The sequence below is a fragment of the Pipistrellus hanaki genome, assembly GCF_964339955.1.
Source record: "Pipistrellus hanaki genome assembly, chromosome: 16".
NCBI classification, from domain to species: domain Eukaryota; kingdom Metazoa; phylum Chordata; class Mammalia; order Chiroptera; family Vespertilionidae; genus Pipistrellus; species Pipistrellus hanaki.
Window position 1 is genome coordinate 3,766,779 of NC_140518.1, and position 277,064 is coordinate 4,043,842.

At 59.9% G+C, this 277,064-nt stretch overlaps 2 protein-coding genes across 3 annotated transcripts; both read left to right on the plus strand.

Moving 5' to 3' along the window:
- Positions 1 to 44,051: 44,051 nt before the first annotated feature.
- On the plus strand, positions 44,052 to 230,325 carry SDK2 (sidekick cell adhesion molecule 2). Of its 2 annotated transcripts, XM_084862127.1 has the most exons (45): positions 44,052 to 45,308; positions 122,014 to 122,173; positions 146,156 to 146,262; positions 152,822 to 152,969; positions 157,783 to 157,916; positions 161,889 to 162,000; positions 163,325 to 163,515; positions 163,709 to 163,792; positions 165,334 to 165,528; positions 166,911 to 167,027; positions 168,505 to 168,672; positions 169,577 to 169,679; positions 171,869 to 172,045; positions 172,645 to 172,781; positions 173,339 to 173,486; positions 175,534 to 175,674; positions 176,860 to 177,041; positions 177,656 to 177,771; positions 184,989 to 185,184; positions 185,389 to 185,487; positions 186,516 to 186,707; positions 187,192 to 187,313; positions 188,272 to 188,381; positions 188,493 to 188,643; positions 189,666 to 189,903; positions 190,835 to 190,950; positions 191,645 to 191,834; positions 193,300 to 193,398; positions 194,142 to 194,336; positions 195,152 to 195,353; positions 197,160 to 197,263; positions 197,767 to 197,837; positions 198,645 to 198,780; positions 200,358 to 200,414; positions 201,533 to 201,634; positions 202,421 to 202,536; positions 205,398 to 205,584; positions 208,539 to 208,676; positions 211,158 to 211,319; positions 213,066 to 213,191; positions 216,119 to 216,283; positions 218,036 to 218,176; positions 218,664 to 218,802; positions 221,008 to 221,134; positions 228,832 to 230,325. In XM_084862127.1, exons 1-45 carry the CDS (start codon positions 45,182 to 45,184, stop codon positions 229,183 to 229,185), a joined length of 6,582 nt encoding a protein of 2,193 aa, XP_084718253.1. In that variant the 5' UTR covers positions 44,052 to 45,181; the 3' UTR covers positions 229,186 to 230,325. The 2 variants fall into 2 exon arrangements, with proteins under 2 accessions (XP_084718253.1, XP_084718254.1); XM_084862128.1 differs by lacking the exon at positions 200,358 to 200,414.
- A 15,915-nt stretch (positions 230,326 to 246,240) lies between these two features.
- Positions 246,241 to 265,762, plus strand: CDC42EP4 (CDC42 effector protein 4). The gene is made up of 2 exons (XM_084862150.1): positions 246,241 to 246,378; positions 262,894 to 265,762. The coding sequence occupies exon 2, from the start codon at positions 263,022 to 263,024 to the stop codon at positions 264,129 to 264,131; it is 1,110 nt and encodes a 369-aa protein (XP_084718276.1). The 5' UTR covers positions 246,241 to 246,378; positions 262,894 to 263,021; the 3' UTR covers positions 264,132 to 265,762.
- The last annotated feature ends 11,302 nt before the right edge of the window (positions 265,763 to 277,064 follow it).

A 277,064-nucleotide genomic window follows, 5' to 3' on the forward strand; every position in this document is an offset into this window, starting at 1 on the left:
TTAATGTGTTTTTTTCCTTATGGGTTACCTGAGCATTTTGTACATTTATAAACTGGCTTTCTGTTCTCTGATATAAATATGATCCCCTGTTTTTCTCTTGTCTCTTGACCTTAGTTTGTCTTCATTTTCTCCACTGAAGTCCTAGCAGAAAAAACTGTTTCATAGATTAACCCACATGCGGCTCTCTGGCCCCTTGAGTTTTTAGCAAAGGCCAGCTTAGGAGTACTCTAATTAAGTTAATAACAACGTACCTACCTATATAGTTTAAGTTTAAAAAATGTGGCTCTCAAAAGAAATGTCAATCGTTGTCCTGTTGACATTTGGCTCTGTTGACGAATGAGTTTGCCGACCACTGTGAACCCATATTTTCTTATACGGCTTCTGTACCTTATGTCCCACTTTGAAAACTGGCTTCCAAGGTTATAAACATACTCACCCAAATTCTATCCATAATAATAATAATAATAATAATAATAATAAAGCTTAGCTCTTACTGCTTCATGTTTTTAACATGGAAACCCTTGATCCAGCGGGAACATGGTTTGGTATAAGGAGTTAAGTGAGAATCCAGCTTTATCTGTCCCTCCAGGAGGTTAGCCAGTTATCCCAAAACCATTCCTGGCATAAGCTCCTTTCCAGTCAAATCCTTTTACCGGGGGCATCAGGGAACCCTTCGATGAGAGCTGCGGACCCTCCACCCACCCCTTTTTTCATAAATCCATGTATTCGTGTAGTCAACCAATAAATACCTGGCTAGCACCAAACTCGATTCTAGTTGCAACGAGGGAGACAGTGATTGAACATTAAAAGATGCTGACCTTGCCCTCATGCAGCTCACATTCCACATCACGGGGCACAATATTTGGTTGGTGCATTTGCTTGACCTCAGATGCTGCTTATCCACGAGGTTCATGTGCAGGGGCCTCGCGCAATGAGAACGCCGTTCCCTGCATTTCTCACCTGCTGGGGCCTGGGTCCAGGTGCGTCCTCTCAGTCATTCACACGGAACTTCACAAACCGTTCCAGCAGCGCCCGTGGGCCGTGCCAGGCCCGTTCACTGGTTCCCGAGGGGTCTGCGATCTCCAGCCGAAACCCCTGGCTGTGAAGAAACAGCGCTCACACGGTGGGGTTCGGGGCTCCAGCACAGGGTGGTGAGAGGGCTTTTGGGGTGGGCGGTGTCCCGGAGAACAGCCCCAGGGCCTCCTCGGAGCAGGTCCTGTGGCCTGTCCCCAGGGCTGAGGGCTCCGGCCTGTCCCCAGGGCTGAGGGCTCCGGCCTGTCCCCGGGGCTGAGGGACAACCCCAGGACGCCACCACTAAGATCTTGGAATTCAAAACACGTCACTTGGCATCCTTCCGGCCTGAGCTTCTAAAAGACAGCATGAGGCCCACGCCGACCGCCTTTCTCCGGAGCGCACGGAGCTCTGTCTCACAGCTCCTCCCAGAGCCCACGGGCGGGGGCGGGGGCAGCGCTTCCCCTGACTCAGTTTCCCCGGGCGTACAGGCTTAGGTGCTTCTGATTCTCCTTTCCCTACACCTGCCCGCTCCCCAGACGCCTGCTCTTCAGGGCCCGGTGTGTCCGTCCTCACACCCGCCCTTACTTTCCCCGAAGCCGCAGCTCGTCCCTGTCTGTCTGGCCTCTGAGAAGGAAGGTCTGGCTCAGCTGCCCGCGGCATGCCCCCTGCCCCGACTCAGCGGCCGCTCTGACCTCGTCACAGAGCTTGTCTGCGGCCCGTCCTCCTGTCCCGCCTGGTCCTGCTCCGGCCCTCCGGCTCAGAGAACTTTCTGACGTCACACCTGGGCGCCTGTCAGGGATGCAGATTCTCGGGTCCTAGGCTGACCCTCTGAACCGGGACTCCGGGGGCGGGGGGAGGCTCCGCAGGGTGGGGGATGGGGCTCCGCAGGGTGGGCGCCGGCAGGCCCCCAGGCAGGCCCCCTATACCATCTGCAGGGTCTGTGCACAATGAGAGCGCTGTTCCCTGCATTTCTCATCTGGCTGGGGACTGGGTCCAGGTGCGTCCTCTCAGGCCCCCATCCCGGGGACCCCCCTCCCACTGCCCCCCCAGTTCTGGGAGACTCTTCTCCAGGTCCTCCCCTCCGCCCTGGCCCTGCCAGACCCGTGTTAAGCCCTGGTTTGCATTTCTACTGCCAACTCAGGGTATCTTGTTCTGGCCTCAGCCGGATTAGAGAAATCTCAGATCCACATTATTTACTGGGATAAAGGTTTCTCTCTCTCTCTCTCTCTCTCTCTCTCTCTCTCTCACACACACACACACACACACACACACACACACGAGGTGGATCTGGCCCCTGACCGGGGTGACAGCCACGTTGGCAGCTGCCAGGTGTGCACAGCCCCTCGGCTCGTCCCGGGAGAGCTGCATCCTGGCAGGTTGACGGGGACGGGCTTCGAGGCTGTGACTCCTGAACTCCAGAAGCTTCACCCTGTCACACGCCCAGACGTGACATCTGTTCCCAAAGCCTCGGGACCCACGTCCAGGTCTGAGCCCAGCCCCTTCCTCACCCTCCCGCCCCTCCCTTCTCTTCCCACTCGGCGGCCTCGGGACAGGGACCGGGGCCTCTGGAACAGGATCCAACTCAGGGGGAGAGGAGGAGGCAGCGTCCAGAGCACCCTCTGCTCCTGCCCTCGGGGCTCAGAAAGTCATTTCCTTTCAACAAACGTTAGTTTAGCACCTGCTTAGCTCCGGGGCAGGGCCTGGGGGGAGCAGGTCGTTAAAACCCGGTCCAGTTTCTGGAGATGGGGACAGCTGTCATGCTGATGCTGTGGCACCTGCTCGCGCCCTCACGTGCAGGCCCACCCCGGCTCCCGCCGCCACCTCGCAGGCACCAAGTGCTAAATTCTCAGGAACAATGGGAGCCCATTACGAAAGCACCGGGAGCATGAAATTGCCATTTTCGGACTATTTACATCAAGCCAATGGGCAAAGGCCACAAATCAGGCTTTTCCTGGAAGAGCCAGGGCGGCGGCGGCGGGCGGATGCGGGAGTTATCCATCCTCTGAGCCCCGCGTTTGCATCTTAAACAGGATTGTAATTGCATCCGCCTCATTCACGCGGGATGGAATGAGCTAATCCGCAGCCAGTGCCCCGCCATTCAGGGCTGTGCTTTTGTGGGCGGAAGGGTCTCCGTCTGCAGAGAGGTGACGCGGCCACGGTGTGCTCGGCCTGTGACCCCGTCCCTGACGCAGAGGGGGAGGCGGCTCGCCCTGCGGGGGGCAGACGCCGGCCGGGGGGTGCGCAGGGAGCCTCGGAGGTGGCTGTGGGGCAGGTGGACCAGGAAAGGAGAGGCCTGCCAGAGCAGGGCAGGGGGCGTGGAGGGCAGGCAGAATGGCCTGCAGGGGCAGCGCCTAGGGTCACAGGGCGAAGCTGGGCATGGGGCACCGGACCAGGGGGGATGGGGAGGGGGTGGCTCTGTCCTGCACCAGCTTCCAGGATGACCTGCCCTGAGCAGAAGTGGCAGGGACGCCCCCAGGTGTCACTGGGGGGCACCAGGAAATACCGCTGCTGACCCCCAGCACCAATTCTCCAAAGCAGGAGCATCAGGGGCTCCCCAAGATTCTCCAACGCATCTCCCAGAATCATCTCCCACAATCCCCCAGGCTCCCAATGCTGGCCTTCACCGGCCCCCCCCCCCCCCCAATCCCTCTGAGGCCTTTTGAGAAGAGAGAGCCATTTGCTGTCACAGCCACGCCCTCCGAACACACATCTATGCTCCCTCGCTCTACGGGGATAGGGTGTGTGGATGCAGAGACTTAGGGGATGACTGATGGGACAGATCATGGTAGACATTCTCTCATCAGTCGTCCTCCTCCACCCTCAACCCTTCACCCCCCATGACCTCTTCTCTCCACCTCTCAAACTCCCAGGAAGTCATCCCTCCTTGGCAAGCCCATGCCATTCCCATGTTCGCCAGAAGGGGTCACAACTTTCATGTGCCCCTAACCCTCCAGGATAACGGGGCTTCTCTCCAGCTCACCTCCATCCCTCCACCTCCCAGCCCAGCAGCAGAGTACCCAGTCCTCCATACCCACCTGCTGCCTCACCTTCAGAGAGGTCGCCTCCATGAGCAAAAGTGGCCGCCGGGCTCCGTGCCAACCGGGGTCTCATCTTACAAGCCAAGCATTTGCCTTTTGCTAGGTGGTGGTCAAGGCCCGCAGAGGGAGCTTGGCGATTGTCAGGACTTGTTTAAATACTATTGTTTAAATACTGTTACCTGGTCATCTTTATTGCCATCCTCATCGCTACTTTACATAGCTGGAAGCAATAAAACCAACTAGATCTCTCTCCTCCGCCTTTGTATTCTAAGGGGCACCCCACCCCAAGTGCAGCAGCTTCTATACTTCTGCCAGAAGGACAGGCCTGGGTGAAGGTGGGTAAATAAATGGCAAGCATGTTCATAATCGCCACTCCTGCGCCTGTGGCAGGCATAACTAATGGAGCCCGGATCTCATCCCTCTCCCCCCACCCCACCCTGCCTCCAGATGCAGACTCACACCCTTTCAACACAGCCTGCCCAGGGTCACCGCCAGTTTATTCCTGCTAGAAATCAGAAAGGAAACTAATTTGCCATCTCAGGGCTGGAGTAACCTTTCGGAGTCTGAAAACAATTGTGGGGAAATGACTTTCAAACCACTAATCTGGGCATAAAGCACGGGGAAGTACATAATAACCTGTGCAGAAGACAGAGCTGTGGCGATATTGGATGCAACTCCGTAATGTTCCCCTAAATCATAGAGCATTTCATATGAGATTCCGGCGCTAATGACACAGAATAAGTGTCAGGGGACGGAGGAAATTTGGGGGAGAGCCGAACAATTGAAGAAATTATGTGTACTAACATATTCTATCTGCAGATTGAGAGAGGGAGTCGTTATCCTATTTCACCCGCAGAAAAAGCGCCTCAGTTCAGCGTGGCAACTCCGCGGTGGCTCGGGAGCCGGAGCTTGGAGGAAAGAGCATGGGATTTGAAGTCAGGGGGTGGGATTCTGGTCAATGTCCTGCGGGGAACAACGTGTGACCTTGGGCAAGATGCTCAGCATCTCTGTGCCTCGGTTTCCTCATCTGGAAGATGGAGACAATAGCACCCGCTTTGCCTGGCTACTGAGCAAATGAAGAGCAACCACCAATGCAGAAGCGCTGAGTCCTGCGTTGCTGCTTCTGGGACCTGGTGGGATGGGGACAGGGCCCTGAGCGGAAGGAAGCCGGGAAGATGGGTCACCTCCCAGTGAAAACCAGCAATCCCAGCGGGCACGTGCCACGGCTCTCGTCCACCCTCCCTCAGTGGAAGCTGGAGGAGCAACACCCCGGACACTCGGCCAGGGATAGTTGGGTCTATTCAGAAAGGGTCCCTCCCATCTTCTTAAGTGGCCCATCCCTGCACATCTCCTTTCTCCTCCTTCCTCTGCCTTTGTGGTCCCCGCTTCCACCTCCTGAGGGCAGCAGAAGCTCCGGGCAGTGTCGGGTCGATGTGCCTATAAGCTTGTCCGGGAAAGTGGGGTCCAGGTAGGGATGGAGGCCATGGTCCATGGGCCTGTCTTTCAGCCAGGGCTGCCAGGAAACAGGTCGCATGCTCAGACAGGGTGATTGGGGGTCTTCGGTAAAGGGTAGGCTGAAGGGGGGCCCGGAGGGATGGCAGTGCATCCCAGTGTTCCAGGCTGAACAGCAAGGGGTGGGAGCAGGTCCCAGAGTCTTGGCAAGAGCAGCCCCGTGGGAGCCGTGGCCTTGGGTGGAGGGACATGGACAGCCCCAGCCGCTGCCTGGAGGGGGGGACAAATACTCCGCCCCCTCTCCCCTCACCCTCTGATCGCCGTGCTTCCCACTGGCCCATCCCCACGGAAGCTACAGGCAACGTTGCCCCTGGATGGTCCCTGGGTCAGGCAGCTCCCTCAGGTGAAGAAGGTGAGAGGACACCTGGAAGCAGACAGAAAACACCCCGCACAGCCAGGGACTGCAGAAATGCCAGACAAAGCTAGCCGGCCCTGGGTAGCTGGGAGGCAGAGGAGCCCAGAGAGTCACCGAGGCCTGGGAAATAGAAAGGAAATCCGCTTCCAGAGGAGAAGACGGAAGGAGCCTGCGCACCACCATCCACACGTGTGTGTGGCCCAGATCCCGTTCCGGCCACGCCTACAGGCCAGGGCTGGAGTACACGCCCCGCCCCTGGCCCGTGGGACCTGAACAGAACCTTCTAGGGCAGCGGTTCTCCACCTGTGGGTCGCGACCCCTTTAGGGGTCGAACGACCTCTCACGAGGGTCGCCGAAGACCATCGGAAAACACAGATATTTACATTACGGTTCATACCAGTAGCAAAATGACAGTTAGGAAGGAGCAACGACAATAATTGTATGGTTGGGGGTCACCACCACGTGAGCAGCTGTATTAAAGGGTCGAGGCATTAGGAAGGCTGAGAACCACTGGGCTAGGGCTTCTGGGAAAGGCTTCACCCCCTGATACGAGGAGATGTGGGAACAGAAGCTGCCGTTGGCTACGGCTGTGTGCCGTCAGGGTGTGGGCGCTACGGCAGCCCTGTGGCCACCACGAGGGAGCACGTGTCACTCCGAGAGGGAAGGAGCCCAGAGGCGGCGAGAACCTGGGCCTGTCGTCACAGAATCAGGACACGACCCTGGCTGCCCTCTGCCCCCAGGCTTCCTGTGAGGTGAGCAGATAAAGACCCTCGGTTTGCAGGCCACGGCATCTCCGCTTCGGAGATGCAATTGCCCGTATCACAGCTGATGTGTTCACGTGGGGGGTGGGGGGTGGCTTGGGCAAGTGGACTCTTGATTTATTTTTGGTCACCGCTATACCCCAGGCCCCAGCAGAATAATTCACGCATAGTAGGCGTTCAATCAACATGTGCTGGATGAATCAGTGACGTAATGAGCGGACGGGCGTGGCTGGGCACCAGGAGTCGCCTGGGCCTTGTCTCTCTGTCCCTCCCCATCGCTCAGAGGAGCTGGGACCTCCCGCCAGAGGAGAAGGTCGAGGGCTGCCAGGGAGGGGTCTCCGGGGGAGCGCGGGAGGGCCGGGCCACGGCGCACATACAGATGACTCATAACGACGCGTATTCGCCCCCTTCCAATGGTGATGTTCCTGTAATAAAGAATTTAATAACCCGCTGTGCCTGCGCGGAGAAAAAACTCATTTGTTTAATAGGCAGCAGTTTGGCTTTGTCATGTTCATTTAGTTTTTAATGACACACAGTTGTGCCAATATTGATTTTAGCTTATAGGGACTCAAAAAAATTTACTGTCTAGATAGATCAAGACGCCACCGTTTCATCTTGCCTGCTCTGAAGACACATCGCCCGCAGCTCCGGCCGGAGAGGGGCTGGCGGCAGCTGCAGGGGGCGGAGGGAAGGGGGGACAGGACATAGAACCCCCTCATAGGCGACCCCGCCCTATCTCTCTCTGTGGCAGCGGCTCCCAGCCTCACCTGCTGCCCCCATTTGAGGGGAGGGCGGCCGCTGCTGGGGGAGGCGGTGTGTTTCTCATCTTGGAAAGCAGAGCAAGACGGTGTCAAGGAAGCAGCAGTTAATTTTCCAGGCACACACTCGGCCATGATTTATTTGTGCGTGTGTGTGTGTGTGTGTGTGTGTGTGTGTGTGTGTACCCACTCAAGTTCAAGTCCTAGAGCTGGGGCCCTGCCGGTTATGCAGAGAGCACCTTCAAATGTCACGTGGGCCTGCGGGAGGTGGGAGGGCACCTCTCTTTAACATTGCTTACCATTTTGCTTTTATTTTTAACCGGGGGCTGTTTAAAAATAGCAAAAGGGATTGTGGAGACGAGCCGAACCTTCTCTGTGTTTTCTGAGCAGCCCGTTCCGGCAGAAAGACACCCAGCAGACCCCTTGGTGTCGGTGGCTTTGACGTTGGTAGTCTCGATGGTGTGTGGCCACAGTCATCGGAGAATGGGCTGGCATGGCAATCACCACCACTTACTCAGCATCTACCACGGGCCAGGCCACCGCCCGTGGCCTTGTACAGGGCTGTCTGATGCAGCCTCCACGGCAGCCTGGTAAGGCAGGCAGGTGTTTCTCTCTCCATCTTGGAGGACATTGCTGCTTGTGGAGGAAGGTGAGGGGCCAAGGTCACAGAGGAGCTGCCCCCGAGCTCAGAGATCTGCTGTGGCCCGCGTGTTCCGTGGCAGCGAGTTCCATGGTAACCACCGCCTCTCCTAGGGGGCACCCCTCGCTCACCAGGCAGCGTCTGCACCTGGGGGCGATGAGGCAGTGGGTGGAATGTCCAGGCCACGGCCACACACATCATACTCTTTGTCTCTCTGCTGCAGCCGGCGTGGCCAGACTTTCCCGGGAGCCACGGGGCATCTGCTGGGTGGCTGCCTCGCCTGACCCTGTGCTGCCATGAAAGTAAGGCCGGCATCAGGGAGAGCACGGGTAGCTCTGTCTGTAGCCACGAGGACAGCGAATCACATTGTGTCCAATGCTGTGCCGTTGGCCTATTTCAGCAATCCACATGCGGCTCTTTGGCCCCTTGAGTGTGGCTCTTCCACAAAATACCACGGCCTGTTATAGCAGCCGGAGTGGACTAAGAACTGCAGACGCATGAAATCAGGGAGGAAGGGAAGTGGGAAGGGAGCAAGGAAAGAAAGAAGGAAGGGAGGGAGGGAGAGAGGGAGGAGAGAAGGTAGGAAGGGAGGGGAGAAGGAAGGAAGGAAGGAAGGAAGGAAGGAGGGAGGGAGGGAGGGAGGGAGGGAGGGAGGGAAGGAAGGAAGGAAGGAAGGAAGGAAGGAAGGAAGGAAGGAGGGAAGGAAGGAAGGAAGGAAGGAAAGAGGGAGAGAGGAAGGAAGGAGGGAAGGAAGGAAGGAAGAAAAGAAGGAAGGAAGGAGGGAAGGAAAGAAAGGAGGGAGGGAGAGAGGAAGGAAGGAGGTCAAGGAAAAAGGGGAAGCTAAGCACCGAGCAGCAGCCACACCTGGGCCCGCAGGAACACCAGCCCTCTTTGGCCACGGACTCTCCATGTTCCCGTCCCTCGGGTGGCTCTTTGGCTGTTCCCGCCGACACTTTCAGGGACAATTCCTTGTCAGCTTGTCGGTCTGAACTCAGAAAGGTAAACTCGTTTCCATATCATCCAGAGAAAAAGAACAGGAGGAAAACAAATCTGCTGTAAGCACACACACACACACACACACACACACACACACACGTACACCAAAAACCCACACCACAGAGGAAGAAAGCAGGCAGGCGCCTAGTGAATGCCAGGGCCCCGAAGAAATATAATTTAATGATCTAAGCACCCTAATTTTGCACCTGTCACCGTTGAGAGGTGGACTGTGTTTCATGCCCCGTCACCCCACGGGGGACTCGGAGTTGAGACAACGTCTATGCTATATAATAACGGGCCTCCTTTGAGTCACTCCCCGGGTGCGGGGCAGCTAATAAAACGCCAGGCAGCCGTCCTGACAGGGCGGGGCTCACAGGGAGATCCTGATGCGATCCGGTGCACACACAGCCTCTCCCCGGCCCGCCTCATGGTCCCGGTGCCTCCTGGGCTCCGGGGTGCTGGCAGCCTTCGGGTGGCCAGCAGGGGGCACGTCCTATCAGGCTGCTGGCACAGCCCCCTCGCCCGGGCAGGGCTTCTCTGGGGAGGAGGACAGGAGCCCAAGAGCCCGCTCATCACACGGCCAGGAGTCCTTGGCGCTCGCAGACAGACTCACACACATCCAAACCTTCCCCATCAGCAAACCCCACGGGCCTGAGTCCATTTTCCCTCCCATGTACAAAGTGGCAATTGGCAGGAAATGATATTGACAGGCCCAATGTGAGTACCTGGCAGGAGCCATCCTGAATCCATTAACAGGAGTGGAACTCAGCTGTGATTCCCTGGGCTCCCCGCGTCCAGGATTATGCCCACTCAATAGTCAGGGGTTAATCTTAAAAAGGCTCCCCCCCAACTCCATCCCCACCCCCGTCTGGAAAATGGAGGGTCCAGATGGCACTTGCACCTCTCCGATTTATGTCTCACCTCCTTTAATAAATAGCTCTCGCCTGCTTCCTCTTTGCATTGGGTGCTCACACGATCCTGTCACTCATCCTATAGCCATCTGAGGCACACGGTGTCACCTTTCACGCACAGAAGAAGAGACTGAGGGTCAGAGAGGCTCCATGGTGGGTTGCATGCAGGTACCACAGCTGCTGAATGGCAGGAAGGAGACTGTGAGGCAGAAGCTGGATCTTGTCCCTGTTTGCAGGGCGGCCTCCTGCCCAGAGGGCCGGCCCCTCCTCCTGGGGACAGGTGTGGCCTCCTGCAGGGCAGGGGCCAGCCACGCTCTTCCCTGCTGTGAGCGGGCCAGGTGCAGGGACCACGTGCAGGGACCACGGGCAAACCTGGCCCATGATGCCTTGGGGGCCTGCGCGGAAGTGGTGCTTGGCCCTCACACCCTCAGGAGGAGGGTGACCTGGAAGAGGGCGGGCCTCCAGCCTGCGCCTTCAGGACTCACAGGTACCGGCCGACATGCGGGGACGGGCTGCCTGGCCAGAGGCTCCTGGGCGGAGAGTCGCGTTTTTCCAGCCTCGAATTGGAAGCAAAATGCATGTGGCGATCGAGAAATCAATTTCCAACCGCGGGGACTTGCCAGGAGATCATCCTTCTCCCCGGAAAGTGGACACGAGAGGGCGGGGAGTGTCGGACTCAGCCAGACCGCGGCCTTGAGGGGAGGCCGCAGCCAGCCGGGCCGGGCAGAGGGGGGAGGGGGTGCCAGGCCTCAGCCAGACACTCTCCCTCACATGCTGAGAGCCTCAGGAGTCACAGAGGGGGGCAGAGACCCCCAAACCTAGGATGTGGTGTGTGTGTGTGTTTATGTGCGATTGTGTATGTGTGCATGTGTGGTTATGTATGTATAGTTGTGTGTGCACATATATGTGACTGTGTGTAGCTGTGTGAGTGTGTGTGTGTGTGTGTGTCTAGTTTGGAAGCCATTGAAGAGTCCGATAAAATGTGAACCAACCAGGGTGTGTGTGATCCCACCACAGCTCATGCTCCCTCACTGGGCGTGAGGTGCAACCGGGCCCCAACGAGGCAAGGACTGGGAGCCATACTGCCCTCACAGCCCTGGGCGTCGCCCCGTTTGGCAAAGCACAAAAATAGGAGGCAAGCCCCAGGGGGTTCAGATGCCAGGCTGGGAATATCAGGAGGTGGGGGAGAGGCGGAACCCAGGGAGGAGGGAGAGAGGAGACTGTGCCACGGGAGGTCAGAGCAGTGAGAATGACAAGAGGAGAGGAAGCAAGACGCCTTGGAGGCGGGAAACGTGAAGACCCAGCTGTTGTTGCCGCGGGCTGGTGTCAGCTCCCTGGTCTCCGAAGCCAGGGCTGCTGGGAGAGGGCGCGGTGGGGGAGGCACTGGGCTCAGGGCCCTCCTAAGGGGGGCGGTGAGCTCCAAAGGGTGGTGGCAGGTGGGCCTCTTGGACCCTCCAAGCTGGTGGCTCAGGGCTGTGATGGATGGTGCTGATGGGGTGGCATGCAAATGTATGCAAATGAGGGCTCCAGGACGCTGTGGTGCTTTTCTTTATTTGTTTGGTTGAGACAAGAAATATACGCTCCTTGTGACAGAATCAGAAAAGACAGCTCTGCTTAAGGAAGGAAACCACAGTCCCTCGTTAGCCCACCGCCCAGGAAAAAATAAAACATCGCAGCACTCAGCATATAATCTTCCAGACAAGTTTCCGCCCATCTCTATATATATAGTGGAGGGTTTTTTTTTCCCCCCTAACCAAAATAGGTCCTTACTTTACATACTGTCTTGCAACCTGCCTCTTTGCATTGAAAATATATCATGAGTGTGCTCGTGGCGCTGCAGTGTATCGAACCGGGTCCCTATTGTTGGAAGCGGAGTGTGCGCTCAGCTTTCTCGGCCGAGGTGAGGAGGGCCCCGGGCTCAGCTGCAGGAGGCAGGCTGAGCGGGACCAGATTCAGGGAACCCCGCCATCCGCACATGGTGTGTGTGGCTGGGCCTGGGGTTCCCAGAGGGAGCGCGGGCTGTAAGGCTGTGGAGGTGGAATCACTGTTACTCTTTTGGGGGGCTGGCTGGGGGGGGGGGGCAGCCCCCAAATTGGGCCTGAACATTAGAAGCAGGTAGCCTGGGGCCCTTGTCACCCCTGGCAAATGACCGTCTAGTGGCCCAGGGGTCTTCAAACTACGGCCCGCGGGCCACATGCAGCCCCCAGGGGAGTCTGATCCTGCCCGCCAGGTTTTTTGGGCAGTGAGCGCAGCCAAGGTGTTACAGTAGGGATTAGTAGTTCATATAGTCCGGCCCTCCAGCTCTCTGAGGGACCATGATCTGGCCCCCACTTTAAAAAGTTTGAGGACCCCTGGCTATGGTCGGCAAACTCATCAGTCCACAGAGCCAAATGTCAACAGGACAACGACTGAAATGTCTTTGGAGAGCCAAAGTTTTTAAACTTAAACTTCTTCTAACGCCACTTCTTCAAAATAGACTCGCCCAGGCCATAGTACTTTGTGGAAGAGCCACACTCAAGGGGCCAAAGAGCCGTATGTGGCTTGCGAGCTGCAGTTTGCCAACCACGGGCCTAGGCGGTTGGTCTGCTGGAGGAGTGGCCAGTCAGCTTCTGGGACCAGAGAGAAGGAGACGCCTCTAATCACTCATCCGTCCAACCCCTCTCAGCATCAGGAAGTTGGCAGTCCTGGCTCTCCACAGAAGCAGAGATCCCCTTGTCTGAGGGGAAGACTCACTTAAGGGACAAAGAACTGCCCACTGCAATAGGAGAACGAGAATCCTCCCCGCGAGCTGTGTGTCTACGTTGAAAGGGGCAGGACAGGAAGGCGTTCGGTGAACGGGAGTTGAGTGTCCGCCACGGGCCTGAGGCTGTGGGAGGCCCGGCTGCCTGTAGTTCTCATTTAACCCTCAGAAGCCGAGGAGCAAGGCCATCGGGGGGGAGGGGGGGCGAGGACCTGAGAGGGGTGACTTGCCCAGGGTCACGCACGATACCTGAGGGCAGAGCTCCTGCCGGGAAGGAGCCAGCAGGCTGCCCAGGGCGGGCTGAGGAGGAAGGCTGCTGGCAGAGGTGGTGTGGGAAACCTGCTTTGCAAGAAGGAAGGGCGTAGAGCAGGGGTCCTCAAACTTTTTAAAGTGGGGGCAGATCACGGTCCCTCAGAGAGCTGGAGGGCCGGACTATATGAACTACTAATTCCTACTGTAACACCTCGGCTGCGCTCACTGCCCAAAAAACCTGGCGGGCAGGATCAGACTCCTCTGCGGGCCGCATGTGGCCCACGGGCCGTAGTTTGAAGACCCCTGGCGTAGAGGGTGTGAGCAGGGGATGGGGGGACAGGGGGTGCCAAGGCAATGTACCGACAGCTGGGAGGGAAGGCAGCAGGTCAGGCTGGCGGTGGAGGAAGGTCTGAGGATGGAGCCAAGCGTGTGGTTTGTGAGCTTGGAATGAGCAATGCGCAGAGGCTGGCTGTCCCCGGAGCCCCAGCGGCAGGGCAGGGAGGGGGCTCAGAAGGAAGTGCCAGGCAGCCGAGGTGCCCGCCCTCCTGGGGGCCCTCAGGACTCACCAGAGCCTGCCTCCTTGAGGTCCCCTCCCCACCCCATTCCCCAATCACAGCTCAGGGTGCCAGGGAAGCCACTCTGGGAAAGATTTGCTGGGCTCCTCTCTGCGGCAGTTTCGTTGGCTTTGCTCCATGCAGCTGGTGGGTCTGGCGCGGCATTGATGGCCTCCCTGGGGTCCACGGTCCCCCCGGGTGCTCTCTGGGGCCGGAGGGGGCATCCAGGCTTTTTATTTGCTTGCGTGGTGCTTTTTAATTGCACGGAGCGGGCTGAGCAGGGCTCTGGGCAGAGCGGGGAGCTGTGGCAAGCACTTATCATTATTGTTATTATTTTCACCGCTAATAATCCTGGCTGATGAGAAGCCGTAATCCGGGGGATTTGGGTTGTTAATTGAAAAACCACATGAGAAAACATACGACGTGTGGACAAGGCTGCCAAAGGAGGAGGGTTGCAAGCTCCCCACCCCCCCACGGGGCAGGGTGGGGGCGCACCAAGGCCCTGCCTGCCCAGCAGAGAGGCCTGGCCCCTGGACCCAGAGAACACCCCAGACTCTGTTTTTGTTTTTAATCCCGGAGGATGCCAATGGGTGTGATGGTGTCTGTGGCTGTGGGGACTGGGACTGGTTGGGAGGTGGAGGGTGGAGGAGGGGAAGCTGGGGGAAGTGAGAAGGAGGCAGGGACGATGTTTGAAGTCAGCTCCTTGACCAGCCATCTCTACCCGCCAGACCGTAAAAGGCGAATGAATAAAACGGGACAATATGCAAAAGGGATGTGGCCTCTCGCTCGCTGCGGCCATGGACTCCTAGACCTTGACAAGTGGGAATCGAAACAGCCCGCAGTTCTGCTCCTCAGAATGCACCCCCGTGGGACTGAGACAAGGACAAAGGCAGAGGGCTCCACGGGGACTTGGGGACAAAAGCCCCCCAGTTCTCCCCTCCCCCCCAGCGTGGGGGCTGGAGCTGCGCTGTCCGGGGGTTCGCCCTGAGCCACAGGGGGTACGTGTTTAAGTGAGTTCCCTCTGGAGACGGGGCCCCCTTGGGGGTCCTCCTGGCCTTTGGCGAGGGGGAGGTTCGGGCTATGAACTAACTTGTGGGGCAGAGTGTAATGGGACAGCAAAGGTCAGAACCGTGGCTCCCATCCCCAATCACGTGTGATTTCTCTGCCTCATGACAAATGCACACGTGGACAAGCTCAGATCTCAAGGTCACCTTAGACCTCAAGGTCACCTGAGCCGTGTTTCCACAACCAGCCTTCCAGGCAATGCCGAGGAATGTCAGCTGTGGTTTCGGTCGGCCTCTGGGGCTTTAGGCTCCCTGGCCCTGTACCCCCCACTTAGATGCCCCTTCCTCCTCTGAGTGGCCAGCACTGGGCTCCCACGCTGAGCCACCCCCGACTGCTCCTAGGGCCGTCAACCCGACAAAAAGACAAACCCCTCCAGGACAGGGTCTTGCTCCTCTTTCCATGCCAGGCCCGCTGAGGGTGTGGCATCCAGTAGGCGCTCACTAAATGCCTGTTAAGCAAAGGCCTTTCCAAACTCAGCTTTACGCGTCAGTTCGGCCTTCCTGATGCGAGTTTGACGATCCTGCGGAAAACCATGAGAAGTTTACAGCTGGGAGACCAAATCGAGTGGAGGCGTTCCTAATGATCTTAATGGGTGTTGCGGTTTTTAATTAAGTAATTTGGAATCTGATCGGCTTTTAATGGGACCTGACGACATGGGCCCCTCATCGGTGCTGACGTTACTCGGTAGCCCTGGTGAGGGGAGGCCTGGGGAGTTACCACCGCTGGAGGTCTGGAGGCAGACCGCTGGGATCCATGACAGACACCAAGGACTGACACCGCTGGTGGGCTCGCTGCCGGCCACCCTAGCCTTCAGCAATGCTCGCGTGCACCCGGAGCTCTTGCTAAAATATAGATTCTGCCGAAACCGGTTTGGCTCAGTGGATAGAGCATCAGCCTGAGGACTGAAAGGTCCCAGGTTCAATTCCCGTCAAGGTCATGTACCTTGGTTTCGGGCACATCCCCAGTAGACGGTGTGCAGGAGGCAACTGATCGATGTTTCTCTCTCATCGATGTTTCTAACTATCCCTCTCTCTTCCTCTCTGTAAAAAATCAATAAAATATATTTAAAAAAAATAAAGATTATGACCAGCAGGTCTGGAGTGGGGCCTGCCATTCTGCATTTCTAACAAGCTCCCGGGGATGCTGGCGATCCAGGTCCCTGTGCCCCACTTTGAGCAGCCGGGGCTGGTGCAGGGGTTGGACCCATCAACCGAGGGCCCTGGGTATCCCCCGAACGGCAGCGAGGAGTGGGGGAGGGGGGCAGCGGGCTCAGAATCCACGAGGTGCCCCATATTGCCTGAAATCAGAATCAATTACACGTCTCTCGGATATACGGATCAGTATTCCTGGTGCTGGCCAGGATGGATAAAATACATTATTTAAAAGCACGACTGGATTCCTGGTAACTGCTCATTGTGATGCGTTTTCCCAGCGGATGTATGCTGAACATATGGGGGATGGTGCCAAAGAGCTCTCAGGGATCTCCTAACATTTTATTTTAGAAAAACACTTTTAACACCTGTCTGGAAGATTCCATGGCCTCTGTTCTTCTCCCTTCAGTGTCCGGTTAGCAGGAAACAGGTGTTACAAAGAAGAAGACCCTGAGGAGACAGGGAAGAGAGAGAGGGAGGGAGGGAGAGATACTGGGGCGGGGGACAAGAAGTGGGGGGCAGGGCAGGGGAGAGAGAAGTGGAGGGGAGCTTCCCCTGGAGCAGGGCAAAGGATGCCGTCACTTCACTTCGAGATGCTCTCCGCGTTGTCATGGCAACAGTTATCATTTATGTAAATAGCTGACCCATATTTAATTAACGAAAAGAAAATAAGGAGATGGGAAGAAGAGGGAGAGGGACAGCCGAGCTGGCTCCTTGCCTGGCGTAGTGAGGACAACGGGGCCTCTGCCTGGACAGTGGATGCTGGTGCAAAACAGGACACTTGACGTGTGAGAGCTCATCTCAAGAGCAGAGCTCTTCCTCCCGACGAATAGGCCAGGCAAGGCCCCGGGCAGCGCACTGGCAAAGCAGAGGTCAGTAAACACATCTCGGCAGTCACGAGAGCGGCAGCCATGGCAATGGCATTGATTATGATTCCCATTATCCTGGGCCAGGCACTTTCCTTATATCACTCGATTCAGTTCAGAAGGACGCTGAGATAAATGATAGCATTGCCCCATTTTTAAAGATAAGAGACTTGAGGCTTGCCCACGGTCACCTGGCCAATGAGTGAGTGGCTGCGGTAGTCTGTACCTTCGTCACCTGTATGTGATCCCCTCCCCTTAAGTCCAGGCTGGCCTTTGGATGTGCCTTAACTGATACAACATGGCAGCATCCAGCCGAAGCTTTAGAAAGCCTGAAAGCTCCTGCTTTGTACCCTTGGGAGACTGAGCCGCCAAGTAAAAAGTCCTTATCCTGCTGGAGAGACCACATGGGATCGAGCACACGGAGGAGGAGAGTTCATGCAGAGAAAGAGAATGGCCCTGCCCAGCCAGTGTCCCTGCTGACCTGCCCCTGGGGAACCCCCACGAGGCCAGCAGAAGAATCGCCCCGCTGAGCCCTGTCTGGATGGTTAAAATCATGAGCTAGCAAACTGGTTCTTCCTTTAAGTCACCAAATTCTGGGGCTGTTTGTCATACAGCAATAGATAACGAACCCAACTAGGTTTCTCTGAGTCATCTTTCCAGCCATATCCCCAGCTACATTCCTCCGTCTCACATGGTGTGTAGACACCGCTGGCCAACCAAGCACCTCTCATTTCTCTATCTTGTTGCTGTGCACATTTCACTAACCCAGTGGTCGGCAAGCTGTGGCTTGCAAGCCACAGGCGGCTCTATGGACCCTTGAGCGTGGCTCTTCCACAAAATACCACAGCCTGGTTCATTGAAGAAGTGGCGTTAGAAGAAGTTTAAGTTTTAAGAAAATTTGCTCTCAAAAGAAATTTCAGTCGTTGCACTGTTGATATTTGGCTCTGCGGACTAATGAGTTTGCCGACCACTGCACTAACCATGGGTTTACTTTCAAAAGCATCCTGGATCAGTGAGTCAGATACTCTTCTTCTGCCTCCACAGCCCCCTCTGGTTTCCATGTGAATTACCCTATTGGTAATTAATATCATCAGCATAATGATATTAAGCACCGTTTCATTTGCTTTCATAGGCCACGGTAGAAAGAATCTATTTCAAATATGTCCTGGCTTAAAGTGTATGCCCAGGGGTTTTAATCCACTTTTAATTGCATTCATTTTCCTTTTACTATTGATTTGTAGGCCTCCATTTTCATGCTGTTTTCAGAGGGACTTCTCTCCTCCACCTGCCACCAGCATTTAGCTTACTGTCGCCCCTTATTGATTTTATCTCTTGTTTTTTCTGGGTTATGGATTTCTGCTTTTATCTTTAACTAGAGGCCTGGTGCACAAAATTGGTGCACAGGTAAGGTCCCTAAGCGTGGCCAGCGATCAGGACCGATCTGTGGGGCAATCAAGGGAGTGATACTATCACCACCTTGGCTGGCCTGGGGCCTGTGGGCTGGGGGAAGCTCCTGTGTTGAGCGTCTTCCCCTGGGTGGTCATTCTGCTATTCGGTCGATTTGCATATTAGGCTTCCATTTTGGGGTTAATTTGCGTTTCCCCCAGCTTTGTAAAAGTTAATTTTAAATCTTTTTTCTTTTCTATTATGATCATTTAAAACTATAAACTTTCCCGCATTAGCTTCATTTCACTATTCCGGTACATTGTATTTTACATCAATTTAAAATATTTTGTAATTGATTTTGTAATTTTTTTCTTTGACCAGTGGATCATTTTGAAGTATATTGGTTAATTTCAAAATAGTTTGAAGGTTATCTAGAATCTTACTGTTATTGATATCCAATTTAATTAGGTGATGTTTAGAGAACACACTCAGTGAGATTTCATTTTATTAATCTTTGACACTTATTTTTTTATTCATCATTAGGTCAATCCTGGTGACTATTCATGTACATTTGAAAAGCATGTGTATTTGGCAATTGTTGAGTGTAGCTATGATCTATAAACATCAACTACACATTGATTATAATTATTATTCAACTATAAGTTGTTTGATAGTATTATTCAAACCCTGTATGTTCATTATTGATATTTTGCCTGTTTGTTATGCCAATTAATGAGCAAGGAGCATGAACATCTTCAATTATGATTGTATATCTGTCTATTCCCTCTTTAGTCTTGTCCATTTTTGCCTTATTTATTTTAAAGTTCTATTCCTAGATACATACAAATGTGAGGCTGTTAAATCTTCACAAATTCATCTTTTTATCAATATGAAATATAAATATGATAAAATGCTGCTAGAACTCCTCATTTTCAAATCTACTTTGCCTGATCATCTCCAGACACATTAGCTTTTTTATATTTGCATTGGGATATCTTTGACTATTCTCAACTTGTCCATGACTTTATATTAAATTGTGCTTTTCATAAATAGCATATAGTTTGAATTTGCTTTCATCTATCCTAACTGTCTCTGTCATGAAATTTGAGTGTGTTCGGTCCATTTATACTTTTAAAGATTATTGATTTGGTTGAATTGAAGTCTACTTTCTATATTAGCCTTGTATCTGCCCTCTTATTTGTTCCCCTAGTCTTTGTTCCTTGTTTGCTTTTTAAGTTAATCATTTTTCATGTTCCATTTTTTTTCTCTTCTATTGATTTTTAAAGTAATGCCTCTTTGTGTTAATTTTTAGTGGTCCCTCAAGGTTACAATATATCAACATAGTTTACCTTCAGATAATTTTGTATTGCTTTGCAAACAATGTAAAAATCTTGCTGCTGCATAATGTGCTCTTGTTATTATATATTTTATTTCTACTTAAGGTATAAACGCATACTACCTGGTCATAATTTTTTCTATAGTCAGTAGTCTTCTATAGGAGTTTTAAAATCCTATATAATAAGAGCCTGATATGCTAAGTATCTGGTTGTCCAGTCCACTGTTCAACCAATCAAAACATAATATGTTAATGATATGCTAAGGCCATTCAACCGCTCGCTACAATGTGCACTGACGGCCAGAGGGCAGATGCTCTGACCAGAAGGCTAGCTTGCTGCTGGGTTCTGGCCATTTGGGACTGAGTAAGATGGGCCAGACACACCCTGGAGCCCTCCCACAGTCCCTCTCCAGCTGGCCAACCTCCTGCATCCCTCCCCAGTCCTCATCGTGCACTGGTGGGTTCCCTTGGTCTGGTCTGAGCCTTCTTGCAACCTAGAGGGAATGTTGGAGAACCAGGTTCAGCCTGATCCCACAGGCCAAGCTGAGGGACCCCACTGGTGCATGAATTTGTGCACTGGGCCTCTAGTATTTTTATAAAATAGAAAGATAACTTGTAATGGTCCTCAGGTTTACGCATTTTGTGCTCTTCATTTCTTTATACATGTATGGGCTCCCATCTGGTAGTGTTTTCCAACAGTCTGACACTTCCTTTAGCATTTCTTGTGTGGCCAGCCCACTGGGAAATAGTTGCTCACCATTTCCACCTGAAAATGTTTGTTTTCTATTTTGAGTTGTGAAGAGCATTTTCACTGGACATAAAATTCTATATTGACAGCTCGATGTTTTTTCTTTTACCACATTAAAGATATTGTTCCGTTGTCTATTGTCCTCCATTTCTTTATGAGAGGTCACTCATTATCCCAATTAGTCTGCTTTGTGTATATTTTTGGTTGGTGGCTTTAAAAAGTTTCTCTTTCTCTTTGGTTCTCAACAGTTTGACTATGCCATGGCTAAGTATGGTGTTTTTTAAAAATATATTTATTCTGACTGGCGGTTGTTAAAGTTCTAGGATCTATAGGCGTCCTTGATCAATCCCTGGCTCCAAATGTTTTGAAGGTTGCGTCAGGACTTTCCCTGTGGCCTGGGATCTGAACACCTGAAACTCTTCTGAACCACAGGGCCCGCCCTGTTTCGGAACCCAGGTGTCTGAATGCTGGGTGCACTGGGGAGTTCTTTTGCTCCCCAGATCCATTCCCGGCTCTCTTCTTTGGGCAATCTCCCTTCACCCTGCTTCCCTGCCCATGTCCTTTGGCTGGGTGCTGCCTTGCACTTGGTAAAGGCCTGGTGCCCACGGAGGGCATCTCTCAGCTCTCCTGACTTGCCTTCAGCCACCTCTATTCTTTTAAGAAATCCTTAGAAGGTATAACTGGGCTCTGTAGAATATAAATTTGTTATGTCAGCCTCCATGGGCCTATTAAAAATCATTCCAGCTGAGACCGGTTTGGCTCAGTGGTAGAGCATCGGTCTGTGGACTGAAAGGTCCCAGGTTCGATTCCGGTCAAGGGCATGTACCTTGGTTGCAAGCACATCCCCACTAGGGGGTGTGCAAGAGGCAGCTGATTGATGATTCTCTCTCATCGATGTTTCTAACTCTCTATTCCTCTCTCTTCCTCTCTGTAAAAAAATCAATAAAATATATTAAAAATAAAAATCATTCCAGTTAGGCCTGCTTATTTTTACTTCCACCTGCGGTGAATTAGCCTTCCTCCTGCCATGTCCACCGACTGGGGTCTCTTCTATCCTAGAAAGGACTTGCGAATTTCTGGAATGTGTGTCTTCAGCTCTCTGGTGGGTTTTTGGAAAATGTACTTATGCAGGTTATCCAGCTTGTTCTCATTTTTAGAATAGAAATTTAGAGTGTGGGGGGCGGGGAGCAGCTCTGGCCACTTTCTACATCCTAATTGATAGCAACATTCCACTCTCACCCGAAGCAAATGTCCTAATAAATAATTACGAAAGGAACGAAGGTTCCTGCTGCCTGGGCAGCTCCTGTGCCCACGGTCTGTCTGAGAGATGCTCATTTAGACTTCACCTCTTTCTCCTTGAAGTCCTTCCCAACTTCTCCAGTAGCCTTGGGTGCTTCTCATTCTGGTCTCCTCTGTTCTTTGATCCTGCGTGCATTAATCTCATTTTTCTCATTATATCATAATTGTTTGCACATCTATCTTCTCTGCTGAACTTGGAGTTCCTTGCAGACAGGAACCCCTGTGGTTAATAATAAATTACACACACACACACACACACACACACACACGAAAGAGATACACTAATGACTAAATCAATATGTGCTTATTGAAACCACGAACGCATAAATTATCATTTTTTTTGTCCCCAAGTCCAGGTCCTAGTGGCCTGGCTGACACATGGCAGAACACAATACAGATTTGTGGAGATGATGAATAAATAAATGCACGAATAAACCCCCTGCTCTCTATTCCGAAGCGCCATGAACCTCGGAGGTGGTTGCCACCTGCTAACGTGTGATCATTCGCTCTCCGCTGGCTCCGGAGGGGAGTGTGGGTGGGCGAGTATTGATTTCCATATGCAAATCTGTGAATCCGTCTGAGCATTCTAAGTCTGGGATGTTTGCTCTCAAGATTAGATTTCTGGCAGCAGGATGCAGTGTCCAGAGACGGCAGTAGGCAAAGGAGTTGGGAGTCTGCCCAAAACAGGCTCGTGGTTAGTAACATCGGCTGTGAAAGGGAAGCTGGGCTTTGAGCACCGTGGTGCTGTGCCAGGAATGGGCTTCAGCAAGCCTGGCACTTCCTTCTATTCTTAGAACTTCAGACCCAGGGGAGGATGAAGGCACCAAGGGCATCTCGTCCTAACCCTTCAACCAAATCGGATGCAGGAGCGTCACTTTCCTCGCTTGCTTCTGCCCCAGAATTCTTCCTCCCAACACAGCTGCTCAGTTATGTGTGGGGCTGGGAGTCAGAGAGACCCATGTTCAAATCGAGCTCCTCAACTCTCCGAGCCTCTGCCTCCTCATCCGTAAAATGGGGATATCGAAGCCTACCACTCGGAGTTGTCTTGAGCCCTCAGTGAAGTCCCGCTTGCAAAGTGCCTTCCTGCACCGGGTCTCTTCTCTCTGCCAGCATCTCCCACCACCTCGGCCTCAGCATCTCTCTGCTCCCACCAGAAGAAGCCCTGCTGAGATATGTCACCACGCTGTCCAGAAGGCTCCGCAGGGTGGTCCCTGCATCCTCTCTCTTTTCTGTCATTATCAAGGCTGACCTCATCACCCAAGGCTGCTCAGGGCAGGGCAGGACCCGGGGAAAGGGGAGCTGGGAGAATTCATCACCTAGATGCTGAGAGCTTTGAGGTGAGTAGAGAGGAGGGAAGGAAGGAAGGAAGGAAGGAAGGAAGGAAGGAAGGAAGGAAGGAAGGGAGGGAAGAAGGGAGGGAGGAAGGGAGGGAGGGAGGAAGGGAGGGAGGGAGGAAGGAAGGAAGGGAGGAAGAAAGAAAGGAAGGAATGCCAAGGTGGACAAATCAATGGGCCAATAGCTAATAGCATGGTCAACAAAGAGAGACACACAAGATCCGATGATAAAAGAGGATTTACATTCCAGCCACATACTCATTTGTTAATCTGTTTACAAATGCCAAGCAAAAATGAGTGCATGGAGTGAAGAGTGTTGGGGAATGAGAGCTGGGCCTCAAGGTTAGGGTTAGGGTTAGGATTAGGGGTAGGGTTAGGGTCAGGGTCAGGGTCAGGGTTAGGGTTAGGGTCAGGGTCAGGGTTAGAGTTAGGGTTAGGGTTAGGGTCAGGGTCAGGGTTAGGGTTAGGGTTAGGGTCCTGATCCTCCGATTGAGAGCAAATGGAATCATAGCAACTCAGAAGAACCGGGGCCTGCGGCACACCCTCTAGGCGCCAGGCACAGAGGGAGAGCATCTCCAATCTTCACAGAAGAGGAAATTGGGCCCTCGTCAGAAATAAAACGGGGATTTGCTCGCAGAGTCTCAGATGCCAACGCAGAGGCATCCTTCCGCTCTTCCAGCAAACTGGCTCCGTACGTCCGGGATGGGATGGGCTCCGGCAGCCGCTCCGGCAAACAGGCACCTCTAACCTAAGCTGTGGGTCCCCCATAGGATCGCCTGTGGGTAACAGAGAGGAGGAAGCACCCGGGTGACCCTCTCCTTTCATCAGAATGGGTAGCAATTCCGAGAGCGTGGCCTGGGCGGCCTGGGCAGCATGGCATGGCAGGGTTTGTCTTCCCGCTCCCTGCAGACACGTCCGTCCCCTGGAGGAGCGGGCCCTTCGGCAGCACGGTGACAGCCGGGAGGACGGGTTGGCTCTCCCAGCTGCGGGTTTGCTGGGCCCGCCATTGACATCGAAATATCTCCACCATAAGCAGCTATCGATGGCCCCTGAGGTCAATACCAAGATTCATTGACACCCGGGCTGCAGACACGGAAGGCAGAGAGCCCAAGGTCACTGTTTACCTGAAGGGGGGGAAGAATAAACCAAGATAAAAACCAAAAATAGAAATTGATATGCGTGTGCGGTGTGCGTTGCAGCACTCCTCCCCGGAGGGAGGCTATTTTCGGAGGTTTCGGGAGCCGGTCTGCCCTCAGGAGCTCGGTTCCGGAAGAGAGAGGAAGTGGGACTGGAAAACGACTCCGTCTCTGCTTGCCCTGGTCAAGGAGAACAGGTGCCCTCCACCACAGGCGGGGATCCGCCCTGTCCCCACACAGAGTCTCAGCCTTGGGACTCGAACCGCTCTGGCCACATCCTCTGGAGAAAGAACAGAGTGGCGTTTCCAACCACAGGAGCTCGGATGGGTGTGGCCTGGTGGCCACGTCCCCGCCAAAGCACATGGCATTGGATGTTGCCAAGAGAAGCAGCAGCTGGAGGTGGTGAGCATGACCTTCACCCTTTGGGGAAACTTCCGGTTCCAGCCAGTGGGGAAGGGGAGGCTACCCCCTCCGTCAATGGCCAGACCCCGCCCGGAGCAGCATGGAGCCCGCTACCTGGCGAGGATGCGTCTCCCTTTCATCAACATTCCAAAGCCGCAAGCTGCCGTGCTGTGACATTTCCTCTCCTTTCCAGGCTATTTTTATTATCATTATTTGTTTAAGCTTAATTAACTTTTTTCCCAATTACAAAAGAAATTCAGGTTCTTTGTAGAAAATGTCAGACGTGTTGGTGACGATCCTTTTCATCTCGCCCTGCGTCTTCGGGCTCTTTGAGGCGAGGAGCAGAGCACGGGCTCTGAATTCGGAGGGACGAGTCTGAGTGTGGGTCTCCGTTTTGCAGCGTCGGTGGGTGTGGTGGCGTGGTCTCGGGCGAGGAAAGCAAGGGTAATTTGCTGCCGTTTCCTGATATGTAGACCTCTTCTGTGGAGTCGATCTGATGATTAAGTCAGGATTTGTATAAAGCACCAATGTGCAATAGACAAACGTAGGACAAGTTTGATCACAAAATACACATACACACACGCACACACACACACCTGCAAATAAATGACTTTAGAAACTGAAGTGGGAACATGCCTACTAAAGGGAAGATGATTTTAAAAGTTATCAGAAAATACTGCGTATAACTTTATTTTAACAAACTTGAAAATTAGCATGAAATAGGTAGCTTGCTAAAAAAAAAAAAATTTAAAATAAAATACATGATCAGAATTGGGTAAGGAAGAGACATCAACTCAACGTTTAGATGGAATCAGTCAGGAAACAGAAACCATGCCAGGTCTTTCAAGCCAAAGGGATTTAATGCAGGGAATTGGCTACATCGGTGATGAAACCTCATAGGTTGCCTAGCAACAGGAGGACGTTGGAGAGGTAAGGAGAGGGGGTACCTCCGGCAGGGGCCAGTCTCCTGGAAGTTGGACCCACGGCGGAGGGGACTGAGAACGATGACGTAAGCCGCCCAGGGGACGCCGCTGCTGTCAGAGACGCTCCCCAAAGAAGAGCAGCATGCTCCCCATTTCCCTTCTGTTCTCAACTAGTGCCTCCCATCGGCCAGCATACCCGGAAGCCGGAGGGCAATGGGCCCGGAAACCTGTTTCTCTGAGATACAGAGCATAGCAGGGGCCGAGAGGGGAAAGGATCTGATGGCAAACAGGGCAGGAGTGGTTCAAGGTCACATGGAGCCCCAAATAGTTGATGGATGAGTTCTAAGCCTTCAAGAAACGACTGGTTCCTGTCACATAGAAACTGCACAGAAACTACACAGAAGGACTCAGGGACTGTTTCCAGTTAGTTCAACATAGACCCCAAACGCACAGTCACTCAAAAAGTGAGCAAACGCCCACCATTGGTTTCATGATTAAAAACCAAATTATGAAAAAATCAACTTTATCACTATATTGAAAGTAATGCATTATCCTCAAGTTTAATTTGTTTGGGGAATGAAAGGATGTTTTGATATTAGGGAACACATTAATGTGATTTTTTTTTTTCTTACATGAACAAATTAAAGGAAAAAGTGTTCCAATCATTTTGGTGGATACCAGAGAGATTTGATGAAATCCAACACCTTTTCTCATTAAAAGCAGAAAGTGTTGGCAGCTATGACAAAGTTTAATTTGGCAGAATTCGAGTCTGTGATTGGGGGGTGGTTTTTCTCCTCATTCTCAAGAGGAAAGCTGAACCCACTTGGTCTCCAGCCTCATGCAACGGAAGTTTGAGTTTATCCGCCGGTTTCTTGGGCAAATTTCTCCCATGAGTCTCTAACCGACACAACCATCTCCATGTTAAAAGACGGATTTGTCTATTTTTATATTGGTGCTTTCTAAAATTCCAGATTTAGATCAGTGGTCGGCAAACCGCGGCTCTCGAGCCACACGCGGTTCTTGAGTGTGGCTCTTCCACAAAATACCACGGGCCTGGGCAAGTCTATGTTGAAGAAGTGGCGTTAGAAGTAGTTTAAGTTTAAAAAAATGTGGCTCTCCAAAGAAATGTCAATCATTGTACTATTGATATCTGGCTCTATGGACTAATGAGTTTGCCGACCACAGGACTAGATGAAATGTTTTTCAACCTGGTCGGCTTCCCTTCACACCAGGGCAAACCACACATACCCTACTTAAACAGTTACCGACGACAATTACGTTCACTACGCACGGCTTTTAATAAAGTTTAAATGTCACCGTTCCTACCATTTCACAGTGCCGTGCTGTGCAGGCACCGCAGCGCAGTCAGGAGATTAAGTAAAACCAGGCGTACTGATTGCCGCGGAAGAGGCCAGACCTGTTGCTGTTTGCACACGGAATGATCACCAGCCTCCATCATGCAGGTGAGTCCAGGGAAGAGCCATTAGCCCCAATAAAATCAAATTGAATTTAAAGTCCAATAGCTTTTCTATTCACTGGCAACAAGCCATTCGAAAAATCTCATAAAAAATAGATGTCATTCATAATCACCACAGTAATTCTAAAATTCCCAGACCCTCCTAAGAAAGCACCCGGGAAGGAAGTGAGAAAACTTCGCTGAAGGACACACACAGAGAAGGCGGGGCAGCATTCCCCTGCGGGAAGACTCACTCTTGGAGACACACGCATTTCCGCTACATTAATACGTGCACGGGATGTTGTCTCTATTCAACAGCAGACAGGCCGAAACCGGTTTGGCTCAGTGGATAGAGCATTGACCTGCAGACTGAAAGGTCCCAGGTTTGATTCCATTGATATGTTCCCTAAGGGCATGTACCTGGGTTGCGGACACATCCCCGGTGGGGGGTGTGCAAGAGGCAGCTGATCGATGATTCTCTCTCATCGATGTTTCTAATTCTCTATCCCTCTCTCTTTCTCTCTGTAAAAAATCAATAAAATTCATTTTTAAAAAATAAAAATAAAATAAACAGCAGGCGGGAGATGTTTCACTTGATGAGCTGATTCTAAAATGCATAGGGAAAAAGCAATGTCCGGAACCAGCTGAGACCCTTTTGGAAAAGAAGCTCTGATGAGGCTCTCGCCGTATCAGGAGGAAAGCGTCCTATCGAGGCTTTGGTTACGATGACTTAGGCCCTAAGTGGTCGGCAAACTCCTTAGTCATCAGACCCAAATAGCAACAGGACAACGACTGACATTTCTTTGGAGAGCCACATTTTTTAAACTTAACCTTCTCCTAACGCCACTTCTTCAACATAGACTCGCCCAGGCCGTGGTATTTTGTGGAAGAGCCACACTCAAGGGGCCAAAGAGCCGCATGTGGCTCAAGAGCCGCAGTTTGCTGACCACAGATCTAGGAGTGAGGTGAGGATGGAAAAGCAGACGCGGTGGGCAGGTGGCGTGTGCAGGCCGTCTGCTTTAAGATTGAGGAGGGGAGGCCAGCAGCGAAGTAAGTCATGTCCTCACCCTGAGGACAGGGGAGTGAGGCCCTGAGTCACAAAAGTGAACTCAAAATAAATTACAGGGCTAACTATACACAAAACCCAACATCTTAGTGAAATCCTAGGTGAAGACCACTATCTAAAATAAAACAAAAACCCACGGGGCCCAGGCGGCATGGCTCAGTGCTTGGGCATCAACCTATGAACCAGGAGGTCACAGCTCAGTTCCAGGTCAGGGTACGTACATGGGTTGTGGGCTCAATCCCCAGTGTGGGGCAGGCAGGAAGCAGCTGATCAATGATTCTCTCTCATCCCTGATGTTTCCATCTCACTTCCTCTCCCTTTCTCTCTGAAATAAAAAAATAAAAAATAAAAAAAATTTTTTAAAGAAAAAAAAATGTAGGGAAAATTTTTCGAGGAAAAAATATAGCCCCCAGTGGTCATAAAGATATAACCTAACAAGTGTTGTTTTTTAAAGAACCAGAACCAGAATGACAGCCTGGGAGAGGATATTTACAACAGGGCTTAGCGATGGAAGAATAACTCATGGCATGGACAGGCAGCACCTGCAAGTCAATAAGCAAAGCCAAAATGCTTGACTTAAAAATGGGAGGAAAGATACAAGGAATTCACAGCCTTACGTGATAAAACAGCAAAGGCTAAACGCATTTTTCAGGCAACGTGCTATTCACCGGGGATCAGAAAACATGTAATTAAGGACGGGAAGATGCTTCTTTCTTCATCAGTGTCACTAAGTGGAAACTGGACATCCCTGTGGTCCCCACTCAGCCCCGGGGAGTCCGAGGTCAGGGTGACCCCACGGCTCCCCCTTGCTTCCCCTTCCCAGGAGGGGCTGCTGTTTCCTACCACGCGTGGTGGCCTCGGCCCGGGGCCCGCAGGGGTGTCTGCGTTGCCTCTGTGGCCCCTGCTGCTCCTTCAGCCCTGACACCTGTGTGGCCAGTTCCTCCACTGAGCCCTAATAACTATGCAAAGTGTGTGTACATTTTGGGGAACACCCTGTGTGCACATTGAAATGCCCAGAAAGGTGCCAAAGTGGACTTGTCAGGTTCAAGGACTTCCCCTTGGCCTGTGTCACTGTAGTACAGTGATTCTCAACCTTCCTAATCCCGCGACCCTTTAATACAGCTCCTCATGGTGTGGTGACCCCCAACCATAACATTATTTTTCTTGCTACTTCATAACTGTCATTTTGCTACTGTTATGAATCGTAATGTAAACATTGGTGTTTTCCGATGGTCTTAGGCGATCCACAGGTTAAGAACCGTTGCTGTAGAGCCTAAAACCATCGGAAAACCCAGAAATTTTCAATTCATTAACAGTAGCACAATGACAGTTATGAAGTAGCAATGAAAATAACTTTATGGTTGGGGGTCACCACACCATGAGGAGCTGTATTAAAGGGTCTCAGCAATAGGAAGGTTGACAACCACTGCTGTAGTAGCTCTTTCCTACGACAAAGCATTATGCCACCGGCCAAGGACCAAGGTGAGGCCTGTGCCAGCTCCCACACAGGTCAATTTTGACTATACCTTCCTGGGAAAATGACCAGCAATTCAGTCCGTGGACCTGGGGGCAGGGGCAGGGGCTGGGGGTAGAGGTGACCCTGGGCCAGAATGCCATTTATTGCCTCCCTTCCCCTCCATATGCTTCTAACAGGGGAGCCACAGTAGGACTTTGGGTCGGAATGTCACTGTGAACTTGACCTTGTTGCCAACCTTGAAAGACTTAGATATTCCCTTTTCCTGATGGACAGTAGCCAGACTCCCTAAACTATCTTCTCACAAGGGGGTGGGTCACTGTGAAGGCCCCAGGGGTTCGGAGGAACCCTCCAGGCTCCTAGCCACCTCAGCATGGACGTGACAACTCCTCAGTGTGATGGGCCTTCCCCTTAGGGCCCCGACGGCTGCATAGGAGACCTGCCCAGGCTGGGGACTCGAACTTCTCTGATCTGCATCTCTCCACATCAGCTACGGAGGCTGGACTTCAGCGTGAGCAGACTGCCGGCCACAGGAGAGCAGGGCCTCGAGGCCAAAGACGTTCTGTGACTCTCCCACGGGGCCTAGCGGTTTCTTTCTTTGATGTCTGATGGCTCGTAGAAGCCGCCTCTCAGTTCCACAGTCCTTCTCGTTACTGCCTCTGCCGTCCTGCTCAGCTGCCAGAAACACTGAAAGCCAACCCATCCCCTTCCAGCTGTAAGCTATCATGGAAATCGCGCTGACCCGCTGCCAGGAACCATCAGACCTCCCCTTCGCAACAGGGTCAGGGTCCTCGCTGCCAGCAGGTCGTCAAATCGAGAATCCCACCCTCGGAACCTGCTTCCCTCGCACCAGCTGTCTTCTGTCAGGGGCCCCAGAACAAGCGGGGCCCTTGGCCGACAGCACCAGCAGCACCTGGGAGCGTGTGAAAGATGCGCGTTCTTGGGCCCCTCCCGGCAGACACGGGCTGACGCTCTGGGCAAGGCCCAGCAAGCTTTCGGCAAGGCCTGCGGGCGATTCTGATGATGCTGAAGGTCCAGAGCGTCGCCCAAGAAGCAGAGCCTGAGACAGGGTTCTGGTGCAAGTGATCTCTCAGAGGAATGGGCTCAGCGGGCGGGAGGAGGAAGTGAGGAGAGCGGGTTAACGCAGAGGAAGGCTCGAGGCCATGGTGGGAGCTCAGCTGAAGGTCAGCCTCGGCCTGACCCCACTGGGGGCTCCGGAGCCTAAGTGGTACCACAGAGCTGTCCGACCTGAAGGCCATCTTTGTACCACTGCATCCCCAGCCACTGGCGAAGGGGCCTCCACCAAGGCTGTGACAAACATGTCCAGGCTGCTCCAGAAGGTGTGGTCGGGGCGCCTTGTCAGGACACCAACAGCATCCACTAAAAAGTGCTCAGAGCTTGTTAGTTTCCTTCCCGGCATAAGTACCTAGGGAGGCCGTTGGGGCGATAGAAAATGCCCTGGGGGTCCAGCCGGCATGGCTCAGTGGCTGAGCATCCACCTATGAACCAGGAGGTCATAGTTCGATTCCCGGTCAGGGCACATACCCGGGTTGCAGGCTCGAACCCCGGTGGGGGGCGTGCAGAAGGCAGCCAATCCATGATTCTCTCTCATCACGGATGTTTCTCTCTCTCCCTCTCCCTTCCTCTCTGAAATCAATTTAAAAATATATATTAAGAAAAGAAAACGCACTGGGCAAAAAAAGTGAGGCGAGGGGGATGGGAGCCCTGGCACCAGGCTACCGCTGCATGTCCCGCCCTGCGACCTCGCTGCCCCCTCTTATAACGTGGGACCAATCCTCTCCGTGGTGGGGAACGAGCGTAGATAACGTGGGGAAAGGCACCGTCCACTCCCCGGCACCACGGAGCACTGCGTGTTTTATGCTTCCTGCTGGACGGAGAAGGGATACATAATTCGCTTTTGCTGCTAAGTATTTCTTACAGGGGAGATTTGCTGGGCCACAAGGTTGAGCATCTCATCCTAACAAGACATGATCAGATTGCTCTCTGATACGTCTGTATCAATTTCCACTCCCACAGTACAGGGAACTCCCATTTCCTCACAGCCTGGCCCGTTCGCTCATTTGTGTGGGCCCTTCCAAGGGGGATGAGGGACACGTGCACAGGGAGACCCAAGTTCAAGCACATTCTTCCTAGTATTTCTGCCGGAGATAAAACTGGACGTGCACCTGACACACCTCATTAGGAAAATGGGTAAATCGCGCGTGATGTATTCGCACAGTGGATTGCTATAGTACCCATTACAACAGATGGACTGACATAACACATAAGCACACCCACACATGGATAGGTCAATGTGGAGTGGAAAACATATGTTGTAGGACATTAGGGAGCCTATTGTGCCGTTAACATACATTTTAATCCTCACCTGAGGATATTTTTTCTATTGATTTTTAGAGAGAGTGGAAAGGAGGGGCAGAGACAGACAGAGAGAGAAACATTGATGTGAGCGAGACCATCAATTGGTTGCTTCTGGCACATGGGCCAGGGGTCAAGCCTACAACCGAGGTACATGCCTTGACTGGAATCCAACCCTGGTCCCTTCTGTCCACAGGCCGATGTTTTATCCACGGAGCCAAACCAACGGCAGTGGTGGGCAAACTCATTAGTCCACAGAGCCAAATATCAACAGCACAACGATTGAAATTTCTTTTGAGAGCCATATATTTTAAACTTAAACTTCTTCTAACATCACTTCTTTAAAATAGACTTGCCCAGGCCATGGTATTTTGTGGAAGAGCCACACTCAAGGGGCCAAAGAGCCGCATGTGGCTCTCGAGCCGCAGTTTGCCAACCACGGCTCTATCCATTGAGCCAAACCAACTAGGGCAGCAATATATTTTAAAAACACATGAAACAATAGCATGTATTGTTTGTGGACACACACACACACACATTTGTAACGAAAACATTAAACACAGGCACTGAGCACACACCACACTCACCGTAGAAGTGACTTATGGGGAAGGAGGGACATGGGCCTGAGGGAGGGGAATGGGGAGACTTGAATCTTTATGGAGCTGCAGTCCTTAACAAAACAGCCATTAAACAAATATGGAAAAAATGCTTACCATGTGCACGCATGGCGTAACCGACACCAAGGTCCAGCCTCCTTGGTCCTTCACTTGTCATTTTCATGGTCGTTTTTACTGCTGAGGGCGCATTTCTTGGCACAGGGCTCAGGGCGTGGTGGCCCCTCCTGTCCTGTTACAACCCCGCGCTGGGCAGCAGTGTACACACGAGCGAGCAAAACAGTCTGCCCTCGGCCCCCGCGGAATGCCTGGCCTCAGGGGACAGAGAGGCCCGGGCTGCGGTGAGCGCAGAGATGGGAAATTACAGGGTGCAGAGCTCCAGGATCGGGGGCGGCTCGGTTTACAGAGGACATGGGGCAGGGCGTTTCTCAGAGGCCGGTTTTCATGGAGGCCTGAGGCTGAGCGGGAAGTGGCCAGCGGGGAGCGGGAGGAACGGGCTGGACGCTGAGCCCAGGGGTCACATGGGAGAGACCCCGGGCGGCTCAGAGCGTGAGCTCCCGGGGAGAAGGGAAGGAGAAGCGGTGGGCAGGCGGGTGGCACAGAGGAGCCCGAGGAAGGCCCAGGCGGGGGCAGGAGGTGAGGCTGGAAGCACTGGGCCGTGGGTTCAGGCACAAAGGTGCCAGCCATGGAGATAACGTGGGACTCATCCACTCTCCGTGGCGAGGGAGCCTGGTGTGAGCGGAAGTGGCCTGGCTCCATAAAGATTCAAGTCTCCCCGTTCCCCTCCCTCAGGCCCATGGCCCTCCTTCCCCATAAGTCACTTCTACTGTGAGTGTGGTGTGTGCTCAGTGCCTGTTTTTAATGTTTTTGTTACAAATGTGTGTGAGCCTTTGGGGAAGAACAGGAGGGGGAGGTCATCTAAGAGGTTTTTATTGGTTGGTTGGTTTTCTTCTTGTGAGTAAGGGAGCATCTCTGCAAGTTGTTTTTCAATCTTCTGTGTAAGGAAATAACACGGCAATTTGTGCGTGTTTGTTTTGTTTTTTTAACTTGTTCGTGATAACATTTTCGAACACACATGCAAGCAGAACAGCATGCTGAAACCCCATGTGCCCAGCTTCCACAGGCCATTCTCTCCCTGCCCCGGCCCACCTGATATGATTGTGGAGAGAATTCAATTCATCACATCATTTCAAATAGAAATACTACGGCATGTACCTTTAAAAGGGGAAGAGTCTTGCCCGGCCGGTGTGGCGCAGTGGTTGAGCATTGACCTATGAACCAGGAGGTACTGGTTCAATTTCTGGTCAGGGCACCTGCCAAGGTTGGGGGTTCAATCCCCAGTGTGGATGTGTAGGAGGCAGCCAAACAATGATTCTTCCTCATCATTAGTGTTGTTTGGGTTCTCTCTCTCTCTCTCTCTCTCTCTCTCTCTCTCTCTCTCTCTCTCTCTCTCTTTCTCCCCCTCTCCGAAATCAATAAAAATATATTTTTTTTCAAAAAAAGGGAAAGGGTCCCTGGGGAAAATAACCAGAATACAATATCATACCTGAAGACTGACTGAATAATGCTTTCTGAATAACATCAACTATTTGACACATTTTAAGCAGGAGAGCCTTGTCATGTGACTTACGGTCAGGACCTAAGGAGGCACCCTGACTGGCTGGCCGGTGCAGGACGGACTTGCAGGCTGGAGAAGTGGAGGCAGCGAGTCAGGAGGCTCTGGAGGAGGTCCAGGCAAGACTTGGCGGAGGCCGGGCCCGGGCAGAGGCAGAGGCCATGGAGGGAAGTGCAGATGGTGGGTCTGTTTGGGAGGCGGGCTTGGTGATGGATGGAGCACGAAAGAGGAGAGAGGGAAGATGCCACGGATGGTCCTCAGGCTCCATTCTGAGCATCCAGGAGGCCGGAGGTGCCACGAACTGAGATGTGGGCCCTGGGGAAGCCGTGGGGGAATGGGGACAGGAGAAGGGCGAGGGAGAGTGCGGCATGAAGGGTCTCTCTCCACTCTGTGAGTTTGCCCAGAGAGGTGATGAGCGAGGTGCCTGCTACACTCCCTGCCCCCACTGCTCCTCTTCCTCCCCTGAACCGCCGTCCCCTCCTGCCCGTCCTGCCCGTCCTGCCCCTCCTTCTCCTCCTTCTCCTCCTTCTTCTCCTGCTCCTCCTCCTCCTCCCACCTTCATACCTCGGTGCCCTTGCAACTCGACCTGGGAGCCGGAGGCCTCTATAAACACTTCGCAAGCTGAGTCATTAGACCAGAGAAGCAGAGAAGCCATCCGGTTTCCCAGGAGGGCCCCATACTATCTGTGGACAGCCAGGGGATTCGTGCGCATTTGAAGAGTTGCTTTTTTAAAATATATTTTTTTATTGATTTCAGAGAAGAAGGGAGAGGGAGAGGAAGATAGAAATACCAACAAAGGGAGAGAATCATTGACGGGCTGCCTCCCGCATGTCCCCTACTGGGGATCGAGCCCGCAACCCTGGGCATGTGCCCTTGACCAGAATCGAACCCGGGACCCTTCAGTCCACAGGCTGATGCTCTATCCACTGAGCCAGACCAGCTAGGGCTGAAGCGTGGGTTTTGCCCTCTTAAGCCCCTGTGATGCCTCCACATGCTGGCCCTGAACAGTCTTCTCTGAAATAGTTTCATGAGGTGAGTGTGAAAGGAGAATGGTGGGTTTTTCAGACATTACGACAATTGCATTGACAATTGTGCCCCAAACTGGCCTGAATATAAGAAGGACATAGAGGAGGCACAGGCTTGTGCCACCCACGCAGTGTCTTTGGGTGAAATAGGAGATTTCTACCCCATTCTACTTCTCCTTGGGCAGATGCAGCCCCTGGCACATGACATTGAAGGTAGACACTATCTTGGTGAAAAGGATAAAAAGGTCTTCCCATCTATCAATGGTGCCACCCCTTACCCATCTGTCCCCCGGCCATGGCAGCAAAGCAACCAGTCCCAGGGGCACTGTGCTTTGTCCTTGCCTGCCGTCGCCGAGTTGAGGAGCACATCGCCGCAGTCACGTGATTTGGTGCTCTGTCTTGGCGGTGGGTAGGTGGGCCCCAGGAGGAGGGACTGGGGCAGGAACTGGGTGGCTTCCGTAGATCAACATGGGACAGAATAGCCTTGGATGTGGCCCGGTTTGAGCCGAGCCCTTAGAAAAGGGCAGGAGAGGGAGATCATCTAAGATGAGGGTATCCTCTCGCGCTTCATCAGTGGGAGAAGGCAGCACCCAGGGGACATGAACGCTAAGGAAAAAGCATGATCCCGAAAGGCCACAATGGCCAGCCCCAGCCAGTATTGCCAAAGGCACCACAGAATGAAGGCCGAGAGACTTTTCAGAAAACTTCTTTTGCCAAGACAGTTTGGCTCAATGGATAGAGCGTCGGCCTGCAGACTGAGGGGTGTCAGGTTCGATTCTGGTCAAGGGCATGTACCTTGGTTGCAGGCACATCCCCAGTGGGAGGTGTGCAAGAGGCAGCTGATCGATGATTCTCTCATCGATGTTTCTAATTCTCTCCCTTCCTCTCTGTGAAAAATCAATAAAATATATTTTTAAAAAGGAAAAAAAGAAAACTTTTTTTTTTTTTTCAGAGCAGTAAGACTGCAAGAGGCTAAGGTAGGGAGGTATATAAAGAAGCAGAGGGTACAGCCTGTTTTGCATGAACTCAAGAAATTTGGCAGGAAAAGCGGGATTAGAGCTGGAAGAGGCATCAGGGTCAAGCTGGAAGCGTTCACAGGTCGGGAACACCTGCTTCCATGCAAAGCTGTTACAAAAAGAGCGAGTGGGAAGGAAGAGACTGAACGTCCCAGAGAGCAGCAGGGACGTTCAGGATCCCTGGAGACCCAGAGAGTTTATTACCTTGGAGACAAGAAACACCTGGTTTCTAAGCCTGGAGAGGTGGGGGGATGGCTCTGGGACCGATGCCATGGTAAGTGATGACTCCTCCTCATGCAGCCTTAATCAGGTAAAGCAAATATGAGGTGAGAGTGAATTAAAGGGCGTGTCTTAAAGTGTCATGTGCATACACATCCCCGTGATTCTGGTTCAGTAGTTTTGCGGTGAGGCCTGGGAACCTGTGTTTCTAACAAGTTCCAAGCAACACCCATGCTGCTGTCCTTCCTGCACATTATACAACTACCGAGAGTCCTGGGAAGTGGTAGCAGAGAGATCACTTTCCGGAGAACGGGAAGTGATCAAAAGCCTCCCCAGGGAAGCTTCCTCCAGGAGAATGAAGATCCAAGTCTCTGGAATGCCAGGGCTCCCAAAGCAGGATGAATGAAAAAAGTATCAACCGAGAGGCATCCCGGGAAAATTTCAGAACAAGGACAAGAGGTTCTCTCCAGAGCCGAGCAGCAGCTTGTCTGCAAAGCTCAGAGGATAAAACTGGGATCATAGGTTTTATCAGAAACACATGGGCTCAAACACCTGCCGTGTTCCGAGGGAAGATGATTTTGAATCTGGAATTTTATATACCCAGCCAAACTGTCCCTCCAGCGAGAAGAGGGAAGCACAGCTTGTTTAACAAGAACCGTGGGGCTGTTTCTCATATCGTCCCTCTCCATGGGTCTACTGACATCATGGCAGCCTAAAATCCAGTAAAAGCAAAGCATTAAAATTGATGAAGTTCGGGCTATAGACCTGTCTTATCAAGAGGAAGTAAAGAGTTGAAGAAAATAGAGGGAGTCGGGGGTTGGGGGAGATGAGGTATAGTGGTTTAGGAATGAGGGAGAAGGTGAAGTCATCCATAAGAGAAAAGGAGAGGCCAATGGCAGAGACTTGGAACAGTGGATTCCCTGTAACAAGAGGCCTGTCCCATCCAGAATGGAGGAGCGGTGGTCCTATTTTTTTTTTTTGAGTCATCTTTAGGTGGAATTCAGAGTTCAATTAAGATAGGGAGGGAGAAGCTTGACAAGGCCGTGGTCCAAGCCAGCAACTGCCAAAGATGGGGAGGGAGTAGTGTGGATAAAGATCATGGAAGCTGCCAGTCCACAGAGGTCTGTTCAGGCAGACAGAGCAGACCTGACATTGGCGGGGCCCAGGGTTAAAGCAAGTGGTACCAGTGAACCAGGCTGGTCTTCTGCACCCAGGACAGGAGTATGTGTTACCTGGACTGCTCTTCAACATGTATGAAGTCCTGCTGTGTGTGACTGTCAACCGGATAAAAGCCAGCTGCAGGGCTGCGAGGGCCATCTTGAATCCTAAACTGTGTGCAGTCCCTCGCTGGAGAGACAGTTTGGCTGGATATATAAAATTCCAGGTTCAAAATCATCTTCCCTCAGAACACGGCAGGCGTTTGAGCCCATGTGTTTCCGATAAAACCTATGATCCCAGTATTATCCTCTGAGCTTTGCAGATAATCTGCTGCTCAGCTCTGGAGAAAACCTCTTATTTTTGTTGTGAACATTTCCCAGGATGCCACTGGGTTGATATTTCTTTATTCATCCTGCTTAGAGAGACCTTTCATTCCAGAGGGATTCAGGTAAATATAGGAGGACAGCTGATCATCGTGCCTGAGGTATAATGGTCAGGCTGGCCGTGTACCCTCAGAATCCCCTTTCAGGCACGGGACTACTTGCTTTCATTTTCTTCAAGAGCAAGAGTTGGGCCGAAACCGGTGTGACTCAGTGGGTAGAGCGTCGGTCTGAGGAGTGAAAGGTCCCAGGTTTGATTCTGGTCAGGGGCATGTACGTTGATTGCGGGCACATCCCCAGTCGGGGGTGTGCAAGAGGCAGCTGGTCGATGTTTCTCTCTCATCGACATTTCTAGCTCTCTATCTCTCTCCCTTCCTCTCTGTAAAAAAATCAATAATATATATATATATATATATATATATATATATATATATATATATATATATATTTTAAAAAGAGTTGGCACACTTTTTTCTGTAAAGGGCAGATAGCTAATATTTAAAATCTCTCTGACACCACCCAGCTCTTGTCCACCCTTGCATGTTCTAAAAAATGCCTCCCTCTCATCCTAAGCATGGCTAGACTTTGGTCTTTGGATGTAAGTTGAATCACGTTGGATGTGCAGTGGCCTTTCGGAATTATGGAGTGTAAACTTTTATCAAGAGCCCCTAAGCCCGCCTAACTCCACCATGGCGCAACTGAGGATGTTAATTGAATAATTGGCGAGAAGTGTCCTGCCTGAAACTTGTGCCACTTGTCCATTTAAATAGCTCTGCAAAAGCCTCCCTTTTTAGAAATTAGGTGAATGTGCATGGTTGCATATGTTGCAGATATTAGTCAAAGACTGGGTTAATTTTCAGGGAGCTGTGAAGGTTTGTTGTAAACACAAATATCGGAAAACACACACACACACACACGTGAGGTGTAAATAGCTTAATTTGCAAGGTCAGTGGCAGGAAAGACACAGTAATGAAATCGAAAGGCTGTTCACACTTCATTTATACTTTCCTGCTGCTTTGATTTCATTGGGCATATGCCATTGCGTGGTCTGGTTTGGGTTCTTTTATACGCACAGAGCCAAACAGGCAGAGATCCCTGCCTTCAAGTTGCTTCCATTCTGGTGGGAGAAGCGGGCAATCAGTGAACAAGCAGAACCTGTAGTAGATCAGAGGGCGGTGACCGTGATAAAGAAAGTCCAAAGTAAGGGGGGGGAGGGGCAAACTGTGTGTGTGTGTGTGTGTGTGTGTGTGTGTGTGTACATGCACATGTGTTCCCATGGGATGGTGAGTCAACAGTATGAGTTGATGGAGTGGGGTTGCTTTTTCAACGCGATTGACAGGGAGGCCTCCCTGGCCAGGTACCATTTAAACAGAAACACGGTGAAGGTGAAGGAATGAGCCACGTGGACACTTGGGAGGAAGGGCATTTCAGGGCCAGGGATGGGCAAGAGCCAAGCCCGGAGGCAGGCCTGTGTGTGCCGTGGCGACAGACCAGCCAGCAGGCGAGGGTGGCTGAAGCCGTCTGTGCCCAGTCGGAGGTATTTGCGCCTGTAGGTGAGAGAGGCCGCCTTGGATGGCTCTGAAACTCAGACCCGCCGTTCCCTCTGACACTAAGCAGATTCCGTAAACCCCGCTCCAGTTAGAGTTCATGGCTCTGCGATTCTGAATGGCCCTACAGGATTCTAAATCCTTGTCCAATTTAAAGATCAATGTCTTGGCCATCTAGAGTCGGGCTTCTCCGTGGTGCTTCTATACTTCACTGTAGACACAAGGACGTTCATGAATAAAAGGCGTGCTGGTGTTTGTTTTGCTTTTTCTGGAACTACCACAAAGTACACACTCTGTCCCAACCAACTTCCTCCTTCCTGGACCTTCTGGCAGTGTTTGTTAACAGCGCCCTCTCCTGTCCATCTCTAACACTGCGTTTCTCCACTGGGGTGGGTTGTCCCCCTGAGGCGGGGAGCCCAGGGTTCAGCGTGGCTGAGCCTGGCCCAGATACAGACGATGCCCACGCTGCCTCATGCTTTCACTCCCTCCCCCAGGCGAGCCTGCATGGAGCAGTTTTGTTGTTTAAAAACACTGTCTCCTGTGGTGTGTTAACCTCTCTTCTCTCCGGCTCGCAGCTGGCTCCCGGCCAGCAAGCCGTTGCACATTTCTGCATGAGTATCGGTGGGTTCCTGCTCCGTTTCTCTGTGTACGTTTTCCTTTATTCCTGGAGCTTTGGTGAGCAAAAGCAGAAAGGACACAGAAGATGGAACCTCCGTTCTTGTAGGTATCTCCCAGCCGATCGGATCCCAGAGCGTGGAGGCCAGGAGCTGAAGGAACGAAATACATGAACATAGATATGCACTTAGGTCCTTCCCCGGTTAGGGAAAGTAAATTATCATAGTAATTGAGGATGGGGTGGAACCTGGATCAGGGAACCGCTAAACCATATCCTTCCAAAATTTGTAAATTAAGCCCTATCCTTCCCCACCTCCATTCCAGTAAGCCGGTATTTGGAGACGGGGTCTTTGATAGGTCGTTGGGTTTAGATGAGGTCATAAGGGTGGGGCCCCATAGTAAGATTAGTGCCCTTTTTAAGACAAACAAGAGAGACCAGAGCTCTCCCACTTTCTCCGCCTTGTGAAGACACAGCAAGAAAGTAGCCATCATCTACACACCAGGAAGGAAGCCTTCCCCAAGAGCTGAAAAGGCCAACACCTCGATCTGGGACTTCCCAGCCTCCGGAACGGGGAGAAATAAATTTCCGTGGTATTTTGTTATGGCAGGCTGAGCTGACTGGACAGGGACCTGGGGCCTCTCTATTTTTATTTTCCAATGGAGATTAATAAACCACTTCTATCTAGTCTACGGCTCCCCTTTTTCCATCTTTAAAACAGAACAAAATGAAAGGAGAATGCCATTAATCATTTACTGGGAGCCGTGTTTCAAGGCAATTAGGTGTCTGCGTTCCCTTCAGGGGAGCGGAGATGGCCCTGCTGAACTCTCTGCTCTGGGGGGCCCTTGTCCAGCCCCCTCCCTTTGGAAACCCCGAGAGCTGCCTGGGAGGAATAAAATTCCGGGGGGGGGAGGCGGTGGTAGGGAGCATTTTGCCCTGAAATCCCATCATTGAACGGCCACTTCAATCCCGACTCTTTTTCTTTTCTTTTCTTAATAAATACACTTTTTATTGATTTTAGAGAGGAAGGGAGAGGGAGAGGGAGAAACATCAATGATGAGAGAGAATCATGGATCAGCTGCCTCCTACACGCCCCACCCTGGGGATCGAGCCCACAACCCAGGTATGTGCCCTGACCCAGAATCAGACTGTGACCTCCTGGTCCATAGGTCGACGCTCAACCGCTGAGCCACACCAGCTGGGCCTGCCTCTTTTTCTAGCCTCTCTTTCATCTTCCTTCCAGACTGAGTCACGTCCGATCCTTTCCCCTTCTGGATGATCACACGTTCTGCCTCCTCATCCTCAGCAAAGGAACCAGGGAGTGGGCCTCGAGGCGGAGGGCCGCTGCTGGCACAGGTTGGGAAGCCGGGGACAGGGGGCGAGGGTGTGGGGACAGGATGGGCACAGGGAGTGGACACACGTGTCTGTGCCACTGCCGCCTGCCTGGCCCCTGCCGGGGACTCCCAGGCCTGACCCTGAGGCGGGACGCTCTGTTCTGGCTGCTGTTGCACGGGAGGTGAAAACACAGAAAAAGATATACAATAACCCCATTGAGAAGCTGATTCTGCCCTGCGCACCCTCTGGTGTCTGCGTGAGAAACGGGGCAGAGGACTGGTGTGCTGCTAGGACCTCGGGGTCAGGAGGAGCAGGGCCTTCTGTGATACCAGCAGGTCCATCCGCCGCCCTGGGTTTTGTGTTCTCACTCTTGCCTGGCACGTGGCGAGATGCACCGCCTGCCCTGAGCACCCTGGCAGGGCCCTGCAGCCTCTCTCGCTCTCCCATCGGCTCCGTGTGCAGGATGGGAGGCGGGAGAGCGGGCCTGTTGAAGTTCGGGGGGGAAGGGGGGGATTTTGAACCAAATCGTCTGCCTGGAAGAGGAGAAGGGGAGGGAGGGGGAAGCAGACGGATCCAGTCCTTACCTTCTATTTGAAATGAATCGTGTTACTCTCTGCCCCTGCGCACCCCTTCCCCCCATTGCCCCACCCCGACACACACACACACACCTGGAATTTCCGGGGTGAGATGTATGGTCAGGGCATCTCTAGGATGAAGAGCCTTCTGCAAAGGGGGTAGAGGGAGATGGGGTAGGAATGAGGGAGAGACCCAGACCCTGCCCTCAGCTTCCCACGGGGGCTGTAGGCACAGTCTCAGAGCAGAAGGAGCAGGATTGCAACAGGGAGGCAGAGCGGAGCCTGCGAAAGCCACCCAGCCTCCCTCCCCCCAATATGGCACCCACCGTAACTGCACCGACCACAGCCTCTAATTACCCGCGGGTGGCAGGGATGAGGTCATGGTGTCTGTGAGTAACTGCCAGTAATGAGCCCCTCTCCCCGCGGCCGGCTCCCTGCTCAGCCTCCGCCTGGGCCCCAGGAACTCGGAAAAGAAGCAGCACCAGCGAGTCCCCGTCCTGAGCGTGTGCACTCCGGGCTGAGCCCAGGGAGGGCCCGAGCGCCCTCTCCTCCAGCCCCCGGGACGGAGGTGGCGGTGCTGTCTGCTCCGTAGCATGCTGGCACCCCTGGTCATTTCCAGCACAAAAGGCAACCTCCGCCCTCTCCGGAGCCCCTGGTTGGGCCCTGGCCCGGCCTTTTGGGGATTAAACCCCCAGAAGAAGGCGCTGGGCCTACCCCTGGTGGTGCAACCAACCGCGTCTCAACCTCACAAAGAGAAAAGCGCCTTCGGAGCCCCGAGGGCACTCCGCTCAGACCCCTGGGAGTCTGGGATGGGACGGGAGGGGGATGGGACCCTCCGAGCCTTTGGGCAGTTGTGTAATGTGACTCCCACCCTCTGAGGCCGGAGACTCAGCCTTCCTGCTGCTCTGCTGGCTGAGGAGGAGGACAGCTTCCTGGCAAACCGGCTCTCAGGCCCCCTCTGTGAGCAAAGAGTGAAACAGCAGCCCGTGGCCGAAGCTGCTCTGCAGGGTCTGGGAGACCTGAGCTCCCAGCCGTTGGTTAGAGCACCTGGGGGGGGGGGGAGTGGAGGGGGGCACAGAGCCTGAGGTCATAGCCGGGCATCCCTAAGCACCTGGCAATGGTGTGTAGCCACCAAGAGGTGGGAGGGCTGGCCACACCGAGGCCAGCTGCCCCCAGAAAAGCCCTCTCCTTACCACCCGCCCGCCAGCCAGAAGGCTCGGCCTGGGATGGAGCGCACACAGGTGGTCTCAGGGGGGACATCGCAAAACGCTGTTTGAACGAGGTGATTGAAGAACCGCCGGGAAGGCAGGCAGGCAGGCAGGCTGGCTTCCTGGCCTTGTTCAGAAAATGCCCACAGTTGTTTTTCCGAGGCAGGCGGAATGAGCGTATAAAAGTAATGAGATGTTCGCGGAGGCTGTGTCCATTCTGCAGGGTATACCCTCCGGGGCAGACAGGGCCGCAGGGAGCGAGGAGGCAGCGCTGGGGCAAGAGGCAGCGGTTGGTCTCGGCCGGCAGGGCCCACTCCTCCCAGCGCCTCGGCCGGCAGAGAGCCAGGGGCCCGGGGAGAGATGTAATTTCTTTTAAAATCAGAAGACATAAATGAAGTTTTAGTTGAAGAAAATATTTCAGCATGTAATATTAATATATCTGTCTGTATGCCAATGCTCATCCAATATTATATATATAATTTTTTTTTTTAATGGGAGAAGGAATTCAGGGAAGGGAACCAGGCTGGTGCCCAGGAAAGTTGAACTGGGCCCTGCAACCCGGAGCTTTGCATGGGGGTGCCGGCTGCTCACCCCTCTGGGCCACAGGGCAGGAACTCCCTGTCCCCTTCTGGGGCTGCCTTTTCCCTCCTGCCCTTTGCAAACAGAGCTCAGAAGAAAACAAAGACAGCATCGCTCTTGGCACCCGCGTCCCTGCTCAGCCATCTGTAAGTCCCCGGCCTGCCTTTTGTCCGGCACTCTGCCCTGAGCGCTTCCAGACTTTTGAAAACCTGGCCCGGGGAGAAACTCTAGCCCACCAGCAGACGAACCCTCTTTTCTCAGCATACTCCCCACCTCTGTCCTCACTAGGAGAAGGGTGCTGGGTTCCTGGCTGCGGGAGGGAGTGGGGACCAGAGGAGGCCCGGGAGGGAGGCGTGCAGGAGGGCGGGGATGGGGCTGGGGCGCACCCGTGCGTCCTCCTTCTGGCGAGAGGCTGGCAGTGCTGCCCCCCGGCGGGTCCCGGAGACACAGATGTTTCATGTGTGTGCGGGGCTCGCTCCCGGGCCGGCTGGGGCCGCCGCCCCTCCTCCCCGCGCCGCGCAGGCGGCTCTCCAGCCGCGGCCACTGGGTAGCGCTCGGCCCTCCTCTCCGCGCCGCCGCCTCCGCCTCCCTCCGCCGCGCTCGTCCCCGGCTCCGCTGCCCCCGCAGCTCCGGCAGCTCCGGCAGCTCGGGCTCGGCGCAGGCGGGAGCCGTTCACCCCGGAGCCCGGGAAACGGAGGCGGCGGATCGGCGAGCGGCGGCGGCGGCTGGCGAGGCGGGAGGCGGCGGATCCGCCGAGGCCGCTGCTCCCGGAGCCGGCGCGGGTGGCGAGCGCCGGGCGGCGGAGGAGGCGCCGCGCCCCCGGAGCCGGGGCTGCCCGCCGGGTCCTCGGATCGTCTCGCCGGGCGCTCCAGGGCCAGGGCGCGGCGGCGGAGGGCGGACCGGCCGCTCTCCATCCTCCCGGCGGCGGCGGGAGGCTCCGCGCGGGGCGGGCGCCGGCGGCCACAGCCCGGGTCCCCGCGCCCCGCGGCCGTGCCCGCCGCCCGGGTGCCGGTGCGGGGGGCTGCGCGCCGGGCCGCGGGCCCCGCAAACTTTGCTGCCGCCCGGGTGCCGGGCCGAGGGCGCGCGCGGGCCCAGCGCCCCCCGGGGGGAAGGACCGAGAGTGCCCGGATTGAGCGCCGGGGCCGCGGAGCAGACAGACCGGGGGACGGCTCGGCCCCGGCAGATGCCGCCCGCGAAGTTGGAGAGAAGAAAACTTGAGCTCCGGGGAGATCCGGGCCGCGATGCCCGCCTCGCCCCCCGGGACCCGCGGCCCTGAAGGAGCCCCCGCGGCCGCCGCGCGCCGCTGCAGCCCGGCCCCCGGGGCCCGGCGCCCGGAGCCGCGGTGACTGCGCCGCCCGGAGGGACGACCCGGCAGCCAGGGGGCGGGAGCGGCGGGCGGGGGGCGGCAACGTGGCCGCGGGAGGAAGTTTCCGCAAGTTTGTCCTCTCATTGCGGGGCCCGGCCAGCGACCCGGCCGGCCGAGCTGCCCAGGCCTCCCCGCCGGGCAGGCGAAGTCGGAGTCAGGGTTCTCGGGGAGGACGAAGGCGCCCCGAGTCCCAGAGCGCCGCGGCTTTGTCGGCTTCTCTCTCTCTCTGCTCCCCCATCGCCTTCGGGGCGCGCCGCGAGGAGGCTCGAACTCGGACAGAAGAGGACTGGGGGGCTTCGGGGTCCCCGGGGCTGCCCATCCCGGGCCCAGACCGCCCCCCCCCCGGGCCAGAGAGCCACCTAGACTGTCTCCCCCCGGGACGATGGCGGGGTGCCGGACCCCCCGGGATTATAACGGTGCGGAGGACCCCCCACGCCCCCGCGCCCTGTGGGGGCTGCTGATCTGGACTCTGCTGGCCCTGCGCGGGATCCCCCCGGCCGGAGCGCAAGGTAGGAGGGCCGCCCCCACGCGGGGATGGATGGGGAGGGGGTGCGGGGCAGGAGCTGCTGGCCTCGAGAGGGCCCCCTCGACACCCGGCTTCACCCGGGCAGAGCTCTCTCCAGGGAGTTCCGGGAGTTTGGGGCTCTCCTTTGGGGCAGTGTTTCTGAGACTTGTGGCTTCTGAAGGAGGGGAGGTCAGGTCCGTGCTGGGAGGCTGGGAGGCTGCCTGGGGAAGCCTGAAAGAGCCTTAGATGAGTTTTGTTTTTTTGTGGTTTTTTGGGGGGCGGAGGTCGGCTACTCCCCACACCCGCTATGGGGTACCCCATTGGGCCCACGAGGGAGGGGCTCAGCGCCTGGCTCTCCCCAGACCCTCAGGTCCGGCTCCCGGTTCCCGCTCGGTGTCAGCGGAGGGCAGGACCCTGCCTGGCAGGTGCCGGCGCCCCAGGGCCGGGGAGTGGCCAGGGAAGGCGGCGGGAAGGAGCCCAAGGCGGGTGCTGGGTGCCCGGTGGCAGCCCTGGAGGGAGGTGGACAGGCCTGGCCACGGATGGAGCCCGCGCCGGGCTGCCTGGCCGCCTGGCCAGGGGCTGGGGCTGGGGCTGGGGCTGGGGCTTGGGTTCGGGCTGGGAGCCCAGGGCCTGGTTCAACCCCGGACCCGCAAGGGAGAGGTGCCCAGCGAGTGTCTGAGGCCCCCTACCCTCCCCCTTTATCCACCCCCCACCCCCCAGGCACAGGGCTCCTGCCGTGGCTTCAGCTCAGCTGGCCGCTCAATTGTCTGCAGCCGCCGCTCTGACCCGGAGCAGCCTCTGTGGGCGGAGAAGGGCTGGTGGGCTTTGGGCGGTGGGCGTGTTAGGAAGGATGAGGAGGTGTGACCCGCACCCTCCCCCCCCCACCCCCAAGAGGGCGGGTGCCCCAATGTCCTCCCAGCCCCTGGCAGGTCCCAGAAGGAGAGGGCGGCTGCACCGGCGCTCCCTTGCTTTCGGGGTTCACAGCGGCGCCTGCTGGGGGCAGAGGGAGACAAGCCTGGACTGAGCGCCAGGACTGGGGGCTTAGCTGCCCCTCTCTCCGGAGCCTGAGGGCGCCTGCCCCTCCTCCCTCCCCTCCAGGGTGCTCACCTGCCCCTGCTGCAGCCTCCAGAGGGGCCCCTCTTACCTCTGGGGTTGCTGAGCAGCGAGGGGGAGGGAGAGGGAGAATGGGGGGGGGGGGCACCTCAGGGCACCCAGAGTCAACCCAGCCCGAGAGCCAAGATCAAAGAGATGAAAGTAACCAGCCCTCACGGGGCGGAGGGGCGGGTTTTACAAGGTAATTTACGTTAAAGCACTTAGAAATGTTGTTAACGGGCCCTGCAAATGTAAGGTAATAAAAGTTATGATTATTTTTACGATCTTCATAAAATCTCCCAGCAAGCAGGACCTCAGAGGTCGGCGCATTCTGGGAGCCATTTAACAGATGGGAAGACTGAGGCTCCCGGGGCGTGAAGTGACTTGGACCAGGGCTGCGGGGAGATGTGGGGGCAGGGGCAGGGTCCCAAGCCCCTCTGGCCCTGGTGCCAGGACCCTCCCGGGCTGGGGTGGGTTGGTGGGGTCCCGGGAGGGCTGTGAGGCTGCTGGAGAGGAGGGGCCACCTCCCAGATTGGCTCTGAGATGCCAGGGGGGTTCCCAGCCGAAAGCCAGGAAGGACTCGGAGCTGGGTGTCAGCCTCTGGCTGGACACTTGAACTTCATCTCTGCACAGACCCCGGCAATGGCAGATGTCCCTGGCCAGGTGGCCCCCTTGTTTCTGTCCCATCCAGGCCCCAGGCCCGTAGACCTCCACCCCTGTCCCCTCCACCTCTGTCCCCTCCACCCCTGCTCCCTCCACCCCTGTCCCCTCCTCCCCTGTCCCCTCCACTCCTGTCCCCTCCTCCCCTCTCCCCTCCTCCCCTGTCCCCTCCTCCCCTACCCCTCCACCCCTGTCCCCTCCACCCCTGTCCCCTCCACCCCTGCCCCCTCCACCCCTGTCCCCTCCTCCCCTGTCCCCTCCTCCCCTGTCCCCTCCACTCCTGTCCCCTCCTCCCCTCTCCCCTCCTCTCCTGTCCCCTCCACCCCGTCCCCTCCTCCCCTGCCCCCTCCACCCCTGCCCCCTCCACCCCTGTCCCCTCCTCCCCTGTCCCCTCCTCCCCTGTCCCCTCCTCCCCTGTCCCCTCCTCCCCTCTCCCCTCCTCCCCTGTCCCCTTCATTCCTGTCCCCTCCTCCCCTCTCCCCTCCTCTCCTGACCCCTCCTCCCCTCTCCCCTCTTCCCCTGTCCCCTCCTCCCCTACCCCTCCACCCCTGCCCCCTCCTCCCGAGGTCAGGATGCCAGCGTCCTGCTGGAGGCCAGGACGCCTCCTGGCCCTGTGCCTCCTCGGGGAGGGGCGCGCCTGTCAGAGCCCTGAAGGTCCCTTTGATTGATTCACTCCAGCTCCCTCCACTCCTCCTGTTTGCAGCCCAGGTCCCCTGCGGCTCCATTTGTGTTCTCTGGTCTGAGAGAGTGTTTTCTACCCCCCTGAGCACCCTCCATCCTTTTGTAACCCCAGCCGCAAACTGTGCAGGGGATTGTGGGAACTTGGTCCCAGCCCAGGTTTGGGGGCAATGCTGTATGTGGGGGGGGGGGGGGGAGGGGCAGGGGCAAGCCAAGGACTGGGGGGTGGGGGAGCTTTCTTATCTGCTTTGGGGCTAGAGAGTGGAGTGTCTCCTTAAGTGTGAGTCGTGTCCTATCGTGGCGCTAACCCTTGGGGCGGCTGAGGCCACAGCCCTGGGTGTCCCTCTGAGCCCACCAGCCGCATTCTCCAATCGTGGCACAGCGAGGGACCGAGCTGTGGTCCTCCCTGGGGCCAGGCCTCCCCTGGGTCACTGCCAGACCTTCTGTAGCCCCAGCCTCGTGCTCCCCAGGGGCTGGCCCCGGGCGACACCACCTCCTCAGACCTCAGCCGCCACCGGGCCACTTTCCCTTCAGGCGGATGTCACACAATTCACACTTATTCCCAGGCCCGGTGAGCGCGGCGTGGTAGAGAGAGCAGAGACCACCGGGGCGGGAGGGTTCGCCTGGCACACAGACAGTGCTGACGGCGGGGTCATCGTCGGTGTGATTATCAGTGTCTTCGCCCTCTAAGCCCAGGTCCACGGGGAGGGGCTCCGGGCCGCCCACCAGCCAGGCCTCAGATGCCTTTTTCTCCCTCGAGACCCTTCCTTCCCTTCCTTCGGTGGCTGCAGGGCTGTGTCTCACGTGGCCGTGTCTCACGTGGCCGTGTCTCACGTGGCCGTGTCTCACGTGGCCGTGTCTCACGTGGCCGTCCAGTCCCGCCGGCCTCGGGGGCCTTGGCCTTCGCAGCTTGGGTCCCGCAGGTGGGCATCCCATGGAGGCTGGCAAGAGGGCGGTCGCTGCCCAGCCAGCTGGTCTAGAGGGTTCTTTCAGGAGTACAGTGCCTGGGCGAGGGCACGGGAGGCAGTGTGAGCTGAGCGCTGAGTGAGCCGGGCCGCGGGGGCCCTGGGCGGAGGGCCGGGCAGCCCCGGCTCTGGAGGCTCCGGAGGGAGAAAGTTGAGCGCGGCGAGCTAATCACAATGAAAAGCCAAACGGCACGCGGGGGAGCGGGATGAAGGTTTAATTACATGGTGTGGCGAGGCTGTAATTATTAATTACCGACAGCAAAAAATAACTTATTGATCAGGGCCTCTTGCTAATTACCATGAGGCCGAGTGTCATGCTTGCCTGGGGCTCGGCTGGTTGGTGTCAAAAAGCCTCACGCGAGGGCGGGCCGGGGGCGTCCCCTGATCCCCGTGTCCCCTTCTTCCGGGCCCGAGAGGGGGCTCTCCACCCCGCACCCCCAGGGTGCCCTTGGCTTCAGCTGGGGGCGGTTCTGGAACGTGCTGGCTGTGGTTCAAGGAGAGACACAGCGTGGTGCTGCCGTTCGCTCAGCACCTCCCTGCCCGGGCCGAACAGACTCAGGACCCCCGGCCAGGGTCCGAGCCTGCACCTGCCTCAGACACCCCCTCTTTCCTGCGTTTGCTCGGCAAACATTTATCGACCGCCTCTGCCCTCGTCCTCTCTCTCCTGGAAGGCGGGCGGGGGGCCGGGAGCAAGGCTCCAGCAGGGAAGGGAGCTGGGAAAGGGGCCAAGTCCTCCAGAGCAGCCCTCTGTTTGCACAGCCCGCACGGCCGGCTCTAAAGGGATGTGCTAAACGGCACCGGCATGCGCTTGACTTTGGACCGCGGGGCAGTCGGCTGGCCGGTGAAGGAGAATGAGCCCGCGCTCCGTCCGTCCGCAGGGCTCACATGATGAATCCGAGCGTCTGACTCGAAAGGAACAGGAAACGCCACCACCCAGGGCCGTCCTCTGCCCACCAGCGTGGCGCAAGGCGCCGGTCGCCCGCCATCTGCTTGGATGCCCCCGGTGACGGAGGCCTCACTACCTGGCGAGACAAGCTGGATGTGAGACAGCTGTGCTCGGGGTTGCTGAGGAAGCTGGCCTCCCTGGGGCGGGTGACCCCAGGGTTTGGCTGCCGTCGGAGGGGCTCTCTGATTGGCCGGAATCTCCCTCCCCATCCCTCTGACTCCGGGGAGGCAGGACACTGAGCTGGAATCGATGTGGGGTGTTAGGGTGCTGCCTGCGGGGTTTCCGGCCCGGCTCCCCCAGGGGCACATTGCCACCGCCGCCAGCCTAACGCGGCGGGGATTAGTCATCCTAACGTGGGGCCTTCGGATGCCAATAGCAGCACACCGGCCAGCGGCGCCCGCCGGCAGCGCCCCACGGCCTCGGGCGGAAAGGAAAACACGCCGGGCTGCCCAGACATCCTGGCCGCTCCTGTCCTCCGCCCCCACCGGGAGGAGGCAGTGCCCGCTCAGTGGTGAGCTATGGCTGTTTTCCATCCGTAAGATGAGGAAATAGTTAAATATAATTGTCTCTACCTTCTTCTTCTTTTTTTTTTTTTTTAATATATTTTATTGAATTTTTTACAGAGAGGAAAGGAGAGGGATAGTGAGCTAGAAACATCGATGAGAGAGAAACATCGACCAGCTGCCTCCTGCATACCCCCTACCTGGGATGTGCCCACAACCAAGGTACATGCCCTTGACCGGAATCGAACCTGGGACCTTTCAGTCCGCAGACCGACGCTCTGTCTACTGAGCCAAACCGGTTTTGGCAAGTGTCTCTACCTTCTAAAAGTTGGGTGTGTTTTTTTTGTTTTGTTTTATGTTAAATAAGATTATCCCAGTCCCCTTTTAAATACTCCTACGTGTTTATAATGTGTTGCGGCCACAAAGTATGAGGGTGCCATCATCCACACCCCTTCCCTCCCCAACGTGTGGGTAAACTGAGGCTCAGCGTGATGAACCGCCCAAGACCCCTCCCTCGGCCAGAACGTTGAAAGGTTGGGATGTGAACCCAGGGCTCCATGGCCTCCACACGGGTCATCTTCCCGTGGGTCCGGGATGCCCTCGGCCTCACGCATCCGTCACTGGTGTCTCCCCACAGAGGGACGCGCGGACAGCCATGCTGGCCGCCGACCTGGGCTGGGGCAGGGGAGGTGGCAGGGTTTGGACATAACCCAGGAATTCCGGGTCCTCCTGGCTCTTGCCTCCACCTGGGTCGGTGTCCTCCGTGGGCCTTAGGCTGGCAGAGTTCAAGAGGTCAGGACCGGAACCCCTCCTGCCTCTGCTCCTCTCCCTTCCCCTTGCCCTCCCCGGGGCTGGGGTGACCTGGAGATGTTTGGGTGTCTGCTGAGGTCACCCAGGGCATCCATGACTGGCTTGCTGGTGTCTGAGCCACACACGGTGTCTTCTGCTCTGAAGGGGGTGGGATGGAAAAGCAGGAAGCTGCCGGTGGGTGACCCAGCGAGGTGGTGAGGATTTGATGATGTGATGATAAGGGGAGGAAATGTTGGCCATAACTCAGTCTATTTGGGGGATTCGGCTTCTGGGGTGGACACAGGTGACTCTCACAGGCCTGTGGGAGCCAGGACCGGGACCCTCCCTGCAGGGCACCGCTGTGGACGTGCAGACGTGCAGATGAGGGAGGCAGTTGTCCTGTTCAGAGTCGGAGGGATGGTCAGAAACACGGCCTAACGCAGTGGGCATCCGTGAGTCTGCGTCCAGGCTGTGAAAGCAGAATGTGCCCTCGGAGGGCCCTGGTGGGAGGTCAGCACAGCCTCTGAGGAGCCTGAAACAGGGTTCAAATCCTGCTTGTCGTTGACTGCGTGGGTGACCTTGAGCCGACCTGTGTCTCGGTTTCTTCATCTGTAAAATGGGGACAAGCGGGTGGTGACAGGGTTTAATGAGCTGTGCTGAGCATTTAGGACAGCAGTCCCTGTACAGGGAGCACTGGGTGAGCGTGTGTCACTGTCCGGATTGCCCTCTTGGGTCTGGGCAGCAAGGCCAGCTTTGCCATTTGACTGGTGCCCCGTCTTCAAACGCCTCCGCTCCCTTTCCCTCTCATCGACCTGCACCCCCACTTCCACTATTGGGGACTTATTTGGCTTAGGGGTACCTGGCTCTAGCTTAACATGCACCCATGACGCAGAGCACCCACAGAGGCAGCTGTTTCCAGCTCTGCCGGCCTCACATGCGTGTTTCTACTGGGTCCTTCCATACACCCTCACGTCTGCAGGTCTCTCTCACAGACATCTCCTCTTCCCTTCGCCCCCACCCAGGGAGCAGCGGGGCCAGCAGGCAGGAGCACTATTAACCTTATTAGCATAGAAGTTCAGGAAGATTGAGTCACTTGCCAGGGTCATGTTCCATGTCAGAGAGAGTGAGCGCAGGTCAACTGCCGCTGAGGCCGTTGCTTTCGATCCAGACGCCCACCTCCTGGAATGAGGGGCTCGCCGGGCTGGTCCGGGACTTGGGAACGGTCTCATGTGGCCACAGGCTCCTCCGCAGCTTGGGTGGGGCTCAGGGTGCAGCCCGAGGGCCTCTCTCTATCGAAGGGAACTCGGAGCCCTCTCTTGGGGCCCCATCTGCTGTCCCACAGGGTCTGGCCCACGGGATCGGAAGGCTGAGACCTCTCCTGGCCGGCTTCCCCGGCTTGCTCCCCGACGGCTGTGGTGTCCGCACCAAGCCCTGCACCCCCTCCACTCCCACTGCCATTGGCACCCTCCCCTCCTCTCCCCCGCTAGCCCTTCCCCCAGGACCAGGGCGGCCGTGCTTCCTCCCATGGTCTGGGTGTCTCATTTGCCACTTTGGCCTTGTTGATGCTGAATTATCTTAGAATGTCTGTGTGACGGATTTCTTTAATTAGAAACTCTTTGAGTTTAGATAATAACCCTTCATCAACAGGGATGGAGGTATTAGACATAAATTATCGTTCCCAATTAACAGGCTTCACCCGTTAACGGAGGGTCCCACTGGGAGAAGAGTGACGGTGGAGAGCAGGTAGCAGGCTTGGATGCTGGGTGGATCTCGGAAGCCAGGACTGATTCTCCTTGGGTCCCTTTACCACCACCCCCCCCAAACCTTAACCCCCCCACCCCCGGGAAATGTGAGGCATCATTATAGCATTTCCAAGCTCTTCCTGGTGGACTTCAGTGATGGAGGAGGTAGACCTGTACCCTGGGGGATCTGGCCACCCAACCTGAAGCTGTCCGCCACCCACACTGCCTTTTCCTGTTTAATATTTTACTATTTAAATACCTGGAATTTTGCATTCCATCCTTTAGTCTGTCTGAAATCTATTCTAACACACAGAGGATATGTTATTTTTAACATGTGTATTGGTTTTTAGAGAGGAAGGGAGAGGGGAGAGAGAAAAACATCAATGTGAGAGGGAAACATCGATCTGCTGCCTCCTGCACATCCCCAACTGGGGATCGAGCCCACAACCCAGGCATGTGCCCTGACCGAGGAGTGAACCAGCAACCTTTTGGTGCACAGGACAACGCCTAACCAACCGAGCCACACCCGCCAGGGCCACACAGAGGCTATTGTAAAGCCAGTTAGTGCTGCGAGAAGATGTGGAGTTTCTGCCCCTTGGCTTCCTGGACCTCCAGGGATAGATGTCAAAACTCGGTTTTGAAAGACTCGAATGATATGATCTCTTGAGTCACATCACATTTAAGAGTCTAAGATACTTTGCACACAGATATATATACTAGAGGCCTGATGCACAAAATTCGTGCACTGGGGGGTAGGGGGAGTGCTCAGCCCAGCCTGCACCTTCTCACAGTCCAGGAGCCCTCGGGGGATGTCCAACTGACCACTTAAGCCCCTCGTGGGCCTAAGCTGTCAGTTGGACATCCTTAGTGCTGTCACGGAGGCGGGAGAGGCTCACCAGCTGTGAGCCCAGGTCACGGCATCTGGCTGAGCGGTGTTCCCCGTGTGGGAGCACACTGACCACCAGGGAAGCTCCTGCATTGAGCATCTGCCCCTTGGTGGTCAGTGCGTGCCATAGCGACCGGTTGTTCTGCCTTCCAGTTGATTTGCATATTAGCCTTTTATTATATAGGATAATTTCAGCCATTTGTACTTAGATTTTTCTATCATCTTTTGCACACATACTCCCCCCTCCCCCAAATGCAGTTGTGTCCCCAACATAATTGACCCGGGGCCTCCATAGCCATCTACCTTGACTGGTCTATGGCAGTGCCTTCAAGGGTGAGGGTGTGCGGGTAAGGCTGTCTGCCCCTCCCTAGGGGACCCTGCTGCTGGGGTGGTTGGCATTTTCTGGGTCCTCTCTTCACTCAGCCAGTCTGCTCCGTACCATTAGGGAGCCTGTCCCTGGACCACACCATTGCATTGTGACCGAAGGAGTTGGGGCCTGAAGACTCCCCTGGCGGGCAGTGTCTGGCCCCGTGATAACGATGCCCCCTGCAGGGGGCCTTTTGCATGAGCGGGCGGGTGCCTTCCAGGAGAGCTGGGGTGACGGAAGGCATCCTCGGGCCAAGCAGGGCCTTCGCTTCCCTGCAGCAGCTCCAGCAGCCGGAGCTCCGTGCCCTGCCCGTGCAGCACTAACCACACGTTCTAGGTCATCGGTTTCGCCCCGCCCGATGCCTCTTGAGGCTCTGAGCTCCCAGAAGCAGACTCCGTGCCCTCCCAGGCCCCGGCGGCGGCCGCCTTCCCCAGCACCGTGGACGCCTCTCGCTGTCCTGACTCAAGGACTCGGCGCCCGGTCTGTCGGAGGAAATGCTGCTGACGGTGCCTGGCGCTCCCGCCTCCCCGCTCAGTCAACCTTGAAGACTCCTCCCCGTGGGCAGCCTGCACGCGGGCTCTGCCCAGCTGCGGCCGCTCAGCCAAGTGGCCCTTGACCTCCTCCTCTGGAGCCCCTTGTCCCGTCCCCGGCAGAGGGAGTGGAGGCGGGGAGGGGAGCCGGCGGGCAGGCCATCGGGGCCGGCGCTGCCGAGGAGGGCGGAGGGGAGTTCGAGGGGGCGCTGCCCCCAGCTCATTATCCGGCTGCTGTGCATCGCCGGATGAAAGACGGTTGTTGTCAGGACGGCGGTAAACACGCGGCTGTCAGTGCTGATGTGATTGCACTAATGAAGAGAAGTCGGCCCGGGCGGGAGCGGCCGTTCCCGGCTCCGGCTCCAGCTCTGGGCTTCTGGAGAGATCTGTCCAGGGTCCCCTCTCCCTGCCCCGGGAGGACGGAGGTCTGGATGTCGGGAGAAGAGAGGTGTTGGCCCATAGCCCTGTCCTAAGGCCTTGGTGGATGAAGAACAGAGAAGGTGCTGGGAACCTCCAGGAAAGAGGGACGTGGTTTGGCCGCAGGGCGGGAGGGAGGCTGTGGCAGGTGGCCCGGGGCAGCCGGGGCCTTCGGCAGAGACGTGGACGGGCCGGAGGGCCACTGTGCTTTGACGGCTCGGCTGCCTCTCCCTGCCCTGGCGGAGCGCTGCCTTCGGGAGGCGCAGGGAGGAACACAGGCTCATTGTCCGCAGCCCCTGCCTGCACCTCGCGCCACCTCGCCGCCGGTGTTAAGATGTAGTGTCCATCCAGCAACTCGGAATGTCCAGTCCAGGGTGTGGGGACCGGGCCTTGAACTCCAGCTCGTCTTGCCCCTCAGCTGGGGAAGAGCTCAAGGGGCCCTCGGGAAGAGCTCAAGGGGCCCTCGTCTTGCCCCTCAGCTGGGGGTTCAGGAAGCAGAGACGTGCCTCCGAGAGGCGGGTGGAGGGGGTAAGGGGGGTAGTCCCATCGTGGTGCCAGGGATTTGGCTCCTGGGGAGTGGAGGAAGCTGAGTGATGGAGGGGTGCCATTGCAGCTGGGGCCTCGGGGGCACATTCTCGGCCTCCATTATCCATCCACACGTTTGGGTGAGTTCGGAGCTCCTGGCAGAAGCTCCCTCAGCCAGTGACAACTCCATTCCTGCCCTTCATCGCCCAGGAAGGAGGCCTCCGGGCTGGAATCTTGATTGCTTTTAAGAAATGACATTGAGCCTGGCCGGTGTGGCTCAGCGGTTGAGTGTCCACCCACGAACCAAGAGGTCTCAGGTTAGATGCCTGGCCAGGGCACATGCTTGGTTGCGGGCTGGATCCCTAGTAGGGGACGTGCAGGAAGCAGCTGATGGATAATGTTCTTCATGGATGTTCTGTTCTCTACCCCTCTCCCTTCCTCTATCTCTAAAAGTCACTCCAATATAATAAAACGCTAATATGCAAATTGTCCCCTGGACCGGGAATTCAACTGGGAGTTTAACCTGACCTGTGCACGAATTCATGCACCAAGTCTCTAGTAAAAAAAAAAACCAAAAAACATATTTATAGGACAGTGTGAAAGAAGCTAAGAGATGGTGGGAACCAGTGATGGGGGTCCAGAGGGGTCACCTGAGAGGCTGCTCGGAGGAGGCTTCCCAGAGAAGGTGACCTTGAAGCTGTGGTCATGTAGGATGGTGGAGCCCTGCCTTCCTTGGGGAACACTAGGGGCTTTGGTTTTGGGGTGCCATAATGCGCTGTATATGTTTAAAGCGTACAACGTGGTCATTTTGGACAGGCACACGTGTATGTGTGTGTGTAACACCTGAAATTACCACCAAAATCAGGATAACGTATCCATCGCCACCCAGTGCTTCCTGTGTCCTCCCTAACCCTTCCCTGCTTTTTCCTTCCCTTTCCTCTTCTCTTTGTCAATGGATATCCAATGGTCCCAGCGATGTTTTTAAGAAAACAGTCCGTTCGCCGCTGAATTACCTCTGCACCCGTCTTGGAAGTCAACTGTCTGTAAATATACATGTGGGTCTATTTCTGGGCACTCGGCGGCAGCTTCATTTGTTTGTCTGTCTGTCTGTGCACGCCATCTTGGTTACTGTTGCTTTCTGGAAAGACTTGAAACCGGGTAGCTGCCGATGGCTTCCTGGCTTCTTCCTAGCGTTGCTGGGGCCGTGCTGGGGCCTGTGCGCTTCCAGATCGGTTTAGGAATCAGTTCCTGTCTTCAGAATCCGTTTACTGTTCGGAATGAATTTTAGAATTCGATTCCCCCCCTTCCCCCCCCCAAAAAAAAGCTCCTGCTGGGATTTCCGGCCGGGATCGCACTGACTATGGAGGCGAAAATGAGCACGCCCATCCTGACGGCGTCGAGTCTCCCCTGCCCGTTGTTCAGCGCTTTGGTTTCGCTTAGCAACGCGCTGCGGGTTTCAACAAAGTACAGGTCCTGTGGCATCGCCTGTCAGAGCCAGGCCTAAATATTTCATGGTTTTGATGCAATTGTAAATGTTATTCTTGTTTCATTGCGACTCCCAGCGGCTCGTCGCCTCGACTCGGAAATAGCTGATGTGGACACGTTGGCCTCGCACCCTAGACTTGGCCGGGCTCGGTGATTAGTTCTGGAAACTTTTTTGCCGACCTCATCGGATTTCCTTACGTGTGCGTGATCAGATTATCTCCCAACGCAGGTGCCGTAACCTCTTTTCCAGCCTGGATCCCAGTCCGTTCCTCTTTCCCAGCCTGCACCCAGGCCAGCCCTCTAGGAGGGCTCTGTTTTCACTCTCCCCGTTGCCAAGCGGCAGGTACGGCCGGCAGATTCGCACCTGAGTGGCCGCTAACCACTCGGGTCAGAGGGCGCTTAGCCACCTTCTCCAGTGGCTTGCTGAGAGGCAGCCCGCCCTCGGGGTGCTAGCACTCAGGGACGCTTGCCCTGCTGGTCATCAGTCAGCTCCCGGTGGGGAGCCTCACACGAAAGCACATGTGTGATGAGCACACGTGTGCGTGTGTGGGGTTTGGGGTCCTTTTCCCCGTACCCTGGCCCTAGGTCCTGGAGCCCCCCTAGGAGGCAATAGATGACCTAAAACTACAGGGGAACTCAGACAACCACTGAGGTCAGGTAACAAAGGGCTCCTGGTTTTGTAAAGGAGGACAGAGGTGCCCCAAGCCACAAGGCCTTACTGCCCCTCCGCAGGCTCTGCCCCGGGCAGATGCTGCCGTCCCGGCTCTCACCTGAGCGGCACAGCTGGCCCCTGGCAGGACTGCGGTTTCTCGGGGTGGACGGGGCCTTTGCCACAAGCCAGGCATTGTTCTAAATGCTTTCCATCGGTTGTTGAGTCTTCTCAGCACCCCTGGGAGGAAGCCCGCTGTCCCCATCGTGTGGATTTGGAAACGGAGGCCCAGAGAGACGGAGCAGCTTACCGAAAGTCCCGTAGTTTGTGGATGGTGAACTCGGGAATGGACCCCGTCGGGTGGGAGCCTGAGTTCTCCACCACCGGACTGTGCTGGAAGCCGGGGTCCCACCCCCGAGCCCACTCCGCCCGCTGGTTCCCTTTGACCCGCGGAGGAGCAAGATGGCGCCCCCTTTCCACGGCTGCCCAGCCACTGGCCTCGCTCTGCGCTACAGGCGGCCTGACCGTGGCCACTTCCCCTCGCTTTTCTGAGTCTCGGTTTCCTCACTTGCTACGTGTAGACCTAACGCAGACGAAGTTCCTTCACACTCCTGGGCTGATGGGAGGGTTGTCTGACAGGGTATTAGGGAGCAGACCTAACACGGAGCCCAGCCCGTGGATGTTGCCGTGGGAGTCAGGAGCCCTGTCCCACCCCTGCCTGGGGCCCGGACCCATCTTCCCAGGCCTCTGGCAGCCTGTCATGGCCTCTGCCCGTGACTCCTTGTCCATCCCCCTGGCGGCTCCGGCTCCTGCCCGCTCCGGCACCCTGGGGTCTCCAAGCCTGTTTGCACACGGATCAGGGCGCTCACAGCACCCCACAGCTCAACTCGCAGCCAAGGAGCTGTCGCTGAGAGAGATGCAGACGGATGGGTACCGTCACCGTCGCCCTCATCCCTCTTACACTGAACCCGAGCTCCATTGTGAGACCTGCCATTACTGTGGGTGTCCCTGCGAGAGGGAAAGAGGCTGCTGTCTCTCGGGCAATGAGGCGCATGCCAGCTCTGGGGATGTGAAATGCCCTTGGAGTCCCCAAGACTGGGTAATGGCCGCTATTTATATAATGCACACTCTCCCTTCCGAGGGCCCCGAGTGCATTAGCGCATCGAACCCCCACAGCAGCCCTGGGAGTTTGGATATGACCACCTTTTTCTCTTATTATTGAAAGTATTACACATGTCCTCCTTTTCCCCCCATTAACCCCTTCTGGCCTGCCCCCGCCCCTCCCCCAAGGCCTTCACCACCCTATAGTCTGTGTCCATGGGTCATGCATATCTACACTAATAAAATAGAAATATTCAAAATGACTGTACCTCTGTGACACCCATCAGCCAATCAGGAGTGAGTATGCAAATTAACCCAATCAGTCATGAGTATGCAAATTAACCCTACAAAGATATGGGTTAATTTGCATATGTAAGCATGGAGCGGCTGGGTTGGGCAGGATGCCTGCTGTGAGGGGAGGAGGCGGGGGCGGGGGGGGGGGGGGGCACGATGGGAGCTACAGGAGTGGTGCTCTGGCCAGGAGCGAAGACTTGCAGGAATCTTCATGCAACAGGCCTCTGGTATACATATACAAGGTCTTTGGTTGATGATCTCCCACCCACACACCCTCCCCCACCTTCTCTCTGAGATTCCACATGCTGTTCCATGCTTCCACATCTCCGGGTCCTCTCTGTTCATCAGTTTCTTTTGTTCATTAGATTCCACATATGAGTGAGATCATCATGTGATACTTGCCTTTGTCTGACTGATTGATTTCACTTAGCATGATCCTCTCCATGTCCCTTCATGCTGTCCCAATGTGCAAGAGATCCTTCTTTTTTACAGCTGCATAGTATTCCACGGGATAAATGCACCACAGCCTTCTATCCACTCCTCTGCTGTGGGCACTTGGGCTGTTTCCAGATCTCAGCTATTGTAAATTGTGCTGCTGTGAATGTAGGGGTGCGTGCATTCTTTCTGATGGGAGTTTCAGGTTTCTTGGGATAGATTCCTACAAGTGGGATCTCTAGGAATATGACCATCGTCCTGACCACAGATCAGGCCAATAGAGTTGGTTCAAAAAAAACTTAAGAAGCTCATGCGAGCCCCAGCAAGGCCACAATGGGGAAAGGGCTGCAGGCATGTGAGGCCACCCCTTAGGGTAGACTGGATGCTGGATCCTGAAACCCTGGGGGACCCACCAAGGCTCCAGAACGCTCTCCCCTCTCTACTACTGTCCTCCCAGAATGCACTGGGCCTGGTGAAGTCAGTCTCCGTCCTGCCCCAGGCCCCGCATTCCTCCCTTGGCCCTGCCTGATGCCAGCACCTGTCCTCCAGGGACAGTGGCCCCCACGGAATGAATGCTTGGCGTGGCTTCCTCCCCGCGGAGCTGGGACTGCCAGCCGGGCCAGGGCTTCCGAACCAACTGCACGTGGCTCTCCTCTCCTTCTTTGGCCAATTCCACAAGCCAGGCCCGGGGCTCGGCTCCAGTTACACGGGGACCCTGGGACCGGCTGGCACAGCTGAGCGCCCTGCATCTGCCCAGCCCTGGGCTTTGGATGGTGTTGGGGGGTGGTTTCCTTGGAGAGGCCAAGGCCCCGAAGACAGCTGGCCCCTCGGGTCCCCTCCCCAGTGCTGGTTATTGGTATCAGTCTGTCACCACAAGCCCGGGAGGACACGGGAGCCCCTCGAGGCCTCCCGGGGGCGCCTCAGAAGGTCCTTGCTGGTGCCTCCCTGTCTCTGCAGTTTCCATTCGCATTCCAGCCTCGGGCTCGGGCTGCGGGGAGGTGCGGGCTTGCCCTGGCCTGCCCAGCTCCGCGCTGCCCGGTTACCACATAGGAGCAGCCCTGAGCCCGGGCCGACCCGGCACCATCGCTAACCACTGGCTGGACCGCTGGCATCATCTGCAGGGCCCGGGCCTCTCATTAACAAAACAAAGAATTCCAAGGTGGCCCGGCTGGCATAGCTCAGTGGTGGAGCGCTGACCTATGAACCGGGAGGTCAGGGTTCAATTCCCCGTCAGGGCACATGCCTGCGTTGCGGGCTCGATCCCCAGTGGGGGTGTGCAGGAGGCAGCCGATCAATGATTCCCTCTCATCATGGATGTTTTTGTGTCTCTCTCCCCCCCTCTCCCTTCCTCTCTGAAATCAATAAAAATAAAAGAATTCCAAGGTAGCAGAAGAGCATTAACCTGAGGGTGGGTGGGCATTTCTAAGCTCAGGCCACTTGCCCAGGAGGCTGGTGCTGCCCACTGGTGAGACACTCCAGGGATGCCCGCTGCCTCTCCTGGCCTCGGCCTTCAGGGTCCTCTGTTCCTGCTTCTGTCTCCCGGGGACCCCCACTACCTCTCCCGGCTGTAAAGGAGAGGGGCTGTCTGGTCCGGGCCCCGGGGTAAGACGAGGTGAGGCAGGGTGAGCAAGGGAGCCTGCCGATGTTGTCCAGATCGCCTCGATCATCGCGGGCAGGACAATGGGGCGGAGGGATCTGGAATTCAGCCCCGGGACTCGGGTGCCTGCTTGTCTGGTCCTGTCTGGTATGCGCTGCCTCCGCCTCCTTATCCCGTGAGCAGCTGTGAACAAAGCCTGTCTTCTCGGCCCGAGCACACCGCGGCCGGAATCCTGGCCCTGCCGCCCGATTAGCTGTAGGACCTCAGCCGGACCCTCAAGCTCTCCCAGCCTTGGTGACCCCATCTGTAAAATGGGGCAGCAACCCATATTGCTCAGAAAACCCCAATCCTCCAGTTCCCGCATCTCTGTGGACTGCCTAACTCTTAGAGGGAGGTCCAGAAAATCCTTCTGCCATACTGGGTAGAGTCTCCTACCACAGTCTGCAGTGGCTGTGGGGCCTCTGGCACATAGTAGGTGCTCAGACACTATGTTACCGTGTTTCCCCGAAAATAAGACATCCTCCAAAAATAAGACCTAGCGCATGGAAAGATAAGACATCCCCTGAAAATGAGACCTAGCGCAACTTTGGGAGAAAAAATTAATATAAGACACTGTCTTATTTTCGCGGAAACAGGGTATTAGGTTGTGTCTTCCCCAGGTTAAACCAGGTGAATTCAAGCTTTTGGCTGCATCCCTGCTTTGGACCACCCCCTCCCCCACCTCCATCCCCCTCCACCCCCCCAGCATCCTTGGGAATTGGCTACAGATGCGGCAGCTCAGGCCTCACTCCAGAGCTGAGGAGTTGGCACCTGTGTTTTCAGATCCCCAGGTGATGTGTAGGTACCTTTGGGAAGCACCGGAGCTCATTGGCTGCCGTGGTTTGCTTGAGATAACATTGAAGCCGGCAGAGGCCCTCCTACAATTGTGTCTAAAACTGGTCTCTTCTGGTCCCAGTCCTCTCTGCTCAGAGGGCAGTCCTGCCCCTGTTCCTGCCCTAGCAGAGGGGGCTGGGAGCTGACCCACCCAGTCCTCTTGGAGAAGCAGCTGGAGGAGGAGGAGGAGGAGGAGGAGGAGGCTGCTTTGTTAATGGTCTGTCTGCGGCACCCTAGGATATGGGAAGGAGAACTTGAAAAGGAATCGCCTATTAAATAAACAAAACTGAAAATCCTCCAGGGACCAGTCCAGGGGAGCTCTTGTGGGAATGGATCGCTTATTTAAGGGCAGTTCTCTCCACTAAACACCGGGCAGGCGGAGCAGCCCACGGGCCCAGGCGGGGTGGGGGCAGCAGAGTGAGTCGGGGTCCCGGTGGAGGTGGGGTGCCGCGGAGTTGACTTGGTCGTGGGGTCAGTCCCAGGGCGTTAGGCTGGATCTGTGACTCCCTCCCTGCCCGTCCCTGCCGCCCCCACCCCCGCTTAGGGCCTGGGCGGGGTTCTGGGATCCCTAACCCTTCACTCAGCCAAGTGACGGGCCTCCGGCAGAGCAGTGGAGAACGGAGCTCGGGATGGGAGCCAGGATCCTGGGGCCAGACTGCCACTGTGGCTGTGGCCAAGCAGCCTCACCTCCCTGCCTGGGCCTCAGTTTCCCAGCCTGTAATTTGGGGACTGCACTGCTTGCTTCACGAGGCTGTGGTGAAGATTGAACAAGTTCTTATTTGTAAAGGTCTAAGCAGAGCTTCTGGCATACCGTTCACGCTACGTAGGTGTTTGTTCAGTAAATCGTATTTTATTATGATCCGTTAACAGCTTAATCGTTTATTTGTTAAATAAATGAAACAGGAAGCAGTCCCGGTCGGCATGATTCAGTGGTTGAGCATTGGCCTAGGAACCAGGTCAGGGCATTGCGGGCTCGATCCCCAGTGTGGGGCGTGTAGGAGGCAGCCAATCAATGATTCTCTCTCATCAACGTTTCTCTCTCTCTCTCTCTCTCTCTCTCTCTCTCTCTCTCTCTCCCTCTCCCTTCCTCTCTGAAATCAATTATATATATATATATATATATATATATATATATGTGTGTGTGTGTGTGTGTGTATTATTATTACTATTATTATTATTATTTAAAAAGGTGGGGGAAGAGATGCCATTCTCCCTGGGAAGCTCAGGAAGGACTTTGGTTGTCCTATACCCTGTAGTTCTCTGACCAAGAAAGACTGTGGGTTTTCTATTGGATTTTTTTTTTTTAGATAAAGTTCATAAGACATACAATTAGTCATTCAGAGTGAACATTTTACTGGCATTTAGCACGTGGACGTTTTCATCACCCCCAAACAGAGCCCCGTGCCCATAAGCAGCTGCTCCCCATTTTCCCTCCTTCCAGCTCCCGTCAACCACCAGCCGGCATTCCGTTATCCTGGGACATTTCATGTAAATGGAGTCATGCAATCTGTGACCTTTTGTTGCCTGGCTCCTTTCACTGGGCATAATGGTTTTGAGGTTCAGACATGTTGTGGCATGTACCGGTACTTCATTCCTTTTTAGGTCTGAAAAACATTCCACCGAACGTAGAAACCATAACTTGTGTATCCATCCATTGGCTGGTGGACATTGGCATTTTTTCCCCACGTTGGGGCTGCTGTGAATAGTGCTGCCGTGAACGTGTGTGCGCGTGCGTTAGTTTGGGCATCTCCCCCGCTCTCCGGAGGAGGAGCGGAATTGCTGGGTCATACGGTAATTCTTCGCTTCACTTTTTACGGAGCTGACTGCTTCCCACAGTTACCGGACCCTTTTATATTCTCCCCGGCGTTCCCAAAAACTCAACCAAGTACATGGAAGGCTCTAGTTGGCTCTATGGAGGGGTTCATAAAGCAGGCAGCACCCCATCCAGTAAGCAGAGGGTTCTTCGGCGTGCAACGCGGAAGGCTTTTCTGGGCAGAAACGGGGCAGGACAAAGAATTTGAAGAGGAGATTATTCTGGCCAGGTCACCTTCCCTCAGGGGGGACCGGAGGGGGTCTTATCGGGCAGATCGCTGCGCTAGGCTGAGGAGGAATTCCAGGCTGATTGGTTTAAAATTCCACTCCTGGGGGAGGCTGGGACTGGAGTTAGGTGAGGGCCGACGGGACAGTTTTTCTGTTGTTGTCTTATCCAAGAATCCGTGGCTGAATCCAAGGTCATGAAGATTTAACCTGGTGCTTTTTTTTTTTTTTTTTTTTTAAGAATGTTACGGTTTAGCTGTGAGATGTAGGTCGCTGGGATGTAGGTCGTTTTGTGTTGGTTCCTGTGTACGGTGTGGTGTAGGGGCTCCGGCTCCTCCTCCTGCCGGCACACTCTGTCCCCCAGCACCACAGTCTCCCCCTCCTGAGGGTTCTGTGTACCCGTGACGAGATCGATGGGCCCTGGGTGCATGGGTTTGGTCCTGAGTCCACGGTTCGTCTGTCCGTGACTGTGCTGTGTGGGAGGGTTACCTCTCTGTCTCTGCTGCTGGCCTGCCGCCTGCCTCGAGCCAGAAGCCAGAAGACACGGGAAACTTGATTTGTGCCACGTGCTTCTTCCAGCATCACCCACCGGCATGGCTCCCCCCGGGGGCCTCCAGGAGGTCGCTGTTGTGTGCTCTGCCCGGAGCCGGAGGGGGTAGCTGTGGGGTGGTCTCGTCGGCTGGGCCAGCAGCGGGGTCTGCACTCCCCTCTCCGCCTTTTCCTCCTACTGCCTTCCTCGCCGTCTCGTGAGAATGGCAGGATGAGGGGGATGGCAGGCCACCTGCCCAGGTGCCCAGGTGCGTTCCCTGTAGAAGATTCCGCGCCGGGCCCGTGTTCCATCCCACGAATACAAGGGCAGGGGAGTTGGTTTTCTTTTTCTAAAAATATTTTCCTTACACAGATAATAATTTAATAAAAATAAATTAAAAATAAATAAATAAATAAAAATAAAAATATTTTCCTATTGATTTTTTCAGAAAGGAAGGGAGAGGGAGAGTTGGAAGCATCGTGGATGCAAGAGAATCACTGATCAGCTGCCACCTGCAGGCCCCCCTGTGGGGATCAAGCCCACAACCCAGGTGTATGCCCTGACAGGGAATCGAACCGCGACCTCCTGGTTCATAGGTTGGCACTCCACCACTGAGCCACACCAGCCAGGCTGGTTTCCTGACCCCTGACTCCCCCGGCGCCATCCCAGCACTGAGTGGACTCGAGATGGATTCCGGAGAGAAGTTCTGTGTGTGTGTGTGTGCAGGTCCCACGCTGTGCCAGGCAGGCAGCCGGGTTCAATGGCTCCTCAGTGAATGATTCAGTGGTTGTGACGCGAGCAAGGGGAAAGGAGCGGATCCTCGGAGAGTCCTTCTGGCCCCCGGCCCTCGCGGGGCCGGCCAAGCCCTGCCCCGGGAGGATCTTGTTTTGGCAAATTGTAAATGAACCCACAGACAGGGAGGCACACGTTGGCACCAAGTGGCCATTTCTGCCCCAAGCCAGAAGCAAGGCTTCAAATGTGGCCTCGCAGACGTGTGTGTGTGTGTGTGTGTGTGTGTGTGTGTGTGTGTGGCAGGGGGAGGGGGGTCGCTAATTAACAGGGACATTCCTCGGAATCAGAACCGTGTCATTTGCAGGCTAATGAATGGGTCTCGCTTAGCAAATCACCATTTTCCGTATGGGCAGGTGAGGAGCCTGCTTCTGGGATGGAGGTCTCCCCGGCCGGCCTGGGGTTACTCGAACCGCCTCTCTGTCCTCCGTGGGCCTCCCTCCCGACCCCCACATTCCAGGGGCCTCCCCGGCTCCCCGGCTCCCCGGCTCCTGGCGTGCTGGCTCCTCCGGTGGTGAAGGCATCGAGCGGCCTGTCTGGGTTACGACTTGTTTTCCTTTGTTCCGTGTTGTCTCAGGCATCTCAGTCTGAATGTTTTCTCAAAACAGAGCTGTTGGGTTTTTTGCTCTTTCACCCTGTTCTTCCCAGACAGGGTCCTGTGGGAGGGGGGCGGGGGGACGGGCTCCATGGGGGCGGGGGGGGGAAGGGGGACGGGACGGGGGGGGGGGGGGGGGGGGACTGGATGACTTCCAGAGATCTTTGTAGGTTTCCCCTCATTCCTGTCCTTTCCTCCGGGAGGCGCAGCATCCAGAATTCTCTCCTTAATGGGCACAAAGTGCTTCGAAAACACAGGCTGCTAAGTGGCGCGGCTCACTCATTATTTATGACTCGGAGGAGCGAGTTAATCCGCCAGGAGAGGGAGAGGGAGTCGTCTCGGCGGGGCCGGTAAATCAGAAACCGCAGATAGCAGGGGCGTCCCCGTGAGCTCCCTGTCCCCTGGAGAGGCTGAGGAGGCCGGATTTGGGGGGGGGGGGGGGCCTCTGGTCAGCACTCCGGGGACCTTCCCCCACAGGCCTGGAGTTGGAGTCAGAGCCAGGAGCCAGAGGGACCCCTGGGCCTCGGGCTCCTCCGTTGCCTTGGAGCCAGGCAGCACACCGAGGGGGTGACATTTCTCCTGAAAACCCTCCATCCAGACAGGGAGCGTGGCCTGGGGCTGCCCCTGGACCTCCTGTTGCAGCTGAAATACCCTCTCTGCCACACACACACACACACACACACACACACACACCTGCTATCCCCCCCACCGGCCTCCGCAGCCTCTGCTTCCTTCGCCAGGTGCCAGGCTGTCTTGGCCACCTGCCCGCAGGGTGCTCAGGCCCCTCCCCTCCTCCTTCATTTCAGTATCTATTTGCTGACCCTGTCCCATGTGCCAGGTGGGCCTGCGAAGCCCCTCGTCCCAGCGTGGTTCCTTCCTGTCCCCTCCCCCAGGACAGCCTGTGCCTCTGCCCATTTCGCCCACCCCCTCCACCCTCCCACTGTCCCCACGGGGGAAGGGGCCCGGGCCGGCCTCCTGTGTCCTCCTGAGCTGGCAGGCAGGCCCATGACTCTGTGCTGGGGCGGGGAGCTGGGGACGGTCCAGGAGGCTTAGCCCAGCTCCAAGGGGGGGGGGGGGGGGAAAGGAGCCCGGGAAGCCCACAGCAGCCCGTGAGGGGCCCGCAGTGGCCCAGGCCCGTTGGCAAGGGGATAGCCAAGTGGCTTGTGTTTCTGGTCCGCTGGTCTCTGCATAGTGATCTGGGAAAGAGGCGGTGCCGACTCCACAGATTGGCGTGTGTGTGTGTGTGTGTGTGTGTGTGTGTGTGTGTAGATGTACCTGTATCTATAGATGTGTGTATACATCTGTCTGTATGCATGTGCATGCATGCATGCATATGTGTGTGTGTGTGTGTGTGTGTGTGTGTGTGTTGCTTATTTCATGTGGCTGTGTACACACTTCAGAAATGTGTACTGGGAAGGCCTGCCTGACCACCTTGCCCCAGGACCCTGTCTGCCCACGTCCCATCCTGGGCATCCCCGTGCTGCGAGCTGTGTTCCAGACCAGTCCCCACCGTGACGGACCAGACCCTGGAGTCGCCTGTGGTCCGAGGACGGCGCGGAGTTTGGGGAGAGTGTCCGTTTCCCTCCGGGGGGAGGAGCAGACCCGTGCCTCCGCCTCGTCCTGACCCTCAAAGTGTTGCGAGGAGAACTGGGTTGTACAGAGAAAGCTGTGGGACCCCCTCCCGGGGCGGGCAGCCCGGTGGGCCTCGGCCTCGGTCTCAGTGAGGAGGGCGTCGGCCGGGCCGGGCATCGGCGGGTGCCAGGGGGTCTGGCTTCAGGCTCAGCTCCACCAGAGGCCAGCTCAGGGCCCGTGGACAAGTCCCCTCATTTCTAGGACCTCCAGTTCCCATCGATGAGGGGTTATCTTCTTGGTAACTTCCCAAGGCTGCCTAGAACCTGTTCTGTGGAGGGACAGTTTGGGGGTTTACTTAGTGTGTGCTCCTTGTGCACAGGAGCTGCTGAAATGAACACACGATGCCAGTCTGACCCAAAAAAAAATTAAAAAAAAAAAAAAAAGTGGTACAGTTTTGACTGATTCACACTGCAGATGGCTGTTGTGCTGGCTGCTGTCATTTTTTTATTTGACAACCCAAGGGAAAAGAGGTCAGGGCCCCCGACGACATAGTCAGGTACCACACGTGTTAACGAAAAAACCATTGAAACCTGTAAAGAATTTTTTTATAATTTATTTGAGCCTTACTGTCGACATATGCCGGGAAGCAGAACCTCAACGGATTGAGATAATGTTCCAGAGAATGGCGGGTTACATTTCTCTATTTATACACTGAAATCAAAGGAGGGACATAGGTGGGTTACATGAAATTCATTGGTGATGGAGAAAGGAGGCGGGAGAAAGCAAAGCGGTGGGAAACTCCTGGGATTGGATAAAAAGTAAAATGATGGAGGTGTACTCAGGTGAGTGCAGGAACAATTAACATGATAAAGAAGGAATTTGAGGCATCTGTCCTGGCTCACCACATTGGGTTGTGCCCCAGGGGCTCCGGAAAAAGGGAAGTTACAAGTTACCCAGACATCTCATAGATATGTTATCTTAAAGGCAAAAAGGCAAATGGGCTCAGTAAAAAGATCAAAGTTGATCTTTGGGAAAATATCTGGGACATGACTATCTACTATAACCTGTTAGATATTTAATTTTCAAACCATCTTTTGTGGTTATCTTAGGTCTCTGGGTTTGCAAGACTGCCACACAGGCCTTCCCTGAGCTTGTCAGGTTAGCATGTGGCTTTTTTCTTTCACACACGCTTTAAAAAATCCTTGCGGCTCGCGGTTAGAAATCACTGCCCTACTGTGTGCACTGCGCCCCTCACGTACTCTCACTTACAGAGGTCGCTGGAACCTCATCACTTCCCCGGGAATCCAAGAGGCCCCTACCCAGAGTCGTCCATCCCCCCCCCACCCCCCCCCCCCGCCCTCCCCCGTCCTCAGCTGCAGGAGGCGAGGCTGCTGGGGCCCAGCCCTGCCCTGGTGTGGGCCCAAAATAGAAGGAAAGGAGGGGCAGCTGGCAGGGGGCGAGGCCCAGGATGCCATTGGCTGGGGGCAGGCCGGCTAACAAAGGGGTCCCGGACAGTGTGATGGATGGATGAGCACATGCCAGCGGGGGAGGAGCGGGGTGGGGGCTGGGGGGGGGGGGGGCACCGTGGCTCCGATTTCAAAAACCTGCCTCCCAGATGCCTGCAAACAGCTGACAGCCACGGCGAGAGCGGGTGACATGGGATTAGAACGCCCTCTCCAAAGAGACCACGGCCCGCAGAGCGTGACAATGCCGTCCCTGTCCCGCTGGCTTCGTGGCTAATTCTGCCAACCATCTCTCCCCGGGGACCTGGGGCCTGCGGGAGGGAGGGGCAGGGGCGAGCAGGCCACTCATTGGTGTCTCCAGGGAGACAAGGCTTGGAGCCAGAGAGGGCCACGGGCTGGGAGGGTGGGTTCCTGCAAAGGTCAGCTTGGCCCGGCCCCGGCCCCCTGCCCCACCACAGGATTATGGGAGATCTTTTCCAGGGCAAACGCGTCTTGCTGTCTTGAACGCAGCCGCTCTGCAGGAGAACGGCCCCTGGGTAACTGCACGGAGGCCGAGCCTGGGAGCCGGAACAGGTACAGTCGGCCTAGGCTTGCACCCAGCTTCCCAGCATGGCCTTGAGCCTCAGTGTTTCCATCTGTAAAATGGGATTAGATTTCCTTCCCCTGCAGGGTTCGTGGATGGTCAGAGAAAACGTGGCATAGAGCCTGGTATTTATTTATTTTATTTATTTATTACTTTTAAAATATATATCTTATTGATTTTTTACAGAGAGGAAGAGAGTGGGATAGAGAGCTAGAAACATCGATGAGAGAAACATCGACTAGCTGCCTCCTGCACACCTCCTACCAGGGATGTGCCTGCAACCAATGCACATGCCCTTGACCGGAATCGAACCTGGGACCTTTCAGTCCACAGACCGATGCTCTATCCACTGAGCCAAACCGGTTTCGGCGAGTCTGGTATTTAATAAGCATGCGGCTTGCTGCCGCTATTATCATCATCATCATCATCATCATCGCCGTTTGGCTTGCCCACATGCCTACAGCCTGGCGCCAGGAGCGAGGGGCCTGACCGGGAAACAGAATCTTCAGGCCGCCACCCTGGTCTTGTCATTAGCAGCAGAACCCCCTCCCCCATCCCCAGCGCCCCCAGCCCACAGGGTCCCCCGGGGGCCTGGAGGGGCCGCCCGGGCCGGCCCACGGCCACAGTGCTGCTGGGCGGCAGCCATCGGGCCGCGGTGTTTATCTCTTCCCGCTTGAAGAGGCTGCAGCAGGGGTGAAAGGAATCGATGTTTATTTTGATAACGAGTTCTCAATGCGTTTGCAAACTAATAAAATCAACTCATTAGGCTGCATATTTAATTCACAACTGTACTGTGGGAGACTCCCCTGGTGGCTGATGGGTAATACGGGCTCCCTCCAGAGACGGGGAAAGTGGCCTCGGTGTTTAAACTCTCGGTGACCTGTCGTGCTTGTCCGGGGTCCTCCCCTCCTCCACTCAGCCCTCCCCCGCTTTCCCCGGGGGACACTGTGATCTGCACTGGGCACTCTGGGGGACCTCCCTCTGCGTGGACTCAGGGGCTGGAGAAGGGGTGAGGCTGGAGATGGGAGAGGCTGGAGATGGGAGAGACTGGAGAAGGGAGAGGCTGGAGAAGGGGAGAGGCTGGAGGAGGGGAGAGGCTGGAGAAGGGGAGAGGCTGGAGGAGGGGAGAGGCTGGAGGAGGGGAGAGGCTGGAGAAGGGGAGAGGCTGGAGAAGGGGAGAGGCTGGAGAAGGGAGAGGCTGGAGAAGGGAAGAGGCTGGATGGACCTGCCCCCTTGCAGCTGGCAGGGACACGGATCCTAACATGAGAGGAGGGGGCTGGAGTGGGCGGGTCCCACAGCTGACATGTGGACAGAGGACCCCTTTTCTGAAGCCGACCATGTGCAGACCCTGGCTGGGGTCCTTTCCACACTGCACCCCCAGGGGAAGCAGCATGAAGTCCATGGAGAGAAGGTGCCGGGACCATTGGTTTGCAGATGGGGAAACTGAGGCTCGGGGAGCTTCGTTAATTCGCTCACGCTCTCGCTGCTGGTTAGTCCACGGCACAGCCTGACCTCAGGCCCAGGCCTCCTGAGCTCCATGCTCGTTCCACTGGCCACAGGGCGGCGGCTACGGATGGGTTGGCCTTGGGTCTCCGGAAGGAACCTGCCCCAGGGCCCTGGTGTCCAGCAGGGAGGTGGGGGGCGGCCCAGCCCTTTCTGTGCTGCCTCTGGCTGCCTGGAGCTCGGTCCAGGTGGCTCAGAGGGTGTCGGCTTCACCGCGGGCCTTAGAAAGTGCCGGGTGCTGGGCTGGGCCCAGTAAAGGGAGGGAGAGCCCAGAAGCCCGAGCCAGGTGAAGGGTCTTTTGTCTCAGCGAAATCAGGGGGCAGAGGAAGACCCTGAACCCCCCCCCACACACACACACACACACACCCTGGCCCTGAGCACCATCCCACCATCGACCTCAGAGCACCACCCTGTGTGCTCAGAGCCCGGGGACTCGTTCACCGTCCCAGCAGGACGAGACATTTTCGGGGGCTGTCACCTCATTTCCAGTGAATGAAATTCCCTCCTTGAGAAGAGGGGACTGAGACCCGCAGCCTATTGCACGTCCTTCTGAGACTTTCACCCCGTTTCTGACAGGGGTTCCTGTGCTTTCTGAGAAGGTGGGGCACGCCTCCCCTCCGTGCTGCATGGACCTCCACACGCTGCCTCCTTCCCCCCGACTCACACATACACACACACACACACACACACACACACACACATGCTCACACTCACACACACACACACACACTCACATACACACACACACCACACTTACTCTCTCACACAAACACACACACACCACACTCACTCATCTGCTCACACAAACACACATACACACCACACTCACCTGCACACACACACACACACACACACCACACTCATTCACCTGCTCACACACACACAAACACACACACACACATCCTCCCAGTGCTTCCTGAGCACACATAACACAGGCTGTTTACACATATGGCATTGCACACCCAGACACATTGCACACACACACAGCGGCTGCACACAAACGCGCCTTTGTGCATAAACACACCTGTATGTACACACGCCCGCCCCCCTCTCAGCTGCGCCGGGAGAGGCAGAAAGGCCGCCGGCTCTCTGGCGCTCAGCGTCCTAATTGCACCAAAGCAGCAGCGCTGTGAGGCGCAGGCCGGAGGGTGACCCAGATCTGACAGCCGCTGTCCCCGGGATTTGCTGTCTTTCCCGACGCGTGTGAGGGGCGAAATCCGGGCTGATCGCTAATGGATTCTATTTCTCTTTCTGTCGGCTCTGCCGTGGGGCAAGCAGCTGTGGGCTCGGAGAGGGGGCTTGGCAGAGGGACACCGGCCGTCTCCCCCACCCCACCCGTCCTCTGTGGCTGGTGGGGCGCAGACATGTGCGGGCACCCTTTCTCCTTGTGCCCGTTATGGTTGTTGCCAGGGCAGCTGCCTGGCTGAGCTCGGCAGCTGAGCACACCAGCCTTCTACGCAGTTCACCTTCTAACAGCCGCCTGATGAGGCCAGAAGTAGTTGCCCACCCAGCAGGGACTCTGTCTCCTGTGCCCACGGGGCTCTCAGGCCCGGGGGCGGGGGTCTCCTGCTAACACCTTCTTACGGGGGAGGGGGAGTCTAGCCTGACTACTCACCCAACACCTGCCATCCACTCCTTCCCTTTTCAAGTCATGTTTTCTGTTTATGGTCACACCCTCAGCACACTGGCAGCTTCCAAAGGCAGGGGTTTGTTCTCAGCGTCCACCATTCACCCAATTGTCTAGAACAGTGCCTGGTACACTCGGCACTGGACAAATGCCTGTTGGATGGATGGATGGATGGATGGATGGATGATTGGATGGATGGATGGTTAAATGGGTGGGTGGATGGATGGATGGGTGGATGGATGGGTGGATGGGTGGATGGGTGGATGGGTGGATGGGTGGATGGGTGGATGGATGGATGGGTGGATGGATGATTGGATGGATGGATGGATGGTTGGATGGATGGATGGATGGGGACCTACTTCAGGCCAGGTACTAGTTCAGATAGTTCACAGTCGGACCAGCCCAACAGAGGGGGCATCTGGGATACTGTGACTTAGAAGGAAAATATATTTGTTCTTAGTCCTGGTTCCTGCTCAGAGCCCCTAACACTCAGAATTTCCTGAGGTGAATGATAAAGGTGTCTGTTGTTCTGTTGATGAGGTGACTTTTGGACCCTGTAACTAAGGATGGGGCTGATGGCCAGGGGACTAACTGTGGTAGTGGGACTGCAGCCCACGGGGAGGGGACAGGGGCTGGAGGTCCAATCAGTGGCCGGTGGCCCATGAATTCATCGAGGCCGCCTGAGTGATGGAGCTTCCATCAAACCCCAAAGGACCCGGTAGGGAGCTCCCGGGCTGGGGAGCACATGGAGATGTGGGGTCAGCGGTGCCCTGGGAGGGCATGGGAGCTCTGAGCCCTTTCCCCATAACTGCCCGTGACTCTCTCCCCTCTGGCTGTTCCTCAGCTGTAGCCATTTTTAAAAAATATATATATTTTATTGATTTTTTTACAGAGAGGAAGAGAGAGGGATAGAGAGTTAGAAACATCGATGAGAGAGAAACATCAATCAGCTGCCTCTTGCACACCCCCTACTGGGGATGTGCCTGCAACCAAGGTACGTGCCCTTGACCGGAATCGAACCCGGGACCCTTCAGTCCGCAGGCCGATGCTCTATCCACTGAGCCAAACCGGTTTCAGCCAGCTGTAGCCTTTTATAATGAGCCGGGAGCCAGTGAGTAGAATCCCTCTCGGAGTGCTATGAGCCACTCTAGCAGTTAAACCCAAGGATGGGCTTGTTGGAACCTTCCATCTAGAGCTGGCAGGCCGGAAGCTCCGGGGACAACCTGGACTTGCACTGGGTACCTGACGTGGGTGAGGGCAGTCTTGTGGGACCGAGCCTTGGCCTGTGGGGTCCGATGCTGTCTCCGGTAGAGAGCGTCAGAGCCCAGTTGACTTGTAGGGCAGCAGGTGGTGTCTGAGAATGGCCGGGTGTGGGGAATTGGGGGTCTGTATTGCTAGCGCCTCACCTGGGCTCACCTGGGCTCACTCACGACCCTGCCTTCCATCTTGGACTTGTTCATGTTCAGCCCGTCCTGGTGGGAAAGACAGCCCACCTCCTTTCTTTGGAGACCCGGAGGATTCTGGGAAGCGCTCTTGATCGCTCGTCGTCCACCCCTCTTATTTGCCACTTGAGCCGGTAATTGCCTCTCAGGGACACATCTCACCTCCTGAGGCTGAGGGACGAGATGCTGCTCGCAGGAAGGTTGTCGAATGTACGAGGGAGGAAGGGGCTGTTCCGCTCGCTGCCTCGCCCCACACAGCAGCTCGGAGCCCTGACCCCCCTTACCCCCCGAACCTTGGCGATGGGGCCATCCCGCTGCTTGTCACCTGGGCAGCTAGGAGCGTGGTGCTTACTCTCTGTCTCTGACCAGTGCCCCCCTGTCAGACTCGGCCTGGGGACCCTCCGCCAGGCATGGCCTTCCCCCGCTCCTTCCTGGACCCTCAGCCTAGGACCGTGGTCGGCAAACTGGGGCTCTTTGGCCCCTTGAGTGTGGCTCTTCCACAAAATACCAGGGCCTGGGTGAGTCTATGTTGAAGAAGTGGCGTTAGAAGCAGTTTAAGTTTAAAAAATGTGGCTCTCAAAAGAAATTTCAATCGTTGTCCTGTTGCTATTTGGCTCTGTTGACTAATGAGTTTGCCCACCACTGGGCTAGGCCCTTTCAGAATAGAGCCTGCCCGTTTCCATGACTCATCACATCTATTTCCAGTGTCTTCGATGTTCCTTCTCCTCCCCGTCAGCAGGCTGAGCACCTGGATTCCCCACGGAGGAGCGGAGCGTGGCTTTCCCAGAGGGAATGGCCCCAGAGGGAGCCACTCCGTTGGCGAACCGCAGCCCTGGCCACTGGCGCCTCCTCCGCACCCATCCTCACCTCGGCTAAAGGGTCTGGCAGGGACAAGCAGGCACCAGGTCGATGGAGGCGCTTAAGTTCATCATTTCCCTGAGAGCCCCTTCCAGATGTGGGCCCCAGCCCCTTCCCTGAGCAGCTCAGACTATGGATTCTAAGGGCCACCCCCACCCTCCATGTTCCTCCTCCCCAGGGGACCCCTGAGAGCTGCCTCTGGGAGCACAGTCTGCATCACAAGCTGGTCCGTGGCCGTCCAGGCGTGAAGCAAAGTACTTACAAGAAACAAGCATGGGGTGCCCCCCCCCCCCCCCCGCAACACCCCGCAAATAAATAGGATGTTTGCAAAGGAAAACCAGCACGGCCCATCTCTGCTAATTAGGTCTCGTCAGCATGTCCTCAAGCCACCTCATTCCCTCTGTCTGGTGTGCGTGGATTTTCCCCCTTTACTTTCCTTAAAGCACAGGTGGGAAAAAGCGAACGCCAGTCCTTCCGTGGCCTCTCCGGGTCTGGTGGAACGTGGGGTGTCCGAGCTCCCCTGCTTGGTGAATCCCAAGAGGCTGAGTCTGTAGGGGGAGGGAAGAGACTTGGGGTCTGAAAGTCACTCAAGCAGCATGTTGAGACCCTGGCCTGTGCCCAGCATGCCGCCGAGGGCGCATGGCAGCCCTGGACTGTGACCGTCTCCACGTGCTCAGAGTTCGCGAGGGACCCACAGCCCCGGGCAGCATTGGGTTCCTGGGTGGGGTCTCGCCAGAGTTAGAAGGGTGACCTGAGACCCATCCAGAAGGAGGTAGCAAGGAAGCCCTCCTGGGGCAGGTGGTACTGGTCGGGTTTGGGACAGGAGAGTGGGAATGGGGTCAGGAGCTAGAGCCCCTCTTCCTACTTTAGCCACCCCTTAGCGGACGGCCCCACTGAACCCCGAGAGGAAGAGAGCCTCGGTCACAGGCTTCCAGCTAACCTCCTTCACGCCCGGTATGTTCTCCTCCACTCCATTGCCTGTGGTCAAGGCCAAGGCCAAGCCTGCACCCTGCCCTGCTCCCCTACTGGGATGCCCCCTCTCTTCTTCATCCTCCCTCTCTCTCTCTCTCTCTCTGCGTCCGCTAAGTCCTCCCCACCAGGACGCACCTCTAGGTCTCTCGAATCTTAGCAGTTTCTCTCCACGGCTCCGGCCTCTTCCCTGTGTCTCCCCTTCCAGCCACGCTTTCTCGAAGGGCCCGTCCCATTGGCCCCTGGTCTGCCTGCCCAGAGTGGACCTAGCCCGGGGTGAGCTCTCCGCTCCTGGCTTCCAGAACACCACCCTCCCCTGGGGGGGGGGGGGGGTTCCTCCTGCCTCTGGAATTCTTATTCCCGGCCCATGTGGGGGCCCTCTTCCTGCGGCAGTCCTAAATGTGGGTGCTTGCCAGCGCCCCACCCCTCTCTCCCCCCCCCACCCCCCTGCAGCTAGCAGCGTCGGTTGCCATCGCCGTGCCCGTGGTATCCTCGCCACAGCTTTTCTCAAACATGGTGATGAGCCTCAGCCCACCTAGGTCACCATTCTCCATCCCCGGCCTTTCCCGTAGCGCCACCCCAACAGATGTCCGCGCCCCGAGAGAGATTTCTGACCGTGCGCCTGCTGTCCCAGAAAGAGGCTGCCTGTCACAGTGGCCTGGGTGTTATCCCTATTTGCTCCCTCCCTTTGCCCCCCTCCCCCCCAACTGTTTTTTCTTCAATATCTTTTTCTTGATTTCAGAGAGGAAGGGAGACGGGGAGAGAGACATAGAAACATCCATGATGAGAGGGAATCATTGTTTACATGCTTCCTGCATACCCCCCACCCCTCTCCCCACCCCCGGGGATCGAGCCCACAGTGCAGGCCTTTGCCCTGACCGGGAATCAAACCGTGACCTCCTGGTTCCTAGGTCGATGCTCAATCACTGAGCCCCCGCAGCCGGCCCCTCACCCTGCCTTTTAATGCTCACTAAGTCCTGGCCCCTCTCCTGGACTCCTGCAACAGCGTCCTCGCTGTCCCCAGCCCTCAGCCCGGACTCAGAAGGGCCAGGAAAAGGGTCTCAACGCCAGTGCTTGCTCCCCCAGGCTCGCTGCCCACGGGGCTCTCGGGGTGCCGTGTGTGTGTGTGTGTGTGTGTGTGTGTGTGTGTGGCTGTGTGGCTGTGAGGCTGTGGGGGCAGGAGCTCCCCCCTGGCAGGCCGGGGTGTGCCTGTCCCCCGGGTACGAGGTGAGGATGTGGCAGAGGTGGAGAGGGGCCTTCCCCGACGGGGCGTGTGTCTCTGAGTTGACTTTTCCAGCCTTCCCGGAACGCGGCCGGCAGCCACGCGGGCGGCTCCCGGGCGGCTGAATGGGGCTCTGTTCCCGAGCCGGCGGCAGCGAGGGAGGGTGTGTGAGCCCGTTATTTCCACGGCCCCCACCTGGAAACCGCTGCCGGCCTCGCCCTGGAAAGAAACACCCCTGGCCGGCCGGGGAGGTGGCTGTTGGCGCTGGTGGCCAGGGCCTGGCTAGGGCGGCCACTCCCTGCGTCGGGCCGTCTCCCGGGGACCTGCTGCCCGTTTGGCTCGGGGTCTGAGACGGCCATTGTGTCTGCCTGCCAAGTGACGCCGTTGGCAGGTTCCAGGCCTCCTGCTTACCCCCCACCCTCTTCCCTTTGACACCTCCTTCCCTGGGCTCCTGGTGAACGGAAACTCACGTGACCACGGCCTTCTGGTCCCCCGAGAAGTGGCCCAGGTCGGCGGCTCCGTCCGAGGACCCTGGGTGTGCCGGGGCCTGGGCTGTGGGAGCCAGAGGACCTGGGCTGGAGCCCGGCTCTGCCTCTCCTAGGCTGTGTGACCTCTGGCAACTTTCTCAACCTCTCTGAGCCCTGGTTTCCGCTTCATTACGTGGGGCTGATGGTAACTCTTCTCCTTCGGGATAGTTGTAAGGAGCAGGGGTAACAAGAGGATGTTGGGAAAGTCAGTACCCAGCACAGAACCATGAAACGCAAGTGGGTGCTGTCGTTTATAGATTCAGAGTTGGCAGAGGGGGCAGCAGGGGCCACCTTCCTGGCACTCTGGGCAAGCCGCCCTGTCTGCTGTGGCCGGTGGGCATCCCAGCGAGGTGGTCCCCCGGGGCCCGCGGCGGCGGCTGCGCGGAGCAGAAAAAGGGCTCGTCCTGCTCTCTGGGCGGTGCAGGAGGAGCTCGGGAGCTTTAGAACCTTCTAGAGGACAGCGAACCCTCCTCCCTGCAGAGCAGGGATTCTCTGCCGCCCAGGGGGGCCGCCTGCCTCCACCTGAACACCCTCAGGAGGGAGGTGTCTTCTTTACAAGGCGGGGCCCTGGGTCCCTGGGCAGCCAGGCCTCCCCTCCTCCAGGACAGGCATCCCTGTTCCGTCACCCCCACCCCTGCTCCCCATAGGGAGGCCTGCGCCCGGCGGGCTTGGCTCCGTGTGGAGCATCGACCTATCTACCAAGAGGTCACGGTGTGATTCCGGGTCAGGGCACATGCCCGGGTTATGGGCTCGATCCCCTGTAGGGGGCGTGCAGGAGGCGGCCCATCGATGATTCTCCCTCATCATGGATGTTTCTTTCTCTTTCTCCCTCTCTCTTCTTCTCTGTAGTCAATTAAAAAAAAAAAATGTTTAAAATTGGGGAGGCCTTGCCCTAAGCGGTGTGGCTCAGTGGATGGAGCGTCGGCCTGTGGACTCAAGGGTCCCAGGTTCGGTTCCGGTCAAGGGCATGTGCTTTGGTTGTGGGCACATCCCCAGTAGGGGGTGTGCAAGAGGCAGCTGATAGATGTTTCTCTCTCATCCATGTTTCTATCCCTCTCCCTTCCTCTCTGTAAAAAATCAATAATATATATATATATATTTTAAAAGTTAAATAAAAATGGGTAGGCCTTCGAGGACAGGGCTGGACTCTCTCACTGCACCCCCTGGGGCTGGCCCCGGTGGTCTCAGTGCGAGTGGCTTTCCCTCCAGGGACACGAGACAGTGCCTGACCATCTGCCCAAGGTCCCCACCTGGACCAGTGTCCCACGGCCACAGTTTCCCACAGGCCGGGGGGCTGAGAGCACAGAGCAGGAGGCCAGGCGTCCGCGGCCAGGTGTGGGCTGGGTGGTTCCTCTAGCGGCCTGTTCTGCCCCTGCCCCCCCCCCCCTTCCGGGAGCTGCGGCAGCCCATGGGTCACGTGGCTCATAGATGCTCCACTGCGGCCTCTGCCTCCGGGGTCCATGGCCGCCTTCTCCCCCGCATCCCTGTGTCTCCCGTCACCTTCCATCCATGCCTATCTGTGTCCAGGTTTCTGACCCTTAGGCCACCGCCACTGGATGAGGGTCCCACCAGTCCAGAATGAAGGACCTTGATTACAAATGCAACAACCTTATCTCCTCCGAGGAAGGTCACATTCTGGGGTTCTGGGTGAACGGGAATTAGGGGGTTCACAGTTAACCCAGCACACCACCTCGGGGGGTGGTCATGGCTACACTCAGCTCATTCATAAAGGCGTGGGCCCCTGAAGACCGGCAGACCTCGCTCTGGTGGGTTACCATGTGGGGGGGCCTGCCCCCCCAGACCCTGGCTCCTGTCCCCCTGGACCCCGCCCTGCTGGGGCAGAGATTGGAAGGCATGGGGGTGCGCAGCCTGGGGCAGGGGTCTGAGCCGCTCCGAGGACGGGGGAAGGATACCCAGAGAGGGAGTGGAGTGGGCCGCCCCCTTGTTTTCAGGACAATAAATGCCTCTTGATGGGCCGCGGTTTGCTCAGGGACTGGCTGCCGGAGCGGGCTGTCCGTATGGATTGGACGGCCACGGAGCCTGTCACAGCGCAGGAGAGAGCTGGCAGGCGCTCCTGACGGCCTGTCCCCAGGCGTCCCCCGCCGAGTCCCCTGGGGGGTTAGGGAGGAGGTGACCAAAGTGGGGGGCTCTGCTCTGGAGAGGGCCCCCTGGTCCCTGGCCTTCGGCCTCCCCTCCTCTCCCTCCCGCCCTCTCGGGCCCCAGGGCAAGGCAGCAGCCCGGAGGCCGTTTTTAATGAACAAATTACTGTCCTTGTTAACAGCACGCCCAGGGCTGGGGGATCAAGGGCGCCGGAGTCTGGGAAGCAGCCGCGGATTGAACGGAGGGGATGAGATCCAGATGTGGCCTGTGGCCCAGCAGGCAGCTGCCTGCCAAGGGCTCCCGGGGCCGTCTCGGAGCGCCTGGACGGGGTTGAGGCCGAGGTGAGGGTGTGGATAGCACAAGGGGGTCAGGCTGCCCGAGGCTCAGGCTCCAAGGGGCCAGCGTCCCTCCTTTCCCTGCACAGGGACCCCTCTTCCAAGGACCTCCACGTGCTGGGGGCTGCTCCTGTAGCGACGGCTGTTTGAGGAAACATGTGACCACAGGCTGCTGTAAATTCCGTGTCGCTTTTATTTTTTTAATATATTTTTTTTATTGATTTTAGAGAAGAAGGGAGAGGGAGAGAGATATAGAAACATCAGTGGTTGGTAGAGAACCATTGATCGCCTGCCTCCTGCACGCCCCCTACTGGGGATCGAGCCCAAAACCCAGGCATGTGCCCTTGACTGGAATCTGGAATCGAACCTGGGACCCGTCAGTCCACAGGCCGACACTCTATCCATTGGGCCAAACCAGCTAGGGCCCGTGTCGCTTTTAAATGGGTCTTTATCTTATTCATCACATCAGCAGCCACGCACTCGTGACAAACGGCCGTAGGTGTGTGAGACACATTTCGTTGATTCTGTCAGCAGGCGGGGTTTGGTACGTACGTGCCCTGGAGGAGCCCCGGTCTCAGCCACCCAGCATCTTGGGGACCCCTGACTTACTTAGCTCCCCGGATGCTGGGAATAGGCCGGGTTCCTGGGATGGAGGAGAGGCCGCTGATCTACCCACCACTGCCGGGGCCCCGCCCGCCGCGGCTTTGTCCGGAAGGAAGGACGGACGCCTGCCCGGTCTAATTAGCATATTGCCCTTTTATTAGTACGGAGAGGATGGCCTCCTGCTTTGTGAAACGGAGGTCAGAGGCGTTTGCTGGCGGGCAGATAGCTGTAAATGGCTGAGCTGAGGGTTGATCATGGCTCTCCTGTGTCCTGGGCCCAGGAATGTTACTGCTTCGGGTCTCATCTTCCACCCGGGTCAGCTTTGTCCGCTCTGTCAGCAGTGAGGGGAGGGGGGGTAGCCAGAGGCCCAGACCAGGGCGTGCCAGGGAGCCAGAACGAGGGGACAGCCCCCACCCTGCAAGCCCCCAGGGATAGGGGAGCAGAACGTACTCAGCATCGGGAGCTGGAGTGTTTAGGGAAAGGAAGCTCAGGGGAGCTGAGGAGCAGCCGGCTGCTGGCAGGGTGAGCACAGCTGTTTGCAGGTATGCCGAGCGCGGGCGCACGGGCCAGGCCCCGGGCACGGCACCGCCACCCAGTGCAGTTAGGAGGCACACACACACACACACACACACACACACACACACACCCCGCCACGGGAACCCCGGCGCCCAGCAGCGTTTCCAGGAAGCAAGTGGCCAGTCCTGCCCCGCCTTCCCAGGCTGGCAGTGGAGGAGGCAGGTGCCAGCCCCCGATGACAAGCTCACCGCCTCTCGCTCCAGGCCAGCTCATCGCGCTCCTTTGCTCAGATGCTGCTGGGCCGTGACAAAGAGCTGTCACCAAGGACCTGTCATCGGAGCCCGTGGAGGGAGGGCGGGAGCGGCAGGGGCCACCGGAGTGGTGGCAGGAAGGCCTGTGGGGCTGGCAGTAGCCACCCTGTCCGTCCCCTGGCCCTGGCCCTCCTCGTCTCCCAGGGGGTGGGGGGTTGGCATCCCAGGCAGCAAGGGGGGTCACTGTGGCTCTGGACCACATCCTCATCAGTCAGCACCCTCTCCTCAGAGGCCAGGGAGACGCAAACACACAGGTGCACTCAGGTACAAACAGGTGCCGTGCGTCAGGGTAGGTGCGCACATGTGCAGGCGGCCTCCTTCATACTCCTGCCCCTCCCATCCCCCCGCCCCCCGTCCAGGGAAGGGCACTGCGGCCCACGGGGGTTGAGAGAGGCCTCCAGAGGACGTCATGCTGTGCTGGGCACCCTCTGCAGGTCACCAGCTCAGGATGATCCGAGTGGGGGCAGGACCCAGGTGTGCCTGCCACTCCGCCAGGCTGCCTGCTGTCACAGAGGCCCCTTGCCTGCACTCCTCCTCCCCGCACCCACCCCCTCCTTGGGCCCTGCTCCCGTCCCCCTGGCGTCCACACTGTCCTGTGGTTTGGCTCTGAAGCTGCCCAGGACCCCCTCTTGCAGGCCTCTCACTGCCTCCGGCCAGGCCGCCCCACCTGTGTTTCCTTGCCCAGAGCAGGTCGGGTGGGGTCAGGCCAGACGTGGAGCCCGCAGAGCCTCAAAGGTCGGGACCCTCCTCCTTGTGCAATGCCGCTCTCCCGGGCTGGCTGATGGGCCCGCCAGGGCTGATCTCACCGCAACCTCCGGCTGCTGCTCTGGGGCTGGGCCGGGGCAGCAGGGAGACAGGTGGGATGGGGCCTGTCCCCCTCCTTCCTGCCCTCCTGGCTGCCTCCACTCATCCCCCGGAGGAGGGGCCCTTGCCAGGCCGCCCTCTACCCCTCCTGTCACCCGGGGCTGCCCCCGCCAGGCCCTTCTTACCATTGCCTCTGGGGTCCATCCAGCAGCTCCCTGCACCCAGCTTCCTGCCTGTCCCGGGCCTGCGGTGAGCAGCTGGGGCCAGCTGGGGCTGGCCTGGGCCCCGGGCAGCCTTCCCATCGCTCCGCACCTCCTTAGGGGGCAGCCTGTGGGACTAACCATCCCGCTGACCCTCCACAGACTGCCGGGAGCCGGACCGGTCCCAGGCACAACCGAGAGGCACTCGTGTGGCTGCCGATGGGGGGCAGGGTCTCTGGTCACACAGGGGAGCCCTCTTTTCCGAGCCTGTCCCGTGATCCTGGGAGCTTCAAGGTGACTCCTGATCCCATGCCCGGTGTCCTCTGGGCCCACCTGCAGTCAGGAGCCGAGGGTGCCCCCCTGGGGCCCTGCCAGCCCACCCACCACTCTCACTGCTCTCTCCCACACGGCTTTTCACCTCTCTCTCTCTCTCTCTCTCTCTCTCTCTCTCTCTCTCTCTCTCTCTCTCTCTTTCTCTCTCTCTCTCTCTTCCCACCCCACCCCCCGCATGCAGTCCCCTGCTCACATGGCCCTCACGTGGCCCTCGCTTCCCACGTGTGAATCGCACATGCCTGCCTCCCTCCACACGCAGGCAGCACAGCCTCCCCGCTTCCCCACACAACCTCCCCCTCCTCCCCGTCCTCCCTCACACCCACGCGCTCCTGAATTCATTCATTCACTCCCCGAGTGCCGCTGGAGCCCCCACTCTCTCCGGCACCGCTGTGGGAGCCGAGGACAGTTGTTGGGGGGGTCGGTGAGAAACAGGCAGATGTTTCTGCTCCTGTGGCGCTGACGTTCCGGCTCGGGAGATAAGCAACCAAATGGACAGGGAACATGCAGACATGGAGATGCTGGCACGGGATAAGGGCTGCGGGGTCGGATGGAGCGGGAGGAAAAGCAGGCCTCTGGGGCGGGGGGTGTGTGAGTGTGTGGGTGTGTGGGTGTGCCTCCGGGGGTCTGGTCCAGGCCAGCCTGCAGGACCTGTGGCTCGGGTGCCCCGTGGGGACGGCCGCTCGGGGGCCTGAGGTGGGTGGCGGTCCGGGAAGCTGTCTGGCCAGCGGGTCACCTCTTCCTGGAACCTGCACAGGGCTGCCCCTCCCTGCCCAACCTGCATCCTTCGCTTGGCACGGGTGGGCAGCAGCCCACAGTGGGCCCCGGACGTGGGGGAGATTGGCCATGCCCTGGGATCGGGGGAGGCAGATTTCGAGATTGAAATAACATCCAGCAGACTTCGATTGGAACCCCAAGCGGACCCTCACCACTGTGAGAGGCAGTGGCCCCTGAGCCTCTGCTTCCCTTCTGCGAAATGGGGCTACGGGGGCCGACGTGGTGAACTCCCCGCGGAGATGAGGAGGAGACGGGGGGACCAGCACCGAACGGGCCGCACGCAGCCCAAGCTCCGAGGAGACAGCACACGGAGGAGGGGCCGGCAGCCCAGGGAGGGGCAGGCACACAGTGAGAGGGGGGCTGAGTAGCCAGGGTCTGCCCCAAGCCCCCGGGCGCCCCAAGCCCCGCCTCGCCCTGGAGGGGAGGGGAGGGGAGGGGAGGGGAGGGGAGGGGAGGGGCCAGGGCTCCTGGAAAGCAGCCCTTGTCACCGCCCAGGCCCCAGTGCTAGTCACTAGCCACCTCCAGCCGGTGACTGGGAAGCCTTCAGCCTGATCCGGTTAGCACCTCCTATAATCCGATTACTCCGTGTAAGGGACCCCAGATCTGATCAGAAGGCGTCACGTGAATGGCACGGGTGGTGGGGGTCGGGGGGCGATTCGGAGAAGGGGTTCAACTTTGGGTGCCGTCTGCTCCTCCTCTGAGCCCTGCGGCAGGCCCCTGGGCAGAGCCCTGTGCCACGCTGTCCTCGCCGAGTCCCCCGAGAGCCAGTGCTGCCCAGCTTACCGCTAGGCCCGTGGACGCGTGGGGCGGGGCGGGGGGCAGGGAGCCCCCCTAACCCCGGCCCCCCATAGCGTCCCCTCGGACAGAGCCCGCCTGCTCCAGCGAGGTGTGTGTGGGGAGCGAGTGGGTGGCCACGCCCTGAAATTCCGTCCCTGCTCCGTCCTTCCTCTGGGTGTGGGCAGTTGAAATCCCAAGTCTAACGGGCCGGGGTCTGCAGGGGCCGAGGGAGCCAGCCCGGACCATGGCGGCAGTGCTGGGCTTCGGCACACGTTCTCGGCGATGGGCGAGGCTGGCTTTGAGTCATGGGGGTGTTTGCTGGGGGACCCTCAGGGCATCCTCTCCGGCGGGAAGCAGACACCTGGGAAGGGGGTAGCACTTGCCACCACCTCCCCCTTCCTCTCCCCCCCCCCCCCCCGCCCCAGTTCTCATGTGTTCCTGGTACCCGGCCGCATGACTCAGGCCTGGATTACGGTAACAGCGCCCACCGGCCCCTCTGATCCCGCCCCGCTCACGTCCACCCCGCAGACAGCTGTCGGAGGCATCCCGCTAAACGTCTCTCTCATCCTCCGCCGCCCCCTCCTCCAGGGCCCCGCCGGCTCTGTTTCCTACGGAGCCGAGTCTTCGATCGCCCTGCTTTTAAGGGTTTGTAGAATCAGCTGCGCCCTCTTCGTCCACGGGGCTTCCCCCGGGCCTCTGGCCACGGGAAAGGGGCCACGTGTGGAGAGGAATGGACCTGCTGGCAGACATTCCGGGGGGGGGGGGGAACCCCAGCTGTAATGCTTTCTCCGTGATGCCCGCCCCTCCTCCAGCCTCTCTCAGTTCACCTGGTCTCAGCAAGGACAGAGGCATAATGAGGTGCGAATGGCGCCTGCTGATGCCAGCAGTCCCTGCCCAGTGCTCTGACAAACCAGCGGCCGTGCCCTGCAGGTGGGCATCGGACTTCTTCCTGCCCAGACTCAGGCACTCTGTCCACCTCGCGCATCTCACACCCCACGGGGGGGCCCCGGTCTCCGAGGACCAGCCTGGGGTCCTCTCTGCGACACAGCAGCCAGCGCCGAGCGGGCCGAGCCCCGAGCGCATTCCCATGACTTCGCCTTTCATCCCTGCCCAACGCCATGGGGCAGGTGGCAGTGCACCCACTTCATAAGATTAGGCAACCGAGGCCGTGTTACCTTCCTGCCTAACTAGATCATTGGGTGACAATGGAGCCACCTCTGCTGGGGGGAGGGAGGGGTCACGCGTGGCCTCATGGTGAGGACCCCGGCTCTGCCTTGGGTGACCCTGGGTTCCCATCCCCGCCTTGTCCCTCTCCAGCTGGGAGGCCCCGGGCCTGTCTGTGCTGCAGGCTCCCTGCTTACAAGACGGTTCCCCAGAGGCCGGCCCCTCGCCGAGGGCTGTCCCGGGAGTGAAGTGGGTGCGCAGAAGTGCGCCCTGTTACCGTCCACGGCGCGTGCGTGTGGGAGTCTGCCTGGCATTGTGCCACCCCAGCCCACAGGAACTCTGAGGGGCACTGCCCCATCCCCTCGCCCTTCTCACGTGTTCACTGCAAAATGGTCATCGCCTGGATGGGCCGAGAGCGAGATTTCTCAGCCTCGGCCCCCGGGCGCTTCGGCCAGAGAGCTCTGTGCTGTGGGGAGGGGGCATGGCCTGGGCATCGTAGGGTGGTTAGCAGCGTCCCTGGCCTCTCCACACCACCGCGGACCACAGTGATGCCAGCTCTGGATGGGAAACACGGTCCTTCTCCTCCAGGAACGAGCCCGGGCCAGGAGGGCGGGAGCCCCCAGGAGAGCACCAGGGATGAGTCCCAGGCTTCCTACCGCCAAAGGGAAGTTGCTGAAACTCTCAGCTGCGAAGGGGGCGGTGATGCCAGGGCAGCCCGAGGAGAGAGAGGTGTCCCGGGGGGATGCCCAGGGTGGTGGCAGCTCAGAGGAGCTTAGCAGCTGCAGTGAGGCTGGCAGAAGCGCCCCCCATCCAGACTCTGCCTCGGCCTGGCCTTCGGTCCCTGCAGCCCCGGCTCTGCCTCTGTCCTGCGGCTCGTGGGCCGCACACTGGGGTGGGCGTTGGGCAGGCCAGGAGCGGGGAGCAGGCTGGGTAGAGTTTGCTCAGGTGACCGCAGGGGAGTCATTCCAGTTCAGTGACCCCACACTGCGGAGCCTCGCGATGACATTCTAAGGGTGTGGAGTCTGGGTCACGGCCTGTGTTCAGGCTCCTCCATTGGTAGCTAAAGGGGTGCGCTTGGGGTTCTTGGCGGGGGAGGGGTCCACTTAGTGGAAGACCTCCACCCTGCGCAGTGGCTCCTGGGCACTGTATATTTTATCCCATCCTCACATCAAGGCTCCAGCAGGTGTTACCCTCCCCCTTGGACAGAGGAAGAGACTGAGGGTCAGAGTGGCAGCCGGAAAGTGACGGAGCAAGAATCCCACCCGTAACTGACCCTCAAGAACGTGGGAGACGTGGTTTTACCGTCTCTGAAGGGAGGCCTGCCTCCCCACCCGCTCCCGCGGAGAGCTGTCACGGGCGGCACGCGGGATAAAATATGTGGAGGCCACGTCGGAGCCAGAAATGATCATCCTGACAATTAAGCCGCTGAACCTTCCCGTTCCGAGCGCCGGGCCTGCTCCGCCCCCAAACATCAGGGAAGGCGGTTTCGTGCATCCAGCTGGCCGGCCAGGGTGGTGGTGCTGGGGCTCCAGATGCGGGCGGTCCCCCCAAAATGGGGCCCCCACCCCACCCCACCCCCGGCCATCCGCCGAAGCATCAGAAATTAAATTTCACGGCTGGGTGCCCGAAGATACCAACTCGAGCTCCATGTGTTTATGGCTCGAGGAGGAGATAAGATTTGATTAAGAAGACCGCTATTAATTTATGGCGAGTGCGCTCTTGCTAAGAGAGAGGCTGGCTTTAATTAATAGCCAGAAGGAATTTACGCGTTCGGCCTCCGCGAGGGGTAGCAGGCTGGGAGGGGGGGGACAGTGGAGCCCGCGGAGTGATGTGGGTGAATTGATTCCACCACAAACACACACACACACACACACACACACACACACACACACACACCTTCCTTTTGAAGAGCATATAAATAAATAAAGGCCCGGCGGGAAGGGGAGAGGCGTGCCGGTGCAGGAGGCGGGCAGGTGGGCTGGGAGAGCTGGCCAGCAGGAGGAGGGTAAGAAGGAGCAGGACAAGGAGACGCCCAGAGTGCTTCCTGGATGCCAGGCATTTAGGCTACATCAGTGGTCGGCAAACTCATGAGTCACCAGAGCCAAACATCAGCAGGACAAGGATTGACGTTTCTTTTGAGAGCCAAGTTTTTTTAAACTTAAACTCTATAGGGTAGGTACATTGTTATTAACTTCATGAGGGCACTCCTAAGCTGGCCTTTGCTAAAACCTCAAGGGGCCGGAGAGCCTCATGTGGCTCGAGAGCCGCAGTTTGCCCACCACAGGGCTTCACCTGACGACAGCCCCGGACGCAGGGAGGGAATCCGTGGCAGGACGTGCCGTGGCTCGGGGGAGAGCTTACAGCCTAACTCGGACAGTGCTGGGTCCCCGCAGCTCCGCCTCGAGCTGTGCGGCCTTGGGTGACGCACTTGAACCCTCGGAGCTTCTGTTCTTCACGCCTCCAACCAAAGCAGCGCCGTCCTCCTGGCCGTGTGGCTGAGCAGGCGCAGTGCGTGGGTGACAGCGAGAAGCCAGGTGGGGTCACTGTTCCCTGCGATGGAGAGCGGGACCCTCCCAGCCCCGGAGCGGAGAGTGGACCTGATGGCCACCCTGCATCCCACTCCTCTTGAGCCTCACGCCTCCTCCTCACCAAGCAGGCCGCTCCCGAGGGACTGCAGGGCCAGCATCTTGCCTTAGAAGTCAGAATCTGCCTGTAGGCAGGGACAGACCCCTGGTGGCAGGCTCCTCAAACATGTGCCCCAATCGCTCCAACTACCCCAGGACCTTGGCACATGCCGCCTCCTCCCTCAGGACGCCCACCCGTTAGCACTTTGCCTGCTAACTCCTGCACATCCTTTAGGGATCATCTGAGAAGCTCTCCCAGGCCCCCTGCCCCAGGCCCTCATTCCCCTTTGGGATATGCCTGGCACTCAGTCTGCCCTCCGCGGGCTCACACTTCAGCCAGGATCCCTGAGCCTGAGGGGGCAGGTTCCACAGGGAATTGGATGGGCGGCTCCCGCCCTCTGCTCTCCCCCAGGGCGGGGGTCCCAGGAGCCCAGGCATTCACTTGTTTGTGGGCAGGTGGGACGCCAGGCACGGTCCCTATAGCCAGGCACACCCACCTCTTTGCTTTGAGGTGCTGGCCATGTCCTGGATTGGGGGGCGGGGGGCGGGGTGCATTACAGAGGTGCAGAGACTATTCCAGAAAAAGGGGGTAACTCCACCCCCTGTCAGACCTCCCAACACTCCCCAGCAGCCAAGTGCCCCTGAGAAGGAGAGAAGACAGCAGGGCCCCTGCTGCCGTTACCAAGTCCGTTGGAGTCGGGGCTGGTCCTGGGGGTTCGAGCGTCCGCCCCGAAATGCGTGAACCCCTGTGTGAGGGGCCGCTGTGTGCTGAGAGTGTAGCCGTGGGCAAGAGAGCTCCAGGTGCTCTCAGGGAACAGCTTGTCTGTGGAGAGACAGGTGTTAGATGAACATTATTCAATTACTATAGCGATCCGTCCCATAAGGCAAGTTACAGACTCTATAAAAATATTTAGTCCTAACCGGTTGGCTCAGTGGATAGAGCATCGGCCTGCAGACTGAAAAGTCCCGGATTTGATTCCAGTCAAGGGCATGTACCTTGGTTGCGGCCACATCCCCAGTAGGGGGTGTGCAGGAGGCAGCTGGTCGATGTTTCTCTCTCATCGATGTTCCTAAGTCTCTATCCTTCTCCCTTCCTCTCTGTAAAAAATCAATACATTTTAAAAAAATATTCCAAAGGGGAACGAGGGCCCAGCACAGGGGTTCTGGGAGAGCTTCTCAACTGGTCTCTAAAGGACATGGAGGAGTTAGGAGGCAGAGAGCTGACAGATGGGTGTCCTGGTTGAGGAGGCAGCATGTGCAAAGGTCCTGGGGCAGGTGGAGCGATGTTGCCATGTTTGATGGGCTGGAAGAAGGTTGATGAAAGTTTATAGAATGGCTTGGGGTGGGGCGGGGGCAGACTGATGGGACACGGAGCCCCCTCCACACACTTGTACACACAGAGGAGAGAGGGTAGTGCTGGGGGCATGGAATCTTCTGGAAAGCTTCCTGAGCGGACAGCCCTAAGTCTTATAGCTGAAGGCTGAGGGAGATACCCTGGAGGGAAGGGAACTCTGCTCTGGTCTCAGGGCCATCTAAGTAAGAAGAGAGAATGGGCACCAGTCAGGGGGGTGGGTGTAGCCAGTCCCTCCCCGGAGGCCACCCTGCAGGGCCAGAGGTGAAGGGGCCCAGAGCAGGGCCTAGGCCGCCAGGGGCAGTGCAGACCCTTCCCTGGAGCCCGGCCCCACGGCCATGACGCTCTCCTTCTCCGACGAGGCGGCTGGCGGGCGCCTCATTTTTCAGAGTGACACCCTGTTACACTCTGCTCAGGCTGGGAGAGGTGGCACCGCAGCTGCCAGCGCTGGTGCCCGCACCCCTCTCTCTGCCCTGCTTCTTCTTCCTCTTCCTGCTCCCCGGGCTCAGCCTGCAGTGGGTGCTCGGTCACATAGAGGAGGGGCCCCCGAGGCTGCCCCGTCGGAGCCCCAGGTCGGCACAACCCCAGAGCAGAGAATCAAGAGAGCGCAGGCTCCGGATAGAACTCCAGCCGGGGTCCTGTGCTGACCCCTCCATGGTGTGGGCCGTGCTGTCCCCCCAAATAGCACGGTCTCCTGCCCCCGGGCCCTCCCCCACGCCACCGCGCTGGAGGGAAGCCCGGCCCGTCTGGGAGGCCCGAGTCAGGCCGGACAGGCTGGGAGGCACGTTCTCCCCGGAGCCGGAGCCGAGGGGGCTGCCCTCCTGAGGCCCCACAGGCGGCAGCCAGGGCCTGTGTGCGGTGACACCCGCCCAGGAGCGCCTGCTCATACATGGATGGAGCAAGGCCTCAGCAAGGCGACGGCCACTGCCCGGGGCCCTGCCCATCTGTCCTCCTCTGCGGTGGGCACGACCCAGAAAGGCTGTCTGCTCCGCGCTGATCCGGGCGGGCGGGCGGCACACCGGGTCACAGAGCAGGACTCTCCAAGCCAGGGGGCAAGTGGGGGGGTGTGGGGAGCGCAGAGGCCCTGGGGAGGCTCAGACTGCAATCAGAGGGAGAGAGGAATCTTACTAGCCGTTTGAGGGGGGCAGAACAGGGGCTTGAGTTCTCTCTGCGTTCGGTGGGGCCTGCCTGTGTCATAAGGCCCAGAGCAGAATGGAGACGCGGGCCCTTGTTTGCCCAGCAGGCCAGCGGGGGGAAGGGGGGCGCTGAGGGAGCCCAACTGGAGAGGGAGCCTGAGGTGCACACATGGCAGGGAGCTGGGGAGAGGGAGGGCGCATGGCTTGGTCCGAGGTGGCTTGGAGACCCCCCGGGGAGATGGTGACTGAAGGGACAGGGCCAGCACCCACGGTGATGACCCCGGGACAAGGCCCAGGATGGAAGGGGGCGTGGCCTTGGCTGTGCCCCGGGACAGGCCAGCACTCATGGCCGGGCGGGGGGAGTGAGCCCCCTCTTGTCTGTCCAACTGGCTCGGGCTTGCCCAGCTCCTCATCCCGCTGGCCCAACCCCACGCCCTGCTCCAGGCCCTCAGTCCTGGGGGTCCCACTTTCCCAGGGGGCCCTGGACCTCTGCTGTCTCCACCCGGGAGCCCCCACCAGCCCCGGCCCTCAGAACCTTGCCTCTCGGGTTCCCCAAATGCTAATACCCCGCGTGGGTCTGCGTCGGTGTCATTGAGCTGTCCGTCACCACAGCCACCTGCGGGGGAGGGGCGGCGGTGATGTATGCGTTCCCGCGGCTGCTGTAACAAATCATCGCAGGCAGGCACGGGGGCTCGGAACGGCCCATATTTATTATCGAGCCGCTTTGGAGGTCAGAAGTGCAGAATGGGTCTCCCTGGGCTACGATCGAGATGTCGATAGGGCACGAGGCCCAAGGGCAGGGGGGGGGGGGGCGGGATCCTTTCCCGCCTTCTCTGTTCCGCTGGCCGCTCCGCGTGTACCTGTCTGGCATCCACAGCCCTCTGCCTCCACCCTCTGCCTCCACCCTCTGCAGCTGAGGACCCTCTGACCACACTGGCCCACCCCGATAGGCCAGGATAACCTCCCTGTCTGCAAACCAGCTGGCCGGCGATCTTAACTCCATCTTTTGGCTGTAAAAGACCCCATTCTCAGGTTTCGGGGATCCGGACGATCGTTGGGGGAGTTGATCTGGTGACCGTTCCCTGTTTCACAAAGGAGGAAGCTGAGGTGTGAGAAGACCGAGGAGCTGGCCAGCGTCGCCCACGAGGGAGGAGAGAAGCCAGGGTCTTGCTCTCCCAGGGGGAACTAATCCTGGCGGGTGGAGACCACCACCCTCAGTGTCCACACCAGCAGTGGCCGGCCCCTCTCTTCCCCTCTCACTGCCAGCTCTGCGAGGGCAGGGGCTGGCGGCCGGCGGCCTGCACGTCCCCGGCGCCACCCCCCTGCCGCCCGGGGCGTGGGAAGTACCTGGTACTTGGTTGTCGGTAAATAAAAATACGAACGCCGGTGGTGTTTAAGAGTCTTCTGGGCAAACTCGACGAGGACTTTATAGGTCTCCGATCGGCCCTCAAGCACGGCAGCGGCCCCCGTGGGTGTGATTCCCCCTCCCCTCCGTCCACCTCCGGCTGGATTCCGGCTCCAGGAACCACTCCCGGGAAGTCATTCCCAGCCCTTCGGGGTCCGCTCCCTCCAGGCGGCCCTGCCTCCTAGGGACACGCTCTGCAGGGGCCGCTCCCAGAGGGTGGGGGCGGGGCAGGGTCCAGGGAGATGGGACAAGGGCCACCACGTCACTCCGAAGCCCCGAACTGCACAGAAGACCAGGGTGCTCATGGGGTGGCGGTGGTGGTACCTGGAGGAGCCTCCGTCCCACGGTTCCCACGGAGGAGGGGGGCACGGCAGTGGGGGGGCCTGGGCAGAGGGGGCGGGAGAGGGCAGGGCGCTGGCCAGGCCCCCGCCAGGCTCACCTTTCCTGGAAGATGGGCCCTCGGGAAGCGGCCGTTCCAGGAAGGAGGCACAGCCCCCTGGCCGCTCACACCCCCTCCCCGGGAGAAGAGCTCTGCTCCTCGCAGCGCTGAGTGCTGTGGAGAGCTGCTGGCCGCTAAGTGGGCCGGAATGGCTTTCTGCGGTCATCGGCACGGGCTGCTGGGGGCCCCGGGACCGCCTGGGCGGGGCTCCACGTGCCCTCGTGGGACCCAGATTGATAAGCTGGGGCTGGGCGGGGGGTGGGGGGGGGCGCGGCGGGCACTTGAGCAAGGTAGCTAGCTGCTGGGACCACACTGGGGCTCGCAAGAGGCCACCCTTGACCCCAGCCATGAACTGGGGCAAAGTGGGGGAGCTTCTGGGGAGAGCCCCAAAGGCCACAGAGCTATGGTTCTGAGGGCCCAGCTCAGGAACCATTAGGGTTAAATTTGGGAGGAATGGGAGACCAAAGCCCCTCCTGAGGGCTCCAGCATTAGAGACAGGCCTGGCTCTGATCCCAGTTATGCCACCGCCAAGCAGCATCACCTCTCTGAGCCTCAGTCTCCTCATCCATAAAATGGAGCTGGGAGGGATGGCAGTGAGGCGGAGGCAGTGAGATAATGTGTGTGAAGTGCCCAACGTGTAGTAAGTGCTCATTGGAGGGTAGCTGCTATGTCATCGTCATCACTAGTGTCGTCATCTCCATCATCAGCATCACCATCATCTCCATACTCATCATCACAATCATCACCACCATCATCATCATCATCATCACCACTACCACCATTATCATCACCATCATAATCACCACCACTACCATCTTCACTGTCATCACAATCATCACCACCACCACCATCATCATCATCATCATCACTACCATTATTGTCTCCATCATCATCATCATCACAATCATTGCAATCATTATTATCCTCCTCATAGCATTATCACCATCATAATCACCACCACCATCATCATCTCCATCATCATCACCACCATCATTGTCACCGGCATCACAATCATCATCCTCAGATCATCACCACCACCATTATCATCACCATCACCACCATTATCATCATCATCACCATCACCATCATCACCATCACTACCATTATCACCATCACTACCATTATCATCATCACCACCATTATCATTATCATCATCATCACCATCATCATCACCATCCACTGCCATTATCATCACCACCATTATCATCACCATCACCATCATCTTCATCGTCATCATCGCCATTATCATCACCATCATCACAATCATCATTTTCCCCCCTCATATCATCACCACCACCATTATCATCACCATTGCCACCATCATCTTCATCGTCATCATCGCCATTATCATCACCATCATCACAATCATCATTTTCCCCCCTCATATCATCACCACCACCATTATCATCACCATTGCCACCATCACCATCACCACCACCATCATTATCATCACCACTATTATCACCACCACCACCATTATCATCACTATTACCACCATTACCATCACCATCACCATCACCATCACTACCATTATCATCATAATTACCACTCTTGTCATCATCATCACCACAATCATCATCGTCATCATAATTACCACCACCACCATCACAAGAGGGGTGCTCACTGGGTCTTACTCTTGGATTTTTTGTTTGTTTGGCTAATCTTGCATCAGATGGCAAAGCTGAGCCACCTACTCACCCCGCCCCCAGACACCCTGGGAGCCTGCCGCATTCACCCCTACACACACACCCCTACACAGCTGCTCTGCTGGGCTTTGGGGAAACAGAGCCGCTGGGTTGTATGGTTTCAGGGCTGGGGGCAGGGGTGGTGGGAGCAGTGACCTGACATGACTGGGTTTGGGGGGCAGGGGTGTGAGAGTGGCAGGGAGGGGCAGTGGCTGTTGCGAGGCTGGCCCTTGGGACAGGTGCCCCGTGTCTGCCTTGCCCAGTGCAGACTTGCTTCCTCCCCAGGACGGTGGGGCAGCGCCAAGGGGCTCTGGGAAGAGGAATGGGGGCTGTCGGACTGCCTGCCTTCCCCCAGCCAGAGCCGGGAAGAGTTAGGGCTCTGAGGTCGTACTGATCGTCCCTCATGCAGCGTGCCCTGCGCCATGCAGCTGCCTCCTGTAACTCAGGACCTGCTGCAGAGCGGCTCGGGGGACACTTTCATCACCCCCATATCTCCTGGCGCTAAGAACAGGGATAGCTGGGCACCTCCTGGAAACCGAGGGGGCGGGGGACAGGGTGGAGAGTTACTAACGTTCAGATCCGGGCTTGGAGCTGTGTTCCAAGGGTCTTAGCTGAGGGTTCGGGCGGCCCACCCACCATGGTGTGTGGGGTTGGCCAGGTGTCTTCCTTCGCCTGCCATTTTCAAGGCAGTTCCCACATCCGCTCGGGGCCCTAGACCAAGGCTGGGGGGCACGGCGGAGCCTCATCGCTGCTCCTAGCACAGCCCTCGGTGTGAAGCACCACGAGCCACGTTTCGGGGGCCCAGGCCCGCCCCCTGCCTGCCTGCTCCTCCCAGACACTGGCTGCTCTTTCTCCGAGAAGCATCCGGCCTCATGTCCCCTTTAGGTGACAGGTGGCTGCTGTTCGCTCGTAGTTTCACCTGCTGATTCCCGGAGGGGAGGTGGGAGCAGCTGGTGCGAAAAGAGGACCGAGCAAGACCCGGCGGAGTTGGGTGGGGTGAGGAAGGCCCCAGTTCCCCAAGAAACTCAGCCGTCCCAGTAGGTCGAATTTTCATGCAGTTCTTAAAAAACACCAGGTCCCATGGACACCCCACCACGGTCAGGAGATCCAGATGTCCACTTCAAGCAGCTCCGGCTCCACGCCGCTCTCTTCCTGCCCTCCTGTCCTGCCGCTGAGCCTGACTCGATTCCCCAGTTTGACATTTGGTTCCTCGGGGAACGTCTCATGCGAACGTGTAGTTTTGGAAACATTGTGTGAGGATACCTGTTCTGGTTTTTGGCATCTCTTCCTGAAACTGTGCCCCCTGGCTCCCGCCGCTCTGGCGCCGGCTCCTTGTCGAGCCTCGTGGCCATTGCAGGCTGGGGCACAGCCACCTGCAGGACGAAGGTCCCAGGACACCGACCCAAGTGCCACCTGAATGGTCTTGGTGGCAGGCACCCCTGAGGCCCACAGGACCACCACACAGTATGTCCTGCTCCTTCTCCGTGGCATTCAGATCTGGGCTTGGAGCTGTGTTCTGAGCACTGAGGGTTCATTTCAGGTCTTCTGGGCCACTTCTCGGCCCCCTCAGCATCGGGGGTTCCCCCAGGCCCTGTGTGACGTCTGCTCTCCCACCCCAGCGCCTGGCCTGCTCCCTCCTCTGCCTCCCACTGTCGTCTGTGCTGAGGTCAGACGGAGGGCCCGGCAGCGCAGGGCCGGGTGTGGTGGGTGGAAAGGGCCAGACGGAGCGGCCCAGCCCTGCCAGCCCTGTCATTGCCTCCCCCTCGCTCCCACCGCAGCCCTCTTTCCAGCCCAAAATAGCTCCCCGGCCCCTCCCTGCACCCCACCACTCAGTGAGAGCTCCCCAAACGGTGGGCCAGGCAAGTGCTCGGCAGATCCCCTGAGCCTGGGCGGAGCGGGCAGAGCAGGCAGAGCAGGGCAGGGGAGGAGTGTACCTGCGGGCAGCGGGGGAGGAGTGGGCACAGCCAGGCGGGACCACAGGATGCCAGCTCAGCCTGAAGTCCTCAGCCCAAGGCTGGCCTGGCTCCTGCCACCGTCCTCGCTGGCAAAGGGGAGCTTTGGCCTAGATGCTGTTCCCTGGTGTGTGCATGTGGGGGGAGCGCGGGGGGTTCCCATGGTCTTAGGCGACCCTGCTAGCGGTTCCCAACCTGTGGGTCTCAACAACAAAGATATTTACATTACGATTCATAGCAGTAGCAAAATGACAGTTATGAAGTAGCAACGAAAATAAATTTATGGTTGGGGGTCCCCACCACACGAGGAGCTGGATCAGAGGGTCGCGGCATTAGGAAGGCTGAGAACCACGGCGCTAGAGGGTCAGATGCTCACACACTGGACACCCAGTGCTCCATCGAGGCCTCTGGCCTGGGACCGAGGACGCTCAGGCCTGGCCTTGCATGCAGGGCCCGGTGCAGTGGGGCTCCAGGTGCGCGGGGAACAAAAGCAGCCTGGGTTTGCTCTCTCCCCACAAGGAGGGGCGGGGAGGGGGGAGTGCTCCCTGCCTCCTCCCCTGTGTTTGCCCTCCCTCCTCCCCTGTGTTTGCCCTCCCTCCTCACCTGTGTTTGCCCTCCCTCCTCCCCTGTGTTTGCCCTCCCTCCTCACCTGTGTTTGCCTGCCTTGCTGCGTTCCCTGGCCAGCTGCTCATTCTTTGAAATGAGGCTTTGTCCTATCCCGGGAGCCAAGCCCCCGGCTGGAAGAGGCAGGAAGCAGGCTGGCCTGGGGCTGGAGTGGATGGGAACATCTCTCCTCTCACAGGCTGGTGATCCCTCACCCGACACCCTCCCTGATTCAATTCAGATGAAACTCTTAGGCCCAGCGGGCATGGCTCAGTGGTGAGCATCGACCTAGGAACCAGGAGGTCATGGTTCGATTCACACCGAGCCCGGGGTGATGGGGCTCCATCCCCAGTGTGAGGTGTGAAGGAGGCAGCCAATCAATGATTCTCTCATGATTGATGTTTCTATCTCTCCCTCTCCCTTCCTCTCTGAAATCAATAAAAATATTTTTTTTAAATAAAAAAGACTAACCTCTTGGGAGCAGTGTATGACTGCAGTTCCCATTTTACAGATAAGGAAGCTGAGGTTCAGAGGAGCTCAGTGGCTTACGCAGCTGGAATATTCTGGAGAATTCGAAACCATGCAGGCTGCCTCTGGTGTCTGCACTTTCTAACCCCTGCCTGGCCTCTTCTTAGCTCAGAAGCAGAACATGCACTGAGGGTTCATTTCAGGCCGGTAATGGCCTTGATTGAGCTCCGCTGAGTCCTGTGCCGAATCCCTTGTGTTTTAACTCGTGTGACCTTCACAAAGGCCTGTGACGGAGTGTCCGTTATAAATCTCACCCCACCCCCATTCTACAGATGAGCAAACCGAGGCTCGGAAAATGCCCCGAGAATCTCGAAGGCAGCAGATAGCGGAGCTCAGGCTTGCACCAGGCAGCCTGGCCCTGAACTGGTGCCGATGGCCTCTGTGCCATGCTTCTACCTGGGCAAGCTGGGTCCTTACCTGATGCCCAATCCCTTTAAAACCGGGAACAGCTTTCCCACGGGGACAGAAATGGAGCCACAACTGTTAGCAGCAAAAGCAGCTGCATGAGAATTAGCAAATATTTTTCACAAAATGTGCGCTTCACAGAAGAGTCCTGTGTGGGTCGGGCAGGAACGCCCTGACCGAACTGACTCATGGGCGGTAAACAGCCGGCCTTTCATTCACACTCGGCCTTTCATCCGACCGGCCCCAGAGGGCGGCACCTGTGCAGCCGGGCCCGGCCACGCCAGGCTCTTCGGGGTGTGTGTGTGTGTGTGTGTGTGTGTGTGTGTGTGTGTGTGTTGGAGGAGGGAGAAGGGGGGGCACAAAGAGCCCTCTGCCTGTTTCCTGGCTGGATGAGGGGAGCTCGGTCTTATCTGAGAAAGGCATCTTCCTTTATTTAAAAAAAGAAGAAGACAGAAAAAGCTCCGAAGGCGAAAGCTGGGTGAGCTCCTGGCATTATTCAGATTTCGCTAAAGCTGTTTACCGTCGTGCTCTGCTGATCTGTTTATTTGAGAACCGCCTGCTTCTTCCCATCGTGATGTTCCCCCTCCGAGGCGGTGCCTGCGTCCTCGCCGACTGGGGTCGTTCTCAGGCCAGGAGTGGTGACGTCCGCTGAGTGGCATTGCTCTGCCAGCTGCCCGCCCCAGGCCCAAGCCCACAGGCAGTGCCCTCATGTCTCCCAAGCCCTGGGCCTTGCCCTGGAGCTGTGGAGCCCGGGCCCCTGCACCCCCAGCCTCCCTCCCTGCCGCCCCCTGCTTCCGGCCAGCCAGGAGCGCCCATGGCCTGTCCCTCTCGTCCCTGTGTCTCCTGCCCAGGAACCTCGTCCCAAGGGGCGAGGCTCCGAGGCTCCAGCCCTGCCCAGGTGCTTGGAGTCGGCGGATTCTGGTGGCGTGTTTGCCTTTTAGGAGAGGGAAGCGATCCTGTCTGCGGAATATTAAGTGGCTCGGGCGGCGTTGGGAAGCAGAGCTGCTAATCTGCCAGCATCTGCTGCTTCTGTGATCTTGGCGCCCGGCTCCCCTCTCCCCTCTCCCCCTACCTGAGCTCTTCCTCACCCCCCACCCCTCAGTGCAGCCCTACGGCTTCGAGGTGCAGAGGGAGCCCACGGCAGGTTCAGCGGGAGGTCGGGCTGGCCCAGCCACACTCGCCCAGTGGCAGGGGCCGGACTGTGACCTCTAAGTCTCCTCTCGGGCCCCGGGGCAGTGGTCCAGCCAGGACAAGTGACCTTGGGCCAGCCCCTTCCTGTCATGGGCGCCAGGGCCCTCCGTAGACAGTGAAGGAGTGGTCTGCACAGAGTTCAAGGTCAAGTGTCCCAGCAGACGTGCACCTGCCCGGGCCGATCTGGCCAGACTCCATTGGCAGGCCCCTCCTTTGCACACCTGTTGCCCTCACCTGGGATGTCCTCCCTCCTGCCCTCAGCCAATGGCAGTGCTAGGTCAACACTCAGTGTCGCCAGGTGGCCCCCGGGCTCACCTATGCACAATGGGCCTTCCCATATCACCTGCAGGCCCAGAACGGGTACCCCGGCGCTCCCCCTGGCCCTTCACTCACACCAGCCCCACCCTGGTCTGCCTTGTCCATCCACAGGGCCGCGTGAGTGTGGGACCATCAGGCCTGGCCTGGCTGCAGGCGCCAAACCCTCCCCCCTCCGAGGGCTGGAGTTGGGATACCCCCAAATCCAGGGGGACCTGAGGTCCTCCTTTAGAGCCACTCTCCGACATCCCAGATCCCTCCGAGTGCCCGCCGGGGCTCAGGGCGAGGGCCCTTGATGTGAGAGCCTGCCAGGGAGCGAGCTTCGAGTGCATCGTCAGGGAAGCCAGAGCAAGAGCGCAAATGAGTTGGTTTAAAGCCGAAGTCGCTAAGGGCACTCAGAGAAGCATCCCGCCCCGAGGCCCCCCGGCCCGGGATGCTGCTGGTCACAGCGTCCTCTGTGGGCCCTGCGGTCCGCCCAGCCCGGCCAGGCCCTGTCCCCACATCCTCTCATGGAGACATCCCGGGGACAAGTTGCTCAATCTATTCGAGCCACAATTCCCCGTGTCTGAATACAGCAACGTGTGCCACAGAGCAGGGGTTTCCGTCAGTGACCGTGGCCCCATGGGATTATGGTGGAACTGAGAACTTCCTCTTGTCTAGTGACGTCATAGCCATCTTAAAGTCATAGTGCAACCTGTTTCATACGTGTTTCTGGCTTCTCCTTCCCCGTGGCCACGGGGAGCTCAAGTGCATTCTGGGAGATTCCCCGGGAGGCAGAGCTGGGTGTCCTGGCTGGGAGCTCTCAGGCCCGGGTGCCTACCCACCCACCGTTGCCCGTCTCTTGGGCGTGTGGAGTGCGCCTTCTCGGTCCCCGCTTCCCCCCACGCCGATTTCCACGCGTGACACAGATGTCAGGCGTCCTCTCCAAGCTGCTTTCACGGGAGGGAACTCGATCTCCAATATGTTGCGCAAATGAATAATAAAAAACAAAGGGAAATTGCCCTCTTTGTTGAAACTCGTTTTATGAATAAAACAATTATTCTGGTAATTGAAAAAATGTGTCGTTAAATTAAATGCAGGGGTTCCTATTAAAATTTTAGTGCGTTTTGGCTGCTGCTGGCTAGAGGCTGGTAATTATAGTCGAGAGTTCCGCTTCCTCTTTATTGTTTTTTAATCTCTGTGTGCTGCGGCTCTCCGATGATATTTTATGTCAAAGAGATTGAGAGCTGTGCTGCGGAGGGGCGGGAGGGAAGAGCTGGCTTGGGGGGGGGGAGGCAGGCCGTGGGGGGGACTGCACAGGCATCCACCTCTGACACTAGGTTGGCTGTCACTCTGGCTGCCCAGCAGTCTTGGTTGGTGTTTGCAGCTCTCTGTCAGCCTGGCGGCAGCCAATCACAGCCTTCTGAATCCAGTGCCCTCCCCGCCACCTCCTCTCTGACATCCTTACTTGGTAGAGGTTGAGGGAGGAAGGGAAGCCTGCAGTTGGGTCTGTGGGGTGCCTGGGTCTCTGCTCCTTCTTGAAAAGCAGCAGGGTGGAGTGGGGTGGGGTGGGGTGGGCCGGACCTTCCGAGGTTCTTCTGCCCTTGTGGGGTCAGTTAAAGAAGGCAGGAGTATATCCTTTACATATGTGCTGGGACCAGTCTAAGCCTTCCTAGTGTTTAAATCTCACAAGGTGAAAGATACTCCGCATTTTACAGATAGGACAGCTGAGGTGCAGAGAGATGAAATAATGTGTCCGAGGTCACACTGCCAGTAAGCGGCAGAGCTCTTGCTGGGATTCGGATCCAGGCAGTCTGGGTGCTCTCACCTACTGCCCAAAGCGGTCTGTCTGGTCTCTTACTTACTGACAGGCGGGCATGAACCAGGCGGGGACATGTTGGCACAGAAGTGGGAAGTGGTGCAGGCGGAAAAAGCTGAGAGAAAGAGCACAGCAGCTCCTCAAGCACCATGAGGGCAGGGACTGTGCCTGTCTTAATCGCCTGGCATTCATAGCTCCCTACACACACACACACACACACACACACACACTGAGTGGCCAGATTAGTATGACCGCCCCATCAGTCCTTTATTGGGCCACCTTTTGCCTTCGATACTGCGGCGATTCTTTTTGGCACGGACTCCACGAGATGTTGGAAGGTGATGCGAGGAATCTGACACCATGCCTGGTGAATAGCCCTGTCCAGTTCTGTGAGATCTGATGGTTGTGGAACCAGCGGCCTGATGGCTCTTTTAACTTCGTCCCACAAGTGCTCGATTGGATTGCGATCTGGTGATGGTGGGGCCACCTAAGCAAGGTGAAGTCTCCCTCATGTCTGGAAATGGCTCCTGCACAATACGAGCACCGTGGCCTGGCGCATTGTCTTGTTGGAAGAAGCCATCTCCATTGGGATCCGCCATCAACATGATAGGATGGACTTGATCAGCAACCATACTTAGGCATGTTGTGCTATTCAGACGTTGTTCCACATGAATTAAAGGGCCCAGATCATGCCAGGAAAACATGCCCCAAACCATCACACTGCCCCACCAGCTTGAAGGTACTCATGCGTGTGGGGGCTATGTTTTCATGCTGTTTCCACGAAATTCTCACTCTGCCATCTGCATGATGCAACTGGAAACGTGATTCATCGGATCACGTGAGCTTTTTTCCAATTCCCAACTGTCCAATCCTTGTGTTCCTGTGCGAACTGGAGACGTTTTATCTTGGTGCCTGCAGACAGCAAAGGTGTTCGAACAGGCCTTCAGCTTCCATATCCCATACGATGCATTGTATGGCTAATTTGCCTACAAACATCATGTAGTCAGAATAAGCTGGCCACTCAGTGTGTGTGTGTGTGTGTGTGTGTGTGTGTGTGTGTTTCAGAGAGGAAGGGAGAGGGAGAGAGAGATGGAAACATCAATGATGAGAAAGAATCATTGATCGGCTGCCTCCTGCACGCCCCACACTGGGGACCAAGCCTGTACCCCGGACACGTGCCCTGACTGGGAATCTAGCCTTGACCTCCTGGTTCATAGGTCGACACTCAGCCACTGGGCCACCGAGGCGAGGCCCAGCTGTTAATTCCCTTCGAGGGAGGGCAAGCGGGAGAAAGGAAAAGCTAAGCCAGAGCCTGTGTGGCCCGGGACGGGTTAAGTAAGGAAGAAGGAGACAGGAGAGTGAGAACAGCCTGGCAAAGCCCTGGTCTCCTTGAGCACCCCTCCCCCAGCCCTCCGTGGCAGCAGGAGGAGAAACCGGAGCCAGCTCCCGCTCGGTTCCTGGCAGGGCTGCCGGCTCTGGGGCTGACTGAGCGCGCTGGTAACTGCCCTTGACGGGGTGCGCGTCTCCCCGGCTCCGGCCGCGTTTCTGTCCTCTGTCTGGGAGATGACGCTCCCGGTGGGCAAGGTCTCCGGCCCTGCCACCTGCCACCGGGAGCCTGATGGATCGGGCTGGGCCTGGGAGCTGCTGGGCATTTATCACGAAGGCCCTGAGCCGGGCAGGAGCCCAAGGCCATTGTCCAGCGGCGTCAGGCGAGCCCTGGGCCTCCGGCAGGGAGGGACGTAGGGCGGGCATCTCCCCGGCCCCTGTGTGCGTGCTCTGTGGCTCGAAGGCTCTCGTCCGGACCCGCTGTGTGTGCCATCCTGCGCTGTCCCCTCTCAGGTCCCTTCCTGTCCTGCTCTGCTCTGCCCAGGTCCCCAGGCAGCTCCCTTCCTGGTTTTCCCGGCATCCGGATGGCCGGGCTTGGCCATGGAGCGGCACTGACACGAGGTGGGAGGTGGGAAGCTGAGAGAAGTCGGGTATGGAGTTCTGATGGCCTCACAGCAAAATGGACAGATGGGAAATCTACTCTGATGGCCTCTCCGTTTATCTCCCTCGTTAACAGACATGCATTTGGCTGGGGTGAGGGCTGCGGGGCGGGGCTGGCCAAGCTTCAGTCCAATTTCTCGGGGCTTACCGTCATCCGTCGTCTCTTTGCCTAAAAAGGGATTAGGTCTGTGGCTGGGTATTCACTGAGCACCCAGACACGTGCATGCACGTGCACACACGCATGCACACACACAGGCACACGTGTTGTTATCCCAAGCTGCTGACTCGAGTTGCCACGGTTCTCAGACCCAGCCTCGCTGTCCCCAAAGCCTCAGAGGGGGGCCAGTGCTCCTGCACCCCAGAACCCCCTCCCCAAGCTGCCTCCAGGCTGGGGAGAGGAAGGCGTCCCGGGACCCTGGCCCCATCCTGTGAATCAAGTGCAGGGACAGAGCCTTGATCCCATTTGGAGGGATTAATGACTCAGGAGGTTGGGGGATTAGAATGTCAGCAGGAAGGGGAGGTAGGGGGCTCAGAGAAGGGGGCTGGACTCTGCACCCTGTTCCTAACCTCCCAACATCAAGGAGCCTTCAGCCCTGGCTGGTGTGCTCAGTGGTTAGAACATTACCCATAGGGTCACAGGTTCGATTCCTGGTCAAGGGCACATACCTGGGTTGCAGGCCCGATCCCCAGCCCCAGTAAGAGCACATGCAGGAGGCAACCAATTGATTTGTCTCTCTCGTGTCGATGTTTCTCTTTCTCTCTCTCTCTCCACCTCTCCCCTTTCCACTCTAAAAATCAATGAGGGAAAATATCCTCGAGTGAGGATTTAAAAAAAAAAAGAGGCTCCTTTGGTCCCTGTCACCTGCCCCTCCGTGGGCAAGGGTGGGAGGTGGGAGCGGACTGTGTGCTGCCCAGTTCTCCACCTGTTTGCCCAGGGCAGGGGCTCCCGGGAGCCTGGGGAGGGAGGAAGCAGGGGAAACAGGGGTGACTCTGTGGCCCCTCGTTAGCTGGAGGGGTACAGGGAGTCCTGCCGCCTCCGGGGAGCCCCGCTGTCCCCGGGGCCTGCCTGTCCCCTGCCCGTTACTGAGCGGCATTGTCACCTCCGGAGCCGGCGCTGTCTTAACTGAACCGGGAGGGCGAGAGGCGGGAGGCAAACAGGAGCCGAGTCACAGTCTTGGGGGATGGGGGGAAAGAGAGGGAAGAGCCCTGAGCTCTAACCCCGGGGTCCTCTCCAGCCCTGCCCTGCTCACCTCCCTGGTGGCAGCTGCCTGCTGGCTCCTCTGGCTGTCCCTCTGGTTCTCAGCCTTCCTAACGCCACCCCCTCTAATCCAGCTCCTCATGTGGTGGGGACCCCCAGCCATAAAGTTATTGTCGTTGCTACTTCATAACTGCCATGTTGCCACTGTTATGAATCCTGATGTAAATATCTGTGTTTTCTGATGGCCTTAGACCCTGTAGCAGCGGTTCTCAGCCTGTGGGTCTCGACATCAGAAAGGTCACCTGGGGGTCACCACAACACGAGGATCCGTACGAAAGGGTCGCGGCGTCGGGAAGGTTGAGAACCACGGCTCCAGGCTGCCTGGGCCCCTGGCGGCAGCATCGCCAGGAACTAGTCAGGGATGCACATGCTACCTGCATATCTTTCCTCCCGCCACCCCATCTGCCCCTCGGCCTCCCCAGTCCCCCCCAGGCCTTCCCGAGGGGCGCTCTGGCCTGGATCGCGCGGTCCCACGGCCCGCCCCGCCCCGCCCCGCCCCGCACAGCGTCGCCTCCATGGAACCACACTTCACGTCTTGCCCCGTGAGTCAGTGCCTCCCCCTCCACACACACACACACACACACACACACACACACACACCCTGCAGCACACCTGGCTGCATCTGCTCATTGGTCCTCACTCCTCCATCACTCCTGCATGCATTCACTCATTCAGTGAGACCGTGTCGTCACCACGAGCGTGCGCTAGGGATGCAGAAAGAGCAGACACCCCCAGGCCTCGGGGCAGGGGGGCTCCGTGGGGGAGGAGAGAGGAGGAGGAGGCGGAGGGGGAGCGGGGCAGGAGGACCAGAAGACGCCGGGGCTCCGAGCGGAGGGGCAGATGTCCGCGCAGGCATCCATCTCTGCATCCCAGGCTCTGCCGCTGCCTCTTGTGTTTGGAAAGTGATGGGTTTCGGCACCAGCTAATTAGTCTCTAATTAGCAAGTGGAGTGTAAACACTCACAACAGATGGGGGAGAAGAGGCATCAGCAATATGACCCTTCTGCTGGGGCAGGCCTCGGAGAGGCGCTCCCCGCGGGAGCTGGAGGGCAGGCTGGGGGTGGGCGCCCGGGCCGCCCGTGACAGGTGGCCAGCGGGGTCGGCCTGGTGCCCGGGCGGGAGGGCCATGGTGGGCACTGTCGCATCGGCAGCCAGGGAGCCCGTGTGGCAGAGCACAGCTCCTTGGAGGGGGAGAGAGCTTTATAAATAGAAGGAGGACCCGTGGGTGTGACCCGGGCACTCGTGTGGCTCCAGAGCGAGGCCTGTCCCCTGCAGGGCCTCGGGGCCTGTGGCCGGGGACTTGGGGTGTCCGGGCTGTTGACAGACTCTCTAGGGACACACACCTGGGTCGCCAGCCACGGCCCGTGGACAGACAGGCCGCCAGGGGACGTGCCCGGCCGCTCTGGGAATGCCGTCCTTCCAGGCTCGGCGGCTGGTCTCTGAAGCCAGGCCACGCCACGTGCCTGTGGCACGGTTGGCCTTGGGGAGCCCAAGTCCCTCCTGGCTCCGTGCCCCGGCCCCGGGGTCTGCAGGACCAGGTTGGGATGCGGTGGTGGGCACATCCCATCAGCATTCTGGGCAGGGGGAGGGGGCCGGAGGAACGGAGGCAGAGCCTGAGAGGGGAGAGGCCGGGTGTTATACGGCTCTGTGTGAAGCGCCATATCAGGTGCCGTCTGCGCAGGCTGCGTGCCGAGGCCCTCGAGCGTCGCCCGGTCTGTCCCCTGCACTCCGGAAGCCCGGGCCCGAAGACAGACCATCGGACCCTGGGAGCTGGGCTGTGAAGAGGCAGCGTCCCCTGCAGAAACTGGCGTGGCTCAGTGGATAGAGCGTCGGCCTGCGGACCGAAAGGTCCCGGGTTCGATTTCGGTCAAGGGCATGTATCTTGGTAGCGGGCACATCCCCAGTGGGGGGTGTGCAGGAGGCAGCTGGTCGATGATTCTCTCTCATCGATGTTTCTAACTCTCTATCCCTCTCTCTTCCTCTCTGTAAAAAATCAATAAAACATATTTAAAAAAAAAAAAAAAAAAAAAAAAAAAAAAAAGAGGCAGCATCCCTCTCTCCCTAGGACGTGACCGGGTCCAGCCTCAGGCTCCGTCTCTGATGGGACAAGAGAGGCCCAGGCCCCCTTCCCGGGGAAAACGCGTCCCCTCGGCGGCCGCCGCTACGGGCTCATTAACAGGCTTGTCTCACCGGCCTGGCAGCGGCGGTAAGAAGGGCAATTTCACTGTCTGGCAGCGGGATCGCGGTCCTGGCAGCGCGCTGGCTAACACCGCCGCATCGGCCTGGCTCCAGGCCGAGGCGCTCCTCTGCGAAGGACAGGGCCCTGCTGGCTGCTTCCCCATCGGCCCCTGGTTCCGGGGCGGGGAGCGGGCCCGCAGCCTCCCTCCGCGGCCCGGCCTCCCTCCGCGGCCCGGCCTCCCTCCACGGCCGAGTGTCACCCCCGGGCTGCAGTGGGGTTGGAGGCCCCGGGGCGGGCCCGGGAGCGTGGGAGCAGGTAGGCGTGGTCCCTGCTCAGGTCTGGGCCGGGGATCCCGAACTTGAGCCCCCCGGGCATTTGAAGCCGGAGCATCCTTCGTGGTGGACAGCTGTCCCTTGCGATGCAGGAGGAATCACGGCCTCCCTGACCTCTACACACTACACCAGTGTTTTTCAACCTTTTTTGGGCAAAGGCACACTTGTTTCATGAAAAAAATCACGAGGCACACCACCATTAGAAAATGTTAAAAAATTTAACTCTGTGCCTATATTGACTATATATAAAGTAATTCTCTTGAATAGGAATCAAATAAACACAAAGAAAGTATTTTATAATTACTTTATTATGAAATATTAAGTAAACAAAATAGTGAAAAATTATAAAATTCTTGTCTTGTCTGCACCTATGGCACACCAGGCAACATCTCGCGGCACACTAGTGTGCCGCGGAACAGCGGTTGAAAAACGCTGCACTACACACTCATGGCTCCTTTTACCCCACAACCTCCAGGCGTGGCCTGCAGTGGTGATGGGGGGCCCGGTGACTCCTGGTGGAGAACCGGGGGTCTCGGCGCAGAGGAGAATGGGTAACGGACTCACCACAATGCAACGCGACGGAGGTGGTGACGCAGGGATGGGCCGTGCCCCTCCCCCGCTGCGGGGCCGGGGCAGCCGTGCCCTGGGCGGCTGGGCGGTGGGCGGCAGGCAGAGCAGAGACCCGGGGTCAGGCGGTGTGGTTCGGTAGGAGATCACACGTTGTTGAGTTCCTCCGCTTCACCAGTGTTTCCAGGACACCCACCGTGTGTCTGGTTCGGGGACAAGAGGGGCTCTGTCGTCCTGGCGGAGTATTTTATCCTGTGTGCAGGGGGCCGCCCTCGAGGGGATTTGAACAGGAAGCAGGTGGTCAGAGACCCCTTTCATTGAAGAGTCAAACCAGCGCCCGAGGGCCCGGAGGTCAGGGGGTGGGCAGATGAACCCTGGATCCGAGGTGAAAGGAGAGGGGCCGGGGTGGCTCGCTGGGTGGCTGGTGCGACATGGGGGGCAGGGAAGAGGAGAGGGTTCCCATTGTCTCTGGTGGGGGCGTCTGGTGAAGAGCACTGCTCACTGAGCTAGAGAACGGGGAACTCGGCCGGCTCGCAGGGGCCTGAGGCCAGCTTCGATGTGTTACACCGGAGCCCGGAGGTCGGCACCACACAGCTGGTCCATCCGCCGAGGTCAGGGCTGAGACCTGGGCGGCTCAGCGTCCACGCCGTCGCTGACACCGGGAAGGGACTAGGACGTCTCAGCAGGGGAGACGGGGCCGTGGGAGGATCAGACAGAAACCTGGAAGCCCCAGCATCTCGGGGCCGAGGAGGAAGCAGAGCAAGCCAGGGAGCCAGGGAGGTCGGAGGGGACCGGGAGGCGGGACGGGCGTGCAGGGAGTTCCGGAAGGAGCGGCTGGGCACCCCAGAGGACCGACAAGCCTCCGTGGGGTTGGTGGTTAGGAACTGGACCCCCCTTGTCAGAGAAGACCGGTGGGGTTTCCCCCAAAGGGTACGGTGTTCCTGCGAGTCTTCACCCGCAGTGGGGGAGACGGCCCCAGCGGAGTCTCTCCACGTGTCCCAGCCCCGTCTTCCCTCGGTGGCACCTCGGCTCCTCCCTCCTTGCCACTCATGGCAGGGCCCTCTGGGGGCTGCTCGTAGGAGCTTCGACCACCGGCTAAACCCGCTCCTCTCTCTCCAGAATCATCTCTCTTTGGACAGGGAACTGTTTCTTCCCTGCGGCCCACGGGGAAGCTAAGGAGACATTTACAAGAAGCTCCAGTGGCCACACCTGTCTGAGGGGACGCAGGAAAGAGGCCGCAGAGGGAAATAACAAGCGAGGCCTCTGGAGAGCGGAAGTCAGGGGGAGCACAGGGGCTCCAGGGAGACACAGGTGCTGGGGCGGGGCCTGCACCTCCAGCCCCCTCCCCTGCACGTGCGCCTCAGGACTAAGGTGAACGGATGCGCCGGCTGTGCTTAAGTTACCCCGGACTGGGCGTGGCCAGGGGACTCTCCTCTCAGCCTTCTTCTCGCCTAGAACACGAGCTTTGACCTTGAGGGAATAGACGGAGTGTGAGTGAATGAGCTACGGAGGGATGGGTCTGCATCGGCCGCTGCAGATGCCGGCTCTGCGGTGTCCAGGAGTCCGCAGAGGGCGGGAGAGGGATGGAGGACGGGAGGGCACAGCCACAGGGGGAGAAGGGGAACTGCGGGGGAGGGGACAGAGGCCCCTGCTGTCCCCGCTGGGCCCTTCTTCTGGCTGCCCCTGTGGACTCCCTCCCGGAGCAGTGGGGGGAAGGGGAAGGGGTGCCCACACTCATGGGGCTTCTGCCCCTCTGCGAGGGCTGGTGCTCCTGACCTTCCAGCTGTCCTGGGAGAACACAGCCGGGCAGCCTCCCCAACCCCCAAGGGCCTGTAGGCCTCCCTGGGTCCCGTGTGACCTTGGGGAGACCCCAGCCCCCCCGCACTGCTTTGAATGAGGGAGGGAATGAAGGCATGACATGCAGGAGCGTTCGTGGGAGATGGAGGTCCAGGGCCCCAGAACTCCAGGGCGTAAAGGCCTTTGAGGCCGATGGGGATGGAGGAGCCGGGGAAAGCGGAGAAGGAGCAAGTGTGAGGACAGGAGGGCTGTGTGTGGGTTTGAGGGGAGGGGGCCCCAGAGAGCTGAGGAGAGGCAGAGAGGTCGGGAGGCCCCGCTGCCCCTCCACGACCCACCCCCGTGAGCCCCTCGCACGCCCTTCTCCTCACTCCCTCCCGCCGTCTCATTCATCCTTTTGACAAACTCGCGTGGGGCGTTTTTGGACCACATGTTTCATCCCTTGTCACCAGCCAAGCAGCCCTATTATATGAATTTATTGTTCTTTCCAGGAACTGGTAGCCTTCCTGTAACTCCCACTTCCCCACGCCGGGTCTGCTACTGCCAGGCCACGGCTGCCAGGCCACGGCTGCCCAGGCCTGGCCGGGCCGGACAGGGAGCAAAGGCCTCCCGGGACCCTCCTGGCCTGGGGCCCACCCTCTCCTGTACGAGTTCCCCCGAGGAGCCTTCCTGGGTTTCCTGCTGGTGACGAGACCCCAAACTCCCCTGTCTTCTTGCCTCAAGTACCATCACCCGCTTAGCCCCGGCGCTCTGAGGGGTGGGCAGAGAGGAGCCTGGCTGTGCCTAAGGGGAAACGGAGGCTTTGGAGAATTGGCCTGGCTTCCCCGAGGTCACCCAGGTCTGGGGGGGGGGGGGGGGGGGGCGTGGTCTCTTGTCCACTCAGCCACGTGCTGTGTGTGATGGTTGGGCCTCTGCCGAGGACCTGGGCCTGGCCTGGCCGCTGGGGCCCCGGGCCGGCCCACCGCCCTGGGCACAGTGAGCTCTCTCTAGGAGGCGGGCTTTGGCGGAGGACAGAGTCCCCAGGGGTGGCTCTGTGTCGTCCCAAGTCACCTCACATGTTCCATGTGCACTCTGGAGACAAATCTCGGTGTCTACGCTGGCCATCTGTGTGGCCCGGCTCAGTTACTGCAGGACTCGGAGCCTCAGTTTCTCTGTCTGTACAATGGGGCAGTGGCCCTGCCCTGGGCCCAGGGATTCCCACAGAGACACCTGGCCCTCAGCACCACAGACAGAGGCTGTGCCCTGGGGCTGTGGGATCCTGGTTGGGGGGCCAGGGGAGCGGGCCAGGGAGGCGGGGACGGTAAGTGTGTGACTCCCAGATCACGGCCTCTGGATGGGGGTGCCCGTGTAGGCAAAAGGGGGGGGGGGGCACCGGGAGCATGTCACCCACTTCTCCAGCCTGTGGGAGTGAAGCATCCCGCCCGCCACCATGCCCCGGGCACCGGGATGGGCAGGGACCTGGGTTCTGGGGAGGAGGAGGCCACGGAGAGAGAAGGGGGGCACACGTGCAGGGGTGGGCGGGGGAGGGCCACGCAGCCCTGCTTCCCAGAAAGGCTGGGCTTCCGGGGAACGGATTGGAAAGGGCCATCCGTCACGCCGGCGCCTCCTGCCAACCTGCCAATCCCGCCGCCCTGCACTCCGGCCTCGGGGAAGCTGTCAGTCCCCATTAGCCGTCTGGGGCCCCCTGGCTGCCCGGAGGCTGGCGGGTGTCGGCCTGGGGCCAGGGAGGGCATGGTGAGGAAGTGACAGGGCAATGGGGAGCGATAGGCCGGGGACAGCTCGGGGGCTGTCGCAGAGCCTCCTGGGGACACGGGAAATCCTTTAACGCGGTCCTTCGTTCGGCGTCGGCTCCTGCTCGGAGGGGAGGTGGGAGGGCTGTGCCCAGGAAGGACCCAGGCCCATGACAGCTTAGAATCCGCGGGGCATTCCGAAGCCGGGGGTAGCACAGGGGTTACTGGGGGACAGTAGGTGTGTGTGTGGCTCGGGGAGCCCAGTGGGAGGGAGGGGACTCTAGCTTCTCCTGGGGGAGCGGCTGTGAACTGAGTGGACGCTCAGTGCGGGCTTTCCTTAGCTCGAGGCTCTGTGAGGGCTGGGTGCGTGTCCCAGGGCTCAGAGCCAAGTGCCACCAACTGGTGAGTGAAGCTGAGCCCTGACCAGGCAGCACGGGTGGTTGGAGCGTCATTGCATACGCCCAACGGCTGAGGGTACGTCAGGGCACGTACTTAGGTTGTGGGTTCAGTCCCCTGGTTGGGTGCATCTGGGAGACAACTAATTGATCTCTCTCTCTCTCTCTCTCTCTCTCTCTCTCTCTCTCTCTCTCTCCCTTCCTCTCTCTAAAATCAATAAGCATACCCTCAGGTGAGGATTTAAACACACACACACACACACACACACACACACAATTTGAAAAAACAAACAACAAAAAAAAACAACCCAGCCAGGACCGGTTTGGCTCAGTGGATAGAGCATCGGCCTGCGGACTGAAGGGTCCCGGGTTCGATTCCGGTCAGGGGCATGTACCTTGGTTGCGGGCGCATCCCCAGTGGGGGGTGTACAAGAGGCAGCTGGTCGATGTTTCTCTCTCATCGACGTTTCTAACTCTCTGTCCCTCTCAATTCCTTTCTGTGTAAAATCAATAAAAATATATTTAAAAAAAAAAAAAAAAAACAACCCAAAACCAGAAAACACCAGAAATGTCCTGTCTCGGCCCTGGAAGTTGGGAGTCCGAAACCGAGGCACCAGCAGAGCCGGGCTCTCTCGGGAACACCCCCCTTCCCTCCCCTGTTCTTGCTGGTCAGCAGTCCTGGGTGCCCTGGCCCGCAGCGCACCCCTCCAGCCTCTGCCGTCACCCGGCCTCCTCTCCTTCACGTCCGTCCATCACGCTGGATGAAGGCCAGCTCTCATGGCCTCAGCTTAACGCGATAGTATCTGCAAAGACCTGTCTCCCAACACGTCGCATCCTCACAGTGACCGGGGTTCGGACCCCCATCCCAGGGGGGGTAGCAGGGATCCAGGAGAACGCTCGGAAGCACCCGACCTCACCCCATCGAGCAGGGCGGCGGGGGCTCTCTTGGGGGAAGAGGCTTTTGTAGCGTGAGCGGGACAACCCCAGGAAGGGCCTGGAGTGGAAGCTAGACTTGGGAGAGGGTGGTGGACACCTGTCGAGCCTTGAACCCATTTTATGGATGGGCAAAACGAGGCCAAGAGCTGTCAAGTGGGACAGGGTGCCTTGGCGTCGGGAAAGCTGGGCTCCAGTCCTCCCTTAAACTCCCCAGCCTCAGTTTCCTCATCTGTCCACCAAAGGGGTTGGGTTGGGTGAGTCCTGCAATGACGTGCTTGGAGCCTGTGAGAGGCTAAGGGCACACATGTGTCAGGGGCGGAGCTGGCGGGGAGGGGTGGCCAGCCTGCAGCCCCGGGCTTTGTCTGCTGTGCAGCCCAACCGCTGTTTCCTCTCTCACCCCACACAGGCGGGCTGGGGGCCAGGAGCATGGACCCGTCCCGGTGCGAACTGCAGCCCCGTGGAGATGCTCTGGGGAGACCTGGCCTGTCTCTCACCACTATGACTGTCTCTGTCAGTGGCCCCCCAGTATCCGCTGCTAGGCCCGGGCTCCTCCGGAGAGGCTGGGAGCCCCACTGACATCGGGGGGACATGGCATCGAGTGAGAAAACAAGGGGAGCCGCAGCCTGGCGAGGAGGGAGGCCCCTGACCTCCTGGTGGATAAGATCAGGGTTTAGCGGCGGAGCACAGAAACCATCCCCTCCCCTGCCACTCCTTACCCCCCTCCCTCCCGCCCCCCGCGGCCCTCTCACACCCAGCAGATGGGCTCCGGTCTGCAGAGCGACAGAAGGCAGAGGCGGGCGGAGACCCCCGTGCAAGGATAACGAATGCAGCCCCTTTCCATGGGCCCTCCGCTTCCCGAGCGGCCCGCCGGCTGCTGTCCCGAAAAGCCATCCGCCACCCGGGACAGCCAGGCTGGGGCGAGGGGGCAGCGGGCAGCCGCAGCCTGGGGGGGGCGGAGGTCAGGACAGCCTGCCCTCAGCCTCACACACCTCCCGCCTCTGCACTGGGGACCGCCTGTGCTGCCCCCTCCCTCCCTCCCGCATCCTCAGAGCTCCCCCTCTGGTTGGCCTTGGATGACAGAGGATTGAGTGAGAAGAGCAGGAAAACAAGGGCCAGCTCTCATGGCCTCAGCTTTACGTGATCGGATCTGCAAAAAACGAAACCGGTGTGGCTCAGTGGATAGAGCGTTGGTCTGCGGACTGAAAGGTCCTGGGTTCGATTCCGGTCAAGGGCATGTGCCTTGGTTGCGGGCACGTCCCCAGTAGGGGGTGTGCAGGAGGCAGCTGATCTATGTTTCTCTCACATCAATGTTTCTCTCTCCCTTCCTCTCTGTAAAAAGAAAATCAATAAAATATATTTTTTAAAAAGAAAGAAAGAAAGCAAACGAACTCTCGCTGCTCACCCACAAGACCACCAGGCCACGTCCCGGTGAGGGGACCTTGGCAGCGACTCAGCCCTGCCAGCCTCCCCGTGCCCCCCCACCCCCGTACCAGGGGGGCCGCTGATGGTTCCCACCCCACACGGCACTGCTGCGTGGCCAGCATGAGAGGCGGGCGCTCGGCCTGGCACGGAGACCCCTGTGGCGAGCGCTCCGCCCGCCAGGCCCGGTTTCCTGGTGTTTCGGTTCCAGGCGGTGATGCTAATGAGACCGGGAGGGGTGGGGGTGCAGGGCTCGCCTTGTGCAGGTGAGGAAACTGCTCAGAAAGCATCCAGCGGCTGGGAAGTGCCGACCACGGCCCTCGGCGAGTGGCTGCCCTTCTCGGGGCCCAGGCATCTCACCTGCGAAGTGGGGGCTGACATAAGGGGTCCCTGTTACCACTGGGCCCCCATCCCCCCGCCCCCCCGGGAGAAGAGAGGCGGGTTCCTGTGCAGACGGAGGCACCTGCTGATGGGACACCAGGAAGCCTCTCTCACACGAGGAGCCAGGGATGAGCGCCTGTGCTTGGTCAGACACTGGGCTTGTCCTGGGGGGTCCTCTGGGGACAAAGGCCGGGAGAGGCGGGGACGGCAGCCGGGCACAGGCTGAGCCCGCTGTGCGTGGGGACAAGGGCCCCGTTCCCTTCAGGCTGGGCACGGCGGCAGGTGGGTGACGCAGGGGGAGAGGGTGGCACTGCACCCCTGGGCGTGGCCGGGGAGGGGCCGTGTGCCAGCCTGTGTCCGATCCAGCGTGTGAACGGCTCGGCCCGTCGCCGCGGAGAGGGCCGGAGAGCCGCGTGGCGTTATTATTTATGAGGGAACGCAGAGGCGCCCGCCGCTGTGCGGGCTGGACGGCAAATTGAACTCCAATTTTCTGCTCCGCGGTGTTTGTTGCCGCCGCCAAGCGCCGGAGCGCCGGGTCACCGCCGAGGAGTGCGTGTTCCCCTGCGCGGCGGCTCCATCTCTCAGCCTCCGCGGGGGGGCTTTGCTTTTCCCTCCCCTCCCAGGCCCCCCATGCCTCCTCTGGGATCCAAACACGGCAGACCGACCAGAGAGGGTATCAGAGGCCTCACAGGGAGGCAGGCAGCCCCGGGTTCAAGTCCCACCTCTGCCCCCAGGGCACCCCCGCGCTCTCCCCCCTGAGCTTCGGGAGAGAAAGAAAAGGCAGCCCCACAGTCACACCCCCACCCCCCACCCCGAGGTGGTCGGGAGCGTGAAATGAAAACTCAGGGGGCTTGGGAGGCATTGCGCCTTCACGAACTTCTTTCTCACCCAGCTCCTGGGCTGAGGGAGCGCCGCCCTGGTGCCTGGGGAGGGGGGACCTCAGGAGAAGCCGCTGCCGTGGGTGGGAGCCCCACTGGGGGGGGCAGGAGGGGAGTCCCCCACAGGCCCGCTATCCTGCTGAGCTCCCTCGGATGCGGGAGGGGAAATGGGGTAACGGGTACACTCCACCCAGCACAGGCATCCAGTCCTGCCCGGGAGTGGACGTACTGTCACCCCTTAGCTTTCACATTGGACCTCACCGTCATTCATTCATTCATTCATTTGTTCATTCATTTGTTCATTCATTTGTTCATTCATTTCTGAGCATCTTCTTTGCCTCAGACTCCAGTGCTGAAATCCAGGCAGGAGGAACCCAGGAGGCATCGCCCTAGGCCTGTGGCCTCTGTGAGCTTCGCTCTGTTCCCTGTGCCTCTTTGGCTGGGCGAACAGTGGGCAGAGCGGCCTGGGCAGCAGGCCTGGGTCACACCCCCCACCTCCCCTCGGCTGGGCCCCACCTCCCCACTCACCGTCCCCTGGGGCCATATCGGGCGCGGCTGTGCCAGCCGCCCTGCCCGCCGGGCCCCCCAATCAGATTAGATGTGTATTCAAACAAATTGATGATCCGTTCCGTTTAGATGCCTTTTGAACACGCTTTTCTGAGTGAGAAATCCATTCGGCGGCGGCAGCTGCGGAGGCCGCGGCGTCATTGATTGCCCCCCCCGACCCCCTGACGTCGGAGGTGCCGGCTCCTGAAGGTCACCGGCGCTGATCAGATTAAGGAGGCGAGAACCTCCCTTCCGGGCTAATGAAGCACTTGGCATGCAGGCGGCGCCCGGGCTGAGAGGGCCAGGCATCTGCCGGAGACGGGGAAGGAGCATACATCAGCATCTCATTGTGGGCGCGGAGCGAGGTGGGGAGCAGGCGCTGAGGACTGGCGGCCAGGGGCGGCCATGCCCTGGCTCCGTGGGGCAGGAGCGGGCCGGCCATGTCTGGGGCTGGAAGGGAGAGGGGACCAGGTCCAGGAGGGACCAGGGGAGGGGCCAGGAGGGACCAGGGGAGGGGCCTGCTCCAGGAGGGACCAGGGGAGGGGCCAGGAGGGACCAGGGCAGGGGCCGCTCCAGGAGCCCAGGCTTTCCAGCAGTGACCAGATGGGTCCTGGCAGTCAATAGGACAGAGATGTGGGTTCAGGGACTAGGGGATGGAGAAGGGAGAATCCCACCGTCCAGGCAGGTCCCAGTGACTGAGCAGCCACAGGAGCCAGGAGGCAGCTGCTAATGAGAGGCTTTGAGGAGCCTCAGAGCCGGGAAGGGCTGATGCCCAGGCCTAGTGCCCCTGGGAGCCGGCCCTGGAGGGCAGATGGACATCTTTAGGGCAATTAGGTGGCGGGCAGAGGTCCTCACCCTGGCGGGCACTCTGGGAGGGGCGGATGGGGGTTCCAGAGAAAGGTGGCATTGTGGTGCTGGGGGCTCAGGGAGGGGAGGGGGGACGTGCGATAAGCTTCTCTATGGGGCCATTTAGCCTGAGCCGCGAGGGAAGGCTGACAATGGGGGCATTTATTGGGAATATCGAGGGAAGGCAGGCAGGGCCCCCTGGACCGTTATGGGAAATGAGAAGGAGGCGCCGACTGAGGCCTCTTGTCTGCCTTCAGAGCTGCTCTTCCTTCCGAGGGGCTCAGGCCCCAGTGGTCAGACACACACACACACCCCCCAGCCATGCCACGCCCCTGGGTCCCACACCCCCACACGGCCCTACCCTTCCTGTCGCCAGCAGGGCTGCCCCGAGACTGCTCATCCTGCGCACTCACATACGTGTGTGCCCATGTATGCACATGTATGCATATATATGGCACGCATGCACCGCTCTGATGGTAGATAGGGGTTCCCTTTGTACCCTTGGGGCACAGCTCGAAAGTTGCAAAAGCTGCAGCCTGAATGTGAGTCCCCACCCCCAGCCCTGAGCCCCCCAGTTCTCCTTAAAGCATCGCTGAGCCCCGGGGAAAAAAGCCGATACTCTACAAGCAAATATATTTTTGTGCTCGAAGAAAAAAACACTTGTGCACAAGCGGCAGCTCCCTTTTCTTCTCTTAACGGTGGTTCTCAAAAATGGTTCCGGAGCCCATGCCGGAGGGTTCTGTGGGCGGGGTGAGTTGGGGGGGGGGGTGCCCGCCCTGGCAGGCACTCAGGGGGCTTCTCAGCTCTTGCTGCTGCAGAGCGGAGTCCGGCCGGGACGTGTTGTCCTCGAGGCCTTGTGAGGGGGCGTCTGAGGGAGATGGGTTCCTCCCAGGGTGGGCGGGTCGGGGGGGGGGGGAGTGCACTTCCATTCCGATGGAATTGCCCAATTGTGCCCATGGATGGGGTACCAGTGTCCGTGCCCCCGAGCTGGGTGGGTGCTGCCTGGGCCTCCCGCCTCGGGGTCCAGGCGGACGCGGTGGGAAAAGCAGGGGTCGGCGGCGAGCTTCCGTGCGGCTTATCGGGAGGTCCAGCCTCTGCGCGGGTCTCGGAGTTATTTGTAATTCCTTTCTGGGAACTGTTCCTATGCTTCGCCCATTTTTCTGTTTGGTGTGTTTATCTCTCTCATTGATTTATGGGCACGTTTCTTCATGCCGGGAAAACGGGCGCTTTGTCCATGATAAAAGCTGCGAATATTTCCCCCCCGTTTGTCATTGTGTCGCTTCTTTTTGTTTATGGGTCCCCCCCGCCCCCCCGCCCCCGCCCTCCATGCACAATCTTTATGCAGTTGAAGGCATCCATCTGTTTTACGACTTTCTGGAGTTTGTGTAGTACTTAGAAAGTACTTGGCGAGGACTTGGCTTTGCCAAGATTATGTATTTTTAAGCCCCTGTGATTTTTTTTCCTACTTCTTTTAGAATTTATTTTTCATGTTTAAAACATTGATCCATCTAAGCGTTTATTTTGAGGTAAAGTGTGAGGAAGAGATGCAACGTGGGCTTTTTTCCCTCCCAAACGGCTCTTTAGCTGTTCCAGGGCCATTTGCTGAATGATCGAGCTTCCCCCCGCGGACCTGAAACCCTGCGCTCATCATCGAGGAAACCATGCCCTGTGGGGCGGGAGTCTATTTCCAGACTTTTCAGCCCGTCGCTTCCTCCGGCTCCTTGTATACGAACACGCTGTTTTAATTATCGCAGCTTTAGAATATGGTTCGGTGTCTGTACGGGGGCCCCGTGCTCACCCTTCTTTTTCAGAGTTTTCTTGGCTGATCCTTTGGTTTGCTTTTTGTTTGTTTTTTTTCCACATGGACATTAGAATCGCTTTGTCTAGTTGAAAGAAAGCCCATCCAGTGTGTGTTTCCAAAGTGAGGAAACGTTGAGGAGAATGACATCTGTGGAGCATTAATTCTCTCTACCCATGATTCTCCTCCACCCCAAAGAGGTGGCTAATGGGGCTGCTATGTGCCCCTGCACAGGTCTATACACTGAGTGGCCCGATGATGATGATCTCGGAATGCATAATAACCTGGCCACTCAGTGTATATCCTATAGAATAAAAGGCTAATATGCAAATTGTCCCCTCCACCAGGAGTTCGACAGGCAGGCAGGCTGGCCAACAGCCCATGTCCCCTCCCCCTGGCCAGGCTGACCAGACCCCACCCATGCATGAATTCATGGACCGGGCCTCTAATATATATATACATACATACATACATACATACTGAGTGGCCGGATTATTCTGCGTTCAGAGATCATCATAATCTGGCCACTCAGTGTACTGCACAACCCGGGACGCAGGCTGAGAGGACCTGCTGGGCCCGCCCACAGGGTCGGAGCCCCTCTCAGGGGCAGTCTATCGGGCGGCATAGGTGACAGATGGTCATAGTGGCCCCCGGTGCTGGCACTTTTCTGCACATTTCATTAATGGATGACTCCTCGCCACCGCTTGCAGCTAAGGGAACTGGGGTGTGAAAAGGTTAAGAAACTTGTCCAAGGTCAACGATTCCCGCCACCCACCTGTGCATTCCTGGCGCAGAAATATGTTCCTGCCCGTGAACACATAGGCACATGCCCGAGCATACGCACAGACATACACATACAGGCACTCAGTCCTACGCACAGACGTGGCTGTACCGCAGACACAGATGCAGATACAGGTGCAGAGGAGACGTTGAATCTCTTCCTCACACGTGCCCTCTAAATAAATGCTCAATGGTATACATAGGTGCACACAGGTGAAAACACGCCCCCACGCGTACACAGATGCACACAGGCCGCACATGCACACACATACGTACACACTGCTATGCCTACCCGTGTGCTCTTACCATCCGTCTTTCCCCGGCCGCGCACACACCTCCAGCCCCCCTGCCGTCTCCTGCTTTGGGGCCAGGGGGCCTGTCAAGGGAAACCAGCTGCCGGGACTCCCCGCCAGGGCCCTCATTCGTGCGCGGGGCCTCCCTCCAGTCCCTGCATCTGATGGCGGGGCCCTTCGGGGAGGCGGGGGGCCCTTCGGGGAGGGGGGGGCCCTTTGGGGAGGCAGGGGGCCCTTCGGGGAGGGGGGGCCCTTTGGGGGGGGGCCCTTCGGGGAGGCGGGGGGCCCTTCGGGGAGGCGGGGGGCCCTTCGGGGAGGCGGGGGGCCCTTCGGGGAGGGGGGGGCCCTTTGGGGGGGGCCCTTCGGGGAGGGGGGGGCCCTTCGGGGAGGTGGGGGGTGGAAAGAGGAGCCCCTGCCTATCCCAGGCCACCTTGTGAGGATACCGTGGGATGAGGGATGCTGCGTGCCCAGCAGGTTCTCAGCATCCCTCACCCCACGCTCCTCTCCCTCTCCCCCCACCTCATTGTCTCTGCAGCCGCTGGCTGGAATCAACCCGTCCAAGCAAAAGCCATTCGGCTGCAGGCTGGCACCCCCGGGAGAGCCAGAGGAGCGAACTGGCAAACGCAGAGCTGGGAGCAAATTGCTCAGCGAGTGGTGCACAGAGGCCAGAGGGGCCGGGTGCAGAGCGCGGATGTGCTGTGTGCGTGCAAGCCCATACCCCTACACACACACACACACACACACACACACACACACACACACCCCGACTGCGCTGGGTCTGAGTCAGCCCCACATCCAAGGGTCTGAATCACTCCGGGGCTGGGAATGTTATTGTTTTAAAACAAACGAGTGATGACAGGAACTAACAGAGGGTTTTTAAAAGCGCGATTCAAAGGGCTCTTGAAAGCTGCTGGAGAATATGAATGAGCCTTTGAAGTGAGAATGCGCCCATTTGTTAAACGGAGAGCGGAGCAGAGCTGGAGGCTCCCACGGCGGACAGGCGGGCAGAGAATCGTGTGTGCGTGTGTGTGTGTGTGTGTGTGTGTGTGTGTGTGTGTTCTAGGCATGCCTGCCTGTCTGCCTCTCCACAGAGGTGGGCTGGGACCGCAGAAGCCAGGGACCAGGGGATGCCAGCCACTCCCCTGGGCACACGCACCTTTCCAACGGCTTGCAGAGCAACGTGCTGACGTGACAGTTGTAAGGAGTGATGGAGAGACGTGCGCATGAGCAGCGTGGAATCGATCTGAGGCTGCAGCATCAGTGGTGACGCGGAGACCGTGGTCCAGGAGGCCTTCTGGGCGGGTCTGTGCTTTCTCTTCGGCCGCCTTTGGTCCTGCCTGGTCTGCCTCCCTGTGGTCCTCACCGTGAGGGTCCACAGCGGGGATGGGACTCCAGGAAGACTCCTCCAAACACTGGCAAGCAACACCCTCCTAAGCTTGAGGCCTTGGGCTTGGGGTAAGGGTGCTAAACATCCTGGCCCCAAACATGCATGATGGTGTCTCTTGAGTCCACAGTGAGGCCTGGACACAAATCCCGGGCGTGCTGACCACGGCCGCCAGGTGCTGGTGGACTCTGAGGGTGGGAGGATGGACTTGGGGCTCCGGGGCTCCGGGCCCCACCGGTCTCCCAGGGGTCAGCCTGCCATGCGGAGGGGCCCAGTGTCTCCATAACCAGCGGGCTGACAGCCTCTCCCCGCGGCACTGTTTACTCCTCCAGCCTTTGAGTCAGCTGCTCCCTGCCGCTGCTCCTCCTTTGCTTGAGTCCATTTCTTAGGCAAAAAAAACCACAAAAGTGTCTTATGGTTTCTGCTCTCTGAGCTCACCGAGAAGCGTTAGCTCCAGGCCAGGGCGTCCTGGGCCCCAGCCGCCGCTGGGTGGCAGGCCCTCCCTGATGGGGACACGCACACGTTTGATTTGGGGGAAGACGTGAACATCGCAGAGCATCTCCTCTGGCATCTTCGCGGTTCTTATTCCCTCTCCCCCTGACGACCTCAGAGTGCCTGTTTCTCGCCTTGTGCCTTGGGATGGGGAAACTGGGACTCAGAAAAGTGACTGTTTGTCCACGACCAGGCCGAGGAGCGGGAGGCGGAGCGCAGACAGGGTGTGGGTGCGGGGACCATGCACCATTGGCACCGTTGGCCTGGAGGACGGGACGCCCAAGGCCCGCCCTGCCAGCAGCTTCCTGTGGGGCTCAGAGCATGCCCCGCCCTCGGGCACAGAGCAGTGCGGGAGGAGCCGGGCTCTGTCTGGCTTGTCCGGCCTGGGCAGGTCTCTAACCGGTCTGAGGGAGGTGGTGGTCCTGTCTGGCTGTGGGGGTGTGTGCAAAGGGAATGAGCATCGTTAAAGCATCTCGAACAGCCCAGAGCCCAGCAGGCGCTCTCTTCCGTGTTGGTCCAGCTGCTGGCTTCTCCCTTGGCCCCACCCCAGCCCCAGAAGGCAGACGGGCTCGGTGATGGGCATGGAGGCCCTCCCCCGCCCCATCTCTCCTTGTCCTTTTGTCCACCCCTCGCCTATGTCACTGCCCCCTCCCTCCCCCCAGCCAGGAGGGAGGAAGGCCTCAGTGGTCCCGGGAGTCCGGAGCCTGGAGGGCACTGTGTCTGCTGAGGGGAGCCGTGGGGAGCTCCTGCTTGGTCGGGAGGTGAGCGTGGCTGCAGAGCGGGGTGACAGCCACCGGACCTGCACCCGCAGCCCGGCGGCCGCACTTCCTCCAGGGAGCTGACCTGGCATAGGATGGAGGAGGTCAGGGCAGGCGGGCGCAGGTTCAGGGATGGGAGGACCGAGCAGCCTGGCAGTGGAGGGGGTCCCACAGGCCCTACCCTGGGTTCCCCTGACGTCAGCCTGACCCAAGTTCAAGTCCGTCCCAGCCACCGTCCACCGGGCAGGTTCCCTGGCTGCCCCTGCTCCTCCCGCCGAGGGGCCTTCCGGCTCTAAAGACCCCGCAGAATCAAAGTAAGCCAGCTAGCGATCACGTGGCTTTGTCTCTGTTCCCCGCAGACGACGTGGCCCCCTACTTCAAGACGGAGCCGGTGCGGACGCAGGTGCACCTGGAGGGGAACCGCCTGGTGCTCACGTGCATGGCCGAGGGCAGCTGGCCGCTGGAGTTCAAGTGGCTGCACAACAGTCGGGAGCTGACCAAGTTCTCCCTGGAGTACAGGCAAGCGCCCCCCTTCCTCCCCTCCCTTCCCTCCCCTCCCCTCCCCTTCTCTTCCCTCCCCTCCCCTCCCCTCCCCTTCCCTTCTCTTCCCTCTCCTTCCTTTCCCTTCTCTTCCCTCTCCTTTCCTCCTCTCCCCTTCCCTTCCCTCCCCTCCCCTCCCCTTCTCTTCCCTCCCCTCCCCTCCCCTTCCCTTCCCTTCCCTTCTCTTCCCTCTCCTTCCTTTCCCTTCCCTTCTCTTCCCTCTCCTTTCCTCCTCTCCCCTTCCCTTTCTTCCCCTCCCTTCCCTCCCCTCCCCTCCCCTTCCCTTCCCTTCTCTTCCCTCTCCTTCCTTTCCCTTCCCTTCTCTTCCCTCTCCTTTCCTCCTCTCCCCTTCCCTTTCCTCCCCTCCCTTCCCTCCCCTCCCCTCCCCTTCCCTTCCCTCCTCTCCCGTCTGCTTCCCTTCCCTTTCTTTCACTTCCTCCCGGCCACGGGGGGCCTGCCACGCCCCGAAAGGGTGCCAGGGTGGGGCCCTGGGCAGGTTGGGGGCGGGGACTCCCCATCCAGTCCCCGCCCTGCCCAAGGGTGAGAAGACGGTGCCCTGCTGAGCCCACAGAGGTAGCTGGGAGGTGGGCCAGGGCTCTGCCTGGACAGAGTGGCCCATGCAGCCGTGGGTGGGCAGAGGCGGTGATGGGGGTGATGGGGGTCAGGGTGCTGTTGCCCTGGCTGTGAGCTGAGCCCTTCCCTCTCCTCCCCACCGAGAAGGACCTGCCTCCGGGCACCGTAGGTGGGGCTGGCTTCCGTAGAGGGGTGCAGCCTGAGGCCGCCTGGGTCAGCAGAGAGGAGCACAGCTATTTGGGGGACCTGTCGAGGGGGGACAGGGAGGTGGCCCGCCCAGGGTCTTCAGGTTACCTCCACTCCCTTCTTATGGCCCCACCTGGAGCCTGGCCTGGGCTGGCCCTCCCCGCCCCAGGACGCTGCCCAGCGGGGACGAAGGAGAAGATGGAGACAGTGCAGGGTCTCAGAGGAGGGTTTGTGGCTGGAAGGGGTCCTGGAGGCAGCTACCCACAGCCCAGCTGGCCCGCAGCCCTCCCGGGCCTCTCTTCCTCTCCTCGCCTCCCCTCCTGTCGGCTCCCAGTGCTGGGGCCCGTGATTAATCCCTGGCCTGGTGTGTGTGTAATTGGTTTTGTTGGGAAACAAGATTGCCTTGCCCTGGGGATGCTGATACAAATCTGCCTCGGGGACGGGAATGCAAATGAGAGGAGGGGGTCTAATTGCTCGGGGAGCTGTCCTTGGGAGGAGAACTCTCCTTCTCTCTGGAAAAGGAGGGAGGCCAGGGCCTGGGTGACTCCCTGCACCGCCCCTGGGTGTGGCCCCTTGGGAAAGGCGGGAGCAGGGGGCCGCCTTCCCCTCTGGCTGGTGAGCGGTGGGCCAGGAGCAGGAGGCCTCCATGGCTGACCACTGGGGGCTTCCGGTCTCCAGGGTGCCCATGAGGCACTGGGGGACCCCCCTCTGAGCAGCCCCGCCATGGTTTTGGGCTGGGGACCAGAGGCACAGCCTGGCCACAGCCTGGCAGCCGCTGTGAGGAGCCCTGCCCCCTCTCCAGTGTGGGACACACCTGAATGGCCCGCAGGTGGCACATGTGGGTGTCCATGGTGCCTGGCGCCTCCCACCTGCCCTGGGCTGCTACCCACAGAGCTGGAGGCGGGGCCTGGGAGGGCAGGTGGTGCTTTACCTGGTTCCCAGCTACTCCTCTGGGGCCTGGGAGCTGTAAGGACCTGGTGACGCAGAAGCAGGCTCCAGCTCAGGGCACGGGGCAGGTTCCCAGCCACGGAATGGGCTTCCTTTGGAAACGGCGGGATGGTCACGGTGACCCTCACCATCATCGGCAGCGAATCAGCTTACAGAACTTAGACGCTACAATGTGCGCGCTGCGATTTCCTCCTTTCCTCCTGCAAGCAGCCCCGTGTCCCCCATTCTACAGATGAGCAAACTGAGGCTCCGAGGGCTTCAGCAATGTGCCCGAGGCCAGACTGTTGAGCCGGGTTTTGACTAGCCCGCATCTGAGCTCCTGAGCTGGGGCTCTTTACCGCTCAGCATTGCCATTTATTGAAGAAGGACCACTGCCTACATGTGTTCCCGAAGCGGTCTCTCTGCCAACTGTGCTCCCGCAGTTCTAGAAAGCACAGCAGGGGAGAAGGCAGATAGGAGCGTGGGTGGGTGGACGTTCTTCAGGGGGCACCAGTGAGCTTCCCCTAGGGCAGGGGTGGGGACCCTTTTTCCTGCCAAGGGCCATTTAGATAGTCATCCCATCCTTCGTGGGCCAAACAGAAGCATCAACCTAAAAACCAGCCTGCTGTGGCATTACCCTGACGCCTTGGCAGGGCCAGACCGTACGCTTGTACAGTCTGTGGGCCAGGTGTTCCCCACCCCTGCACCAGGGGGGCTCGTCCCCAGCCTCCTCGCCCCCAAGAAGGCTGCTGAGGAGTGCTGATAGCCAGGCCTCCCTCGGGGTCTACTCCAGGCCATAGGACACGGTGGGGCAGCCCCACACTGGAGCCACACGGTGGGAACGGAGGGTGGGAGCAGTTAGCAGAGGGGAGGGGGCGGGATAGAAGCCACTGTGTCCCCTTCACCACCCCTGCCCCCAGGGAGGGCCCAGCTCACAGCGGGTGCTTTTTCTTTCTTTCTCTCCTTTTAATTTTGAAAAGTTTCTAATCTTAGAAAAACTGTAAGGATAGCACCATAAATACCTGTATGCATTTTACTGTTCACCAACTGTTAAGATCTTACACCTGCGCTCTCTCTTCTCCCTCCACACACACACACATATGCATGCACTTTTTTGCTGAGTTATTTAAGAATGAGCTGCTCCCAGCCGGTGTGGCTCAGTGATTGAGCTTTGACCCATAAACCTTGGTTCGATTCCCTGCCAAGGCTCATGCCTGGGTTGTGGGCTTGATCCCTATTAGAGGGCGTATCAGAGGCAGCTGATGATGATTCTCTCCTATCATTGACTAGAGGCCCAGTGCATGAAATTCGTGCACAGGTGGGGACCCTAGGCCTGGCCTGCAATCAGGGCTGATCAGGTTCCCCACCTCCTCCTTCCTTCATTCCCTCAGCACCCTGCCATCGCTGGTCGCCCGCCATGTTCCATGCCACCCCATGGTGGTCAGCACACATCATAGTGAGCAATCGAACTCCCGGTCTCTTGGTTGAACTCCTGAGGGGACACTTTGCATATTAGCCTTTTATACATATAAATGTTTCTATCTCTCCCTCTCCCTTCTTCTCTGAAATAATAAAAAACACTTTTTTTTTTTTTTTAATAATAATGAGTTGCAGACAGGATGTCCCTTTTCCCCTAGGTAGGATTGCCAGGTCTGAGCATTATTCTGAAGAACCACCATCCAGTTTTCACCCCAGAGCAACGTCACGCTGATACAGCGCTGCTATCTCACACGGTCCAGATCTCTCCGTGTGTCCCAGTTATGTCCTCCGTGGGTATTTTTAGTGTTGTTTGCTACGGAATCTAACCCGCGCTGCACTCCGCTGCCAAGTCCCTTAGACTTTAGACTCCTTAAGTCCAGAACTGTTCCTCCCGTTTTATCCTCTTTCTCGGCATCGACATTGGGAGTTCAGGCGGGTGTGTCCTCCAGTGCGGATTTGGGACATTAAACCTTTTGGTCTGGGCCGAAACCGGTTTGGCTCAGTGGATAGAGTGCTGGCCTGCAGACTGAAAAGGTCCCAGGTTCGATTCCGGTCAAGGGCATGTGCCTTGGTTGTGGGCACATCCCCAGTAGGGGGTGTGCAGGAGGCAGTTGATCGATGTTTCTAACTCTCTATCCCTTTCTCTTCCTCTCTGTAAAAAAATCAATTATATATATATATTTTAACCTTTTGGTCCGTGGCTCATCCTTGAAGCACCAGTTTCCTTTGCCCCGTTATCGGTGACGGTAGATTTGATTCAGCTGGTCCAGATGACGTCCACCAGGTGACCCCTTTGTGGAAGCATTAAAGCGTGTTCTCCCCGTTGGCGGACAGCTTACGACTGTGCAAATGGTCTCCTCTCCAGGAAGTTCCCATCCAGGTTCCGTATCCACTGGCCTTCTTACCTGGATCGGTTCTTACTGCTTCCTGCCGTTGAGATAAGCCGCTTTTCTATCTCTGCCATTCCTTCTCCCTTAGGGAAGATCTTTTGTGAGGGAAGCTCTGTCCTTTATCACAACTTAGCATCAGCACAAGCTCCTGGGTAACTGTCCCTCCGTGGCGTGTGTTAGCCCAGCCCTGTCATTGTTCACGTGGGCTCACTCACACCGTAGCCCAAACGTGGCCACTGGGGCTTCTTCCCGCTGGCTTCTGGCTCCTGGCTCCTGGCTCCCTTGGACGTGCCCACCTTGGATTTCTTGCAGCTCCTTGCCTTTTTGGCTCAAAAATGTGTTGCCAGTCCAGCTTTTAAATAAATTCATCCTGAAAAGCCCTCGCATAGGAGGTCAGCCAGCTTCCCATCCCGCAGTCCTCCGGCCACCGCTCACTGCCCAGCCTTCCTCGTCTCCCGCTCATTCCTGGCGTGAGGTCAGGTGACCACGTCCAGTTTTCAAGGCAGAAAGATGGCTGCATGCACTCAGACAGGAAGTGCTATGTTCGCCGTCCCCCCCTCCCCCCCCCCCCCCCCCCGCCAAAGGAAAAAGTTTGCATGCATGTCCATCTCCGAAGGTCTTTAACCGCAGTGGGATCTGTAATGGATAGGACTGTGTGTGTGTGTGCACATGTGTGTGTGTGTGCGTGTGCACATGTGTGTGTGGGACACGTCGGCACAAAGGAAATCCTATGCATCCGCCTGAGTACCACATGTAGAGCTTTGGGCCCACGTCCGCCCATGGGAGCAGGTGTGAGTAAATGGACTCTGAGCGTGGGCCACCCGGGCATAGTCATTAGTCCGTGGCTCGGCAGGGCCACTTAGCCACCTGGCTTTGCTTTCTCGCCTGGGATCGGGCACAGGAAGGCCTGCTTTAGAGCTTAGAGGGGGGATTAAACGGTCTCTGAGAGAGCCCCGCCCCTGGCGCAGCAGACAGGCAATAGACGGCACCTGTTGGGATGAAGTGAGATGCCAGGCTTACCGGATTGTGGGACTGATCCGGCGACAGACCCACCAGCACCCACGGGCAGGTGAGCGGATCGGCTCTCAGCTGGTCCCCGCAGCTCTGCTCCCTGTGCCGGCGGCCGCGGCCAGGACCCTGCGTAGCACTCCCCGTGCCCCTTGTTGCCGACCCGGTTTATCCATTTGGAAACCAGCCCGGAAGTTCCCGTTTGGGGCTGTGACTGCTGGGGATACCGCTTGGGTACAAAACAACAGTTAATTCTAAAAGGAGAGATTTGTTTCCCCACGTGGGTGGGGTGGGGCCTGGGGAAACCCTCCCTAAGCTGTGGGCATTGGCCCCACCGCCCTCCCTGCTGGCAGGACAGGCACACCGCCTCCCGGGGCCATTGGCGTGTGGGCGTGTGGGGGGAGGTTGAGCACAATCCTCAGTCAGACATATTTGGTCTAATGTGTTTGCTAGAGTGTGTGTGTGTGTGTGTGTGTTTGTGCGCGCGCGCGTGCTCAGTTCCTTCATAGTCTTGCATGTGTTGGATGGCTGTGAGCATGTAAAGCCTGTGCAAAGCCTGTAGGTGTGTTTGTGTAACTTCCTGGCTTTATGGGATGGTCACTCCCATGAAGGCCAGGCCCTCTGGGTCGCTGCGGGGGACTCTGGCGTCAGACTGCCACCCCACATTCCCACCTCGGCTCCCCATCCCCTGCCCACTCCTCCAGGGCCCATCACCCCACATTGAACCGACTCAGCCTCAATGCATCCATGTCACCCGTCGGGGCTGTGAGGCTGGGGACAGCCTCATAAATGGGGGGGAGAAGGGGGAAAAGGCCGTGGCGATGGAGGAGGGACAGACGGTGGATCGTGCCCTTGTGACCACTTCACAGCAAAGCCATCGACCAGATCATCTTGCCCCGCCCTGAGAACGCCTTCTCCCATCATTATCCTCACACTTAAAACTAACTGGGAATGCCGAGACCGGTTTGGCTCAGTGGATAGAGCATTGGCCTGTGGACTAAAAGATCCCAGGTTCGATTTCGGTCAAGGGCATGTACCTTGATTGTGGGCATATCCCCAGGAGGGGGTGTGCAGGAGACAGCTGATGGATGATTGTCTCTCATTGATGTTTCTAACTCTCAATCCCTCTCCCTTCCTCTCTGTAAAAAATCAATAATATATATATGTTTTAAAACTAACTGGGAAAACCAGTCAGCTAGGCAGATTTCCCACCCCCTTCTCTCTCTCTCTCTCTCTCGCTCGCTCTCTCTCTCTCTCTCTCACACACACACACACACACACACACACACACACACATATATACTCCTCTGCATAATCAGGGCGCACACCCAAAGGAGGTGTATGGAGGGTTGCCGGCTGCCAGGTGTCCTCATACCTCACCTCACAGCACCCCCAGGAGGTGAGCGATATTCCTCTCCTTCGGCAAACTCGGGCCCTGAGCTCAAAGAAGTCCCAGGACTTTCCTGGGGCCATCCTCCGGGCGCCCCCCAGCCCAGGAGCCCAGGACCCAGGGGCCTGGGGCACACGTGAGGGCGTGGGGCCCGTTGAGACTGAGTCCAGCCCCCGAGGCCCAGGCGGCCCCCGCTGGCACGGGGAAGAGCAGGTGTGGGGAGGGGACGAGCCAGGGAGCCCGGCCTGGCGTGCGGCTGGCCCCAGGCTGATGCCCAGCTGTCTCCCGGGGACTGCACAGGCTCAGTGACGGGAGGAGAAGGCACCCGGCGTGTGACAGGCCTGGCGGGCAGCTCAGAGCAGGGGACGCAGACAAAGACGGGGCCGCCTTTGAAATCCTTCAGAGGCGCGGATGAAGGGAGCCTCTGCTTTGTCTCCCGCGGAGCCCCTGGCCTCGCCTTCCGAGGGAGTGGAAGTGAGAGTGGGCGGCAGAGGCGGGGGAGGCAGAGGTGGCTGGCTGCCCGGTGAGCACCGGAGCACGTGCCACGGGAGTGCCAGGCGCCCGGCCAGGCTCTTCCCGGCAGCCATGCTGGAAGCCGGCGCTATTATTGTCTCTGCCTCCGAGCTGGGCGTCTCGGCTCAGAGGGGCTCCGCACCCTGCACAAGGTCACACGGCCGCACAAGGAGTCAGGGTTCAGTCCGGATCGTTCAGACCGGAGCCTGGGACCCGTCCCGGGCTCTGTGGTCCCAGGTCCGTGGCACGGCCGGGGCTCCGCCTTCCGTGGATGGCCCGGTCAGCCTTCTAACGAGCTGCAGGGGGAGCCGTTCGCAGCGAACACGTGAAACTTACCCCGGGCCCTGCCCTGTTGTGCGTGCTTCACGTATGTTAACTCGTGATAACAGACACTCCCCTGCCGGCCACTTCCACTCAGGCTCTCTCTCTCTTTTTTACTAACTTATTTTAGTGTATTTTTATTGATTTCAGAGAGGAAGGGAGAAGGAGAGAGAGATAGAAACATCCAAGGTGAGAGAGAATCGTTGATCAGCTGCCTCCTGTACACCCCTTACTGGGGATGGATCCCACAACCCGAGTACATGCCCTTGAATGGAGTTGAACCTGGGATCCTTTAGTCCTCAGGCCGACGCTCTATCCACTGAGCCAAACCGGCCAGGCTAGGCCCTCATCCTCCATCCCTGCACTGTAACAACCTGCAGCGGTGGCGGCCGGGTGGTGGGGAGTGCGAGGCTCCTGGGTCAGTCCCTCCCCAAGCCCTGAAGCGGCAGAACCCAAGAGAGCCAGGCCTTGCCCTCCGCGAAGGAGATGCGGACATTTACCCACAAGCAGTGAGCTCACAGCCCTGGCAGGGAGGGTCGGAGGGAAGAAGTGGAGGCAGGGCGAGCAGACGCGAGGGGCCAGCTGACCCACAGGGACGCCCAAGGAGCTGGGGAGATGGTACAAGATGACAGGGAGGACAGCGGACGACAGGGAGGACAGCGGACGCCAGGGAGAACATTCTGGGCCACACTCGCAGTCCTTAGGTGGGCAGCCCTTACAGGATCTCCGTCAAGGGAGCTTGAGACCCCCGTACCCTGGTTCCACCACCCCTCGTTCCAGTCTCCTCTCTCGCCGACCCCCTTCGCTCGTGGGCTGAGCCATGCTCTTAGCTGTGGAATACCGTCATGCCTTTGCCCACCTCTCTCCCCACGCCCACTGTCCTTACGTCCCTTTGCTACCTGATCCCCCAAGACTCAGCACCCAGATCCCCCCAACATGAACCCCAGGCCTGCCTGGAATCACTGTAGGCCTTTAGGCAAGTGGCTGAAGCCCCGCCTCAATTGCCAAGTCTATGAAATGGGAACAGTAGCACTGGTAGCTGCCTCCAGGGGGGTCAAGGGTTACAGGATACAAAGTACCAGCAGGGTGTCAGGTCCCCGGAGTCTCTGTGACTCCGAAGATGAAGGAGAGCATCCTTCCTCCTCCCCACAGGGGGCAGGCTCTGCCACCGCGGCTTCCTGGCCCCGGGCTCCTTCCCCCCCTCCAGGGCGGTCCGTCCGGCTCCTCTTCCTCCAGGAAGCCAGGCCCCACCTTCCCGGTTTCCAGCCTCTTCTGAGGTTTGGACGTCTTGTCTGAGAATGGAAGGCTGCGGGTGAGAGCCGAGGCCCAGGAATCGGTTATGATGGGCATAAATTGAATTTTAATAGAGACGTACGTGGCACGGAGCCAGCGTGCGCAGGCAAAGGGAAGGTAGTAATTAAAAGTTAACGAGTCTAGAAATGTGCGGGTCCTCGGGGAGTGATGGGGGAGCGGGGCGGGAGGAGAGGGGCCCCCAGGCAGGCGGAGGAGCCGCAGGAGGAGGGCTGACCTGCCCGCCCCGCCGTGCCGTCTGCAGGAGGGGATGCCGGAGCCTCGGGGACCCTCGGACCACGCCGGGGGCCGCCATGGGGAGCACAGGGGCAGGAGCGGGGTTCCGAAGCCTGGGCACCCAGAACATTGGGGCAGGATCACGCTTTGGTGCAGGGACGGCCCGTGCACCGCAGGCACCCACCCACCCCATGCCCGTCGCCCCCTCCCCCAGGTGTGACAACAAAAAGTGTCTCCGGGCATTGCCAGGGGTGCCCTGGGGGCCCGGTCACTCCACTGAGAGCGAGGCACCAGGGCTCCCACGCTAGACTCTTAGGGGGAGCCGGAGCTGGCCCTCTACGAGCAGGCGGCCCGCCGTGTGGCAATCGGGGGTCTGGCTGGGTCAGGGCCCCTCTTGGGTGTCTCTCCTGCCCCCTTTGACTTTTCGTGACAATCCCACAGACCAGTGGTTGGCATACTGCGGCTCGAGAGCCACCTGTGGCTCTCTGGCCCCTTGAGGTTTTAGCAAAGGCCAGCTTAGGAGTGCCCTAATTGAGTTCATAACAACGTACCTACCTGTATAGTTTAAGTTTAAAAATTTGGCTCTCAAAAGAAATGTCAGTCGTTGTGCTGTTGATATTTGGCTCTGGTGACTGATGAGTTTGCCGACCACTGCCGTAGACGGCTCCTCGGAGTTCATTAGTTGCCCAGAGCAGCTTCAGGGGGCCGGGGTGGAGAGTGAGCAGGCAGGTGTGACACTGTCATTGCACAAAGGAGGACGGAGGCTGGAGGGACGGGGGCCTGGTCCCTGCACGCCGTGAGCCGAAGGAAGGCTGCAGCTCCCGGAGTGAAACCCGGCGCCAGCCTCCTCCGAGCAGTCCTGCCCAGAGCTGCCGGAGGGGTGCGGCCGTGGCGGGAGAACACGGACCTCACTTCCTGTGGCAGCTCCGGCCTGGTCCCCTCGGTGCCCGAGGACGCCTCCTAGCACGGCCTAACCCCCCATCCTGCGCCGGAGGTCCCCCCTGGACCCGAGGGGCAGGCAGGGAGCAGCGAGGGTGCAGCTGGCTCCCGGGGCCTCCGGTGGGCGCTGCCATAATTATGTCAATGAAGACAAATCAGCTCAAAATGTACGGGGACCGCGGGGGGGGGGGGGGGGGAGAGTAGCAGCAAACATCCCTGGCACATGGGCTGCCTTCGTTTCCATAGCAACCTGCTTCCTCACACTCTCATCCGCAGGTCCTGGCTGGAGGAGGGAGAGGGCCCCCTCCTCCCGGGGAAGCGGAGACGGGTGGGGGTGCCCCCTGTCGGGACCCGGGCTGAGGGCAGCGAGGTCTGGGCAGCGCACGCCCGGCCCCGGGCTGGCCCCCTGAAAGAAAACAGCTCTCCTCGCCGTGGGGCCTGCGTTCAGTGTCAGAATTGGAACTCAAACCCAGGCCCCCTCTCCTCGTTGATGTTTCTCTCTCTCTCCCTCTCCCTTCCTCTCTGGAATCGACACAAATACATTTTTAAAAAGAAAGTAAGAAAGGCTCTTGAGGAAAGCCCTTCTCTGGTGAAAGGAGGCATTTATTTCCACCGCAAGGAACTTCACATGCAAATTGGTTTGATCATCCATCACCGGGAATTGACAGGTTTGCTCTTGGCCTCGATCCCCGGTAACCGACGCACCGGAAGTGGCCCAGGGCGGCCCGGCAGGCAGGGCCCGGGTCTGGGGGAGGCAGGGAGAGGTGTTCCCCGTCGGAGGCACATATGCTTACTGTCTGGGTTATTCCAATATGTGGAAATGAGGCCTGGGGAGCCCCCTCTTTCCTCCCTGTCCCTCCCCAGGTCTTCCTGCGCCCCCGCCCCCTCTGGGCTCTCAGCCAGGACACAGAAATCATTAGACCTGGACTCAGGGATGTGGCCAGGCAGGCACCTGGTTTGGATGGATAGCCGCCTGGGGGGTTGGTGATGACCCCTGCTTCCGGGGGGCTGCTTTGGTGCCTGACTCCTCCCCCTGATGTCCCCCACTCCTCGGAGGCCCTCTCTGGCCCATTCACGGGACTTCTCAATGCGGGAGGTTCGGGGGCCTCTCCCTGTGTCTTTGCCCCCTAGAGGCGTCTCTGCCGAGGCCCCCTTTTCCGCTCTCTGACTTGGGGTGCACCAGGGTGTCTGTGACGGCATTTCCACCCCGCCAAGGAGAGGCTTGCTCCCTGCCGGCTGCCCAAGGCCCTGGGGACACAGAGCCCTGGCAGTGGGCTGGGAGGAGGGGGTGGGGCCGGGAGCAGAGGTTGCGGCTCCCACTGGCAGCCCCTGGGGCTGGGGTTCTTAGCTCTGTGCCTGCGGGGCAGGTGGGGGCTCACAGAGGGCTGGGGGAAGGGAGAAGCTGTTGGTCCTGCAAAATGAGGAATGGTGACCCAGAAAGACAATCTCCCCAAAAGAGGCGGGGCACCAACCCAGAAGTCAACCCGCAGCACGTCCAGAAGCTTCCGCCACTGCGGCTGCTCCTGGACCCCGAACCCCTAGGCACATCAGAGAGGGTCCCCGCCCAACGGAGTGGGCCCAGCCTGGCCCCGGCCACAGCCTCTGCTCAGTGAGCTATTGTGCCCAGAAAACCACCCCAAACCCTAGCGGCTTAAACAACAGTGATTTCTTATTGCTCCGCAGTCTCTCCTGGGCCTCTCACCAGGTTGCATGGGGCTGGCAGGCAGCTGGGGCTGGACTGGGGCTGGGCTGGGGCTGGGGTTGGAGCTGGGCTGGGCTGGGCTGGGCTGGGGCTAGAGCTGGGGCTGGGGCTGGGGCTGGGGCTGAGCTGGGGCTGGACTGGGGATGGGCTGGGCTGGGACTGGGACTGGGGTAGGAGCTGGGCTGGGCTGGGGCTGGGACAGGGACTGGGCCTGGGCTGGGGCTGGGGCTGGGCCTGGGCTGGGGCTGGGCCTGGGCTGGGGCTGGGGCTGGGGCTGGGCTGGGGCTGGGCCTGGGCTGGGGCTGGGGCTGGGGCTGGGCTGGGGCTGGGACAGGGGCTGGGCCTGGGCTGGGGCTGGGGCTGGGGTAGGAGCTGGGCTGGGGCTGGGACTGGGGCTGGGGCTGGGGCTGGGGCTGGGGCTGGGGCTGGGACGGGGCAGCCAGGATGGCGGGCCTCTCCCCTCCTGCTTATCATCTATGGACGGTATTCTCGGGGCAGGGTTCTGAGAGGATGAAGGTAGAAGCTGCAAGCCTCCTGGGGCCTGGGCTCGGTGATGTTCCACCCTCTCCTATCAGGGAAAGCATGTCCGGAGGCCAGCCCAGAGCTAGGGGGCAGTAGAGTCTGCATCCGGATCGCAGTCGCTATAAATATTAGGGGCACGCTCCTCGCATCCCGCCGGCAGCCGCCCACATCACCTTCGCCAGATGGCGGCTCGCTGGCAGGTCCCCGGGGCCTCGTTAACACCGTTCCGTTCTGCGTTCCTCACTAAGGTCCGCCTCCGAAGTCACCTCTGAGGGGTGACTTTGGGCCCTAAAGGGAATGGGCAGAGGCTGGAGGGGCGTCTCACTGGAGAAGGCGGGAAGGTCGGGCAGGTGGGGTCGTGTCTGGGGCCAGCTGCCCGGGGCCGGCAGGTGTGCAGGAGGCAGCGGGGGTGCTGGCTCGAGGCCCTGGAGCTCCAGACCCTGAATGCCATGGCAGCCGCAGCTCGGGCTCTGCTCCAGGGCTGGCTGCTGGGCAAGGCTTGTCCTCCCTGAGTGGGCACGGGGCCTGGCCTCAGGGCTGAGTGAGCAGCGGCCCGTCCTCCCAGGACAGGTGACAAAGTGAGCAATAATAGCACCTGTCACCCAGGGGCCGCTGGCTCTCGGAGAGTGCCCACCTCGTGCGTGCCTCATGCCCAGCCCGGGCCCAAGCCCTTTACGGGAACAATCTCATTCCATCGTCCAGTGTGCCCGCAGGTAGGGACCACAGTGCGGGGTGAACAGCACCAAACCTGGAGGCAGACTCTTGGGGCTCTGCCACCTGCCGGCTGTGTGTTCTTGGGCGAGTGACTGGCCCTCTCTGTGCCTCCGTGGCCTCGTGAGTTTCACCTGCCAGTTTGGGTCCAATTGATTCTGACCTCACAGAGTAGTTAATGAGGAATGACTGCCTTATCACGTGGGAGGTGCTTAAATCAGGGCCTGGCGGGTGTGTTATTATTAACCCCATTTTATAGACGAGGAGATGGAGGCACAGAGAGAGTAGGCCACTTGCTCAAGGTCACACAGCAAGTAAAATACGCAGACCGTCATGAACCCATCTTCTCCCCCTGCACACACACACCCCTCACCCCCCCCCTTAGTTCCGAGCTACTTAGGCAGAGGGAAGCAGGGTGGGGTGACTCGGGGCCCCTTGGCACTGCGCTTAGTGGGGTACTTACGAGCTCTGACTCTCCCAAAGGGAGATACAGCCCTGAGCGGGGACCTAGGGGAGGGCTTGGGGGCACACGCTGCCCCCACCTGGACAAGCGGGGCCTTGGACTCGGACAGGAGGGACGCTGTGACCGCTGAAGCCTTGCCTCGGGTAGCAAGAAAGAGCGTTGGCTCTGACCTTGACTCGGGTTCGCCGGGGAGGGGCACGCACCCCCACTCTGCCCAGCTGCCAACAGCAGGTGCTGCCCGACAGTCAGGGAGGCCTCTTCCCAGCTCCCCTTGGCCTGCCCTGCCCTGGCCAGCTGCGGGAGCCCCAGGGAGACCTGTGCCCCCTCCGCCTTGTCAGCTTTCAGTGATCCCCCCAACATCTGGCCTGGGGAGACCAGGAGCCCCGTGGAGGCCAGAGAGCAGGACTCAGCCGGGCAGAACGCTCAGGCCGGCTGGACAGAGCTGGGCAGAGGTCACACTGCCACCCCCCCCCCATAGATGCTTCCTGTTCATGTCCAAACCCCCTCCTCGGTATGAATTAGCCATCATCCTTTGTGGTCACTACAGGGGCCGTGACAGAGTCGTCCCTGCTCCCACAGGAGTTAATCCTCCTTCCCTTCCGTTCCCTGCAACTCAGAGATGCCGAGGGGCCGGGTTTAAGCTCTTCGCCACCGTGTGTTGGGTGGGGGAGCTGCAGGAAGCGAGCGGACGGACGGGCGTGGAGCTGGGGGCATGGCGGCAGCAGTGACATTTCCCCCTGAGGGCGCACGGTACCCCAGGGCCACCCCCGGCTGGCTGTTACCATCGGCGTTATCAGTGCTGCGGACGCCCAGAGCCCAGCACGCTGCCTGACCGGTTGTCGGCTGCCCCGTCTGAACGGAATGACCCGTAACAACAGCCATCGCGGGAGGTCGCCTTTCCGGAGGGCGGACCGGGTGTCACCCGGCGCTGAGCACCTCCCGGTCCTTCCCACCGTCATGGGCGGCGTGAGCGTTTGTCAGAATCGCCTGCTGTGCAAAATCGGGTCATAAAAGCCACGAGGCTAACGGGGGAAATGGGGTGAGGGAGCAACCGTCAGAAGCTTCATCAGAGGCACTTAATAACGACGATCCGATGATCGCCAGGGTCTGCCCAGGGCCAGTGGCTCGGAAACGCATCGCTCCGAGGGGAACTGGGCACTCTGCCGGGGAGAGGCCTGGGATGATTTGCCTGTGGAAGTGGGAGCGCAGAGGGCGGCAGCTTGTGAGCCGTGATGGGAGGGAGGAGGGGAATCGGGAATTGGGAGGACAGAGGCCGGGCCAGGTGTGCACAAGTGAGCGCACAGCACCCTCAGGACTCGGAGGGTACAGGAGCGATGGGGGCGGTGTGCACGCATTGTGTGGAGCCACGGCTCTGTCCAGCTAAGTGTGGCTCTCCGAGTCTGCCTCCTGTTTCTTGCAAATAAAATCACGCCCAAGCAAACGCAAAACTGAAGTTGGCTCGAGTTGCCCTCTACCTATATCCGGTGCCTTGGAACAGAAGCCTGAGCACAGCACCGCCTGGACTTGTATTTCCTACAAGGCGCTGCCCTCGGTGTGCCCATTACACAGACGGGGTGCCCGAGGCCCAGCGAGGCCCAGCGCCGTGTAAGGTCAGGTGCGAGTCAGTGGGCAGCTGGGATGGAAGTCAGCGTGAGGCCGGAGCAGGGTCCTCCGCGGCGAGGGGGGGCCAGGGTCAGGCTCAGTCTCAGACGTGGCCACACCTGACTCGCTCTGCCCCCTCCCCTCTCCCCTGGTTCCTGGCAAAGACCAGCCTGACCTGCACCCTCCCGTCCTTGACCCACTCCACCTCGCTCTCCGCCCTGTAGTCGGAGCCGGCTCTGGAACAGTGGGATCGGCGTATTTCACACCGGGGGCTGGCAGGCGACCAGGCTTCACGCCCGCTCGGCCTTGTGAACCGTCTCAACCCGGCAGTGCGAGAGCAGCCAAGTCCGCACGTCAGCATCTGCGAGCGAGCGAGCTGGCTGGGTTCCAATAAGGCCTCATTGATGGACGCGGAGATTTGAATTGCACACGATTTCCACCTGCCATGAAGCGTTACTCTTCTTTCCGTTTTGTCCAACAATTTAAAATCACAAAAACTATTTGTATTCTGTCTTGCCGTTCACAGAGGCTGGGGCGTCGAGGCGAACGTGGTTTGGGCTGTAGCTGGCCGACGTCTGTTTACACCCCTGCTCCGTTCCCTATTGTCCAGTCACCCTACAGCCCAGCCTGGCCCTTGTGGCTCCGTGGTGGAGCGTCAGCCTACGAACCCGGAGGTCGCAGTGCGATTCCTAGTCAGGGCACCTGCCCGGGTTGCGGGCTTGATCCCCAGTGTGGGTCTTGCAAGAGGCAACGGTCAATGATTCTCTCTCATCATGGATGCTTCTCTCTCTCTCTCTCTCTCTCTCTCTCTCTCTCTCTCTCTCTCCCCCCCCCCCCTCCCTTCCTGTTTGAAATCAATAAAAAATAAAAAATAACAGGCCAAACTCTGCTGCCCCACCCCCAGGCCCTGTGGGGACTGATACCACCCTGGAGGCCAGCTCCTCCCCTGGCCAGAGGCGCATTCAGTGACTTCCCGGCTCAGAAATGGTTCTCTCTCTGATATCTCCTCGTCATGCCTGGCACCCTGATTCACCCTCCATCTACCTTGGAGGCTGCTCTCTGGCCACGGGGCTCAGAGGCCTTCAAAGGCAGCCTCTCCCAGGCTCCCGGGCATCCCTGGGCACACCTGGGCACACCTGGGCACACCTGGCAGACTTGGGGGGGAGGGGTTGGAGAAAGCACACAGCCCCCCCTACCCCCCAAGATTAGACTACAAAGCACAAGCAGCTGGGCTCCCGGAGGCCGATCCCCACGCAGCCTCCTGAGGGGCCTGTTCAGTTTGTTCCTCTCCCCTCCGCCTGGCCGCACAGGGCGCGGCATGGTGGGAAGGTGGCCGGAGGGGACCCCGGGGCCTCCTGTGCTCCCGCAGCGGAGGAAGCCGGAGCCAGGGGGGAACCAGAACATCCTTGTGAGCAAACTAAGAGGCCACGCGTTTCCTTGCCTTTTTGTCTTTCCCTTTTTCTTTTCTTCTTTTTAAATAACCACACTCCCCTCGGGATGTCTTCTTCTTTCTCACTTTTTTTTTTAAATCCAAACAGAACTGGCTTCAAGTGTTAACGCCTTGCACCCTGGGCCGATTTGGCCTTCTCGCCTCTCCCTTCCTCTCTGCTCCTATAACAGCAGGCTACGTCCCACGCCACACTGCCCTTTTCTAAGTGCTCCCCGAGCTCCTGACTGCCGTCTTGGGGGGCAGAGGTGGGAGGGGAGGGCTGGGTCAGGGCAAAGACTGGGCAGCCCCCTGGGGCTTCTCTCCCCAGGATGTGAGAGGGGGTCTGCCCACTGCCCGCTGAGCAGACCGAGGACCCAGGACAGGTCGGGGGCGTGGTTGGGGGAGGGGGACACGCTTGGGGTCAGATGGGCCCGTAATCAAATGTCACTTTGCTGGGTGACCTCGGACAACCTGCTTGGCCTTCCTGAGCCCAGGTCCCGCTATAAAACGGGTAGGAGCCGCCTCGCCCCACAGTCAATGTGGGGGTGAACCGGGTGGTGGAGGCCACGTGTTTGTTCTGAACCCGAGGCTGGCTTCGTTGTCCTCAGAGGGAGGGGCCCAGCAGGACATCCCTCCCGCCGGTGCTGACTGCACCTCTGGCCCCTCGGCTTCCTCCCAGGCCTCCCTCCTCCCCCACCTGTCTGCTCCCCCAAGTCCGGAGCCACCCGCTGACGGGAATCCTAATGAAGCGCCTGTCCTTGCTCGCCTAGAGCAGCTGAGAGCAGCTAATTGGCCCGGAAGACGGGAAGATGGCAGGGGAGAGAGACGCCCTCCCCGGCCAGCGAGCCGGCTGTCACCGTGTTATCACCGGGCCGAGCTCATTAACACCGATGTTCCTCCCATTGACCAGGGCCCAGGATCAGTCAGAGCCTCGTGGGCTCTCCCAGGGCGTTGGGAGGGGAGGCCCTGCCGCATCTCCTCCGCTTCCAAACCCAGCTCCCGTCAGCAGGGGGCAGTACACGCCCCGGGCTGAGTCCTGGCTGAGCAGCCGCCTTCCGGCGATTCTGTGACCAGGGTCGCCTGCTTCTGAAGGGGCTGCAGAGGAAGGCAGCAGCTTCCATCCTCATCCCTCTTCCTCCTCGCCCCTCCCACATTGTCACCAAGGCTTTCCTGGCCCTGGCTTCCTCCCCAGCCTGGAGGAAACCTGGCCGGGTGAGCGTCTCACAGCCGCGGTCCCAAATAGCCACCCACTCAGTGGCTTAGTGACTGTGCTCCCATCATTGCACCCATTTTGCAGATGGGAAAACTGAGGCACTTGCAAGGATGCATAAAGGCAGTGTTGCCCTTACAGTTCCAGGGCTAGGGGTCTGGAAATCCAGGTGTCGGCCGGGTAGGGCTCCTTCTGGAGGCGCTAGGGCAGGGGTCTGCAACCTTTAAGACATAAAGAGCCACTTGGACCCGTTTCCGAAGAAAAAAAATCCTGGGAGTCGCAAAACCATTGCGACATTTAAAACAAATATAACACTGCATATATTGTTTCTTACCTTAATGCTATATACCGGATTGTGCAGTTAGCTGTCAATCTAAAGAAAAGAAGGACTTTTTCACTTAACAATGTAAAATATATTTTTGCAAATTAATAGCTAATTAAAATATTTAATTTACCTGGTTAACGGGATTTTTGCTCCTGAACCTCAGTGCACAGTGTCAGCACATCAGGGCTATAAGACGTTACCTTCATTTTCACACAGGCTTGCAAGTTGTCGGAGCCGCGGTAAAGCTTCAAAAGAGCCGCCTGCGGCTCTGGAGCCGTAGGTTGCCGACACCTGCGCTAGGGGAAAAGGCATCTCCTAGCCTTTTCCTGCGGCCAGAGGCCTCCTGTGTTCCCCAGCTCATGGCCCCACACCCTCCCTCCTCTGCTTCTCTCTCCACATCTGCTCACTCTGACTCTGCTGAGTGTACACGTGGGTGAGTGTGCATGGGTGTGTTAGTACAAGTGTGCTTGTGCGTGTGCGTGTGCACTTGCACACGCATGCCCTCCCTCCGTGTGAGCATCCATGTGCAGCTCCGGGCGCCGCCTTCTGAAGGAGGACAGACCAGGAGAGCATGCCTGTTATTTCCGATGTCCGCATCAGCCCCTGACAGCTCCGTGGAATTGAAATATCTTATTTAATGCGACTAAGCATCATTCTAAATATCAACTCCAGGCGCTCAAGGACTCGAGCCGAAAGGGCACTGTGTGTTTTCCCGGCTGGCAGCGGTTTCTCCCTGCCCGGCTCCTGTCCAACATCCCACTCACCCGTCCCGCCTCTTCCCTGCGCTGCCATCGCGTGCCCCGCACCCGAGCCCGTCTCTCCGCCTCTGAACGGAGCAGACGGAGCGGCGGGGGTGGGATCGGGACACCCTGATGGGCCAGGAGAGCAGAGTCTGTGTGGGTCGGTCTCCCAGCCCGGCAGAGCCCGGCCCCAGGCCCCCTCCTCGCCCTGCTGCCTCGGACCCGGCCATGTCCCCAGGAGAGAGCAGAGCTTCCTCCAGCGAGAGCCTCCTGGGAGCCGGGAAGCGATCAGTTCCCTTTGGAAACAGCTCAGAGACATCTCGTCACACGCACCAAGAGGGGAGCAGAACAGCCTGAGATGAGGCCTCTGTCTCCTGCTTAAAAGTGGGGGTGGGGGTGATGCATTTGCATAAAGAAATCCTGAGCAGAGACTGCAGAGCTGATCCCCGCGGTTTCTGCGGGGGCGTTGGAGCCGGGATGGGCCCTCGTGGGGGGAAGAGGGGGGGGTCGGGTGGGAGGCACGTTGGCTGTGCACCTCCTCTTTTACTCTTTGACGGTTGACTCCTGTGCGCATATTTTCTGTAATAAATCAGCACAGAAGCGATCGGAGAGGTGGGTGAAGGCAGGGGCTCACCAGCCGCCGGAAGAGGTGGCTCTTGCTCACCTTCGCTGCTGGTCATCTCGAGGAGCCAGGCTCTGGTCCCTCCACCCAGAGGCTCAGAGGTGGCCGGAGCCTGGGGCCGGGCTGGTGAGAGGGGTTCATTGGGGTAAGAGGCTGAGAGGGCGGCCTCTGAAGGGGGCCGGCCATTTCCTTGCTGTCCCTGGGAAGCAGACCACATGCTCCACCAGCAGCTAAGGGGCAGAGGCAGGACCTCTCTCTCTGAAGGCAGCAGGAGGTCAGCAAGGGGCCAGAGCGGATCCGTTCTTGGTGGCTGGGGACACTTCGGGCCCGCGTCCATGGGGAAGCCAAAGACTTAGCCAGGCAAGGGAGTCTGTGCCCCCCGATGCTTGGCACAGAGCCCTGAATGGGCCCACGAGGGGGGTGTAAATCCTGCCACACCTTCCTCGTCTTTCTCTCTGAACCTCCCCACATCACCCCCGGACCCCCCACTGCCCACCAGTGACGCATACGCTTGCTCCCCCATTGGACGGGTATTTGCGCAGCACCCTCGGTGTGCCAGGCACGTGCTCACATCACTGTCCCCATTTCGCAGATGGGGAAACTGAGGCTTGCGAGGATGCATCATGCACCCGGGCCATGCCCCTAAGAAAGAGCCAGGCGTCCAATCAACGTCTGCCTGTCTCCGAGTCAGAGACCCCGCACTTTCTCCACGGCCCCCTCGTGGCCCCACCAGGGGTAAGCCCTGCGGCCACCCCCTGGGCCCAGAGTGGCAGGGCTTGTCCAGGTCCCTGCGGGCTGGCAGCCACAGGTGCGGAGGGCAGGGAGCGCTGCAGGCTGAGCGTGCGTGTGTGGTTGGTAGGGGGGAATGGGGTGGGGGTGGGGGGGACCCAGGCCGGGATGATGAGCACTGTTACGGTCATTGTCAGGGGTGCTCCCAGCAATCGGAGATGCCCGCCAGCTGCCTCTGACGCCCACCTGGGAGGCAGCGGGACCAGAGCTGCAATTTGGGTGGAGCCAAGAGGGTTCCCCTGCTAGGGAGGCGGCGGTGGGACTGTTACTTTAAATAACGCTGCCTACACGCCAGAAATAGGCTCCTGGCCAGGGAGCACCAGAGGCGGCCCGGGGGAGGGAGGAGGCCCGGGGGAGGGGGAGGCCCAGGGGAAGGGCGGCGGGAGGAGCAGAGTGAGGCTGCATCTGCTGGGCCAGGCCAAGGAGAACCTGCCCCCAACTACAGGCTGGGGGAGGAGGGGGAGGTGCAGAGGGGAAGCGCAGCGCTGGCCCAGCCTCGGGGGAGGGCCGCCCGCCGCCAGCTGGCCCTCCTCCAGCTCCAGGTGCGGCCGGGGAGTCCTGGCTGATTCACATGGCCCCGGAGCCCGCTGCCGAGACCTGCTTTCACTAAAGTTTAACATGCAGCACACATCACGGGCCCACAAACAAAACCAGGCCCAACGAGTCCCCGGTGTCTTTTTTATAATGTAGACTTGGATTACATGCTCCGAGTGCCTTTTTTAACTGTATTTTTTAAAATAAAACCAGTGTAGGGCGTGCGATAAAGAAAACTCCGATGGCACAGAGAGACTTAAAATCAAAAGGTAGACGTTCCCCTCTCTCCCCGCCCCGACACCCCTCCCAAAAGGGAGACAACAGGTCCGGGAGGCTCGGTCTCCGAAACATCGCATGTACTTGCCCGAGCGTATGCGTGATTAATGTGTAGAGGTACATGCTATTTCCGTGTACCCACGTGGTGTCATACTGCTTACACTATCCTGTGACTTTGGTTTCTTTTTTGAGTGTGTGTGTGTGTGTGTGTGTGTGTGTGTTTTGTCCACAAACTCAAATGACTTTTTTGGGGTCGTTTTGTCTGACCCTAAACATTAAAACTAGGGTTTGGTCGCCTGTCGCCATACACAGCCGCTTAGCAAGAGAATAATACATCCTGGCCCTGGCCCCGGACGCTCAGCTGCGATGGTGTTTAGCTTATAACTTCCTCGTGTCTCTGTTTCCGTAAACATCCGCCTTCTCCCGCTTCCTTTCCTCGCTTGCTCTGTGCCGCGGGGACCATCCCGTCTCAGTCCGTCCAGCTGTTCCCGTGCCGTCGGTGACCGCGGCCTGGCTCATTGGTCCGGCCTGTTTCTGACGGTCATGGATGGGCTGTTGATCTCTGCCGTTCCGAGCAGTGCCACAGGGGACATCCTTGAATCCATTCTTAGCCACGTTTTTGCGACTATATCTAAAAGGCCAGCTCCAGGAGTGCAATCTCCGGGTCAGAGACTCGAATATTCTTGTGTGGACAGGTTTTGTCCCAGAGGCTCCGTCCGGTGACACTTTCTCAGGCCCATCTGCTGGTTCGCCTCCCCGCCCCCCTGCTCTTGCCAGCACTGGGCCTGATCAGGCGTGAAGATCTTCGGCTGTCTGATATGTCAGCGTGGTTCTGATGGGGCTGCGTTTCGCCGTGACGGAAGTCGAGCCTCCTTTTTGTCCGCGTGCTGGCCGTGTCTGTCCCTTTCCCTCTCGCCTGTGTGATTTAACAATATCCGATTCCATTTCCAGAGATGGAGAGCTTTTCCAGCCAATCTGTCTCTCCATCGCCCCTCTCCGCTCACCCCATCACTTCCAAAGCCCAACCCGTTTCCCCAAAGCTGCCCCCCTTCCCTGCGGGAGAGATGGGGTGGGGATGAGAGAAGCTGGAGGATGGGTCTGAGGGAGAACGGGGCGTTTGCCAGAGCGGGCGCCCGCTATCTCCCCGTCATCACGCCATACACAGTGAGGACGGACAGATAAGCACTGCAGCTGGTGGCAGAGATAAGAGGCTTGGACAGCCAGAATGTTCTAGATAATGCTGCAGAGCCAGCGTGAGCGGGGGCTCCCGCCGTCCCAGGACAGAAGGAGGGGCCCAGTGGGTATGACATCAGTGCTGAGCTGGTTCGCTGCTGGGTTTGGAGCCAGGAGGCTCCGTGGGCCCCTGGCCCTGCCTCCTCCGACCTGGGAGACCACGGGTCAGTGACAAGCTCTTCCTGAACCTCGGTGTCCTCCCCTCCAAAGCGGGGGTAAGCCGCTCCGCAGGATGAGTATGGAGATGGAGTGAAAGGCCGTCCAATGCAGACCCATGACCGAGGGCACCGTCCACATGAGATGAGAAAAGCGAGGCTAGTGCAGTGGGCTTTGTATAAAACGTGTTTAAAGCTTACACAAATGGCTTTTATGCTGAGATTACATTTCTTTTTTTTTTTTTAAATCTCAAAAATGTCCTTTGTAAATAAAATGCTAGCCATCTCTATTTTCCTCTCCCTGCCTGGCACTTTTTAATGTTCTCTCTCTCTCTCTCTCTCTCTCTCTCTCTCTCTCTCTCTCTCTTGTTTCATTGTCCAATCTTTTTGTCTGTTTGCTTTTTGGTTAGCTAGTTTTAATTACCTTACCTGGATAAATACAAAACGGACAATCTTATGTCAATCCCCCATATTTTAAGTGTTACTGTTCTGTGATATATAACAATCTGGGGACTGCTGTGTGAAGTGAGGAACTGTATGAAAAGTACTTAATACAGCAGCAACATTGTGAGTTAGTGATGGTGGTGGTGGTGGTGATGGTGATGTGGTGGTGATGGGGGTGGTGGTGATGATGACAGTGATGGTGGTGGTAGTGATGATGATGATGGTGGTGATGGTGATGATGGTGATGGTGGTGATGGTGGTGATGGTGGTGGTGGTGGTGATGATGGTGATGGTGGTAATGATGATGGTGATGGTGGTGGTGATGATGGTGATGGTGGTGGTGATGGTGATGATGGTGGTGATGGGGGTGGTGGTGATAATGACAGTGATGGTGGTGGTGGTGATGGTGGTGGTGGTGGTAGTGATAATGATGATGAATTCATGTAAAACTAAACTTGGCAACTCCTGGGAGTAAGATCACTCTGTCCCAGGGCTGGCACAGCCTGGGGGCAGGCGGCAATGAGCGTATCCACAAGTCAGCTGGACAAACCCTAGGACATTGATCCGACCGATTTTTGAGGGTCATTTATAGGTTGTTTCATGTTGTTTATCTCTGCCGTTACAAGGGTCTTTCATTCCCTGGGAATACGAAAGGGGTCCCAGAGAGGGTGCCAGGGAACTAACCCTCCACACCAGAGAGCACCGCCTGCCCAGGCCTCGGTGCTGGAAGCTGCTCTCGCCGAGCTGGCCTGGCCTCCTCCCAGCCGCTCAGCCCGGTGAGCTCCTCACACCCGCTCTCTAGCGGCTTTTCCCGAAAACCAGACTCTGCTGCTCTGCGGGCCCGTCCTGTGCTCCAGAGACAGGCTCCCAGGGAACTCCTCGGATTCGGGCATCCGGGCCCCAGGGCCCATGTGCAGAGCCCACCGTCCTGCTCAGAGGACTACGTGTCCCACCAGTAAGCTGCAGTGGGGCGTCTGTGGCTTTAAGGGCGGAGCAGTGCAAAGCATTTGGGGAAACATGTAAACGTCCCGCGTCTCTCACCTGCATCCATTTCAGTTAATATTACCTCACAGTCCCGTGCCTGGCCAACATAAAATGCCGCCGCTCTTCTCGGTCATGGGCATCCGGGGAAGGGGGACAGGAGCCTCCAGCAGACCCTGCAGTGCTGGGAGATCTGGTCACGGCCAAGGTCAAGGGCTCAGGCATAGCACCTCCCGTCCTTGGGAAGGTGCAGGCTGCTTCCTGGACACCTGAGTCAATTGCCTGTGGGTGGGACTCTCCGATAGCTGAGGACCTTTCTGTGACCTCATGACCTGGCCAGAGAGCAGAGCTCACAGGTCCTCCTCCTGCTGCAAGAGGGCGAGGTGGTGCCCTCTGCCCTCCGACCCCAGTCTGACCTGCGCACCCCCGCAGCTGCCTGCTTGCTCACTGGCTGTCCCGTCCGTCCCCAGGTACATGATCACCAGCCTGGACCGCACCCATGCCGGCTTCTACCGCTGCATCGTGCGCAACCGGATGGGAGCCCTGCTGCAGAGGCAGACCGAGGTGCAGGTGGCCTGTGAGTACAGGGTGACGGGGGGTGGGGTGGGGGGACGGGGACGGGGGTGGGTGTGGGCGGGCGTGCAGCGGGAGGGGGTCCTCGCCCACCAGCCACACTCCCTCTGTGCTCCTCAGAGCTCACGGTGGCCGCCCCCTTCTCCGGGCCAGTACACTAGCCCAGTGGTCAGCAAACTCAGTCACCAGAGCCAACTGTCAACAGGACAACAACTGGAATTTCTTTTGAGAGCCAATTTTTTTTAAACTTAAACTATCTAGTTAGGTCCATTGTTATTAACTTAATGAGGGTACTCCTAAGCTGGCCTTTGCCAAAGATCTTTTTGGAAAGATCGGGACTGTTTTTAAAACGCCGTGGGATGCATGACAAATATAATAGTTAAAGATCGGGATTGTCCCGCCAAAAGCAGGACATCTGGTCACCTTAGGCTTGGAGGATGCAAAATTTAAGGAGGCACTCCTCTCGGGTCCTCACCGTGCACTTGCAGGACCCCAAGAGCGGGTGCCTCCTTAAATCTTCACCTCGTTCACCCTATCCCAATCCTGGGCCCTGCAGTCGTCCTGCATCTGTCTGTCTGTCTGTCCATCTGTCTCTCTTGCCCGGTCACATGGTTCTGAGGATGCGTGGGGATGGCTGTTTCTCCAAGTCCCTTCATCTCTCCTCAGCAGCTTCCACCTCCAGGGGGAAGGGCCTTGACCTGGGACAGGGGTCTTCAAACTACTGCCCGCTGGCCACATGCGGCCCGCAGAGGAGTCTGATCCGGCCCGCCAGGTTTTTTGGGCAGTGAGCACAGCCGAGGTGTTACAGTAGGGATTAGTAGTTCATATAGTCCGGCCCTACAGCTCTCTGAGGGACCGTGATCTGGCCCTCACTTTAAAAAGTTTGAGGACCCCTGACCTGGGATGTCAGAGGACCCCTGTCTGTGGGGACTCCTTCCTTCCAGGGATCAGCCAGGCAGGCCCCACCCCTGGCCCCACCCCCTTCCCAAAGAGAGACTGTGAATTGGGGTTCTAATTGAGAAATTAATAAGGCAGCTGTGCTAACAGCTAATGATAACAGCAAAGTCATTACAGAAGGGTTCTTTACATGTTTTTAATTACAGCAATTAAGGGGAAATCAATAAAACACCCACCCCTCCCCAGCTCCCTTCCGGTCCCCATGGGGCGTCTCTCCTTGGTTTTTTGGAAGTCACCCTGAGTTCCTGGCAGGTGCCGAGCGGGCTGAGACGGGGGAGAGTGTCCTGAGCCGACAGCTGCCCTTGGGCCCCCCGTCTCCACGTCCAGACCCTGCGGGCACCTGTGTTCCCCGCCCCAGCCCCAGCACCGACCGGCCCTCCCTCTGCTGGGCACAGGGGCCCTGCCCCGTGGGGAGCCCGCCTGCTCCCCGTTGCCCTGGGGGCTGTCACCTCTGCACAACGGGCCTGGAGGACATGCTGCCTGTTGTCACGTGGGCTAGGCTGGGCTGGATGCCCGGAATGCCACCCATGGGCTCGCCGTCTCTAATCCGCAGCCGGAGTGCACCCATGTGGACACGCAGGGGCCGTGCTGTGGTTCAGGATAGCGTCGCCGTGTGCTCCGGGAGCCCCCATTTTACCGGGATGTTTAATGAAACAACCGTGGCTGCCCGCCCCCTGCGCACTGAGCCCCGTTCTAGGCAGGGAGGGCATAGGGGTCAAAAACAAAACACTCATGCCCCCCTGGCCGGTTTGGCTCCGTGGATAGAGCATCAGCCTGCAGACCAAAGGGTCCCGGGCTCCATTCCAGTCAAGGGCACGTACCTTGACTGCAGGCTCCTCCCCACCTGGGATCTGGTAAGGGTGGGTGCAGTAGACAGTCCATCGATGTGTTTCTCTCACATCCATATTTTTATCTGTCTTTTCCTCTCTCTCCCACTCTCTCTAAAAATCAATGGGAAAATATCCTCAGGTGAGGATTAAAAAAGCAACAACAAGACATCCATTCCAGCCCTTAAGGAAGTAGTAGGGGACACATAACAATATAGAATAGACTATAGGCTATAGACGGCCCATGAAGAAAAATAAAATGTCTTAAGGAAAAACAAAGCCAGGTGAGGTGGGTGGAGGCTGGGACAGGGGTCCTTTTGGAAATGGTGTCTGAGGAGGTGACACTGAGCACAGGAAGGAAGGAAGGAAGGAAGGAAGGAAGGAAGGAAGGAAGGAAGGAAGGAAGGAAGGAGGTGAGCCACGCAGACCAAGAGATAGGTCTTTCCAGGCCAGGCAACAGCAAGTGCAAAGGCCCTGGGGTAGATCTGAGTGTCGGAGGCCAGGGAGGCCGGAGCAGAGGGTGGGACGTGAAGAGTGAACGTTGTGGCTGAGGAAGTGAGGTGCTGGGGACAGACGGTGGCATGCTAAGATGTGGTTGGTACTTTGGACGTTAGAATAGCGGTTGGGGACAGGGGCATGATACCGTCTGATCAGACGGAGAAAGCGTTGCTGTGTAACAAACAAAACCACTACGAAATGCCACCTCGTGCCCACCAGACTGGCCAAAGCCAAAGGGTCCAGAAGACCCAGCATCGGCAGGAGCGCCCATCTGCGCTGGTGGCAGCGCGAATAGGAAGATCGGTGCCGATCGGTGCCGATTTGGCAGGCAGTTTGGCATTGTCCCGTCAGATTACCGTGTGCGCGGCCTGCAGGCCAGCAGCGCACCTCCAGGCGCATCCTCTAGGGATCCTCTCAGCTGCACGAGCCGTTATTATTAATAGCAGGCCAGGCAGACGCGGCTGCCTCCCTCCGCAGGCGTCCATGCAGCCGTGAGAGCGACTAAGCAAGGTGCAGGGACATCGGTGGGGCCCCAAAAATATTAATAGGTTGTACACAAAAAGCAAGTCCCAGTAGACAGCGTACAGCATGCTCTCAGGTACACAGGGCTTAGCAACAGACTACATTAGCCATGATTGGTCACGGGGGTGTCTGTAGGCGGTGAGACTGGGGGTGTGGAGGAAAAGCATGATTGGCGCAGCATTGGCTACCTCTGGAGAAGGGGGGATGTGCCTGGGAGGGGTGCAGGGCCGGGGGAGGGGGGCGCGGGACCCGGTTTGTTAGAGTTCTGTCTGGAGGTGGGCCCTGGGTACACGCGTGTTTCTCCTATTCTTCTTTAAATGGCGCCTATAATTACGCTCGCTCTTTTGTGTGTAATGACATATTTCCTGGTAAGAGCGGCTTGGAGAATAAATAAAAGCCGTGAGTAGACTCTGAAGCAGAATGCCTCCTGCCCCAGACCTTGTCAGCTGCAGCGAAGACACGGGGGGCATGGGGAGGCCGCCTCCGCTGTGCCCAGGCCCTCGCCGCAGGCTCGGGGATCGGTGGGGCAGCCGGGGCAGCGCGGCAGGGCACACACGGGTATTCGCCGTGAGCACAGGGGAGGAGGTGCGGCCGCCCCCGTGTCTGCCTCAGCGCCCGGGAGCTCTCCCAGGGGGGCTGGGTCCAGCCCCTGGGCTGGGGCCCTCTCTTCTCTCCCTTCTCCTGAGTGAAAGCTGAGTGACTCCCTCCTGGCGGCCCTGCTGCTGCCGGTCAGTCCGTGCCGGGCTGTGCCCGGGCCCAGGTGCTGAGGCTCCGGCTCCTGACAGAGCCGGAAGCCCAGCTCACAGAGTGGCTCACAGATGGGAGGTTGGGAGGGTGCGGGGCCTGAGAGCCTCGGGGAGGCCGGGAGATTGTGGGATGGAAAGGCGCAGGGCAGTGTCCTCTGCAGGACTTGAACCTAGGCCAGCTGTACCCTCCCTTCATCCGTCCACCATACATATACACATATGCATACATCCCAACACACATGCGTGCATGCACACACATGTGCATGCATCCTACCGTACATGCGTCCACATGCATTCAGGCGTACACACATGCAGACAATTTTCCAGCCTCCATCCCTCATTCCTCCTTCCTTCCATCCATCTGTACATGCATACATACAAACACAAGTATGCACATACATATGCATATATCCTATTATACATCCATTCAGACATACACACAAACAGACAATTTTCCAGGCCTCCATCCCTCATTCCTCCTCCCTTCTATCCATCCACCCCCCCATCCATCGATCCACCCACCCACCCACCCATCCACCCATCGTTTATCCATTCACTGATCAGACCCAGGCCCCTGCCTACTGACCTTTCATTTCCTCTCACTGCCCTTCTCTCCGACCTCCTAGTCTAGGGGTGTCGAACTCAATCAGAGAAGGGGCCAAAATCTAAAATCCAGCCTAAATCGCGGGCCGAATGGTTTACTGAACAGTCATAAACTGACAATGTCATAAACTGTCAGCGGAGTGCAGTGATGACAGCGCGGTGCGGGCCACATTGCAAGGCCTGGCGGGCTGGATTTGGCCCGCGGGCCTTGTGTTTGACACATGTGTCCTAGTCTTTACACACCCCCTCGCCCCTGGACCATCAGCCCCCACAACAGACTCACACACACACAGCTAACGCCTGCTCGTGATGCATGTCTCTCCTAAAAGGAGGACCCTCACTCCTTCCTCACAGCCGTCAGCTATGTCACCAAAGGTTTGTCTGTGCGTTGGCTTGACCAGACTCGAAGCTCCCGGAGGCCAGGGACAGGGTCCTCCGGTGCCACCTGGCCTGCCTGGCCCACGGGGGGCTCAATAAGTGGTGCATGACTGCGTCGGGCGAGCTTAGAGAGAGCACGGGGCCAGGTGTCTTGTAGGGGTTCGCCCATGCGTGCCACGGACTAGAACAGCCTCTTGAGGCTGACGCTGTAGCAGGAAGAGATAAAGAACGTGCGTGAGGAATGTCAACGCCGGGTGTGAGTCATGAGAGAGGCGGCGAGGGAGCGGGAGGGGGGCCAGGTTGGCGCGCGGGCCCGGCCCTCGCCGCTGAGCGCCGGATCAGCCACTCCATCTCCATGAGCTTTAATTTCCTCGCTGACGAAATGGAGCTAATAAAACTGCGGAGAGGAAAAAAGAAACACTATTACCATGAAATTGCTTCAAATTGTTCAAATCTGTCTTCGGAGTCGTGTGAGAAAGTTTTTTTAAATAGATAAAATTATGGTAAGGACTGGAATCAAGCTGATTTACGGGAGCGATCTTTTGTAGGCAGAGCCGCGTCGTCGCAATTCATCAACAACTAAACGTGTTTGCTTACCAGCATTGAGCTTCTCGTGTTGTCGTGACGGTTCCGTGAGACAGTGCCGGACACGCCCACCCGGGAGAAAACCCGGCGCTGGGTCCCCCTTCCACGCGTCTTTGTTCTTTGATCCCGTTTGGGTCCTGTGGGGTCATCTTCGTGGAAGGGGTGGATGCTGACACGAAACTCTGAAAAAGTCTATGTTCTAATGTTTTAACACTACAAACAGAAGGTCTCAGCTTTAGCACGTGAACATGCTCTTCCAGTCTCTATGGCTGCATAGCCCCGCAGGCCAAGACAGCATGGCGGGGCGCGATCGTGTCTCACACTCACAGGAGCTGTGAGCCTTGACTCTGGGAAGAGCATAATAGGGCAGCTTATCTGTGCTCTGGGAGGACTGAGGTTTCAGAGACCAGGGGACTGAGGTCCTCTGAGGGCCCACACCTTCACTCCCGTGTTTGTGTTGACCGCTGGCTGTCACGTGAGCGGTTCCCATGTCTGTGTGGGCTACATGGAGCTTCCTTCCAACATGGCGGCTGCACTTCGAGCAGGAGCATCTGGAGGGCAGGGCTGAAGGACAGCGTGGCCTGACACCAGACGCTGAGGACCCAAGTTCAGATCCCTACGCTGCCCCTTCTGTGGCATTCCCGGGCTCTCTGAGCCTGCATGGGCAGCACACGGAGTGGCCAGATGATGATGATCTCTGAACACATAATAACCTGACCACTCAATGTATATCCTATAGAATAAAAGGCTAACATGCAAATTGTCCCCTTGACCAGGAGTTCGACCGGCAGGCAGGCAGGCCAACTGCCCATGTCCCCTCCCCCTGGTCAGGCTGGCTGGACCCCACCCATACACGAATTCATGCACCAGACCTCTAGTATATACACCGAGTGGCCATGTTATTATGATCTCTGAATGCATAATAATCTGGCCACTCAGTGTATATCCTATAGAATAAAAGGCTAATATGCAAATTGTCCCCTCAAATAGCAGTTTGACCAGCAAGCAGGTCAGCCAACCGCCCATGTCCCCTCCCCCTGGCCAGGCTGGCCAGACCCCACCCACGCATGAATTCATGCACCGGGCCTCTAATATATCAGAGATCCTCATAATTTGGCCACTCAGTGTATTCCAGTTGCAAAGTGTGTGGAATAACAACCAGCCTCTCATGACTGGGGGGCCAATCCGTTGCTCCATGGATGAATACGGGTAGAAATGGATGTAAACCCCAAAGCCCAAGGCAGGGCCCATGACAGCAGGGGCGGTGAGGGCATGAGGGTTGGTCTGATCGGGGTGTCGCCCTGAGCCCTGGTCATCTGCCTGCCTTCCCCCTCCACTGTCACCAACCCCCCACCCCCTGCCCAGGAGCGGCCAGTCTCTGCCACGGCCCCGACCCTCGACCCCCTACCCCCGACCCCTGACCCTGCGTGTGCTCTTCCCTCCGCAGACATGGGCAGCTTCGAGGAGGGCGAGAAGCGCCAGACCGTGTCTCACGGAGAAGCCGCCGTCATCCGCGCCCCCCGCATCGCCAGCTTCCCGCGGCCACAGGTGACCTGGTTCCGGGACGGCCGCAAGATCCCGCCCAGCAGCCGCATGTGAGCGCCCGGAAAAGGGGGTGCCCTGGGAGGGAGGGGGGCTGTACAAAGCTGAGCTCGCAGCCCTTCTGGGACACAGCAGCCCGGGGACCTCCCCGGTGAGAGCCTTTCTGGGAATGTGCATGCGAAGACGGGGAGCAGGGAGCGAGGCCGCCTTCCTGGGGGATCCCTGGTGCTGGCCCTTCTCGGCGGGAGGGTAGCCCTGCCTCCCAGCGCCCTCGCCAACCCAGACAGGCCCGGGCGGAGGCGCCGCCCTGCGGTCCAGGCCCAGGACTCCGGCCAGCGAGGCCAGGGGGCCGCGGGCTGGCAGCGCCCCGGCGGGCGCCGGCCCCGGGGTGTTTCCGGCGTGCGGGTGCCGGGGGGTCCGTGGCGTGCCGGGCTCTGTGTGTCTTGGCTGCGGGGAGGAGGTGAGGCCCGGGGCCTGGCAGGGAGAGAACACACGGCCCTTTCAGCCCAAACAAAACCCCTCTGTGCGGCCCGCGGCGTCGGTGGTGCCGGCCCGGCTTGTGGGCAGGAGCGAGGGAGCCAGCACCTCCAGGGAGGACGAGGGCCAGCACTTCCTCCCGGACACGCCCGGCCCTCCCGCTCCCCCTCGGAGCCCGGGCCAGCCAGGCCCCCCTTCCCCGGCTCCCTCTCCCCACCTCTCTCCCAGGAGAGGAGAAGGATGGACGCCCTGTCGGGCCTCCTGGGGCAGGAGCTGCGGGCGGAGCCGGCCTGCCTCTGCAGGGAGCAGGAGCTGAGCTGGCCGGTTCCTGCCTGTGGGGACCAGGGTGTCTCATGAGAGAAGCATCAGGACCCTCAGGGCGGCTGTCCTTTGGGGGCCTATCCTGTGTTCTCAGGCCTGAGTTAACCCTCTGTGTGCCATTCGCGTCTAGAGACGCTTTTAAAAAAAAATCATTTTCCGTGAGAATTTTCAACGGAAAAACACTCAAGGACGCCCAAATTGTGAGTAATGTATTTATTTTTATAAGAGTCCTTGCAAACTTTTTTTAAAAATTAAATTCAAAACATCGTGGCAAATGGGGATGGTTTCCGTTTTAGACGCGTGGCAGGTGACTCGTTAGGCACACCCCACACCTCGCCCTCCCCTCGGGGACAGGGGTGCACCTCCAGGGAAGAGACACCCTCTCTCCTTCCCTTCTCCATGCCCAGAGGGGGGCACGCTCCACAAACGTGACCCTCAGGACCGCCCCAGGAGGCGGCTGGTTTTATCCCCATTTTACAGATGGCAGCATCAGGCCCCCAGCGTTTAACGACTTTGCCAGATCTCACCACAGCGGGTTCCAGGCTTGCAGACTCCAGACTCGGGCCCTTAATTCTGTCTTACGTGGGCATTGTGTGAGAAGAGGGTCAAAATACAGGGACAAAACGGGTCAAGTGTTTGTCCTTGGAAAGAAGCGGTGCTGGTACAGTGATTCTCAACCTGGTGACCTCGTAAAATCATTTGGGACACTTTAAAATATACTGATCCTTAGATCCTACCCCTCCCCTACACACACACACACACACACACACACACACACATTCTGAGCTCATTAAATGGGATGTGCCCTGGCATCGGGATTTTTAAGTGCTCCCCAGTGATTCCAATAGGCAGTTGAGAACCACTGTCCTAGAATGTATCAGTTACCTACAGACATATTAATGCTGTGTAACAAACGGCCCCAGGGGCCTGAAACAAGAAGCGTGTATTGGTCGTAATGAGTCTGTAGATGGGTGATGGTGGCTGGGCTCTGTCTCTCGGCTGGGTTGGCTGGCTCTTGGCAGATCAGAATGGCCGGGAGACTCACATGTGCTCCACGCGACTTCCCCTCCAGCCAGCTTGTTCCAGCATCTTCCTCTCCTGGCCACTGCGAAGGAGAGAAGCAGAACCAGATTCTGCCAGGCCTCTGCTCACCTCCCTTTGCTCAAAGAAAGTCACGGACTCACGAAGCAGGGAAACAGACTCCATCTTTTGGTTGAGAGGACCTGGGCCGTGACATGGCAGAGGCTGTGGGTGTAAAACTGAGGGAGACTTAGAGCCAAACCCCTCGCATAGGGTACAGGTGGCCTCAGGCTGTGTGAGCCAGGTGCTCCCTTCAACCTGGTCACGGTTCAACACGCCAGCAGCACACGGTCAACCGTTAGCGCAGACGGTGAGGCGGAGACAGGTGCTGAGTCCTCGTCCCCCCCAGCCCCTCTCTGACGTTATCTCCCACGTCCGAGGCGTATCAGGGGTGGCGTCCTGCAAGCCCATCACATAGTTGTGGCTCCCTGAGGCCTTGTTCTGACTCCGTGGGAAACCCAGGCCCCGTGGGTGCCCGTCCAGACCACGAGAGATGGACGGCACCTGCCGTGGCTGCGGGAGGGGACCCCTGGACCCCCGCCTACACCCGTGCTGGGATCGGGGAACCCTGCCTGCATCCTCACTCCCATCATCCCTTTCCTGGCACCTTCCCACCTCCCCTTCTCATTCCGGCCTCTGTCCTCACCCGCCTGGCATGCCCAGCAGCCCGGGCACCGGGGCAGGAGGCCGTGCGGGCTCCCACCGTCTCCGCACGCCTTCCGAGCGGGATAGCCGCCGGGGTGATGCTATCTCGGCAATTACAGCGGATTAATACTCATAACTCGGAGAAAGGTTCCCGGTAGGAAATCCTCTGGTGTCTGTTTGCCAGAGATACCTATCTGTGAATGCCGCCGGCCGGCCGGGGTGTGCAGGGCCAGGGCTGCTCTCTGCCCAGACAACCAGTGATTAGCAGCCCACCCATCCCCCCCTTTAACCCCACCCCCCACCCCCGCCCCGCAGACCAGGTTCCTAACAGCCTGGTGCTGGGCTTCGGGCAGGTCCTGGGATGATTTATTTATTCTTAATTAAATTATCCATCGGGCCCCCCGGAGCCGGGAGAATAAGCTGGCTTAGAGAAGCAGTGGATGCAGGCGGGTGGGGAAGAGCTGGCAAATGGAAACGGGAGGAGGATGCCTAAACATAGAGCCCAGCCCCCGCCTGAGAGCTGAGCCCTGCCGGCCTGGCGCCCCCCCCTCAAAAAAAAACCTCCACCGGCTTCTCTCAGCATGGGTGCATGGCGGGGGGGGGGGGGGGGGAGATGCAGGCTGGGAGCCCTCCTGAGTGCCAGAACAGCTTTGTGCACTTGGGAGTGAAGTCCAGGGCGGTTTCAGAACCTCCACCCTCGGGGCTGGGAGGAACCCTCAGGAACACGTGCTTCCACTCCTTGCTCAGACGGGGAGACTGAGGCCCAGCGGGGAGGAGGTTGCATGCTCCTTAGAGGCTGGGCCAGAGCTCACCCCTGGCCCCGGCCAGAGCCCTGCCTCCCTCCCCCAGCCCTCACCCACCCCACAGCTCCACTGAAGGGGAGTTCCCGGTTGGGGCATGGCCGCCATCCCTGGCCCATTTTTGTTGCTTTTTCAGTATTTTAGCCTCACTCTGCCCCACCTCATTAGCTGGAGGTTACAAGACAAAGGCTCTCGGAAAAGAAGACTCGGACATCATCAGGGGCCCAGGAACTGGGGCAGGAGGGCATCGCCTTCCTATTATACTTCCCAGCGCCCTGCCGAGAGCTCCCCCAAACCGCACACGAACCCCCCAAACACACAGGAGCGAGGGGGCCCCAGCCGAGCGGCTGCAGAGGCATTCTGGGGGCTGTGTGTACGAGAGCTGGTTGGGAACTCGGTAACAGTCACCTAATGGGGGAATTTGAAAAGAATTCAACTGGATGTGTCCTTGTTAAACTAACATTAAGGATATTTAACAGCTGTCTCGAGCACATCACATTAAAACCCGGGACCAATGTGACAGCCCAGTGGCTCTGTCTGTCACGGGGAGAGTGGGGGGCGGGGATGACAGTGGGGCGGCGTAGGCAGTGCCCCGGGCACGGCTTCCCCACAGCGAACGGGCTGCCCCGCTGCCCGCCTGGGCAAGCCCCTTGTCCCGCCTGCAGACCCGGGTCCGAGGGGCTGTGTGAGGGGGTCCCCGCAGCGGGAACCGGACTGGGAGCCCGCAGCCCACACCCGCACCCCACTGCCCGGCCACCTCCTTTCCCCTCTCCCCCAGCCCAGCCCATCCGCTCCACGGGCCAGCTTTGGGGCGGTGGACGCTGGTCCCACGAGAGGGGGCTAGAGGGGGACGGGAACCCCAGAAGTCCATGTTCCTGGCGACCCGGGCCCTTTGGATCAACCTAGACCAGTGGTCGGCAAACTGCGGCTCGCAAGCCACGTGCAGCCCACGAGCCACAGTTTGTCACTCTGTTGATTGAGTTTGCCGACCACTGACCTAGACACATTTAGGATGAGGATAAGGCACTGATTCCGGAATGGTCCTGTTCATTTCTGAATGTAACATCATTGCTCATCCATCCATTCATTCGTTCACTCATCACTCATTCATTCATCCATCATTCATTCATTCATCATTCATCATCCGTCCATTCATCATTCATTCATTCACTCATCATTCATTCTAGGACACTTCTTCAGGTGTCTGGATGCCCCTGGTGCATCCACAGCACTAACCTTCCGCCCACATAGCCATCGATGCTGTGACGGGCCAGGGCACAGGTCCCAGGGACCTTGTGGGCACAGCCCGCAGCCCGGGTGTCAGGTGGGGACAGGGAGCCTCCGGTCTGGGACTCTGGCAGGTGCTGCATTGGGGTCTGGTCCCCAGCGCTGGCAGCGTGTTCTCATCAAACCCCGTGTGGGTGGATGGCAGGTGCCGGTGGTTCCGGGAGGTGGGCTGGAGGAGGGGAACACCGGCTCCTGCCCTCACTCCATCCTGAGAGCCCCTCGGGCCCCTGTCAGCTGAGCCTGTTCCCTTCCCCAGAGCCATCACCCTGGAGAACACGCTGGTCATCCTGTCCACGGTGGCCCCGGATGCTGGCCGCTACTACGTGCAGGCGGTGAACGACAAGAACGGGGACAACAAGACCAGCCAGCCCATCACGCTCGCCGTGGAGAGTAAGTCCGCAGCGGGCCCGGGCCGACGGCAGCGCTGACAGGAAATCTCGGGATTGGGGGAGGGGGGAGGGGGTCATGGGAAAGATGGAAGGAGTGGAGGTTACAAGCTCTCGGAAAAAAGACATGGCCATCATTAGGGGGCCCAGGAATTGGGGCAGGAGGGCATGGCCTTCCTACTTCCCAGCGCCCTGCTGAGAGCTCCCCCAAACCGCACACGAACCCCCCAAACACACAGGAGCGAGGGGGCCCCAGCCACGCCGGCTGGAAGAGCGGCTGGAGAGGCTTTCGCGGGGCTGTAGGGGGAGGGGGAGATCCAGCCGGGGGCGGAGTGTCAGAGGCAGGTAAGGAGGGGGCTGCGTCGGGGACCCCATTCCCAGGACAAGTCTGAGACCCTGCCCCGGGAGAGGGGACACCGGCTTGGCGGTCAGCGGGGCCCTGGAGGCCAGGGAGGGGTGGGGCGGGGCGGGGAGGGTTACATTTGTGCACTGTGCCACCCCTGGGCCCTGGTGCAGACAGGGAGGGCGGCCAGGAGGTGGGGAGATCCTTTTTTTGTTTGTTTTGTTTTTAATACATTTTAGTGATTTTCCACGGAGAGGAAGGGAGAGGGACAGAGAGCTAGAAACGTCAATGAGAGAGAAACATCAACCAGCTGCCTCCTGCACACCCCCTACTGGGGATGTGCCCGCAACCAAAGTACATGCCCTTGACCGGAATCGAACCTGGGACCTTTCAGTCCGCAGACCGACGCTCTAACCACTGAGCCAAACCGGTTTCGGCAGGAGCTCCTTCTTAAACAAATACACTCGCGGCCTGTGCTCAGCCGGCACGTGCAGATGCAGCTCGTCCCCGGAGCCAGGCCGTCCTCGCTGCGGGAACACAGTGCCTGCCGCACTCCCGCCCGGAAGCACCTAGTCCCCCGTCCCCAGAGACCCCTGGGGGCCCGGCACAGAGAGGCCCCACCCTCCCCGGAGCAGCAGAGGGCAGCCCATGGACAGGCTGTCTCCCTGAGCTTCCTTTGGCGAAGAGGCGTTGAGATGGAGGCGCTGAGAGGTGCTCCCCGCCCGCCCGGCCCCCTCCCTCTCGCCCCGTCCCCGGGATTGAGGGGGTGGGGGCCGGCCTGCAGCAGGCCCCGGCGGGGAACCACAGAGGGTGCGGGAAGAGGCCAGCGCCTCCCGCAGCAGCTGAGCAGCCACGCAAGCTGGGGAGCCAGATGTTCCCGCCTCGGCGCATCTGTCCCAGCCCCGCTCCAAGCCCGCGTCTCATTTATCATCGCGGTCCCACTGGGACGGGCCCGCCAGCAGCGAGAGGAGCGTGCGGGCACACGGACCTTCCCGTGTCCTTCCTCTGACCCGGCCTCTGCCCGTCTGCCGGTGCCTGGGAGGCCCAGAACATTCCCCAGCCCCTCCCGTCCCCGCTCCTGGGCCTTCTGAGCGCCCGCAACCCGCTCCCCTGTTTCTGCAGCTCTCTCTCCTGCACCCCAGGTTCCAGTCTGCCTAGAGAGAGACCTGGATGCGGGGACGGGGGTGCGTGCTGGGGGCTGGCCTGTCCGGGTCGAGGGGTAACCTCTGACATTGACCTGGGTCAGGGTCACGCTAGCCCCGTGGTTGGCAAACTGCGGCTTGAGAGCCACATGTGGCTCTTTGGCCTCTTGAGTGTGGCTCTTCCACAAAACACCACGGCCTGGGCGAGTCTACGTTGAAGGCATGGCGTTAGAAGAAGTTTAAGTTTAAAAAATGTGGCTCTCAAAAGGAATGTCAGTCGTTGTCCTGTTGCTATTTGGCTCTGTGGGCTGATGAGTTTGCCGACCACGGCTCTAGCCCATGAGCTGAGGCTGCGGTTTCTGTGGGGACAGGATTTGGCCCCCAGAGGGAGATGTTTATCCCCATGTCTTCAGTGGGGGTCAGAACACCGAGGGTCCAGGGGCATCAGTCATTGGTAGGAAGCCAGGTTCATGGTCCAGGTCAAGGCCATCCATCGTCCTGGTGACTCAGGCTCCCCTGAGGCCAGAGGCCACAGCCTCCTGTTCCTTCTGTGTTCCTCCCCCTGCACCCAAGCTCCTGGCCGACTCCAGATTGTTCCCTCTTTGCTCCGTGTTAACGCCCCATGGGAGGCAGGCAGGGCCCCTCTGGACCCGCGTCTACTGAGCCTCCCCAGCTGTCTGTCTCCCCAGCCCCCCGCCCCCGCCTCCTGCTCTCACACAGCGGTTTGAGCCTGGTCCCCCATGGGAGCAGAACCAGCTGATTGTCAGTTCATTTCTCCTCCCACAAGCGACTGTGCCTCCAAACCCTGCTCCTGTCACTGACACCTCCCTGAGCGCCTGCTGCCAGCCGGGCACTCCGGGCAAATGCATCGCAGCCCGCCACCGCCACCGGCTCCAGCTCCTCACATTTATATCCCTCCCACCCCTCAGCCTTCCCCACCCTCCGCTCCCCCTCCACCCCTCTCCCCTCCTCTGCTCCCGCAGCTCCGCTTCTCAGCAGCCCTCCCAGGGACGCCCATGCTCTTCGGGAATGACGGACAGAGCCAGGCCCGTGGCCCCGGGCGCTGTCCCTGCCCAGGTGTGACCCCGGTGACCTCACCCGGGCTGTCACACACTTGAAAAAGCCCCGCCCTGGTGGTGTCCCCACCCCGAAGGGTCAGCCCTGCGCTGCCCCATAGCAATACGACGGGAGCTGCACACGTGACCTAGTACTTGACAGGAGCCTAATTTTTTTTAAGAAAAAAAAGGGATGAGAAATAGGTAACAAATTAATATGCCATTGATATACTTTACTTAACCCGACATATCTAAAACAGTACCATGGTGACGCACCATCAATACAGGAACACATCCCTGCGATATGTCACACGGGCGTGTTCTCTTTCCCGCAACGTCGTCAGAGGCCGGTGTTTCACCCTGGCCGCGCATCTCAACCCGGACGCAAACCTGTCACCTGACACACACGGTCCGGGTTCAGGATTTTTTGAAAATTTGCAGCTGGGAAGGCAGGGCCGTGTGCCAGGATGCCCCAGGCTTCCTGAGAGTGTTCTGGTAACTGATTGGGGGGGGGGGGGGGGGGGCTGTTTTTAATTAAACACAAATTATTTTAAATTAAATCCCATTCAATCAGAGGGGCGAGGGGCGCGCATTGCAAGAGCTCGCAGCCGCCGGCGGTCTGTGGCCATCCCGGCCGCCCCGGTCAGCCCTGCCCGCGCTCCAGGCCTGGCCGGGAAAGGCCCAGGTCCAACGGGAACAGAATGTCAAAAACAAAGTGAAATGAAGGAGGGGAAGAAAGGGAGCATATAAAATAAAATAATTGCAACAATATAAAAGCCGATGCCGGGGCCGTAAACTGCGATCCGATTGAAGGCTGCTGATACAGCCGAACCCGTAAAAGCGTGCTCCGTGGTGTTTATGACATCTGGGTGCGCGGGGACCCAGACGGATGGGTCCGAGGAGGAGACGGACGGGCCCGAGCGGTGCCCCTCGGTGGAGCTGGAGGAGCAGCGCCCTCAGAGTTTAACGATAGAAGGCCGCCCCGGGCCTCGGGCCGGCTGGGTGGCTCTGGGAGAGGAGAGGGGAGAGTGTGACCCTCCATCCCACCCCAGGGACCCTGAAGCTCATGCCCAGGTCCAGGCGGTAGCCCACGGGGCTCAAAGGGAGGGACAGCCAGTGGCCGGGGACCCTGGACCAGAGAAGAGGGGCCTGGGGTTCGGGGAGACCTGGTTCAACACCCCTATCAGCTCCAGGTGTCCCTGAGCTGAGCCGGTCTGGTGAGTGCAGACCATCGGCACATAGTAGGTGCTCAATAAACGACAGACAGCCTCCTGGGGATGTGCCCGCCTGGGCCTGGGACACCAGGGGCGGACCGGAGCTAAGGGGGCGTCTTTCACGCGAGCTCCCGATGTGGACAGCCCCGGGGCGGGAGGGAACAGAGGAGCTCCCCCCATTTCGGCAAAGCTGGATCCTGCTAACGCCTGACCTCTCCCCAGATGTCGGGGGGCCCGCAGACCCCATCGCTCCCACCATCATCATCCCTCCCAAGAACACCAGCGTGGTGGCCGGGACCTCAGAGGTGACCATGGAGTGCGTGGCCAACGCCAGGTGGGCAGTGCCTCTCCCCCCCCTGTCCACTCCCCCCCACTCCCCACCCCAGGGCTGCTCCGGGAGACCTGCCGGCATTCAGAGAGGCCCGGGGTGTCCTACAAGGCCCCAGGGAAGGACAGAGGGCGGCCGTGCCAGCCAGCTGCTGTCGCAGGCCGTCGGCACAAGCAGGCCGCTCGCCCTCTGCTGCCGAGAGGAGGGGCCCGGCTCCGGGGGAAGTTAGGGGCCTGCAGTCTCAGCCCAGGAAGCTGGGGACGGGAGCCCTCTCACGTCCAACCCTCAGAGCAGCCGGGAGACGGGCAGGGGCCTCTGCCCACGGTGCCCTCCTGCAGGCAGGCACGGGCCGGAGACGGCTCACACGGGGGCTTTGGGGAGGGCAGCCCTGGGCTTGGGGGCAATCAAGGCCCCTTCCTAGGCGTGCCCGACCCTCACCGCTGTTGTTGTTGTTGTTAATCATCACCCGAAGGTACTTTTCCATTGATTTTCAGAGAGAGTGGGAGCGGGGGGAGAGAGAGAGGAACATCGGATGTGAGAGGACACAGGGATGGGTTGCCTCCCACAGCACCCCAGGTGTGTGCCCTTGACCGGAATCGGTCACTGAGCCAGCCAGCTAGGGCCAGGACCCTCACGTTGGCTCCCAGGAGACAAACACTTCCGTCTTGCGTGTGGTGTCGTGTTGGCTGCATGCTGTGTTGCCTGCGTGTGGTGCCGTGTTGCCTGTGTGCGGTGCTGTGTGCCTGCCTTGGGGGACCGGCCAAATAGGAGAGCCGGGCAAACCCAGTCCCAGGGAGCTTGGGGTTGCCAGGGGGGGGGGGTGCGGGGGGGGGGGGGGGGAAAGGGCTCGGCTCTCATCCTCACCCCATGGAAGTTGGGGGATGGGTACATCCGCCCACCTGCCTTTGTCACCCCGTCTCCACACGGTGGGTGCTTCCCCCGGGTTCCTCCTTGACCTGTTCCCTCGCCTGTAGCCACCTCCTGTCCGTCCGCTGAGCTGCGTCCGGGGCCTGGCACACGGAGGGCGGGGGAGAAAGGTTCGGGAAGGAAGCCTCCGGCTCTCGGAGCCCCGGGCACCGAGTTACTCCGGGCCGCCCCTGCGTCCGTGCGTCCACCGTCACCCCAGCCCCGCAGAGCACGCGGCCCCAGTCCACAGAGAAGGAAACGGAGGCCCAGAGCCCTGCAGGAACGTGCCTGAGGGCTGTGCACTTAGAAAACCCGGGAGGCTGCGCAAACCCCGGCGCCTGGCCCCGGCCTCCCTCCTCACCCCGGCCTGCCCTCCGGCCTCCGGAAGTCCCCGTGGCTGAGGCCCGCCCCCTCCCCGCTCCAGGCCCCTGATCAAGCTGCACATCCTCTGGAGGAAGGACGGGGTGCTGCTGTCCGGCGGCATCAGCAACTACAACCGCCGGCTCACCATCCCCAGCCCCACGGGCAGCGACGCCGGCTTCTACGAGTGCGAGGCCGTCCTGCGCGGCAGCAGCGTCCCCTCCGTGGTCCGCGGAGCCTACCTGTCCGTGCTGGGTGAGCCGGGGCGGGGCTGCGGGGGCGCCCACAGGGGGAGGGGCAGCGTGGTTCTATCATAAGGAGCATGGCTCTCATCCCCTCCCCTGCCTTCCTCCCTGCAGAACCACCTCAGGCCCACAGGGGGAGGGGCAGCGTGGTTCTATCATAAGGAGCATGGCTCTCATCCCCTCCCCTGCCTTCCTCCCTGCAGAGCCGCCTCAGTTCCTCAGGGAGCCGGAGAGACACATCACGGCGGAGATGGAGAAAGTGGTGGACATCCCCTGCCGAGCCAAAGGTACCCCAGCGGGCGGTGAGGGTGAAGGGGGACGAGGGCCCCCGACCCTGCAGCCTCTCCTGTCTGTCCCCGACGTTCCTCAGCGCCACTGCCTCCTCCAGGCGCCGCCCTTGAGCAGAGAGTCTGCCTGGCTGTGAGCAGACACCCCCGGGAAACAAACAGGCCAAATTACCGTAATCTCGGGCCTGGGAACCCACCTGCGTTATCATAACCTGAGGGTTACAAATGAGCCCAAATCACTGTGATTTCTGAATAGGTGACAGACCCAAATTGCCCATAATTCGAGAGTTGTCGGCGCTGCCCAATTACCAGCACGTCCGAACTAGGAGAATGGGGGGTACATCTCGCCCTAGATGTGCCTCGGAAGGACCTCCTGGTTTCTGGGTTATGTTGTTCCCTCTCCCCCCCCACCCCCCGCCGACCATTTCTACTTGGCCCCCCTGTCAGAGCTCCTGGGGGGTTTCTGCTTTTCCCATCCCCACCCTCCCCGCTTCTAGGGCAGCTGAGCCAAAACACAGCCCGAAACCAGGATGAACTTGGGAGGTGGGGGGCGGGGAACAGGCCCAGAGGGACAAGACCTAATACTGAGCAGAGAGGCACAGCGTAGCTCAGGCAGGTGGAGAGTGACAGGGAGAGGGGACCCCGCCTGGGGGAGGCCCGATTCATGCATCCAATCAACAACCGTGTTTTCCGACGGCTCGCCCTGTGCCGAACACGGGAGCTGGCGTTCCCGTGAGGCGGGCAGACAGTCCAATGAGCAAATAGAGATGCCCCGTTTCCTTTCATCGAAATGCCAGGGGTCATAAGACACCCGTTATGTTATGTGCCTGCCGATTCAATGATGACGGGCTGTCCGTGGGAGACACGGCCTGCTCTCGCCGACATTCCGACGGGAAGGAACGGGGACATGGAATGTTGGGGTGCAAAGCACTAGGGAGGAGACGCGGGCGGGCTTTGGAGGCACGGAGCCAGGGGTGCGCTTGGGAACGGGCAAGGGGAGCCCTCTAGGGAAATGACATTTGAGCGGAGAGGCCCAGAGGGAGAGTGGGGGGGATTGGGGGTACCCGTGGGAAGGCTGAGAGGCAAGGGGATCCCCCTTCACTCCGTTGTGCAGACCATGTACGGGGGCTTCTGGGGGTCCCCGAGGAGTCCTGGTCCCCTCCGCGGGCTCCTTGCCCGGGGCTCTGTGGCCCGTGGGGTTGGAGACCCACTCCCAGCGGGAGGGTCCCGGAGCCCACAAGAACCGGTGCTGAATGTTGCAGGAAAAAAGTCTCCTTTAGCCACCCCAGCATCCCCAAGCTGAACGAAAGCGGGGTGTTTTAAATGGTCTTGAAACACCTGCTCTTTAAGAACTTGAGATCATCCTCCCGCTCTCCCAGGGCCAGCCGTGCCCGTCCGAGAAGATTCTAGAAACCAAGTCACCCAGGGACCCCCTCCCAGACGCTGGGCCTGCACTGCGCACTCCTTGGGGCGGAGGGAGAGTGGGAGGGAGGGAGGGAGGGAGGGAGGGAGGCGGGCGGCTGACTGGCCCCTCTCCCCAGGCGTGCCCCCGCCCTCCATCACCTGGTACAAGGACGCGGCGGCCGTGGAGGTGGCCAGGCCGGGCCGCTTCCGGCAGCGCGGGGACGGGGGCCTGCAGATCAGCGGGCTGGTGCCCGACGACACCGGCATGTTCCAGTGCTTCGCCCGCAACGCGGCCGGCGAGGCGCAGACGTCCACCTACCTGGCCGTCACCAGTGAGTCCCCCCCCCCCCCCGGCCTCCCTGGGGCCCCTCCCCCCCGGGACCAGATCCTTAGCCCCTCGTACCCAGGACCGGATCCTGTCCCGAGAGCAGAGGCAGGATCCCCGAGCACGACCCTGAGCCACGTACACCCACTGCTCCCGCAGCCCCGCGTCCAGTGCCCGGAGGAGGCCTCCGTCCCCACGCGCCCCCCTCCCCCAAATATCCCGCTGAGGACGGGCTCCCTGGCGCTCGGAGAGGCTGAGGCATTCCGGCTGCCCCGGTTCCCGCCCTGCAGGCTTGTCCCAGCCCAGTGGACCCGCCCGCTTCTCCAAAGAGAACAGCACCCCCCCCTGCACCCCCCCCCGATATTTTTATTGGTTTCTGAGAGGAAGGGAAAGGGAAAGAGAGAGGAACATCCATGATGCGAGAGACTCATCCATCAGCTGCCTCCTGCACGCCCCCCACTGGGGATCGAGCCCACAGCCCGGGCCTGTGCCCTGACCCGGAATCAAACCCTGACCTCCTGGTTCACAGGTTGATCCTCAGCCACCAAGCCACGCCGGCCCACCCAGCGAGAGCCAGCACTTTAACCTCAGCTCCCCGACTCGCCAACCCCACCCCCCAGGAGTGGCTTTGGGGCGATAGCAGCGGCCCTGCCCCCTTAGGGAGCCGCCTCCGCCCTCGGGGGCACTGTGCGTGGCCGCACCGAAGCTCTGCAGATGCCACGTCTCTGCAGCAGAGCTGGTCCCCAGGCTGCAGAGGCCGCGGGCAGAGAGGGCCTGGGCTGCCCCCAAGGCAGGGGGAGGTGCAGGAGGGCTGCCCCCTGGGCCTGCAGCTTCCCTGAGCTTGGTCCGGGCTGGTCCGTGTGGGAGCCCTGCCCCACACCCACCCGGGCAGGGGGCTCCGAGGGGGCCGAGGTCAGGGAAGGGGGACAGAGAGCGTCCGCTCTGGCGTAGAGGGGCCAGGGGCCCCCGGTGCTGCCAGGCCCAGTGCCCGGCCGCTCAGACAGCGGGCGGGCGATGCCCGGGCGGCCATAGCTGTCCTGTTTTAAGGAGCAGAGCCTCAGTGTCATGTCTAAGGAGGGTGAACCCCTTTTCCTGGTCACGGGGCCGGGAGCTGCTCTGGGAGCCCTCCGTTTCCCACCCAGAGAGGCTCCAGAAGCAAGGCAGGCGGGAACTGGGCTCACCTGGGTCCTTCCGCGGGGCGGGTAACGTGGGAGCCCTCGAGGGTCCTCCCTGCTCCTTCCCGTCGGTGCGACCCCTTGAGGCCCCTGCAGCCTTCCCCAGTGGGGATTGGGGGCGGGAGGCAGCCTTCCCCAATGTGGGGGGAGAGGGCCCCACACCAGGGAGGCCCTCCCAGCTGCAGCTGAGCGGCCCCGCTGTCTCCCTTCGCAGGCATCGCCCCCAACATCACGCGGGGCCCCCTGGACAGCACGGTGATCGACGGCATGGCCGTGGTGCTGGCCTGCGAGACGTCGGGGGCCCCGCGGCCCGCCATCACCTGGCAGAAAGGTAGAGGAGATGGGCTGCTTTGGGAGGGCGGGAGCAGGCACGGCCGTCCTCAGAGCCCCTCGGGAGCCAGCCGGGCTGGGTGGGTGTCCCGGATTGCGTTGTGAAGGTCACAGGGCACAACTCGGAGGGGGGGGGCACCTGTCACACCCCAGTGAGTGCCCCCACCCCCGCCCCGCTGCCCGCCAGGCTCCAGGCACAGCTCGGCGTCTTCTGAGACCTGTGACCTTGGCTGAGCTGCTCACGCCCCCTGGCCGCAGGGTCCCCTCTGTGGTGGGGACGGTGTGCTTCGGGGTCCGTGGTCTGTGGGTGTGGATGCAGGTAGGGGAGCTCTAGACGCCGGAGCCAGCAAAGCCCGGCCGCCCACCCACGTCCACCCACTCCGTGCCTCCTGTCCCCTCTGTGTCTCACACTCACCTTCCAGCTCTCCCCGTGGACACGCATGGACACGCATGTGCACACATGTACACACACACCTCTAAGCCCCGCTCAGAGGCACCTTCCCCACGGGCCTCGCCCAGCCCCTGTGCCCCAGGCCCTCCCCGCGGCCGCCTGCCTCACCCGCTGGCGTCTGACACACACGATCGCTCACGAGGGCAGGCCTGGCAGCCGCGTCCTCTGCCGTCTCCCCGGAGCCTGGAGCAGAGGCCGGCGCACAGTAGGTGCTCAGGTCAATCCGTGCGGGATGAACGTCACCACACCCAGGCATGTGCCTAGACACGGAACCAGACACACATACCTAACACGCTGGCTAGTTCAGTGTGTCTGCACACGTGTGCAAACAGACACACCTGCTCACAGGCCTGCACCTGGAGAATCTCCCCCTATTTGGGCCAGTGGGGTGTTTTTTTAAATAGAGACAGCCATGAAAACCTGCCCTCGCAGGCTGGCTACACACAGCACATCCTCTCTCCCTTTCCCCTCTCTCCCTCCCTCTCTCTCTCTTTCCTCTCTCTCCACCTCCAGGCGCCAGGCTTCCTTAAGTCCCCTGCACAGGGAGGTCCGTCCTGGCCAGGGCTGCCCCGTCCCTCTCTCCATCCCCCACCCCCTCCCGGCTGCTCCCACCCTCCAGGTCCCTCGGCCCCCGCTCTGAAGGTGACTCTCCAGAACCATCCTCCCAGGACGCCTGTCACCACCTCTCAGAGCGGCCGCCCCTCCCCACCCCCGCCCGCCCCGGTGCCGGCTGCCTCGGGAGGCAGTGCCCGGCCGGCCCGGTGAAGGGCAGACAGGGTGGTGGGCGAGAGGCGTCAGGAGCCCTGGCTCCGGGCTGCCGGCCGCTCTGTGATCTGTGCCCTGGGCTGTCAGCCGTCAGGAGCCTCAGCCCTCCCCCCGCAGCCGGTCACCACCCAGTCCCGGCCTTCCTAAAGCTGGGAGCCTGCCTAACCCCACCCCCACCCCCACCCGGGGCAGCCCAGGAGGGGGGCGTGGGGTGAGCGGTCAGTCGGGACTGCCGCCTGAGCCCGCCCCATGCCGCCCGCAGGGGAGCGCATCCTGGCCAGTGGCTCCGTCCAGCTGCCCCGCTTCACGCTCCTGGAGTCGGGCAGCCTGCTGGTCAGCCCCGCCCGCCTCTCCGACGCCGGCACCTACACCTGCCTGGCCACCAACTCCCGGGGCGTGGACGAGGCCTCGGCGGACCTGGTCGTGTGGGGTGAGTGTGCGGAGCGGAGCGCGGTGCCGTCTGTGCGTGAGCGCGCGCTGAGCCCTGCCGGCCCCGCAGAGCACACGCTCGCACGCCGGCACCTCCGCCCGCCCATGTCTGTCCGGCTGGCGGGCTTCTTACCAGAGGGCCTCGCACACACCGTTCAGATGGAGGGCTGCTCTGAGTGTGGCCGGGCAGCTGTCCTCGTGCACCTGAGGCAGAACCCAGCCAGCGAGCGGTCTCCGTGACCAGCTGGAGTGTACATACGTATGTCGGGCGTGTGGGCCAGGCAGTCGCAACTCCTCAACCAACGCTTCGGTTTTACCAAGAAAGGACCACAGATGCTCCTTCGCCCACGGCCGTGGCTGTGGCCCAGCCCCCGTGTGCTCACCCAGGCAGCCCCCGGACGTGACCCCAGACTGTGATCCGCTGACCCCTGCTCTACGGAAACGTCCTTTCCAGCTCTGCCTGCACCCCCACACCAGGGGTCTGCCCCCGCGACAGACACGCCTGTGGGCCTGCTGGGTGGGCTGCCAGGTGGTGGCCCCGTGAGCAGCTCATTAGGCCTGCGTGTACCTGGCCTGGACCACTCGTGTGCTGGGAACAGGATGTTGCCCACCCCCAGGTTTCTGGGATTTCATCCCGCACACGCGTGTGTGGGAGCACCGTTCAGTGACCCCCCGCTAGGCCCGTGGCTCCCGGGATCCCAGGTCTCGGGGAGGCGCGGTGCCCTCATGAGCGGGCGGGGACATTCTCGGCGGTCTTCCCGTTCGCCTGCTGGTCCGCCTTCATCCCCCCACGGAGCCCAGCCACGCCGGCCGGTTCGCCGGCCCTCACCTTCCCGGCCCCTGCCTCCCTCCGGTCGCTCTGGCGCCCGCCCCTCTGCTCACCGCCGCCCCCTGCTGTCTTTCAGCCCGGACCCGCATCACCAGGCCGCCCCAGGACCAGAGCGTCATCAAGGGCACCCAGGCCTCCATGGTGTGCGGCGTGGCCCACGACCCCCGGGTGACCATCAGGTACCCCCTCTGCGGCGGCCTGGGGAGGCCAAGGGGAGGGCAGCTCTGAGGGTGGCTGGTAGCTGGGCCAGTGTCTGCACCAAGGAGGTGGGCATTGCCCGTGGGGCCACAGAGCATTTTTTTGGGAGGGGAGGGAGGTGCCATTTACAGACCTGCTGCAGGGCTGGGGTGTTGGGGGCGCTGTGTAAATGCCTGGGGAGCAGAGGAGCTTGGACTGAATTGGGCCATGTGAGAGGGAGAGGGGAAGAGGGGGTGTGGAGAAATGGAGGAAGGAAGAGGGAAGAAGGAGGGAGGAAGGGGCATTGGGCTGCTGGCTCTCCCAGCCCCTCCGCCCTCTGAGTGGACAGCAGAGGGTCTGAGTGGGCAGGTGTGGGAGAAGGGAAAGGGCCGGGCCAGGAGAGGGCCTGGGGCACACACAGGGGAGGGGCAGGTGCCCAGACGGAGTCACCCCCACGTGGCCTGGAGGCGCCAGCGCCCTCGGTGGAACCCTCTGGAGAGGCCCAGGCGGGGCAGCTCGGGGCAGAAGCAGCCTTGAAAGGCTGAAGATCTGGGACCCCACCCCCCACCCCTGCCCCGCCCCCACCAAGCTTGGGGTGAAGACCCCTGGGGGCCAACCCTGGGGAAGGCTTTGGGAACTAACCCCAGGAGAAAACCGACCCTTTGGGATGCTAAATAAACAGTTGTAGCTGCTTCCTCTGAGGTGACTAGCCCCTCCCTGTGGCTTCTGTGCTGTGTGGGCCAGGGTTCCTCCTGGAGCAGCAGCTCCCACACTCCAGAACAGCTGCGTCCTGGGGCGCCATCTGGTGGCCACTGGGTTTATGACAGTCTGTCCGGCCACACCGCGGGGACCCTGGAAGCCAAGGCCGGCCTTAGGGCTGGTAGACTTTGAAACCAAAACCGGCTCTCAGAGGATCCGCCTCAGGGCCCCAGTTTGAGAAACAGCTCCTGTGACTCCCCACACGGACCCTGTGGGACGTCCCCGCGCGGTGCCAGCGCAGAGGCCAAAGGAGCCGTTAAGTCACACAGATGTGGGCGGAACACGGCCCACGGGTGATCCCGAACCCCTGACTCAGGTGCCTGCCCAGAGCCGGCCGCCCACGCGTGTCCATGGCGACGACGGTTGTACGTCCTCCGGAGCAGTTCCCGAGGAGACGCCTCTCACGCTCAGACACGGGCATGCGGGTCACTGCTCAAGGCCGCCTCGGTGCCGACCGGCCGAGGCGAACGTGGTTTTTGGACACGGAAGTCACTCTGTCACAGCGATGCAGGGTCTCGGGATTCTCACACACCTGATTGCCACGCGTAGCCTGGGCGGCGGGGACCTCGTCCCGTCATGGGGCGAACACCTGTGCCAGCCCCCGGCGGTGACTTCTGGCGCAAAGCAGCCAGGCTCGGCCCTGGACCGGACCCGAAGGTGTGAATGACCGGCAGAGACTTAACATGCTGACCCTCCTGGACGGACGCACACCCTCCCGCAGGGATGACGGACGGCAGGCTGCTCTGGCTTCCGCCACACCCTTCCCCGAGACCAGCCCCGGAGGCCGGTGCGGCCCAGGGTCCCCGACCCACCTTCTCTCCTGCAGACCAGCCCGGGCTGAGCACACCCCAAGAGCACCCCCACTTCCCTACCTCTATTTCTTAATATATTTTTATTTTTTATATTAAATCAAATCTATTTGATTTCAGAGAGGAAGGGAGAGGGCAAGAGATATATATATAGAGAGAGAGAGAGAGAGAGAAACATCAATGATGAGAGAGAATCATGGATCAGCTGCCTCCTGCACGCCCCCTACTGGGGATCGAGCCCACAGCCAGAGCATACGTAAGCCCTGGCCGGGAATTGAACTGTGACCTCCTGGTTTATTTTTTTTAAAATATATTTTATTGATTTTTTACAGAGAGGAAGGGAGAGAGATACAGAGTAGAGAGTTAGAAACATCGATGAGAGAGTCATCGATCAGCTGCCTCTTGCACGCCCCCTACTGGGGATGTGCCCGCAACCAAGGTACATGCCCTTGGCCCAAATCGAACCCGAGACCCCTCAGTCGCAAGCCGACGCACTATCCACTGAGCCAAACCGGTTTCGGCTGAACTGTGACCTCCTGGTTTATAAGGTCGACGCTCAGCCACTGAGCCACGCCGGCCGGCCCTTCTCTACGTCTTTACCTGTCGGTTCCTCTTTGCCGCAGGTACATGTGGGAGAAGGACGGGGCCGCCCTGGGCGTGGAGAGCAACCCCCGCGTCCGCCTGGACAAGAACGGCTCCCTGCACATCGCCCAGACGTGGTCGGGGGACATCGGCACCTACACCTGCCGGGTGCTCTCCGCCGGCGGCAACGACTCGCGCAGCGCCCACCTGCGGGTCAGGTGAGGGCCCCCACCCGGCCCCGCGCCCAGAGGAGCCAGCAGCACCCACCCACCCGCTGAGAAGCCTCATTCTGGCAGGCCCCCGGGGGACCGGGGACCACCCGCTACCCTCAGGACACGCCCAGGCATCCTGCCAGGCGGGGCCCCTGCAAGAGCAGGGGCGTCTGGGTGTGGCTGTGGCCGGGTGGGCTCCGGGCCCGAGAGGAGACTCTGCAGGTAGTAGATGGCTCCAAGGTAAGGTGACCAGATCGTCCAGGTGTCGGTGGGACAGTCCTGATTTCTAACGATTTTTCCCCGCGTCCCGCGGTGTTTTAAAAAAAAAAAAAAAAAAAAAAACCTCCCGATTTTTTGGAAGATTGGAAACATTGGAAAGATTCTTTCCAAAAATCGGGACTTTTTAAAAACGTCGTGGGATGCGGGAAAAATTGTTAGAAATCAGGGCTGTCCCGCCAACACCTGGACGATCTGGTCACCGTACTCCAAGGCCACGTTCTGTGGCCGAGCACGAGGCATCGGGGAGTCCCATATCCGAGTCCGGTTCGCCCGCGTGTCCCCCGACCGTGGACCTCACCGGGGCCGGCCCCCCCTCTCTCCTCCAGGCAGCTGCCCCACGCGCCCGAGCGCCCCGCGGCCACGCTGAGCACCGCGGAGAGGAGGGCCATCAACCTGACCTGGGCCAAGCCCTTCGACGGCAATAGCCCCCTGCTCCGCTACGTGCTGGAGATGTCGGAGAACAGTGAGGCTCGCACAGTGTGGGGGGGGCGGGGGGGCTCAGCCATGAGGTCCTGGCACCCACGTCCCGGGCCTCTGCCTCGGGGCAAACCCTCCCCTCTGGAGACTCAGCCGCCTGGGCTGTCACATGACCCAATCGGCTCCCTGGGGCCGCGGTGACAATTGGACAAGATACTCGCCAGGCACCGGATGTGAGCATTTTCTCCTCCTCACTGCGAGCTCCAGAGCGGGCATGCATAATTTAAACGGCGTTTTAAGTCAGCATGCCCGGAGCTCATCGATCTGAGGGGGGAAAAAAGATGGAAAAGACGGATACATCTCAGTCCCCGCGAGCACTGGTTCCTCCCCAGCGGCCTCCACCTCCCTCCGTCCCTCCCTCCCACCTCCCTCTACCCCTCCCACCCAGCCAAGGGGCCAAAAAAGTGACGGACCAGCCTCTCCTGGACCAAGCGGGTGGCACTCCTCTGCTAGCCCAGAAGAGGCTGGGCCCTGCAGGGCACAGGGGTAAGAGGCATGGCCCCCCAAGATGCCCACCTCTGCCCCCGCCCTCTGTCCCTGCAGACGCCCCGTGGGCCGTGCTCCTGGCCAGCGTGGACCCCGAGGCCACCTCGGTGGTGGTCAAGGGCTTGGTCCCCGCACGCTCTTACCAGTTCCGCCTCTGCGCCGTCAACGACGTGGGCAAAGGCCAGTTCAGCAAGGACACAGAGAGGTGAGAGCGGGTCTCGGGGGCGGGCTCGGGGAGGGCCCCGCGGGGCTGCCAAAGCCACTGTGGCCAGGCTGCCCGCAGGTGCTGGCCGGCTCTCCCCGGGCCCTCCAGCCTCAGTCTCCGCATCTGTGGGTGGGGTCACAGCACACACTCCTGCCTCCCAGGGAGATGGTGATGCTGACGTGAAACCACACGCGTGTAGCTCTGTGAGCAGCGCCCGGCGCGGGCCAGGCTTCCACCAAGCTCGGTCCTCCCTCTGACTGCAGGCTCTGCAGGTTCAGAGACCTGCCCCTCCTGCCCCGCAGGCCCACGGACTGCCACCCAGTCACCAGGCGTGCACTTCCGGAGGGACGCAGGCCTGCTCCCATCCCCACAGCCGGCACCTGGCCGGACTCCAGCCCTGCTAGGCTCTCCTCAAAGCATTCTGTGAAATGATGGAAACAGTCCTAACCGGTTTGGCTCAGTGGATAGAGCATCGGCCTGCGGACTGAAAAGTCCCAGGTTCGATTCCCGTCAGGGGCATGTACCTTGGTTGCGGGCACATCCGCAGTAGGAGGTGTGCAGGAGGCAGCTGATCAATGTTTCTCTCTCGTCGATGTTTCTGACTCTCTGTCTCTCTTCCTCTCTGTAAAAAATCAATAAAATATATTTTTTTTAAATGATGGAAACAGAATAAAAGCAGCGGGCGGTCCGTTTTAAAGCATCACGGTGGGACCTGCCTGCGTAGGAGCCCCTCGCCTTGCGGCAGCGGCCACACCAGTGAGGAGGAGCGTGCAGAGGCCACAATGGCAGCCACACAGCCCTCCTACGCCCACGCCAGGGCTCTGCTCTTGGTTTTTTTGGTTTTGTTTTGTTTGTTTTTTGTTTTTTTTTGGTTTTTTTAAATATATTTTATTGATTTTTCACAGAGAGGAAGGGAAAGAGATAGAGAGCGAGAAACATCGATGAGAGAGAAACATCGGCCAGCTGCCTCCTGCACACCCCCCACCGGGGATGTGCCCGCAACCAATGTACATGCCCCTGACCGGAATCGAACCTGGGACCCTTCAGTCCGCAGACCAATGCTCTACCACTGAGCCAAACCGGTTTCGGCTGCTCTTGTTTTTTTTAAGGTTACTTTTATTTTTCCAGCTTTACGGATTGAGGTCTGATGGACACGCAGCATTGCGTGCATTTAAGGTGTGCAACCTGTGGATTTGCTGCACTCATATCCCGCAAGGCTGCCAATGCGAGGCTGCCACGGCGGGTGGCTGACACCTCCAGCCCGTTACACATTCCCTGTTGTTGTTGTTGTTGTTGTGAATCCTCCCCTGAGGACATTTTCCCCTTGATTTTCAGGGAGAGTGGGAGAGAGAGGGGGAGACAGGGAGAAACATCGACGTGAGGGAAACACATCCATCGGTTGCCTCCTGCGTGAGCCCCCGACCAGGGCCGGGGCTGGGGAGGAGCCTGCCACCAAGGCACGTGACCCCCGACCCGAATCGAACCCGGGGCCCTCTGGTCTGCCGGCTGGCGCTCTATCCACGGAGCCACACTGGCCAGGGCCATATTCTCCTTTTCGTGGTCTCTCCTCTCTGAGCAACGTTCACGCATAACATAGAGGATCGTTAGCCCGAGTCACCGTGCTGTCCATTAGAACCCCCGAGCCTGCTGACCTTACCAGGAGAGTGGTGCCCTTTGACCGGCATCTCCCCGCGCCCCCCACCCCCCGGCCCTTCTGTGTAGCCACCATCCGACCCTCTGTTTCCCTGAGTTCGGCTTCTGCAGAATCCACATCCGAGTGATAATCATAAACGGTGTGTCTCTCTCTGTCTGGCTTCTCTCACTTAGCACAGTGCCCTCGGGGTACAGCCGCGATGTCTCAGAGGCAGGAGTAAACATTTGTAGCTGCTTCCTTGGAAGTGACTTGCCCGAAAGCTCACAGCCATGGTGCAGCACCCGGGAGCAGAGCGGGGCAGGCAGGGGTCAGCCTCCTCCGGCCCAGGACGCGCCTGTGTTTGCCCTCGGAACGGGAAAACCCACCCGCTCCCTCCCGGTGTTTCCTCTCCAGGGTCTCGCTCCCCGAGGAGCCGCCCACCGCCCCACCGCAGAACGTCATCGCCAGCGGCCGCACCAACCAGTCCATCATGATCCAGTGGCAGCCGCCCCCCGAGAACCACCAGAACGGCCTCCTCAAGGGCTACATCATCAGGTAGGCGCCCGCCGGAGGGACAGGAGAGGGCCGGAGGGACAGGGGAGGGCCGGAGGGCCGGAGGGACAGGGGAGGGCTGGGGCCAGGGGAAGGGCCGTGGGACAGGGGAGGGCCGTGGATTGGAGAACAGAGCCAATTCACACGGGCCCTTCTCCATCTGGCAAAGATCCAGCAACGAGAAGAGCCCGCCCTGTGGTAGGCAGGACGGCAGTTAGACATCTAAAGAACTCCCAGCAGTGAGAGCCTTGGAAACCACTCGCAGGCCCCACCCCGACCTGAATGGGAAGCACTGGGGTGGGGGGGTCCCCAGCAATCTGTTTTAGCGAGGCCTCCATCCACACAAAGGCTTTGAGGACCGCTGCTCTGGGTAGAATAACCCCCAAACCATCCGGGACCTCTAGTTACCCATGGTTAGAATCTAAGGTAATTGCATCGTGGTCCTCTGAGCTCCCAGCCGCCGGAATTTGCCTGTACAGGTGTCATTTCCTCGTTCCCGGTGTACTTTGTTCTGGTGGCAGTAGAAATGTCGGCGTAGGTAGCCTCGGGTTTATTTGTTTCTCTCTACCTACGGGAGTGACCAGCCAAAGAAAGAGCCTCTGTCCTAGAGGGAGAAAGAAAATGCGCCCAGCCCGGGTGGTGTGGCTCAGTGGATAGAGCGTCGGCCTGTGGACTGAGGGCTCCTGGGTTTGATTCCGGTCAGGGGCACGTACCTTGGTTTCGGGCACATCCCCAGTAGGAGGCATGCAGGAGGCAGCTGATTGATGATTCTCTCTCATCAATGTTTCTCTCTATCCCTCTCTCTTCCTCTCTGTAAAAAATCAATAGAATATATTTTTTAAAAAGAAAAGAAAATGAACCCAGCTGGTGGTGTGACTCCCTGGTTCAGAGTCAACCTATGAACCAGAAAGTCACGGTTCAAGTCCCGGTCAGGGCACAGGCCCAGGTTGCAGGCTCCATCCCCAGTGTGGGCAGCCAATCAGCGATACTCTCATCAATGATGTTTCTCTCTCTCTCTTTGTCCCTTCCTCTCTGAAATCAATAAAAATATTTTTTTAAATAAAATAAAAAAATTTTTTTAAAAAAAAAAATCAGAATGGTCCCCAAGACTTGTGTTAACCAGTCAGGTAGCCCCTGGCTGAGGCACGCGAGCCACCGCTGACCACTGCCTCCCGACTCCCCCCTCAGGTACTGCCTGGCTGGGCTGCCGGTCGGGTACCAGTTCAAGAACATCACGGACGCCGACGTCAACAACCTGCTGCTGGAGGACCTCATCATCTGGACCAACTATGAGATCGAGGTGGCCGCCTACAACAGCGCCGGGCTGGGCGTCTACAGCGGCAAAGTCACCGAGTGGACGCTGCAGGGAGGTGGGCGTGCGGGCGGCCCCGGGGGGAGGGGCTGCGGGGCAGAGAGAGAGGTGGGGGCGAGCGCGATGCAGGCGGAGGTTACGGGGGACCAGGGACCTTCTGCGAAGGCTCACATTAGCTGGATCGTGAGCCCGCTCACCTAAAACCACCAGGGCATTTTCATACCCAGCACTTCCCTTTGTCAGAACCCCGTGAATGGGTCAGACAAGCTTTATTTTTTATATATATATATTTTTATGGATTTCAGAGAGGAAGGGGGAGAGAGAGAGAGAGAAACATCGATGAGAGGAAATTATCAGTTGGCTGCCTTCTGCACGCCTCCAACTGGGGATGAAGCCTGCACCCCAGGCATGTGCCCTGGCCAGGAATTGAACCACAACCTCCTGGTTCATAGGTCAACACTGAGCCACACTGGCTGCCAGTGTTTCTCTCTCTCTCTCTTTGGGCCAGATAAAGCTTTATTCCTGCAAACTAATCAAGAGGAAGAAGGCATTTGGGTGTAGACCAAAATGGAGGGGGAGGGGTGCCAAGCAGAGCCCACAGACCCCTTCCCTGTGTTTTCTCTACTCAACTGCACCCCTCCACCCCCACCCCTGCTCTGCTCTCTCCTCCAGTCCCCACCGTCCCTCCGGGCAACGTGCACGCAGAGGCCACCAACTCCACGACCATCCGCTTCACCTGGAACGCCCCCAGCCCCCAGTTCATCAACGGCATCAACCAGGGCTACAAGGTACGTGAGGCCCCCTCGTCCCAGGAGGATGCTGGGAGATACACACCGGAGGCCCCAGCGAGGGGGCGGGCAGGAGGGGTCCCGTCTGTGTTCAGAACCATTGGCTCAGACCGAGCAGAGGACTCGGGATCAAGGAAAAGGGCACGGGGGCTCTCGTAGGGCCAGGTGCGGGCTCTAGGAGGGTGGCCACCACCCAGGCTGCGACCGGGGTGGGGGTGCGGGCCCCGGGAGGCCGGCCGGTGAACAAAGCCGGGTTTGTTTCAGACTGAGGACTGCGGGGCATTGAGGTCCAGGACGCGCTTCTCACAGGCATCCCGCAGGGTCCGGGGTCCTAGGCTGGACGTGACCCCACACCCCGGGAAGGGCTCGGGTCTAGGATAAGGTGACCAGACGTCCCGCTTTTGGCGGGACAAGTCCCGATTTTTAACAATTTGTCCCGCGTCCCTCGGTGTTTTAAAAAAAGTCCCGATTTTTGAAAAATCGGGACTTTTTTAAAACACCGAGGGGCGCGGGACAAATTGTTAAAAATCAAGACAAATTATTAAAAAGCGGGACGTCTGGTCACCTTAGTCTAGGACGCTCGGAGCCTCGGGTTGCCGACCCAGCGCTGCCCGGCGTCGGCGCCCGGAGCGGGTGTGCCCTCTCGCTGAGCTTCCCTCAGTCCGTCTTTGCTGAGCTCAACGCCATGCGCTGTGCCCGCTGCTGGGAACCACAGTAACCTCTGCCCCGCGTTCACCAGCAGCAATGGTGCCTGTTCCCTGGGGCCGTGGTTGGCACAGCTCGGCTCGAGAGCCGCATGCGGCTCTTTGGCCCCTGGAGCGTGGCTCTTCCACAAAATACCACGTGCGGGCACACATGTACAGTGCGACTGAAGGAGTGCCCTAATGAAGTTAACAGCAATGTACCTACCTAAAGAGCTAAAGTTTAAAAAATGCGGCTCTCAAAAGAAATGTCAGTCATCGTCCTGTTGATATTTGGCTCCGTTGACTGGTGAGTTTGCCGACCACGGCCTTGGCTGTGCGAGGACCAGATGGACAGGGCTTGTACCGTGTTGAGCACCACGACGAACACGTGACACCTGCTCTGAGGGGGACTGCGGGAACCGTGGCGGCAGGAAAGTATTCATTTGCTTGGGCGGCCGTAACGAGTGCCCTCGGTCCGCGGGACTGAGAACTCCCCCTTCTCACCGTCCTGGAGGCGGGCAGCCCCAGATCCAGGTGTCGGCAGGGCGGGCTTCTCCGGCGGCCTCTGTCCGTCTTCTCCCTGCGTCCTCGCGTGGTCTCCCTCTGCGTGTGTCCGTGTCCCAATGCCCTCGTCTTACAAGGACACCAGTCTGATGGGAGGAGGCCCACCCTCCCTGGGGAGACCCATGTTAACCTCACTGCCCCTTGAAAGGCTGCTCCCAGACACAGGCCCCTTCCGGGGGCCTGGGCCTTGGGACGTCAGGGTCAGCATTTAGGGAGAAACAGTCCAGCCCATAACCAATAGTGCCAGCAGCAGGGAGAGAGACTGTAATGATGGAAGCCTGGCAGTAACCGTGGTAACAGTGAAAGTGTCAGTAACGGTGTTACAGTAAGTGGGACAGTAACGGTGGTAGCAGTAAGAGTGTCAGTAACCGTGGTTACAGTAAATGTCAGTAACCGTGGTAACAATAAGAGTGTCAATAATGGTGGTTACAGTAAATGGGACAGTAACCGTGGTAGCAGTAAGCGTGTCAGTAACGGTGGTCACAGTAAGTGGGACAGTAATGGTGGTAGTGAGCGTGGCAGTAACCGTGGTAGCAGTAAGAGTGTCAGTAATGGTGGTTACAGTTAGTGGGACAGTAACGGTGGTAACAGTAAGCCTGGCAGTAACCGTGGTAGCAGTAAGAGTGTCAGTAACGGTGGTCACAGTAAGAGTGTCAGTAACGGTGTTACAGTAAGTGGGGCAGTAACAGTGGTGGCACCGGTGGTGGCCGTGGCAGTAAATTTGCTATAACTGTAACTGCCCTAAAAGCCAGGACTTCTCAACCCTCCCCGCCCCAGGGTGCGCCCTATGTCCCAGTTGCAGCTGGCCCCAGCGGCTTGGGCAGGTGGGAGGAGGCGGTCGGCCCCTCCAGGTGTGGGCGGAGGCAGAGTGTCTGAGGCGCAGGGTCGGGAGCCAGCTGGGACAGGGACTGGGAGACACTGCAGGCTCTGGCTCCGAGCCCAGGGTGGGGTGACGGCAGACACCTCCCTCCGGAAGGTTCCGCACACCATCAGTGCCGGGTCTGCACGTGTGCGACAACCGAGACCGCTTCTAGGACTAGCAGCCAAGGCCGTTCCCACAGCCGTTGGGCGTGGCTGGGCAGGAAGGACTGTCTGCCAGCTGAGCGTGAGGTCCCCTCGCTGTCTCTGGGCCTGCTCTCTTTCCTCTCTTTCCTCTCTTTCCTCTCTTTCCTCTCCTCCAGTCGGTGCTGACTTCAATCCAGGGCCTGCGTCTTCCATTCTAAACAAAGTGGGATGGGCCAGAGCCGCCACTCCCAGCCACTCACTCACTCTCCCCGGGAGGGCACTGCAGCCTGGGCTGTGGGGGGACAGGTGCTGGGGCCGAGGCTGGCAGCCCTGACTGGCTGGAAAGCCTGCTAATTGGGACTCTGGGGGGAGGCCGGGGAGAGAAGGGGAAGGCCCGACTCATGCCGAGGAGCTGAGCAGCGAACAATCAGCTCTGTGCTGCCCATTCTACGTTTCCTTCCCCACACGGGCGGGCTGGCCTGCAGACTTCTAACGCCCATGGCTCCCGGGGCGCCGAGAAGGCCAGCCAAGTGGCCAGGACATGAGAGCCCAGAACCGAAGGAGGCTGCAGAGCTCCCCACCCCCCGCCCCCCCGAGCCCAGCCCGTGCCCAGCACCTGGGAGCTGCTCAGGACGAGTCAGGGAACGGATTGCCCAGATGTTGGAACACAGGAGCCAGCAGGAAAGTCAGAGGAGCTTACTCAGGGCACTTTCTACGTGCCGAGTGGGATGCTAGAGCTACGTTCTCATTCCTCTCTCACACAAGCTGCACGAGAACCCCAAGCAGCATTATCGGCATCACCCATTTTACAGACGAGGAAACTGAGGCACTAGCGGCAAGTGAGTTGTTCCAAGTCCGAGGACCTGCAAAGCTCAGACTCAAGCTCCAGAGCCTGCACCTCTTCTTAGGTAGAAAAGAAGATGTGTCCTTTGCTTTGATTATAAAATAATAAGGATAGTCATTTTTTTCCCCCCTAAGTACAAATGGGTCCAAGCGGGGATTCTGTTTCTTGCTTCTGTGGCCTGGAGTATCGGGGCGGGGGGGGGGGGGGGAGGAAAAAAAGCAGGGTTGGTCCCCGCAAACCCCAGTGGAAATGGGCTTTCCCCCCTGTTAATGGGGAAGCGTTTCAAACACCTGCAGCAGGAGAGAGAGGCTTGTAGTGAGTAAGCCAGACGCACATCCCCGGGTTCGGAAGTTCCCAGCTCACAGCCGAGCGCGTTCCGTCTGCCCTCGAACCCTCAGCCACGCCCCTGGAGTCTCATGTCCCCCACAAATATTTCCATCGAGAAACAGTAGCCGAAACCAGTTTGGCTCAGTGGATAGAGCGTCGGTCTGCGGACTAAAGGGTCCCAGGTTCGAATCCGGTCAAGGGCATGTACATTGGTTGCGGGCACATCCCTGGTAGGGGGTGTGCAGGAGGCAGCTGGTCGATGATTCTCTCTCATCGATGTTTCTAGCTCTCTGTCCCTCTCTGTGAAAATTCAATGAAATATATTAAAAGAAAGAAAGAAAGAAAGAAAGAAAGAAATCTGTGTTTAAGCCCTTATCAGTCTCGGGCCTCAAACGGATCAGCAGTCCCTTTCATCCGATCAGATACCCGCTGGGATTTAAATTTCTAGTAAGCTTACTAGTCGGTCTATTTGCTTTGGCGCCCAAATGAGAGGCACACAATTGCATTTGCTTTGGTTTCGGTTGGCGTGCCTTTGTTGTTCCTGTTGGGGGTGGTGAGGGGGAGAGGAGGTGTTAGGTCTCCGTTGATCTACAGATCCCCTCTCTCTTTTCTTGCTCTTTTATTTCTTTTTTTTTTTCCTGGCAATGTACTGCGTTAAGAATCTCCGCCGTTTGTACCGCAGACTTTCCCACAGTCTGGATCGCGCTGATTGCGGCCCTGGGGAGCCATTGAACACGGGCCTCTGGAAGCCGCCTCTGCGTCCATTGGACCTGGAGTGAGAGGCCTGATCAGATGCGGGTCTGCGGGTTTTATGTTCCCGGGGTGGCTTCCCGGATGACACGTGGGTTTTCATTAGGAGGCAGGGCGGGCGGCCGCTCTGACCGCGACGTGGCGCCCCCTGCCGGGCCTCGCGTGATCTGCGCTTTCCGTGGGACTCGCACCATCGGGACGGTCCGGTGTTAGGGTTTTGTCTGGACTGATTAGCTGAAATCTTTTCCTTTTTTAAAAAAAGAATTTTCCCCTTCCCCACTTGTTGTTTAGCCTGGATGAAAAGCCTGGCAAACACTCCGCTCTCGCCCATTACTGAGCCGTTTTCAGAATAATGAGCTGGTTCCTTAGCAACTGCTGAGGTGACAGGTGACTCTGGAGTGGGGTAGGGGAGGGTCTCTTTGTTTTGCTTTGATTTGGGTAGTAGTATTATGTACTTAAGGATTCTTACAAACGCCTCTGATGTGTCTCAATCCACTGCCATTATAATGCTTTTTGTAAAAATACAGCTTTAATTGATTTCAGAGAGGTAGAGAGAGAGAGATAGAAACATCAATGATGAGAGAGAATCATTGACCGGCTACCTCCTGCATCCCCCAAACGGGATCAAGCCCAGAAACCCGACCATGCGCCCTGACCAGGAATCGAACCATGACCTCCTGATTCATATGTCAGCTCTCAACCTCCTTCCTAGACGGTCCCTGGGGCACTGTTTTAAGGCGCCTGTGAAGACACCCTTTGTCCTTGAGTCTTTGTAATTGTTGCCTTTTTTTGAGTGGAAGGGAGATAGAGAGACACACACAGAGAGAAACATTGATGTGAGAGAGACACATTTATTGGTTGCCTTCGCACACGCCCCGCCCAGGGCCTGGGGTCGAGCCTGCAACCAAGGTATGTGCCCTTGACCTGAGTCGAACCGGGGACCCTTCAATCCCCAGGCCGATGCTCTTTCTGCTGAGCCAACCCGCCAGGGCTGTCCTTGGTTTCTTTAATGGCAGCAAGGGTAACTGGCCACACCCGATACCATGATATTTACCCAGATTCTGCACCCGTTGGGGAACAGGCCGCACAATTCATTCGGATGGCGTAATTAATTCAAATGTACATTAATTAAATTAAAACATTAAACTTGTTTCTTAATCTACTCCGAAGAAGTTCGGGCCGATTTAATTGCTATGAAACAAGATAACCGAAATAAAGAGGATATTTAACATACTTATTAAATGCCACTTAGGATTTCTGATTAGTATTTTTAGGGTCTAATTAGTGTCTAATTAGCTTGCTATCGGCTATCTTTTCACAAACAGCGATTAGATTTCCAAACATCCCGAATAAACACGAGTCCGTGAAAGGAGAAGATTAAGCGTGGGATGGGCGGGCGTTAATCAGGCGGCATCGGCAGGGTATTGTCTTCGACCTATAAATACCCGCGCTTATTAAAACCCATCCAGTGCTGCCTTTCACTGTTAATTGCTGTTTAATCAACTTCAAATAAACGAGGGACTCTCTGAGCCCAGCTGTCATGGCTGGAGACAGATGAAGGGCCAGGAGTGTGAGGTGAGAGATCAAGAGGCATGAACAGCTGAAACCGGTTTGGCTCAGTGGATAGAGCATCAGCCTGTAGACTGAAAGGTCCCAGGTTTGATTCCGGTCAAGAGCATGTACTTTGGTTGCAGGCACATCCCTAGTGGGGGGGTGTGCAAGAGGCAGCTGATCGATGTTTCTAACTATCTCTCTCTCCCTCTCTGTAAAAAAAAATCAATAAAATATATTTTTTTTAAAAAGAGGCAGGACCAGCCCGGGTGTTGTGGCTCAGAGGTTGAGCATGGACCTAGGAGTCAGGGGGTCCTGTGAACCAGGAGGTCACGGTTCGATTCCCGGTCGAGGCACGTGACCAGGTTGCAGGCTCAATCCCCATTAGGGGGCGTGCAGGAGAGAGCCCATCGATGGTTCTCGCTCATCATTAATGTTTCTCTCTCCCTTTTTCTCTGAAATCAATAAGAAATATATTCAAAAATAAAAATAAAAAGAGGCAGGAAGTGTCCAGACTGGGTGGCCTGGGTGGCTCAGTTGCTTTGGTGAGCACCATCTCACACACCAAAGGTTACAGATCTATCCCCGGTCAGGGCGTATACGGGAGGCAACCAATCCATGTTTCTCTCACATCAATGTTCCTCCCTCTCTCTCTCTCTCTCTCTCTCAAACCAGTAAACATATCCTCAGATGAGGATTTTTTAAAAATCTTTTTACAAAGAGGCGAGCAGAGGAGGAAGGGGAGGCAGGAAGCTTAAGCAGCCATGGGCGGTGCTTGTGGAGGGAGAGGAGCCAGAAAGAGGTGTTGAATTTCCACGGGGTTTTCCGGCTGGTGCCCATCTCTGGGGCAGGGTTAAGACTGAAACCCCAACTTGGAACAAGTTCAAAGAATAAGAGTTAACTGTGAACCAACGTTCCGGCTCCAAATTCGGGACCCCCAGGGAGCAGCCGCCAGCCCCCAGGGAGAAGGGGTAGGAGGCCAGGCGTTGGAGTGAGAGACCTCGTCACTCTACTTGCTGCAGGATACAGTCCATCGCTGAGCCTCTCTGGGCCTCAGTTTCCTCGTCTGTAGGAGGCAGGGCCGGCTTCCTGGTGGCTCAGGGCTCCACGCTCAGAAGGGCCCCAGGCCTGGCTCAGTGCCGTCGCCTTGAAATTCTTAATGATTCTTGCCAAGGGGGCCCTCCATCTCCCTTGTGCGCCGGGCCTACAGACCATGAGCTCCTCTCGGTAAAATATCAGCCCCCTCTGGTGGGGTCCCTGTGGGATCTGCAAAGCCCTCGTGACTCAGGGTGCCTCGCCATCACCTTCAAATAAACGAGGGAATCTCTGAGACCCTCGGAGTGGGCTCCCGGGACACGGGCTCTGGTGGTCCGTGGGTATCGGCACAGCCACCCCTTCCCGGGGAGGAGCGACTGCAGGGACCTGGGCTCCTGGACGCTCGCTGTCCGTCAGCCCGGCCTGCTCTTCTGGAACCTTCCGGGCTCTCTCCTCAGCTGATCGCCTGGGAGCCGGAGCAGGAGGAGGAGGTTACCATGGTGACCGCCCGACCCAACTTTCAAGACAGCATCCACGTGGGCTTTGTGTCGGGCCTGAAGAAGTTCACGGAGTACTTCACGTCCGTGCTGTGCTTCACCACGCCCGGGGACGGGCCCCGCAGCAGCCCGCAGCTGGTGCGCACCCTCGAGGACGGTAGGCACCCCTCCCCCTGCCCCCCCTCCCCCACCCCCGCCCTGCAGCCCCTGCCCCGCCTGCCCACCCGGGGCCCAGGCTCAGGGCAACCTGGTCTCCTCTCCCATCCTGGGTACCCTGGACACCCCGGGCTGTCTTGCAGACGATGGTCTCTCTCTGGCGCTAACTGGCATTGGGCGGGGTGCGGGTCCTCTTGGGGTACAGTGCCTGGGCCTGTGGGGCACCTGAGCTTCAGTGACATCCTGGACACCTCGCTGAAGGTCAGCTGGCAGGAGCCGGGGGAGAAGAACGGCATCCTCACAGGTGGGCACCGCGCTGTCTCGGGCCTGGGAGGGAGAAAGGTCCCCGAGCCTGTCCTCTCCCCGCGCCCAGCAGCCACCCCTGCTCAGAGCATCCTCCGAGGAGGAGCCGGCCCTCCCTCCCAGGAGCACCCCGCACTCCCACCCCTTCCTTCCCCCTCAGGCACGCACGCACCTCCTAGATTCTGAGGGACCCCAAGAGTAAGGTGACCAGACGTCCCTCTTTTGGCGGGACAGTCCCAATTTTTTAAAAAATATATATTTATTGATTTTTTTACAGAGAGGTAGAGAGAGGGACAGAGAGTTAGAAACATCGATGAGAGAGAAACATGGATCAGCTGCCTCTTGCACACCCCCCACCGGGGATGTGCCCGCAGCCAAGGTACATGCCCTTGACAGGAATCGAACCTGGGACCCTTGAGTCTGCAGGCCGGCGCTCTATCCACTGAGCCAAACCGGTTAGGGCAACAGTCCCAATTTTTAACAATTTGTCCCACCAGAAGCGGGACGTCTGGTCACTTTACCCAAGAGGCATGCACCCAGGTCAGCAATGGCCAGTGGCAACCCCCCCGACCCTGTCCCCGAGGCCCCCTCGTCTCTGACTTCTAAGTAAGCAAAGCCCACCAGCCTGGGCTCCTTTCCCCAGCCCTTCCTCGTTCCAGTGTCGCAGCTTCAATTAAATTTTTTTTTTTTAATTTTTTGGGTCGGGCAGTCACCATGGTAACTCTCCAATTAAAAAAGAAAAGGGGGGCTCACGGCCCCTCCACTCTGTGATGCACCCCACGTCCAGCCCCAGCCGCCCTCACGTGGCCACCTCGAAGACTTGCTCATCCTCGCCCCTACCCATGGGGGTCCCCCGCCCCCCCAAGGAGGACATGGGCCCCTGGGCCAGGTGCCTCCGCCGGCCTCGGTCCCAGGGCTTCCTGGGCGGAGCTCACTGTGGACAAGTGAAGGCGTGAGGGGCGGGGCAGCGGGTCCAGGCCAGCTCACGGCCATGGCCATGGCCAAGCTCACGCGACCCGGGGCCCCCAGGGTACCGGATCTCCTGGGAGGAGTTCAACCGCACCAACACCCGCGTGACCCACTACCTGCCCAACGTGACCCTGGAGTACCGGGTGACCGGCCTCACCGCGCTCACCACCTACACCATCGAGGTGGCCGCCATGACCGCCAAGGGCCAGGGCCAGGTGTCCGCCTCCACCATCTCCTCCGGGGTGCCCCCAGGTAGGTGCCCAGGTGGGGGGACCCCTGCCTCTTGCTCCCGATCGGCACCCGCTCTGGAGGCCCCTCGTCCTTCAGGAGTGTGGTCTGCCTCCCCCAGAGCTCCCCTCCTGGGTCCCCGTGCCCAGTCCTCCCAGAGCAGGTCCCCCTCCTCCGTGGCTCCCAGCTCCCCCTTAGCCTCTTGCTCACAGGCGGACCCCGGGAGAGGGAGCCCGTGCGGGCCCAGCTCGTTCCCTGGCCCGGGAGCCTCCCTGGGGGGACCCGTCAGCCCCTAAGCCCGTCTCAGGACCCGGGCTGTGAGCCTCGGACGCAGGGACAAGGACTGAGGTGTCAGGATGAGGCCGCGCCATGCTCCTTCCTCCTCAGAGGCTCCTCGGAAAAGGGCGACCCGGTGCCCTCTGTGCCCGGAGAGTCCCGTCCCGCGAGGCACGAGGTCCCTCTCGCCCCACGTCCCCCAAATCGCTCCCGCCCCGCCTGCCTTTTCCAGAACTCCCCGGCCCCCCCACCAACCTGGGCATCTCCAACATCGGCCCCCGCTCCGTGACCTTGCAGTTCAAGCCGGGCTACGACGGGAAGACCTCCATCTCCCGCTGGCTGGTGGAGGCCCAGGTGAGGCCGGTGCCGGGGGCCCTGGCACCCGGGGAGCTCGCCGCCCCAGCCCTTCCAACCTGCAGGGGCGGGGGGAACATTCAAGGGTTCCAGCATCCAGTCACACCCCCAGAAATTCTGGTTCTGATTTAGCCAGGGTTTTACTTTATTACTAGAGGCCCGGTGCACCAAATTCATGCACCGGTAGGGTTCCTAGGCCTGGCCAGCGATCAGGGTTGATCTGGGCCTTCCAGCTGCTGGCTGCAGCCTTCCTTCCTTTCGCACCGCCCCCTGGTGGCCAGCGCACATCATAGAAAGCGATCAAACTCCTGGTTTCCCAGTGGAACTCCCAAGGGGACACTTTGCCTATTAGCCTTTTTATATATATATATATTGATTTTTTTTCTCTTTTTTAATATACATATTTTTATTGATTTCAGAGAGGAAAGGAGATAGAAAGAGAAACATCAGTAATGAGAGAGAATCATTGATCAGCTGCCTCCTGCACGCCCCTTACTGGGAACTGAGCCTGCAACCCGGGCATGTGCCCTGACTGGGAATTGAACCGTGACCTCCTGGTTCATATGTCGATGCTCAACCCCTGACCCACGACTGGTCGGACTAGCTGGGGTTTTAGAAGCTTGCCAGGATGTTCTGGGAATCACCTAGGGGAGTTATTGAATGCAGATTGCTGGGTCCCAGCCTCCGTGATCTGCTAGGTCGAGGGCGGGGCACAGGAGCGGGTTTATAACACGAGACTCAGATGCAGGCGGGCTGGGGGTCACACAGGAAGTCCCGCTTAAGAGCCTGGACAGATGGTGGCCCCCTCTGGTGCCCTCGAGGTGAGCCCCGGGGTTTGAATCAGGGCCTTCCCAGGGCAGGGCTGGTACCTCTTAGAGTCTAAGACTTAGACACTGGGGCTCAGAGCGCCCGCCGTGGGCCCGCAGGTGGGCAGGTCTAAGGGTGTCTCCCTCGCCAGGTGGGCGTGGTCGGGGAGGGAGAGGAGTGGCTGCTGGTGCACCAGCTCGCCAACGAGCCCGATGCCCGCTCCATGGAGGTGCCCGACCTCAACCCCTTCACCCACTACAGGTAACGGGGCTGGTGGAGGGGGGCTTGGGAGGGGGGCCTGCCCAGACCGGGATGGGCCTTGGCTCTGGAGGCCTGCCCTCACCATCCTGCTCACCCCCGTCCCTACCCCAGCTTCCGCATGCGCCAGGTGAACATCGTGGGCACCAGTCCTCCCAGCCAGCCTTCCAGAAAGATCCAGACCCTCCAGGCGCCCCCTGACATGGCCCCGGCCAACGTGACCCTGCGCACGGCCAGCGAGACCAGCCTGTGGCTCCGCTGGACGGTGAGGCCCCACCGAGGGCCGTGGGCGGGGTGTCCCCTCCATTCCTGTCGCCCGCCAAGGTGCCCTGGCCTCCACGGGGCCACCGCGGCTCTTTGGCCCTTTGAGTGTGGCTCTTCCACAGAACACCGCGTGCGGGCGCGCACGTACAGTGCGATTGGAACTTCGTGGCCCGTGCGCAGTAGTCGGTTTTCGGCCTGGGCGAGTCTATTTTGAAGAAGTGGCGTTAGAACACTCCAGGGGCCAAAGAGCCGCATGTTTGCCGACCACTGGTGTAGACTGGTGGTCGGCAAACTCGTTAGTCCACAGAGCCAAATACCAACAGGACAACGACTGACATTGCTTTTCGAGAGCCACATTTTTTAAAACTTCTTCTAACGCCACTTCTTCGAAACAGACTTGCCCAGGCCGTGGTCTTGTGTGGAAGAGCCGCAGTTTGCCGGCCTCAGGTGTGGGCGATAAGGAAGTGCACGTGGACAGCCTGAGGGCGGGAGCTGAGTGGCAGAGACAGCCAGGGCCCTGCTCATCTGTGTGTGGGGCGGCCAGCCTTGGTGGGCCTGCCTCCCGGGCCCGCCACCCTGAGCAGGGCGGTGCGTCTGTCACCGGCACAGTAGAGAATGGGTGCCCCGCTCCTTGGAGCCTGCCGCGGAGGGATAGGGAGATGCGGGCGCGGTTCCATCATCTGAGGACGGTGGGTGGAGTAATCCTGGAGGCCCCCTGGAGGAGGAGGCGCGGGCGGTTCTTTTTTTTTTAATTATTTTTTTTTTAATATATCTTATTGATTTTGTACAGAGAGGAAGGGAGAGAGATAGAGAGTTAGAAACATCGATGAGAGAGAGTCATCGATCAGCTGCCTCTTGCACACCCCCTACTGGGGATGTGCCCGCAACCAAGGTACATGCCCTTGACCGGAATCGGACTTGGGACCTTTCAGTCCCCAAGCGGATGCTGAGGCAGGCGGTTCTTTGTGCCCAGGGCGGGCCTGGCCTCACAGCCGTCCTGCCCCGCCCCCGACCCTCCCACAGCCGCTCCCGGAGATGGAGTACAACGGGAACCCCGAGTCGGTGGGCTACAAGATCAAGTACAGCCGGGCGGACGGCCGCGGCAAGGTGCTGAGCCACGTGGTCCCCGACCGGGTGGAGCGGGAGTACACCATCGAGGACCTGGAGGAGTGGGCGGAGTACCGTGTGCAGGTGCAGGCCTTCAACGCCATCGGGAGCGGGCCCTGGAGCCCCGCGGTGATGGGCCGGACGCGGGAGTCAGGTACCGCCCCCTGGAGCGAGCCAGCCACCCATCCGTGGCTCCCCGGGTCTGTGGCCGGACGCCCCACCTTTGTCCCCCTGCCCTCCGCTCCTCCCAAGGGCACAAACCTGGACCGTTGTTCTGTCTGTGCTCCCGTCCCACAGCTATTCCCGCTGCTCAGGCTGTGCCCACCGTCCCTCCCCTCCGCCCTCACCTGAACTCTGACACCAGGGGTGCCCGAAAGATAAGGTGACCAGACGTCCCGCTTTGGGCGGGATAGTCCCGATTTTTAACCATTTGTCCCTCGTCCGGCGGTGTTTTAAAAAAGTCCCGATTTCTTTCCAAAAATCTGGACTTTTTAAAAACGCCGCGGGACGCGGGACAAATTGTTAAAAATCAGGACTTTCCCGCCAAAAGTGGGACGTCTGGTCACCTTACTGAAAGAGCCTTAGGGGGTGGAGTGGGGCCCGGGGAAGAAACGGGGCACAGACCCAAATAGAGTAGGGGTTGGGTTAGCTCCCAGAACATTCCAGAAGCACAACCAGCAGCTCACAGGGGCCTGGCAAGGGCTCACCCAGAGAATCTGAGCCCCCAGCCTGCAGGCTGCCTCGTTGGTCCACGTGTGGTTTCCTCCCTGTGGCTCTGTCCAGGCACCTTGGCACTGGCAGGTCCCTCCCTCCCCGTCCCTGCCCGCTCTGCCTGCTGTGCTGGCAGGAAATGCAGGCTCATCCCAGCTTCGAAGGCAGCTGTGCGGCCCGGCCTGGAGCGGGGAAGGGGGAAACCCTAACCTGGAGAAACAGCGCCTGTGACGTGCCACGGCCTGGAGGAATCTCGGAGGGAAATGCTCTCTCTGGGGACTGAGCCCGTTTTCTCCCCCAGGCCCCCCTCCCCTCCTGTCCGCTGCCCAATCCCATTAACCCTTCTCCCCGCCCCCGCCCCCTCTCTCCCTCAGTCCCCTCCTCAGGCCCCGCCAACGTGTCCGCGCTGGCCACCACCTCCAGCAGCATGCTGGTGCGCTGGAGCCCCGTCCCCGAGGCCGAGCGCAACGGGCTGGTGCTGGGCTACAAGGTGAGTCCCGCCCGGCCGGCGGGAGGAGGCCCAGGCTCTCTGCCCGCTCCCCCACCGAGGTGCCCCGCCCCCTGGGCCCAGGCTCCCCGACCCAGGTGCCCCGCCCCCGGGGCCCAGGCTCTGCCTCCAGAGCGGCACCGGGATCTGTCTGGCTTCCCGTCCACCGGTCGCCCTGGCAACCAGAGTCCTCCCTTGGTGGGAGGGGCTTCCAGGGAAGGCAAGGGGTCCTCAGGGCTGTGCTGCCTCCCCCAGGAGGCCACGCTGGGTGCCCCAAGCCTCACTCTGGGCTCCAGTGGGCGCAGCGTCCGTTTCTATCACCTTCTAGAATCTTCTAGAATCCTTCCCCAAAGCCCAGCCTACCTGCCTCCTCCGGCCCCGGCCCGGAGGTCGGGAGATGTGCCTTCGGGTCCCGGCTCTGCCACCACTGGCTGTGTGACCCTGAGCAAGTCACACGCCCTCTCTGGGCCCGTTTTCTGGGTGCTCCCTCAGGAAACTCCCCGCTCCCTGGCTGAGTGCGTCTGTGGGTCCCCCACTTTCCTGTTCCCCACGCCGCCCGGGGGCCACGCCACTGCAAGGAGCCCAAGTCTACCCGCCCCATCCACCCCTCCCAGGGGACTTAGGAGACGGGCTGGCTGGGCAGAGCCAGGCCGAGGCCGAGGCGCGGTCCTCACCGGCGCTGGGCTCCCTCCGGCAGGTGCTGTACCGGGAGAAGGACTCGGACCCGCAGCCCCGGGTCTGGCTGGTGGAAGGGAACGCGTCCCTCAGCGTCCAGCTCGCGGGCCTGGGCAAGTACGTGCTCTACGAGGTCCAGGTGCTGGCCTTCACCCGCGTCGGGGACGGCCGCCCCAGCCGGCCCCCCGTCCTGGAGCGGACGCTGGACGACGGTGAGTGCCCGGCCCTGCCCCGCCCCCTGGGTCCCCCTCTGCTCCTGGGAGAAGCCAGCCGCGGGGGTCACCAGCCCCCTGGGAGGGGGTGCTGATGACAGACTGCGCCTCTGTAAGGACGGGAGGGCCACACGGGCAGTTTGGCAGCTGATCTCGCTCTCGCTCTCACTCTCGCTGGGACAAATGTTCGGAACAGAGATTTTTGCACCTGTTTTGAGACTTTGCACCTGTTTTGACGACCTATTCACCTGGGACAGGTTTGCCTTTGAATCGAGATCCGTGGGAGGGAAGGGCTTGATTTTCCCTGAGCACGAGCCCCCTGGTCCGGTTTGCAAAAGAGAGAGATGCCCGCGGGGCTCCGGGCATTCCTCCCTGCGGCAAAGGCAGCCGGACCGGTCCTCCGCCCCCTCCCTCTCCCCACGCACATGCTCACAGACTGCCCTTCCCCCCCACAAACATCTGTGGGGTCCAGACAGGACTGCAAGAGGAAGCCCACACACCTATGCCCACAGAGTCTGAAGTTATAAATCAAGCTAATGAGCTGTTAAATTAAATGCGTCCTGTCCACCTACCTTGACAAATATATCCCCATAGGACCCAGAAGGCCAAGTTCAAGTTTAGAAATCTCAGACTTCTGGGCGTACTGAGGCATCCCAGGAGGAGTGCCCCCCTGCCCAGGGCTTCTCCCTTCCTCTCCTCTAGCCCGGGCCACTCAGGCCCCCATCCACACGCACCCAAGAGCCACCCCTCCGTCCAGAGGTGCCCGCCTAAAGGGTGGACCTGGGAGCCAGGCGTGCAGACCTGGGAGCAGGCGTGGGCCTGTCTGGGCAAAGGATTCCAGGTGTAGAAAGAGGAGTGGCGTGGGCTCAGAGTGGTCATGTCCCCCTCCCCCTTCCCCCAGCCGCTTCACCCATGGGGGCAGGAAGTCAGAGCGGTACCTTCTAAAGCACAGTCCTGCCCAACCAGCGTGGCTCGGCATTGCCCTATGAACCAGGAGGTCACAGTTCAATTCCTGGTCAGGGCTCATGTCCGTTTTGCTGGCTGATCCCCAGTAGGGGGCGTGCAGGAGGCAGCCGATGGATGATTCTCATTATTCATCTTTCTCTCTCTCTCTCCCCCTCTCCCTTCCCCTCTGAAATGGATAAATATTTTTTAAATAAAAATAATGATAATTAAGCACAGACTTCCTTGCCCAGCTCTGAGGCATGGACATGATGTGTGCACATGTGCACAGACCAAGCTAACGGTCCCTCCCCGCTGCTGCCAGTCAGGCCATGTTGAGGGCAGAGACCTCCGATAGCATCGTGTGCGGACACTGTGTTAGGTCACGGTGCCCGGCACAGAGCAGCGCCCACGGGTTCTGTGGAGCTGAGCGCCCCCCCACGCGGCTCTGCCAGAGCTGACCTGGCTCAGGGCTGAGCGGCAGCTTCGCTCACTGTCCCCCACTTCTCCTCTGTCCCCCCAGTCCCGGGACCACCCACGGGCATCCTGTTCCCCGAGGTGAGGACCACGTCGGTGCGGCTGATCTGGCAGCCCCCCGCGGCGCCCAACGGCATCATTCTCGGTGAGCCCGTCCCCTCCCCGCGCCCCGGCCACAGGAAGGCGGGGGCACGCGGTGTCAAGGAGGCAAATCCGGTGTTGGCGGAGGAAAACTAGCCAGGAGGCGCCCCCAAGAACAGTTCTCCCACTAGAAAGCTCAGCAGCTGGAGGGCAAGGCCAAGGTCGGGGCTCACAGGTTAACTTGATTCCCTCAAGAGTCCCAGGTCGCCAGCGCAGGGGCCATCTGGTAAACCTCAGCTGCTGTTCCCACGTCTGGCCAGGTGGGGGCGCCCTGGCTGGCTCAGCAAAGCCATGCTCACAGGAGCTAACCCTTCCCCCCCACCCCCACCCCCCGGGGGTGGGGGGCGGGGTCACATCGGTGCCTCAGAGGGCAGACTGGAGATGAGGAGAGGCAGGTGGGCTGGATTGGGAAGACCTGAGTTGGAATTGCAGCTCAGTCACTTCCAAGCAGCTGCCCTGGCCCTCTCTGAGCCTCCCTTTCCCCGCCTGAGGCTGTTACGTGGGTCACAGACCCTGTGGGTAGAGCCCCGTCCGTGCCCCCCCCTCTGCCCCCACCGTCACACTCCCCACAGGCAGCTTGAGGTCCCAAGAGTGACCAAGAGGGCTTCAGGCAGAGGGACCACAGCCAAGGTGGCCCCCCTGCAGACGTTGGGGTGGCCGAGGAAGGAATGACCTTTTCTCAGGGGTCTGGGGGGCCTGTGTCCTGCTTCTCAGCTCAGCCCATGTCCTTCCTCCTCCCCCCCCCAGCTTACCAGGTCACACACCGGCTCAACGCCACCACTGCCAACACGGCCTCTGTGGAAGTGCTGGCACCCAGCGCCCGCCAGTACACGGCCGCCGGCCTCAAGCCCGAGGCGGTCTACCTGTTCCGCATCACCGCCCAGACCCGCAAGGGCTGGGGAGAGGCCGCCGAGGCCCTGGTGGTGACCACCGAGAAGAGAGGTGACTGCCCGCTGGGGCTGGGGAGGCCTGAGGGGCAGCTGAGGGCCCCCCCCCTCTCCCCACGGACGGCTGGGCTCAGCTTGCTGGGGTCCCCTCGCCCAGGTCTGGGGGGGCTCGCATGCCTGACTGCCAAAGAGAGCTCGGCACCCCCGAGGCCTGGCCCCAGTGTGTCCCATGTAACAGGCCTGCCTTCTGAGCCTTGGTGTTCCCATCTGTGCAATGGGTCAGCACCCCTGACCCCTGACCTCTGCCCCGGGCAGAGAGGGCGAGGCGAGGCTGTCGGGGAGAACTCTGAACAGCTCTCTCGGAGCCCGGGGCTCCCGCCCCCCTGCCCCCGCCCCCTGCCCCGCTGCCGGTTCTCTGAGGGGCAGGTTGCCGAGACCAGCTTCTGAGTGTCCGGCGGGCGGAGGGTGGTGTGCAGCCCTGGTGCCGCCCGAGGTGGGGCTGTGGGGCTTTCCAGAAGCAGACCCGAACCCTGCATGCCTGTGAATTAGACGTGTTCTCAGAAAACCCGGCGGGCAGCGGCCTCCACCAGGTCCCACGGACGGAAGGGGCCTGTGTCCCTCTCAGCAGCAGGGGGCCGGCCGGTCCCCTCTCAGCACCAATGGGCAGGGAGAGGAGCCGATGTGGGCGCCTCCTCACTGCCAGGCTCTGCCGGGCTGCCCTGGGGCGGGAAGGGGGGAGGTGTACATTCCCAGGCTCCTGGGGACCGCACGGGCCAGGAGCCACACAGGTGCTGGCTGTCGGGCGGGGCAGGCCTGAGACCAGAGCACCGCCCCCCCCCCCCGCCGGCTCACCTGCTCCCCCGCCCGCAGCCCGCCCGCAGCCCCCCAGCAGGCCCGCGGTGCGGCAGAAGGACGTGCGGGCGCGCAGTGTGCTGCTGTCCTGGGAGCCGGGCAGCGACGGGCTGTCCCCCGTGCGCTACTACTCGGTGCAGGCCCGCGAGCTGCCGGCCGGCCGCTGGGCGCTGCACGCCGCCTCCGTGAGCCACAACGCCTCGGCCTGCGTGGTGGACAGGTGGGTCTCCGGCCCCTCTCCCATCCCACCCCCACACCTCACCCACCATCCACGCCCCAACCCCCACCCCACCCCCGACACCTCACCCCCTTCCACCCCCCAACCCCCAACCCCCACCTCAACCCCCATCCACCCCTCAACCCCCACCCCCACCTCACCCCCCCTTCCACCCCCCATCCCACCCCTCAACCCCCACCCCCCACCTCACCCCCCCTTCCACCCCCCATCCCACCCCACAACCCCCACCCCACACCTCAACCCCCATCCACCCCTCAACCCACCCCACAACCCCCAACCCCCACCTCAACCCCCATCCACCCCTCAACCCCCACCCCCCACCTCACCCCCCCTTCCACCCCCCAACCCCCACCCCCCACCTCACCCCCCCTTCCACCCCCCAACCCCCACCCCCCACCTCACCCCCCCTTCCACCCCCCAACCCCCACCCCCCACCTCACCCCCCCTTCCACCCCCCAACCCCCACCCCCCACCTCACCCCCCCTTCCACCCCCCAACCCCCACCCCCCCACCTCACCCCCCCTTTCACCCCCCAACCCCCACCCCCCACCTCAACCCCCATCCACCCCTCAACCCCCACCCCCCACCTCACCCCCCCTTCCACCCCCCATCCCACCCCCCAACCCCCACCCCCCACCTCAACCCCCATCCACCCCTCAACCCCCACCCCCCACCTCACCCCCCCTTCCACCCCCCATCCCACCCCACAGCCCCCACCCCCCCACCTCAACCCCCATCCACCCCTCAACCCCCACCCCCACCTCACCCCCCCTTCCACCCCCCATCCCACCCCCCAACCCCCACCCCTGCTTAGACCGCTCTGCAGTGCCCGAGTGGCACCTCCGCCCAGGACCTCTCTCCTGCACGCTCAGCCCCGCAGCTCAGTCCTAACCGCCCGCCCCTCTCTGGGGCCTGCCACAGCGGCCTCCTCATTATCCATTTCTGGAGCCTGGAAGCCGCAGCCGAGCGCTCCGTCCCTCATTAGCGGCTTCTCCTGCCAGGCGGCCCCTGCAGCTCCTCTCTGACAGGGAGCAGAGCTTCCCCCTTTGCCCCCTGGACGCCGGCTTCAATGGCATCCTGGTGGGTCGTGTTTTTCGCTCCGGTTGACGTGACCGGGAGTTTTGAGCGATCCTTTCCTCCCAGTAAATCAAAAAGGAAGCCGTTTGCCTGGAGAGGACATGAGGCTGGGAGAGAGGAAGGGTGGTTAACCCTTGAGAGCCACGACCCTTCTCCTAAATTTACTGAATTCGGGAAAGGGATGGCAGTTCCCGGAGGGGAAGCTGCTGGTGTTCCTCCTTCGAGGCAAGAAATATGCAGAGGGTCCCTCCTGGGGACCCTCCCTCCCGGGACCCTCCCTCCTGGGAACCCTCCCCCCCGGGACCCTCCCTCCTGGGAACCCTCCCCCCGGGGACCTCCCTCCTGGGGACCCTTCCTCCCGGGGACCATCCCCCCCGGGACCCTCCCTCCTGGGAACCCTCCCCCCGGGGACCTCCCTCCTGGGGACCCTTCCTCCCGGGGACCATCCCCCCCGGGAACCCTCCCTCCTGGGGACCTCTGGCTTCTAATGGAGCTAAAGGGGTGGCCACACCCCATGCTGGCACGGTCTAGGGCCAGCCTGGGAGCTCAGGGCCTGGCCCCTGATTGTCCCACGTGACAGACCTGCTCTCTGAGCCTCGATGTCCCCATCTGTGCAATGGGTCCACAGCCCTGCCCTTCGCCCCAAGCGGAGAGGACGAGGCGGCAAGGCAATTAGGGAGCCCCCGCTCACTGAGCCCGGTGCCCCACCAGGCTCAAGCCCTTCACGTCCTACAAGTTCCGAGTGAAGGCGACCAACGACATCGGGGACAGTGAGTTCAGCGAGGAGTCGGAGCCGCTGACCACCCTGCAGGCCGGTCAGTGCCCCCACCCTTGGGTGTCTTTCTCCTGGTCCGCTGGGCACCTCCTGAGCGCGAGGTGCCCTCCTCCGGGGGGAGGGGCCTGTTGGGCCCGTTGTCGGCTCGGGAGGGTGGAGGGGGCCAAAGTGGAAGGAGGTTTGGGCCAGAGGGGCCTTTGCCTGGGGCTCAGCGCCCACAGCCAGCCTGGCTCCCGGTGTATTTCTCCTCTGATCTCCCTCAAGCTGGTGGCCAACCCAGGAAAACCAGCGAACGGGAGTGGGGGGCCTCGGGGGCCGGGGCGGAGGCCTGTGGCTTTATGAACAGAGAGGAGGGGGCACTGGGCCCTTGGGCTGTGGTCAGTCCCAGCCCCTCGCTCCCTCCACCCTGGCCCTTGGCTCTGCAGAAGCTGGGGCGGTGGGGGCCGCGGTGGGGGCCCCTGAGGCGGAGCCGCCCACAGCTCCGTGTCCTCCCGGGGCCTCAGTCCCCGCCCCCAGCGCTCACCCGTCCGCCTCTCTCCCCAGCCCCTGACGAAGCGCCCACCATCCTCTCAGTGACGCCCCACACCACCACCTCCGTGCTGATCCGCTGGCAGGTGAGGCTGTCGCAGGGAGGGGCGGGCACCAGGGCCCCCTGCAGCCCCCCTGCAGGGAAAGCCCTTAAAGAGAAAACAGGGCGGGACCCGCCTTCCCCCTGCCCCCCAGCCCAAGGCTCCATCCCTCAGATGACCGTGACGGAGGCAGCTGGAAGCAGGTGGGGCCGTGGTGGCGAAGCGGGAGAGAGATGCCCGCAGCCGCTAGGGATGCAATTAAGGATCAAGTAAAGGGCCGAGTGGTTTCAGCGGGGCTTTTAAGAGAGGTGTAAAAAGTAGCTCTCACCGTCTCCGAAGCTTGTTCTTCTCGGCTGCGGACGAGAGCAGAAAGCAAAGGAGACACGAACGAGGGGCAGGGAGGGTGGGAAGCGGGGGGCCGATATCGGGGGGAGAGTGCATCTGCCCTTGTTCCGGCCTAAGAGCTGGAGGGGACCTGGCTTGCCAGGCAGAGGGGTCAGCAGGCTGAGGGTGGCTGGTGACCGTGTCCGGCGACTCCCAGGCGAGGTCCACCTCTGTGAGAGGATCCAGGGTCCGGCTGGGGCCCCGGGGATGCTGTATGGCCTTGGGCAAGTTCCTCACCCTCTCTGAGCTGTGCCTTCCTGCTCCATTAGGCGCCCTCCCTTCCCTCGTAGGGCATGCTGCGAGGAGGGAATGACCTTGTGCATTAAAAAGGCTCAGTGTCATTTTGACTCCTTTTCTGCTCTGTGGCCTCGGGAGGCAGGATGGGGAGAGAGGGCGGGAGGAGCAGAGCGGCGGAGGGTGAGCTGCAGGGTCCCGGCCCCTCTCCATTCCCCGCTCCCTTCCCTGCAGCCGCCGGCCGAGGACAAGATCAACGGCATCCTCCTGGGCTTCCGGGTCCGGTACCGGGAGCTGCCGTACGAGGGCCTGAGGGGCTTCACGCTGCGCGGCGTCAACAACCCGGGGGCCAGGTGGACGGAGCTGACCTGTGAGTGGCACTGCGGGGCCGGGGGGCGGGGCAAGGGAGGGGGGCAGCTCGCCTGCCTAAAGCTCTCGGCTTCCTGGAATCACGCTAACCCGAAACCCTGCCGTCCACCCCCGTGTGTGCCTCTCACCCCTGTCCCCTTCGGTCACTGAGCACCCTCTCTAGGCCCTGGACACCGGGGACCAGACAGACAGACAGGGTCCCTGCCCTCCCTCTCAGGGCGCCGAGGCTGGGAGGACATACCCCAGGAGAGCCCAGGCCAGTGTCAAAAAAGGCTTCCCGGGGGGATGGGCACGGATGGAGGGTTCCATGGCAACCGGTCCAGTGGGACAGGGCGAGCCGGTCATGTGCAAAGGGCCTGGGGTGGGGAGGAGGACCAATAGCCACGCCTGGTCCCCGCCCACGGGCAGCAGCCCGGCCCCCTCGGGGTCCAGGGAGGTCCCTGCTCTGCTCTGGGCCCCTCAGGCCCAGCCTGCCTCTGGGGAAGGGGGCATCCAGGGAGAGGCGAGAGGGAATGACCTGTTGCCTTTGGGGTTTAGGAGGGTCGTGTCGGAGGCGTGATGGCTGGTGATTGGGGGGCAGAGGCAGGGAGGTCAGAGGGAGGCGAATACAGGAACGTGGGCAAGAGCGTGAGGCTGGGGCCGGGGTGACCGGCTCGGGATGGGACAGGGGGGGCCGGTGTCGGAGGTGGCGTGCCTTGGGCTCCATGACGGACGCAGGCCAGGGACGGGGACAGGAGGGAGAGGGCGGAGCCCCGAGGACCTGGGTGCCCAGGTGGGAGGTGGGACCACTCACCGGAACAGAGGCGAGCAGGCGGGCCGGGCCCTTTAAGATCCTCTCGGCTGTGGATTTTCCTCCCATACTTGCCCTGGACCTTCCCTGCCTGGTCTCTGATGGACTGCGTAGCACAGGCGCCTTAATATAAGGTGACCAGATGTCCCGTCCCGACCTTTAACAATTTGTCCCGCGTCCCACACCGTTTTTTAAAAAGTCCCAATTTTTGGCCTTTTTAAAAACAGCGCGGGACGCGGGACAAATTGAAATTGGGACTTTTTTAAAACGCGGGACGCGGGACAAATTGTTAAAAATCGGGACTGTCCCGCCAAAAGCAGGACGTCTGGTTACCTTACCTTAATAGAAAACCTCGGGAGTAGCGGGTCCGAGGCCTGCGTTGTCTGTGTATTCATTCAGCAGCCACGTACTTGTGACTTTCCTGTGGCCCCTGATTCCTAGTCCTGTTTCCGGGCGGGAAACTAGTTCCCGGTTCCGATGAGGACATCCACGGCCACTGCCTGGCGGTGGTTTGCAGGAGCGGAGGCCAGGGGACGAGTGGGGGCCAGAAGGTCCCCCCGGCGTGTCCCCAGGGGTGCTGGGCTTCAGGGGGCTCCGGGCACCCCGGGACCTCAGGCCAGCGCACACGGGGCAGGGCCAGCACTGGCGCCTCGCTCAGCATCAGGGACCCGTCCCCTCTCTCCGTCCTATCCCCCCTCATTGGGGTCTTGGTAGAGGGGAGTGTGTACTAACCTCCGCTGTCTGCTGTCTCCCCCCGCCCCCCGTCCCCGCACCTCCCCGCCCGGTAGCCTTGTTCTCCATGCGGAACCTGAGCCGGCCCGGCCTCACGCAGTACGAGCTGGACAGTAAGTCTTGCATGTACGGCGGCTCCGTCCGGGGCCCGCGCCCGCCGCAGGAATGGGGAGCTGGCCTCCAGGCCTCCGTCCGTGGGGTGCGGCACAGGAGAGCAGCCCGCTCTGGGCTGTGTGCTGGGCTGGGGGCAGTGGGGCCATCCCGGGGGCTGTGTCACTGCCGTGTCCCTGTCACTGCCGTGTTCCTGTCACTGCCGTGTCCCTGTCACTGCCGTGTCCCTGTCACTGCCGCCCGACGGGCCCAGCAGAGGCACCCCGACTGGGCTCTGTCTTCTGGCCCAGCCCCAGCCGTGGGGGGAGCAGGGACCCCCCCACTTCCCTCCAGGGACCAGGAAACCTTGCTGCCTGCACATGGCCGGCCCCTGGTCCTGTTTCTCCAGCCCCAGCTGGGGTTCCCGGAGTCCAGGGGCCTCGGACACGGGACCCCCACTCTGTGGGACTGACCTGTCCCTCTCCTTCCTCCCTCCACCGGTGGCCGCACGGCCCGCTCCCCACTCCCACTCCAGAGGGAAGATGTGCACCCCGGGAGGGAGATGGGTGATCAGCCACGACCCCAGCAGGAACAGGGTCCCCCACCCGGGACCCACCCGGGATGTGAGAGCCCATTTCCTGTACCTGCTTCCCGCCCGGCTTCTGTCCAGGCATCTCACCCGGGTGCCCAGCCCCAGGAAAAAAAACGCAGTTTCTCAGCCCAGAGTTCACATCCAACACACCCCTTCCCTCAGGGCTGAGCCCCCTGTCAGGCGCTGGAAACCTTTAGCATCTGCCATGTGGGGAAGGAGTGACCTGTGACCCAGGACAGGCGGGGGAGGAGTGACCCGTGACCCGGTGTGCCCGGGGCAGCCGTGGTTCTCGCCCGTGACCTGACACAAACATGAAGAGTGCCCCTTTCCGTCTCAACCCCGTGCCCGAGGGCCCCCCGGGCCAGGAAGCCAGCCAGCATCACCTGGTCCCGGTTCCCAGGCCTCCTCTTACTGCTCTTCCCGAGTCTCCCCTTGGGGACCAGCATCACAGGGCACATCCTCCAGCCGCCCCACAGCCCCACCTCCATGGCTCTGCCCCGGCGGGACCCTGACCTCTTTGTATTCCCCCACCACCTCTCGCCACCCCAGACCTGAACAAGCACCGGCGCTACGAGATCCGCATGACGGTGTACAACGCCGTGGGCGAGGGGCCCCTGAGCGCCCCGCAGGAGGTCTTCGTGGGGGAGGCCGGTGAGTGCCGCTGCCCGAGGGCCCCGCCCGCCTCTCCCTCCCCCACGGCCCCGCCCGCCTCTCCCTCCTCCACAGCCCCCCCCACGCCTCTCCCGCCCCTACGGCCCCGCCCACCTCTCCCTCCCCCACGGGCCCCGCCCACCTCTCCCTCCCCCAGGGCCCCGCCCACCTCTCCCTCCCCCACGGGCCCCGCCCACCTCTCCCGCCCCTACGGCCCCGCCCACCTCTCCCTCCCCCACGGGCCCCGCCCACCTCTCCCGCCCCTACGGCCCCGCCCACCTCTCCCTCCCCCACGGGCCCCGCCCACCTCTCCCTCCCCCACGGGCCCCGCCCACCTCTCCCTCCCCCACGGCCCCGCCCACCTCTCCCGCCCCTACGGCCCCGCCCACCTCTCCCTCCCCCACGGGCCCCGCCAGCCTCTCCCGCCCCCGCGGGCGCCCGCCCGCCTCTCCCTCCCCCACGGGCCCCGCCCGCCTCTCCCGCCCCCACGGGCCCGCCCACCTCTCCCGCCCCTACGGCCCCGCCCACCTCTCCCTCCTCCACGGCCCCCCCCACGCCTCTCCCGCCCCTACGGCCCCGCCCGCCTCTCCCTCCCCCACGGGCCCCGCCCGCCTCTCCCGCCCCCACGGGCCCCCTCCTGCCTCTCCTGCCCCCACGGGCCCCCGCCCGCCTCTCCCGCCCCCACGGGCCCCCGCCCGCCTCTCCCTCCCCCACGAGGCCCCGCCCGCCTCCTCCTCCCCCGGGAGCCGCTGGCCCCGCACCCTGACCTCCCCTCCCGCCCTCCAGTGCCCACGATGGCGCCCCGCAACGTGGCCGTCCACGGCCCCACGGCCACGCAGCTGGACGTGACGTGGGAGCCTCCCCCGCCGGAGAGCCAGAACGGAGACATCCAGGGCTACAAGGTACGGGCGCTCGGCCAAGGAGAGGGTCCGGGGGCACAGGCCGGACGGGGGGCTGGGGGCGGCCCAGGGGAGGTGGGGGGAGAGGCTCCCGGGCCTGCACCCGCTGTGTGTGCACAGCCCACAGGACAAAAGTCCGCCCGCCTGTGCCCCACCCAGGCCCCGCCCTCCCAGCCCCCCCCCCCCCCCCCCCCCCCCCCCCCCCCCCCCCCCCCCCCCGGCTCCCAGCGCCAATGTCAGACCCATGCAACATGGCTGTTTGGCCAACTCTCATTACAGTGATGCTTAAGTGGATGGCCGCTGCCTAAATCTCTATTTTAAAAGATGTTTTAAATCTGTACTGACGCCGCCTGTTAGGACAGGAGTCCGTTAGTCCCCACACGTCACAGGGCCCTTTAGGACTCCTTCATCCTCTTGAAAGCCCTGGGACGCTGGTAGATGGTCCATGTGTGTGCCCATCGCACAGATGAGGAAACTGAGGCCCAGTTCCGGTGACCCGGCCAGGCCACAGAAATAGCAGGTGGCAGAGAATCAGACCCCAGGTGTGCTGGCCACCATGCCACCGGGAGCGGAGAGGGAGCACTGAGCACACAGCCACCGGAGGAGCTGGAGCCTGCCTCCTGTTCCAGTGTCCAGGGGACAGCCCGGGCCAGTGGTCGGCAAACTGGGGCTCACAAGCCACATAGGGCTTTTTGGCCCCTTGAGTTTTTATCAAAGGCGAGCTCAGGAGCACCCTCATTAAGTTCCTAAAAATGTACCTACCTAGATAGTTTACGTTTAAAAAACTTGGCTCTCACAAGAAATTCCAATCGTCGTGCTGTTGATATTTGGCTCTGGTGACTGACGAGTTTGCCGGCCACGGGCCCAGGCAGTGGCAGGTGTGGCCTGAGGCCCGCAAGGGGCCCGTGGTCCCCTGGCTCGGCCGTCCCCGCGCAGGCAGGAACCGAGTCTCCGGAAAGGCGCCGGGCTCACCCCAGCTCGGAGCTGGTGCGTGCTGGTGGCCCTGGTCTGAGACGGACTCCGGAGTGGGCGTCTCTCTCCGTCTGGGGCGAAGGAGGCGGGAGGGAGGGGGGAAGACACCTGCCAAGGAAGCGCTGAGGACGGATGACCCCTGGAGCCCTCGCCCGGGAGTGCCAGCTGGGAGCGCTAAATACTGCGCCGGAGCATATGCCTCCCGGGGAGCCGGGAGCCGGGCGGAGCCTGCGGAGGGTGGCAGCCCCCAGGCGGGCGAGACGTGGGAGCCTCCTGCGAACGGGCAGACCCAGGAAGCGTGTGGGTGCGCAGACGCCGTATGCCCTCCCCACACACACACACACACACACACACACACACACACATGCACACACAGACCTGCAGCCGTCTGCGTGCTCGGGGAAACCTCGCGGCCACGGGTGTTAACTGCGGAAATGGAATGTCCACCTCCCAGACGTGGATCAGCAGCCACGTCCATTGCCGTGAACCGTGTGCGGGTTCCCGGGCCGGTGAGCACGGCTGAGACGGACGGCACACGGGTGAGGCCGGGCTGTGCCCGGTGGACGGGCAGGCCCGTCCCCGCGGCTGCTTCCTGAGCACCTACCTGCTTCACGCCCAGCCGTGCTCTCGGTCCCCGTGGAGGCAGATTGTCCGGGAAGGAGACGGGCCATGTTCAAAACAAGCGGCGGCGGCAGGTGGCGGCGAATGGAGCGGGTTACGCGGGGAGAGACCGAGGGGCGGTGTGGGAGGGTGAGTAGGTTTGTCAGGGCGGGACTTAGCGGGAAGCTGGCACTTGAGGAAGCACGAAGGCTAGCAGGACCTGAAGCACGTGGACCCCGAAGAGGAGAGTCCCAGAAAGAGAACACGGATGTGCAAAGGTCCTGGGGTCCGTGGCCAGCAAACAGTCCTGTGAGTCTCCGAGTGAGCGGGGGAGCAGCGTGAAGGGACGTGGGTCTGGGCAGTGACCGGGGCGCGCCCTGACTCTGAATGAGGTGACAGAGGGCAGGGAAGGTTTGGGGCAGAAGGAGGGATGTGAGTGACCTGGGTCTTGAAAGGGCAGGCTGGCTGCGGTGCAGGGAGGTGTCTGAAAGCAGTGGGCACAGAGCCATGAAGCGGCTTCCACATGAGACCTGGTGGTGGCTGAGCTGAGACGGGGCGGTAGTGTGGGTCCCAGGTGAAGGGTAGAGCTGTCCACACGTGCTGACGCGGTGCACATGGGGCGTGAGGGCAGCAGGAGCGACGAGCATGTCCCAGCAGCTGGATGATGGCGCAGGCATTGTCGCAGGCGTTGGCACAGGCCAGGCTGAAACTCTAGTGAGCGCTTGCCCACTCTGATTAGCTTCCTCCGGGCTAACGGAGAAATTGGGCCAGTGGCAGCAGAAACATCTTCCGCCAGCAGGTGGCGACAAACGCCCACTCATCCCCCACCAGCCATCACAGCCTTAGTCAATGGTGCGCTGGGGTCATGCCGCTCCAGGCCAGCCAGCTTCTGCAGCTGGCTCTGCAAACTGCAGGGTGCCCGTGGGGCGTGTCAACACACCCTGCATCCCTGCCCAGCACCCAGGAGATACGACCCCCTGGTCCTCGAGCCCCGCTCTCAGTTGGGTGGACCCTCCTCTGTGCTTACCTTCCGTTGCTGCAGGTCCTGCCTGCACCACCATGAACACACAGCAGGTCTGCGCCCGCGGAAGGGGCCCAGACCAGCAGACACTGTAGCGTTAGAAAAGGAAGGTTCTGGAAGGGTTGCTACGCTCTTCAATGCTTCGACACTGTCCCGGCCGCTCGCTCACACCTCCGTCCCGGTGTGCGGGCGGCTCCGGTGCAGGCGTCCTGAGACCCCGGGGTCTCTGAGCCGCTGTTGTCCGCCCCTCCCGCCCCGTCCGTGTCCGCAGATTTACTTCTGGGAGGCCCAGCGGCAGAACCTCACCGAGCGCGTGAAGACGCTCTTCCTGGCGGAGACCGGCGTGAAGCTCAAGAACCTGACGGGCTACACCGCCTACATGGTCAGCGTGGCGGCCTTCAACGCCGCGGGGGAGGGGCCCCGCAGCACCCCCACCCGCGGCCAGACCCAGCAAGCAGGTGGGGAGAGCGCCGAGGGGAGGAGGGGGCGCCCTGGGGGCGGGGAGGGGCCTCTGGCCCTGGCCGCTGGGCTCGGGAGGAGTGGACGCAGCAACCTGGCGCCACCCCCTGAGACATCGGGGCGGGGTACCCAGGCCCCTGGGATGCCCTCCATGGCCCCCAAAGAGAGGCCAATGTGGGTGCTCAGAGAGAAGGTTTCTCCGTACAGCTTTGGGGAGAGCCCCCAGACCACACATACACCACACACACCACACACCACACACCACACACCACACACCACACACACTCACACACACACACACTCATACACACACACACACACACCACACACCACACACCACACACACACACACACACACATACTCACACACACACACCACACACACCACACACCACACATACACACCACACACACACACCACACACACTCATACACTCATACACATGCACACACACACACACACCACACACACACACCACACACCACACACACTCATACACTCACACACACACACACACACACACCACACACACACATATCACACACACACACCATCGTGCCCCTGTAGCCCGCCTAGCTCATGGCCAGTCCAGGCCCAGCTAGCCCCCTTCTCCCTGCCTGTTCCCACCTGCCTGTGCCAGGTGCTGGGACCACAACCGTGAGGGAAACTGACCCACCCCCCACCCCACCCCTCGGGCGGAGACAGATCACACCCAGCACAGAGGTGCATTTACTCTGGCGGCTGTGCCGGGGACGAGGACGGAGGCAGGGGACGGACAGCTGGCTGTGGGCAGGTTTGCCTGCAGAGGCGTCCCTGAGGGGTGACATCTGAGCTGGCAGCAGAGGGGGCCGTGGGAGGTGCAGGGGGAGGGGGTTCCGGCCGAGGGGCTGGCAGGTGCCGAGGCCTGGAGGCGGAGGGGATGGGGGACCGAGAGGAAGCCAGGGGCCTGGCGAGGACACGGGCATCCGGCTCTGGAGGGCCTGGCGGCCGGGGGGTGATCTAAGTGTGACGAGAGCCACTGGCAGGTCGAAGCGGCTGGGCAACGGGGTCTGGTTCGTGTTTTTATTTTTTATTATTTTTTTAAAATATATTTTATTGATCTTTTACAGAGATGAAGGGAGAGGGATAGAGAGTTAAAAATATCCATGAGAGAGAGTCATCGCTCAGCTGCCTCTTGCACACCCCCTACTGGGGATGACCCGGCAACCAAGGTACATGCCCTTGACCGGAATCGAACCCGGGACCCTTCAGTCCGCAGGTCGAAGCTCTATCCACTGAGCCAAATCGGTTTCGGTTGTGTTTTTATTTTTATTTTTTATATATTTGTATTGATTTCAGAGAGGAAGGGAGAGGGAGAGAGAGAAACGTCAATGATGAGAGGGAATCATTGATTAGCTGCCTCCTGCACGCCCCCTACTGGGGATTGAGTCACAAACCCGGGCATGTGCCCTGATCAAGAATCAAACCGAACCATGACCTCCTGGTTCATAGCTCAGTGCTCAATCCCTGAGCCATGCGGGCTGGGCTGGATTGAGTTTTTGAAAGATCGCTCTGACCGCTGTTCAAAAGACAGCCTGATGTGGGGAGAGGATGGAGGCAGGGAGTCCAGGGAGGAGGCTGGGTGGCGGGGCAGGGCTGGGACAACAGGAGCATGAGGTGGGGGTTCTGCTGTCACAGGGGTGGAGCCAGCCCTCTGTGCACTGCCCACAGCCACGTCTCAGGCAGATTCCCCCGGAGCCTCCGGAAGCCCTGGGCATGGGCGGGCGGGGTGCCCCTACGCCGTGGTGAACAAGGGTGGCCAGGACGTGATGCTTCCCAGGGTCCCCCCGCCGCCGGACCAGGGGCATCAGAGGCTGGAGACGGGGTGTCTGAGCTGGCCCGGAGCTGTCGCCAGGCCCCCTCCTTGGCTGTCACGGAGTTCTGTTCTCGGGGGGGGTATATACCCCCACGCCTCTCGCCCTGACCTCCTTAGCTGTCTTTTCCACCCTGCTGCCTCCCGTTCTGTAAATGGCCTCTCCTCCTCCTCGGGGACGAGCTGGCTTCCGGAAAACCCTGTCCCTCCTCCGGCTCTGAGGATCTGTGTGTGTGTGTCCGCCCGCCTGTCCTGACCCCTCTCTGTGGGTGCCGGCGGCCGGATGGGAGCCCCCGGAGCCTGTGCCGCAGACACAGCGGGACGCCGGCCGAGCGGAGGCAGGAAGGGCCCCCTGCGCTCCGGCCTCCTTCAAAGGCTGCTGGCTGGCGCGGCAGCCCGGGCTGGACGGAGCCGGGCGGAAGCGGGGTCAGGTCAGCTCCGGCTCCGTGGGGGCGGCCCTGACAATAATAGCCGGGCCATCCTGCTGGAGCCAGCTCGGGAGGCTGCCCTGGGATGCTTCCTTCCCGTCCGCCCCCGGAGCGCCCACCCCGTGGTTTTGGGTTGCTCTTCCAAAGGCCTCGGCTGGCCCCGGCTCCGGCCGCGTGGGACAGCGTGGTCTCTGGGCCTCGAGCCCCGGCCCCGGGGACGAGAGACACGGCGGCTCCGCCGTCTTGTCCAGTCAGGGCCCGCCGGATGCTCTGAGGCCCAGGCAGCCCCAGCCCTCTCCCTGGGAAGCTGAGAGAGGCGCCGCACAAAACCAGGACACGGCCTGGCCCCGCAGATCCGCGGGGGCAGGACACAGGCTGGGCCTGGGGGCTCTGAGCCAGGGCCAGGGGCTCCTGAGCAGGAGGGATCTGAGTTCTCTAACATGAGGCAAAGCATTCTGGGACTGTGAGGTTGCAAAGAGTGTTGTGATGCATTGTGGGGGAGAGGAAGGGGGGTCCGGTGACCCCGGGCGACCCCTCCCACCCTGTGCTGCACGGAGCCCTGCTCTCTTCTGTCTCCTGGGCCCCCACCCCGCTGGTTCCGGGGAGCTGAGTGAGGCTTGGAAAGAAGTCCGAGGAAGGAGGAAAAAAAACCCTGTGCTGTCTCCCCCGCAGCCCCCAGCGCTCCCAGCTCGGTCAGGTTCAGCGAGCTGACCACCACCTCGGTGAACGTGTCCTGGGAGGCCCCGCGGTTCCCCAACGGCGTCCTGGAGGGCTACCGGCTGGTGTACGAGCCCTGCACCCCCGTGGACGGTGAGTGGGACCCCCCCGCGGGCCTGACACCCACCCCGAGGGGCTCGCTCTCAGCCGGGGTCCCCTCGCCATCACCGCAGTCCCCGTGGCCAGCATCTCCCGGCTTAGAAAGAGGAAACGGAGGCCGGGACAAGGGAAGGGGAGTCCTGAGGGTAAACAGGTTGGGGGTGAGGCTGAGGAGCGGCCCAGGAACCCTAACTCCCAGGCCCAAGTTTTCAATCGCTTCTTGTCCGAAAGTCGATGGCAGTGGAGGGGTTGAGGTGGGGGACTAGAGTGTGGGGGTGGAGGGCCCTGGGAGAGAGACAGCATCCCAAGCTGGACACGTCTCTGTCATGAAGATGGGGGGCAGGGGGCGATGGGCCTGGCCCAGGCATGCCCCCCAGGATTTAGGTCCAGCCTTACTCTGGTTCAGCTTTCTCTGCCTTCCGTGGAGTCAGGAACAACCGCTTGGAGAATCTGATGAAAGACGAGAGCCTCTCCCCAGAAGGATGCACAAGTTTGGGGGGCATTGCACCCCCGCTCCCTCTGTGAGCCTCTGGTCTTGAACCCTGACTTCAGGCTGTCTCCCTCTGACCCGGGGCTGTCTTCAGAGCCTTCCTGTAACCCCCGCCCCACCCTCCAGGCCCTGGCTGGGACCCTGGCCCACTCCCGCCGCCCCCAGCTGCGTTAGCCCAGAATCACAGCTAGTGACAGAGATGGGGGAAGGAGGCCGGGCTCCCAGCGGCCTGCGTCCAGCTCCGGAGCCCAGCGAGACCTTGGGGGTGCGGCTGGCCTACCAGCTGGCACCCTGGTGGCCAGAGGTGACCACTCTGGGCTTACCCCTCCCTCTCACCCCTCCCTGAACCCGGCCAGACACGGGGCGGAGCCCTGAGCACGCTGCAGGGGCCAGCAGTTCTGGGTCAGCTGGGAACAATGGCCCTCAGTCTTTGCTGCCACTACCTGCGTGCCAGCAGCTTCCCGTCTGCGGAGTGCACCGTGTGCTAGGCCAGCGGGGAGCCGGCCCCGGGAGGCCTGGTCAGGTGCAGGCCCGGGCAGGGGGCCATCTCTCCCCGGGGCAGGAAGGAGAGGGCAGAGGTCACGGGGAGGGGACGCAGGGGGACAGACAGGTGCGCTCGTCACAGTGGCCTCCCCCCGCCTGCCCTTGAGAGGTGTGAGCGCTTTGCCTTTGGTCCTCTGTCCAGCAGGGTCTGGACCCCATGTCCCCACGCCCTCCCATAGTCCCGACTGCCCCGCGAGGTCCCGGCTGATAGGATCCCGAAGCCCTGCTTGTAGCTGGGCGACACCCAGTCTGGCCAGTGCGCCGTCTGCACCCCGAGGTGGTGCCTCCACCCCGGGCTCGGGTCAGCAGGCCACCTGAGCATCCAGGACCCTCTTTCCTCAGGGTCCATGGTGAGGAGGGGTTTGCTCAGAAAGGTCAAGGAGCAGGTACCCAGAGCTGCTGCTCCGGTCCTGGGCATGCCCCCACGTCGCCCCCAGATCTCCTCATTCCTGCAGGAAGCGCCTCTGGAGTGCCCCCTGTCTGACACTCAGCACTTTATTTATTCAGTACGTAGAGGGGGCACCTACCACGTGCAGTGCCGGGTGCTCTGTGGTTCTGTCTGGCCTCATGGCATCCGGCCGTACATATGACGGTTGGTCTGAGCACAGCCCTCAGGCTTAGAGCCCGTCTCCCAGCAGGTACCAGTGTGCTCAGTGGACATGGGAGCTGAGAGCCAGTCCTTCGGGGGACAGCGGCCTCCTTACGGGGCACTGGGCAGTGGGGGTGCCTGGTGGACGTGCATGTTTAACCTATGCCAGCTCAGCTGGTGGGAGGGCGGGGGTTGGATCTGTGAAACACGGAGCACAAACTCTCACCTCCCGAAAACCATCCTGAGGTTGTCCTGGCTGTGAGGGCTGAGGTTGTCCCGGCTGTGGGGGCTGAGGTTGCCCTGGCTGTAGGGGCTGAGGTTGCCCCGGCTGTAGGGGCTGAGGTTGTCCCGGCTGTGGGAGCTGAGGTTGTCCTGGCTGTACAGGCTCAGATAGTCCCGGCTGTGGGGGCTCAGGTTGTCCTCAGCCGGCTGTAGGTGTGTTCCCTCCAACTCTGGGCTCTGCTGCCTTTGCAGAAGCACTTTCTGGAAGGTGATCCTAGGAACTGGAGTTGGTAGGGTTGACAAGGGGAACAGAAACGGGCTGTAAGACGTATTGGGGCCCAGCCGTTCACTCGAACAGGATGGCGCGCGGTTTCCCTCCAGATGCAGAAGGGCCTGTGGTCCTCTCGGAGGCAGGCCGCCTGGAGCCTTTCTGAGGCCCCTGTAGCCTGGGCCCTTTTCCTAAGCACAGCCTGGAGGACGGCGGCTGAGAATCCGCCGAGGGTGCCAGGGTGTGGCCGAGGGTGCCAGGCTGGCCTCGTGCCAAGAGGCGTTGGCCCTGGCGGTGTCTGCTGCCCCCGCCCCTGGGCCCCCTGGCCGCCCTGCAGTGCCCACATCCCGTGCTTCCCCCCAGGCGTCAGCAAGATCGTGACGGTGGACGTGAAGGGGAGCAGCCCCCTGTGGCTGAAGGTGAAGGACCTGGCAGAGGGCATGACCTACCGGTTCCGCATCCGAGCCAAGACCTTCACCTACGGGCCCGAGATCGAGGCCAACGTCACCACGGGCCCCGGAGAAGGTGGGCGAGCGCCTGCGGGCCGGGACCTGCCCCCCTCCGCACACGGCAGTCAGTCCCCACGCAGGAAGGGGTGCCAGATACCAGGACGAGCAAGGCGGGGTCCCCGCGGGGCTCACGGGCCGGGGGACGGCAGACACGGGCAGACACGCCGGGCCTTGGAGTGCAGGGTGAGCCAGGCCTCCTGGCACCAGAGCCTGGCTTAGCCCGGCCTCGGGAAGGTGAGCTGGGCCCCGCCCAGGAGGCCGCCTCGCCCGCCGTCCACCTGCGCGATGGGTGTGCCCTCCCCGCCTCTGCTTTCACCATCGGGGCACCTTCCCTTCCTGCCCCGGCTCTGCAGAGAAGCTGTCGCTCCGGCTCCATGGGAACAAGGCCGCAGGGCTGCAGGAGAGCCTTCTGGAGCCACCGGCCCCGCTCTGCCCTGCCCCTGCCTCTCACCTAAGCCCGCTTTCCTGGGAAACAAAAGCAGGAAGAGAGCTGTCAGCCGAGCCGTGGCATGGGGACAAGAGATGCCCATCTGGACAGACTGTTCTAACCTGAGGCCTGGGGCAGGCCAGGGGACAGGAAATACGAGGGGAGAAGGGGGGGTGGGTAAGGGAGAGCCAAGCTGCCCCCTGCAGGTGTGAGTGAAAAGGGTCTGCACACGCCCCTCCCCAAACCAGGCAAGGGTCCAGGAGATGACTGACAGCTCCGTCTCTCAGGCCTGAGCGAGAACTCGGGGTCCTAAAAGCCCCTCCCCACCCTCCACACCTCCCTGGAGCCGTGTCCCACTGCAGGCAGGACACGCGTTAGGGAAGGAAGGGAGGGAGGGAGGGAGGGAGGGAGGGAGGGAGGGAGGGAGGGAGGGAGGAAACGCGGTCCTCAAGGTCCTGGGTCGGGACTGGGCGCGGGCAGGCATAGGTCTGCCCAGCTCTATCACCGAGTCCCGGGCCTCTGGTCCAGCCCGCCAGCTCCTGGGCCCAGGGATCCTCCATCCGATGCTGGACTCTCGGCCCTTTTCCCAGCAGGTGTCCACCCGGGCCACCCATACCCACTCAGCCAGCCAGCCAGCCACCCGTCACCGGCCCGCTCCTGACCCCTCTAGCACCTAGGAAGCACCTACTGTGTGCCCGGCTCTGAGCACGCAGGGCTGCACGTCGAATGAGTGGCAGCACTTGGGGTCGGGGCCCAGGGGGACAGTGGGAGCCAGAGGACAGGCACTGGCCTGTGCTGCGGGGCACCCCCAGACAGAAGGGGTCCCGTGACAGATAAAACCGGGTCGCTCCTCTTACTACGGAGGGGAGATGTGCGGGGCCCACTCGGCCCCCCAAAAGCAACCTCCCCCTCTCATGTGCCTGCTCTGCCATTGTCCTGCCCGCCTCCACTGCCCCCATGACACATCCCTTCAGGCCTTCCATTCCAAAAGGCCTTACAGGGGGGGAAACTGAGGCACCGAGGGCTATGTGAACTGATCCGTCACCCATCTATCGATCCTGGGTTGGACCAGGAACCCGGGTCTCCTGAATCTGCTCCAGGACCTTTCCTGCATCACCCTAGGGTCCCTCTCCTGCCCTGAAACTTGGAATTGGGGGCAAAAGAGAAGAACCAGCAGGTCGAGCCTCAGACACACTCCCCCGACCTCGCCCTGCAGGGTTTCCCGGGACTCAGGCGGGCTGGTTTTGCGGGGCGGCCCCTCCAGCGGGGGCACAGGGAGGCAGGCTGGGTGCCCGTCGGGGCCGTGCACCCCGTACCCACGTGTGCCGTTGGCAGGTGCCCCGGGACCGCCTGGAGTGCCCATCATCGTACGGTACAGCTCCGCCATCGCCATCCACTGGTCCAGCGGCGACCCCGGCAAAGGGCCCGTCACCCGCTACGTCCTCGAGGCCAGGCCGTCAGGTACGCCGCCCCGGCTGAGCCGCCGCCCCTGCGGAGCCCGCGTCTCACGGCCTCCCTCCTTCCCGAGCCCCTCCCCCTGGTGCCCTTCCGTCATCGTCTCCAGGTGAAGCTGGGGGTGGCCGTGGGAGTGGGGAGCAGGGAGGTGCACCCTTAGCTAAGGAACACCCAGAGAGCAGCACCCAGCGCCCGCTGAGGACCCACTCAGGCGGAGGGCCGTTCGAGAAGCCAGGGGAGCCTTAGCCCAGTGGCCGACAAACTCGTTAGTCCACAGAGCCATCAACAGGACAGCGACGGAAATTTCTTTGGAGAGCCACATTTTTTTTAAACTTAAACTCCTTCTAACGCCACTTCTTCAGGCCGTGGTATTTTGTGGAAGAGCCATCACACTCAAGGGGCCAAAGAGCCACATGTGGCTCGAGAGCCGCAGTTTGACAACCACGGCCCTAGCCGATTTGCTTGGTGGATAGAGTGTCAGCCTGTGGAACAAAGGGTCCCGAGTTCGATTCCGGTCAAGGGCAGGTACTTCAGCTGCAGGCTCCTCCCCAGGCTGGGCTCCTGTTTCTCTCACATCCATGTTTCCCTGTCTTTCAATGGAAAAATATCCTCGAGTGAGGATTTAAAAAAAAAAAAAAAAAAAAAGCCAGGGGAGCAAGGAATTAAGCTTACAAAGGTTAAACCCCCATGTCCTCCAGGCAGCCCCTCTGGCCAGCGCCCCCTAAGGAGGCCGGCTGTCCCCCACCTCACCCCCCGCCCCCCTCCAACACCCAGCGGCCTCTTTAAGGGCCGACTCCGCCCTCAGCGCTGGCTTAGCAGCTCCTGTAACCGCACCAACCTGTCCTGTCAGGCCTGAAATCGAATCACAAGAACTCCCCCACCCATCGGCAGATGAGCGGCCAGGAGCCGCTGCAGGGGCCGCTCTGCACGCTCCCGTTTCACTGTCGCCGTGTCACCTGCGCCTCCCGGCTCCCCTTACCCGCGGAGCCCTCTCCGCTGCCAGCTCCCCGGTTGCTAGGCGTCCGAGTTAATCAGAGGCGCCAGCGTCGGCAGAGCCGGAGGCTGGTTCCTGGTCTTCCGTGGCCCCGTGGTGAGGCCACTGAAGCTGAGACACTAAACGCCATGGCAGACACCACGGGAAGTGGCCGGGCTGGGCAGGAGGTGACACTTCTAAGGGGCTATCGGGGCATCCTGGGGACACATTATTAGCCCCTTGGGGCAGCCGAGCCCTAATTATCTCAATGCACGCCATTCATGTGAGGAGTTCCAGGGGGCAGCTGCCGCCCCGTCATTGCCTGAATCTTAGGCGCATGACTCCAGTCACCAATAGCGAACACCTACAGCCGCTCAGAGCCAGCCTGCAGCCGGGAGCTGTGCGTACGGCTGGCTCTCTCCCCACTCCAGATGGTCCCGCCCCGGCCCTCCGGTGCCGGCTGCCGAGTTGGCCTGGAGACCGCCATGTACGGAATTCTCCCCGCCAGGGCCCGAGCCTACTTTTTCCACCCGAGTTGGCCGGCCGGGATGCCAGGCTGTGGAATGTTGGCTGCAGAATGGACCCCGGCCCTGTTGATTGTCCACTGCTTCCTGGGAGGCCTGGCGTGGGGCCTGGTGTTCCGGGTTTGGGGGCCGTGAGCTGGTCCTCACGGGTGGGATCAAGGACTAGCTAGGCTAAGAGGAGGGACCACGCCAGGATCCCCTGAAGGGCCAGCACTCGGGCCGTGGCGGAGGGCTGGTGCAGGGGACGGCAGGCTGTGGGAGAGGGTGAAGAGCCATTGCCTTCACCTGGGGCTAATCGTTAAGACGGAGGCGGGGTAGGGGGGTAGGCTGGGGGTCTGAGGGGAAAGTCAAGAACTCAGAAGTTGGAGACAACATGGGTGGCATACAGACGGGAGCCCTTCCACCCCCTCTGGTCCCTGATAGTCCTCTGACCCCTGCTCCTTGGCATGGAGGAGCCTGAGGACCAAAGCCTCATGGTAACCCCCATCCCTTCTGCAGCTGTTCAGACACAGCCCTCTTCTTGTCCGATGCCACTGCGTGTGTGCTTTGGCTAGGGATGGGGACCAGGAACACGGGGGCCTGGTTAAGAATAGGAGGGGGACCAGATGGTGACCTCTGAGGCAGCCAAATGCTGAGGAGCACTTTGCGATGCGACGGGAAACATATGCAGGCCCAGCAGCGCGAACCAGGAGGTCACGGTTCATTCCCGGTCAAGGGCACACGCCCGGGTTGTGGGCCAGATCCCCAGTGTGGGGCATATAGGAGGCAGCCGATCAATTCTTTCTCATCATTGATGTTTCTCTCTCCCTCTCTCTCTCCCTCTCTCTCTCTCTCTCTCTCTCTCTCTCTCTCTCTCTCTCCCCCTCTCCCTTCCTCTCTGAAATCAATAAGAATATATATTTATTAAAAGAATAATATGCAAAATTTTCCCTATAAGGGCTAAAAAGGGTCATTGCTTTGTTTAAATCAGTGGTTGGCAAATTGTGGCTCACGAGCCACATGCAGCTCTTTGGCCCCTTGAGTGTGGCTCTTCCACAAAATACCACGTGCAGGTGTGCACGTGTACAGTGCAGTTGAAACTTCGTGGCCCATGCGCAGAAGTCGGTGTTCGGCTCTCCAAAGAAATTTCAATCGTTGTATTGTTGATATTTGGCTCTGGTGCCTAATGAGTTTGCCGACCACTGGGCTAGATGGTGATAGCGGGTTGCTGGTGGCAATCTGCTCTGCCTATTACACACGTTGAATGTCGTGTAGACATCTTAACAGACAGACTCACAGGGCCAGAGGCTGCCCGGGTAGCTGTCATCTTCCCAGGACCTTCGGGGGGCCCGCCCTGGGGAGGGGAGTTGACGGGCAGACCTGGCAGGCCGCTCTCAGGGAGCGACAGGTAGGGCGGGGCCTCCCCTCACGGGGGCCTCCCCTCTGCGCTCCTGCAGACGAGGGGCTGTGGGACATCCTCATCAAAGACATCCCCAAGGAGGTGACCTCCTACACGTTCAGCATGGACATCCTGAAGCCGGGCGTGAGCTACGACTTCCGGGTCATCGCGGTCAACGACTACGGCTTCGGCACCCCCAGCAGCCCCTCCCAGTCCGTGCCAGGTACGGCCTGTGGGGGAGGGGCGCAGGGGCTGGGCAGGGGGAGGAGGGGAGGCAGCAGAGCCCCGGGAGTGATGGGGTTGGGCCCGACGTGCACCGTCCCCTCGTCCCCTCTCGTCCCCTCGGTGCCCCGAAGCAGCAGGGAGCCCCAGGCCGGGGCCCGAGTCAGGGCTCGGCTTTCGGAAGGAAGAAACGGGACGGACCATGGCTCCTGCAGGTTCCTTTTCAAGGACTTGGAAGCCCTGGGCAGGGGGCCCAGCCGGCTTGTGGATGAGTCACCGGGCCCAGCACGGGAGCTTCCCTGAGCTCATCAGCCAGGAGATTCAAGGGCGCCAGGCCATAAACTAAGTGTCTCCATAGAAACAGAGCCCCAAACAGACAGCAGCCTGTAGAGCAGACGGGCCTACACCACCTGGCTGAGCAGGGCCCGGGTGGGCTGGCCTGCCATCCTCCCCTTCTCCTCTCCCCATTCTCGTCCGGCGTGTCTCAGCTCACAAGGGCCTCTTCTACCAAAACCCATGACCCCACAGCCAAGCACTGACCGCTTCACACCAAGGCCTCGTCCCGCCAGGCAGACGTGAAACTCAGAATTTCTACTCACCGGGGAGTTTCCAACGCCCCCTCCGCCTCCCTCCTCCCACACACGCCCACCCCTGCCAGATTGACAGCCCCGATCGTGGGAAATAAGTAAACACTTGAGGGCTGGAATAGGAGCCCGCCCCTCCTCAGGCAGCAGCAGGGATTAGATGGGCCAGGTACAGAAAGCATGGCCTGGGGGCTTCAGAGAAGGGGGGCCCTCCCAGGGGAGGCATTTGAAAGACCTGCCATATCCTCTCCCTACAACCCCGCTCTCTGCTGCCAGAAAGAGATTCCGTCCCACGGAGCCTGGGGACAGACTGTCCAGGCCCAGCACAGGCCAGACAAGCACCCTTGCAACGCAGAGCTGGCTCTGCCTGCCCAGGTAGACCGTGGGTGGAAATGGAAAAATAAAGGAGACTGGCCAGCCGAAACCGGTTTGGCTCAGTGGAAAGAGCATCGGCCTGTGGACTGAAGGGTCCCAGGTTCGATTCCGGTCAAGGGCATGTGCCTTGGTTGCAGCTGATCAATGTTTCTCATCCATGTTTCTGACTCTCTATCCATCTCCCTTCTTCTCTGTAAAAAAAAAAAAAAATCAATAAAATATATTTTTAAAAATAAAAATAAAAAGGAGACTGGCCGGTGTGGCTCAGTGGTTGAGCTTCAACCTCTGAACCAGGAGGCCATGGTTTGATTCCTGGTCGAATCATATGTCTGAGTTGCAGGCTCAATCCCCAGTGTGAGGCGTGCAGGAGACAGCCGATCAATGATTCTTTCTCATCATTGATGTTTCTGTCTCTCTCTTTCCCTCTCCCTTTCTCTTTGAATTCAATTCAAAAAAAATTTTTTTAAAGAAAAAAGAGCAAACACACCATCCCTTCCCCACTGCAGCCTTGTCTCCAGCAGACATCACTAGTCAATCCCGGCACTGTTTCCTCCCGAGTGCAGAAGCAGCCTCAGCACTTGTCTCCGAGCAGCCTCCGGGGAGCCCCATTGATCAGAGCTGGCACTGGAAATGACTGTCCCTCCCAACCTTGGCGTAGGCTTGGCCTCCTTCAGGGGGCACAGACCCCTGCCGACCATAGACTGAGAGCAGGATGTAGGGGACCCGCTGGAATGGGAGGCTGGGAGGCAAGAGGGGCCGAGCACCCTGGTCCTGACGCCCCACCCGTGCTCCAGCCCAGAAAACCAACCCGTTCTACGAGGAGTGGTGGTTCCTGGTGGTGGTCGCCCTGGTCGGCCTCATCTTCATCCTGCTCCTGGTCTTCGTGCTCATCATCCGGGGCCAGAGCAAGAAGTACGCCAAGAAGACAGACTCGGGTGAGCCAGCACCCGGCCCTCCCCGAGGGGCTGGGCCTTCCCGTATCGCCTCCCATTTGCAGGGATGGGTGGGGGTCTGTCCCCCGGAAGTGCATCCGCTCCCACAGGTGGGACAGCCTGGGCTTCCTAGTCTGGTTTCAGCTCTAGCAAGAGAAAGAGGGAGCCCTAACTGGTTTGGCTCAGTGGATAGAGCATCGGTCTGCGGACTGAAAGGTCCCAGGTTCAATTCTAGTCAAGGGCATGTACCTTGGTTGTGAGCACATCCCCAGTAGTGGGTGTGCAAGAGGCAGCTGATTGGTGTTTCTCTCTTATGGATGTTTCTGTCTATCCCTCTCCCTTCCTCTCTGTAAAAAATCAATATATTTTTTTTTTAAGAGAGAGAGAGGAAGGGGGGCAGCCGGCCAGGTGGGGCGAAGGGAGGTGGGGGAGGGGACGCTGCCCAGTGTGAAGAGATGGTGTGACCGAGCCGTGCCAACCTGCCCTGCAGGGGGCGGTGCCAAGGCTGGTGCCCTGGGCCACGGGGAGATGATGAGCTTGGACGAAAGCAGTTTCCCTGCCCTGGAGCTCAACAACCGGCGCCTCTCCGTCAAGAACTCCTTCTGCCGGAAGAACGGCCTGTACACCAGGTAGCGGCCCTCGGCGTGGGGGCCGGGAGGACGGGGCTGAGGGCCGGCAGTGCCCGGCTGGGGAGGGCCGCAGAGCAGGCAGTGCCCCCTCCGCCTCACCCTGTCCCAGAAACTGCTTTCCATCCCAGTGAGTGGGAGCCTCGGTCAGCACAGGCAGGGGCCGGGGCGCACAGCCTGGGCGAGGGCACACGGGCGGGAAAGTCACCAGGAGGTGGGGACAAAGGGTTTCCATCGATCACAGCAGAAGGCACCTAGCATGCCCAGTGTTGGAGACCAGTAGACTGCCATCTGAAGCCAGTGGCCCGTAGCCTGCTATCCACTCGCCCCCAAGGGGAGACTGAAGAACGGCCTGTACACCAGGCAGACCCACCAGAGTGAGAGGCCCCAGGGGCTCCCCACGATCGTGGACACCCTACCTGTCCGACCCCCAGGAAAGGACAGACACCCCGAATGTAGCCACGTCCCCCCTGGTCCTCCCTCATGCCCGCTGTCATTCCTGACCACGCTCTCCCACCCACCCGCCCCCCAAGTTCACACTCTCAGCATGGTCCCCCAAGGGCAGCGGTGAAGCAGCCCTCCAGGAAGGACAAGGTTGGTGGCCCACCAGCTCTCTCCCCTACGTCTCTCCAGCCCCAGGCCCTCCTGCGGCCGCAGGGCTGCCCGTGGCCAAGGGCAGGGGCAGCTCACAAAACAACTCTGTCTGGTCCGGAGGGAAGAGGCGATGTGTGTGTTCTCCAGGGGGATGGGGTGGGGGTGGGGTCGGGGTGCTGGCCAACGAGGCCCACTCTCACCCTCTGAGAAGCCAGCTTCCCAAAGAAAGGGGCGTTTGATGCCTCCACGGCCGGCTCAGCATGGCCACCGCAGTCTCGCCAGGCTGGCTCCAGAGCCCTGCCACCCGGAACAAGGGGCGTCTCAGGACGGCCTGGCCTGGCCTGCCTCTCGCACCCACAGTGTACACACACCGCAGCCCTGCCCGTCCCGCACCCCTGGGCCTGCACAGAATTCCCGTCTGCACCAAAGGAGCCCCAGGCTCCAGCCTGGCCCAGCCCTGGGGACGTGCCAGCCCCCACTCCCCGCCTGTCACCAGGGCAGCTCAGCCTGGCACCCCGTTTTCCCCTTCCTCCCTATCCTGCACTTGCTGCCTCATCCCCAGGAAGCTTCGGCTGGTACGGTGACTGCTTTACTTTCAGTACAAAGCTTCACTGTGTCGATTGGAATAAAATAAGATCGTGGGGTCCCTGGAACCGTGATCATGGAAGACACCCCGAGACCATGGTCCTCACACTCTCAGAGGCAGCACCAGAGGTCGGATGGGGCAAGGGGTGGCCTGGGACGTGTCCCCGGGTCGCGGGACTGTCCTCAGAGCAGCGTTCCGGCAGCAGGCGGTGTCCGGCCCCCGTGCGAACAGCTGGGCTCAGAGCCACGGTGCCAGAGCAGGCTGGACAGATGCTGGGGGGTGAGGCCCTGGGCAGTACCCTCTGGCACCCCGCCCTGAGGGCAGAGGGGTGAAGGACCCCAGGCCTGCCCACTCCTTGCCCACAGCCCCAGCTCCGGCCCGCAGGCCTCCAGGCGGGAGGAGTGCCAGGCGTGTTTCCTGGGTGACGGCAGCCAGGCCTCTCTCTCACCCGGAAATGCACACCTCTCCTCTCCCCGGGGCGACTTTTCCAAGGCGGGCGTGGCATCACCGGGAACCACCACAACCTCTGAGCCTATGGGGGCTTTCCTGGCTCTCTGACCCCGGGGCTGACCCCGAAGCTCCCCTTGTGCATAGGAAGTGCGGGGAGAGTTTGTCTGCAGCGCAGGTCTCAGGCCTCCCCTGAGAGTGTGATTCGCGAGGTCTCGGGGGCCTAGGGCGCTGGGTCACAGTCCCGGCTGTGATGCTAAGGCCTGCGGTCCTGGAGACATAGGTGGAGAGTCAAGGTGCGCCCCACCGCCCACCCTCCCTCCCCCCCACACACACGCTTCCCTGGGGCTCATTCAAGAGCTCAGCCCAGCACCCTCAGCACCCTGAGCCTCCCCCACCCCAGGCAGGGCCCCACCTTCCATGGCACAGGCCTGTGAACAGCAGGCACAGGAGCGTGAGGGGTCCGAGGGACTCCACGCCTCCAGGCCTCTCGGTGGCCTCCCCGGACCAGAGACCACAGGAGGCTGCTCTGGGGGAGGCCACCTCTCAGCCCTCCCTCACCCCACTCACTCCCTCTCTAGGTCTCCGCCCCGGCCGAGCCCGGGCAGCCTGCACTACTCGGATGAAGACGTCACCAAGTACAACGACCTCATCCAGGCCGAGAGCAGCAGCCTGACCGAGAAGCCCTCGGAGGTCTCCGACTCTCAGGTGAGGGGCCCTGGCCGGGGCGGAGCAGCCCTCCCGAGAGCGGACCTGCAGGGCGGCCCCTCCAGCGACCTGGACCCCCCTCTGCTCCCCTTTGTGGCCCATAGCCACGCAGGGGCCCCAGCAAATGATGTGCACGTCGGATACAGGCCAGCTGCCGCCTCCCAGGCTCTGCTCAGAGTTTGCACCCGGGGCTCACGGGGTCCCTAGAACCGTGATCATGGGAGACACCCCGAGACCATGGTCCTCACACTCTCCGGAGGCACCCTGTGCTCGGTCGCTCAGTGGCTGTGGCCTGTCAGGGCCCGAGAAGGCCTGGAGAGGGCGGTTGCAGCCTGTCTTTTGCCAGGGCCCAGAGAACCGATACACTGAGCTGGTCGGAGTCAGCATGGGCCCCGGAAGGCTGGGTGCCCCGGAACCCCACGGCTGGGAAGCAGCAGGGACCGGGAAGGCATCAGAGCTTTGGAGGTCCAGACCCGAGTTTGAACCCTGGCTCTGCTGCCGATGCGCTGGGGCGTCCTGGGTGTGGCAGAGAACCTCTCTGAGCCTCAGTGTCCCCATCTGTGGAACGGGCAGGGTAACAGCAGGCTCTGGTGGGGCTGTGGGGAGGGTTTGCTGCGATTCGGCAGAGAGAAGCTTAGCACAGGGCCGGGCCTGCGGGGGCCGTTTAGTAAGTGTCGGCTCACGTGTTAAGAAGGGACGGTGCCTCTGGGTGGGCCACACGGGGACACTCTGTCCCAGGCTGAGGCGTGAGGGGGCTGAGTGTGTTCCGATGAGGTGATGTCAGGCCTCCCGCCCCAGCCCTCCTCGCGCCCTTGGCCAAGCCTGGTGGTTGCCCGGGAAGGACCGAGAAAGGCCACGGGGTCCCACGCCCTGGACCTTTCTGCCGGGCCTGGGAGAGGATGAGAAGGAAGCGATGCCAGCAGGGAGCAGGGCTGTGGGCCGGGTGGGAGGTGCCAGCCAGCCTGGGATCAGGCCTGTGGGCCCCCTGGACCAGGGCCCCTCGCCCACGGCTGCCTTGTTCGGCCCCAGGGTTTCTGTGAGCTCGGCGGAGCCAGCGAGGCGGGAGCTCACGCCCCCGCTCAGGGGGCAGGGACGGAGACCCCAGCTCAGCCTGGCTCCCAGGGCCTCCTGTGACTCAGGCCCCGGCATCCTGTTAGGAGAATTTAACCCCTTGCCGCCACGTGCATACGGGGACTCACAGGGCCAGGCTTCCCTGGAGCGTGGTTTTTCTTTCTCCCCGAACACGGTGACGAGCACTTAGACCTAGGCACTCAAGGTGAAGTTCAAAGACCTAAGGCGTTCGGCTCCGTCTGTCCCAGGGCTGCCCCAGGGATGGCTAAGCGAGAGTCGGGCCCGGGCAGTGCCAGGCGGGACCATTTGGGTCTGCTTGCTCTGGAACGGTCCTTCCGCTGCAGCCTGGGCCCTGGGCCCTATGCCCTGGGCCCTGGGCCTCGGGGTCAGGTGGGAATTTGTGCCCTGACAGCTAAGGAGGCCCGGATGTCAGTATCTGTCTGGGGCGGTGAGCGGGGTGGGTGCAGGAGGTGAACAGCCGCTAACTTCCCACACTCATTCTTGAGCCTGTACCCTGTGACCATGGAGGGAGTGGGCCACAGCCCTGGCCCCCGGGAGCTCCCTGAGGGCTGGCCCCCCTCCGAGGCCCTGGTCACCAGCCTAAGGAGAGTCTGTGACTCATCTCTCGCCCCGACTGCAGATAGTGTGTGGATTGCAACTTTCTTTTTTTTAGTTTTTTAAAATATTTTTTATTCTTTTCTTATAGAGAGGAAGGGAGAGGGATAGAGAGCTAGAAACATCGATGAGAGAGAAACATCGACCAGCTGCCTCTTGTACACCCCCTACTGGGGATGTGCCCGCAACCAAGGTACATGCCCTTGACTGGAATCGAACCCGGGACCTCCCAGTCCGCTGACGCTCTATCCGCTGAGCCAAACCGGTGTCGGCCCCTGTTGTGACGTTCACTCCGGGGCTCATGGTGGGTGCCCCGAGATATTAATCCTGCGGGGATGGTTTCTCCAGGGTACGTCCCTCGGCGTCGGGGACAGCGGGCGCCCTCCCTCCGGAGCTGCTCCGCAGACCCTGTTGCTGGAAGCCCGCTCCCCCAGGTCCTCTGAGGGTGAGCCGTGCGTGTGCCGCCCGGTTCCTGTTCCCTGTCAGACCACCCACCGCTCCCCCTCCAACACGGGTGGACATTTGCCAGCCGGTTCCCTGTGATACGGTCGGCCATAAACAAAATGTCCCCGTTTCTTATAAACAGACACACATGATAGGATGTGAGAAAGGCCGTAACGAGCTGTGGTGAAGGCTGGGGGGCTGGCTGTCCCCAGTGGACATGGGGTGGGGGCGGGGGTGGGGGAGAAGGGGTTCCAGGCCTGGGCAGGGGGGCTGGGAGGAGGGGCAGGCACACAAGGCTGAGGCTTAAAGGCCTGTGGCTTGTTTGATGGAACTTCTAAAAACCAAGCATGGCTTCCTTCCAACTTCCTTTTCAAAGTAAGAGCCCGGGCTTGGAAGGAGCGTTTCCTGGTTAGCACACGAGGCAGGGAGTTCCGGCCAGGCGCCCGCTCCAGGTCGCTGCTCCGTCCGCCGTGCGGTCCTGGCGGCCCCGCTAAGCCCGTTACAATGGCATTTGGCCGGTGTGGAGAAGCACACAGGACAAGCTAGACTTTATGTCGTTTTTACTGAGCAGCCCATCAAAACAGTGCACGCTTATGGAGTGCTCTCCGGAGTGATGCCAAGGACTGTTCCAGAATGGCACCACTTAACCCTCTAGAGCAGTTAGAGGTGCTCAACCTCTCTAACACCGCGACCCTTTAATACAGCTCCTCATGGTGTGGTGACCCCCAGCCATAACATTGTTTGTTGATACTTCATCACTGTCATTTCGCTACTGTTAATGAATCATAATGTAAATACCTGTGTTTTCCGATGGTCTTAGGCGACCCTAAGGTTGAGAACCGCTGCCCTAGAGCCTAAGATGTCACACAGGCTGCCTGCGCCCTTACAGACCCTTTAATACGGGTGACCATGGAGGGGGTGGGCCACAGCCCTGGCTCCCGGGAGCTCCCTGAGGGTATTAAAGGGTCTGTGAGGGCGCAGGCAGCCTGTGTGACATTGTCTCTGAGATGAATGTTCCCAAGGACATTCGTGGGAGATCCCCAGCTGTGTTAGTGCCAGGAAGCCCAGCGCCCTGGCAAAATGGTGCCTCCAGAGGGAGGGAGATGCTTAGCATGTTCCCCCCACCCTGCCCCACCGCCGACCCCCAGGCTGCGGCCTGTGCAGGAGAGGCTCGCTCCGGGTAAGGGCATCGGAGGGGTCAGTCTCACGCCGGCTTCAGACTCACCCCGGCTTCAGGCTGGCCTGGGTGCCGGCAGCGCCTGACACCACAGCCCTGGGACCAATCTAAAGGTGCACGGGTCTAAAGGTTCCTGCCTGACCTGGTGAGTGAGACCCAGCAGGACAAGGGCACCCTGCCCGGTGGCGTCAGGGTCTCCACAATGCCCGCAAGCCTGCACGGCGCCCTCCCATCGCCGGCGGAGCTGGTGCCAAGTTCCGCCTCGAGAAACTAGCAGAAAAGCAGAAGGCTTTCTTCCCTTGGCGCCCTCCTTTGTTCCTGTCTTTTCTTGGGGTCCTTCCTCCTGCTGGGCCCCTCCTGGCTCCCATCACTGGGCCTGGAGTCTGAGCTCCCCCCTCTGCCTCCCCTCTTCCCCCCTCCCCGCCCAGGCCCTGGTAATTGCTGATTGAGGAGCTTTGAGGAGCTGTTAAGAGGCCCAGAGCGGAGACAGTTGCCTGATTGCCTGGCCGCCTGGCGGGGCCGCCTATGAAAGCCCCCTTTGTGCTGGGCCGTCACTGGGAAGCTGCATTCAATTACCGAGTGGAGAGCCCGCATGGGAGCCCCCGTGTCCCCCCCCCCCTCCGCGCTTTCTTCTCTCCTCGCCCCGCCCCCACCCAGAGAAGAAACAGATGTTCACGGAGAAGGAGGCCGACTGGGAGCAGGCGCGAGGCAGAACCCCCTCCTTGGGCCTGGGAGAGCTGCGGGGAGGAGGCAGGAGGGCGGGAAGCTAGCCCCCAGCCCACTTGGTTCCCAGCTCTTCCCTCCCTCCCTTCCCCCTCCCCCACCAGGAATGCGGCCCCACAGAGTGTCTGGCACACAGTAGGTACTCAGCGGATGGCAGCAGGCGCCAGGGCGATGACTGGATGGATGGGCTTTGGGATCTGAACCCCCCAAGAGGGCCGAGAGGCCAGTTCCCCAGCCTCCCAGACAGGCCTCCCATCCCCCCATCTCCCCACGTTAGAGAAGGGGGGAGGTATGGGGGAGGGGGAAAGGAGGGGGCTGCCCCAGCAGAGTCAGCCTCCCCCGCCCCCCTGGCCTCTTCTGACCCCTTCTGGTGGGGCTTCCAGGCCCCTCCCACCCAGACCCGCCCTCACTGTCTCCCTAACAAGACCTCTCCCAGCCTTCTTGCCATGGAGCTCACCTCACCCTCTGGCCTGCAGGGACCCACCCTCTTCTAGGCAGGGATGCGGAGGCCCAGAGAGGCCACGGGATGGGTGCACAGGCACCGAGCCCGTAAGGAGCAGAGCTGGCACTGCCCCTGCCACAGTCCCCTCCTACCCCAGACACGATCCTCTCTGGGATGGGCCCGAAGGGGTCTGGAGATTCCCCCGCAAGACGGAGGCCCAAGGCCGGCCAGAGTTCTCAAACCCCTAGCAACTACCCCAGCCAGTCAGTGGGTGCCCTGCTGGGGAGACTCTGGCCACTCCCTCCCCCTCTCCCCCCGACACTCACCAACCCTCGCTGCCCCTGGACCAGCCTGACCCCAGCCTCCTGCCTCCTGGCATCGCTACTGCCCGCCCAGCCCTCCCTGCTTCCGGGCCAACCTCACCACAGCCCAGCTCAGGTGCCCCCCTCCCCCTCCCACCCGTGGCATATGGAGCCCTGTGTCTGTGCGCCCCTTTGTTCCCTCCGCCCGGCAGCTGGGCGGGAGGCAAAGAAAGGGGCTCGTATTGTGCTGCCCCTCGTCCCAGGGAGACCAGCCAGGGACCGCCCGTTGTCTTGGTCTTGGGGTTTTCCGCTGGGAAGAGGGGTGAGGAGGGTGAGCGTCAGCGGCAGGGACTGTGGAGGGGGCGGAGGGGGTGGCGGAGGAGAGGGGCCAGCGGACATACATTCGCAGGCTGACTCGGGAGAATGTATCACCCGGGAGGGGACAGGGCTCTCAGGCCCCGTCTTGTGACCTCTGGACATGCGTGGGCTTTGGAGAAATCAGGCAGCTCTGAGCCAACGGCAGAGGGGTGGCCGTTCACCGGCTCCAGGCAGGGCTGTGACCATTCTACAGGTAACTCAGGTCACGGTGGTGTCACGGTGGTCTGTGCACTGTAGATATTGCTCTTGAGGGTCTAGGTGCCATAAGGACTTCCGGTCCCGAGAACACGCGCACAGGACAGGCCCCACGGCTCGGACCAGGTGGGCAAGGCCAACTCCTGCTTCCCTACCTGCAAAGCAGGACACACTGATCTCCCAGACTCCTTTGCGGTGGGCTCACTGGGCTCCTTGCTGTAGTTCGTTTCTGGAGTGTGTTTTATTGAGGTTGGTGGCACTCCCTTGCTGCTCCGAGCACGCATCTGCTGGGCAGAGATGAGGCAACCCTAGTCCAGTCTTCTGAACAGCATTTTCTTTGGAGAGACAGAGGAATCAGGGAGGAGGGGGAGAAACAAAGGAAGGGGGGGAAGGGAGGGAGGGAGAGAGAGAGAGAGAGAGAGAGAGAGAGAGAGAGAGAGAGAAAGAGAAAGAGAAAGAGAGAGGATCATCGATGTGTTGTCCCACTTATTGACACACCCATTGGTCGGTCCTTGTAGGTGTCCCTGCCAAGAGACTGAGCCTACCACCTTGGCGTATCGGGATGATGATGCTCTAACGGGCTGAGCCACGGGCCCGGGCCCTGAGCTGTGTTGTGTTTGGCGTGTACTGTTCGCTAACATCCGGGGCCTCTCTTCCAGAGAGTTCATTGTAAGGGAAGTCCCATCTGCTGTCTTCTTAGTTCTCCGAACACTGCCGGGAGCGTGGGGTGGGGGAGGGGGGCACGCTATTTTTGGCTGCACCGTTCGGATCCCGATGCTGTTTGGCTCCGCGTCCCAGATGGACTGCTGCCTCGTGACGGCTCCCCGACAGGCAGACGGAGCGCCAGCCGAGCAGGCCCGGGCTCCAGCCATGTTAAGAACGAATGCAACGCGTTACCTTTCTTTTCAAAAGCTTCGGGATGGCCGTCGGGGGAACGGCCAGAACTCCTGTGGGTCTCCTTCTCGTGCTTGTTGTATGACTGAGTGTGGCTGTCATTCCGGATCCCGCATGGGTGGGCAGGCCAGGAGCCTCTGAGGTCTTCCCTCCTGGCCCCAGCCCCGGCCCCAGCCCCGGCCCCGGCCCCGCAGTAAGTCAGGGCCTGGACCTGGTCAGGCACTCCGCACACCAGGCATGAACCTCTGCTTTGAAATGTAGGTTTTGTTAGCATTCGGGTGTGGTGAGCCCAACAGATCGGGAGACAGCCGCCCTGAAAGAGAGTTTGCTACTCGAAGTTCTCAAGAAAAAGGTGCACACACACGCACACGCACACACACGCACGCACACGCACAGGCGGTGCCACGCAGGGCCCCCGGGGAAACCCCAGGGCCGCCAGCAGGCAGGGGAGCAGGAGGAAGACCTGGCAGGAGCCTCGGCTGTGGTGCCCACGGTGAAGTCGAAGCCGGAGGACAGGCGTAGGGAAGGCCAGATACATCCAGGGGCCTGGGGGGTGGGGGCGTGGCGTGGGGCGATCAGGAGCGGGGAGTAGTGGGTGAGCAGGTGGGAGCCATCCCGAGGGCGGTGGGCTCCAAAATCAGCTCATCGTCTGAGGATGGACCCGCCCTGGGAGGGGCAGTACATCCGGGGTCAGCAGATGTGAAAGCATGAGAAACAGCAAAAATAAAGGCAGGATTAACTCAACTCAAAAACACTCTGCTGCCCTAGCTGGTTTGGCTCAGTCGGCCTGCGGACTGGGAGGTCCGGGGTTCGATTCCGGCCAAGGGCACATGCCTGGGTTGTGCAGTAGGAGGCGTGCAGGAGGCAGCCGATTGATGATTCGCTCTCATCATTGATGCTTCTATCTCTCTATCCTTCTCCCTTCCTCTCTGAAATCAATAAAGAAATATTAAAACACACACACACTCTGCTGAAGGAAAGAAGCCAGGCACCAAAGACAGATAGTGAGCTCCAGCCCATTTGGCTCAGTGGGTAGAGCATCGCCCTGCGGCCCGAAGGATCCCCGATCCAATTCCTGTCAAGGGCATGTAACTCAGGTGCCCCCCAGGCCCTGGCCCTGGTCAAGGCGTGTGCAGGAGTCAACCGATCGATGTGTTCCTCACACCTCGATATTTCTCTGTCTCTCCCTCTCTCTTCCACTCCCTTTAAACATCAACGAGGACACATCCTCGGGGTGAGGATTCACACCACAAATGCACACATCCGCAGGCTCTGTGCCAGGATCTGCTCTGAAGGAAGCACAGGGCAGGCCGGAGGGGGCACCATACCCTCGGGAAGCTGAAGGGCCTCCAGTCCGGGGCTGGAGGAGGCCAGGGGACACTCAGACCAGAGCCCTCGCCGCCCATCCCCACGGGGCCCCTGACGCCCCCTCTTCTCCCCCCCCTCCCTCCCGCAGGGAAGCGACAGCGAGTACGAGGTCGACCCGAACCACCAGAAGGCCCACTCCTTCGTCAACCACTACATCAGCGACCCCACCTACTACAACTCGTGGCGGCGGCAGCAGAAGGGCATCTCGCGGGCCCAGGCCTACAGCTACACGGAGAGCGAGTCGGGGGAGCCGGACCACGCCACCGCGGCCAACAGCGGCGGCCTCCAGCAGGGCAGCCTCTTCCGGCCCAAGGCCAGTCGGACCCCAACGCCTCATAACCCCCCGAACCCCCCGAGCCAGCAGAGCACCCTCTACCGCCCCCCCAGCAGCCTGGCCCCCGGCGCCCGGGCTCCGATCGCCGGGTTTTCATCGTTCGTTTGATGCCCGAGGAGGCACGAGAGAGACGGCACCGGACTCCCCTGCCCGAGGACAGAAACACCAGGAAACCAAGGCAGCGGCTCACCTCCTGAGTTTATTTCTCCGGAGACCCGGGGGCCAGCAGGGCCAGAGGAGGGGGAGGGAGAAGAAAGCCAGCCACCGTCGTCGGTCAGCCCGGTGACTGCGGGCGGGTGCAGAGCGGGGGGAGCAGCCTGGTGCCCGGGAGTGGGTGGGGCCCCTGGAGAGAGGGGGAGAAGAAGCAGCGGGCCAGAGGGCTGCGAGGCTCAGGCCTGGCTGCGGGGAGAAGCTTCTGGAAGTCTGACTGGCTGCCCCGCATCCGGCATGTGCTGGAGCGCAGGGCCCGCGGCCGGCTGGTGCTATGCAAGGCTGAGTGTCCCTGGGCACAGCTCCCCTCCTCTCTCTTCACCCAACACTGCCACGTGGGTCCCTGTAGCTAGCGGGCACTGCTGCCCCCTGCCGTACCCTGCCGCGCCCTGCCTGGTCTTCACCCTCACTGCCCCCTCCTCACCCTCACTGCACCCCCCCTCAGCCTCCCCCACCCCGCCTCGCTCTGCTTCCCCATCAAACATTTGGAAGGTGAGAATTCGCCTAGCTAGCTCCCTGCTCCTAACATGCTTTTTGTTAAACCTCGGAGAGGGCTCCTCGGGGTGCAGGAGAGGCCCCCTTCCCCCCAGCCCAGCCACCCCTTTGCTTGGATTCGCTTTCCGGAGCGCAGGGGAGCGGGGATGGCCTCGGGCCGGGCATCAGCGGGGTGATGGGGAGAAACGCAGGAAGTCAGGAATGTATGGAGGTCGCTGTGATGTCACTCTTCCTTCCACTTCAGGTACCATCTCCCCCCTACCCCCCCTCACTCCCGACCCTGAGGAAGAGGGCAAAGGGAACCCCTTGGACGAGGAAATTGTGCTTGCCTGGGGCTGGGGGTGAGGGTGGGCGAGGAAGACCCTGCAGACAGCTGTCTCCCAGACAGACACCTTCCTCCCGTCACACCTGCCCGTCCGCGGGCGAGGAGCAGGGCCGGAGCCTCTGCAGGAGAAACCCCTCGGTTCTTGTAGCCAAACCAGAGGCTCCCCCAGCTCTGCACCCCTCTCCCTCTCACCCACAGCTCTCCGCTCTCAGCACAGGGAGGGCCGTCCTCGGGGCTGGACGCAGTCCTGAAAAGCAGGGCCAGGCCGCCGGGGGCAGGTCCGAGGGGACCGGGGACCAGAATAGCTGACGAGGCAGAGCTTCCGAGCACATAGCCCGCCCGGAGGGATGTTCTTAAAAAGCCGCTCTGAGGCCTGGACTTCGGGATGCGGGGCCGAGGGGGAGCCTCAATAAGGCCCGCTGCCCTGGTGCCCACAGCGGGGGGAAGAGACTGGGGGGCCAGCGCGTCCAGTGCCGCATGGGACACCTTCGTGGGCGGGGCTCCCTGGGGTGCTGAGCACCAGCTGATGGTGACCTATGTGAGGGGGTGAAGGGAACAGCTGGGGGAGGCCTGAGTGGAGGATTTGGGAAGCCACTCCAGGGGGCCAGGGGCTGGGGAGAGGACCCACCCAGCCACGGCTCCTCCCTACTCACTAGGACCCCCTCCCCTGTCCCCCCTCCCCGCTTCCCCCCTCCCCCCCAGGAATGTGTGCAAACAGAGCTGCTCCACGGAGCAGGTCTGGGAAAGGAAGCACAGCCTTCCCCCACCCCCACCCCCAAAGGAGGACACAGGCCGGAGGTCTGGCTCCCATGCACATCTGGCATCTCCATAGCAACACATCTGCAGCCGCCCGCCTGCGACCCGCTTCTCCTTCCTTTCCGCTTGCTTCTCTCTTTTTTTTAAACAGCTGCATCTTCTTCCCTGTCTGCTGCGCGTTTAGCCATTTAAGGAAGTTCCCAGCTCACACTGGGGAGTTATTCTAGCTCAGCCCCCTGAGGGGCTTTGTGGAGCGGAAGCAGGGATGAGTACAAACATGGCGTGTGCGTGTGTGACGGCGTGTGTGTGTATCCGTGCGTGCATGTGTGTCGTGTGTGTGTGTGTGTGTGAGAGTTGCACGTGAGGCCAGATTTCCTTGGCCTTTCATGAGTCACCTGGTGCACTCAGATGTCCGCCCGCCCTCCTCCCCACATGCTCATTCACATCCATGCTGACACGTGCACGGGCTCACACACACGCGCACACAGGCATGCACAGAGCACACACCGCACCGCCTGTGTGTTAGCAAGGTCTTGCAGCAACCTCTTAAGTTGTCTCCACTCGGGACCTGTTATCTGAGAGGATGGGACACTGTGCAGAGCCGGCCGGCTTGGTGCAGACCAGGGCCCCTGGGTGACCCCCCAAAGGCAGGCTGGGCCCGGGGTGAAAGCCCACCCTTCACCTACCGTCCCCTCCCCCCCATTGGCAATGTGGCCGCCACCACCCTGGCCAAACCTGGGACTCTCGTTTGCCCTTGTTTACATATCTGCTGGGCAGAGGAGGCTCCGCCCACCCCCGTCCTGGCTGCACCTGGCTGCCAGGCGGGCACTGCCCCGGGTCACAGGGAGCCTCCCCGCTGTGGTTTCCCGGGCCTGGTCTGTGTGACTCCACCTGGGGCGGGTTCACACCAGGACACCTGGCACCTGCGGCTTGGCCTGGCCGTGGCCCCGGGAAACCCGGTGTCGCACCCAGCGGCCCACACCAGGCCGCCCTGCCCTTCCCCCTCCTGGCGTGCCTCAGTGTTCACATCAGCTCTGCACACGGCTGCCAAGACAAACCAAAAAGCTGCTCCGCGTTCCTCCCGGGGCCCCAGGGAGTTTGCACACGCAGGCTGCCGGTCCTGCCCCCAACACTGCCAGATTCGGCGGGGGAATGAGGGCACCCCGGCCACCCGCCCAGCCCGGCCCGGCCCGGCCTGGCCCGGCCCCGGTGCCTCGAGGCCTTCCGTCTACCCGCACCTCCCCGGGCAGGGCTTTTAAAGGTGCCAGAGACCCTCCCATAGATCACCCTGGGCAGGGGCTTCCCTCACCTTCCCACCACGCACAGCGGAAGGTGCCCACCCTGGGGGAGGGGTGGGAGGGGGCCCCTGAGCAGCAGCCGCCGGCTCCCCAGTGCCTCTGTGTGGTCCTGCCCAGCGCCACCCCGACACCACCCCGAGCACAGGTGCCCTCCTGGGACCACCCCCCACTCCTCCTCCCATTGGTTTCCGTGAGAAAAACCAAAAGCATTTCAACGTGTTACCTTTCTTTACGCAGAGAGACTCCAAAAACCAACACAAATCTTTATTTTTTTTATTTCAAAGATATAACGAAAACATGATGGGGAGAGTTGAGTACTCATTACGGCAGGTGTCTGTGTAAGAAAAAAAATATATATATATCTATATGTCACATAGCTTGTTAGGTTTATTTTTTAAAGGAAAGGTAAGAAAGCAATTGATTTGAAATATCTACCATGAGAAGTCCCATGTCCTGTCAAACTTGTCAGTATTTTATAAATAAATTTTTTTTTTTTTTTTTTGGAGTTTGGAAGCAACGTTCCTTTTTCTCCCCCCTGGAAGGTAAATGGGGACACCTACCTGTCCCTCTCCCCCCCCCCCCCCCCCCCCGCTCCCCGATACGATGCTCAAGCAATCTGCTCCCCAAATACCCACCTCTGGGCTTTTGCAGAAAGAAACAAGGGTCCAACTCACTTTAATTCCTACGGGAGCGGGCATCCGTGGCTCTACTGTGAAATGTACTCTTTTATTTATCTTACACTTCTAGCCTAAGGGCCTCGCAGATCATGCCAAGTTGGAGGCAGAAAGAAACGGTAACGATGACTAAGGACCGTCAAGGCGATCGCTAACACGTGTGCCAGGCGCTGTGCCAATGCCTGCCCACTGAGTCACCCCGAGAATCCTCCCGGCACCCCGGCGGAGGGAAGCTGTAGGGGGAGACCCTGAGAGGCTTGCCCCGGAGAACTGGGAAAAGCCAGGGTTTGGGCGACAGCAGCTTGGCTCTCGGACACGCGTGCTGCCTCTCTGGTGCATGAGGGCAGCTTCCTTGCTCATTGTCATTGTCATTTCCACACAGCCGGCTCCCCGGGCCCTAGGGGTCCTGAGGCAGTGAGAACGGTTGGGTGGATCTAGCCTACCTAAGCCACCCAGGTTTAGAGTGAAGGCTTGAATCCCTGGTGGGATGAGCCCAGCGGTGTTCCATTGTACCACACACATGTCCCACACATCAAGTCAGATGGACCCCAATAAAAGAGCGGGAAGGGAAAGTGATGGTAACAGTACACGTAGTGCCATGTATTTTACACGAGAGGCCCGGTGCACGGAATTTGTGCACTCGGGGGAGGGGGAGGAGGGTCCTCAGCCCGGCCTGCACCATCCGGAAACCCTCAGGGGATGTACCTACGACAGATGGCTTAGTGACCAGTTGTTCAGCCATTCAGTCGATTTGCATATTAGCCTTTTATTATATAGGATAGTCTACATTCCTGTATAATGCACATTCCTAAGGCCTCTTTATAAGCAAAGCATAACTAAAGTAGGGAATTTTTCGGTTTGTTTTTGTTTTTATATTTTATTGATTTTACACAGAGAGGAATTGAGAGGGACAGATAGTTAGAAACGTCGATGAGAGAGAAACATCTACCAGCTGCCTCCTGCAGACTCCCCACTGGGGATGTGCCCGCAACCAAGGTACATGCCCTTGACCGGAATCGAACCTGGGACCTTTCAGTCCGCAGACCGACGCTTTATCCACTGAACCAAACCGGTCCTGGCAAGTTTTAAACATATATGTAGGCACACTTTACTTAAGATTCACAAATCTAGATTCATCCACCAATCTGTTCCTGTGGGGCCTTAGCATTTTTCTTTGTTTTTCTGTGTGAGAATGGGCTGGGTCTATGGGATTCTTTAGTATCTTTCTGACATAAACAGCCTCTATTAGGCACCAACAGTAAATTCAGTTTCTCTCTCTCTAAAGTAAAGGGGGGAAAAAAACAAAACAAAAAAACGTACAGACATTGTGAATGGCAGGCTGCCGGCTTCCAGTTCCGCGTGGACAGAGCTTGGCAGCGGCGGCTCAGTCCCACCCAGCGAAAAGCTGGACCCACAGAAAACTCAGCAACGCTTCTCAGCTCCACGAGAGAAGCGAGGTCCCCGGGCGGACTCCCGCCCTGAAAGTGGGGAGACGGACGGGAACACGGGGTATCCGCACATAGCGGAGTAGAAAACACGGGCGACACAAGAGCAGAGTCCCAGCTCTTACTGTCTTGCCCTAAAATGTTACAGTTCCTGTCCGTTCCTAACTCAGCACGCTCTTTTATTTTTATTTTTTTTAATATATTTTATTTATTTTTTACAGAGAGGAAGAGAAAGGGATAGAGAGTTAGAAACATCGATGAGAGAGAATCATCGATCAGCTGCCTCCTGCACACCCTACTGGGGATGTGCCTGCAACCAAGATACATGCCCTTGACCGGAATCGAACCCGGGACCTTTCAGTCTGAAGGCCGACGCTTTATCCACTGAGCCGAACCGGTTTCTGCTCAGCACACTCTTTTATTTTTTGCAGCTTATTCATTCCCAAACCATCCAATGTCATTCTCAGAGAAGTCCTCATTCTCCTTCTGCGCTCTAATCTTAGCCGCTAACATCAGACTTAATGAGGTTACGTAATTACTAGAAAATGGACGGCGGCATAAACAAGGCTGAGAGCAGTGGTGACTGACTGTAAACACCCAGCCCGAGTTGGTAGGGGCAGATCCGCAGGGCTCTCAGCTCTGGCATCTTCATCCTTTGCAAAGGATTGTAGGCCAGTGGTCGGCAAACTGTGGCTTGTGAGCCACATGCAGCTCTTTGGCCCCTTGAGTGTGGCTCTTCCACAAAATACCATGGCCTGGGCCCGTCTATGTTGAAGATGTGGCGTTAGAAGAAGTTGAAGTTTAAAAACTTTGGCTCTCAAAAATAAATGTCAATCGTTGTCCTGTTGGTATTTGGCTCTGTTGGCTAATGAGTTTGCCAACCACTGATGTAGGGCATGGTTTCCTATGGCCAGTTGGTTGAAAGGGAGGTCAGATGAGAGACCTCCTCCTGTATCTACTACCGTACACGCAGTGCATTCTGTACTGTATGGGCAATGTTCAAGGTGATTAACGGGTTTTCCATGGTAATTCTGACACACAGAACGTTTCCATTGCACATAATTTGGAACCAATGACCCACCGTAGACGGGACTCCACTCAGTGGGGTTTTCTTAAAGCTCCCAGTGTCACTCAATGGGAAAAGCACCTTGGTTATGAGAGAGCCTGGAGTTAGCAGACATGGGTTCCTACAATCCCCAGCTTGAACTTGAACTTGAGTTCCTCCTCCGCTACCCCATCTGTGGAATGGGTGCGATTTCTGCCTTTTTCAACACCAGGCTGAGGGAATGAAGTGCAGGGAAATGACTTCTCCGGCACAGGTGACCTCCAGACTCTGGACATGCAATTCAGGTAGATGGGCTGCAGGGTGGTGGGGGGCTGGGCTGGCTGCCTACAGCACCTGCCTATAGCAACGTGGTCTTGAAAGGTTTGGAACCTGGGTTCGAGGTAAAGTTGCCGGATAAAACGCAGTTGTATCTGGAAACACTGATGTGTAGGTGAACTTCGCATGGAACCCAGCAGCCTCTGTGTCCATGTGTTCAACCGGTCACCTGCCTCAGATCCCAACTCCATGCCACCAGCTGGGGGCTCCTGCAGAACTTCCAGACCCCAGTCTCCTCCTCCAGGAAACGAGGACGCTGAATCCACAGAGAGCAGGCGGGCGTGGGCAGGGCGGTTATGTGTGAGCGTCATTCGTAAGCCGCGCAACACGCTGCACGTGTGAGGAATTATCGCTATTGTGCGTGGATAGAAGGAGACGGGGCCCCGCCAGAAGCTTCTGGCTGTGGGTGTGACTCTGGCTCAGTGAGTCCTGACTCCCAGGCCCCACCCCACCAGTAATGTCTCCAAAGAAAACTTCTGAATTTTTAGAAACGTGAGGGTCTCCGAGGGGGTTGGGGGGGAGCGCACTGGCCTTCCAGATCGTGTCAGTCTCGCCAGAAGCAACCGTGCTCACATTCACATCCCCCTGCGGAGCGTTCCCTGCCAGGAGGAAGGCCACGAGCAAGGTGGGGCGTGGACGGGGAGGGTCACGTGGGCCCACAGCGGCCTCGCCTGTGCCTTCGGATGTTGTTCTTCCTACCCCCAGGGAAAGTTCCTACCCCACCCCCACCGCCCGCAGGCGGCGCACTTCTGACTCTTTTCTCCATGGGGATAAAGAATGGAATTAGACTGGGGCGTAGGAGAGAATTCCAAATGTCTGACTTCCTGTGGCCTGCCACCTCAGACAGAGCGCAGCGAGGCCAGGGCGCACCTGCTGGGTTCTGCTGAAGGCTCCTCTGCAGCTGAGGCAATCCCCTCTGCAGGCCCGCGAGCAGGAACCCCCCCCTCTCCCCCTCACACAGATAGGACACCTGCCGGCCACCAACCGCCAGGTAAGTGCCAGCGCCAGGATTGGCCCCGGCCTGGCAGCCTTCCCCCGGAGTTCAGAGGCTGCTCGGCGGGAGGAGGGGCCCGGCCCATGGGAAAGCCTGTGTGCCAAGCGGGAACATTGTTTTAGGACAACGACGCCCACTCGGTTGGGCAAACGTCCTTCCTCAAGGGCCAGGTGGCAAGCTAGTCAGGCCTCCAGGAAGCAGCCGAGGGAAGGCGCAGCAGTGAGCGCACGTGCTGCTGCACTTAACGGACCCTGAAGGGAGAGTGTTCTATCCTTTTCACCTGCCGTGAGAGTGCATTCTGGCCTTCTCTTCCGCATCCTTTTAAAATGTGAAGATCCTTCTGCGTGCAGGGGCCACCCAACCACAAGCGGCGTTTGCTGACCCCTGGTCTAAAGTGGCTCCCACCCGGCCAAGCTGATACTTGGCGGGAATTTCTGCGGGGTCCCGGGGCGATCCCCAGATAAGGTAGTTGAGGGTACTGTAGAAGGTTGAACGGTGCTGTGTCTTCCCATCCCCCAAATTCTCATGCACCTGGGACCTCAGAATGGGGCCTTACTTGGAAGTAGGATCTTTGCAGGGGTATCTAGCTAATGAGAGATCGCACTGGATTAGGGTGGGCCCTCAGTCCCATGACCTGTGTCTTTAAGAGAAGAGGCGAGGACGCAGAGAGGCGCACAGAGCGAAGAAGACTGTGTGGAAAGGGAGACAGAGACCGGCTCCGAGCTGCTCCCCGCCAGGGACTGGCAAGGACTGCGGAGCTGCAGGAAGCCGGAACACACACACACACACACACACACACACACACACACACAAGGACCCTCCCCCAGAGCCTCCTGAGGGAACTGGCCCTGCCAACACCGTGAGTCTGGACTCCCAACCGCCAGGACTGCGAGGGAATACTTCTGTTGGGTTCAGCCACCCCGAGCACAGCGGTGTGAGCGGCAGCTCTAAGTTCTGATGGAGCTCCGATGCGCTGCTTTTCTCTCTGGGGGTTCAGAGTCAATAGACTGGCGGAGGCTGGCGGGGTCCCAGGCCCTGGCACTCCCGGACCTCGGGCCTCCCGCCCGCTGCTTCCCAGCAGCCTTCGATTCTGCAGAGAAGTGCCGGCCAGCCCCGGACGAAATTGGCAACCAACCATGGGGTGCTTGTTTTCCTGCTTCTCCCCCACCTTCCCCGTCCTGCATTGTTCCCACCTCTGCTAGGAGCCAAACAATCCTTCCCTGAGGTCAGAGAAACCCCTCCCACCATCAATCTGCAAAGCAGTAAGCGCAGGTGCTGGGGGCGGGCTCCAGGGCCTCTCCCTCTGCTGCTGGCTGTCCCTGGGCGGGCACTGGGGGCTGAGAGTGGCTGGGAGCAGAGGGGTGCAGGCAGCCCGCAAGTGGGTGGAGGCAAGACCTGCCTGCGTTCCCGGGCCTGGCACCGTGCCCACGTCCCCCACACCTACTAGGGCCCCGCAGCCAAGTGCCGGGTGGAGGACGCCCACACGCAACCCAGACAGGACACCTGTGTGTGAACAATGGCTCATCAATGAACTTGCTCACCCTTCCACAGGCGGGAGGGGACACAGAGGCCAGAGGGACCTGTGGTGTGAACCCCCCAACGCCCTGTGTCCCAGCTTGAAGAGAGCACGCACTCCTAGGGGGGAGAGGGGGGAGGGACCTGGACCCTTCTCTGAATCCTGTCCTGGCCCCTGGGTGTTCCACAGCCTCTTCTGAGGAGAGGTGAGGGAGTGGGGTTGAGTCCCGGCACTGTGCTGTTGACTCGAGGTTGTGCTGTGAAGGGATTCAGCCAGCAGCGGGGAAGGTCGGGGAAGGCTCTGGGAGAGTCCTCCAGAGCCTTCTATGGACGGATGGGAATGGCGGGGAGTCAGGGAAGCCAGCTCAGAGGGAGTCCCCACGTCATTTCTTGGCAGCAGATCCGTGGGGCGGGGCAGATGGGGGGGCAGGAAGAAAAGAGGGGGCTGGGGGGCCCCCAAGGGCAGATCTGAGCACATCTGTTTGTAGTTTCCAGCTCACCTCCACCCCCGCCTCACCCTCCCTCTGCCATCGGCTGCCTGTGCTTGTCCGGCCTCCTGCCCAGACCAGCCCTGCACACGCCGCCTGGTGAATCAGACGTGCCTTCCGTGGGCCCGGGGGTGGGGGCGGGGTTCTTCCAGTCCCCTACCCTCAGGGGAGTTCCTGGGGTTCTGCCCGGACAGGGCTGAGGGCACCCTCAGACTCCTGGGGACAGGCAAGGAGGGCAGACAGGAGAGAGTGGGTGACCAGCCGGTAGCTGGTGCTGGACCCGAAAGAGGAGACTCGCAAGAAGTGGGTCGCCGAACCCACCGGCTCCTGAAAGGGGCGGCGCTCACTGACGGCTACACCCCAGACCCAGAGCCACACTGCCCGGCTCCTCAGATTCTTCCGGAGCCAGAATCCCAAAGTTTATGTAAACCCCGTTATGCTTATGTATTAGCAACTAAAAAATATATTTCTTATATTTTATACATACATATACATATGCATATACATATACACATACACATACACATACACATACACATACATACATGGGGTGGGCAAAAGTAGGCCTACAGTTGGTCATATGGAAGTAGACACGCAAGTTATGGCTATTACAATAGCTTCATTAACCCAAAAGAATGTCACAGTGCAACTGTGGACCTACTTTGCCCCTCCCCCCGTGTGCATGTGTGTCTGTGCGTGTACACACATATGTACACACATGTAAAGCACTCTTGTGGCCGATTGCACCTTGCAACTATGATTGCAGCAGCCTCTCCGTCTCATGCGCTCTTCTCCCATCCAAAGGTGGGCACGTTCCCGCCCCTTGAACCGGTGGGGAGCAGCCTGTGACCACAGCAGCAGTGATGCTACGGGACGTTCAAGGCCGGTCATGGTCATGGGTTGAACGGTGACCTCACAAACGATGTGAATGTCCTGCCCTGGCCGATTTGGCTCAGTGGATAGAGCGTCAGCCCGCAGACTGAAAGGCCCTGGGTTTGATTCCGGTCAAAGGCATGTGCCTCGGCTGCAGGCAAGGAATCGATGTGTCTCTCTGTCTCTCCCCCTCCATTCCACTCTCCAAAAGTCAATGGAAAAATGACTGAGTGAGGATTTAAAGGAAAAAAATAAAAAACCATATGACTTCCCAACTCCCAGCATCTGTGAATGGGACTTATTTAAAAATAGTCTTGCTGGTGATTGAGTCAAGATGAGGTCATTTGGCTCTGGTCCTTGGAAAAGGGGGAATTTGGATACAGAAGCAGATCCGCAGGGGAAAGGGGGCTGAAGGCAGGGGAGAAGGCCACGTAAAGACAGAGCATCAGGACGCACCACCGGAAATGAGAGGGCAGCATGGAAAAGGGGCTCCCTCACACCCGCAGCTGGACTGGGACCTTCTGGCTCCAGAACGGAGACAGAGGAACTGCTAACGCACCTCGTTGGCGGTACTTCATGGCAGCAGCCCTAGCCTCTCTGCCCGTTCTTCTGGGCCCGTGGCCGGCAAACTGCAGCCCGCGAGCCACAGGCGGCTCTTTGAGTGTGGCTCTTCCACAAAACACCACGGCCTGGGAGAGTCTCTGTTGAAGAAGTGGCGTTAGAAGGAGTTTAAGTTTAAAAACGTTGGCTCTCCAAAGAAATGTCAATCGTTGTGCTGTTGATATTTGGCTCTGCTGACTAATGAGTTTGCCGACCACCGTCCCAGGCCCTTGATCTCGGCACGTGGCTGCCGCCTCGTGCGGAAGTCCACGCTGTTCCACGTGGAGAAGCTACACTCGGGTGTGCTGGCCGCCCGGCTGAGCTGCCCGCTGACCTGGGCATGGAGGTCGCTCCGGTGATTCCAGCCCCACAGCCCGCCTTTCCGTCTTCCCAGCTGAGACCGCGTACAGGGAGCCCCGACTTCACTTGCTGCTCAGCAAATGCCTCTGACCTGGAGCCGGGGCCTGGGCCCCGGGCAGCCTGCTGCCGAAAAGGGCTCATCATTGTTAGCTGACCCGACACGTCTCTTGCCTTCAACAGCAGTTGCTTTCTGGAGGGCATCCGGCTTGGGGAGGGGGGGGGGGGCAGAGGGCTTGGGGAGGCGAGAGAGCTAGCGTCAGTCCGGGCGGCTTCAAGCATCAAGCCGGGGAAGTGTAAATTGGCCTTGACAATGGGCTAGATGAGTTATTGTTATGACTCAAAGGCTTCCGCGGGAGCAGAGGAAGGGCACACACGTGCGCACACACACATACACACGTGTGCGCACGCACACACACAAGCCAACAGGATGCTGACCACTCTGGAGAAGAGACAATAAACGCGGTGATGAGCTTTGACAGTGACACCCCTCCCACAGACACACGTTCCTCTGCCCCTCTTCTCCGTTCTCTCTGCTGCCAGAAGGGACACAGGGCTGCCAGGCTCCCTTCTCCGTTCGTGACAGCCATGGACTCAAAAGACCACCCCATGGGCTTGATGTGGGAGCAGAAGTGTCCATGGTGGGGGGGGGGGGAGGGCCTGGAAGGCAGCTATCTCACAAAACCCTTCCTTGTGAGGAGCCCCCCACAGTGTGACCAGGGGGCCAGGAAACTGTAGGGGGTGACCCCAGAGTCAGTACACAACATCAGATACGCAACCCAACGGCCTGGGATTGGGGGGGGGGGGGGCCCTGTGCAAAGGGAGGGACGGCCTTGGGAACACCCCCAACAAAATGCACTGATGGGAGGCACTGTTCCTTTAAGGGCCAGGACCGCCTGGGCGATGTGTCACTTCCCATCGGGACAGAGAGGATGCTGAGTGATGCCTTCAGCTCCAGTCACCGTCCTGCTCCCCCCTCCTCCCCCCCGGCCACATGCTGAGGTCCAAGAAGGGATTGATTGGGGTCTTCGGTGTGGATGTGGGCTGGGGCGGGGGTGATGCAAACAGAGGGGGACACGGCTGTGGCCTTGTAGGAATCGCCTCAAAGCAGGGTGTCGAGTCTCCGGGGCGCGCTGTCGGACCTTCCCAGGCAGACAGGCGCCCGTCTGCTTGGTAAGACGGCGCCCATCTCCTCTAGCAGCCTTCCCTTGCCCGCCTGCCCTGGGATTTCTCCTCTGAAAACGGGGACCCCCTGGACACCCACCTCATGCAGTTGGCGTGATCGCTCATGTAGCGAGATCACGCACACTTCTGCCGGAATCCGCTTCTTGCCTGCCGTCGCGTGGTTTGGGGGCTCCAGCTGCAGGCCCTGGGCCCGGCTGCTCAGCACGTTTCAGTCTGGCACCCTGATGTAGCTGAGCTGAGCCATCTCGGGCAAGTGCCTGAGCCTTTCCTGTGTTTAATCTGAAAAGGGGGAGTGAGATTCGGAATTCGTGCCTACAGGGAATGACCTGCCTCACTGTGACCTGCCTCCTCTGCGCTTACAGAGGCCCCAGGTGCCTGCAAGCCGGCCTCTCGGGGAGAAGGAAAGCCCTCTCAGGGCACAAACAGACCCTCTTTCCTCGCCCCCACCCCAGCCCCTGGTCTCACCTTCTCCCTGAGGGCCCAGGAGGTTGTCTGCCTCCTCGGGGCTGCCCCCCAGCGGAGACGGACAGAGAGTCCTGGGAAGCCCGGGGCCTGGCAGACGCCTTTATCGGGACGGGACTGCCCCTGGCAGATAACGGGCTTGTTTTTTTCTGTTAGCTCAATTCTAGGAAACACCGTGGGGCGGGCCCACTCTGTGCCCGAGGACGCCAGGAAAAACATGGTTCCAGAAGGTCCCCCTTGGGTCCTTAATCTGGAGACAGGCTGGCAGCTGTGTGTGTGGGGGGGGGGGGGGGCACTCCATGGGGCCCCAGCTTTATGCTGACCTCCGGCCTGCATTATCTAACACCCTACGCCAACTACATGAGGTGGGCATCCACGTGGTCCCCATTTACAGATGAGAAAACCGAGCCCCACGGAGCTCAGTGACTGCTCTCAGGTCCTAGAGTGAGGTGGGGATTGGAGCCCAGGACCGTCTGGCCCCAGGGCCCGTGTTCCTCGTCCTGATCTGCGGCCCTCGGAGCGCCCAGAGGAGACGGCCGCTGAGGGGCAAGGTTCGGCTCTTCGACGTGTGGAGGGGGCACTGGTGGGTGAAGCTCTGGGCTTGAGGCGTCTGGGGGCCGCACAGAACATTCCTTCCGGGTCCCTGCTTCTGAGACTCCCTGCCTTTAGTTCACACTCTGTGGCCAGAGCTCCAGTTACATCCTTCTCCCCCATCCTGTCCTCCCTCCCAGATACACAGGACGCTGGGTGTCCTCTCCCACCTTCGGGGAATGTCCCCGCTCCGTGCTCAGGGGCCGCGTGTTAATAACATGAGTTAATAACACGTGTTAATAACACGTGACAGACAGGCGGGGTGCGGGGGGCCTGTGCCATCTGCCCTCTCCCTGGCAGAGGGATGGAGGTGACACCACAGGGCCCGGAAGCCTCTGTCGGACGTAGCAACAACAAACCAGAGCCTGGGTCCCTTGCATTGGACTTGGCCAGGGGTCGGCAAACTGCAGCTCGCGAGCCACAGGCGGCTCTTTGGCCCCTTGAGTGTGGCTCTTCCACAAAATACCATGACCTGGGCTAGTCTATTTTGAAGAAGTGGCGTTAGAAGGAGTTTACGTTTAAAAAAATTGGGCTCTCCAAAGAAATTTCAATCGTTGTGCTGTTGATATTTGGCTCTGTGGACTCATGAGTTTGCTGACCACTGATCTAGCCAACACTCTCTACATGGATACTCTAGTCCACGTGGAGATTCCAGTCCACCCAGAGATTCAAACACCAATCCAGCCCTGGCCTGGGGGCCTGGGGTGAGCACCATCCCATGCCCCTAGAGATCGCACGTGCCTGGGTTGTGGGCTCGATCCCCAGTAGGGGCGAGCAGGAGACAGCCAACTGATGTTTTTCTCTCTCTCCCCCTCTCCCTTTCTCTCTCTAAAATCAATAAAAACATATTTTTAAGAAAAACACCAGTCGGAAAACACACCATCCTGACTCCAAGGAGCCGTGGGGTGACCTGCTGTTTTACTCTCGGGGTGCACGGGCTGCCCTGGAGCCTGATACACGTTAACCCCCTCCCAGGAGTGTTCGTGGCTGGGAGCCGGGGTGGTAGGGAGCCATGTCCAGGCCCCCAGGTCAGGGATTCTGGGCGTTTCCCAGGCGGCTTGGCAGAGGTGGCCCTGCCCGCAAAGGGGCTCCAGGTGGTTCCCTAGTGAGAGAGCCCCCGCCCAGCGGGGGGCAGCGAACAGCCCGGGGTGGGCAGGGCCTCAGCTCATGGGGCTCCACTCCCAACTATGCCAGCCACAGGCCCCGCCCAGGGAGCACCCTGATGCACCCTGAGGTGTCCATCCGGGACCGTGTCTGACAACCGCGGTGGGGGAAGGTCGGGAGTGGGGGACTCGGAGAGAGATGGGAAGTCGCAGAGCATCTGTGTGGGAAGGGCCTGAGAGATGAGCTCATTCCAGATGAAATGTCCTGCCAAGAGTCAGACGCTATGGCAAGCGCCAGACCGGAGTGAGCGGGGCCTCCAGCTTTCCTATAAGAAAATGGGGTGACCCGATGGGACAGACCCTAGGGGGGCTGGGGCAGAACAATGCCCAGAACCCCATGCTAACACAAGCTGGGAGGCGGGAGGCCCCTGGGGTTGTAAGCATGACATGTGCCCAAGTCCAAGGGCTGGCCCGGCACCTGGGACGGGCAGAGACACATGCCCAGGCCTAAGGGTTTTATAGGTCAAATGACAGCGAAGGTGCCGTTGAGAACTGCCATCCCTCTCCAGAGTCAAGGGCTTAAGCTAGCCAGAAATGTCCAAGTGGGTGTGATTTAGGCAAGGGGCAGGCTTTTTTTTTTTCTTTTTCCCTCCATTTCCTCTGCTCATCAGTAGAGAACTCTAGTGTACAACTTCGCCTCAGTGGATACCTTGGAGGTTCCCAAAATTCACAGGTCTGGGACCCCAAATCCCAGAGGCAATGAGCCTCCCACGGGGGTCCTAGCCCTGCAGGGAGGAGCAGGGTCTAGAAGCATCCGAGCTCCTTCCCTGGGCAGCCTGTGTCCACTGTGGGCCTCCTGAGGGCCGGATCCGGCTTCCGACAGCCACAGGCAAACCTCAGCGCACGATCGGTGTGGGTGGAAGGGGCCTCAGAGGCAGGATGCTCATTCCCGGAAACACTTTGGATTTGTTTTAATCTTATCTAACTTAATTAACTGTTATTATTTTCTTTCCAGTTCTCCCCACGATAGAATTTGACCCCCTATGGACGCTATCATTTTCCCAACCCAGAAGGGGCGGGCAGTCCCAGAGAGAGCACCAGACTTTGTTCTGGGGATCAGCGCCATTGATAGGTAATCTAACGGGAGGGCCAACCCAGACACCCGTGAGGAGAACAGACTGCAGCCATCTGGCCCTAAAGACAAACTACTTTGTTTTAAAGGTGGGGAAAAGAGAAGGGCGGAAGTGCCTCTGGGAACTGGGAGTTTTCTTGGGACAGATAGGGCTTGAGTGTCGGATCTGGGATGAGCGAATGGGGGAGGGGGTCGCGGGGAGGGTTTACAACTATTAGCAGCAAAGAGGGGAGAGTACTAGCGGGAAGGGGCCCACGGAGGGTCACGTCCAAGGCCACGCTGGCAGGAGGGAGCCTGAAGCCTCCTCTATTTCCACTCCCTTCCTTGAAACCCCAGGTGGGGAGCGGCTAACAGCAAGGGAACCTTGACCTGCTGTGTCCTCTCTCCCTGCAATAATATTCCGCCGCAGGCCTTGGGGGGTGGCGGTCCTTTACAGATGGAAGCTATTTCTCTAAGAAGCAAACACAAAGCCTGCTTCGCCGAGGACGCGGATCCTGGGACTCGGGAGTTCAGCCGCTTAAGTTTCATTTGGAGGCGGGGCGGGCTTGACTCAGTGGTTGAGCAGCGACCTACGAACCAGGAGGTCACAGAAGGATCCCCGGTCAAGGGCACATGCAGGCTCCATCTCCAGTAGGGGGCGTGCAGGCGGCAGCCGATCAATGATCCTCTCTTCTCCCTTCCTCTCTGAAACCAGTTTTAAAAAAATAGACTTAAGGAAGTTTCCTTGGGAGAACTTGGCCTCGGCAGACCTTCAGGCAAAGGGCAGCAGGAAAGGCAGGGAGATCAAAGGCCGGCCCCTTGCCGACAGCCCCCTCACACCCCGCCCCCGGCCAGGCCCCTGGGCCCTCCGGTTTCCAGTGCGTCTGGGACGGAGTCAGAGATCCAGACGGCGCCCGGGGCCTCATCTCCCGCCGGTCCCGGGCCCAGGGGCGAGCAGAGGGGGCTTTGGGTGTCTGGTCGCTGCTCCGAAGAGCCTCGGGAGGTCCCCGGGCGGGGGGGGGGGGGGGGCTCAGCGCGCCCCAGATGGTACTGGGTCCGGGAGCGCAGCGAGGAGGGGGCCCCCTACTCCGAACCCCACTCCCCCCAAGGCCAGGCCCCCGCCCGGGCCGCCCCCCTCGAGCTCCGAGAGGCTCCGGCTCCCAGATTTGAACGGCGGAGGCCGGGCGGCCGGGCTGAGGCTCCCCGAGGCCATTGGCTGCGGCGGCGCCGCGTGGTCGTTGGCGCGGAGGCGGGCGGGGCGCGGGCGGGGCCTGGGAGGGGCGTGTCCCCGCGGCCGGGCCTGGCGGCCGGGAGGGCGGGCGGGAGCGAGGGAGACGCCGCGGCGCGGACATGGGCCGGCTGTCCCCGCGCCTCGCGGAGCCCGCCCAGCGCACAGCCCCGCGGAGCCCGCCGCGCGCTCGCCTCCCCGGGGACCCAGGTAGGCGGCCGCGGCGGACACTGCGCCCCGCGAGACCCCGGGGCGCTCCGCGTGGAGGGGCGGGGGGTCTCGGACCCTCCTGGGGGGACAGAAAGCCGCGATCGGGGGCGGGGGGCGGGGGCCAGGGCCCCGAGACCCCCTCTTCCTCCGCGCCGCCGTTCCTCCCGGCGCCCGGTCGTGGGTGGCGGGGCCGGGGCCGGGGCCGGGAGCCTGGCTCCCCGTGTCCGAGCCGAGCGGGGTTTGGCGGGGAGAAGACGGGGTGGCGGAGAGCTGGGCGATCTCCTCTCCGCAGATCGGGGCTCCCCGGCCCGGCCGGAGCGCGGTGGGTAGGATGGGGTGGGGATGAGGGTGCGGTGGGATGGGATGAGGGTGCGGTGGGATGGGATGGGGGTGCGGTGGGACGGGATGGGGGCCCGCGCGGGGTGTGTGTCGGCACCAGCGGCGCGCAGCCTGCGGGCTCCCCGAGGGGGGCGTGTGTGCGCCCCGAGTTCTCGGTGAATAAAAAGCCGATTATCCGCCCGCCGTGGCGGAGGCGTGCGCGCTCTCACTCGTACCCACACCGCAGTGCCGTGGGGGCAGGGGGGAAAGCCGGAAGGTGGAAGGGGGGCAGGAACTGCCTGGAAGGGAATGCCCGAGAACACTCTCCCGCCTCCTTCCCCGCCAGCCTCCTCCGAAAGGCCGGGAAGCGGAGGCGGGAGAGGCCGGCAGGGTGGGGCCGGGCCCGGGAGGGCGCTCCGCGGGGGACCGGCGCGCCGGCGGCTCCGGGCACGGCGCTCCCGGCGGCTCCGGGCACGGCGCTCCCGGCGGGCGGCGGCCGGGAGCGGCCGCTAATGGCTTAATCTCCGGCTTGGGGCGCTGGAGCCGCGCTGGGGCGCCTCTGGCCCCGCCCCCTCCCCAGAGCGCCCCCCGCCGGGGGTGGGGGGTACAAAACGGTCCCCTGCCCTGGGGGCGCCCCCCCAGCTGTCCCGCAGGCTGGGCCGCCGCCGGGGGCCGCCCCGGGCCCGGGGCGCTGGTGGGAGCCGGGAGCGGGGAGCGGGGGGCCGGAGCCCGGGGTGTGCGTGCGACGGGGCGGGGCGGGGGGAGGGGTGCCCTCCGCTAACTCGAACCAGATTCCTGGTGTTTCCTGGGGAGAGCCTGCAGCCCGGGCTCTGGAAGTTTTCTCTCTCCCCGGGGGGAATGAGGGGGGGCGGGGAGCACAATGCTTTTTCTTCTCTGGTCGTCGCCCCTTGCAATCTGACCGGCTCCCACGGCCTCCGCCGGCGGCCCCGGGGCCCGCGCTTCGCCCCCGTGTCTGCGCCTCTGGGTGGAGAAAGGGGGTCCCTGAGCTGTGAGGCCCCCGCTCCTCCCCAGAGGGTTTGGGGTGCTGGGGAGACGGCCCCCCATCCTTTCCCCCGCCTGGCAGCCATCTGGCCCAGAGCGGGCCGTCCCCATTCAGCCCGGGCAGACAATGAGCGGCCGGCCCGCTGCAGGAGGGCCTCCCGCAAAGCAACTTCGCACGGCCTGGGTTTCCAGTATCGCCCGCCCCCCGCCCCCCTCCGAGGCCGGGGTGGAGGAGGGGACCACCGCCAGGGTGGACTGGATTTTAAGAGAACAAAGAACAGGGCACAAAGGAAAGGGGAGCTGCGCTGTGGGTTCCCCCCCTGCAAAGGGGGGTGTGTGGGGCCAGGGCAGGGCTCAGCCCCAAACAATAAAGGCGGCATCTGCAGGCCCCGGTGCAGCTCCGTCCTTGGGGGGGGGGGGGGGTAGCCAGGACCCTGCTGGGGGTGTGGGGTGGGGGTGTGAGGGTGCCGTGGGTCCCAGCTTTCTCCCGCTGCCCTGTGAACCGCATGTGACCAGAGATTAGAGGGTTTGTCTCCTCCCAACTTGGACTTCACTCCGGCCCTCCTCCTTGAGGGCAGCTGCTCCTTCCCACCCACAAAGGGGTTCCGGGCACCTGGGGAGGCACCCAAGCTCCTTCTCCTGGTCTTTCCAGGGTTGGGGGGGGGGGGGTTCGGTATAAAAACATGAGCCTGCTCTCAGGAGGTGGAGTTTGGGGGGAGTCCCAGCTCCTCAGATACCCCTGAATGCATGGGCCCTGGCCACTCATGGCCCCATGCTCCTGTTCTCTCGGCGAGCTGCGGCCTCTCCTTGGAGCGTGCGCCTTCCATTTTCCGGGGTTTCTGCCTTTCCCCCTCCTTTCTCTCACACTCACTCGCTGATGTCCAGATCCAGCCAGAGATGCCCGCACAGATGAGTTATCTACAAAGTGGAGCAGAGGGAGCACAGGCAGATGTTGACCTGGGAAGAGAGGATCTGAGACCCTTCCTGACACCTCCCACCGGGGGCTTTCCCAGAAGCGCCTTGGGTTTGGCTCTGGCTCTGGCTCAGGGAGTCCCACCAGTTGGAGTGGCTGGTTGATTTCTGTGGCCAGGACAGGCTGTGCCTAGGTGTGGCAGGCAAGGTGTTAGCAGTCTCAGTCTCTCTCTCTCTCTCTCTCCCTCCTTTCCCCCCACCCCCTCCCCCTCTCTCCCCTTTGACTAGGTTGGGAGGGGAGGCGCCCAGGCCAGAGCGCCCAGGGTTGCTGCTGGGCAGTGGCCCCAGCCTCCTTGGCCGGACTTCCCACGGCTCCCAGGAGCCGGTCCCTGGTGGGGGAGGGAGGCGTCTGTCCCTCGGAGGAACAGGATCTGGGCCGATGCCAGAGATAAGGCTTGGGCGGAGGGATGGGGTTGAGCAACTGTACCCTGGGAGCCGAGAGCACTGACCCTGCTCAGGTCTCCTGACCTGTGTTCCGGAAGCTCTTCTCCGACCTTGGGACAAGGAGCCAGGCCCTGGAGCTCCTGGTGGAGGCCCTGAAGGCCAGAGCCAGGCGGGACTCCCCCAGCCCTCTCTGCACAGGGACGTGTGTGCGTGTGTGTGTGTGTGTGTGTGTGTGTGTGTGTGTGTGGTTGGACGTGGCCCTTCTCTGCTCGCAGCGCCTGTGAAGGAAGCTTAGCCTTTGGTCCCCCCTTCCCTCGTCCCCCAGTCCCCGCTGTGTCCCCGAGCCACATCCTGAAAACAGCTTCTTGGGGAGCCCTGGGCCTCCTTCCAGTGAGGAGGGAGGACATTCCCCCAGGCCCTGCCAGCCTGCAGCTTGGGGCTCCAGGCCAGGGTGGGTGCTCTGGCATCCAGGGCCCTCCTCTGCTGGGCATAGGGCTCTGGTGGTACTCCACCCAGCAGTTCCTTAGAATGTGGCCTGGGGCCCTAGCTGGTTTGGCTCAGTGGATAGAGCATCGGCCTGCCGACTGAAAGGTCCTGGTTTCAATTGTGGTCAAGGCCACACGCCCAGGTGGTGGGCTCGATCCCCAGTAGGGGGCGTGCAGGAGGCAGCCCCTCAAAGATTCTCTCTCATCAGTGATGTTTCTCTCTCTCTCTCCCTCCCTCTCCCTTCTTCTCTGAAATCAATTTTATATTATATATATATATATTTTAAAAGAATGTTGCCTAGGTCCTGACGCATCCAAAGGGGACTGGTGCTCCCCTTCCCCAGCAGGAGCACACTCAAATAACGGAGGTAGAGAGGCTGAGAGCACAGAGAACCCCGAGGGATGGCTGGCTGGCTGGCAGTAAAACTTACAGACACCGGTAGTGAGAACCCGGTTAGGTCCAAGGGACAAGGCTGTGTTTTGTCGGGGGGTTGAGCGTGCATTGTTTTTTATTATTTGTGCATTATTTGTTGCTGGTAGTAGCACCCACGGGCCCCCCGAAATCCTGAGTTACGGAGGAGAACTCTCTTCCCACCTCCCCCTCATTTATCCTGGTCAAACTGAAGCCAGACAGAGGTTAAGAATGAGCCCCTGCACCGCCCTGCTTCCTGGAAGGTGACAGGTGAAGAGGGGAGGAGGGAGCCAGAGGGGCTGCCGTCTGCACTGGGCTCCAGAAGTTTGGAGCACCCCCCTCCCCCCCTGTTCATCCTGGGGGCCCCCATGGACTTGGAAAGGGGTCAGCCCTGGAGACTGGCTTAGTGTCCTCAGGCAACAGTGGAAGTGCGTGTCCCAGGTCAATGACGTGTCCTCTTTGAACTTAGCGAGTGACAGTGGCCAGAGTGTCGCTGGGGATGCTGGGATTTTCCTCCTACTCTTCAAGGGGTTCACGCAGGGCAGCGGCCGAGAGGGCGTGCGACCCAGCGCCACGGCCCTTGTTCTCGGGGTGCTGAGGGCTTGGCGGACATGAGTTTACTTAATCCTCCCAGTAAGGCTCCGACATTCAGCATGTCACCGGTCCCTTTGAAAGCTGATGAGGAAACGGAGGCACCATGCCCACGGTGGCTGAGCCAGCTCCAGGAACCCCGGGGGTCTGACTCCTCAGGCCCCCACCCCCTCCCCTTCCCCCTGCCCCACTATATGCTCTGGCAGGACCGAGACCTCCGGCTCTGGGGAGAGTGCAGGCCGCCCGCCTCCCCCTGGAGGCCCCAGAGTGTCCTTTTAGTCCCGGCTCCTCAGCTGAGCACTGGGTCTCAGGAGAAGCGAAGTGAAACCGGCCGGGCCTGGCAGATCCGATTTCAAGCCCGGCCGCTTCCTCCTGAGGCCCCGGGGCCGAGGGGAGCCGGGCCACTCCCAGCGGAGGGAGCCCCAGCTGCGAGGAGACCGGAGACCGGAGGCCGGAGGCAGCACCGGGCAGCCTTCCCGGCTCCTGGCTGCCCCTCTGGAGGCCGGGGGGGGGGGGGGGGGGGGGGGGGGGGGGGGGGGGGGGGGGCGGCGGGAGAATGCCTCTCCAGGAAGAGCCCTGTAAACAAGCGAAGTTGCAAATGTCCTTGAGTCACTGGCTCTTCATTGGCCTGGCTCCTGGTTTGTTGCTTCCTGTCACTCCCAGGTCTTGGCTCGCTCCTTTCCCTTCCCTTCCGAGCCAGCCCCCGCCCCCCCACCCCCCTCCCGCTGCTCTCACCGCCCCCAGGCCCACAGCCCGGGCTCCGGGGTGAGGAGGGAGGTGGAGGCAGGGACAGGGGTGAAGGAACAGCGGGGAGAGGGGCCCATTCCCAGCCCTGGAGGAGTTCCGGGGGGGGGAGGGGTGATCTGTAGGTCCCAGGACTTTTCTGTACTTTCCCTGGAACGGTGAGGCATGGGGTGAGCAGACCAGAGAGATTTTCACCTGAAATTCTGTGCAAAACTGTGCGTCCTGTGGGTGTTCACGCAGCTGTACCCTCCAACAGACCTCCGAGGCCTGGGCCCCATGCTGTGACCTCCTGATTCCCCAGATACGGGGGACGGAGAAAAGGCCCAGAGGTCAGAATGGGGCGACCTGGACTCCCTGCTCTGCCCTCCGCAGCCCTGTGACCAGGGCACATCCCTGAACCCCAAGCCTCCGCTTTCTTAGGTGTGGGATGGGGGCGACGGTAAGAACTCCGCGGAAATGTTTGGAAGAACATACAAGAGATAAAGTCTTTCAAATGCCAAGACAGTGTGTTTTGTAAACTTTTTAAAAGGCAGTCTAATCAAAATGGGGCTTGGTGCAGAGTCCAAGCTCGGTGACTTAGTTCCAAGACCTGTGGGGGGAGTGGGGAGGGCGTGTCCACCCGGGGTCCAGGGGAAGGGTCCAGGATGCCATCTCCCAGAGGGGGGTTCTCCGCACCCCATCTGGGCAGCTCTGAGAGCGCCTCTGGGAGGTGTTTTTCCCCAGCTCTCATTTCCTACCTTAAGAACTACCGACGGGAGATGAACTTGAATGTGTCATTTCGCCTCATGCATCCAAAGTATTGTCATTGCACCGTGTCACCAGAAAAAATATTAATAAGATAATTTACTTTACGTCTTCACACAGAGGCTTCCATATCCAGTGTGTGTTGTATACCCCTCAGCGCATCTCAGTTTTGGATGCTCAGTTTCACAGGCAGTCAGAACTTGGAGTCCCCAAAATGTTCCCCTTGGAAAAGTAGATTCACAATCTCAAGCAGTTTTAAACACACTTGGGATTTCCACTTACTCAGTCAAGCATCCGTTTTTACATTTAAAATGAGTACAATGAAATGCTATAAAAATACGGAGTGGCTCGTGGCTACTGTCTTGAAGAATGAAGTTCAGATTATCCCTTCCAATGCCTGAACCTCTAGAGATGGTCCCTGTCAGTGGTATTATTCAACATTGTTTCCGCAATTGTAGCAAATATAACAGTTTAAGGATGAGGAGCAGCGGGGGCAGAGGCGCTGTGAGTTGCAGAGGATAATTGTCACGTTGATTAGAGCCCTGGCAGTTGTGGCTAGGTTGGAGGGTCGTCCCGTCCGGCACATGGAAAGGTCACGGGTTCGATTCCCGGTCAGGGTGCCTGTGGGAGGTGACCGATCAATGTTTCGATCAATGTTTCTCTTTCTCTCTCCCTGAACCTCTCTCCTCAGGGGAGGATTAAAAAAGAAAAGTGGAACGCTAAGGGGAGGGAGGATGCAAAACCCATTCACAACAAGAGACCATAAAATAAGCCAGAATAAACATGACAAGAAATGTGTGAGCCTCGGAGGAGGAAAACCCACAAAGTTTAACGGGGAAGGTCTGAGCAGAGGGGTGGGAGGACTTGAGGTTGTGCGAAGGCCGGTTCTTCCCAATGTAATTTATGGCTTCCTTACAATTCCATTGTAATCCCATCAGGATTTCTTTTGGAACTTAATGACCTATTTCTAAAGTCCATCTTGGAATAGCAAAGCCAAGAAATTTCTAGAAACATGTTAAAGGTGGGAGCATTACCCTACCAGATAAAAAGAATTTCACACCCCAAACTTAACTCATATAACAATTCTATAAAGGATCGGTAACATTACTTTATTGTTACATTTAATTTTTTTTTTAAATTTTAAACCACCCACAATTTTATAAGCCACAGGCATCTCTAGTTTGGTGTCTACATTCTAGACTGTTTTTAGAAGTGAATATTTTCATAAAGTTGGGAGTGGGGCGGGGGGGGGGGGGGTCTTTGCTTCAAGATATTAAAGCCAGCCAAAACCGGTTTGGCTCAGTGGATAGAGCGTCCGTCTGAGGACTGAAAGGTCCCAGGTTCGATTCCGGTCAAGGGTATGTATTATACATTAGTTGTGGGCACATCCCCAGTGGGGGGTGTGCAAGAGGCAGCTAGTTGATGTTTCTCTCTCTCTCATCAATGTTTCTAGCTCTCTGTCCCTCTCCCTTCCTCTCTGTAAAAAAATCAATAAAATATATATTTTAAAAAAAGATTAAAGCCAGAGACCATAACACAGATTTGACTGTGCGAAAATAAATAAGCACTCTCTGGGAAGGAAAACAGCCAAATCACCATCTGTAAGTGGGTGGGTGGTAGATGTGCCGACATTCTTGCAAAATATGACAGTCAGAAATTGAAGTAGCTTGCCCTGGCTGGTGTTGCTCAGTGGTTGGAGCATCATCCTGTACAACGAAAGGTTGCAGGTTCGATCCCCGGTCAGGGCACATAGGGAGGCAATGTATCTATGTATCTCTCTCTCTCTCTCTCTCTCTCTCTCTCTCTCTCTCTCTCTCTCTCTCGAATAGATGTTCTTTTCTCCCTTTCTCTCTCGCTAAAATCAATTCTTTAAAGCGATCCTTACCTTCATTAGTAAACAAAGAAATGCAAATTACAAGTGAGGGTGGCGGTGATTGTGTCCATCCCATGTTAGTGAGACTGTAACTTGGTAAAACCTTCTGGGGAACAAGTCAAACAAGAAGAAACCAAAGTAATTCTACTCGCTTGGAAGAATGCGTCCTCCGGAAGTGGTGAAGGACTTGGGCAGACTTAGCTGGAAGGATTTTTGTTACAGAGTCCAAACACAAAGGAAACAACCTGGCAGTCGTCCGGGGCCGCTGGATGTAAAATTCAGGCTCTTGGGATCCAATCTCAAACACTGTAACATGATTTACCAACATGTGCATATTTCCACCCAAATGTAAACAGTGGCTGGCTTTCTTCATTCATCTGCAGGGGGGGCCCTGCTTGTCCCATAAAAGGGGGGGAATGTCTAAATCGGCACTCCGCCATCGAAGGATCCTGCAAGCCCCTTGGGGAGCTGACATTCTTAACAGCTGCATAAAAAGTAAGACAAAATAGGTGACTTGAACATTTTATGTAACCTGATGTGTTCCAAACTAGAGGCCAGACGCACGAATTTTGTGCAAGGGGCCCGGCCCTCGCAGCCCAGCTTCGCCCTGAGGATCTTCTGGACGTCCGTTCCGCTGTTTGGCCACCCAGTCTAATTAGCATATTACACTTTTATTATTATAGACATTACCATTTTAATGTGTAATCCATATAAAAAATGTGAACGAGCTGTTTCACATTCCCGTTTTAGTATAAGTCTTTGAGGTCTAGTGTGTGCCCCTCTGCACGTGTCAGTTTGGCCTGGCCACCTTCTGAGTGCTCTTGAGCCACATCAGGCCGGGGCTGCCATGTCGGACAGAAGGAGTAAATTATTTAATAACCTCTAGAGAGGCGGCGGAGAGTGGAAGTCGCTGAGACGGTCTGGCCTGGACTGCTTCTTTCTTCCCTGGGCAGCGCATCCTCAGAGCCTCGCCAGACCAGAGCCTAGTGCCCTGATGACCCAGGACAGGTCACAGCCTCCCCAGTCACACCCCTGGGTCCTGCCTCCCACCATCCCTGCCGTGGAGTGTGTGTGAGCTGGGGAGTGTGTGTGAGCCGCGGAGTGTGTGTGAGCCGCGGAGTGTGTGTGAGCCGCGGAGTGTGTGTGAGCCGCGGAGTGTGTGTGAGCCGCAGTGGGAAGCAGGCAGTGAAACCAGGGCCTCGTCCACTTTCCTTTTCTTCCAGGAAGAGGCACGGGAGCCGGGAATGCTTGTTTTTCTCCGGGAAGTGGGATGTGCCCGAGTGTGACGGGCCAGGGCCGCCCCTGGGCCAAGGGGCCAGGTCTGGATGGGCAGGCAGGCAGGGAGGCTGGAGCGTGCGTGGGGCACCAGGGTTGGGAGATTTTCGGGAGAGCGTTTGGGCTAGGGTTTTGGTCTTGGCAGGTGGAAGTACCAAGTGACACAGGCTGGCAACTTGAGCGGGACAGGCATGGAAAACACTGGAAGAGCGGCCGTGGGCCAAGCCGGCTCCTCCCCAGGCGGGGAAGCCCAGGCCGCTGCTTCCGGGCCGGGAGGCTCTCAGAGCAGGAAGCTGGGATGAGGTCCAGGCCAGGAGCTGCCCGTCGGAGCCTGGAGCACCCCCTCCCTCTGTGTGCACCTGCTCGACGGTGGCCATTGAATAGGCCGGAGCCGGGTGCCCTCCTGCAGGAAAAGGACGTGTTTCCAGGGCCAGCAGAAAAGGGCTCAGATTACCGTCTCGTAGCTGGGGGACTGAGTGAGGGAGGTCACCCCAGCTGAGCCTCAGTTTCCCTCCTGTAAAACGGGGGCATGCATTTACGACGTCCCAGAACTGCCTGGCGTGCAGCATGGGGGCGCTGGCTGTCCTGTGTGACCCCCGCCCTCTCCCCTTTCCTGTGCTCCCTGCAGCCGCCAGCAGGCCTGTGGAAGCCGCAGAAGCAGAGCCTTCACCCGCCCACGGTCTCTGGGCCAGCATCCGCCCTCGGGTCACGCATGCTTAGAGCTTCCGTGTCACTGGACATGGGCCAGTCTCCGGGGTGGGGGCCGAGAGTTACCTCCTGCTCAGGTGAGGCGGCTGAGGCGTCGGGAAGCAGTTGTTGGGGAGTGAGCTCTTTTGGGGGTGTCCTCAGCCCCCTGGTTACCCCTGACGCGGTGGATGCTGTCATGAACACCCACCCTGAGGGTGTGCAAGAAAAGCCACTGGGATGCGGGACGGAAACACCGGAACTCAGAGACGTCGCCTGGCATGGGGTGGTCCCAAAAATGGGGAGACGAAGCCTTACTCACTGATGCATGGAGGGACAATAGACACATCAATAACATGTAAGAATGAAAGTGTGCCTGGGTCGTATGTTTATACACACGTTGAATCACGTGTGCCAGGTTGTTTATGTGCTGCGGCTATTCGCCTGGCTAGCGCTCTGGTGTGCGAACACAGGCTTGGCATCCGCCCATGACCTAGGGCAATGGTCTGCAGACTCATCAGCCCACAGAGCCAAACGGCAACAGGACAAAGATGGACATTTCTTTGGAGAGCCACATTTTTTTTTTTTTTAATTTAAACTCCTTCTAACGCCACGTCTTCAACATAGACTCGCCCAGGCCGTGGTATTTTGTGGAAGAGCCACACTCAAGAGGCCAAAGAGCCGCATGTGGCTCTCGATCCGAAGTTTGCTGACCACAGATCTAGGGCAAGTCCCTTCATTGAGTCTCTCCACGCCCAGGTGTTTTAAGGAGACGCTGACATGGATTGAGGATAATGGTGATCATTTCCGGTCCTGAGCTTGTTTGTTTGTTTTTTAAATAGTGGCAGTTTGGGCTCAGGTGCAAACAGACCCTTCCAAACTCGAGGGTTTGGGGCGGAGCATGTGGAGGAGCTAAAAATTCTGCAAAGCACTGCAGTCAGCCAGAGCACAGCACAGCCCCCGGGGTCCCTCGCGAGGGCGAGATGTGGGTCTGTGGGCCGGGGGGTCACGCACACCGCTCGCCGTTTGCGGCTGCCATCGGCCCTGTCTGCGGGTGGAATAAAACACTCTTCCGCCGGCCCCGGACGTCTTATCTTCCCAGGGAAAGGCTGCTGAGCTTTCCAGAAAGCGCCGGCTCTTTCCCTGGCGACAAGAGCCCGAGTGTCTAGCCTCTTAGAGTTGTGGCCGGTGTTACCCAGTTTCTTGCACAGCCCCCTTTTGTTCAGCGGGCAGACCTGGCAGCAGAATGCCTCCCCGCTCCGGCAGAGTTATGTTCTACCTGGTGGTGGCTTGTCGATTGTCCCAGAGAGAAGGGTCCATGGCCCACCAGGCGAGACCTGCCCCTGGAAAAGGGCGCCAGGGTCCCCTTTGAGTCTGTCCTTTCTCTCCTCCTCCATCCGGGCCCTCACAGCTCCCGGTGTCTCTGCCTTCAAAAAGGGGCCCAGCCGGTGTGGCTCAGTGGTTGAGTGTCAACCTATGAACCAGGGTTCGATTCCAGGTCAGGGTTCGATTCCCAGTCAGGGCATATGCCGGGGTTGCAGGCTGGATCCCCTGTGTGGGGTGTGCAGGAGGTGGCCAATCAATGATTCTCTCTCATCATTGATGTTTCTTTTTTTTTTTTTTTTTTATAATATATTTTATTGATTTTTTACAGAGAGGAAGGGAGAGAGATAGAGAGCCAGAAGCGTCGATGAGAGAGAAACATCGACCAGCTGCCTCTTGCACACCCCCTCCTGGGGATGTGCCCGCAACCAACGTACATGCCCCTGACCGGAATCGAACCTGGGACCTTTCAGTCCGCAGACTGACGCTCTACCACTGAGCCAAACCGGTTTCGGCTCATCATTGATGTTTCTGTCTCCCTCCCTGTCTCCCTTGCTCTCTGAAGTCAATAAAATATATATATAAAAAAAGAAAGAGGAAGAAGCAGCCTGGATGACTTGCCCGTTAGAAACTGCTTCCACCCCGGCCCTCCATCCAGGCGCTGCCTGGCTAACGGAGAGGCAGGCCCTGGGTCCTGGGGCCCTGGGTGTTCAGTCTGTTCCTCAAACATCACAAGCTTGTTCCCACATCTGAGCCTTTGTCTATGCTGTTCCTTCCACCGAATGTTCTGGACCAGCCTCTGGTCCTCCTCATCCTTCGGTTCTCAGCTCACAGGTGCCTCTTCATCACCCACACTCCATCACCTTGTTTCCGTCTGGACAGTGAGGACTGCGAGGTGCCATTCTGTTTGCCTTTTTACAACCTGGCTCCCTCCCCCCTCCCTCCCCCCACACGCACACTGTTCAGGGAAGGCAGGGGTATGGCCAGCCCTCTTTTCACTGCTGTGTCTCCAGGGCCCAGAGCAGTGTGGGAAAATAGATGAGTGTGCAGTAAATGAGAGAGGGAGCAGGAAAGAGCGAGGCAGAGACAGAGAAAGAGTAACCAATGGCCCAGCCAGTGTGGCTCGACCTCTGAACCTGGAGGTCACCGTTCGATTCCCCATCAGGGCACATGGGAGGCTTGTGAGCTCCATCCCCAGGAGGGGGCGTGCAGGAGGCGGCCGATTGATGTTTCGCTCCCTCCCTCTTGAAATCAATACAAAGATCTTATTTAAAAAAAAAAAAAAAGAGAGAGAGAGAGTAATGAATGAAGCCTCTTGCGGTCATTCCAGCCAGGAATGACGCCGTGCCCGAGGCCCCTTCTGTCCAGCCAGGCTGCCTGATGCGGATGTCGGGTGGAGGGGGCTGGGCAGGCAGTGGTGTCAGCGTGTGTACTGTGTGTTCCGGGGTGAGCTGCGGGTCAGCTGTGGGTCAGCTGCAGAGTGGGAGGCCTGCTTGGCTGCCCAGGACTATCCTGTGCGGGCCAGGCTGCCAGGGACTTGGCCTGCTGTGTGCCTACCGACTGCAGGCCAAGCAGATGGGAGGACCGGGGGGTGAGTCTCTGTTCCCCGGATGGGATTGGAGCGGAGCCCGGGGTGTGGACTGAGTGGACTGACCAGGGCCCTGGCCTTCAGCTGCTTCTGCCTTGAAGGAATGTTCTGTGGTCAGTGCGGCCGAGGGCAGAGGAATCTGGTTCCACCAGAGGCTGGGAGAGGCGGAGAGCCGTGGTCACTGCCAGGAGAGTGGGATGTGGCTTCCGGGGAGGGGTGGGGTGGGGGTGTCCTGCCCAGGACCGGCTCTGGGGCGTGGCCTCTGAGGCCCATTTCAGCCACTTCCCCAGAGCTGAGTCACGGCGCTGAGCCACACCCCCTCCCAGAACCCCGGCTCCCTTGGCAGGTCCCCTTGTGGGGGAGGGAGGGCGCCAGGCCTCCTGAACTGGCCCCAGGCCTGGCCCGGGCCACCTGCCTGTATTTGAACCCGTGTTCATCTCCTCACCCCCAAATCCTTCTGTGAGAAGCTTAGGATGAAGTTGTCACTCGGGGGCCTAGAACAGCCCCCTGAGCTCCCACCAGCCCTCAAGCCTGGCCTGGCCAGTCTGCTCTGCAGCTCCAGGTGGCAGAGCCCAGCCCCTCACTGGGCCATGGGTCCTTTTCCTGCTGGATGTGGTTGGATTTGTTCACGCCACAGACCTGTCTCCGGCTTCTCAGGGGGTGGGGCCCTGCAGGGCCCTGGGTGTCCCGCGGCTGGTCTAGGGTTTCCCTGCTGCCCCGTCACTCCCTCTGCTGCATAGCCCTGTCCTGTGGCCATGTGGCCGGGATACCCAGTCCCTGCGGGCGGCCACGGAGCCTGCGGTTTCCCTTCTGTTCTCCAACAAGCACTTGAGATCGGAAACCACAGGCTGCAAGTTGCTTTCTGGGTCTGGGGATTCCTGCCCTCATGGGACTCAGGCCGCTCGGTCCCTGTGCCCGCCATCCTGACTCTCTATGTCCCGCCCGCCCCTCTCTCTCTCTCTCTTCCTGCTTGTTCACCTGCTTTATTTTCACCTGCGTGTTCCCACTTCCGGGCAGCAGTTCTTAACACCAGGGGTGAGGCTGCCCCCCAGGGGACCCCCGGCATTTCCAGGGACGTTGTGGTTGTCACGGCTGGGGAAGCGATGCTTTTGGCATCCGATGAGGTCGAGGCCTGGGGGTGTTGCTGACCATCCTACCAGCACAGGACCGCCCAGGACCGCTCCGCCACCAGGAACGACCGGGCTCCAGGGGCCGGAATCCGCTTCAGGGTCAGACTGGAACTTTCCCCAGGGAGCACCAGGCTCCTCCTCTCTCCGGACTTCGCCCTCTCAGCGGAAGTGGGAGGGCTGCTCCTCGGCTGACCGGGATGCTGCCTCCCGGAGGCCTGGGGGGAGTGGGAAGAGCTCTGGCCCGGAGCCCTGGTGAGGGGAGGACCCCAAGGCCAGGGCTCTTCGAGTGTCTAATTTAGGGGGTCAGCCAGCGATGGCCCCCCAGGCCGAGCCCTGCCAGTGGCTTATTGTGGGAAATGAGGTTTTATGGGGACACAGCCAGCCCTTTGTTCACGTGGAGTCCGCTGCTGCTTTCCTGCTGCGAGGACAGTTGCATGGCGACGGCAAAGACACTCTTAGGCGCGGAGCTGAAATCTCAACTGTCTGGCCCTCCATAGCCCTAGCTGGTTTGGCTCAGTGGATAGAGCATCAGCCTGGGGACTGAAGGGCCCCAGGTTCGATTCCATGCCTGGGTGGGTTGTGGGCTCTCAATCCCCAGTAGGGGGCGTGCAGAAGGCAGCCAATCAATGATTCTCTCTCATCATTGATGTTTCTATCTCTCTCCCTCTCCCTTTCTCTCTGACATGAATAAAAATGAAAGCGTCTGCCCATCCCTGGTCTGGCTGCTCCCGGCTAATTGCCTAGAGGTCAGGTCCCAGGGCGTGGGCAGCCGGAGGGGCGGGCAGGGCAGGGTAGGAGAAGCTGCTTTTCCTAGGGCTGGGAGGGAGGAAGAAGAGAGCGAGGAGGAAGAGCTGCCCGGCATACTGGGTCATGTCAAGGCCTTCTGCACGGTCCGCCCCGGCTCTGAGCCAGCCAGCTCACCTGTGCCAGCCGCAGGGCTGCCCCGGGGCCTGGCTTATCCCTCGGAGAACTCTGCTGGGGTGGCCAGCAGTGTGACTGCCTGCGGGGAGGAGGGGCTCTGGCTGCAGGGGGAGCCATGAGACCGGCCTCAGCAGCTGGGCTCGGAGGAGAGCGTGGGACGGGGTTAGAGGACACAGGGAGGTCAGGCTGGGGGCCTGGAGCCCGGCTGTCGGCGGAAGCAAAGCCAGCACTGTCCTTGGCCTTGGGAAGGCGAAAGGGAGAAAGTCAGGGCTGGGGAGGGGAGGCCGGGGCCCTCCCGCAGGTGTTTGAGGCCAGCTGTGCTGTGCACTGGGAGGGGGGGCCCGGCGGTGAACAGTCCTGTGGGAACGTTCTGGAAGCTCCCAGCCCAGCGGGAGGTTGCAGTCCAGCCAGCAGGGGTGGGACAGGATAACGGTGCCTGCTTGGGGTTGGGGGTGAGGGAGGAGGCGGGCAGGACGCTACCTGGCTAAGGACGGTCTCCCAGAGGAAGTGGCACCTCGGCGGAGCCCTGAAGGATGCTGGGCGAGCCAGGTGACCGCGTCCCAGCGGGGACTGCGCGTGTCCAGTCCCGGAGCCCAGGAGAGGGGCTCGGGGGCCAGGGCAGAGTGCGGGCGTAGGGGAGCGGTGAGCGGTGGCATCGAGTGGGCATGTGGTGACTGATGGCTGGACCAGGGGGTCTGCCTGGGGAGTCCGATAGGGTTTATTTTTAGCTGACGGACTAGAAAGGGACACAGTAGGGAGACCTGTGGGGCTGGTGTCAGGGGCCGGGTGGGATGCGGTGGCCTAGCTCGGGGCAGTAGCGGAGGTGGGAAGGGAGGAAGAATTTCGGGGGGCACCCACGGGTTGAACTTGGCATGGGGAAGGATGGGCCTGCAATGAGGGTGCTCTTAGCAGGACTGGTGACCCAGCACCCCCTCACCCACATACTTGGCTAAGTCCCTGCGCCTGCCTATCCCCACCCTGCTCAGTCCTGTGCTGCTGGGTTTAGCATTTGGGGGGGCAGGTCCCTCCTGAGAGAAAGGGGCCAGTTTGGCTCCAACACTGAACTTGAACTTGAACTTGACGCTTGCCAGGTGCTGCCTGGGAGGTGGTGCCTCATGCTTTCGCGTGGCCCTCTGCTGTTCCGCAGATCGCAGGGACCTGGGTCATCTGGTGTTCGGCCTCCTTGCACCCCTAGTGATTAAAGAAGTTGGGAGAGAGTCTCCCAGTCTTGATCCTCCCCCCGGGGGCAGAGGGTGGGTCCTTGACAAAGAGGAGACTTCGCAGGCGGGATCCTCCTTTGAGGGACACCCAAGCAGGGCTGCCAGGCTGGGGAGCTGGTTCTGTGGATCCCGCAGCCCCACCCCAGTTCTGATTCAGAAAGTGAGCCGGCCGCCCACGGAGGCCGAGGTGCCAGGCAGCAGCGCCCTGGGGCCTGTCCCGTCCTCTCCCTCCTCGGAGGGAGGTCGGTGACTCAGGGTGAGGCGTCCACTGACTTCGCAGGGATCGAGGTCAGACGGCAGGAGGAACTTCCCGCGTGTCTCTGCCCAGAGGAGCCGCGTCCGGGGCTCCGTCTGGCTCTTTCCTGCTCTGCCGTGTGGCATCGGGGCGCACCTCCACCTCCTCACCAGTGAATGCGGTCCTGTTGGCCCTGTCAGCGCCCTGGCTGGCGGAGGAGGGGTGGAGGGCGGGAGCCGGCATTGTCCTTTGGAAGAAAGTGCTTGCTCACGCTCTCTCTCTCTCTCTCTCTCTCTCTCTCTCTCTCTTCCTCTCTCTCTCTCTCTCTCTCTCTCTCTCTCTCTCTCCCCCTCCCTCCCTCCCTCTCTCAGGTTTCAGGGGATGTGTGTCTGTGGCCCCTTGAACTCCAAACCTTGAACTGCAAAGCCGTCCCACCCCAGAGGACCTGTGGATGGAGAGGGAGGGCGGGGTTACGGCTTTGATTGCTGGCTCCCGTCCTATGGTTTGGCTGGGGTGGGAGCTGGAGGTTTGCATAACCGCCCTCGGCTGGCAGATGGGCTTTTGTGCAGGAGGCCAGCCCCGGTTAACCCTCTCCTGCTGTTCTCCTCCCGCAGCTCCATGAGGCCGTCCTCCCCGGCCCCTCCGCCCGCCGGACCTCGCCTCTGACGGACGCCTTGCACCTGACAGACAGACGCCAGCCCCACCTGCAGCCTCGGAGGCCCCGCCTCCGCCCCCGGGCACCATGCCCATCCTCAAGCAGCTGGTGTCCAGCTCCGTGCACTCCAAGCGCCGCTCCCGCGTGGACCTCACGGCCGAGATGATCAGCGCGCCGCTGGGCGACTTCCGCCACACCATGCACGTGGGCCGGGCGGGGGACGCCTTCGGGGACACCTCCTTCCTGCACAGCAAGGCCGGGGAGCTGGAGGGCGAGCCCCCCGACGAGCAGGCGTCCGCCGCGCCCTCCTCCTCCTCCTCCTCCTCCTCCAAGCGCGGCCTCCTGTCCCGCAAGTTCCGGGGCAGCAAGCGGTCGCAGTCGGTGACCCGGGGGGACCGGGAGCAGAGGGACATGCTGGGCTCGCTGCGGGACTCCGCCCTGTTCGTCAAGAACGCCATGTCCCTGCCCCAGCTGAACGAGAAGGAGACCGCCGAGCGGGGCGCCGGCAAGCTGCCCAAGAGCCTGTCGTCCAGCCCCGTGAAGAAGGCCGGCGGGGGCGGCGGGGAGGGGGACCCCGAGGCGGCCCGCGGCGGGGAGGAGGGGGTGCCCCGGCCGCGGAACGGGGCCGCCTCCCCCCACGCCCTCGACCCCCTCCTGGACGAGCGGGCCTTCGGGGACCTGACGGACCTGCCCGTCGTGCCCAAGGCCGGCTTCGGGCTGAAGCACGCGGAGTCCATCATGTCCTTCCACATCGACCTGGGGCCCTCCATGCTGGGCGACGTCCTGAGCATCATGAACAAGGAGGAGTGGGACCCGGAGGAGGAGGAGGAGGATGGCGGTTACCACGGTGACGAGGAGGAGCCGGGCGGCCTCCCCAAGGTCCCCCTCTCCGGGCCGGGGGCCCCTCTCCCATCCAGGCAGGAAGGCAAGGCCGGCCGGGACTCGCCCCTGCAGCCCCCGCCGGCGCCGCAGGACGAGGGCTGGGCGGCCGCCGCCCCGAGTCCCGGCTCCGCCCGCAGCCTGGGCAGCCACACCACGCGGGACAGCAGCTCCCTGTCCAGCTGCACGTCCAGCGTCCTGGAGGAGCGCAGCCCCGCCTTCCAGGGGCCGGAGAAGGCCCGGGCCCCCCTCCCCAGGCAGCCCGACAAGGAGTTCTCCTTCATGGATGAGGAGGAGGAGGATGAGATCCGAGTGTGAGGCCGGCCGAAGTGGCTCCACCCGCGGAGGCGGCTCCACGCCCCTGGCCCCCCATCTCCCTGCCTCCAGCCCACCCCCTTCCCGTTGAGGGGGGCAGCCAAGAGCCTGGCTTCGGCCACGGACCCTGGGCCTCACGGTTGGGTGGGGGGCGCTGGCCGAGCCTGGGGCCCGGGGAGGACTGGGGCGCTGGCCCTGGGGCCTGACGCTGTCCACAGCCCGGCCTCCCTGCGCTCCGTGGGACGGGGCTGTGTCCTCACGTTGGCCTCCGACGGTTGCCAGATGCCCACCTGGCTGCCCGCCTGCCACCTGCCGTGGTGCAGGTCGGCTCAGGGGCGACCTTTGGCCAGGGCTAAGGACAGGGCTCTCCTGCCTCCCCCCAGGCTCCCTTGGAGTTCCTGCTGTGGCCTCACAGTGACCTCCCCTCCCCCTTAAACGTGTGTCACCGGAGCCTGGGGTGGGCACGGCCGGCCCCTCCCCCTCCCCGCTGCCCCAGCACATGAAGCCTGAGCGCCTTGGAGGAGAGCCGCACTGACAGCCCTGATCACTCCTGCGGCCCCTTCCCCCGGGGGGGGGGGGGGGGGAGGGCGGGGCGGGGGCGGGAGCCCTGGGCTTCTAGCCTTTGGGGGACGGGCCTGCCAGAGGACACCGGGCAGGGACCGCTGTGGCCCCGCAGCCCCTGGGGGTTTTGCCGCTCTGTCTGGCAGGTGGCATCTCCGAGGGCAGCTTCCGGAGCAGCCCTGGATCTGCCATCAGAGGGAACTCCCTTTCAGTTTATACTCCGTGCGTCCGACCTCCACTGAGAATGGTATGGGGTGCGTGTCTGCGTGCCAGCCCCCCCCCCCCCCCATAGTATGAACGGCAGGAGGCGTCCAGTGTAGTAGGATATTTCTGGAAAACGGCTTTTTTTTTTTTTTTTAAGTAATATATCATCCCTGGGGGGGTAAAAGTTTTTGTTTTGGGACTTAGTAATTCCCTCTTCTCTGCCCCTCCACACACACACAGCTTCTCCCTTTCCCAGGCCTCTCGCCAGCTGCGGAGGCAGGGGCCCTGAGGGCAGAGGTACCAGGGCGGCCAGATGTAGCAACAAAACAGAAGGATCGTGGGGCTGTTTTATTTTGTTTTGTTTTTTGGGGTATTAAGTGTGCCCTTTGCCGTGCGGAACACACTCCCATGGAACAGTTACTGGTGTTCCTCTGAAGTACAGATGTCAGCCCGTGTCCTCTAACCCTGCTCAAGGGGATTGCGTAGGCGCCTGGTGTGAGTCCCAGGGTGAGCGGATGATGGCTTTTCTGTCCTGGGAACAGGCTGACCCACTGCCTCTGTCCCCTGGCAGCCAATGGGGGAAGGGGACGGGGGAGCGGGAGGAGGGGTGTCGGCTACCGCAGGATCCAGCGGGGGGGGGGGGGGGGGGGGGGGCGCTCCAGCCTCCCGTTTGCTGCCAGATCCTGACTCAGACACTAACCTGCTCCGGGCCCCGGTGCCCCGTGGGTGCTCGGTTCCCAGTAGTGCAGCCCCCGCTGCCTGCCCCTGAACCCCCTCCCGACGGTGGTCCGTCCCAGATTCTGAGCTGTATATTTTTTTCATGAAGTTGTTAAAACCGCGAGGCAACAATAAAGAAGCCCTATAGCCTGTCTGGTGTGCACCTCTGTTTCCGGGAGGGTTTGCTTGGGGTTGTGGGTGGGTAGGGGGTGAGGGTGGGGTCAGGTCGGGATCCTCAGGGCCAGAGGTGGCTTCCCTCGCCGTGCCTTCGGGGCCTGGGCAGGCTTCAGGGGCTCTGGGACTCGGGGTCCCTTGGGCGCTCGGCTGCTTTGTGCTCAGCAGCGTCCTCGTTATGTGTGGGGCCTGCTGTTCCCATGGGACTAGGCTGCAGACCTGGCCCCTGCCCGGCGTGGGCACTGTTGTGATGGAGGCTGTGTTCTGGCAAGCCCCAGGGGCCCACACACGGGCTGTGTCACCACCGGGACACGGCAGGTGCCTTTGACCCTCTGCCCTGGAAAATCCACCTACAGGCAGATGTTCTGTCCCCTTCAGCCTCGGCCCAGTGAGGCTGGCTCTGGTGTCCCCGTTCTGTGCGCCGGGAGCCCATGTGGCCACGTTCTCCAGTCACCAAGCCATGGAGTCAGGACGTGGCTGGTTCAAACCGCTTCTGTGCCCGGCAGGGGTGGCTCAGTGGTTGAGCATTGACCTATGAACCAGGAGCTCATGGTTCGATTCCCGGTCAGGCCCATGCCCGGGTTGCAGGCTCCATCCCCAGGAGGGGGGCATGCAAGAGGCAGCCGATCCGTGCTTCTCTCTCACCATTGATGTTTCTATCTCTGCCCTCTCCCTTCTTCCCTGAAATCCATAAAAATATATTAAGCACAATCACTCCGTCACTCACAGGAGCCGGGAAGCTCCATTGCTCGGGAAAGTGAGGTCAGGGGTGTGTCTGCCCTGGGTGGGGACCCGGCCACTCCTCCACCCACCTGCCTCACCACCTTCCCTTCCTGGCACTGGCACCCGCCTTTGCCGCCGCCGTGGCATCTCTGAGAGGAGTCAGCCTGGGCAGGGCTGGCTCTGCCAGCTGATGCCCCTGGCATGCCCCTCCATGTGGGGGCCCCTGTGGCTGAGTCCCCGGAAACCCGGTCCCTCTCCCCGTCGTCGACAGAGAAAGCTGGGCGGTGCTCATCCTCGTCCTGGGAAGCAGAGAGAAGCACAGTTCAAATGCTCCGCTGTTCCCGGACTTGGCTCATTAGAGCTAATGAGGGACGAGGCTGAGACAGGAGGCCGAGCGGCTGAGTGGCGGGTGTGGTGGCCCTGGGTGGGTGGGGGGGCACTGGGGCACACCCCCAGCCCAGCACGGCCCCTGGGCGCTGCAGCCAGCTCCAGGCCCTCACTGAGGGGAATGCAGGGCTGAGGGGCCAGGCAGGTGAGGGGAGGACACCTGAGCGGGGGACTGTGCTCCCCTGAGTGTGTAAACCCCCATTCTACCGGCAGCCCCTGGCACGGGATTCCCGAGGGCCTGCTTACGGACTTGATGGAGAAATGCCAGCCACTCGGGACGTCCCGGGGCCTGGGGGGAGACCCCCCAGACCCACCCCGTCAGCACCAGGAATCCAGGTGGGGGCTCAGCAGGCCCGCCAGACCAGGGGGGGGTAGCCAGGCAGCAGGAGCCGGGCCACGGGCCACGCCGGCTCTCACCCAGGTTTGCTGTGTGGCCTTGGGCCAGTTATCCTCCCTCTCTGGGCAGCTTCTGCTTCTCTGCCTTTCAAAGGCGGCACTAGCTCAGCTGTTTTCAGCTGTTTACCTAAGGCACATGTATCAAACACAAGGCCCGCGAGCCAAATCCAGCCCGCCAGGCCTTGCAATGTGGCCCGCACCGCGCTGTCATCACTGCACTCCGCTGTCAGTTTATGACATTGTCAGTTTATGACTGTTCAGTAAACCATTCGGCCCGCGATTTAGGCTGGATTTTAGATTTTGGCCCCTTCTCTGATTGAGTTCGACACCCCTAACCTAAGGTGACCAGACGTCCCGCGTTTGGCGGGACAGTCCCGATTTTTAACAATTTGTCCCGCGTCCCGCGGCGTTTTAAAAAAGTCCCAATTTCTTTCCAAAAATTGAACGCCGCAGCACAAATTGTTAAAAATCTATCCCTCTCCCTTCCTCTCTGTGAAAAATCAATAAAATATATATTTTTTTTAAAAATTGGGACGCCTGGTCACCGTATTTTTACCGGAAGTTTTATTTGCAATGAGGCTGTAGGTTGGACCCCTGTACACAACAGGCTGAGCCACAGCTTTTCTGGGAGGGGGGTCGGTTGTGGGGGAAGGGGGTCCTTTCTCTCTGTCTGTCTGCGGGGTTCACTGGAGACACCTGGGGCCTCACACAGCGTGTCTCACCTTAAAGGTGTCCTGTGGGCCCCTCTGCCTCCTACGACTCAGAGCAGGAGCCTCCAGAACTATTTCTAAGTAACGATGTAGCGGCCCCGAGGTCGGCAAACTCTGTAGTCCACAGAGCCAAATAGCAACTTGAAATTTCTTGTGAGAGCCACATTTTTTAAACTTAAAACTATATACGTAGGTACATTGTTTTTAACTTAATTTAGGGCACTCCTAAGCTGGCCTTTGCTTAAAAACTCAAGGGGCGTGGCTTGTGAGCGGAGGTTGCCAACCGCTGAAGCAGCCATTGAAATTCAGGTCATAACTCATGTTTCCGAAGATGTGATGGGACCACAAAGCCTCCTGCCCCCGGCGGAGCTGCAGTCATGACCCCAAGATGCCTTCTACCCACCGCCGCTCTGGCCCAGCCGTCCTGGGGCATCTCTCTCCTCCCCCAACCCCACCACCACCACCACCACCGGTGCGGACTGGGAGGGTGATCAGGGCTGTCAGCTGTGCGGACCGCCGTGCACCGGGCGCCCGTTTCCTGTCCCGGCCTCACTCAGTTCTCACAGCGGCTCTGAGACCACACTCCTCGCGTCCCTCTCCTGGCACCGGTGAGGAGTGACCCGGCCCAGCACCGCTGGGCTAGTCCGTGGAGGCGCAGGGACTGACTGAGACCCGGGCCCGGGCTCCCAGGCCCTTCCTCACACCCACTCTCCCCACCTGGTGATGGACACTTTGGGTCCCTGGATGACCGGAGGGGGCAATGGCCTGGCTGGCAGAGCAGTGCAGAGATGCCCGGCTGATGGCCCGCCTGGCGGGGGGTGCCAGGGAGAGGGGTGCTCCTAGATGCTGTAGGCGAGGGGCTGAGAGCTCCAGGCCCCTCTCAGCAGCTGCCGCTGATTCCCGTCCTGAGGGCCCGGCAGGCAGTGCCAAGGCCAGAGGTGCTGAGCGGGTGGGGCCCTTCCAGGGTCTCCGGCTGACTCTCCGCCAGGCAGGACCAGGGCTCCCGCAGGCCCCTGGCTCTCAGGCCTGGAGCCTCGAGCCTGGATTCCCGCCGGGGCCCAACCTGGTCCCACAGGTGCTCACCTTCGACTGCCTTCTCTCACACACCCAGCCACCCCCTCCTGGTCACCACGGTCACCACGTCCCCAGGAGAACGGGGACAAAGACGAAGGCAGCGAGTCTCAGCCTTTCAAACCTCAGGGTCGGGTTCACCACCTCCCCTGCCTCCGTTTTTGTTGTTTTTTTCAATATATATATATATATATATATATATATATATATATATATATATATCTTTCATTGATTTCAGAGAGGAAGGGAGAGGGTGAGAGAGAGAGAGAAACATCCATGATGAGAGAGAATCTTGGATGGGCCGCCTCCTGCACACTCCACCCTGGGATTGAGCACGTGCCCCTGACCGGAAATCGAACCGGAAATCGGACGGGAAATCGAACCGTGGCCTCCTGGTTATGGGTCGATGCTCAGCCATGAGTCTCGCCAGGCCGGCCCCATCCCACTTTATGGAGCCTGGGAGCAGAAGGCGCCGGCCAAAGTCCCAGGAGGGAGCGGAGCGGAGATTGCGAAAGGGGCCGGGCTGGCTTGGAGCCGGCGGACCGTATGGGGCGCAGCTGCTCACGGGGCTGGACGTGTGGTAGTTGTGGGGGTGGCTGGGGGGCGGGGGTTGGGAGGGTGACCTTTTCAGGTGTGTGCTGCTCTCCTCCGCCCCTTCCCTGGCTCCCTGCGCCTCACACGCAGCCTCCCAGAGGGCCTGGCTCCCACAGAAGGTGCAGGCGCGGAGCGTGAGGGATGAGAACAGGGCCTCGGTCTGTCTGCTTCCCCCTCTGCAGCCTCCTCGGGGCCCCGTGGCCGCCTGTCAGCAGCCAGATGGGAGGCTGGAGGGAACATTTTGGGGAGAGGGAAGGCATTTGCAGGCAGATGGGTGCTGGTGGCGCTGCCTCTAAAACCTGTTGCTCCAACTCACTGAGCTGCTTGTTTGTTGTTCGAGATGAGACTCCCAGGAGGGGCCAGGAGGGGCCAGGAGAGCGGCTTTCCCTCCCGGCAGGACTCCAGCCCCCAAACGACTTTGGCAGCGTCAGAAGCACCCCCAGGCCACGGGGCTCCGTTGGAGCTTGTTTTGATTTGATGCCCTGCTTTGTTCCAACAAGGATTAGAGGCGCTTACCACACGGGGTAAGTCACAATAGGACAAAAATAGATCAGAGGGAGGACCGAAGCCCCAGCAAACAAGCAGAGAACCTGGAGGACTGGTGCAGGGTGGGCCTCCACGATTCTCCTCCGAGGGCTCGGAGCTTCCTGCCAGTCAAAGCAAAAAGGGAAACCCACCCATTGAGAGACTAGCCATGTCCACAGAAGCAGCTCAGTGTTTTCTGACGCTGGGGTCTGCGAGAAGCGGGGTCCTGTGAGACCTTTGGAGGGGGAGGGGGGGCAGGGCAGGGGCTCCAGGCGACCAGTGGCGTCACAGAGACCCTCACGCACACCCCAGAGGCGCCTTTTCCGCTCGGCGTGAAGCGGAGGCTTGAGGCCAAGACACAGATCAGTAAAACCAGCGCTCTGGGGGGCCAGACCCCAGCCCTGCCCGTCTCTCGCCCAAGACACACAGTGTGGACACTTCCGGAGCAGGATTTCTCCAGCTGCCTCCTCGCAACCCGTCATGTCACCCCAGCCTGTCCCCGGACATGGCCAAGTGTCCCGCCGGCTCTTACAGGAATGGGGCCTTTTATTTTATTTATTTTTTATTTTTTTTACCATTAGGGACAATTTAAGGCAAACATGTTTCCAGGCCACGTGTTTTGGGTTCAAAGCAAAAAAAAAAAAAAAAAAAAAAAAAAAAAAAAAAAAGCTTATGAAACATATACACTCAGGTTCCTGCATCTTAAATTTTTTTTAAAATATATTTTATTGATTTTTCACAGAGAGGAAGAGAGAGGGATAGAGGGTTAGAAATGTTGATGAGAGAGAATCGTCAATCAGTTGCCTCTTGCACACCCCCTACTGGGGATGTGCCTGCAACCAAGGTACATGCCCTTGACCGGAATCGAACCCGGGACCTTTCAGTCCACAGGCCGACGCTCTATCCACTGGGCCAAACCGGTCCCGGCAGGTTCCTGCATCTTAAGTTGCCCACTCCATTGAAAACACTGGTAGTCTCTTTGCCAGTGCCAATGGCATTGTTACCTGAGTGTACCCTTCGGGAAATAGCCACATGGGGGCGCTCTCTATGTCTGTGCTGGAGTCAGCGAGGGGAGTGTGGATGGGGAAGGGGCCAGGCCCTGGTCTGCTCTCTCTGGGTGGAGGGCTGCGAGTGGCCCATGTCATCTCATCTTCCCCGCTCCCCCACACCCCCCCATCCCTCCATCCACCCCCACACACCCCACCCTGGTCTTGGAAAATGCCGCTGCCTCCATGTCACTTCCTACAACCAAGGTTCCTCCCGCCGCAGCCAAACCCGGGCTGACGACAGAGACCTGGAGGCTGTGTTCTCTGAAAAACAGAGATTTACCGCAGGTTCCTCAGACAGTCACTGAGCACCTACGCTGAGCCAGGCGCTCTGAGAGGCCGTAGGAGGTGTGGGGGCGTGGGTGGGGGGCGTACGCAGGTAGCAGATGAGACAGACCCTGCCTTTCGTGGGCCCCCACCCCCATAAAAGTGATTAAAATGGTATTTTGCACCCACGTTAGTAACAAGATGGGTGCGTTCATGTTACATGTTCAACTTTTTCTTCAACGTAAAGGTTCCTGTATTTTCTTCAAGTATTTTTGTGTTGTTGTTAACGGTCACCTGAGGATATTTTTCCATTGGTTTTTAGAGAGAGTGGAAGGGACGGGGGTGAGGGGATGGGGGAGAGATGAGAGAGAGAGAGAGAGAGAGAGAGAGAGAGAGAGAGAGAGACCTCGATGTAAGAGACACATCGATTGGTTGCCTCCCCCCCAAGGAACGGAACCTGCCAGTCCCTATGACCCAGGGCCCCGGCACTGAGACGTGAACGTGGTTGAAGCTCCTGGCCTGCGCTGTTATTCCTGCCCGTCCTTCCCACACCCCCCATTGACTGAGACAGCGGGCACCTCCCCCTGTGTCTGCAGCCCCACATCTAGGTCGGAATCTGAGACTGAGACCAGGACAGCTCTATGGTTTTTTGAGGAACATAGGAGAGAAAGTCAGGCCTGGAGCCTCCCTGCGCTCCCCTCCCCCCCTGGGCCCCGAGCTGGGGGCGGCTTGTCCAGGCTGGGGCCCAGGAGGGGCTGCCCTCTACTTGCCCGCCACAGCCACTGGGCTTGGAACACAAAATGGGCCCCATCGACTCCCTGTCGCCCGCCAAGGCCTGGAGGGTTTTTCCATCCGCGCTCCCTCCGCCTCGTGACCCGAGCATCATTCAGAGCTAACAGGCTGGAGGGCAGTCTGCGGTGATGAAAATGAACTTCTCCTGCAGACTCAATTGACCTAGAGGCAGATCAAACGTGTGACCTTGGCCCTCGATCCATCAGAGTGAGCGTCCGGGCTGTCCAGGCCAAGGCTGGGAGAACTCACCCGTGACTGTCCCCTGGCCAGGGGGCGGGTCCGTGTCCCATAGCAACCCTCCTCCCTCTCCTCCCGGGTCCCTCGCTCCGGGAGGGACACAGCCCGTCCCGTCCCGCGGGACCTAGGGACGGACATGAGAGCTCTGCTAATGACGGAGGCTTATCTGGACCGTCCGCACTTTTCTATTTTACCAGCCCGGCATCCTTCGGGGCCGTGGGGAATGGGGTGGGTCCTCTTTCCTGCGGCTGTTTCTCAGCCACGTGTGGATTCTGGCCCCTTTGTCCGCTGCTGGAGCCCCTTCTCTGGCCCTCCTGTGGGGAGTGGCCCCAGGTTTGCATCCAGAGGGCTGGTTTTTTTTTTATTGATTTCAGAGAGCAAGGGAGAGGGAGTGATAGTGAAAGAAACATCAATGGTGAGAATCATTCATCGGCTGCCTCTTGCACGCCCCCTACTGGGAATCAAGCTCACCACCCAGGCAAGTGCCCTGACCCGGAATCGACCTGTGACCTCCCAGTTCATAGGTCAATGCTCAACCACTGAGCCACTCCAGCCGGGCTAGACGGCTCTTTCTAAAATGCAGATCAGACCCGAAGCAGAGAGGCTGGCTCCTTCGGTGAGTCCCCAGGCCTCAGGTTCAAGGCCCTTCCCTGGCCAGCTCCCAGCCCCTGAGCCTCTCCCAGCAGCCCTGAAGGACTGCTCCCTGCTGTCGTATCGCCCTTAGCAACAGGACCTGACCCTGGCCTGACCGATGCCACAGGCTGCACCCTCTCAGGGCGCCCGGCGGGGAGTGAGGCGGACGCACAGGGGCCAGAAGGGAGGGTGTGGCCACCTTCTGCCCAGCAAAGCGCTGGCTGGGGTTGACCAAGGTGGGGGGGGGGGGGGTTGGGCACAGGGACCTCCATCAGCGCCCGCAGCCGGAGAATTCTAGAGGGATCTCCCAGCACCCCTGCTTTTCAGGGCAGCTCCTGTGTGTGTGAAGGGAGAGGAGCCGAGGATGACTGGGGAGACCTGCAGCTGGTGTTGGATGCGGGGCTCATCATGATGGTGATTGAAATGGACACCACTGCCGAAACCGGTGCGGCTCAGTGGATAGAGCATCAGCCTGCGGACTGAAAGGTGCCGGGTTCGATTCCGGTCAAGGGCATGTACCTTGGTTGTGAGCACATCCCCAGTAGGGGGTGTGCAAGGGGCAGCTGATCGATGACTCTCTCTCGTCGATGTTTCTAACTCTCTATCCCTCTCTCTTCCTCTCTGTAAAAAAATCAATAAAATATATTAAAAGGAAAGAAATTGACACCACTGTGTGCCTTGCGAGTCACACGGCCACTCAGCAGCCGCCTGCTCCTTCATTCATCGGTGCGAACACGGGGCTGGGGCAGCTCCCGGGCACCCAGGGCAATGCCAGGCAGTGGGCGCCGGCTCACCTGGGAGCCCGAGGTGGTCCTATAAGTGGGGGGAGGGACACAGCCCCCCTGGTGTGAGCGAGGCAGAGGCCTGCGGGTGGGAGACCAGGTCAGGCTCCCGGTGGACACCCGTCGGCTGAGGGGCCTCGGCAGACACCCAGCTTCTCCGTATCTCCCTTTGCTGATCTGTAGGAGGAGCCAGGGCTTCCGGAACCGAACGTCTAAGGGGAAGATGAATTCGTTTCCGGGCGCTGCCCACACGGTGGTGGGCAAAACCACAAGCATCGATCGGCTCGCAGTTCCCCAGGCCCGCGGCCCGGGGTCAGGGTGTGGGCGGGGCTGGTTTCTTCCGGAACCTCTGAGGGAGCAGCGGGCCAGGCCGCCCTCCTGGCTTCCCGCTGGCCGGCCCTCCTCGGCCCTGCGGGCGCCGGCTGGCTGTCCCCTCCCATGGCCGCCGGCTTCTCTGGTCTCTGCGGCTGTCTCACCGCTCCCTCCGGCCCTTCTGTCCGGGACCCGCCCTCTTCCCAGGTGAGCTCACCTCGGATCCTCACCTGCGTCTGCACAGACCCGATTGCCAAATAAGGCCACAGGCAGCCGGCGTGGGGAGTGGACTCTCTCTTTTTTTTGGAGGGGGGGAGTTGGCAGGGGTGAGAATAATTCAACCCACAACAGGAGGCGTCTGCAGAAGCGAAGCCCAGATGCCAGGCGCGGTCATTCTTAGGGTGCAGCCTCCGGAGGAGGACATCCCTCCGCGCGGCTTCCTCCCCACGCCTGGCCAGGCCTGGGGAGGGGGGTCTCCCCACCCCTGGCCGGGCACGGGACGGGGGTTGGGGAGCGTGTGGAGGTGAGACCTTGACCAGAAGCGGAGAGGGTGCTGGGAGAGGTCCCCTCAGCCCTCAGGGTGAGGGCTCCGGCCAGCAGCAGGCTGGGGGGGGGCTCCGGCTGCGTCTCCAGGGCTCCATGATTAGCTACCACCCCCTGAGGACCCCGCTGCCCCTGCCTCTCCCCACAGGCCTTCCCCAGGGCTGAGGCTGCTCTCCCAGCTTTTCCCAGTCCCTCCCAGTCCCTCCCAGTCCTCGGAGGCCCGCCCGGCCCAGGTCCTGCTCACTCCTCCCGTCTCATCCCCATCACGGCCTTGATCTGAACCCTGTCTGTCCGCTCAGCCTGCCGTGCTGCTTCACGGCCCAGTGCCTGGGAGAGCGGCCCCTCTTCTGGAATGTTCTCCCCCATTGTCACCAGACTCTGCCCTGAGAGCCCTGCCTGCCACCCTCTCTGCCCCTGCTGGGTGCCCCCCTACCAGGATCACACTGTCACCATCACCCCCGGGTATAGTTGTGCTGTGGAGTGTGCCCCCACCTGACTGGGTGGTCCCTGAGGGGCAGGGACACAGTCCTTTGTTTGGGGTCCCCGGTCCCAGTATAGAGAGGCTCCTCGAAGGTTTATAGAAGGAAATCATCATGAGACGTGGATTTTGCCCGGCTCAGGGGTTGTGTGTTGACCTATGAACCAGGAGGTCACAGTTCAATTCCCGGTCAGGAACACACGCCCGGGCTGTGGGCTCCATCCCAGTTCAGGAGGCAGCCAATCCGTGATTCTCTCTCATCATGGATGTTTCTCTCTCTCTCCCTCTCCCTTCCTCTCTGACATCAATAAGAACATACATAATTTTAAAGAGATGTGATTTGGCCGAAACCGGTTTGGCTCAGTGGATAGAGCGTCGGCCTGCAGACTGAAAGGTCCCGGGTTCAATTCCTGTCAAAGGCATGTACCTTGGTTGCGGGCACATCCCCAGTAGGGGGTGTGCAAGAGGCAGCTGATCGATGATTCTCTCTCATCGACGTTTCTAGCTCTCTATCTCTCTCCCTTCCTCTCTGTAAAAAATCAATAAAATATATATATTTTAAAAATAATAAAATAAAATAAAGAGATGTGATTTGAATCCATTATTGCCACCTCCCAACCATGTGCCCTTGGCTTTGCCGGGCCTCCATGTCCTCTCCTGCCTGCCTGCCTCCCCGCCAGGCGGGTGCGGGCCTCAGAGCAGCCTGCCTTGACCGATGAGCGTCTTCTCGGACTCATCAGGCCACACGGTTAGGTTAGGGCTTCTCTCCTGGGACCCCACCCACGGCCCCAGCTCTGCCCTCTGCCTTCCTGGGAGCGGGGCTGCAGGGAGGCCCAGGATTCTGGAACCCCTGGCTCCCCTCCCTGCCCCTGCCCCTGCCGGCTCGCCTGGCTTCCGGGGCCACCTCTCCAGCCCTCTTCCTGTGGGATCCCCGGTTCCAAAGCTCAACAAACCAGCAGCACGGCCCGGCCCGGGAGCCGGGAGCCAGATCCAGCAGGCTCCTTCTTGTCGGCCCCGCTGCGGGCCTGCAGGGGCCGCCCCTCTGGCCGCGGGCGGGCGTGAAGGAGGGCATTTGGGTTCTGTGGGCATGGGCGCCCACGTGACTCCAACACGGGCTCCAGCCAGAGGGCAGGCCAAGGAGGGGGCCCGCGCCGGGGGAGGGGCGGGGGACGAGGGGAGGCCTGTCCCTCGGAAGCCCCACAAAGCTCCTTTGAAAGCAAGTTCAGATGTCCCCAGGCCAGGCAGGGGCAGGGGAGGGGGGTAGTAATAATAAAACAACATTTGCATGGAGATTTCGGGCACAAAGCACTTTCTCAGGGGCGGGAGGCGCTGGGGTGGCCCATGCGGGGAGGCCCGAGGAGCTGGGATCGGTCCCACCCCTGGCCCAGCGTGCTGCAGCCAGGCAGACAAAGGGCCATTCATCCAACTCTTTTCGATCCCGGAGTTTCGGCGTCTCCTCCCGCTCTCCCGGGAAGAGCTCACTGGGGCCGGAGAAGGGGTGTCAGGAGTCCGGGAAGGAGGGGTTGGCCAGCGCCCGAGGGGAGGGAGGGGGAGGCAGGGGGGCTCTGTCCCCCGGCGCCCCCGCCCCGCCTCACCCCCACACCCTCTGGCTCCCCAGCGCCTGCCAACCGGAGCAGCCTGGCTGGGGCTGGTTCGTGCAGCTCCCCTTGCGAACCTGGGCCGTGTGTTCGCGTTGGAAGTCTGGGCGCGGGTTCGGGAACGTGGGCGCGCAGGCTGTGTGTGGGTTTGGGAACAGGCACAGATGTGGGTGCGGGGCTCTGTGG

Excerpts from the sequence above, each read along its gene's own strand:
- SDK2 (XM_084862127.1), top strand. The coding sequence starts at position 45,182 with ATGGCGGGGTGCCGGACCCCCCGGGATTATAACGGTGCGGAGGACCCC. Across the intron at positions 191,835-193,299 it reads GGAGCGGACGCTGGACGACG|TCCCGGGACCACCCACGGGC; the intron begins GTGAGTGCCCGG and ends CTGTCCCCCCAG. Across the intron at positions 221,135-228,831 it reads CGGAGGTCTCCGACTCTCAG|GGAAGCGACAGCGAGTACGA; the intron begins GTGAGGGGCCCT and ends TCCCTCCCGCAG.
- CDC42EP4 (XM_084862150.1), top strand. The coding sequence starts at position 263,022 with ATGCCCATCCTCAAGCAGCTGGTGTCCAGCTCCGTGCACTCCAAGCGC.